General features: G+C 43.1%; 4 protein-coding genes and 2 long non-coding RNA genes across 11 annotated transcripts; 2 read left to right on the top strand and 4 right to left on the bottom strand.

The window, feature by feature from the left end:
• Positions 1-52,826: 52,826 nt before the first annotated feature.
• ACBD3 (acyl-CoA binding domain containing 3) lies at positions 52,827-84,095 on the bottom strand. Its single transcript, XM_073338702.1, has 8 exons — positions 83,772-84,095; positions 72,678-72,819; positions 71,725-71,865; positions 70,414-70,572; positions 67,216-67,390; positions 65,589-65,769; positions 56,523-56,807; positions 52,827-53,197 (listed from the first exon to the last, which is right to left on the bottom strand). Exons 1-8 carry the CDS (start codon positions 84,037-84,039, stop codon positions 52,992-52,994), a joined length of 1,557 nt encoding a protein of 518 aa, XP_073194803.1. The 5' UTR covers positions 84,040-84,095; the 3' UTR covers positions 52,827-52,991.
• A 39,858-nt stretch (positions 84,096-123,953) lies between these two features.
• MIXL1 (Mix paired-like homeobox) lies at positions 123,954-126,815 on the top strand. The gene is made up of 3 exons (XM_073336700.1): positions 123,954-124,038; positions 124,133-124,374; positions 124,775-126,815. Exons 1-3 carry the CDS (start codon positions 123,954-123,956, stop codon positions 125,396-125,398), a joined length of 951 nt encoding a protein of 316 aa, XP_073192801.1. The 3' UTR covers positions 125,399-126,815.
• Positions 126,816-133,301: 6,486 nt separating this feature from the next.
• On the bottom strand, positions 133,302-188,688 carry LIN9 (lin-9 DREAM MuvB core complex component). Of its 3 annotated transcripts, XM_073338701.2 has the most exons (16): positions 188,583-188,635; positions 175,034-175,066; positions 174,709-174,817; positions 173,056-173,150; positions 167,022-167,126; positions 165,745-165,878; positions 161,881-162,006; positions 155,318-155,475; positions 154,355-154,488; positions 152,381-152,500; positions 152,100-152,201; positions 140,850-140,930; positions 137,935-138,060; positions 137,425-137,607; positions 137,137-137,234; positions 133,302-134,702 (listed from the first exon to the last, which is right to left on the bottom strand). In XM_073338701.2, exons 4-16 carry the CDS (start codon positions 173,056-173,058, stop codon positions 134,597-134,599), a joined length of 1,476 nt encoding a protein of 491 aa, XP_073194802.1. In that variant the 5' UTR covers positions 173,059-173,150; positions 174,709-174,817; positions 175,034-175,066; positions 188,583-188,635; the 3' UTR covers positions 133,302-134,596. The 3 variants fall into 3 exon arrangements, with proteins under 3 accessions (XP_073194802.1, XP_073194800.1, XP_073194801.1); XM_073338699.2 differs by lacking the exon at positions 174,709-174,817 and having other exon boundaries at positions 188,583-188,684; XM_073338700.2 differs by lacking the exons at positions 152,100-152,201; positions 174,709-174,817 and having other exon boundaries at positions 188,583-188,688.
• LOC140909433 (uncharacterized) lies at positions 188,215-227,919 on the top strand. 4 transcript variants are annotated; one of them, XR_012158206.2, is made up of 7 exons: positions 188,215-188,916; positions 191,539-191,614; positions 194,110-194,224; positions 202,730-202,866; positions 220,883-221,203; positions 222,307-222,735; positions 224,486-227,919. It is a non-coding gene; the product is annotated as an uncharacterized LOC140909433 (long non-coding RNA). The 4 variants fall into 4 exon arrangements; XR_012158205.2 differs by lacking the exon at positions 202,730-202,866; XR_012158203.2 differs by lacking the exons at positions 194,110-194,224; positions 202,730-202,866.
• On the bottom strand, positions 199,276-252,907 carry PARP1 (poly(ADP-ribose) polymerase 1). Its single transcript, XM_073338698.2, has 23 exons — positions 252,632-252,907; positions 242,167-242,329; positions 240,479-240,597; positions 239,073-239,287; positions 229,445-229,541; positions 227,233-227,349; positions 226,119-226,295; positions 224,951-225,092; positions 223,378-223,518; positions 222,283-222,525; positions 220,826-220,894; positions 219,430-219,562; positions 215,994-216,189; positions 214,349-214,477; positions 209,737-209,820; positions 208,049-208,171; positions 206,840-206,968; positions 206,234-206,332; positions 205,398-205,550; positions 204,878-205,005; positions 204,432-204,493; positions 202,314-202,428; positions 199,276-199,987 (listed from the first exon to the last, which is right to left on the bottom strand). The coding sequence occupies exons 1-23, from the start codon at positions 252,749-252,751 to the stop codon at positions 199,906-199,908; spliced, it is 3,036 nt and encodes a 1,011-aa protein (XP_073194799.1). The 5' UTR covers positions 252,752-252,907; the 3' UTR covers positions 199,276-199,905.
• On the bottom strand, positions 251,673-252,550 carry LOC140909435 (uncharacterized). Its single transcript, XR_012158209.1, has 2 exons — positions 252,108-252,550; positions 251,673-251,858 (listed from the first exon to the last, which is right to left on the bottom strand). It is a non-coding gene; the product is annotated as an uncharacterized LOC140909435 (long non-coding RNA).
• Positions 252,908-288,358: the final 35,451 nt, after the last annotated feature.

Below are 288,358 nucleotides of genomic sequence, written 5' to 3'. Positions count from 1 at the left end.
TTCCTGACTGCTGAAGGGGGAAGAGAGGATGGACTCTCTTCTCTTCCTTCCTCCTTTATTTTGACTGTTCGGAGGAATAGGGGTCTAAAAAGCTCCACCCCATTTGCTCAACTTTTCCTGCAGAGCCTCCAGTGAATTGGGTAGCATGGGGAGTGCGCCTTGGATTGGCAGTCATTCTACCTGATAACAGGCACAGCCAGGAAAGGGCCTGTTCACATATTACCCCCTTATTCTCTCTCCCCTCTTTCTCCCTTCAACCCCCCCCCCCCGGGAATGCATTTGGCATTAGATCCATAGTCTGAGATCCATGGGGTAGAGTCTATGCTGGATGAACCTGTTGCTTGGATATGTAGCCACAGTCAAGGCGCTTGTCTGAAGCCCAGCCAGACCTCCTGCATCTGCAAAATTTGCCTGGAAACTTCATGTTACTGTTAACAGATGTTCTTGAGATTTCTAGTATATCCTACTTATGTCTGGCCTAAAAATACAAGAATATCTCCAAGGTTATTTCAGCACCTCTAGGGTTGGTCCCGGTTGGAACCCAGAACCTCACTGGTCTGAGGAAAAGGCCAAAGCTAAAAGAATGCTTCAGAACCTTCAAAGATGCTCCCTTAAAAGAATGTGCAAAGGGTTCTGGGATAGATGTAGGAGCCTTATTGCGTCAGATTCAGGCAAGCTGCTTCAAACTCATGACACAAGGGTTATCCCGCTTGGCTCTTGCCTTTCGTTTGAAGTTCTCAGTATTTGTGATGCACTTTAATTCTCGTACCATAGTGTGGTGGGTATTAATTATTCCCAGTTTACAAATGGGGGAAACCTAGGCACAGTGTGTCAAATGATTTGCCTGACCTCATACAGCATGTCCATGCCAGAGCTAAAAATGAACCAACAAATCTTTACTCCTAGTCCCATTTGGGATCATTTGATCACTCTGTGCCTCATACACAAAAATTTGATGGGGGAAAACACCACATTACTAGACAGGTTGTACAAATTTGTATTGCAGTAGCTCCTAGAGACCCCAACTTGGATGTGTGTGTGGTGCTACTCAATGTACATACACGCAATAAGAGACAGTCCCTGCACAATTTAAATAGACAAGACAGACAAAAGGTGGTGGTGGTGGGGAAATCCACCTAATTATCCCCATTTTATAGATAAGAAACTGAGGAGATTTGCACAAGGTCTTATGTCTGTGGCAGAACTGGGAAATGAACCAATATCCTCCCCAACTCCAGGTCCAGTACCTTAACTACACCGCCATCCTTCCTCTTAATCACAGAGTTTTATCTGTGTAAACAATTGTTAAAAACCCTCACATGATCCTATGCTAATTGTTTTAATTGCGCAAATGACACCTGTGCAGATCTAAGAAAGTTAAGACATCAATTAAAACTGTAGCCAATGGCTGTTTGAATAGTAGGGTGTCAGTGTAGAATGCTGCAACATCAGATGCAGCAGCAGAGTTGTTAAATTAGCACAGGGGTTCTCAAACTTCATTGCACTGTGACCCCCCTCCTTACAATAAAAATTACTATGTGAGCCCGGGGGGCAGGCTGGCTTCAGCCCTGGGTGGTGAGCCTTAGGCTTTGGCCCCAGGCTCCAGCAAGTCTAATGCCAGTCCAGGTGACCCCATTAAAATGGGGTCGCTACCCACTTTGAGGTCCTGACCCACAGTTTGAGAACCGCTGAATTAGCACATTTAATGGGGCAGGGGGGAAAGAAAGATGCATTTTTTTTCCTGCTGTTACAGAATAAATCCATCATTCATTAGAGAGGCTTTAATCCAGATGTCTGACAAGAAAAGTTTTTTCCTTTGAACAGCAGCATAATGGTCAACACAATAGGACTCCCATAGCCGAAATGATCTTGCAGCCACATTGAGCGAAAGGTCTGTGGTTCACAGTGTGCCACAGAAGTGACATTCAGCGGGGTGATTTCCTCCTCTCAGCAGCAGAAAAATTTCAGTGTGTATTGAGACTGCTGACAGCTGTTGAAATTGGGGTGGGTCAAAGGCTACCATGATGCTACTATCCACCATAATAAAACATTATTCCTTTATAGACCCTTTCATCCTAAAGCAATTCACAGGCTATGTTCGGTACAATTAGGCTTAGCAGAATTTTGATTCCAAATTTATAAAAATTTGGATCTTGTTTTAAGCATTTTATTTTTATAAATGTTCAGTTATGGGAAATGATGTGGGCTTTCAGACTAATTATTGGCAGTAGATGTTGAGATTAAAAAAGTTAAAGCTTTATGTAACTGTTAGAACACAAACTGTCAACATCATATGTCAAAACATACAATGTAAATGCCTTTAAATCAAACTCTAAGTTCTCAAGCAGCATTTTCTTTTCCTTTACCCATCTGTAAATCTCAGTTGTTATCGCTGGCAGTGCTGGTTTGGAAATATAGGGTGAAAGATGTTTACCGATTTTTTTTTAAAACTAATGCTTTGAAGCCTAACTACAATGCAGCCATCTCTAGCTTGCCGCACTGGAGAGGGGAAATGTTATCCACGAATGCAGCCTACCACTGCCCTTTCAAAAAGTGCCACGGGGTCTTTAGTGGGCTGTAATATCAGACTGAATCCTGCTCTCCAGTTATGGGTCATTTTGCCGTTGACTTCAATTGCAAGGAGCTCTAAATCATCTGCTTGCCGTAGGATAGTCATTGGAGCAGGGGGAATAGGCTAGAGAATCTTTCTCCTTCTCTCGCCCCCTGACTATCTAACTATATCTCCAAAGTGGAATGGCTTCAAGAGGAGATACTGAGAGAACTCTGTATCAGACTATCCAATAGCTCAGTGGTTAGAGCACTCACTCAGGATTTGAACAGGGATCTGCTACTTTTTTTCTCCCCATCAGGCGGACAGGGGGACTTAAGCTTGGGTTTCCAACCTCTCATGTGGGTGCTGGAATCACTAGGCTGAAAGGTATAAGAAAGGCACTAGCTCCTCCTCTGGCTAGATTTTGAATGGGGCCTGATCCATTAGGTGTGCTCTGAGCGCACCTACTGGAATGGGCCCCAGAAGCAAGATAGGTATTCCACCACCGGTCTTCCCCTCGCTGGTGGATCGTGTTAGGGCTTAGGTGTGAGAGAGACATTCAGATGCCTTGAGTGAGGCAGCAACGCTCATGCCCAGGGCAAAAACTTAAGCACCTCTGGAACTTTTTTAAAGCAAAAATTTAGGTGCTGAGTGAGTTAAGTTTGTACAGAGTTAGGAGGCAGCTGAGCAGGGGTTTTGTGGGTCACAGTTGCACCTAAGTCCTTTGTGGATCTGGGCCTTTGAGTTTTTGGAGAAGAATAAACATTTCCCCATAAAACAGGGCTGGGGTGGGGAATAAAGAACCTTTCCCTACTAAACCTGGATCTCATTGATCAGTTATTCTAATGAAGACCTGGTTGTTCCCTTACAACTGGCCATGCAATAGCACCAAATAGCTTAGCCAGAAGCTTAACTAGAGTATATCGTGTATGCCAGGGCTTTTCTTGGGAAGGTTTCCTGTTCTCACTGCAAATCAAACAAATAAAGAATGGGAGGTGAAACTCATGAAGAGTAGCTCTGGGAAGAACTTTCCCAGCATGCAGAATCAGTTAAGAGAGGAAATCAGTGTATTTAAAGACATGACAGAAAAATATAACAGTCAGTTTTTTCAAAAGGCCTAATTTTAATCTAGCTAATTCAGGCACCGAAGCCATGAAACTGCGGCAGCATACACTTTAATGCAGGCTGTACAAGCATACCCTGGGTAATTACTCACAAGGCTAATCTCCTCTGAAGTGCATGCTGCTTCAGTTTCATGCTCTGGGTTGTGAGCTAGCTAAATTAAAGCTAGCTCAGGTATGTCTGCTCCAGCTGCAATCACACCCTGTGATTGCCGTTTAGACATCCTCAAAGACAAACGGATGCTGATTCCAGGTATGGCAGGATTTTCTTATGATGAGAGCTTAGGAGAATTGGGGTGATTTAGCTTGGAGAGCAGAAGCGAACGTGTAGATGGAATATTATTTCAGCATTGTAGAAGGAACAGTGAAAACTGATCAGTCCCTCCTCCTTACCCTGTCCCATCAGACCACAACAAGAGGTCAGAGGCTGAAATTAATGGTCGATACATAAAATATTTTCTTTAATTTGCCCAAGTGTGGCAAGGAGCAGGCCCAGCCTCTCACCTGGGAATCCTGAGGAGGCCTTTGCCCTGCAGTGGCCTAAGAATGACTGATCCTGATGGCACTGACCAGGTGCTACAGTAATGGATGGTATTAAAAAAAACCCTGAGAGAGATTGACCGGACTTAAAATATGAGGTTGGTTACCTAATTTTGTTAGTGTGCAGGAAACCGAATCCTGTTTACAAACTCCTGGAACTGGCAGGCATGAGTTGCTGACAACACAGGAATATGCCCAGACCCGATTCTGATCTCTGTTATACTGGTGTAAATCCAGAGCAGTTTCAGTGGAATTGCTCCTGATTTACATTGGTATAACAGAGATGAGTATCAGGGCCCCATTTCTCTTGCAAGTCCCCAGAGGGTTCACGTGCCACCTTGGCCTCTCATTCTAAGGCAGATGTGTATAAGCAACTAGATTGACATAGAGCAAGGATAGCCAGCCGGTGGTTATTTCAGACAATACATGTGCCTCTCAAAGGGCCTGTTCAACAGTCCATCTACCCTGCCCAAGACCAGGTGGAAGGGGGAAAAAAAGGAACTCCCTCCCCCTACTTCACCTGTTTATTCCCAGCAGGAGAAGAGAGAAGGAAATTCCCTGTCAAGTTGCAAAGTCATCAGATAACAGTGGTGCGATTGCTTGCCGCTGCATTGTGGTGTTTCGTTACAGCATGATCGTTGCAGAATGATACTGTGTCACAACAGTGCCACCCCGGGCAAAATAATGGCCGAAGGGAACGCTAGGAGTCTCTGCACCTCCTTTCAGCGAAGGTTGAATAGCACTTGCACAGGGCAGGCTTCTTACTGACTGCAAGATGTTGCTTATCTTATGCTTGTATTTTTAGACTGTCATGGATCACTTCATCCTCTCACAGATGTTTTCCCCGTCCAAATACCCAGTCCCACACCTTTGCTTCAGCTGCAGGGTTTGGGTATGCAAGAAGGTATTATCAGGGCAGTATTAAGGAGATAAGCTGAAAATGATCTCCCTTTATTCAGATGGGTGTGGCTGCCTGGTTTTACTCCCTATTTCCTGGGTTAGGGTAGTTGATTATTACTGATAGTCCCATCATTGCTTGCCTCTCAGCACTCTGGTCTCCCGGCTTTGTAGTTGGGTCTATTCTCCTGTGAGTTTTCCCTCTAATTTTATTTCCTGCATTTTTGATCATTGCTTAATTTTATACTGAAAACAACTGATAAAGGAGGGCATGAAGCAGTCGTGCAACATGAGGGAGGGACAGGCTTGGTTAAAAAAAAAAAAAGCTCTGGAAATCATAGCAGAGTCCTGGACTGGGTTGCAGTTTAAGTAGCAGAAAGCATAAGTGCTTAAAGACTGGCAGATGCAATGCCATGGAGAGAGCCGGCCACGTGGGAAGGCTTTGTAGAGAACAGCTAGAACCACTGTTTTATGGTATCTTCAGGGTTAAAACTCCAAGTGGAGGGAAATCATTCCTTTTAGACTAGCAGCAGAAAACCATCCAGGTGCTGGATCTGAGTAGAAAGGAGCATTAGAGTATGTAATTTACAGATTTTGTGCTGGTGTGTATTATCATATCTGAGTACATTCCTTTAAAAGTAGTCTAGAGTCATCTGAGTGCCCATGACTTCATTTTCACTGGGACTCTAGTTTGTCTTGCTTTTTTGTTGTTCAGCAGCTCTGCCAGTCCCAACAGAAGCAGGCAGTAAATCATCACCATCTTTTCCGGTGTTGTTGGCAGCTGTTGGGCACAACAGAAATGCTAAGGGACTATGTAGAATCCCTTATCAATCACTTGGTGGGTGGTGAAGTGAACTGACTTCCAAGCAGATTGAGGTTGTGTGTAGTGGGGCAGAGGAAACATTACAATGACTGGGGCCATATAAGAACCTAAACACTCACAAATGGTTCAAGTGAGTGCAATCTGAGTCTGACCATCCCAGCTTGGACATTGCTAGTCCGGTTCTGTCACGTAAAAAGATATTTACCACTACAGTTTGCATGAAAAATTTCAGCCAATAGCTTTTGACTGAAAAAAGTAGATTTGGGTCAACTGATACTATTTTGTAAACTTGAGTCAGTTTTGATAAATAGTTTTGGTCAAAGACTTTTACCCCCCCCCTCCGCAAAATAAAAATAAGCCAGAACAGCTTGTTTCAACATTTCCAAACCAAAACATCTAGATTTTTTTTCCCCCTTCAGGAAGATGACTGGTGGTTTGTTTGTTCTTTAAATGCAGGGAAATTCCAAAACCATACATGTCTGAAACCCTGCAACAAATAAATAAAACCCCTTATTCAACCTGAAATGAAAGATTTTTAACTTTTTCATCCAGCAATTCAAACAATTTTTGGTTGATTTCTGAATGAATTCACGTGTGCGCACACACACACCATGACTTTTTTTTTTAAAGTTTGGTTCACCAAAACAAAAGAAATGTTATTTATCCAGCTCTACTCCCCACTTTTCAGACTTTGTCCCTCCAGGACAGAATCACCATGTCACAGTGCAGATGTTGCCATGTCTTCCTATAAGGTGAAGAGCTCAGCACTGAGATGTGGACAAAAAGAGGAGGTGAGGTTTGGTGATGAGTTCTGTAGGTTCTCTGAGTCTGCCCTTCCCTACTTATGTTTCACCATTTCTCACTTGTGTAGAAGAAGTTTGTCAATTACCATGCTGAAGTATATTCGTAACAAAAGTGTTGGCAGTTTCAGAATGACCATCATCAGTGCTGCTGAGGAGTGGATGGCTCACAGGCTAATGATATTTGCATGAGGAGATTTTTTACCCCTAGGTGGCTAGTTCAAATCCATCTCCGATAACTATGAACTAAAAGTTTCTTTACCTTCTGCTAGCTGTTAAGTGGCCTATATGAAACGAGTGGGTGGATCTCAATCCACTTCCATGTAGGCACTTGTCCATCTCACAAATCCATCACCCTATTTGGCACTAATAGGCAATCTTAGGAAAGTACAAGGATCAAGTGAGACATGGGGACTAAACTCCCACTGGATGGAGTTCCTTCCAGGGCATAGCTGGCACATCGATAGGACAGTGTTAAGAAGATTGTGTTGTCTATGCCTGTTCTATGGATAAATTTCACTCTTTAGGATTGTCTATCCCGCCTGTTTAATGAGCACTGAATTCATTAACAAAGAGAACAAATATGAACAGGACCAGCTAAGGCTGACAGAAGAACTTGAGAAGATTGGGAAGGGTAAGGGGAGGAGGAAAAAATGATTAGAAACAAGCCCCCCCAACCATTAAGAGCCTGATTCTTCTCGCCATTGAATAAACTGCATGTAAGGCCAAGTAGTGCATGCTCAGGTCCAGATTCTACCACCCCTACTCATGTTGAGGAGCTCCTTACTTCCATTGGCTTCAATGGGCCCACTTGGGGAGTAAGGCACTATTCAATGTGACTAAAGGGGATCCAAATCCAGACTTCTATCTGGGTATAGGCTTTGGTTCTGTAATATAACTTACCTTGGGGCACTTCTCCTCTGCGCACACACACAGTTTAGTGGAGCAGACTACATTTGAAAGTTTACATTTTATTCTCAATTGTATGTTTCCTTTTCTTCAAGGTTGTTGAGCCATTTGTGCAAGCAATAAAGATGACAAGGAGTTTGCTTATGGTGAAAATAAAGACATTCTTTAGGCATAGGTGCTTTAACTAGGGGTGCTGCTGCACCCCTTGGCTTGAGGTAGGTTTCACTTTGGTTCAGAGTTTACAGTTTGGTTCAATGTCAGCGCCCCCATACAAATTGACAGATGCAACTATTTGATAATTGCACAAACCAAGCATGGCATTATTACAATAATTAAAAAAACTTAATTTTTGGGAAGAGGTTACTTTTTTTTTAAATTGTATCTGTCAAGGTTCCTTCCCCACTCTGAAGTCTAGGGTACAGATGTGTGGGGGGGGGGGGGACTTGCATGAAAACCCACTAAGCTTACTTTTACCAGCTTAGGTTAAAACTTCCCCAAGGTACAAACTATTTTACCCTTGGACTTCCACTGCCACCACCAAACATTTATCTGGGTTTATTTTTATTAGGAAAGCATTGTTTGGAAACGTCTTTCCCCCAAAAATCCTCCCAACCCTTGCACCCCACTTCCTGGGGAAGGTTTGATAAAAATCTTCACCAATTTGTATAGGTGACCACATACTCAAACCCTTGGATCTTAGGACAACGAAAAAAGCATTCAGTTCTTGAAAAGAAACATTTTAATAGAAGAAACAGTAAAAAGAATCACCTCTGCAAAATCAGGCTGGTAAATACCTTACAGGGTAATTAGATTCAAAACATAGAGAATCCCTCTAGGCAAAACCTTAAGTTACAAAAAAGACACACAGACAGGAATATTCATTCTATTCAGCACAGCTATTTTCTCAGCCATTTAAAGAAATCATAATCTAACACATACCTAGCTAGATTACTTACTAAAAGTTCTAAGACTCCATTCCTGTTCTGTCCCCGGCAAAAGCATCACACAGACCCTTTGTTTTTCTCCCTCCTCCCAGCTTTTGAAAGTATCTTGTCTCCTCATTGGTCATTTTGGTCAGGAGCCAGCGAGGTTATCTTTAGCTTCTTAACCCTTTACAGGTGAAGGGATTTTTCCTCTGGCCAGGAGGGATTTTAAAGGTGATTACCCTTCCCTTTATATTTATGACAGTATCACTAGCAATGGGTTTTACAATACAGCTGACCCTACTCTGAGCCAGGGAGAAGAGAGAACGGTAAACTTGAAGTGAGACAAGCTTTGGTAGCCCATGTATTTAGCAAGTAAGTAGTAATCCTGCAAGGTGCTGAGTGCCCAGAAACAGATCTAAAAAGATTTTAAATGTACCACATTTCATTTGCTAACCCTTAATTCAAAATCACTAATCTAGTAGATTTGAGAACCCAAAGCCCCAATCCTGAAATCACTTACTACTGTGACCAGTCCCAGGACTTTGCAAGTCAAACACTTACATAAATGTTTGCAGAATCAGGGTCTTAAGGTAATATAGTGGGTCCACAGCATAATCTTATGTTCCTCATTCGCTAACTACTGTGAAGAAACTTTTAAAGTAACTGAACCATTCACAATTATTACCTCCTAGCTTGTTAATTTCTTTTGGTTTCTAGCAGTGATACTGAAATCATTCCAGGAAGTTCTACTTATTAATATTTCAGTTCCTGGCAGCATGGTTTAAGTATTGCATGTGGGAAATGGCTGATTTTTTTTTTTTTAAATAAAGGCCATGGAACTATCAGCTTAGTGTCATATATATGGCACAGAAGAAATCACAGCAACCAATGGAATGCTTAGCAACCAATACAGATCTGTAAAATGAAATGCTTTCTGTGACATGTATTAACAGTCTACTGTAAAGCATCTTAGGGAAAAAAATCATCTCAGGTCACTGGTTGGCAGAAAGTTTTGTACTATGAAGTATGTTGGAAAGATTCTGCATTGATTAAGTCTAATAAACGATACAGGTCAATGTAGTATGCCTATATCTTGATTATGTTATATTTATAAAGCATCTAGTGCTTTATAAGTTTTGGCCAATGCTAGTCACTGAAAAGCAGCCCTCCCTGGGATGCAGTGGTTTTTAAAAGGTGACAGCAAACAAGGCACAGCAATTTAGGTCAAGAAATGAAGCGCACTGCATCCAATTAAAACCACAGAACTTTGGCCAAGACACCCTGGATCTTTATAAAGTATCGTGGGGTGTATCTACATTGCAGCTGACTTGGGCTCCGGCTACAGGATTATAAAACTGCAGTGTAGACATTCAGGCCTGGGGATCCCATCAGGGGTAAAGGGTCCCAGAGCTTGGGCTCCAGCCTGAGCCAAGATGTCTATACTGCAATTATACAACCCCACAGCCTGAGCCCAAGTCAGCTGGCCAGGGCCAGCTGTGGGTGTCTTATTGCAGTGTAGACATACCCATGACGTCTTTAATGACTTCAAGTGATCAGGATCTTTGATTTTTATCTCTTATCCAAAAGGTGACCCCTCCATAAACTCAGGTGAGAATATATTACAAATAAAGCTTGATGACCCAGGATGAAATTAACATGTTTAAAGGGATGCTGTCAACTCTCATTTAGGTATAAACTCCAAATAGATATTACAGAATCTGATATGAAGAGACAACCTGGAGAAGGATAGAGTGGACAGGGCTGGAGCACCCACAAAGAAAAATTAATGGGTGCTCCGCATCCACCAGCAGCCAAGCTCCCCCCTCCTCAGCTCCTTCTCCCCCACTCCTGAGCATGCTGCGTCCCCACTCCTCCCTCTCCTTCCTAGCGCTTCCCACACCCCTGCTGCCTAACAGCTGTTTGGTGGCACTTAGGACTTTCCGGGAGGGAGGGAGGGAGGGAGAGGAGTGGGGATGTGGCGTGCTCAGGGGAGGAGGTGCATAAGAGGCAGGACAGGGACTTGGGGGATGGGGGTGGGAAGATGGCAGGGCTGCGGAGGGAAAAGGCGGGATGCAGCGGGGACTTTAGGGAAGGGGTGGAATGGGGGTGGGGCAAGGACAGTGCATGGGGCAGGAAGAGACGGGGCAGGGGTGGGGCAGTCAAGCACCCACTGGACAGAGGGGAAGTTGGTGCCTATGAGCTGAGCTGTGCAGGCAGAGGGGTTTTACTGAAACAGAATGCAAATGCAAGGGATTGGGTGCGGTTTGATGGAAAGGTGTCTGAGCAGAAACATTGAGTTGCATCTGGAGGCAGCTAGAGAATAGGTAGACGACAAAAGTCAAGTAGTTAGTAGGAGAAACACTGGAAACAGGACCCTGAGAGAATGCAAAAAGAGCGCAATTTGGGGCAGAGGGTTGGCACTCTGAGCAAAGAAAATGCCTCATTTCTACTGTGTTCAGGGAAACAGAACTTTATGTACTATTTTGGTAAGTAAACAGGATTGCATTAAAGAAATACTTGACTCCATCATCAATTTCTCCTCCTAACAGAAACAGCCTGCAAGATCCTGAATATTGGCTAACTGCTTGGGTCAAAAGCAATAACAATACCTTGCACCTCCCCTTGGAAGATTTCTAAACACTCTACAGTCATGAATTAAGCCTTAATATGCTCAGGGCTAAATTCTAACATTGTGCCAATATTTAAAAAGGAATAACCCAGGTAATTATAGGCCTCTCAATCTGACATCGATCCAGGGCAAGATAATGGAGTGGCTGATAAGAGACTCAATTAATAGAAAATTAAAGGAAGGTAATATAATTAATTCCAATCACCATTGTTTTATGAAAAATAGATACTGTCAGACTAACCTGATATCTTTTTTTGAAGAGATTACCAGTTTGGTTAATAAAGGTAATAGTGTTGATATAACATACTTGGACTTCTATGAGGTGTTTGATTTTCTACCACATGACACTCTGAAGAAAGTTGAACAATACAAAGTTAACATGGCACACACTAAATTGACTTAAAACTGGCTAACTTACAGATCTCAAAATGTACCTGTCAACAGGGAATCCTCCTCATTGAGCAGGTGTGTTTATAGGGCGACCCCCAGGGATCTGTTCTTGGCCCTACACTATTTAACATTTTCATCAATAACTTGGAAGAAAACACAAAATCATCACTGATAAAATTGGCAGATGACACACAAATTGGTGGAGGAGTAAATAAAGAGGACGGGTCACTGGTACAGAGTGATCTGGGTCATTTGGTAAGCTGGGCACAAGCAAATAAAATGTGTTTTAATACAGCTAAATGTAAATGTTTACAGCTGGGAGCAAAGAATACAGACCAGACTTACAGGGTGGGGGACTCTATCCTGGGAAGCAGTAACACTGAAAAAGATCTGGGGATCATGGTAGATAATCAGCTGACCATGAGCTCCCAGTGCGCTGCTGTGGCCAAAAGGGCTAATTAGATCCTTGGATGCATAAATAGGGGATTCTTGAGTAGAAGTAGGTTATTTTATCTCTGTATTTGGCACTGGTGAGACTGCTGCTAGCATATTGTGTCCAGTTCTGGTGTCCACGGTTCAAGAAGGATATTGACACATTGGAAAGGGGTCAGAGAAGAGCCACAAAAATTAGCAAAGTGACTGAAAAACATAGTGATAGATTGAGTTCCTTGAATCTATTTAGCTTAACAAAGAGAAGGTTAAGGGGAGTCTTGATTACAGTCTCTAGGTACCTACATGGGGAACAAATATTTAATAATGAGCTCTTCAATCTGGAAGAGAAAGGCATAATGCAATCCAAAGGCTGGAAGATTAAGCAGACAGGCCTAAATATTTAACAGTGAGGATAATTTACCAAGGGTCAGGGCAGATTTTCCATCACTGGCAGTTTTTAAATCAAGATGGGATGTTTTTCTAAAAGTTCTGCTCTAGGAATGATTCTGGGGAAGTTCTATGGCCTGTTTTATACAGGATGTCAGACTACATCATCACAAAGGTCTCTCCTGGTCTTGGAATCTATGCATCTTACTCTTACAGATGGGGAAGCTGGAGCACGGAGATGGGGGGAAAGGGACTTGCCCAGCAAGTGAGTGGTACAGCCAGGAACAGAATCCAGAATTGCTTTCATCTGGAACTGTTCCTTAACCAAGAGACCATTCTTTCTCCATAGCTCTTGTTATGGGACCCAAATGCATGGTGAGATTGCTGCAATGGCAAAGTTCTTAAATAGATTAGCGTGCAAACCCGTACAAGGACAGAGGAAGGGAAAAGGGACAGAGGGCCCAACAAGCCCAGGATAATCATTCTTAGCTACTAAATGGAGAACATGCTTTGGCAGAGGGTTGGGGGAGAAGGATGGGGAAATTTAGTAGATTTAAAGTTGCTGGAAATCGTATTTACGGGGCTGAATTCATGCTAGCACTGATCACAGCAGCATCAGGAGGGAATCCTTTCTACAGGGATGAATAACTTCTGCATTGCACTCGGTATAAAGAGGCTTGTCTTCCCCACCAGGTGGGTACATAAGTTCTTCTAGTATTTCCTGTGCCCCCCATTGTACAAGTGTTTTATTTTCCTCCAAAGCAGGTTTGCAAGGAATTGCTAAATGTAGCCTCAAAGGGAGTAGGCAGGTTATACAGAGACAACTGTTTGCTATGATATCCTAGAATACCTTTGAATGGAATAGTGTTATATATGTCTATTTCTTCTGCTCCATATAGTTCAGGATAACCGCCACGTAATCTTCCATGTCATTGGCTATGGTCAATACAAACACAATCCCTTCCCCACCCCTTCAGTTTCTGTTAGAATTCCACAAGTCCATTTGAGAGTATTCCAGACTACTGTTGCAATAAGCAGTTTGGTTCCAGGCTCATTCCCTCCTTGAAGACTTTAGTACTATAGAATAGCTGATGTAGCTGTTGCCTTATTGACTTTCTGTTCTAATAGCTGCTTCTTTGGGGCACCAGAATAGAGTCACCTCCTTCTGGCAAGTGACTGGTCTGGGGTCTATGGCTTCATCCATTGTTACCAAAGACAGTGAATCTTCATCATCATCAGCTGCTTTTAAGGCAATAGTTACGGTAGCATCACAATATGGAGAGAGTATGCTGGAGTCGCTTCTACTTTATACTATACTCCAAGGAGTCTTGTCTGTGTGGCTCACGGGATTGGTAATAGGTTATTAGCAGTTAGCCTTTAATTCAACTGGGGGATTTACAAGGGGGAGCATGGCTGGGCAGGGGACCAGTGAGTTCAGTCAGTCAGCAACCCACAGCTGGATTGCCAGCCAAAGGCCTTAATAGCGGAGGAAGGGGAAAGACATTTCTGAAGATGGAGGACTGGAAGGGGCATAGCAGGGGCCAGGTAGAGAAGGAACTTCCAGCTGAAGGAGCAGGCATCTGACACCTGTCAAGGAGGGCAGAGCTGAATGCATCAATGGTACCTGTTGCGCACGTCCTTCCCCCTGCCACTCCTCTCACCGAGCCTCAGTTAAGTGAGGTATCAAGAGTAATATCAGTCAACTGCTGCCTCCCTCAAGCAATCAGCTGAAGTACTTTTACCTGTGGATGCAACATGCATTGTAATCAATTGGGGGACACTGCAATCATTTGATCGCTCTCTTATGCAGCCAAGCCCAAAGTTCTCTCTCTCTCTCCCATACTAGCCCTACTAAGATATTGCTTCAGCTGGATGAAGGTCAAACCTCTACCAGTGTTACTACAGGCAACTGGAATCTCCTTGAGTTCCAGTGATGTAGAGGTCTGCATTTGGCACAGAGGATACTGAATTCTCTGTCTCTGTGCCAAGCGTGTGTACATTTTAGCCAGCAACCTTGGCCAAAATTTTCCAAAGGGACCAGTGACTCTGAGCACTCAACTTCAGATGCTGTGTAAGGGCCTGATTTTCCAAGGATGGGTGCTCACAATTTTGAGAACCCTTTAATGTATCAATTTGAGTATCTAAAAAAATTGAGGTACCCAGAAATCACTAGTCACTTTAGAAAATCTTGGCAATGGTGCCTTGTTTGTGACTATGAATTTGCTACACTACGTTCAGGCACTAGTGCCCAGACACACATAGGGACTTAGATGTCAGAACACTGAGTGTTGTGATGCCTAACTTGTAGGTGTATTGGAAAATCACTGGAACCTACAAACCCTGGGTTAGGCACCTAGACTCCCGGTGTAACTCATGGGAAGACAGGTGCCTGAGAATTGGATCCACAAAAGCCAGCATGCTAGACAATGGGAGGCCCTCTCAGAGGTCCAGAGAGGCCTGGGCCACTTCCAGCTTTTGAGGCCCCTATCCATAGTAAAAATAAAAAATGATGACCCATGAAAACAAAATAAGGCACCAAAAAAAGAGTGAGACATAAGTTGAATATTTTTTTATTTAACAAATGCTTTTCTGGTCCGAGGGGGATGTGCGTAAAAACAAGTTGCGAAACTTATCAAATACCAAAAAATTAACAAGTGTCTAACTTTGAGGCCCCCTTTGAGCTTGAGGCCCAGGCCAAATAGCCCTCCTGGTCCCGCCTCTGAATGTCTCTGCCAACAGGAGGGGTGTCTGCTAAGCCCTGGCCCTCTCACAGAGTTCAGCACCTAACACCAGGCTGCAGGGAGACACCTATCTCTGCTTGCAACCCACAGCTGGGAATCCCCCTTGCCTGGAGTCAGGCACCTAAGGGTATGTTGGCACAGGATAGTCAAGCCAGGCTCAGACTCAGGTTTAAGCCCAAACCCCCTACTGTCCACACACAGCTCTTTCTGACTCAGGCCTGTGGACCCATCTGGGGTTTGGTTCCAAGCCAGAGACCCGCTAGGACTCGGATCCAAGCCCAGTCATTTTGCCACGTGGACACAGCTCAAGCTTGGGTCACCAGAGTCATGTCCAGAGAATCCACCAGTGCTTTCCCACAATCCCCTAGGCCTGTGTTTCCCAGCCCTTCCTTCCCAAAACATCTCACTTGATTCCCAGGAACTGGAAGCGACCTCCTGGTTCAAACAGAGCTGCTTGGCATGTAACCCTTCCCTCTCCATGCTGACCATGCAACTGGAAACTCCATTAACCCTGTCCCACGTTATCTATGGCCAGCGCTGCTAAGAAGCCCTATGGTAACCACTAGGCTAAAGGCTAGAAGGGAGGCTGCCATCGCCTCCACCCCGCCCATCAGCCATTAGGTATGCTCTGAGCACACCTACCAGATCGTGCCCTGCAGTGAGACAAATAGGGGAATGCCTATCTGCACCTGATTTGAGGATCATGCTGGGCTTAGGTGTGAGATAGGCATCCGGGCACCTGCCCGATGCAGCAGCGCACATGCCCAGAGGCAGAAACTTTAAGCACTTAGGAAACTTTTACAGTAAAGATTTAGGCACCAAGTGAGCTTGGGGCAGCTGAGTGAGGGATCACAATAGTGCCTAAATCTAGGGCTTAGGCAACTAAATCTTGTGCATAGGTGCCTAAATTCCTTTGTGAAGCTGGGCCTATGGAAGTAGCTCTGAACCTTTCCAGACCCTATTTGTGCCCCTTTCAGGAGTCTGATTTGTCTTGTGTACCCCCAAGTTTCTCCTCACTTGAAAACTACTTGCTTATAAAATCAGACATAAAAATACAAAATGTGTCACAGCGCACTGTTACTGAAACATTGCTTCCTTTCTCACTTTTACCATGGAATATAAATATCGTGCTTACATTTCAGTGTATAGTATATAGAGCAGTATAAACAAGTCATTTGTCTGTATGAAATTTTAGTTTGTACTGACTTCGCTAGTGCTTTTTATGTAGCCTGCTGTAAAACTAGGCAATACCTAGATGAGTTGATGTACTCCCCCCGTCCCCCCCGGAGTATGTGTGCCCCTGGTTGAGAACCACTGGCCTATGGCACCAAACCATGAATCTGGGATTAGGTGTGAGATAGGCATCCGGGCACCTGCCCGATGCAGCAGTGCATATGTCCAGAGGCAGAAACTTTCAGCTTTCTGAACTACTGGGTTTTCCAGTATTGTTTGTTTTCTTTGTAATTGAATTTTCAATCCACAACAAAGGGAACCCCAGGAAGAGCCTTAACGTTGACAGAAACCGACAGTATCTTGGCAGTGCACTTGATCTGCAGCCTCACAGCTGCCAGTACGCTATTTGAAATTAATTAATATAGACAATAAAGAGGAATTAGGGCCAGGCCTTTAGCCTGCATTGAAATGCACTGCACTTTAGGAATTGTTTGGAGGGACAGAACGGGAGGTGGGGAGATACTTTTCCCCCCTAGAGAATAAAATTGTCCTTCAGGAGGGACAGTTGGCATAAACCATACTTCCTCATGCTGTGATCTTAACATCTCACAGGGTAAAGCAGGATCAGAACTTAAATCTGAGACCTCCAATGAACTCCTTGTGCTGCAGAAAGGACCGTTGGTCATTTAGTGGGTGGTACTCATCTCTCTTAGTACTGAGACATTCACCAGCCTGGGTTTAGGCTATAATGAGGCTCTTATCTTTCAGATGGTATCAAAAACTGAGGCTCAGTTTTGTCTGAGAAAGGGTTTTGACCCTGGTGTCCTGGTTTAATTCTACTTCAGGCAATTACATTCTGCTTCCTTACGTTTCCTTCCAGTTTGCTAGATATAAGAATCTTCTTCACATCCTACCTTAAGATTTTGTATAGCATTACTGGGGGCTGTCTTCCGCTCTAGCAGTAGCTTCAATTCACACATTCTTCAAGTGCTTCACAATGAATGGCCCTAAATCTTGGTTCTTATTCCTACCTGATCCAGATCTTTAATCTCTCATTAAAATCAGGCATACGAGACATATTACCATGATTACAATATTGATGTCAAATAAGGCACGCTCCTTTAACTGTATGTCTGCAGCATGAGAATTAGATTACTGTACTAACCACCTGCAAATAGTAAAACTTTCCATCCATTTTATTTTCAAACAGTAAAACTGAAGTCCTATGTTCCTTGGGGACCTGTGTCTTCTGTGAAAAGCCACATGGTGGCTCTTAAATATGTCTTATAATCACTGGTAACTTACAGCATGATCATTTTGCATTAGGCAAGATGCAGATGAGACCCACGGACTCAAATATTATCTGGTCACTAAAATGAATGGCTTTTCCACTATGCGCAACCTGGGACGGGCCACAGAAGTCTCTTGCCGTCTTGCAGCACCAATGAGAAAGTCACTGGACATTCATGATCTGGGCCATGACAGGGGCTGTCATTTGTTGTATGTTTGTATAAAGCCCAACACAGCGGGACTCTGATGCAGTTGAGGCCTCCAGGTGCTACCACAGCATAAACAATAACTGTAATAAAGGGTAACGAAGCTACACTGTAGCCTGACGAATTCACTGCAGGCCAAGAGTTAAGCAAGAGAGAAGAGAGGAAATGGAGGCAAACTGGCTAAGAGGGGAGAGGAAACAGAGTTTCCGCAGCATCCTCAAACAGTTTTCCGCTCATTGGGAGCCCGGAAATATTTACTGAATAACAGCTCAGCTCTGGCTAAGTATAGTATGTAAATCTGAAAACAGCACTTCTTAAACAGTGCATCAGTCAGGGGACAGTTCAGGTCATACCAGAGTGTACATGATTCAGGAGTCTAGCACCTGCCAAGAACTGTGTGGCGTCAGTTCCCAGGAACATTCAGGGTATGTCTACACTGCGATAAAATACCCACCTCCTGGAGTCTCAGAGCCTAGGTCAGCTGACTCAGGCTCGCGGGGCTATAAGATTGCTACGCAGACACTGGGGCTCCGGCTGGAGGCCGGAGCCCTAAGAGCCCATGACGGAGGGAGGGTCTCAGAGACCGGGCTCCAGTCAAAGCCTGAACACCTACACTGCAATTTTATAGCCCCACCACCCGAGTCAGCTGACTCAAGCTAGTTGTGGCCATGTCGTGGGTCTTTTATTGCTGGGTAGATGTACCCTTAGTAACTCACAGGGCTCAGCACCTCAGAAGCTTGGCACCTCAGCATTTAACCATCGACATCTGCCCTTAGCTGAAATTTGGCATATTCAAATGGGACAAATGAAAAGCTTTTGTCACAAGCTGGGGGGGCGGAAGGGGAGGAAATTAACTTTTTAAAAAGAAACTTTGCCTGCACTTTGTGCAGGTGCCATTAAACAGCTGGGTTATTCCAAAGTCAACATCCCTGAAGGATCTGTGAGGATTCCCCCGCTCTTGTTCGCCCACTCCTCAGCTAGAAATATCTCAGGCTGAGGAGGACAGCTTAACAGGTTCCCCCTTTATAGTCAACCACTATTATTTCCACAGTATACCTCTTTTGCCAATATTTATTGCCTCTATAGGCTGCAGCCACTGCCACCAGGTGAGGGAGGAAGTGGTGTTATTTGGATTGCAGTAATGTCTAGAGGTCCCTATTGAGATCAAGACCACGCACTGTGCTAGGCCCTGTACAGACACATAGTAGCATAGTCACAGCCCTGAGTTTATAATCTAGTGCAGGAGAAAAATATTACCCCTATTCTACGGATGGGGAAATACTGAACCACAATTCCCCCTGGCCATGGAGCAAGTAAAAGAACCAAAGCTAGGGGCTCGTGTAAGAAAAAGCGTGGCCAGTCACTTCCCTATCGGCACAATCTTTTTACTTTCTCCATAGTAACCTCCATAAAAGCAATCACTGTGGGTTAATTATTCTGGGCCTGATTTTTCAGAGAAGCCAGAACCCATATGCTCATTGGTTTCAGCTGGAACTCTTGGGGCCTAACTCATCCCTGGTTTAGCTCTACTGATTTCGGTCAGCTTCTGACTGGCCTTCCGTGTGGCCGTTGTTTTGGGCGGTATCTCCTGTGTTTCACCTATCTTACTCCAAAAAATGAGCTTAACTGTTTCTTACCATTTGTTTTGAATAAAGGGCAGGTATCACGCCACCAGCTTCCACAAGGTTTCACCCAACCTCCAGCCTAACGACATTATTAATAATAATCTCGCTTCCTCATCACTAATGTCCTAGAAGGATCCTTTCTGGGGCCTGGATTGTTTGGAAAAACGCACAGGATGGGGCACAAGGGAGAAGAAAATCCTGTGAGAATCTGTTTGGGACTTCTTCAAGCTTCCATTGGGCTAGGGGAGAGTTTGTCCCTTATAGAAGAAATCTGGTCTGTATTGCCCCTGGATTTCCTGAGATCCAGCTTCCTGTGTGGACCAACAGACTATTTCTGTCTCTGGGATGGTCAATGACAGTTCAGTCTGTCCCGAGCATTCCCTGCCAATGTGCCTCATCCTTAGAATGGAGAGCGTGAGAGAGAGCATTCACATGTTCAAGTCTATGAAATTAGACTGAAAATTTCAAACTCTGGACAAAAGCAAATGTTCTTCCCCCATTGGCAGTTACCAGACTCCAGTGCTGATTGGAGGGGCTACTGGTGATACCAGGGCAATGCATGCAGGGAGGTCTATCTGTGGGAGAACTAGAGGACTGTGGAAGAGCAGCTTCATATGTGAGTTTAGACACAGATCGGCTTCCTTAAAGTCATGGTTTGTTCTATTGTTAAATATGGCACAGAATGTTAAAAAAAACCCAACAGCTGACTGGTCTTTTGACTTCCAACAATAGCAGTAACTTGTACTTCTCTTACCTCTTTCATCTGAGTCCTTCAAAGGGCTTTTACACACACACGTCATTCTCCCCACCCCCTGGCAGCTAGGGGAGATTACCCTCATTTTCAAATGTGAGTTTAAATAGCTTGTCCGAGATCTCAGAGCCAGGAATAGTATGTGGGAGTCCTAACTCTTCAAAACTTTAAACAACGCTGCCTCCCACTGGCCCCGCCTCCTGGTGTTCTCCAACCTGCTGCTGCTTAAAGTCTTGTAAGACTTCATATGTATTCCAGCTGCTGCACATATCTGCAGTGAGATTATCCTAACCAGCTCCCATTGTGTGGCTTAAACTGGGGCTTTTTGCTGGTCTGAGTAAGTGTCACTATAATAACTCGAGGGCCAAGTCTGGGGCTTTGAATGTTCCAAAGCCTTGAGGCAGAGCAGCAGCTGCTGCTCCTGCTGCCACCACAAAGCTTGGCCACGCCTCGGACTCGGGCCATGCATCGGCCTATTCCTTGCTATGCTGGTATGTTTTTTTTCCAGAGGCTGCACTTCCTCCAGCAATTGTCAGGAAACAGCAACTTGGCTGGCAATAACACAGCCTGAAGGCTTTACCTGACTCTGCTTTCCAGATTGATAGAAGCTGTGAAGTGGGCTGCGGGCACAGCTTTTGCTTTGATAATTAAAGCCTTGGAATGTGGGGGATCTGCCTTTGCATCTCTGAAAACAATACAAGCGGAGAGGGGGCTCAAGCTGCCAACTTTGGAACTGGATCCAAAGAGGAGGGATATTCCGATGCTTGTTACAGAGAGATTTAGCCAGCAGGGAAGTTTGGACTTGGATCTGAACTTCTCCAAAGGCTTTTGAGGCTTCAAACTGAGCATTTAATTTTATTTTTAACAGACTGTGCAAATGAGCCCAAGGGGCTGGGGGAGAATTTTGCTGGTACAGGTGCACTGTAAGACTTGAGTGGGCAGCTTTATGCTACACCTCCCCCCTTGAAGACCCCAGCAGAGAGGGCTTGAATATAGTGTCAAGCACTATGGGGATTGTGGGCTGCTGTGAGTTTAAAGCAGTCCCAGGGCTGCTCTAATTTATGCTGGGGACAATTTGGCTCTGTAGCGACCCAGAATCTAGGTGGTGCAAAAGTGGCTTGAGAAATCCCTGTTGCAAGCTAATCCTCTAGACTATGATCCTTGGACAAAATTCTTTGCTGGCATTGAAATCAGTGGGGTTCTGCCAGCAGAGAATTTGCCCTCTTCATCCATAGAGTGTGTATGTGTGTGTTTTTGGGGCGGAACCTACTAGAAAACTGTCCATGACAATGGTTATTGCTAGCACAGTTCCAACTGTAGCATGGCCAGGTCCTAAGGCTTCATCCTCCCCCTTAGAGCTCTCCTCATGGCTACTGCTTGTGTAGCCGTACCTGTGGGGAACCTGAAGAACAATGCCGGAGCAGGAGAGGCCTAAGAGGGTAACAAGTTCTTCTGCTGTCTCACCCTGTTTGCAGGTGTAGGAACCTTGCAGGGGGATGCTAACTGAGTCAGTTTGACTCATTGTATCAGACGTATAAGGGAGGTGGGTGAGACTCTCTGGAGAGAGGGTGCTAGAGTGTGGGACAGAGAGGTCCTGAAGGGAAATCCTAGGAACAGCCAAGCTGGGGAACAGAAGCGTCATGTTGGCTGGTGAGTTTGTTTTTTAGCGGTTACGCTCTCTTCACTCCGGTTCCTCCCTGTCCTTCTATCCGTGCTGCAGCTGGGGACCTCATGCAGAGATTCGCTCCATGGCAGCCAGGAGTGGAGATGCCACACCCTACATTCCCATTCCGGGCAGCAGAGTCACAGCTGTTCAGCGGCCTTCAAGCCTTTGCATGGCTCTGATTTGCCCCCTAGAGACAGATAAACCTGCACCTGTTCTCTTCTGTGCACACCATCCTCCTCCTGCTCCTCCAAATCCCTCCACAAAGCTGCTCACTTTCCGTTCCTTTTCCCTTGCTGATCTCTGCTGTGGTGCTACCCAGTCCCCTGATTACGGCCCATTAAACGCACACAGACCATGGCAAACATGAAACAGACACACACTGAGCATGCTGGCATTGCTGCATAATGCTCTTCCCATAAGCAGCCTGTCCCATTCCCTCTCTCCCTGCATCTTATCTCCCATTAGGTCATCATCTCCTTCAGGTTTTAAACCCCTTGAGACAAAGCCTCTGGCTCCTTACTCTACCATAAACCCTATACACATCAGTGGAGCTATAGTTATAGCAACTCATAAAGGCCAGCGGGACAATTGGATCATCTAGTCTGATCCTCCTGTGTATCACAGGCCATTAGATTTCACCCAGTTACCCCTGTATTGAGCCCAATAACTTGTGTATGACTATAAGTAAAGGCATATCTTTCTGTAAGGCAGTGTTTTTCAAAGTTCGGGTAGCGACCCAGTACTGGGTCGTGGCATGTAAGGCACTGGGTCACCTTGCTCAGCACCCAGGGACCCTAGCGGCTCTGGTCAGCACCGCTGACTGGGACACTAAACGTCCTGTCGGTAGTGCTGCCCAACTAAGGCAGGCTCTGTTTTGTGTATTGCAGACTCTCAGGTACTTACTTGCTGAACTCTTTTATGAAACAAACAGAAGAGCTTTCAAAGACAGAGAGCAGAACAGTAATGTATTAAACACAGGTGCAGGCTAAAACATTAGTTGCAACAATGTGACACTCTGGACTGCTCCCCACCTTTTCTGGCTAACAAGGACACTGCTACTCATGCTGAGATCCTTCTGGTAGAAGGTGTTATAGAAAGGCAACATATGAACTTCCTAAGTCCACACACAAGCTAAGCTGGCATCAGAGTGCTGTGCAAACATTAATGAAATAAGCCTAAAAGCACCCAAAAGGAATCAAGGTGGTATATCCCCCATTTCACATGGGTAAACTGGAGCACATGGGTAAAGTGACTGGCCCAAGGTCACACAGCAAGTGTGTGGCAGAGTTGGAGGTAGAGCCCAGATCTCTTCACCTTTAACCTAACCCTCAGAACAATCATAATTTTCTCAGTGATGCTTCCAGTTACTTCACAAAGCACATATGAGCATCACTGTTGTCTTTGTGTGCTTGTGCATGAGAACCATCTTCCTTGCCGTAGGATCTGGAAATAGAATTGTAAAAAAGTTCAGCTTTCCTGAAATGTCAGTAATGGCTGACACAACAACCCAGAGCCAAACACGTCTGAACATAGGGATAGCCAAAATCCAAATTTTGGAGCTCAGCTGTCCTAAAAAGTTTTGTAGAAACACATCAACTCCCTCTGTGTTTATACTCCTTCCTAAAGAGAAATGGATGGGATTTACCCCAGTGCCCTTTGTAAGCTTTTTCCCACATCTCTGTATTATTCTGATGTCAGAAATGCTTGGTGTGCTGTGCGTATCGACAGTGGAATCCTGATTATCCGAACAGCTTGGATGACTCCCAGTTTGTTAGGATAACCACAAATCAATAGGCAGGGCTTGGAGAGTGGGAATTGGGGATAATAGGGACTCGATTTGTGTGTTAGATTAAATAAACCTATTTTCACTGAATGAGATTAAAGAACCATCCAGGGTGAGGAATTAGACTTGTTTCCCCACTTCCCTCCAGTCTTTCCCTGGAAGCTGTGAACCCCAATTAGAACAACGGTAAATCTGGACTTTGCATCCTCTGCTGGTTTAAGTGTAAACCTAGCAGTGCTGTGAATGCATTGCTTTGTGAGCATTCATGGGAGGTGGCGGGGAGAGAAACCTCACTGTACCCTAATTGCAGATTTGTTCGCTTATTACATCCGGCCTTGTGCGTTAGCCACAGAACTTTCTAAGCATCAGCACAAGCCAAGTTCGCATATGACAGCAGCAGAAGGCTGGGGAGAGGTTCATTAAGGAATTCTGTGATATTAATAGCCCCAAGATAAAAAATAATGAGGATTAATGCACAGCAAGGTAACCAGAGATCCTGGTTACGGCACCATTCCTCTTTAAAAGTGCTTCATCATAAAACTGGTCAGCATCAGACTTATTTCATGCAGCATTTTGTTTTTTTAATTGAGGTAATTTGAACTTTCTCCGGTAGGAGTCTGTTACTTCTTTGGATGGATTTTTCTCTGACCTTGCGTTTTTTAGAGATAACAGATATTACCTCCTCCACCTTGTCTCTCTAATATCCTGGGACCAACATGGCTATCACACTGCAAACAACTTGTTTTATGTCATTCTTGGATGCAGGATGCTAGGGTGCAGTTACTGTTTTTATAGCAGTGCTCGCAGTTTGTGTGATATGCTTATACCATTGACACCCAACACTTCAAGACGTGTATTAATCATAAGGCCCTACCCGTCCCTTGTTTGCCATCACTTGTTCTCATCTTGAAGATGCTCTGTGAAAGATGGGAAATGTTTGATTATAAGGCAGGCCTGAAAGGTAGGGATGTGTGTTAACATTAGAAATTCAGGTCTTGTCTACCTTGTTTTTCCAGAAGACTTTTATGAAGGACTGGAAAACCAATTCTTGTAAGACATCCAAGATCTCAAGCAAGTGAAACTTGATTTAGGATTTGTGTAGGCTGCGTGGCCATCCCTCCCTGTCAGTCTCTGAGGGAGGCCATGCCTCCTCGCTGTCGGGTACCTGTAAAGGAGAGCTAAAGGGGGGGAATTAGCTTCACCTAATGCTCCAGTCCTCTGGCTGGGCAGAACAATACACCAGTCTCTGAGTCCCAGACCCAGTCAGGCAGGGCAGGGCAGCAAAGCAATGAGGGGGCTCTGGCCTGCAGTCAGGGCAGAGCAGCTAAGCAGTCCACGAGCCCCAGTAGGGGTGAGCACCAATACAGTCTAGAAGCTCAAAGAAGGGTGAGCACCAGTAAAAGACTATGGGGCTCAGGTAGAGTTGAGCACCAAGAGAGTCTATGGGGCTCAGGTAGGGTTGCCTGAGGAGCGCAGACCTCCTGGCTGACGGAGGGAGAGTACTGCCTTCCCAGGGGTGCGCTGGCAGGGGGGATGCGGGCCTGCCCAACTCTACCACGTCCCAGCCCAGGGCCCTAACAGCGGCAGAGTGGTCCGCTACTGCGTCAGTGGGGATCCGCCCGCAGCACACTGACCTTGTATCAGGCCAGCTCCCAACCAGACTGTTGCCTGGTTTCCCTGGGCTGCTTCCTACCCCGCCCCCACCCAGGCGTACCTGCATCTCTCGTCTCGGGGAGACCCGGCCAGACCGCAGGCGACAGTCCTGACAACTCCTCAGCGTATTGGTTGGCCAGTGGTCCTGGGATCTCTGGCCAGTCCTCAGGGGGCAGCCCTGACAGCTCTTCTGCAGGCTTCATCAGCAGGCTGGATGCATCCGTCTCCTGTGGTGGCTCCTGCAGGGCCCGCCTTTTGTACTTCCCCTTCCTGTTCCAGCCTTCCGCTTCTGGCGGGGCAGACGTGGCTCTCCTGGTTCAGCCCACCAGGGGGCCAGTTGTGGTCCCTCCCTGTCACTCTCTGAGGGAGGCCACGCCTCCACACTACACTTGTCTACACAGAAAGTTTTTACCAATTAGACTAATCTAGTTATACCAATATAATTATATTGGTTTAACTCCCCATGTGGACACTCTAATTCCAGTATAAGAAGGCCTCTGGTATAGCTTATGTTGCTTTGGAAGGGATGTAAGCTAAACTAAAGGCCTTCTTCTGCTGGAATTAGGTTATGTCTACACTACAAACTTTGGTCGATGCAAGTTACATCGGCATAAAGCCATAGTAGTTAGTGTATTGCTTGAGCATGTGCATACATAACTCCTTGCGTCGGCAGTCCATGAACTCACCAGGAGTGCTTGTGTCAATGAACATTGCAGTGCACCATGGGCAGGTATCCCAGTGTACATCCCACTGTGCAGCCCACTGTCTTTTGGGAAGCTTTGACAATGCATGGTGGGACGGAAATGAGTTGAACAGGGGTGACTGGGAGAAAGGGGTCAACTTCCCAGCTTGCAACTGACTCCATCCCATAATGTCATCTCTAGCCCATAACTTCTGTGCCTTTTTTCAAAATCCCACAAACCCACGTGGCCCTTCTCACTGTCCGCCATCTCTGACAGAAGCATGGAGCCTGCTCAGCTCTGCACTATTGTCATAAGCGTTGCAAGCGTGGGACACAGGATCCTCTGGTATTTGCAGAGCCGTAATAAGCACTGAATCAGCAGGGAACATAATGATTCCTTCCACGACCGATTGCTGTGGGACATAGCGAGAGCCAATTCAAGGTTGTTGGTGGCATTCACAGTTGCAAATGGTGGAGTGACACTTCTGGGTCTGAGAAACAAGTACTGATCGGTGCGATCGCATTGTAATGCAGGCTTGGGATGATGAGCAGCGGCTGCAGAGGCACAAGGCCAAGTTCTGGATCTGTGTTCTGAGCTCACCCCCCATCCTTCAGCCCAGGGGCACCAGAATGAGAGCTGCACTGACGATGGAGAAATGGCTATCGCACTGTGGAAACTTGCAACACTGGATTGCTACTGGTCAGTGGGAAATTATTTTGGAGTTGGAAATCCACCGCAGGGGTCATTGTCATGCAAGTGTGCAGGGCCATTAATTGCCTCCTGCTATGCAGGACTATGATTCTGGACACAGTGGATGAATTTGCAGCAATGGGGGGTTCCTGAACTGCAGGGGAGTGATAGATGACAGCATATCCCTATTTTGGCACCAGACCACCTTGCCACAGAGTACATCAACAGAAAGGGCTATTTTTTGATGGTTTTGCAAACACTGGTGGATCACTGGGGATGAGTCACCAACATCAGTGTTTTCTGGTCAGGGAACTTGCCTTGATGCTCACATCTTTAAGAACATAGGACTGTTCACAAAGCTACAAGCAGGGAATTTCTTTCCCAACCAGCAGATTACCATTATAAGAGGAAATCATTAGTACCTTCAGATAGCGTAGTGCAGCTGCTCTATGCAAAAATTCCTCCATGTCAATGTCCCCCCTAATTTTTTTACATCCATGCGTGGAATTAATTTTATGTGCCCCAATATAGAGGTGATGTGTGGCAGGGGTGGGGCTGAGGGGTTTAGAATGTGGGAGGGGGCTCAGGGCTGGGGAGGATGGTTGGGGTGTGTGTGGGGGGGTGAGAGCTCTGGGGTGGGGCCGGGGAGGAGGGGTTTGGGGAGCAGGCTGTCCCGGGGCTGCGGCAGGTAGAGAGGACTCCCCCAGTCCCGCAGCAGCCCGGGGCCAGGAGAAAGCACTTCTCCCTGCTGGGACAGCTCTGGGGCTGGGGAAGAGGCGCCTCTCCCCACCTGTGTCGCCCTTGACAGCCTGCTGCATGGCTACGCAGCTTAGAGGGAACTTAGCTCCATGCCCACTTCCATGTGTTGGTTATACACACTTGTTGCATCAGTTCTTAAACTTAGAGTGTATGTAATTACTGACAGGCCTTGTCCGTTACTATGTGTATGTACAGCACGTAGTACAGTGGGGCCCTGATTGGGATTTTTTTTTCTCCAATCTCATCCAGTGTCTCCTGGGAGGTGTTGAACACTCTCAGATGCCATTGCAGTCAGTGGGAGTTAAGGGCACTCAACATCATAAAGAATTGGGCCTCCGTATTATACTTCAGGCTAGTGCAATATTAGTGTAAGCCATTTGGGGATGTTAGCTGCTCATCAAACCTACTTTATTTTTAATGGGAAATTCCAAACCGGTGAGTGACTCAAGAAGGAATTCTGAGGCCTATATGCTGATGGAATATGGTCTTGCTAAGACCCAGCCAAGCCAGCCCCTAGGGTGGCAGAGTCAGATATGTAAAAGGGGTTAAAATGCACTGGAGGAAAAACGCACCATTGCCACTTGCTGTAACTTTTAGGTTAAAGGGGAGGATTCATCACATCCAAACTCTGATATGAGGTTCTGCAAATAAAAGCAATCAAACTCCCTGAACAGATTGTAGTCTGCGTTAGTGCCAGTTAAATCTGCTGTGGAGAGTGGACATTTGTTGAGGAGCTGGATGACTGCACTAATGAAGGCTTCAGGCCTGGCATGTCTCTTCTCTGAATGGCCCAAGGGGCATTAACCTATCCAGGTCAAATGAGGGGAAATAGCATTGTTATGATGTGGTTGTGTGTTGTAAACACACAAAGGTTTCTGACAGAGACTGGCCCAGCCCTCCAGACTCAAACATCTCTGGCACATAGGGTGACCAGATAGCAAGTATAAAAAATCAGGACAGGGGTGGAGGGTAATAGGTGCCTAGGTAAGAAAAAGCCCCCCAAATCAGGACTGTCCCTATAAAATCGAGACAGCTGGTCACCCTACTTGCACAGAGTGCCTGAAATCTACCCACCTTTCATTCTAGAGTTGGCTTCTTCCTTCATTTAGTGACTAATTGATCAATTAGTCATTTCATTGAGCTTGGAAAGAGCCCTTCATCCAGAGTGCAAAGTACTCACGACAAGGCTGGAGTAGATCTGCCCATCCATTTCCAAAGGGCATCCCGAGATTTTTCCAAAGGGGAACCTGTCATTTCTTCAAATTCACTTTTAAGTCACTGATGTGCATTTACCCCCCTAGCTTGGCTACTTCTCCAGAATTACATCAGTTATTTCTGGCAATGCTGTCTCCCTTCCTGGAAATATGCTGTTACCAGATTTGCCCGTTACTTTGGGATACGCTCATCTATTAGGGTTACTCTTGGCGGGGGGGAGGGGGTCCCTAATTCTATCCATGTACTGCTTGTGTCACTTGTGTTCTCATATGGAGCTTTATTTCTCCCTTCTGCAAGTTCCCTCCCAATGGAGCTATCCTGCAGGACCTAGGTTCCCATGGGCTGGGTTCTTCCAGCCACACACAGACACACAGAGCATCTGAGAGGTCCGGGTTAATCAGCACTCCCAAGCTGACCCCTTAGATGCCCCTGGACTCAGCAGGCCGGGTCGAACAGCACCTCCAAGCTGTCACCCTCATATGCCATGGGCACCGCACCGGAATAGAGTACGCCTGAGCAGTGGCCGGGGAGCCCCGGGCCCTTTAAAGCGCCACCCGAGCCCCACTGCCAGAGCTCTGGTGGTGCCTTAAAGGGCCCTGGGCTCCCCGCAGCGGCTGGAGCCCCAGGCCCTTTAAATCCCTGCCGGAGCCCTGCCGCCAATACCTGTAGCAGCGGCAGGGCTCTGGCGGCGCTTTAAAGGGCCCGGGGCCCCCCACAGTGGTGATTTAAAGGGCCCGGTGCTCCTGCCACTGCAGGGAGCCCCAGGCCCTTTAAATAACCTCTGGAGCTCCGGCAGCGGGGCTCCGGTGGCGCTTTGTAAACCTGAAGTGGACAATGGTATTGGCTGAAATTGTCAATTCTTGGGACAAACTCCCCAGAGAGCATCTGCTTCCCGCTTCCATTCTTCACCAGAAGACGAGTCCTGGTGGAAAGCAAACCTCACTTTTTCTCTCCATGAAGGACCTTTTAAAGGTCCAGGCTGCTGCGGATGTACAGTGAGAGAACTCTCTCTGGCACGTTTCTAGTTGTCCTGGGCCTGCCCATGGGACGGGATAACTGGTTGGGGGAAACTGGAGGAGTGTATGAAGGTCTGAGAGAGGGGTGAGGGTTGCTTTCCACCCTGGGGATGGGTGTGCAGCCACTCAATCACATTGACATTGGCACTGATCTCTGGATGCCTGGATGGAGCACTGGGTCATTCCCTTGTTCTAGTCTCTGTGCTCTCTCTTCAGCAGAAGCCATGCAACCATTTGTACCCTGCAGCACTTGTGCCCTTCCTACTGTCCCTCCTCCTCCCGCCCCTCAGGGAGTTAGAAATTAAAGTTGCAGTAAGCACTCCCACAGTAAGCACTAAGCAGTAAGTGGGGATGGTCAAATCTGACCTTGGGGAAGGCTAAATCTGTAATGGGCTGAACCAAAATCTTGTGTCTAAACTCCCCTGCACTTCATGGAGTGGGCCATCTCTGATATGATTTGTGTGTCTCTGTTTCCCCTCTGACCCTCTTCTTGGGTAGTAAGCTCTTTGGGGCCTGCAGTATCTGTTACTATGTGTCTTTGCACTGCCTAGTACAAAGGGGGGCCTGATCTTGGCTGGAGTTTCTGAGCACTACCGCAATAAGCTATTTTAAATTATTTGTAAACAGGGCTTTTCCCTCATGCCAATGCCCTATGCTGTGTTACAGATTTCAGTGGCAAAGTCTTGCTGTATCTACTAATGAACATGGGACGCCAGACCTGGGTGAGAGCTAGAGTGCTGTCCAGGTTCCATTTCAGCTTTTTCTTCAGGACCCACTAGCCATATTCCCACTCTGTTTCCTTCCACTAACATCTCTGTACCCAATCTTCCTCTGCCTTTCCACTCTGGGTTCTTATAGAGACATCTCGTGGATCAGTGTATGTACTACAGGGCATTCACATTGCAAACTGACACTTATTGTTAACTTGAGACCAAGGAAAATATGCCAATCAAGGATCTTCCGTTTTGTTTGTTTGTTGTTTTTTGTTTTGGGGGTGGGGGGGTGGGAACTTCATTACATTTGAGAAAATATATGGCAGAAGATTCTACTTTGACTCATTAGAACACACTGTGATTTTAACTCTTGTACTCAGATACCATGTGATGGGTGCATTACAAACGAGACCAATCACATTTACATCACTGAAGAGCACAGCAATATTTCTAATTCCCGCTCCCCCCCACATTTTCTTCCTGTCTCTTCCATATGAAATTCAGTAACAAAACAAAATATATCTTCTCCCTATAGCCATGGGTTTTGTACTTAATTATCATATGCCCCTCAGCGTCAGGGTCATAGTCTCTTCTTCCCAGCCTTCAGCTCACTAACCCACACAATGGCCTCCTCTGTCCCATTTTATTGTGCATACAGTCCTCCTATGGATACCAGTGGAAAGACTGCAGGCTACACAGGGAAATCCAAGAAGCACGCTGGAGATGAGATGCTTATCCCTGATTTTGTCTTGCTTTAGAAAGTTTAAAAAGAAAATCTCTCTGATTCTGGCCCTCAGATCTCAAATCTAGAAATGGCTCCAAGTGCTTTTTTCCCCTTTTTATTCTTTTTAGGGTTTTTTTTTTATTCACGTACCCACTGTCACTGGCCAGTTGAAACAGCTTGACGGCTGCCATGTTTAAAGAAAGAAAGTGATATTCTGTTCCACAATTGCTATTCCCTAGTAAATCCAAATGTTTGTTCTTTCTAGTTAAGAACTCTTGAGAGTATACAGCATTCCTAAGGAGGAAAAAGCAGATCAAATCAACCTGAATTACATTTGTACATATGCTACAGATAAAAGGGCATGCAAGTTGTCTCTGCTAACACATAGATAACTTCTAGAGCACTGCTTCTTCATGCAAATAATGTTGTTGTCTCTTCTTGTTTGTGTTTCCTTTGGGCTCTGGTTCAAGTATTTCAAGATGGGATAGTGAATCCTTTCAAATGCATCTTGCTGGCAACACACACTATGAAATAATTAGCTCTGATTCTCAGAAATTGAATCCTGCGATTTTTGAATAGGTCCTTTGAGGGGATTCCCAATGGAGCAAAACTATCATCTGCTTCATTAATGGGAGAAAGGGCTTGGATGTATTTTCTTTCTTTCCTATCCCTTGCTTTTGATTTCACTTGGGGCTCGTCTTTAAAATGATTGCAGTGGAATGATAAAGCGATCAGATATACCATGGAGCACCCTTTAATAATGGGATACAGTTCTGCCTTGGCTGTAGGACTGACTTCTGGAGTTACTTGTCTCTATATCTGGGGTTACAAGCTTGATGCATCCCAGATTTGTGCTGTGTTAAAGATACTCACGTTTTTCTTCATCCTTTTGCAGGGTTCTTAAGTGCTGCAGTAAAACAAACCAGCAGTGGTAAAAGGCTATAAAGTCATATCCTAGTATCGTACATGTTTGCTTGCTCAATTAAATACTTGAAAATATTTGTTCTTCCTCCCTGGTCTAGAGTGAGGCAGCTGCCTAGATGATTGTCTAGAGCTTCAGATGTATTGAAATGTTGAGGATCCAAAATATAACTGGCCTTGCATAGCTTTAAAATTTAGAAACCGGGGGGGATCATGTTGTACAAAGTTTCAATCTCGATCAGACTTTTCCTGGTATAGGCGGTAGTTGGGGTCTTGGAGTTCAGTTATTCATTGATTTCAAGGCCAGAAGGGACCATTGTGGTCATTAAGTCTGATCTTCTGTATAGTACAGGCCATAGACCTTCCCCAGAATAATTCCTAGAGCAGAGCTTTTAGAATAACAGCCAGTCTTGATTTAAAAATCAAGCCTGTTATTAAATATTTGTTCCCATGAAACTACTTATAGATTGTATTTGAGTCCTAACTTAACCTTCTTTTTATGAAGATAATTAGATTGATCTCTTTGAGTCTATTGCTACAAGGCATGTTTTCTAATCCTTCGGTCATTCTCACAGCTCTTCTATGAACTCGCTCCAATTTATCAACATCCTTCTTGAATTGTGGACACCAGAACTGGACACACTATTCCAGCAGCGGTCACACCAGTGCCTAATACAGATGTAAAATAACCCCTCTACTTCTACTTCAGATTCCCTTTTGTGATCCTTGGATACATAAAAACCTTTGTGGCCACAGCATCCCACTAAGAGCTCATGTTCAGCTGATTGTCCAGCATGCCCCCAAATCTTTTTCAGAGTCACTGCTTCCCAGTGTAGAGTCCCCCATCCTGTAAGTATGGCCTGTGTTCATTGTTCCTAAATGTAAACATTTACATTTAGCTTTATTAAATGCATATTGTTTGCCTGTGCCCAGTTTACCAAGCAATCCAAATCCCGCTGTGTCAGTGACCCTTTCTTTTCATTATTGACCACTCCCCCCCAATTTTTGTGATCTGCAAACTTTATGAATAATTTTGTTTTCTTCCAGGTCATTGATAAAAATGTTAAACAGTGTATAGAGCCAAGCACTGATCCCTGTGCGACTCCATTCGAAAAATACCTGTTCCATGGGTCCCTGTTTACAATTAGATTTGGAGATTTATCATTTGATGCTGGAGAATGCCATCTTCCCCATAATACCCAACCGTAGCACTCCACTTACTGTTAGAATTGTGGAAAGATGTCAGTCATCAAGCCCTAAGGTACAGATTTTCTGAGTACAGTACTGCTCAAAGAAATACTGTTTCATCAAATTCTTCAATTACATCACAGCAAGAAGTTACGCTACCACCAAAACTGAAAAGTTGTAAAATAGAAGTAGCAAGACTTGCAATTACTTTTTTAAAGATGTGCATTCTTAAACTGTAGCATGTTAACACAGCCACTCTTTTCAGCATTCCCAATTGGCTATGGGAATTCCTCGCCCTGGGTACTTCTTTCTGGAGACCTATAATGAGATAAGTGCATTCAACGCTATATTAAGACCATCCCAACTCCCCAAACAAAGAGCAACAGATGTGTGTAGAAATCATCTGTTTACCTACCTCCTGTGAAAAAATAGATATGAGCCCACTGCAAAGTTAGGTTTGTGAAACAAATAACTTTATACAGGCATTTGTCTGTACAGCTGAGTAACTCAAGATTTAAAATTCACTTGAAGCCCGCGTTCAACACCAAATATCTACAGAGCTAGTATGCAATTATAAGACCATCACAAAAAAGCCACTACAAAATGTAATTGCCATAGTCTGGTATTGACTGTTGATGTTTATACACATATCCTACTGGGTTGTCTATTACATTGAACAGACTTAAGAATTTGCTCACAGTGACAGCATTCTGTATTTGATACAGGAAAAACTGGTCATCTATTTGTTAACTTCTTATCAGCTGGCTACCCCAAATATGGCAGCAGCCATTCATCAGAGTCAGCCCAGTGCCACTTCAGAATTGGGATGGCAGGAGAATAGTTTTCTGATCACTTTGCTGTATGCTCCTTATCATGTGCCTGAGAGTGCAAAGAGTTTACAATGAAGTTCTTCTAGTTCAAAGCGATTTTCTCTACTAGTCTACACTGGAATGATTATGCACAGCTAGTCCTTTTGTATTTGTCACAGTGCTGTCAGCTTCTCAGAAATCCGTGTCTAAGCTTCTCTTCTATAGAAAACTAGAAGAGCCTCCATCTCAGAACTACCCCTTAGTTTACTATTTTATATCTATGGGCTTGTCTTAGAGAGACTTTTAAAATGTGTTTGCTAATAAGTTTTAATACTTTAGCATAGACAGGCAGCTTGTGTTTGACACGCGTCAGCTGGTCATGTTGTGGCACTGGCTTCCCCTTGGAGGGTTCACCTCCACCAGCAGACTTGTTTTAAACTATAACTTACCTTTCTATAATAGTGTGGGAAGACAAGTTAGCTAATGCCTTTTAACTAACATGTTTCAGAAATCCACTTTTATCCTAGTCTAGACAAGCCCTGTGAACACGTGTAGCCTTGCCTACACATCCACCTACCAATTTAACAAAACCGCTTTAGAAACTAATTCCATTTCATAGTGTCCACACAAGTGGAATACGCTGATTTAACTAGTTTTTAAACCAAGTTAGTCACACTGGTACAACTTGTGCGTGTGGGCAAGGCTTGGCGCTTGTGCAGTTCTCCATCTCTGATAAATATGGGTCTATAATAATGTTTTAAAGTGTAATTATGGACCCTGGTTGCAGCAAGGTGCTCAAGTACATGCCCATCTTCATGCCCAATGAAGCCAAAGTCACGCATGTGCCGAAAGCATCTTGCTGAACTGAGGCCTATGTCAGAAAAGTAATTCTAGAAAAAAGACCCTAGAGCAAGACACTCATGGTATCTCTGGCTTCCAGGTGAGGTTTGATCAAGTGAAAGTCTGATTTTCTAGCTTCCAGTCCCACAGGTTTCTTCCCTAGTGCCAAAGTTCAGCTCTCAGAACTTAACTGGAATGTTGTGGACTGTGAAAGCTTGAACAGAGCTCCTTGCTCTCCCATAGCTACCTGGCTGACAGCCGTTAATTCTAGTTTGTGTTAGCAAAGTGAGTTAGAAACTAATTATATGGTGACTATTTGGCCCTGTTCAGACATCAACAATATAGATTCCCTTCCCTGAAGATCTTCCAGCCTAAAAGAATCTGAACTGATTATCCAGTTGGTGTCTAGCTACACGCCACAGATCCACAGGGAGCAGATATGCTGAGTTCACAAGTGCCATTTTTAGATAGCATATGGTCAGAAAATATCCTTACTTTTTAATTACATTTAGAAAAGACTTCTCCCACAGCAAGAACACTTCCTAGCTTACCTCCACCCTTCTCGGAAATCTTGGTAGGAACTCAGGACCCATAATGCGTAGTGGGATTTTTCAATTATAATACTCCCCTTGCCATGTAAAGATCCAGTAGGTGTCCTTTTCTCAGGGGGTAAAAAACATGCATGGTCAGCAGCAGCAGAGTCGTTTCCATGTGCGGTGTTCATGGCTACTATGTTCTCCTATATGAGCAAAAAAATGGCAATTCCCCAGGTGTACCCAGGAAATGCTGGTCTTCCCCAGTCCTCTCCCCACATTAGCATGCTCTTGTGTATTTCTGATGGTTGAAGTATCAGCCAGAATAATATATTCCATGCTGCTGGCTAAGCAAAAGATTGGGTATCGGCGTGCCAATAAAGAAAGAGTCAAATTACAGTCCCGAGTAGGGCCAGAGCCAGGCAATGACTTTCAGCTCCATCAAGGCTGGTGTATGGGTCCAAGAAATACTCACCTACATCACAAAAGCTTGGATATATAGCTAGCATTCAGCTGGGTTATTTAAGCATTTCTTACCTCTGTATAGCTAGGTGCCATACAAGATTTATAAAAGCCAGTGGGACCTATGTAGGGATACACTGTTAGAAAATTTTAAACCACTCAGGTCTGCAAAACTGAGGAGGGTGGGAGGAAATCTCTTGAACAGCCCTATCTGTGGTATTTCAATACTTCTCCTTCAAGCTCTGCTAAATCTAGAAGCTCAAAGGTCCAGAAATGGTAAAATACTAGGGTGAGTGGAAGGTGGGTAACTGAAGTCTTTCAAACATCACACACAGTTTTTGGTGAGGGGTACAAATCTAATTCTCTCCCCCCACCACACACACACATTTGGTTCCTCCATCCAGAGACCCAGCTGGCTAGTTTAGCCTTATTTCCAAAACTCTGTTCAGCTTCACTGTTGTCTCTACTTATTTCTGTCACAGACTGCTTTGGATAGTTTGTTCTCTGTTCAGCAACCTTTGTGTAAAGAAATCCTGACTGCAGCTTTGTGTATCAGTCCCTTATTCAACCCCCAGCCATTACCTCTTATCTTAAAATTCAAGGGCTATCTCAGGTGAAGTATTGACGGTGATCAGTTCCCTAGATCTTGCAGTCTGCTTTAAGATATGCATTTATCAATGTACCTGGGTTGCCAGCTGTCCCATTTCCTCTGCCTCCAAGATCCTCTCCATTTTGGAATAGTGGTCAAGCTTGCAGAACCCAAAAGGGTCCTAGGGAACTACAATAATGTTTCATTGTCAAATCACAATGGGATGATGGCCAGTTTGTCCTGGAGGTAGAGACTGTTATGTTTCTGTATCTAACTGCAAAGGGTTTAAGCTGTGTGCAGAGACAGCATGAACAAGTTAAGATGGGGAAGTCATCACAGATCAATGAAATACGAGTTGATCAGAAAGCCAGGCTCAGGGGCTCAGGTTTGGGATGTCATCTTTCTCTAAAAATGCATTTCATCAGTTGCTGTAGACTTGTGGTGAGGATTAGCTTGGTTAGATTTTTTTCAAGGTGCTTTACAAACATGAAAGTGCTATACAGATCCTAGCGTATGTAACAAGCTGGATGGGGGGGTATGGTATGTGCCATACTGCCTGACAGGTAGAACTGGATGTGCTCGGCTTTGTGCCATAGCACTGATGCTGCAAATGAACAGCTGCCTTAGCTCCAGGGGCAGGGGTCTGTGCTTTCGGACCAGAGTGATTTGAATCCTAGCCCTGCCATGGTATTTCGGTGACCACAGTCTGTAGTATAATGACGGCTGTGAAGTTTCTAAGTGGCCAGGAATTCGTTACACTTTTATTATTCATCTTGAGCCTTGGAATAACTCTGCAGCACGTCCACCAACACAAACTCTTCTGGTACTACTTCTTCAGCCCTCATTTTCCCACTTTTTATCACCGAACAGTGCCTGGTCCCTTAGGTAAGAATAACACTGGCACCCTCTGCTGCTCATAGATAACATAACAGGATATTTTGGCAATACAGTATTGAAAGCTGCTTCTGTTTATAGAGCATTGGAGAGGAGGAAAACATTTTTTCCTGGACATTGTGGGGGAAGCAAAGGGGTACTGAGCAAATGTGAGATGCGACTTCCTTCAGCAGAGGTGGAAGAAGCAAAGTTTGTCTAACGGAAGTTGCAATGGTTTAACTAAATCAATTGGCATTGAACTAGTACAACTTCTCCTGCTGATGCTCTTCTGTTTAAACATGGCTTATATCCATTTTAACTTGTGCCTAGAGTGTGCAACCACAGACAGAGTTGCAGTTGTAGGTATACAGCACCATTAGTTATGTCGGTCCAACTCTGTTTGTAGATCAAGGTCTAGTGATGACCCAGGCTAACTAGCTCAGCCATCTTATAGTGACAGACCTGCCTTATTGTGATAGAGTCAAGGAGTTCACTCTACATAGCTTAGCAAAGAGGAGGTTAAGTACCTACATGGAGTACTAATAGGCTCTTTAGTCTAGCAGAGAAAGGTATAACAATCTAATAGCTGGAAGTTGAAGCAAGACAAATTTAGACTGGAAATAAGGTGTAAACTTTTAACAGTAAGGGTAACTAACCATCAGAACAACGTACCAAGGGTTATGGTAGATTTTTCTATCACTGGAAATTTTGAAATCCAGATTGGATGTTTTTCTAAAAGCTCTAGGAATTATTTTGGGGAAGTTCTGTGGCCTGTGTTATACAGGAGATCAGACTATATCAGTGGTTCTCAGCTTCTCCATACTACTGGACCCCTTTCAGGAGTCTAATTTGTCTTGCGTACCGCCAAGTTTCACCTCACTTAAAAACGACTTGCTTACAAAGTCAGACATAAAAATACAAAAGTGTCACAGCACACTATTACTGAAACATTGCTTACTTTCTCACTTTTCCCATATAATTATAAAATAAATCAGTTGGAATATAAATAATGTACTTATATTTCAGTGTAAAGTATATAGAGCCGTATAAACAAATCATTGTCTGTATGAAATTATAGTTTGTACTGACTTTGCTAGTGATTTTTATTAGCCTGTTGTAAATCTAGGCAAATATCTAGATGAGTTGATGTATATCCTGAAAGACCTCTGCGCACCCCTAGTTGCGAACCACTGGACTAGATCACAATTGTCCTTTCTGGCCTTGGAATCTATTAATCAGGGAATTTTGGATGAAAGCCCAATGGAAGAGAAGAGAAGATAGGAAGATAGTCTGTCCATTTTACACTTGATCAAGAGAATGGGCTGAGCTGCAGCCTTAGGCTCAAGATGTGAATGATCCCAAACGTTTAGAATGGAGGGTATTCTTTTGATTCAGGCCTATGGTGGTTGGTTGGTTGTTGGTATTGCAGTAGTGCCTAGAGATCAGGGCCCCATTGTCCTATGTGCTGTACAAACAGTGAAAGATACCTGCCCCAAAGACCTTACTCTTACTCTTACTCTTTTAAAAGTTGCTTCTTTATAGCTGATCCAAGCTCCAGGTCCCTCTGAATTCCGTGCTGAGCCTCTATCAGAGTTTGGCTCTTTATATGTTTTTGGTTAGGGTCAGGTCTCTTTTGTATGATCCCTGGTATTTTTTTAATCTCTTCCCTTCCCCCGTCCACCACCAGCTGCCCTATAAGAAGCTATCTACTCCCAGAGACTCAATGGGATAAGGGATTCTTCACTTGCTGTCCTAAAACACTGGTGTAGTATTGCTGAGTGCTGTTAAGCACCTGCCGTATTGCACCCAGAGATGACTGTATTTTTAGTGGTGGCTGGATCAAAATGAAAAGTTCCTACCCAACCTAAGTTCCCTCTAAGCTGCGTGGCCACCCAGCTGCCGCCAGGGAGAGGCGCTTCTCCCCCAGCCCTGAGCTACTGAGGCGAGAGAAGACTGGGGGGAGTCCTCTCTCCCCACCATAGCCCCTGGGCAGCCTGCACCCCAAACCCCACATTCCCAGCCCCACCCCAGGGTCTGTACCCCCCCACACCTGAACCCTCTGCCCAAGCCCTGAGCCCCCTCCTGCACCGTGAACCCCGCATCCCCGGCCCCACCCCAGAGCCTGCACCTCCAGCCAGAGCCATCACACCCACACCCAAATCCTCTGCCCCAGCCCTGAGCCCCCTCCACACTCCGAATCCTTCAGCTCCATCCCCACCACATGAATTTTGTTATGTGCACCAATATGAAGGTGATGTGTCACACATCACCTCTATATTGGTGCACATAACAAAATTCATTCCCCACATGGATGTAAAAAGTTAGAGGGAACACTGTGTCCAACTGTAAGGTATTAATAATATATATGTCATTTGCTTCTTGTTTGGCCCTCAAATCATACTCTCGATATGATTCAGGGCTTTGTGGTAAATGACCTTAAAGTGCCACCCAGTATTTCTTGGGCAAAACAAACTCTCAGCCTTACGCCACATGTTGTTTAATAAAATGGGAAGGCAGCACCTATTAAGTCTGAACCAGTGAGGAGGAAGGAGTCGTCGTTTTTTCCCCTCTCTTGGTGCAACAAGTCTTTGTGGCTATCGAATGCAGTGAAGGGGAAAAGTGGGCATGGATTAATAGGGAAACACTGTGTGCAGTGTGATTTACTCCACAACAGTTCTGAGGGCTGAGAAAAATAGTGCACTGGACTATATCAACCGTGTAGGCTCTGGAGGAGCAAAATGTGCTTAATGGCTCAATTATAAATCCCTGACATTCAGTCTTTAATATCTGTTGGGGCTAAAACATGATTCCTTAAATCAAAGGCCTCAAAAAGTCTAAACATATGACATCTTTGCAGTTACCTTTATCCACCAAACTTATAATCTCCTCAAAGAATTAAATCAGGTTTATTTGATGAGCCCCATTTTCCATAAAACCATGTCTACTGGCATTGATTCTATTCCTATCCTTTAATTCTTTATTAATAGAATCCCTTATCAACTTTTTCATTATTTTGCCTGGGACTGATGTCAGGGTAACTGGCCTGTGGTTGCCCAGGGTCATCCTGCTTGCCCTGTTGGAATACGGGCACACCATTATTACGCTTCTAGCCTTCTGAATTTCTTAGGTGTTTGAACCTGGGTCTCCCACATGCCAGATAAGTACTTTAACCACCAGGCTATTAGGTAAAGAGCAGTGCCACTTAAGAACAGAAGAACTGTCACACTGGGTCAGACCATGCTTCATCTTGCCCAGGATCCTGTCTCTGACAGAGGCTTGTACCAGAGATTCAGGGGCAGTGTACAGAACAGGACAATTATGGGGGGGTTGCCCTGAGCATGGGGTTGTCCCCCTGACCATCTTGGATAAATGCCATTGATGGACCTAACCACCAGTCTGTTTGTTGAACCCACTTACACTTTTGGCCATCACAACATCCTGTGGCAATGAGTGCCAAAGTTACTTATGTACTGCGTGAAAACTACTTCCTCTTGTCTGTATCAAACCTGCAGCCTATTAACATCACCTGGTGATTCCTAGTTTTTGTATTGTGTGAAAGGGTCAATAACACGTCTCTATTCACTTTTTCCACACCGGTCATGATTTTCTACATCTCAGTGGTATCCATCCTTGGTAGTCTGTTTTCTCAGCTGCACAGCCCTTATCTTTATCGTCTGTCCTCTATGATAACTGTTCCAGACTCTTTATCACCTCTGCTGCCCTTCTCTGAAACTTGTCCATTTCCACTATATCCTTTTTGAGATGGGGCGCTCAGAACTGCATGTAATATTCATGGGGAGGTGCTCACCATGTGTTTACAGAATGGCATTGTGATATTTTCTGTCTTATTTTCTCTCTCTTTCCTAATATATTCTTAGCCTTTTTGACCACTACTGCACATTGAGCGGAAGTTTTCAGAGAACTATCCACAGTGACTCCAAGATCTTTCTTGCCTAATGAAAGTTAATTTAGACCCCTGCATTGTATATGTATAGTTGGGATTATTTTTCCAGTGTGCATTACTTTGCACTTACCAGCATTGAATTTCATCTGCCGTTTTGTTGCCCAGTCACCCTGTTTGGTGAGATCCCTTTGTAACTCCTCCCACTTCCTCCTCCACAATTTGTGTGTGTGATATATGAATATATGACCTATCTTAGTGGCCTGTCACAGACCTGGTTGGGCTCCCCCTGTTCATGGCTCACTGGATTGCAGTGAGGAGATCCAGTTGTTGAATCCCTGCATGTTTCAAGTCCCAGAGTCAGAACAGAGCCCGGGCACTGTCCCAAGGCACAAGTTTGGGGTGCAGATCCTCTGTCTAGCACCCTCTCCCGAGAGCTGTGACAACATACTCCCCCTGCTCACTCTCTGGAAGTAGTGCTTATTCCTCTGACTCCCCCTGTAGCTTAAACACACCTTCTCCCAGAACTTCACCCAAAGGTGTCAAACTGCTGGTTTCTCTCTCTCACACACACACACACTCTTTGCACAGAAGTCTAACACATTATTGCTCTTTACTTAATCATATGAGAAATACACAGATCTATAGAAGAAGAATAAACCTTACATGCATTTCCTTGCCTCAGTTTCCTCACCGCTCCAGGGAGTCCTGGGGCTGGGGTTAGAGTCCTTTGGGCTTGTCCAGCATCCTTCTGTTTCAGTTCCAGTGCATGGCTTGTGTTCTGAAACTTGGAGCCTTCTCTTCCCACAGGTCAGCTTGCTTCCTCTGACCTTGGTCAGTCTGTCTGCTTCTGTCCTCCTGCCCAGACTTCCTGTGAGTGCTTTCATAACCCTTTGCTTCGGTCATCACTTTTTGCCTGTCTCCTGCTTTGGAAACTCTCCATTTCTCCACTCCCATCAGACAGAGAAGGATGGAGCTCCTTCCAGCTCAAGCAAATTTCCTTAGAATCCCTATCATCCAGTCAAAACACAGTTGCTAAAGTTAAGTTCCCCTCACTGGCCTCCAGTTTGTGTGTGCCTGCTACAGGCCCTGTCAGCAATGGTGAATACTTATTGAGACTGGGGTTTTCCATGATACAGCAATTCCATAATAACTTCATAATATCACTTAATTGTCAAGTAATTGTGCGTAATACAGAGATAACTGGGTGTTAGGGAGGAGGTCAGACTAGATCAGTGGCTTTCCAGTCTACTGTACCCCTTTTAGGAGTCCGATTTGTCTGGCGCACCCCCAAGTTTCACCTCACTTAAAAACTACTTGCTTACAAAATCAGACATAAATGTGACAGCACACTATTACTGAAACATTGCTTACTTTCTCATTTTGACCGTATAATTATAAACTAAATCAACTGGACTATAAATATTGTTCCTACATTTCAGTGCATAAAGCAGTATAAACAAGTCATTTGTCTGTATGATATTTGTTTTGTACTGACTTCACTAGTGCTTTTTATGTAGGCTGTTGTAAAACTAGGCAAATATCTAGCTGAGTTGATGTACCCCCTGGAATACCTCTGGGTACCCTGAGGAGTACCCATAGCCCTTGTTGAGAACCACTGACATAGATGATCTAATGGGCCCTTGTGGCTGTGAACTGAATTAAAGAAGCAAGGAAAGACACCAACCTAATTGCTTTCTAGCTCACTTTTGGAGGCTGGAAGCTAATGGACTGAGGGGTAAAGTGAAAGATCGAATCCTGCCCCTATTGACTTCAACAGAAGTAGGATTCAAAGTGTAAATGAATAAATTTCAGCAGAGAGCAGCTTGGGGGTGCAGTGAACACAAGTTTGTGCTGCTGCTTGGGTCTAGACTTGGGTACCTGGTGCCAGCAATGGCACAAAGCAAGCAGTTTATGGTAGCGGATTCTGATCTCCCTGGGTCCCATGGTAGGAGGGTATTGCAGCTGTGAGTGGCATTGCTGGCCTGCTCGACCCGGCAGAGGAACAGTGCGAGTGCTGAGAGCTTGCAGCCAAAGGAAGGGGCAGACTGCAGGGCCAATGGAGGTATTCACTAGAAGGAGAAGCCAGAAAGGCCTCTCCTTATTCATAGCAGGGGGTGGGGGGGGGGAACAAGGGATGACGCGAGAGGGCAGCATGCAGACTTCTGGAAGCAGCTATCACAGACACGCACCTTCCACGTTTGGCTGTAGACAAGACAAAATGCTGCTTGTGTAGTAAATATCTGAAGCTTGTTCGGTTATCTGCTGAAATTGTCTCTGCAGTATGACAGGAGCAGAGATAAGTACCAATCAGTTACAGCTGGGATTGGGAATAAGGGAAAGTCTCACTGCTTACCTGTAATTCTTTCCCAAGAATAGCAGTGTATTTCCGTGCTGGTCATGTGGACTTTAGAGAGCATCATTCAGGCTCACATGGCTCCAGGGTAGTGGGGACTCCAGGCCCTGACACTGGGTCTGAAGTTAATGGCAACAGGGCTGTATGGCATGTCTGAGTCATGTGGACCTCATAGAAATGGTCTGATCAGAGACAGGAATTCACAAATTTGAATGCTCAGTCCCTTGCGTCTGGCAAATTACTTAATCCCACCCTGTCTCCTCATCTGTAAAACGGGGATAATGCTACTCCTTTACCGTCTCACAGGTAGGATTAGGTAGTTATGGGTAAAATGCCTTGAAGGGGTAAAGCAGTGTATGTTATCAAGATTGGTCAGTCTGGTGATGGTATCTGAAGAATTTTGTATAGACCTGAAAACCTGTAAGCCAAACTCCTGATAAGCAAAAGGGAGACTGACCTTGCTGACTTTCATGCGGAAAGGAAAAGGCAAAAGGTAAACAAACAAATGGTGACAGGCTGGCTTTTAAGGATTTGCTATTGAAGGAGTTTGCGGTGTAGTTGTATTTGTGTTGGTCCCAGGATATGAAAGGGACAGGTAGGTGAGGTAATATCTTTTAGTGGACCGACTTCTGCTGGTGAGGGAGACAAGCTTCTGAGCCGCACAGAGCTCTTCATCAGACCTGAAGCTCAAAAGCTTGTCTCCCTCACCAACAGAAGCAGGTCCACTAAAAGATATTACCTCACCCCCCTTGTCTCTCTCAAAGGAGCTGGAAGGGGAGTACTGAAATCTGCCTGTTTCCAAGATCCGATTTTGTAAAGGGACAGTCTTCCCCTTTAACTTGCATCAAATGTAATATGTTGGTCTAAAAGGAATAAAACACTAGTGTGGATTTAGGTGGCCAAATCATTCCTGGTGTAACTCCACAGACAGTGGGGATTACACCAGGCCCAGAAAGCTTTTCTAACTTCCTGCAGCAGGCTTTTGCCCTGGCAAAACACCCACTGAGCCATGGGTAGCATGAATTAAGTGGGTGCAACCTTTCTCCAAGTCTGTGAGCCAGGTCAATGCTGTAGGTTACTCAGCAGGTGTAAGTGGCAAAGTAGTGTACTCAGTGGTGTGCCCAACAAGTACATATTCCAGACAAAAGACAAAAGGAAGATGCAAGAAAAAACTGCTATTCTTGCCCACTGTACACAGGGGGCTGAATTCTTATAGCAGCCTGAAAGCCAGCGTCAGTGGCTAGCAGGGAATGGCCCTTTCCAAAAGGGAATCCCTGGGTGGCAACACATTCATGCAGTTTTCAGGGGACAGTTCAGCATGTTAAGAGTAGAATATCTGTACTGTGATGCTTTAGCCCTGAACTTCAAATAAGTATGGGCAACTAGTATTAAAAAAAAAGCTGATTTGTACAGTGCTTTGACTACAGCTGTGTATAAGTGCAGATTTTTGTTGGTTGTTTGTTCTGTTTCATCCTATTATGTTTACATACAATGATTATTCCTTCCTCTGCTGTTTGAGGCCATTATTTCAATCGTTATCTCTGGGATATTAATCTTTGAGCTTCTTGCCCCAAGGGAGAAGCCTTTTTGGTTTGAATTTTGGAATTCAGTTTTAGGCTTTCTGCCAAAAGAGACTTTTGCACATTTTATTTATGGTTTTAAGCTGGTCTATTTGTAGTTTCCTAATCTATATTTTTACCAGAAATTACTCTTGGTATTTCTGGAGTTAGAAGAAAAGGAGTACTAGTGGCACCTTAGAGACTAACCAATTTATTTGAGCATGAGCTTTCGTGAGCTACAGCTCACTAGCTCACAAAAGCTTATGCTCAAATAAATTGGTTAGTCTCTAAGGTGCCACAAGTCCCCCTTTTCTTTTTGCGAATACAGACTAACACAGCTGCTACTCTGAAATCTGGAGTTAGACTGTCCCTCCCCAAATAGCTTTCAGAGAGGATTTTGATAGGGACAGCTTGAGGGTGGGAGGAGGACTCTTTCAATGAGTTAATATCGGGCACAATGAGAAAGCAGCTTGATTGGTCTCTGTCACAGGAAAGGCTATTCTACTTTGAGATACAATCTTTTATTTTAGAGTCAGAGAGAGAACTAAAGTGTTACTTTTTTAATCTCACCCTCCAACTCTAATGATCTGTTTTGGAAGGAGTGTTGCACAAACTTCATCTAAATGTGGCACCTAGAGCGATGGGTACCCTAGACATGCCTCGTGGACTGTTTGGGCTTTGACTAGTATGGGGCCAGCCTACAGAGCAGAGAGAACCTTTTCCTGCCTCTTTAAGGGTTGAGACTTGTGCTCTGAGGGTTTGATCCTGTACCATTGACCTCAGTTGTCACAGGATCAGGGTTATAGTCCCAACTCCTCTATGATGTGAAATTCTCTAGTAATTTCACCTGCCTGCAGTTTCTGTCTCAGTTATGAATGCTAAGTGAATCATCACCCCTTGTAAACACGTTCTTGGTTAAAGGACATGGTATCAGGTTCCCAGCAGTGCTGGGCCAAGCACATCCTGGGTGGAACTTGGCCCTCTTACAGGGTTTTAAAATTGGCTTTACTGTGCAGAAACTGTCAGCATGCCTGACCCTGAGCCAGGGCAGGTAAGGGATGAGAGCATAGTTCAACATCTTGGCCTATTCAGTCCTCTCTGGGGCAATTAAGGAGAGGAACATAAGAACTGACCTACTGCATCAGAGCAGTGGTCATTTCCAGTCCACTAGCCTGGCTGTGCTGGTAGCCACTACCAGATGCTTCAGATGAAGTTTAAAAGAAGCACTAACAACTTTCCAGTGCAGGCTGGTGTATGCCCTGAAGCCATGAGCATTTACTGCTTCTGCAAAATATTCTATCCTCTTTACTGTAGCTGTGCTAACTGTGGAAACAGCCATGGCAGCTCCATAGTTAAGGATGAGCCTACATAAATAGCCATTATTATGCTGAATTTAATTGATACAAGTTTGTCTACTAAGAATTTGAGATCAACTCATCATCCATGGGCCAGCCAACGGTTAACAATTTCTGGGCAGATTCAACTTGAACTGTTCTTCAGCTCCTTTGGGGGAAGGAGTGAAAGGTCACTCTTTTGGTGTGGGGGGGGGGAGGACCTCTGAGTCAGTCACTGCCTTTCAATTTTTAGCCACAATGCTGCACATTGCATTGTAACCAGCGATGTTTATTTCCTGCCTCTTGAACTACCTCTGTAGAATTACAGTGTTAAGCAAACATGAAGAGTCCTTCCACATCCAACTGTAACCTCAGTAAAATTATCTGCTGTAGGAGGTGGTTCATGTACTAAGCAGGTAGATAAAATACACATTCATTCTATAGTGCTTCCCATCCAACAATCTCAAAGCAAATAGCGAATCAAGCCGCCTAGGAGGTGGCTCTTGCTAACCCCATTTTACAGTTGGAGAAATGGAGGTAGCGTTACCAAGAGCTGCAGCCACAGGTACCCTGCCAGCCAGTGGACGCCTCAGCCCTGGCCTAGGCTCCCTGTACACTGCATGAACAGAGGTGCCAAAGAAAGGGATTCACAAGCCAGCCTGCTGTGGGGGGAGCTGCCTAAGCTAGGCAGTAGGAAATGCTGAGATCCAGCTGTGACCCCGCTTCTAGATTTAGGTGCCTAAGCCAGTTCAGCCCTTTCGCATGAAAAATAGTGCTAGAGGGTATTTCTCTAGCTCTCCTGTTGAAACTGCTCCACTTCAGCCCAATGACTAATTTATACAGAGGAATGGACTCTAGTTTAGTGATTAGCGCATGCATCCAGGAAACTTGTCTTCAGTCCCAGCTGCCATGGCTCTCTACATCTGGAACAGCTTCAACAGGAGAGAGTGAGATTACTCAAGGAGACCCAAGGCACTCAACTGGGAGGTGGGAGATATGGGTTCAAGACCTTGCTCCAAAGCAAAGGATGGGGAGATCTGAATCTTGGTTTCCTAGGTCCAGGGTGAGTGCTCACCACTAGGGTATTGCCCAGAAAGGGGAGAGTGGTGGGGCTCCTCCACCTCCCCAGCTAGGTTTTGTATAGAACCTAATTCAGGAGGCATGCTCTTAAGTGGCCCCTGAGAACGCCTACCAGATCAGACACCACAGGTAAGATAGGTGGGAGCTAGGTGCCACAGTATATGCTCACCAGCAGAACATTGGGGGCCTATGGAATTTTGATACCTACAGGGTTAGGTGGTAGCTAAGAAAGTTTTGAGGATCTAAATTTTGGAGTTAGGTGCCTAAATCCATTTATGAAGCTGGCCCCCAAGTGACTTGCTTAAACTAATGCATGAAAGCTGCACTAAGGCTGGGCATAGCTAGGACTCCTGCATTATAACTATCAGACAGTGCTTCTTTTTACTGAACTGAGTTTTAAGAGGATGATGGAGACACTGGTTCAGACTTGTCATCAATAAGGTAAAAAACACAAACTGGCTATAGTCCTACTTATTCATGGAAATGTTAAATCTGTAAGACAAGGTTAGGCTTCAGTGTGAAGTATGGGGACAGAGCCACATACCTTTAGTGTATGTCTACACTTAAAAACAGTACAGCAGTGCAGCTGCAGTGGTTCAGTGTAGACACTACCTATGCCAACAGAGAGGGTAGCTAGGCTGATGAAAGAATTCTTCATCATTGATGTAGCACTGTCTTTCCTGGGGGTTAGGTGGGTATAGCTACGCCTCTCAGGTATGGATTTTTCACACCCCCAAGACACACAGCTGCTATCCCATGTAAATTTTTAGTGTAGACCAGGCTTGAGCATGTATACAGAAGCAAGGTAAACTAGAAGATCTCACTGCATCATGGTGCACAATGCAAGAGGCAATTGAAAAGGAGTCATTCCAAGCAGATTTCTCTTTTTGGGTACCTGCTAGAGCAGTTGATCAAGTTGTACACAGGAGGAATAAATCCAATCAGATAAGATACAGAGGAAGTTTTCCGCTTTACATCATGTAATCTTAATCCCTCCAAAGCTACACGTGTTTTTAGCCCTCAGTATGTTTGACATTGTTTCATAGGAAGTGAACAAAAAACCCAACTTACCGGTACTACTCATTCAGTGTCTTGCACAAGTATCTCTTCAGGTAGCAGAATACACAGAAAACCATGTTAATTTTGGTTCAATTACTTAAAAAATAGCATTTGCTGAAGGAATATATATTTTAGAACAAGTCTCTCAATACTAGTACAGTCCTTCTAAATTCAAATTTAGAGAGGTTTTAAGCTAATGTTGGGGTAAAAACTAACTTCTATTGCTGAATCATGAGGGGCTGAGTCAGACTCAGGGTATTTTTTTTAAAGGGACGGAGGGTTTGAAAACCAAACTCTTGAGACGGGGACTATTTAAATACAAACATTCCAGCCTTGTGCTAGCACCTGAAAACAACATTTGGGGTTTTTTTAATTATCCAAGATGAGTGGAGAAAACAAATGGTGTAAAGTTCAGTTTAAATAATTACTCTTACCATAGCCAAAGTAGCATGTATAACCCCTTAGTGTCACTTATTTTGGACTATCTGATTTCACTTTGCATCAGTCCCGTTGCTGGCATTAGGATATGAGTGGGTTGTGTAAGAATTAGCTACACTGTTTTTCCCCCACAAAGCATTATTTCCAAAGAAGCTTTCACAGGCTATAGTCCTAAATTACAAAATAGCTTCCTTACCTGAGCATCATAGTTATTTTGCATATACACAAGGGAAGAGCATATATGGCTCATTCCCATAACTACCTGGCTTTCACATTAACCTAGTCTACACCTAGATGTGATGAGTAATACTAATGAACTATACTTCCTACTAGTACATGTTCTGCTGATCTAAGTATATTTTATGACTGAACAGCATGAGAATCAGATCTCTCCCTGTGGACTGTGTCAAAAGAAGTGCAAACTAATTAAGGAAAGTACTGAGGGTAGTTACTGCTATGAAGCACTTGTATGGCTATCGTATAGAACCACAGCTGTTGGGGTACCCTCACTGTCCATTTCCACCCTCGTGTCACTCCTCACAACCCTCCATGTGAGAGTGGGGTGGGAGGTACACTATAACGATTTGGATGTGCTAAAGTGGGATCTAAACTTGATTACACTATACTACATGCAGGCCTTTGAAGGCAGCTTAGAGATGCACCCTCTGCAGGAGAACCACCATCCTGCACAAGTTTTCCCCTTACCATTCACTGCTCTCTGCAGCTGGAAGGGGAGCTGCAGTCACCTTTAGTTTTCTCATTTCTGTCTCTCTACTACCCACAGAGACTTGCTCCTATACTGATTTAGGCTGAGTTGTGTCTTCCATGTACACAAGGATGGAGGCAATCTAGCACATTCACCCCTTGCTAGGGTAGCATCTTTTAATCCCCTCTAGACTGCTTTCCTCTTTCTATAGAGCTGGGACAAGTATAAAGACAGATGGGATCTGGATAACAGAAGGCCATGACTTTCACAGCTAGGCCAAAGCCCTAGGTCATAGTCCCAGTGCCACTGAGTGGATGTCCTAGGGAATATTGCCCAGAGAATTCTGAGTAGAAGGGCTGGAAAAAATGCAGCAACTACAACTCACAAGTCTTTCCCGTTTTGCTCTCAGCCAGGGTCTGCACCTGAACTTTGAGGGAGTCAGCAGCTGGCAAGAGCAGACACACAGCTTGAGAAGGTAATGCAGCTTTGGGAGGAAAGGAAAGTGGGCCCAGTTGGAATCATCTCTTCCCCTGACTTGTCTCCACACCCAGAAGGGGTGACACTCCTCCCATGGGCACTAGGATGTGTGCAGTGCCCTACTTCCCCATAGCCCACATTGACCTAAGGAAGAAAAGGTCCAGCAAGGCTTTAGCGCCAGAACTCAAACAAACTGGCAGAAAGCAGGTACAGGTCACTCAATAGGTGCTGGAGCAGGGACTCTGCGGGAAAAGTTTTAACTGGAGACACTCTGCTTTGGGAGGAGGGTATAAAACAAAGCCAGTTTCTTTTCACCTTAACCGCACTCTGCAAGCCCTTCATGCTCCCTTCCTTTGCCTAATCCACTCAATTAACTTCCACTTAATGTTTTTTAAAAAATTATGGCACAAACATGCTACTTGACACCATCACATTGCTTGCTCCGTTAGATCCATGTCTCTAGCGACTTTAAGCACCTCAAGGCAGGAACGGTTGGTGCAGTGTCTGGCGCAGTAGGACACCCTAGCCACTACTACAGTAATGAAAATACTCATTATGTGCAGATAATCTCCACCCCAGAGGGACATTAACCTTCTCCAACGCACATCCTCAGGCAAACCGTCCACATAGCCTTGTGGTTTTTAATTGACAACCATTAGCATGCTCAGGGCAGTGTATAAGTACAGCAGAACTGAAGAGTAGGGGAGAAAAGGTTGCTGTATACTGTGAATCTTTACAAAAAGGAAGGGCATTTAAAAAAACATTACCATGTTCTACTTGAACAGCCATCTACAGGGGTAAAATTAATAAAAAGCCAACAGGGGTTACAGATAAATGTATTTTAATTAAGATTAAATATATTATTCCAAGGTATTTTAAATCGCACTTGTACTGTACTAAACAGCCAGAGGCAATAAAAAAAGTTCGGAAACTGAGAAGTTCTGACATCCAACACGCGACAGTAAATGCTGCCAGTTAAAGCGACATACACTGCTCCCAAGAACAATTATTATTATTATTATTTTTTTTTTTTTAGAGAAAAGTCAAACTTTTTTGTATGGACAAAATCTAAATTGAAAACTGGAAGAAATATTAGTGCCTGCCTTTATTTTTTACATTTTTTTAAAAAGCAAGGTACTTCCTAACTCCATGGACTATATACTGTATGTACACGAGTAGAACATTTTACAAGTGTTTTGGATGGAGCAGCACTAGCTAGCTATAAGCTGGTCGTGTGTTGCTGAACCAAATGCCAAGACAAGTTAAGCATTCTCTAGGAGCCTTTTCTCCACAGCTGGTGTGAGAAAAAGAAAGTGAATCATGTACATACAAATCACATATTCAAACAACGCCCCCCCCAAACGCCAACATCCCTATTTGTTATGGAACTGTACAAGCTGCCACTAATCAATGGAAATCCTACTGCAATAAGTGATTTGAGAAAGATGCAACAGTAATCAAGTGCATTACCCACGCAGAATGCTCAGTTCACCTTTACCATACCTGAACCCCCCTCTCATCCCTTCAAAACAAAGCTCCATAGAAAAGTGCACTGTTTCTGCAGATATGCACCAGATAGCCATCTCTATTTGTTTTCAGAGCACAAACTATGAAAATGCTACAACAGTATCTATGAAATATGGCATGGGAGATTAAAGCTAAAATATTTAAGGATCTGCAGGAACACTCTGCTTTTCCCTGAAAAACATAATTACAAACTAGAATTAAAGCATGGAGGGTTTGCACACAAGTGCCCCCAGATTAAGCTAAAATGGGCTGTTCCTGGCAGTGATTTCCATAATATTAGTGCAACATTAATCCCTACACTTCACCAAAATGATTGAGATAATTGTTTAAATGCACTATGTGCAGATTTAGGTTTACAAAAAACACAAAGCAAGAGCTGAGAGTTGTGCAGAAAACTGATTTCACTTTGAAGTCTACCCGTACAGCAAATCAGCAAACAAGATAAGAATTTACTCATCCCCTGGTTCGGTGTCAGAATCCCACCACGGCTAGCAGTAGGTGAAGGGGGCACTAAGATTCTGCTTTGAGTCACTAGTTACACATATTTTCAATTGCTATCCTGGTTATCTCTTCCAATTTTGAAGTCACACAAGGGGCTCCATTTTTACAGTACTGTTGTATTGATCTGGACTATGCAGCCCCACTGAAAACAAATGCCATTCATCTTTTATTCACTACACTGTTTTAAGAGATGGAATAAGTTATCTCTTGCATGACAACAGCAGACACACAACTTGGTTCAAGTTTTAATTGTGTAAAAATCTGACATTCGAATACAGTTTTAAGGGAGAGACTTGCTACATTGCAAATCGTAACCAATTCTGCCAATTAAGGATGAGACCCCGTCTAATAACAAATCACCATAAATTCCCAAAGCACACAGACCAGGCAACACCATACCAACAACCGTTCAGACACTACGTGCTTGTGTGTGTAAGTAAGTAACAGTTTGGAGGTTTTGTATATGCAGTTAGTGTGACTTAGTCTAAGCACTGGCAGCCAGTGATTTCATTGGCTAACCTCTTGATGCCATTAAGGGCTGGGAGGTCCTGTGCTAAGCCCAACGTGATCTTCATTACAATTGTGCAGCAGAAAAATCCCAGCTTTTAATGTTAAAGTTCACACACAAACCGTATAGATACACCAGACAGGGTAAAATAGACTCAAAAGATCCATTACGTTTGAAGAAAATTCTGAATAAAATGATGTCTTCTGCACAGCCTCAGCCTCCGACACTGCAACATCTTTATCTAGTATAATAGACTCTGTAGTAAACTGTTTTTGATCTCCATAATGAGTAGGAGTTGTCAAATTTAAGGAGATAAACTCCTCTCCCTGGGTACTGGTGGCTGCCAGCGTACACTTCTTCGTGACAGTCTCGTCTGTATACAGGCACTATTTCATCTAGCTGAGGCTTGCTGGCATTCTTTTTGGATTTCTCTTCACTGTTTTCTGTAGTGGAAAAAATAAATATCAGTCATTAAATATGAGGGGGGATTTTATGCAAAGAAAGAAAGAATAAAATAAAATGATTGGGTTTTGTTTTGCTAGTCCAAGAGGGACCAGGAAGACACAAATCAGTGTTATCTGAGTAACAAAATAAGAGGTATGTTTAACTATTTGGGAGCATGTGGGGTTTTTTTTTGGGGTGTGGGGGGGAGACTGTTAGGGACTAAGCATTCATGGGGAAGATTTAAGGTAAGATTTCTAAAATGAAGTACAGAAATGAGTCTCTTTATTCCTGCCTGAGGAAGTTCTTTATCCATTTTATGAGTGGTACTTTGTTGTGACATTACATTTACAAAGAAGGGGAAACCAGCCTTTAGTTCAGTCTGATCATGGGTTTCTTCATCAATCATGCACTTTATGAATCCACTAATGTTAAATAATAAACAGATCCAGGGCCTGATTTTCAAAGGGTCTTGAGCCACCACAGCTTCCATTAAAGTCAATGAGAGCAACTGGTGCTCAGCATTTCAGAGTTGAACCATAAGCACTTTTTACAGATCTTGTCAGAGGATCTCAAAGCCCAGCTATTTCAGACTCCTCTCGAGAGCCACTTTTGCTCAAGATCAGAGTTAATTCTCTGCACCTTGAAGTCTTTAAACCACGATCTGAGGACTTCAATAGCTCAGACAAAAGTTAGGGGTTTGTTACAGGAGTTGGTGGGTGAGTTTCCGTGGCCTGCTCTGGGCAGAAGGTCAGACTAGACAATCATAATGGTCCTTTCTGACCTTAAAGTCTATGATTCTATGATAATCAAAAGACTCAACAACTGATAGCACAGTAAAATAAAGGTTAGCTGAGTTAACTGTTGAACTCCTGACAATAGTTAGGGTGGCTGACCTACTGTTATTCATGTGAGCTGAAGGACAGCCCATTAAGTGGGGTGGCCTGACCTGATGACTAGACCACAGCTAGCTGAATTAAGGTCATAGCCTGAGGCATTTCCAAATGTGGTTCACTTGGTTGTAAAATATCCACAGGTCATTTTGTTCACTTGTCTATGCAGAGCAGTTGTGCACTTGCAAGCACATCCCTGTGCACAGTTTTTGCAGGCAGGACACAGTATACCCGACGGTGGCCGAGCAGTTCAGTGGCAGAGGACAGATGGCTGGGTCACAAGCTCCTGCAATGGCATGGCAGACTCCCCGGTGGCTGAGGGAAGGGACCTGGGTCCAAGCCTTTGGCCACCTGGCTTATTGCAACGTCAGGCCTTGGAAGAGAGGATGTGGAGGTTAATTTCCTTCCTGGAAAATAAGTCAGCAGTGCAGGAATTGCATCCTTTAGGGGAGTATTAAAGGTACATGGAGACTTTCACCACCATGTCTTGAGTTTTGGTTCAACATATAGAATAATGGAAGTGTGCATTTCATTGCTTGAGTCATTCGATACTGGACAAAGCACTGGAGACTAGACAGTAAAGATACTCATACATCAGAGGCAGGAGAATGAAAGACAACCGAGTAAGTCTTTTCCATCTCTGACTTTTAAGAATGGTATTTCTCATTCTCCCTCACATCAGGCTACTTTAAAACAGGTGATCATGTAAGTGAGTTAATCACACCATATCATCTACAGGTAAAGTTTTCAAAGTTTTCTCTACCCCACCTCCATTTCTATGTGAACATTTTATGCACAAAAGGCTCCTTTTCTAGGTTTCAAATCACTGCACATAAGCTCTGCAATGCCAACATGGAAAGGCAGGAAACCATCAGATGTAGCAATGTCCAAAGATCAATTCCAAAGAATGCTTTCACCATACTGTGTAGTTATTTCTAAAATGGACACTCAGCACTGTGACCTTTTGTGTTTAAGATTTTTTTTTTTTCGAGTTCCATGAAGGAGAGTTTCACTTATCAGTGGCTTATCTTAGTACCCTAGCTAGCAACAAGTGTTATCTGGGTCAGTATCTAGCAGAAGCAGGGATGTCCAGATTTGCCTACTACATAGTCATATATTAGGAAATCTAACAGCCTGAAGGTCATGTCCTAAAACAAAGATTTCCCTTAACCTTCAGCCCCACAGGTCCCAGCATCAGCCTAGCACTAAAGGCTTTGCACTTTACGGCCCCTTCTATCAAGGAACTCTCAGTGCAGAAATAATTTTGCCTCTCAATACCCATATCCAGGACAATATGTTTTACAGATTAGAAAGTCAAGAGAGTGGTTAAGTGACTTTGCTCAAGGTGACAAAGTATCAGGATGAGAAACAGAATCCAGGCCTCTCCCCCTTGCTTTGATCACAAGACCAAGATCATCCTTCCACCCCAGCATGCAACGTTTGAGCACCTTGTTCAAGGTGGAGCATAGCATACCGACTCCCACAGTCTACACGAGCACCACTTCAGTGTTGAAGGAACATTTTTTTTTAAATCACGTCTCTCTGAAGTGTTATTGTTACAGCCCCCAAGATTAGAGAAAAAAAATTAGAGAAATCAAAAATCATTAGAGAAAAAATCAGCTCATCAGTTGAGCATTTAACAGCAGCAAGGATTGTTTCCCTTGGAGTGTCTTTCACACCAAAAGAGAAAAGGACAAAATAGTAAAATAGAACCATAAAAACCAGCAACAGGACTGAGACACATGCACAGAGCCATGGCTCCTGAAGCCAAACAAACAATCCCCAGAATTGAAGTTTTCACTTTAAAAAGTTGTATTTCAGACCTTGTGGTTGCAAAATAAAAGCCTGAAATGTAAGCCAAGCGTAACCATGGCAGTGGTGTCTGCAGACAGCCCGAAGAAAAGGTTCTAAAGAGGTGTTAACCTCCTCATTTATTCCAATGGGGTGTTAACTTTGAAAGCCCTACTGCTCTGGGAGGGGCCCCTGAGAATTGTGTGCTACCCCATTGCAGCTCTGTTGGGGTGTTGGTGGCAGGACCTCTTTGCTTGAGTGGGTAAGAACCTCTCTCCTCTGGGAATTTCCCCAGCCTGCTTAAGGAGTCGTGGTCTGGACAGGAGGGAGGCCCTATCTTGCCAGAAGATGGAGTAATAGTGACTCCTCCCTAAGCCATATGGGTGGCCCTTGCCATTCACCCCAAGGGGTTGTGGGGCCATGAGGGCCAACACACGTGGATGCAACTATGACCATGACTGCCTTAGCCTGGCCGCAGTCAGATGTAGTACTTGAAACAACTAGTAACTAAGATTTGGAAGGGACAGATTTCATGTTTAGAGGGACACCAGCTGTGCAGAGGGTGCGCACAAAAAAGAGACCGTTACATTAGAGTATGGCCAATGGACACCATTAAAAGCGTATATAAAATAAGCACATATACCTTCATCTTCATCCTCATCATCACTGGATTCACTGACATGCACACTGACTGCAGTGTTGGGGGAGTCTGTCCATTCAAAATATACCCCAAAACCAATGTCATAATTGTCTGTAGCAAACTCCCAGAAGAGATACGACCCCTCTTCATGAGTTGGTACTCTGACTGTAACCACTTCTCCTCGGCCTACTGTGATCACAGAGTCTGCATCCTGTCGGATCTTCTCTTTAAAATCTTTTATCTGGGGTCGTGTCCACATGGATGGAGCAGCTATCACTGGAACAGATTCTAAAGAGGAAGAAAAAAGCATGGACAGTGAATGATTTGCCTTTAAAAATACAGCTATTTTAATGTTATGTAATAACAAATCACTTCTGTAAGACATGGCACCACCGAGTCTCTGCAGGGAAGTCTCAAGATTGCTTCCAACACGGAGCTTTCATGCTATTACAGGACAATGCTCTTTTAACGGAGGCCTAGCAAACGCACATGAAATATATCATGAAGCCTGCATTGTAACATTGCACATATTACAAATCTGCCCCTTAGAACTAAGTCTGGTTGAGCGTCTCATTCGATTTGCAGCTGTCTGCACATCTAAGCTGACTGACAATACTATCTATCTTTATTCAGGCAAAATTTCATTCCTAAGACATCACTTCAGTGCAGTGCAATATGGGTTACTACTACAGTCAAAGGCACCGGTTCTATGATAGCTACACAAGGTTACTTAAACCCTTTCAACAAATCCTTGAAATGTAACTCCTGAACACGCAAGCTGTTTTATTTGATGTGCTCAGTAGAACTACTCCACTTTTTTCACACAGGACCCAGAACCCATCCCCAGTTTCTTGCTAGGGCCTGCCCAAATCTTACAAGGATTTTGGATGAAGGTGGGCAAGTGCCACTGATGAAGCCAGGAATAGTGATAGACAGAACTGGGGAGTGGGGAAGGGAAGCTGATAGTGGGTTGATTTTCCTCCTCCAGCTCCACAGATTGTTACAACAGGGCTGTCCCTGGGAGCCAAGGGAACAGCGAGGAGCTGAAGTCTGTTGGGTTGGAAGGAGGATGTACCTGGATCATGGGGAGAGCAGCAGCGGCAGGTGGAAAGGAGAGAACAAGTTATTCCTTTAGAGTCACTCTCTTTAGACACTTGGAACTAGTGTCCATGAGAATATGCCCCCCGCCACATTCAACCAACAGCCCCACTCCCCCATCAAGACCCACTTGTGGAACCGATCCTATACAGAGAGAAGCTCTGCAACAGAACTTCTACCTTACATTCCTTCCCTCCATGGTCTTGTGTGTCAGTTACCTTCAGCTCAAGAGGACTGGATGGGGGCTCTTTGGAACCCATCCAGCCCTCTCCTACTTTAGGTAATAGAGTTGCGGCACATTCTTCATCTTCCATAGGAACTGAGCACACTGCCTTTATACCCAATCCCTTCTGCTTTGGAAAAGGTAGAGAGTGGGCCCAGGAACCACATCTAGCTCTGACCGGGTAGTAGAGAGTGATAACTACAGAACCACAATACGAGGGGAGGGGGGGCAACAGATAAGTTACTTACTTTACAGAACTGGAAATTCTTTGAGCTGTGTGGTCCCTATCTGTATTCCATTGTAGGGGCGCATGCACTCTATGCATCCTGAGGTGGAGGATTCTTGTAAGCAGTGTCCGTTGGTCCATGGATGCGCCCTTTGTCTCCTTGGGCCTCAGACCAAGAGATAATGGGCAGAGCAGACCGACTGCCTCTCCAGTCCCTTCTCTACTGTGAATCCAGGAATGATCCGAAGCAGAGGGGAATGAAGGTGGGTAGTGAAATATAAATAGGGACCACTTATCTCAAAGAACCTCCAGTTACTAGAAGGTAAGTAATTTTTCTTCCAGTATTGGTCCCTAAATGCATTCCACTGTGGTGACTGTCCAGCAGTACTCAATAGGAGGAGCATGCGAGAATGCAGGCAGCAGACTTTCCCAATGGATACATCAATGGAGGAGTCCTGTACCAGAGCATAATGTCTCACGAATGTGTGGCTAGAACTCCATATGGCTGCCTTGCAAACATCAAGTATAGGTACTTCCTGAAGCACTGCCACGGATGTAGCTTGTGCTCTTGTAGAATGAGCCCTTACCTTAGGAGGAAGAGAGAGAAGTAGTGACAGCTGGTAGCAGAGTAGGATACAGCCTGAGATTCATTTAGAAATCCTCTGGGAAGAGACAGTGTGGCCTCAAAGTCATTCTGCTATAGCAAGAAAATCTTTGATTTTCTAGTTGGTTTTGTCCTTCGTAGGTAAAAAGTCACAGCATGTTGCATGTCAGCGGAACTCTCTGTCTCCTCCTCAGATGCATGTGGTTATGGAAAACCACAGCTGATTTACTGGCTTAAGGGGAAATCTGAAAGTACCTTGGCAGTGAACTTTGGCTGTAGTCATAAGACAAGACTTTGTCCTTATTGCAGATAGCGTATGGCGGATCCACCATTAGGGCTCTGAGTTTCCCCACCCTTCCGGCTGAGGTGATGGGCAGAAGGAACAATTTTTATTGATAGGGGATACATGGAACATGTTCCTAGTGGTTTGAAGGGAGTCAGAGTGCTGAAAACAAGATTCAAGTCCCAGTGAAAGGTAAGCTTCTTTACTGATGGGAAGGTTCTGATTCGGCCTTTCAAGAATCTGTTAGTCAATGGGTGAGTGAAAATTGAGTAGCCATGGAGGATGGATGGCATGCACTGAATGCTGCCAGGTAGACTCTTATAGGACTGAGCAAGAGCCCAGTTTTGAGTGAGAAGATAGTCCAAAATAAGGGGAATATCTGCCGACTCAGATGTGTTTCATCTGTGCCCATATGGGGAAACACTTCCCCTTGATTGAACAGCATTTCCTAGTGTCCTTTTTGCTGCTCAGGACGGTTTGCACTGCTTTAGAGCGCGAACATTCTAGAGTGATGCCCATCCAAAAAAACAAGTCATCAGATAGGTTGAGATGCTTCATTTTGCTATTCTCCTGGGTCAAGAGAGCAGGAAAGGACAGGATGCTGATCTGAGGGTGAGATGATATAAGGAAATTTGGGAACCAAAACTGTCTGGGCTAACTGGGAGCAATGAGGATGACTCGTGCCCTGTCCTGAAGAATTTTCCATGGGACTCAACATAGGAGTGGTAAGGGAGAAAAGTCATAGCCAGATGCCCTGACTAGGTGTGAAAGAGGACTGCCCTGAGTGTGTAGCTCTAGAGCACCTTTGGAACAGCAAATGTTGCATTTCCAGTTGGTTTGGGAAGCAAACAGATCCCAGGTGGGGCTTCCTTATTGAGTGAAGATACTGTTCACTACTGAATTGTGCAGCTCCGACTTGTGACTGGTGGCAAAATGCCTGTGAGGGTGTCTGCCAACACATTCTGAGTTCCCAGAAGGTAAGCTGCCAACAAGGTAATTTGACTGACACCTCAGTTCTATAGGGTGATAGCTTACACACAGCGAGAAATGGATCTCATCCTTCCTAGTTTGTTGATGTAAAAGACAGACAATTGCCATATTATCTGACAATATGAGGACATGCTGGGACTGGATAAGTTGAGGAAAGGCCTTGCAAGCTTCTTGCACTGAATGATGTTCCAGAGATTGATGCACATCCTGGCTTCTTAGGGCATCCAACTGCCCTGTGCTGTCCACATGGGCCACCCCCCTCCTCCCTCAAGAGGGAGGGATCTAATGACTGTCTTTTCCAGTGAGAGGTATGGGAAGAGAACACCCACACATCCTTGATTGGGATCCCTTCCATCAATTTAGAGATGATGTTATTCTGGAAGGAATTGTCACTAAGATAGTTGTGGTGTGGTTGGTTGGTGAACATGCTGTTTAGAGTCATGCCTGTAGGCAATGTAAGTAGACTCTGGTGAATGGGATAACAAGTGCATGAATTCATGTGCCCCAGGAGGGAAATACAAGTTTTGAGTGGTGCTCAAGAGTTGCACATAACCTGGTCTATCAGGTCACTCATGGAGCAAAACCTGTCCATTGGTAGATAAGCTCTTGCCATGGCTGAATCCAGGGTCGCCCCTCTAAAGTCTATGGTCTGTGTCAGTGGGAGGATAGATTTTTCCAAGTTTACACTGGCTCCTAAAGAGGATAGGTGCTGAAGCATTAATGAGGCCTCATGTGTCCTTGCAACGAGAAGCAAATAATTGAGATAAGGGCAGAGACGAAGCCATTCCAGATGAAGTGAAATGCAACTACCAGAAAGACTTTGGAAAAGACCCTGGGGTGCAGGCAAGACTGAACAGGAGCACCCTGTATTGGAAATGGTTGGGACCCACCACAAATCTGAGAAACTGCCTGTGGGTGGGGTGAACATCCACATAAGAGCATGTGTCCTTCACATCAGGAGCTGTAAACCAAATGTCTTTTTCCAGGAATGAGATTATTGATGCCAATGTGACCATGTGAAATTTCAGTTTATGAAAAAAGCGGTGGAAATTGTAAAGATCAAGGAAGGGTCTCCAATCACCCTCTCTTTTTGGATACAAGGAAGCACACTGAGTAAAAAGCCCTTTCCTTTCCTTGGAGAGCTACCTACTCTATTGTTGCTTGTTGGAGAAGGGACTCCACTTTCTGCCTGAGAATACTCATGTGAAAATGATCCCTGAAGAGAGGGTTTCAGAGGAAGTAGAACAGTAAACTTGATTGCTTAGCCAGATCGGATGATGTTTAATACCCATTTATCCATGTTACAGCACTCCAGTTGTGGAAAAAGTGCCAAACAACTCCTGAAGATTGGGGGATTGGTTAGTGGCGGCATCACTGAGTTTGCAGTTCTTAAACAGCCATCAAAAATATCTTTTAGCCAGGGGATGGGATGGTGCTAAAGATGTGGGAGCTGCAAGGAAATGAGACTTCTGCATCTTCTGGCTCTTATGAGGAGTATCATAAAATAGCTGATAAAACGGTTGAGTTACTGGTCTAGATTTATAGGGCTGCCTGTGATATTTTCTTTTGGGGGCAGGTGTATATATGACCCTGGTAGACCAACTGCTAGCTCATGACAAGGCCTCACTGAACACTTAAATGCATAGTTGGAAATCAGTCTTGCTTTTCTGTGTGTTAGCATTATCAAAATAAATATTGGATGTTAAGTTGATAAGAATGTGTTTTTAGTATTTTATAAAATGCTTATAGGATACTGCATGTATTGTTTTCACTCAACTATACCCTATGTTATAATACAACAGCAAATATTTGCATTGTATTATAGCCCTGTAACTAAGTAACCCATCAAACAAGAAGGAAGCCTTGTGTAATGCAAATGGTCTCTTACAAAGATGTTAAATCCTGTTCATTAAATGCCAGTGAGCCACTGTGCTAGATCAAGGATCAAAGACTAAGTGCATTCCTCCCCCCACCTCCCATGAAGAAGGGACCTGTGTCGCAACTGTTGCTGTCAGCTTGGTTTCTGAGAGAAGAAGCTATATAGATGGACACAAGGAAGAATTCTTCATCTCTGGACTGTCTGAATTCTAACAGGGCAGAATAAAGAAACGAGAAGACGGAATTCCCAAGTTACTCTGGGTAACCCTAAAAGGCTTATGGGAAGCTGGCAGTTTATAATTCCAAACAGTAGCAGAGACATACTAAACTCTCTCACCTGTATATGTATTTTTTACCACCTTTAACCTTTCAATAACTCATTCCTTTTTCTTACCTAGTAAACCTTTAGTTAGTTTACTATAGAACTGGATACCAGAGTTGTCTCTGGTATGAGAGCTGGGATGCAAATCAACTTGGGTGAATGACTGGTCTCTTGGGACTAGGTGTAACCTGAAAGTTCTGTGATTTTTGGTGTGCTCACTAATCACATAGTCCAGCTTGCCTGGGTAGTGAGATAGTGTCTAATGGGACTGTGTGACTGTTATAAGACTATTGTAGTACTTTGGGAATTCACATTTAGTACTGTGTTGACTAAATTTAATTATAGAACATACCACCAGTTGAAGTGTCCGCCTTGCTTTTTGAAAGTCTGCTCTGAGGTTGGTACTCCCGTTTGTGAGTCACTCCAGACAGCATGACCGTATAGATTCCCAGGGAGTGAAGGGTGGCTCTGGAGTCCTTCAGAGTAAGGACTCATCTGTCTTCTCATTGAAAAAAATGGGCTTAGTTGAAGGGCAAGTCCTCTACAGTGTTTTGCACCTCCCTGGAAAATCCTGAGGGGTCTAGCTACGAGTTAGGATATTATAATGGCTGTTAACATTGACCGTGATAATGTGTCTGTGGCATCAGCCACTGATAGATGTGTGGTTCTTACCACCAGCAGATCTTCAATAAGTGCTTGTAATTGAGCTCTGTCTTACTATGGCAGCTCATCTACAAAGTCTGTAAACTTGGAATATTTCAGATAGTCATACTTAACCAACAGTGCTTGATATTCCACTATTCTGAACTGAAAGCTTGTGGATGGGAATACCTTTCTTCCCAATAAGCCTAGATGTTTAACCTCCTTGTCAGAAGGATTTTGGATACTGTCATCTAGATCTCTCAATGGCAGCCTGCATGACCAGAGTTAGGTATGCGATGGGTAAAAAGAAATTCCGCTCCCTTGGCTGGAATGCAATATTGTTCCTCTGTCTTCTTAGGGGTAGGGGTGCATGTGACTGGTATATGCCAGATTGCTTAACAGGTTCATTAACTCGAAGCACTATTTGACTAGACCCAGTAGTTTGCAGTATATCCAAGAGTTTGAGGGATCTGAACCTCTCCTAAGGAGATCAGGAATTCCTTTGCCGTTCTGCACAATCATTCTTGGAACGGTTTCTGGTCATCTGGAAGGGATGGAGACACTGGAGTGACTACTAAATCAGGAGATGAAGATGACAATCTTGTCAGTACCAGCAAAACCGATGGAATCGGTTTGTAATCTTCCTCTTCCATAGGGTCATGAGGAAGTTCTAAATGTTCCCTCAGAGGGCAATGGTGGAGTGACTGCCTAACAGGACAAATAGGCTCTGCATCTGGGTCCCATATTCCCCAGTATGACCAATAAACTGTGTCAGGAAGGGGTTGTAGAGGTCTTCAATGCATGGGGCACCACCAGTCCAGAGGTAAATGCGAAGGTGGAGGTTGGTACCAGGAAGCTCTGGATTTCTTGTCTGGGCTAGATTTTCTTGGGGGAGATGATGGTTCCTCTGGGGGTTTCAGATTCTCCCAAGGAAGAGAAATTTTGGTCCGGATTCATCAGTGATACTAACAGTTCCAATGGAGGAAAAGCCAGACTGGTAGATGGAAGAGGGGACAGACTTCTGCTACAGCCAACATCCCCTGGTAGAATTAAAATCTCCCTCGTGAGAGAAGGTCCAGATGATGGGGGAAATTGAGGCGTGGGAACAGGAAAAACATCTTCTGGTGTAGTATAAGTCTCTGCCTTTCCTGGGTGTGATCCCCTCGTGCTGATGGGATTGGAGGTGCTGTGGGAGATGGGGAAGGTACCACCAGTGGTTGAGGCTCTGGTCAGGTGTTCCTTGCTGGAACTGATGTATCCTGATGTTTACTCCTGGGGGAATTCTGCACCACTACACATGCGCATAATTCATGTGCCACGTATAATTTATTTTATTTTTGCAGAAAATAGCTGCTGCTGGAAAGTTGCTGCCATTCCACCTTTTGCCCACCAAAGGGCGCTGTGTCACTAGAACAGAGCAGCCACTAGGGAAGAGAAAGAGCCTACTTTCTTCATAGCGCCTGTTGGGCCAGGCCAAGAGACATGGGATATGGGGAAACAGACTGTGTGGGGGTGCCGGGGGGGTCAGAAAGGGGCTAATGAGGACAAACTGGGGCAGGGGCTGAATGGGAGTAGAGGTGCAAGGGATGGGAGTGGGAGTGCAGGGCCACATAAGGCACAGAGGTGCCTGAGTGGGGGCACAGTGACACATGGGGACAGGGGCAGATGTACCTAACTGAATTGGAGAGGCCAGGGGTCAGACAGGGTCTGCATGGGGGAAGCTCCCTAACAATCTTCCCCCTCCCCCCCCAAAAAAAGCCTGTTGCCTACTTTGCCCATCCATACCAAACAACCCTCCAAGTTCACACCCAGGCTCCTTCCCAGCAATTACCTCCCTCCGTTCCCAACTCCCCCAAGCCTTTACACTGCTTCTGATGGATGCAGGAAATACGGTTCTGTATTGTAGTTTAAATGAATTATTACTCAAGAGTTCTCTATTAATAGGCCTAGTACGGAATCTATTTGTTAAAAAACATTTCCTGAATCTTTTTTGCTGTCTGTATTGTTACAGACATAGTTGCTGACAAGTATATTGAAATAAATTACCAAAATAATTGAAACTGGTGTAATTATATTGTGTTATTTTGACAAATAAAATAATATGCAAATTTTTGCAGAATATTAAAATATTGTTGCATAATTTGGGGGGGGGCGGAGATGCACTAATTTTTAGTTTTTAGCACATAATTCCTCCCAGTAGATGTTTTAGCTTGGACAGTACCAGTGAACTTGGTGTCACTGGTACAGGGTCTGGTACTGAAAAAGCCCACAGAACCAGGGCTCTAGTGTCATGATCTTGGGACCTTAGGATGATCTAAGTCCTTACAGGCTGAATAAGCAGACATGCTCAATTTAAGCAGAAATGCATTGGTCATCTGAAGCACATTTAGAAGAAGACCTGCTCTTAGGCTTGTGAGAGCATTTCCTGCCTGCTGATAAGGGTCTGTGGATATAGATTCACACCAGCATCACCTCTCATTGTGGGAGGCATTGTGGCCTCATGGTCTTCTCCATGAGGTGCTCTGGACCCGGGAGGTTCTGACCCAGGCTATGCGGTGGCAAGAAGGAACTGGAGAGGCGGTCATCTGCTCTGCCCTTTATACCCTCAGTTTGAGGCATGAGGAGAGCAAGGGTGCATGCGCAGACCAATGGATGCTGCTTGCAGGAATTCTCCAACTTCAGGTGCACGTAGCACATGTGCACCCACAGGGGAATACAGATAGGGACCAACACTCAAAGAACTAGGCTCTAACAAAAGTCTCAGGTTTCTTGTTTAAATTAAGGAATCTCGTTCTAGTCATACCTTTTGGTCCATTCTCTAGTGCTTCTTCCAGAGCATCTGGCTCCAGCTCTTTTTCAGGGATGTCTGTATGAGCCTTGGCCTGTCCATTAACAGATGGGCTCTCTCCCGGGGCAGCTGCATTCACCTTTGGCATGGTAGTCATAGAAGCCCCTGCTGCCTCCTGCTGGTTTTGTAATGCTGCCTACAGTTAGAGAAACCAAGTTCAGTAAAAACAAGGAAGTAGTCATCAAAATATCTTAATTAACATTTCAGAATGTAGGCCAACATTTTTCCAATCTGGGGACCTAAAGTTAAGCATCTAAGTGGCCTGATTTTCAGGTGTGCCAAGCATACACAGCCCCCATTGCAATCAGTGAGTTACATGGAGTCAGGCCTTTTGAAGTCAGGCCATTTGGATCCAGATGCTGAAAAAAATTGAAAATGGTCAGTTGAAATCCTAACTGGAGACAGCTAGTGGTAATTTGTTTTCACACCTAATTGGAGAAACGTTTGCAAGTTTCAGTAATCACTATAGTAATTCTGCTCACAAAAAACTTGTTTTAGAAAAGGTATGCACAGAATTTCACAGTTACATATTTACTGGCCTTTAATAGTTAGCCTGTTGAAAGGGTCTCTCTTGAAATCTAGTTAACTTTTTGAAAGCAGAAGTACCTGAGAGCTATAATAAATCCCCTGCCAGTTTGTGGGTTTACAATATCAAATCTGTGTGAATTTGAAACTAAGGGCAAAAGAAGCCCACAGAACTAAAGCAGAGAGCAGCTATGGAAAGCATGCCAGAAGAATGGCATTCCAAGGCACAGACTGAGGATGCTTTGCACACAGAACAAGGCCTATGCACTTTACCAGCTTCAAAAAAAAAAGGGTCTCAATGGGACATAAGTGGTACATAGATTTTGTGTGGACCCTCTGCAAATGGTTTAATTCACCCAAGAAGAGGGAGAACTGTACCATGTAATAATTCAAACAATTTATAGTTAACACTTGGAATTAGCCAGCGGGGAAGTCTTTTGGATTTAGCAAGGAAGGTTTATTCCTGAAGAAAAATTGGAAACCCAACAGATTAAAGAATTGGGGGGGGGGGGGAATCAGATTAACATGGTACCAGCCTTTATGAAAATCAAAGAAAAACAAGAGCAACAGAGATGTGATCTGACTTCTAATTCCTTAAAAGACTTTCCCATGAATGGGTTTGAACTAACGTCATACATTAAAATGCAGAAATTCTGGAAACGTAAATTTGTTCCCATCTGAGCCCAGATTCCACTGCTATGGGCACATTAAACTATTAAAGTACGCACACATTATTACAGAGTGCTTAACATTTGACCTCTAAGAACTCTAACAGGGATTAAGTGATTGGCAAAGTCACTTCAGACAAGTCAAAGGTTGAACTGTCTACTTAGAATATTCTTAGCCAATGGCTGTTTTAGAAAATTACAGGAAGAGATTAACAAAGAAGCTTCAGTATTTGAATCTGATACAGTGTCAGCCAACCAAACGCCACTTTTTAAATTTTAAGAGTCACCACCTCTTTGACCTAGGATAACAAAAGTGCATTAGTACCTCTGGTAGAAAGGTTGGATCAAGGATACCAATGACTCTGTATATCTCAAATGTCCTACTATACCTGTTGCTGTGCAAGCTGGACTTGATACAACTGCTGCATGTACTGTTGATAGTGCTGTTCTTGAAGCTGGCGAATTAGGATCTGTTGCTGTTCATAGTTGCCCGGATACTGCTGGGCTGCATATTGCTGGAACTGAACAGCAGTCTGGGAGTTCAATGCTGCCATTATTTGTTGCCTAAATTGTCAGGAGCAGAGTATGAAGATTACAAATGGCTGGAGGTATCAGCAAGATCACTATTTTTAACTGGCCTCAAATACAGTGAACTCAATTCCTTGTGCAAACTAATTAATACAGATGGGACAAAGCCAGGAGATAATGCAAGTGAGATTTCTCCCATCTAAAATATGCCAATTGAGAAAAGTATTAGCAAGAGGCCAGCTTATTTTCTACTGAATGTTTGAAAACCCGTTTAAAGTGTTAAAGAGCTGCCTTGCAAGGCACACCATGAGTCACCATTTGAAGTCTGATAAACCAGAAGGAAGCACTAAAAAAGCCACAATATTGCATTTTTCAGATTTTGAAGCCAGAAAAAAGGGTTTGGTGTTCAAGTATACACACACAATCCCAATAGTCCTCCAACACAGAAGGCATCAAGGACAGAGTGCCAAAGTAGTCCTATGTCAATGCTTTGTGGTGAAAATAAGAGTTCTGTACAAAAGGAGAACATACATTGTGATACTTGATCTGCCTCAAATTCCCTGGACAACCTGTACTCAACCAGATAGGGAAAGTATGACTGACTGGCCTGATTCAGGGGAGGACAGAAAACAATGCAAGATGGAACAGTGTGTGACAATAGCAGGTTTAATTGGTAACACTTTAGGATTATTACATGGGTTAGTTCTGAGTGGATATGCAGCTTTTCTCCTTTTCTACAGGAATGAAATAGGAATTTGATCAGACACATGGTCCACTTAGTCCAATATCCTGTCTCCAACTGAGGCCGGGACCAGATGCTTCAGAGAAAGGTGAAAGAGCCTGGCAGTAGGCAGATGGGATAATTTGCCCCAACTCATTAGGTCTCATCCTGATCTCTGATAGTTACAGACTGGCTTAAACCTTGAAGGATGAGGTTAATATTTCTTCCACAAAATGTTTGACACTTATGGATATTCTTGATATGCATATACATGTTCAATCCTTTCCCTCCCTTCCACCCCTTTTTAAATTATTTGCATCAACTTCCTGAAGCCATGAGTTCCACAGTTCAATTACATGGTATGTGACCAAAAATTCTCTTACTGGTTTTGAATTTCCCACTTTACATTTTATTGAAAGTCACCTTATTCTTGGGTTACGAGACAGGGAGAACAAACTCTTGATCTACCTTCTCTGTATCATTTTACACACTTATTATGTTTCCTCTTATTTGCCTCCTTTGTAAGATGAGCAATCGCAGTCTTTTCCGTCTCTTTGTATAAAAGAGGTTTCCAGATCTTTGATCACTCATCACCCTTCTCTAAATCCTCCTACTTCTATAATATCCTTTTTTAAATAGATGCCCAGCACTGCCCATAGCATAAGCGAGGAGGCTGTATCACTGATTTATATAAAGGCATTATAATATTCTCTATTATTCACCATCCCATTCCTCGTGCATCCCAACATCTTGTTTGCATTTTGACCGCCGTGGCACGCTGAGCAGAGGTCTTCATATACAGTAATGCTCAGGAACCCTTTTTTGAGTGACAGTTACTTTAGAACCCTGTAAAGCGTCAGGGCAGGTCCACACTGAAAACGCTGCATTGGTGCAGCGCTTAAGTGAAGATGCTCTCCCATCGGCATAGTTAATCCACCTCCCAAAGAGACAGGAGAAGCTCTCTGGGAGAAACTCTCCTGTCAACATAGCGTTGTCTACACAGGGGATTACGGTCAGTATAACTGTCACACAGGGTGTGGACTTTCCACACCCCTGAGCAATGCACTTATATCAACCTAGGCCTGTAGTGTAGACCTGGCCTTGTAAAAATCTCTCTCAAATGTGTATTACTTTGCATTTCTGGAAATTGAATCTTGTCTGTCATCATGTTGCCCACTGTCCTAGCTTTTTTTTGATCTCTCTGAAGTTCCTCTCAGTCTGCTCTGGTTCTGACTAACCTACATAACTGACATTTGCAAATTTTACTACCTCACTACTCACTCCCCTTTCGAAGTCATAAATATATTAAACACAGAGGCACTCCACTGTTAACCTTTTGCCATGATGAAATTAGACATTTTTAATCAAAGAGAAGGAAAGAAGTTTTAATTAACTAGTATTCTCTTATGCACTGAGTATACGATGGATGGATCCATGTTCTCAGGATTTTGATGTGTTTCTGCTGGTAAATACAATGAAATACACAACTTTAAATATATTGCTTTTTAAAAAAAAGTTAAAGCTTTACATCATCATAGAATTTGATCAAATTTTAATCTTGGGCACAAAGTTCCAGCTCTTTACTGACTTGATTTTTAGAGGTACTGAGCACACACAAATTCCAAGTAAGTAAACAGGAGCTACAGACACAGCACCCCTGAAAATCAAGCCATGTTAGGGAACAAGGTTTGAAAATTTTGGTGCATGTACGCATAGAATTGAAATTGAGAAACATGATTATACAGCATTCTCTTTAAAGTTAACAACCTGGGTTCAATTCTCAGTATAGACAGGGCCTCAAATCACAATTCAAGTAACCTTTTCATAGGGGCACTCAAACTTTCCTCAACTGTGGGTAGCATTAGCAACTTGCCAAGAACCAGAGGGCTGCAAATTTGTATAACTGCAGCCCATGAAACTACAGAGCCCAGAACAAATCACCCTTCTGCACGGCTGCTTTTTCCCCTTCATTCTCTCGGTTGCATCAGTGGCTCTACAATGTCAAATTAAGAGGACAAGGCATCTATCATGGGGTTAAATGCTTTATAGTCCAAATCCTGTTTTTAAGGCAAACTAAACAGCAATTTTGCTCAAAATGCAGAACCGCATGCTGGGATCTGCAATGTTTGCAAATCTGCACCTCTGTAAGATGCGTAGCTGCAGATCTCATTGTAGAACTCCATATGCCATATTTGATCCACACACAGACTGCTCCTGACCAAGACTTTTGGCATTTGTTTATGGTATAACCATTCCAAAGCGAGCACAGAATGAAAGGCAACTGTTCCAATAGCATGGATAGCAATTTTCTTAAATTTGGTCTATTCCAACAACTCACTTCTGCTGTTCCATCCGGAGCCTCTCCTCCTCTATTCGCTGCCTCTCCTCTTCTTCCCGTCTCAGTCTTTCTTCCTCCTCTCGTCTACGCCTCTCTTCTTCCTTTTGTAAACGCTCTCGCTCTTCCTCTTCACGACGCCTCTGTTCCTCCTCTTCCCTCCTGTGACAGCCATTCAATGACACACTTCAGCATCACCACCATCCTAAATGTAGTTACTTTTACCATTTTGTCATCTGCGGCAAAGTCAAAGTTATGTCTACATGACTCACTGTACAGGGTACATGGCTTCAGGCTTCTTTTCATATGTATGATAAGGCTTTCGGTATTCAACACATTGCCTCTTTCTCTCTAACTTGACAGGCATAATATCTTTATGAAGATATGGAGAAGAAAGACTTGTCTGAGCTTTACTCAGCTGTCATCAGTTTTGCCAAGTGTAAAAATTAGAATCATAAGCTGATGATCACTCTAACCTATAAGTTTTGTCAGCAAACTATGGTAGAACATGAAGCTAAATGGCTGGAAACGAGCTCAGCCACAACTACTTCTCCTCCCCCATGTTTGTTAATGATTTAGAAACTACTATGCAGATTCTACTTAACACATGAGCTGCTGTACCCCCTGCCCAAGCCTGCGCTGACTCCTCTCCTCCACTCTTCCTCCCTCTCTGGAGGTCCCTGCCAAGACATCCCACCTGCCGCATCCCTCCTCACTGCCACCCCGGGGAGGGACCACACACTGCATCCCTCCTCTCCCTGGAAGCTGGGGGGAGAGAAGAGCCCTAGGCCAGCAGTCTGGGGTGGGGCTCAGGCTGGCCTAGCTGGGGCTCCTCCAGCCGTGGGGTGGTGGAAGGAGAGAGGTAGGGATGGGGCCTCAGGCAGAAGGGGTGGACCCAGGGGGGGCTAGCCTCCCCCAAGGGGGCTTTCAGCCGCTGCTTATGCCCACTGGAGACCAGTAGGATAGGAGATTTTAGGCATCTGCTCATTATTTTATATTCTAGTTGTTCAGTGTCAGATAGTGGGAAAGTTATTTTAGACAAACTCAGTTCCTCACAAAGATATTACAAATGTTAGCAGAAATAATAGCCAGGCACTTCTAAGGCACTCTAGAGAGGTTTGGTCTTCTTACCCCCTTCCTTCAAATACTCACTTATCACTGAAATGGTAAAAAGGCTTAAGGAGTGTGACTGGTGCAAGGCAATTTGGGAGACAAGCACTGACAAAGGTAAGGGCCTGCAACTGAAGCTAGCTGCAGCTTTGCATGCACATGGAGGAAGACAGCTCTCTTCCACACACAAAAAACCCACTTCACCTTTTCTTTTCTTGTTCTTCTTTCTCTATTTTATGGGAGGTGACATATGTTGAAAAGAGATGACAACACCTATTAAGAAGGTGTACAAATTCTGCCATGGCTTCCTGTTTTGACATGTTTCCAAGGGCTGCCCATTCTTTCCTGAGAGAAACAAAAAATATACCCCAGTAAGAGTATATAATGTTAGAAGAACATACAACAATCTTCTCAAGTTAGTGGTCAACTCCCAATCCAACAAACACAGAATGAACTCAGGTTGAAATTACAGTCACATTTTGAGCCATGATGCACAAGAGGCTTGGAACCAAGCGTGTTTATCTCATACTAACTAGAAAAAACAGAGTTTTTCTTCTTACAATTGACATTTCAACCAGAAGACTTCATAGCTGTTTTTCCTCTCTATCCTACAAGGCTTTTTTCTGCCCATCCCTCTTTTTAGGGCGTAACATTTATGAAGGGATTTTGTTAAAGTATTGCAAGCAAGTCTCCAACGCACACCATTAAACCTAACTATAACTTCACATTATACTTTGAAAAATCCAAAATTCAGAAAAACTGGAAAGGAGGCATTTGATGTATTATCCCCCTTTTGCTTCTGTTCTATATTATGACTGATTAATTCTTCATGAATCTAATGAGATTTTGGGTCATTAACTAATCAAAATAGTGACATGTTATAACAGAAGTGGTTTAGATAAATTGTATAGATCTTGCCAGTTGAAGATAAAGGATGCCGAGTATTCCTGGGTTTCAAGTCTAAACAGTTCTATTCTTATATTTGCCTAGTAACGGATATGTCAGGTACACACATCTGAAGAGCTCCCCCTTCCACCAACTTATTTGCATTTCCAGACAGTACAATATATTTGTTTTGCTACTGTTGAACCAAGATTATGTTAACCGCATTTCTCTCACTGTCTGTTTGAAATATAGGCCAATGAAAGAGAAACTACCTCCTATCATTTCCCAGTACATCAAAGAATCCAACTTCAGGACAAGTGTCCGGATTGTAGGGTCCCAACAGAACCTGCTTGTGTAGTGCCACAAGTTTAAGTTTTTCTTCATATGTTGGATGAAAGGCTTTGCCATCTTTCTCTGCCAAAGCAAAGAGAAGAATATGGTATTATGATTTATTCATTAAAAGAGAAACTTATACTAATATGAAAAAGCCTCACAGAATGGATAGGGTAACCTATGCCTTAAGTGTTCTCAATTTTTTGCCCCAGAGGAAATTATCTGCTCCTTGAATTGTTAAATACAAGTCATAAATCCTATTATTTGGTCAAAATTAAGCAAATTTGTCCAGAATAGAAACATTCAGCTGTAGCTATTGCAACATAATTATAAAAAGTGTTTTAAATAACGTATCCTAGATTGCATCTTTAGCAAAAATACGGTAATTACCGTATAAACATTTAAATTATATAGACCAAAATTGTATCATATGGATCTATAGTTTTCAAATATTTAAGAGGCTTCTTAATGTGATTTTTTCACAAGTATGCTTCCCAAGTCCCCTGTAATGGCATGGGAAGGCATTTCTGTATAAAGAGCTAAGATTTAAATTTTACATTCCATAGAGTTTTAACACTGTTCTGTGTGTCTTGCTTTATGCCAAGAGCTACAGCAAGGAAGACTGTAGAAAATAAAAAAAAAAATCACAATTTAAGGGGAATATCTTGCTTAAGGCAATTAAATTACTCCAGCTGCCTTGGCAAAATGTGATACTACTCCACAATTAAGAGACTAGAGGTGACTCAATTAGCAAGGCTTAGACTGAATGGATTTCAGTGCTAGAGGAGAAACAGCATTAAAACTTATATTTACAGTAAATTAAAATTAATTTAAAAAAGTCTTCAGATTCTATCAATTCTGCATATCACATCTTGATACGGTCTTAGTCCAATTACACTGAATGCTTATTAGTAGAGCCATGCAAATCTGCATATACCCACTTTATATTCACGAACTATGTTTGTGGATGGATACAGATACAAATTTTGTATCCTTGCATGGTTCTACTTATTAGCAAGAAAAATGCTGCATGGAAATATATTTAAACAAAAAGTGTCAACTAGGACTATCCCAGCATGTTTCACTAGCTGTCAAAACAAAGCAAAGGAACATCCATTATTTGAATTATACTGCTTGCAGAAAAGACTTGTTTCCTGTTACACAAGATAGAATTAATAACCTTTTTCTCTGTTTAGAAAGATTAGTATAAAGGAGCCACTACTGTAGATAACCACAATACAGAATTCAAGTGAAAGGCCTACTGCACTCAAAACCTGTGCTTGCTGGTACTGCTTGTACAGTCATGAATTGCAGCCAAAGTACCTACAGGTTGGAGCTGTAAAACTGCCAAGAATGGGCCCGGCTCGGAGCCTGGCTGCCCAAGGCTCCTGGCTCTAAATTCCCCACCAGGAGCATAGCAGCTGACCAGACTCCAGGTGGCTTCCCCTGTCTGCCGGCTGGGGGGAAGCTGGGCTCCTGGCAGGGAGCTGCGTGAGCTCAGACCCCTGGCTCTCAGCCTCCCAAACTGGCCCTCTTTAGTCAGTGGAAGCGCTCCTGGTGAGGACACACACCATCAACAGAAGGAGGATAGTGTGGACATCAGCCACCACAGTAATTACTGCAGTGGCTGTAAGTCAGGGGGGCAAACTTTTTGACCTGAGGGCCACATCTGGGTGGGGAATTGTATGCAGGGCCATGAATGTAGGGCTGAGGCAGGGGGTTGGGGTGTGGGAAGGGGTGCAGTGTGCAGGAAGGGGCTCAGGGCAGGGTACTGGGGAGCAGGAGGGATGTGGCAGGAGGCTCAGGGCAGGGGGTTGGAGTGCAGGAGGGGTGTGGCAGGAGGTTAGGGGGCTCAGGGCAGGGATTTGGTGTGAGGGGTGCAGACTCCGGCCCGGTGCTGCTTACCTCAAGCGGCTCCAGAGTAGCAGCAGCACGCAGCAGGGCTAAGGCAGGTTCTCTGCCTGCCCTGGCCCTGTGCCTCTCTTGGAAGTGGCCAGCATGTCCAGCAGTGGCTCCTGGGGGTGGGGTGGGGCGGGGCAAGCGGTTCCGCCGCACACTGCCATCGCCTGCAGGTACCAGCCCCGAAGCCCCCATTGGTCACTGTTCCCCGTTCCTGGCCAATGGGAGCTGCAGAGGGCAATGCCTGCAGGCAAGGGCAGCGCACAGAGCCCTCTGGCTCCCCCTCCCCCAGCGACATGGTGCCGGCCACTTCTGGGAGTGGCAGGGAGCCTGTCTTAGCCCTGCTGCACCATGGGGCTGGCAATCCTGCAGGCCACACTGAAAACCCTGACTGGCCAGATCTGACCCGCGGACCATAGTTTGCCCTCCCCTGCTGTAAATCAACTTAACCTAGGTTGATTTAAGATTATAGTGTAGACATGGCCTGTGTTTCAAATCAGTTCAGACAGTTACTCTGAAATTGTTTTTTCTTACATAAACATAAATGAGAGCCATTGCTAATATACCACTGTGATAGACAACATTGTAAGAACCTAGGAAAAACAGAAGTTAAATGTTATGTCCAGCTATCCAGTTTTAATTGTAATTATCCACCAGATAATTTCCGAAAATAGCTTTTGGTCCATGGATCATTTGGGAGAACTTTATTGCAACTATTTGAATATTAAATTAGATAAAATAAATTTGGCTCTTAAAAACAGGTTTCCAGTGTGAATACTCACATTGAAAATGCTATTTATATACAAAAATGATCAGAAAATCCAAGCTCATCTAAATGGAGATGACTGTCCTTGGTCATGGTAGGGACAAGGACACTAAGATAACATTATGTCTAGCTTTACATGCTAAGTACACTTTCAGACCACTAAACACCACGGACAAATCTAACAATGGGGAACTGTGTACCTGTAATTCTTCATTGTTGGATGCTGTAGCATAGACACTGTGTGGATGTTTTTACCACATGTTGTCTAACCCTGTCCTTAGAATCAGTATCTGAGCCCAGCTCAGAGCAGGGTTAGTAAAGCCTATTTCTACCAGCAGTTGAGAATTACAGATCTACATTTTCCCAATGTAAATAAGCTCTCTGATGACCAAGCTTCAAATATGAAGTGAAGCTGAAATCTGTATTGACAAAGAAAGTTCCCCAAGAGAGAAAGAAATAAAAAGCTAAATAAAAAAAAAAAGGATCAGACAACTTTCCACTGAGAAATTAAGAGATTTGGGGGGCTAGGGGGTGGAATTCAGTGGCTTGTTCATACTATAAATGGGAGTACTTAGCAAATGGTATTCTTCTGAGTCAGTCAAGAGAATCTGAGCTTCTAGGTTACATGCTAGCTATTTCTTGTTTTAATCATGTTTATGTTGCAAGCTCTAACCACCCATCATACTTAGGCCTTGTTTACACTGCAGAGTTATGTTGGCAAAAGGCAGCTTTTGGTGGCAAAATAGTGGCGGTGTACAAAACTGCAATCCCACTTTTGGTGGCAAAATAAAACCAGTTTGACGGGTAACAAACACTTCTTGCACAAAAGTATTATCGACAAAGTGCCAGTGTAGATGCTGCAGTTCGTTATGTTGACATAACTAGCCCCCCACCCCCGTATCCCACAATGCCCGCTGTGACTGCTCTGCTCACTGTTTTGAGCTCAGCTACCCTGAAGACATGCACCCCTCCCCTTTCAAAGCTCCAGAAAACGTTGGCATTCCTCAGCCTGGAGAGCTCACAGAGCTGCTGAGGAGGCTGTGGGAGAACTCAGAAGGAATCACAGAACCCTTAATGTGGAATCGGCAGGCAGGCAGAGCAGGCTGCTGCTGTGGGGAGGAGAGAGACTGCTGTCCTGTGCAGAGCTGGGAGTTTGATGTGGAAGGGTGTTCCCCTCCCCCAGGATTGGTTGTTCAGGCTGCTGTCTGAACATAAAGAGACAGCATGCCACTCTCCCCCAACACACACAAACTGTCTCTCACATATATACTCCCCCCTCAAAAAACACTCTCTCACACACACTTCCCCAGCACACACACACACACTCACACTCTCCCTCTCACACACTCCCTCCTCCCACATACACTTCAGTTGAAAAGCAGCTGGTAATCTAGTAGGATGCCCATGGAACAATGGGATTGAGAAACCTGCAACATGTGATGCTGTACCTGCCCCCTGAGGCATTGCAAACCCTTCCCAAAGCACCCTGCAGCCAGATGCACAGTAGGATAGCTACCCACAGTGCACTGCTCTCTGTGTCGACGCAAGAGCTGCTACTGTGGATGCGTTCTGCTGACACAAGGAGCATAGTATGGATGTGCTCTGCCGACACAAGGAGCACTTTTATTAAAGTGGCATCACTTTTGTCGACAAAACTCTACAGTCGAGACAAGGCCTTAGAACCTTAACAGTTAAACTGTATCAGAAGATGAAACAGAGTAGCTGAAACGGTCTGCACCAGAGCACATGGAAAAAGCTACAGTCCTCGGAGTCTTGCCAAATAGGCTCTTCAGTGCCAGGCTCGTTAAGCGTCCACGAGTCATAAGCCTTTGACAGCCCTGACTATAATTACTGGACAGCTCTACATGGTAAAATGATACTTTTGTTTCAATTTAATATATATTTAGTACTTGTGAATGGTTCAAGAACAACACTGGACAATGGGTTTCCCTATTTATCCAGAGGGGGTACGTACCAAAGTCAGCAAAACTACAAGCTTCCCCATTCATTTCCATTGATATACCTCAACTATGACCTAGGAGAACCACTCCATGGATGGCAGGATACGGTGATCTTTTTCTACCCGTCCACTATGACCCAAAAACTACTCAGACCACTCAAGCTCCAGACCTTAGCAACTTTCAGTCACTAAGGACGTGGACTGGACTTAACTGATGATTAAGAAGTAAAAGCTATGTGTAACTGGCCATTACCAATCCCCTAGCCATCCAATCCTCCATACAGCTTTTCTTTATTCTGTTAGCATCTTGATTAAGTGAGAACACTCTAGAGATCCACTGAACACTCAATGAGTTGTCCATTGAGACAACTCTTCAAACAGGTTAGTCTCTATGCTAAAGTTAAAGCCAGGCCTATTAACAATGCACTTGAGACGTTTAATATTAGTCTGCAAGTATGACATGAACAAGAGAAAGATTAAACCATTCAAATGAGCTAGCAGTTGAAAGGTGCAACGCACACAGATACAACTGTCTCCCTTATAATCACAGAAAATTTAATTTACCGTTTCATTATTGTCAAGTAGTATATCTAAAATGGAATATATGCTGGAAATTGAGACTCAAGACAGAATGCAATTAAATATGCTAAAAAGAAAGGAGTATTAGTGTATTGTTTATATAAACTAAATAGCATTGCTTTTCATTTTATAACCATATTTTATAGCCATATTTAAAGTCATTTTATAACTTTAAATACTGAAAATTCTTCACTGAGAAACAGTGCACAATATACTCATAACGCTCCCTCTCAGGCTTCTATTCAATTACTGCATCCATTCTAAGGGAAGGAGTCCCATGGGACACAGTTAATTGAGTTTTTAGAACCGCCTCAAAAATATGTTTTTCGTTTGGTGTTTTTTGGAAGTGACGAACCAAAATATTACAAGAATGACTTAAAACCTAATTACTGTCTAATCTATGTACAGTTATTAGCACTCACCCTTACAGAGTATGTTCAGGAGGCAAGAAAAGTAGAAATAAAAATCCCAGTTAGGGAAAGTTACTCAAGCAAGTCCTTATGCTCAGAGGGCATATCAAAAAGGCCTAGCACCATTCTGATCACATCTGTAGATCTCTAGAGCAGATAACACTTTTCAAATGCCAGAGAACAAGAATGTACCCACAAAACTCATTGGCGAGACAATTCAGCCATTTCTAGTAACCAGTTGCTATATGCCAAGCAACAGAAGAGACCAGGTCATATTTCCTGTCCTGAAGCCTCTGTGTAAGTCTGAGGACAGAGACAGAACTTCCGTCAGCATGATTTGAGGGGGAAACAGAAAGCTGTGGTCAGACGAAATTAAGAAACAGATTTGGCCACGCCTACATCATGGTTGCTACAGCGGCAGAACAACAGCGCTGCAGCTGTGCTGCTGCAAAACCCATTGTGTAGGTGCTTCCTACAGTGACAGGAGGGGTTTCTCATACCCAAGCAACGTAGCTAGTTGATCCAATTTTTAAGTGCAGACTAGGCCTTAAGATACCACTGTAGCTTCCCAGTAGTAAAATGAGTACTGTTTCTTTATGCATTGATGGTGCTGCACAGCTGATCATTTCCGGACAGATAACAAGTCTCTTCCTCAGACTGGTGTATACTGAAGGTTGGGGAGAAAATATGGACATTTCAGGCACAGAGATTTCCATCCATAAGGCCAAGTCTACATTAGAAAAGGTTTGCTGGTACAGTTACACAGGAAAACCCTCTTAGCATAGGTACAGCTTACCCTGGCAAAAAAGAGCTTTTGCCTTTTCCTGATGTAGCTTGTATCAGTCGTTCCCAAACTTTTTTTCCACCAAGGTCCCCTTTGGCACCTATATATCCTGCATCCCTTTCATTTCCTAAAGCAACAACTTGAAACGTACGTATATTAGGTAAGCTTATTATGACACTTATGCACATGCGCAAACACAGTTGAGTTCAGTGGTCTCAGGATTCCCTGGGCTCAGTTCCTATCTCCACCACAGAGTCCTGAAACCCTACATCACTTGATCTGTATTTCTGTTTCCCCTAAATGGGCTATTATTTTCCTATCTTGTAGAAGTGTTGAGCCTTGACATCTATGGCAGAAAAAGTACTTCTAAGCCCTCAAAGAAGGGTGTAATATCCTGAATGCGCAAGGGCGGTACTACTGGAATACCCACAAGCATGACCACTCATGCCTATTGCATGAGAGGTCATGCAATGTGCAGGATGCCATTTTGAGAATAAAATGGCATCCTCCATATAGCAAAAGTGCCAGAATGCCATTCTGGTATGTTCTGGGCCTGGCGCAAAGTACAGACCCCTATATAACAATGGATCACCAGAGATCCGGGGATCCCACTCTGAGAACCAACGGCTTACAGGAGTTTAGTGAGTGAAATAAGTTACACCGACAGAAGCATTTTCATGCTAGTATAACTGTGTCCATGCTAAGGCTTTTGCCAGTACAGAGGTGTCTCAAAACCTTCACACTCCTAACTGACATTGCCATACCAACAAAGGTTTTGAGCAGAGATCTGGCCTAAGAATATGGAATATTTTCCTTATTCCTAACGAAGGTGATGGAAGCCCCAACACTGGAATCATTTTAAAGTAGATTGCACAAAACAGTACAATATACGGTAGTAATGCAGGGAACAATTTTGCCAGTAACAGGGGAGACGGAAAAAGGGATTATATCTAGACCATCTTTAGATGTCTCTCTTTGGTAGAGAGTAAACAAAATCGTCTTTAATATTTTAAGCCTTACCACTCTTAATTTAATTATATACCATCACATCACAAATAAAGGTAGAGTTCTTTGATCTATATAAACACACAACAATGAAAAAACTTGGCAATCACAATAAGTTGTTACCCAATTGGTACATCTGCACTGCAGCATGGAGCTATAGTTCCCAGCTCAGATAGACTAAGGCCTAGTCTACATTACAGACCTATAGTGGTGTAACTACATTGCCAAGGGATCTGAAAAATCCACACCCGAGTGACTTAGTTATACCAACCTAAGCCACCATCAACATGGCTACCGCCTTTCAGGGAGTTGGATTAACTATGCCAACAGGAGAGCACTCTCCCACCGTCTTAGAGCATCTTCATTGAAGTGCTACAGCAGAGCAGCTGCATCAGTTGCAGCTTATTAATTGGCTTAACACACTAGCTCTGATCAAGCGAGTGCTCTAAAAACAGCAGTCTGATCATGGTAACATGAGCGGCCACCAGAGTACAATCTTGTCTGAGACCTTAGGTATGTACTGAGGTGGCTCGCCAAACTGCCACCACCCATTCTGCTGGGACCACATTGCTATTTTTAGCACACTACCATGATCAGTACTAGCACAAGTACGTCAGCCTGAGCTGGGAATTACACCTTCCAGTTGTAGTGCAGTTGTACCCTAGAGTTTTTTGATCAAAATGAAATTTTATGGAAAGAAGAATCAAAGACTGCAGAGTTAGCTAGTCATGTACCAGAAATGTACATACAGGAGCAACACTTGGATAAGTAATTTCCTATTCTCTAGGGTTGCTTATTCTTTGGCCTCCTGTGGCAACCTCCCTGGTATTCCAACTTATGCCCTCTCCATACCAACATCTGTATCAGTGCCATCAAGAATAGCAATTCATGACACAAGGTTGCCCTTACTTGCTTTGTGTTGGGTGTGTGGACAGTGAGCATCATGGGCTGCAATGTTTAATCATCAAGTCTTCAGAGAGGGACAGAAGATTTTTTCCCCCTAACAGTTCAACATTCATGAAAACTGCTACACTAACAGCCGAAGTCTTCTCTCCATCAACACAGTATAGCTTTTGTAGAGGTAGAGGGATCACAAGCAACACAGGCTTCCTAACATTAGCCTTCCAGCATGCCTCAATTCTGACCTGGAGCAACAGCTTGTGCATTCACTCATTAGCCTCTCTTTTGAGGCTACCAATAAATGGTGCCAATGCAAAAATGTGTTTTACGATGTGGATACCTAAGCCACTGGGAATGGGACCGAGACCAATTCATTTCAGACATTCCATAGTCACCATCCTACTTCATATCTGAATCACTGACCTGAACGTGAGTCTCTCTAGCCAATTACTAATACTAATAACTGAAGCACAAGTGGAAAAGTTGACTGAAATAGTTTTAAATTGATGCATTCCACTTGGTGATTTAGATGTATGCTTGTTCACAATGTATGATTTTACAGTATGTCTTTTAAATAGCTGGGGGAAATGTAGAGTAATAAAACCATAGTCAAGAATGAAAGGCAAAGATAAGGTACCTTCCATACATAAGTTTCAAAGTACTTTAAAAAGTGCTCAAGAAGCCACACAAGAACCCTATTAAGTATTATACCCATTTTAACAGGTGGAAACAAGGCAGAGATTACATGACTTGTCCCAGATGACACAGAGTGACATACTCAGGAATAGAACCCAGGAGTCCCGATTCCCAATTCATGAAAACTTACCATTAGATAAAAACTGTTTGCCTCTCATATTTTAAAGAATTAAGAAAATGCCTCTAACTTGTTATTTTATTAAGAAAAAGAAAAACACTGCAGAACTACATCTCCTTCCCCAGGTCAGACTGAGGGTATGTCTACACTTAAAATACTACAGCAATACAGCTGCAGCAGTGCTTCAGTGCAGCAGACACTACCTACATTGACGGAAGGGGTTCACCCATCCCTGTAGGTACCTAGGACTATCTACCAGTGGGGTTAGGTCAGCATAGCTACATATTGGAGTTTGGATTTTTCACACCCCGAGAGACCTAGTATGCTGATGCAAGTTCCTAGTGTAGACCAGCCCTAAGGCAATGCAGTGCCCGGAACACAGGCTCCTAGAAGAGATGCATGGGCATCAGCGATAAAGCTCCAGGATGAAGACTGTATTCAACAACTTAATTCCTTTGGCACAATGGACCTTGTACAATAAGGTTAAAGCTTATCTATCCAGAAGACAGAGCTTTCTTGGGAGCTAGCTTGAGACCGTGAACTCACACAGGACCTAAGGACCTCCACAAACTTCACCACCATCCGCTCTATGTACAAGAAGTACTTCTTTGACCTTAAAAAGAAAAGGAGTACTTGTGGCACCTTAGAGACTAACAAACATATTTAAGCATAAGCTTTCAAATAAATGTGTTAGTCTCTAAGGTGCCACAAGTACTCCTTTTCTTTTTGCAGATACAGACTAACACAGTTGCTACTCTGAAACCTGTCTTTGACCTTGCCTTCTGTAACATACAGTACGATTTTATTAAAAACTACAAAACGCTCCACTGCACACACCTCCTCTAGAGAGAGGATGAAAGAACAAACATGGGACAGATGTTTGTCACATTGCTTAATGCACTACTGGAAGGCACTCAGATACTATGGTGATAAGCATGATATAAAGAACTTGTTCAGAACGAAATTCCTCCCCAGGATCAGCACAAGATAGAACCTCTCCCCCTGGGGGCAATAAAGATGGCAACAGGGATCTCATCTCCCTCCTCCAGAAAGGCAGAGGTGGCATCGAGGGTCCCCCAGTACTTACCCAAGAAGATAAAGTATGGCTGTGCTAACACAGTTATTTCCTGAGACTGATGTTCACAGGGCTCCCAGATTAGTGAGCCTTTGAGTTAACGCCCCTTTGAGATGCATGGGGCAGTTCAAAGCCCTCAAAGCAACTGTCTGGCTGCTGCAAACTCAAGCAGCCATCACTGAAATCGTGATGCTCAGTCCACATTTTCAAGGCTCTCTTTGTATCATGCAGGCCAGAAACAAATTTCAGTACAATCACATGACCCCAGGAGCTGGAGCCCTAAATATGAGCCAGTAGCGCCTGTTGTCTTAATCCAGGTTTCAGAGTAACAGCCGTGTTAGTCTGTATTTGCAAAAAGGAAAGGAGGACTTGTGGCACCTTAGAGACTCACCAATTTATTTGAGCATGAGCTTTCGTGAGCTTTCATGGCATGCATCCGATGAAGTGAGCTGTAGCTCACGAAAGCTCATGCTCAAATAAATTGGTGAGTCTCTAAGGTGCCACAAGTCCTCCTTTTCTTTTTGTCTTAATCCAGTACTGCTTCTTCCCCTAATATACAGAGAAATTTGCCGCTACAATTTCATTTTAAACATGAAACAAAAAAACCAGTAAAAGAGACTCTGCATTTTAGAACTGTTTGAAATTATCAAGTAAACCCCGATTGCTACAATCCTTGTTACTATAAATTTACCACTACAGCCTGACCTCTGTCCTTCTCTCGTGTTATAATATTTACAGCGGTAACCTGGGGACCCGGGGGGAGGCGGCAGGGCTTGGGGGCAGCCCGCGCCCCGGGGCGGGCCCGGCCGGGAGGCGCTGTCGGGGGCGGGGGGTCAGTCACCTTTGAAGAAGCGCAGCGCCAGGCCGTACAGCTCCTCCAGGCCGAACCCCCAGCGCTGCTCCGGGCTCAGCGCCGCCGCCGCCTCTTCCGCGTCCCCGCCGGCCGCCTCCGGGAGCCCGGGGCCCGGCCGGCTCCACCCCGCCGCGCTCGCGGCCTGGGGATCCGGCTGCCCCGGCCGCTCCTCGGAGTCGGGGCTCAGGGTCAGCCCGTCTATGGAGACCTCGAGCCGCTCCGAGCTCAGCGCCGCCACCGCCGCCGCCGCCGCCATCCTCCCTCAGCCTCCGGCTCGGCTCGACTCGGCTGGGGCGGGGCGGCCACGTCCCGACTTCCGCTCCCCTCCGACCCGGAACTTCCGGCCCCAGCCCCACGGAGCGGGAGGGGCCGGGGAGCTCCGTGGGGGTGGTGCCCGCTGGAGGTGTCGAGAAGCCGGGGGGGCGGGGCAGTTCCCTCTCCGCTTTCAACAGCTGCCTGCGGGCTCTTGTCCCGCGCTTTCTGACCGTTCCGCCTTTGCACGGTGACTCCGCGCGCTCTCCCCCTCTCCCACTGAACTGAGGGCGGGACCGAGTATTTTATTTGCGAGTACAGATGACAAGCGTGTACGCTGTGCTTTGCGTCTCTTGTGGATGGTTGTTAATAGGTTAGTTCGGCTGTAAAACTGCGTGTAATAAAACAATACAGTTTTCAGGTTTTTTGATCTGCCACATTTTGTGCTTCAGTCACAGGGTTTGTGTATTGGGATTCCTAACTGTTGTATGAGGCAGCAGCTGCATGGCTTAATCTTTCGAAAAATTAAGCTGAGGGTCTGGTTTAAGAAACTTCGAATTCCTTTTTCTAAAACACCTCCTCACTGTGAAAGGAACTGAATTTGTGACTGGACCTGTCAGGTTTGCCATGTTTTGCCTGAGATGGAAGGAAATACTTATTCGCATTCTAAGATAAGTTTGTTTCCTTGCTCATTTTGGCCTTGTCTACATTAGGGGAAAAAGTTGTGTTCTTACTTCACTGTTAAAGATAAAATCCTAGGGAAGACAGAGCAGTTTGTAGTTTTCCCATGTTAGGAGATCAAGGTAAAGACAAAGAAAGTCTAGTTTTTACCTGGACCTGCCACCTCATTAAAAGAACAAACTGCCTTGTCTTCAGTAGGATTTTATCTTGGGTTAGCTGACATGAGGGGGAAAAAATCCTTTTTTCCTAGGGAAGATGCACCCTTGTGTTTCCTTTCTGCAATTTTTAGTAGTTTGTGGACCTCCAACTATCTACTGAGTGTTTACTGGTCACATTGGGTTAACTCCCCTTTGTTTCAAACTGCTAAATTACATTAAAGAAAGTAAAAGTACATCGGGGAATTATTAATGTTACACTCCCATGTGAGCAATTGCTGTAGGTGACTCAGGGGTGCTATGCAATTGCAACTGTGTGACCAGGTGATCCGCCCAACTATAAAGAGAAGGAGAAGTGTCCATGCAATATGGTATTAAGCTGCAGGTACACATTATGAAAGAGTTTAGGAATCTACTGGCAGTAGAAAATTGGTGAGAAGATTCTCCAAAGGTGAATTTTTCAAGTTGTGGATATGCACATTTTTTGCTAAAAACCAAAATTCTAATAGTTACATTACACTCATCCAGTCAGGAAATAGAAACCTGTCCGGAGATCTATGTATCCAGTCAGCCATAGCTAATACAACTCAAATTTCATATATCAAACACTTACAATTAATAAATGTTTGCCATAAATATTTGACTAAATAATTCCAAATAGTTTATACATTTGAGAAAATGATTAGCAATTGGTGGCTAATTCACAAATAGCATAAAAAGGCTACATTCACCAAATACATTATACACTCAGCTCTAATAATCACTGATCCTGGAAGGGAAAAGAAATGCAGAAGAGATTAGAGTCCCTGAAAGATCTGGGGGCAACAGCAGGGGTATCCATAGAAAAGCACAGTCCTGGAAACTCAAGATGTAACACAAAAGAAATCAATTTAATTTAATTATATAAACAGAGTTATAGATAACAAAGGCTCACTAGGTGCTTTATATCAAGGGACCAGCCCATCCTTCATCCCAAGATCCCATCAAATACCTTCATATAAGACTGCCTCACTCAATCAAATGACTCTCCTGACAGTGGGATTGGGGGAAAGCAGAAGAAAGCGCTATATTTAAAGGTAAAAGGCCCCTCCTCCCTAGGCAGTCAGAGTGAACACCCTGGTTTCTCCATCAGTCTGTACCTTCCTACCAGGAAGGTGTTCATGTTCCACACATCCAACAATTTCTAATAGAGGAGGAGTCTAGACTTCCTCTTACCCCATAAGAAGTGACATGAAGTACTCATGTGATTTAATATGTCAGTTCTGCTAGGTTGCCAACCTTCCAGGATTGGCCTGGAGTCTCCCAGAATCGGCATCAATCTCCCAGTGACTATTGAAAGCAATCCAGGAGATTTTAATAGGAGATTTTAAGAAAATAACATTATGTCATATGGGGGGGGGGGGAAATCTCCCGGAATAGCTTCAGTCAGAGTTGGCAACCCTAAGTATTTTTATTATGTCAAGTGCACATCTCTGAACAGCCAGCCCCTGCTGCAGGCTCAGAACAGTAAGATGTTGAGGCAGTCAGTCATTCACAGGGGAAATCTGATGATCAGCTGCTATGGCACAGTCATTTGTTCCAGCCTTAGTAAATCGGACAGACATGAACACAATGTTCCTAGCAGCACTGGACTTATGCCAGGCCAGAGCTTAGTAATGCAAGAAGAAAGCCCTAGACTAGTACCTTTTATGAGAGAGATTACACTGAATGAGAGTGTCCCTGCCCTCTTTCCCCTCCCTCACTTCCTTATGATAGAAGCTCAAACTAAATGAAAGGGTGGAGTTCTATTAAGTCTGGCAGTTAAATTTCATACTTGAGTGGTGGCAGAATTTACCTTCTTCCAGAGCATGAAGGTTCTGTCCCTTCCTATAGGATATTTCTGTTTTTCTTTGTTTCTTTCTTTTTTGTTTTGTTTGTTTGTTCCTGAGGGTTATGCTATCTGGCACAATCTAGACTAGGAAGAGGAGCCTAAGGTCTTAGACCTTTTATCTATCTGAATTTTATGTGCCCCTTCCCTGCAGTAAATAGGTCCCAACTATACTGTAAAATCAACAATGTTGACTATTACAATATGGCAGGCTCCCAAGACTATTAAAGATGCAAAACAAAGATAAATTGAGTTTGTGCCTAAGCTACTTTATCGTGTATAAACAACAGTTGTTTTAAGTACTTTTTTCTGCTTTTTTAAAGAAGATATTTAGATTTTTCCCACTTTGAAAGACTATCTGCTACTGGAAAACTGCTAGGATTATGACATCACAGCACCAAAGAAGTGAAACTTGATTAAGAGGAATTTAAATCTCTGTTTTTCATGAACACCCATTTAATTCAATAGCCCTGCAAATCTTGGGGAGAAAAATAAGTGTGTTAAAGATGCAGCATCTCTTACTTTTCAATTAAGGCTGAGAGAATTCCTAATCCACATCTCTGAAACCTCCAACAAGTTCTAATGCAAAACTGGGAAAGACCAGATTCAATAATCCTGATTTTTCCAAGATATAAAATAAGCTGCAGCAGGGGGAGAAACAAAGTGGTGGGGAACTTCTATGTAGAAGCATAAAAAGTGCACAACCCTAATTTCTTTTCATTTGCATGGTTTAGTCTTGCACTGTACATGAAATCAAAGAGTATTTTTAATAGTGTATCTGCACCACCCTGCATCTTTGGAGTCTGCAAGGCTGTACTACAGATCAGAAACATAATTAAAACATAGTTCAGTCCCTTCTAGGTTCTAGGGAGAAAATTCAAGCAAAAAATTCCCACTAGTGCAGCTATTTTGGTGGTAGCACTGTTCACAGTCCTATTGTTGCCCAGCTCATGTAGTCACTTAGGCCAATGGAAAATGAGTGTAAAGCACTACCAGATAAGCATTTTACACCCACTTTCTAGGGTTACCATATTTCAGGTTTCCCAAAAGAGGACAGTATGGGAGGAGGGAAGCTGAAGGGGAGGGGGGGGAACTGGAGGGGATACCTGCAGCAGGGGTACTCGCTGGATGTGGGGGGCAGTGTCGTTCCCTGTCATGGTGGCAGGGCAGCTGGCGCGAGCCCAGGATGCAGTGGCAGCCACCAGTTGGCACCTACCTGTGAGATCCCCTCCCCAGGGCTGGGAGCTGGGGCCTGGGCGGGTGGGATCCAGCAGCTGTAGTTTCAGGAGAATGGACCAATCAGCTGCCAATTCAGGGGAGGGACTAATCGGGAAGCAGACCAAGAGGAGCTCTTTCTGAGCTGCAGCGACTGCTCTGCAAAAATCCAAGACATTTTCTGTTACTTGAAAAATCTGCCCGTTCGGAGCCTCAAAAAAGAGGCAATGTCTGGGAAAACCCAGACATATGGTAACCCTATCACTTTGCCCTTGTGAAAATGGTCTCACAAGGTGCAGAAGAATCACCATTGTTATGTAGATGACTTTCAGGCTCTGGCAGCAGTTTTCAATACCACGTCCATTAACACAGACAGATGGGGTAAATTGACACAGTGCAGCACATGGCTGCTGGAGCTGGAGAACTGTCTACACTAAGGCCTTTCTTAAAAGAACCCTAGTGTAGACAAAGTTACAACATTAGAAAAATGCCTATTTTTTCATGTGTATATATACCTGCCTACTGTATTTTCCACTCCATGCATCTGATGAAGTGGGTTTTAGCCCACGAAAGCTTATGCCCCAATAAATTTGTTAGTCTCTAAGGTGCCACAAGTACTCCTCGTTGTTTATACCAGTATAGTTTAGTCTGCTTTGGCCACGTGAAATAAGCTCTACACTGGCTTTTGCTGGCATAACTAAGTCAGTAAACAACCACACCTCTTATTGACATAGTCGTTTTGGTAAAACTTTCCTATGGCCTGATCTATGCTAAAAACGTGGTAAGTTTAACTACGTAAGTCAGGGGTGTGAAAAATCCACACCCCGAGCAGTATTGTTAAACCAATTAAAGTCTCCACGGAGACAGTGCTAGTTTGATTGAAGTTCTTACGTTTACCCTAGCTACTACCTGTCAGGGAGGTGGATTACTTTATGCTGACAGAAGAACCCTTCCTGCCAGCGTAGGTAGTAGTGTTTGCAATGAATTACTACAGCGGCACAGCTGCAGCAGGGAAGCTGTGCCACTGTAGCGTTTAGAGTAGTCAAGCCCTATGTTGCCGCTACTGGTGGGAAGTTTGCTAAACAGTACAAGGTCAAACAATGTTTTAACCACATTGGGACACTCCCGTAAGGTAACCAGCTCCTCTGATAGAGTTGACTTTACAGAGTAGAGGGTACTACCGTGAATATTGTTAGCAAATGCATGGTTTGGCTGTCTGTCCCAGAAACAACTCTGTGAATCAATAGCCAGGGAAATACCCTTGAAGTGTTTAGCACCTGTAGTTGCTGATTTAAGATACATTTGTGCTGGCTCAGGGTTAGCTTGAGAAGGGGTGTGACACCTCCACTTGTTTTCATTGACTAAACCTGAATTTCATGTTTGTGCCCTGAAAGAGCTGAATAAAGGGCTCTGGTCGTAACTTGAGGAGGACTGGGGACCATCAAGGAAGATTGTATGGCAGGGTTTTCACAGCATCCATCAACAAGATTTGAAAAGGGCTGTCAAGAGAACATCTAACTAAGGTGGCTTTGCTGGGACAACACTATTGTAATCTCCTCCATGGTAAATGTGTTACCAGATGTGCCTGTTACTTTGGGGTATGTTCATTTATTAAGGTTACTCTTCGGGAGGGTTCTGTAATTCTATTAATGTACTGCTCATGTCACTTGTGTGTTCATATGGAGCTCTACCCTTCCTTCTGCAAGTCCCCTCCCAGTGGAGCTATCCTGCAGGACCTAGATTCCCCAGGACCGGGTTCCTCCAGCCCTAGAACCAGATGAACATGCACACACAGACACACACACACTAACAGAGCAAGTCTGAGCAGACCGGGTCAATCAGCACTCTCAAGCTGACCCCCTTATATGCCCCTGTACTCAATGTGCTGTGTCAAGCAGCACTTTCAAGCTGTCACCCTTATGTGCCACAGGTTTAACACGTCCCTATCCCCACTTTCATGTCACAATTGTACTCATAGTAACCCACTTGATGAGCAAATCTCACAATATTTTGGGCACTGCAGGGATCTTTAGCTTAGGTAAAAGAAGCGTTGCTGCAGAGTAAATGAGGAGGAGCTAAAAGCACAAAAGAGTAAAGTTCAGAGAGAGAGAAGCAACCAGCTTAACCATAAAAGTTATTTATTGAATAATAGTGATAACTACACAAGGAGAGCCTGAACCAACATAACAGTTACATTATTAAAGGTTAATACCGAGGTAGAAAAGAAAACAGAGAGAGAGGAGAGAGGGATCTCACCTACTCCATGGAGATTGAACTGGTCAGGGTTCCCAGGTGATGGCGGTAGCTCAGGGTCCTGAGTGCTGGAGATAGGCAGAGCCCCCAGCATGATCAGTCAGGAGATGGAGTCCCAGTGGAACTGCTGCAGAGTTTGGGTCCATGCATCAGAACACTTACTTGGGCATAGGTAGGGGTTTTTGTAGAGAAAATACAATGATTCAAGGGAGAACACTAGATTTGTGTATGGATAAACTGATGACTCAAGAGTTTTCTTTAGGTTAGACAGTAGGAGCTGATCACTCTTGGCTATGGGTGGTGTTTTCTTCCAGGGAGCTCACAATGCAACTAGGCTGCTTCAGTATTTTGGATATCAATCAAGGATTCATTACTAGAATTGGTCTAATAACTGCTGAGCTGAGTGTGTGCAGGCGTAGGTTCATTAACATCTGGAGCAGAGATTCCCCATGATGCAGTGCTTCCCTCCTTTTCTGGTCCCAGAGTTCAGTGCAGTTCTCTGTTGTCCATTCTGTATGCTAATGGAGATGTCTTCATCTTGTCACTCTTGTCAGGAGGAGTCTAGGTGTGTCTCCCATCCACCATTCATTGCTCTCTGCAAGTCTTTTCTCTGATCGGTTTTGATTTAAGCAGAGGCTGGTGTGGGGGTGTCTTTCATGAGTCAGACAGGCTAGATACTGTGCCTTGAGTACAAGAACACAGAGCTGATTGGAATCAAATGCAGACAGCTCCTCTTTCATTAGGTCCTTGGCTTGCACAGTCTTCTGGGAGATGCTCACTTCTCTGGTGCTGGCCAGTGCTGAAAAGTTTCAAAGACTTTGGGGTCCATTCCTAGATTGCATGGCAACAGGATATTAGTTTCTGGGGTCTCCACACAACACCTGGTGCCAAACACAGCAGCTTTCAAACATATCTTCCCTACTCTTTTCTTTGCACCTGCTTCTTCTTTTCTCCTGTACTCTGTCTTTTTTGTAGCCTTTTCTTTTTAATTAAGTTCAGATTGTAAACTCTGCAGGATGGAGATTTTTTTCTTCATAGTCGACTGCAAAGCACCATGTAAGTATAAGTAATATGGCTGAGTGATAATTTATTGGCTTTCCCACCCTCCTCTCTTGGAAGCTTTTGGGCAATAGTGCTTGATACTATACACACCTATCTTTCAGGCAAGTAAAAATGAACAAACATTTTTTAGCTACTGCAGTGAACCTCTCTCTTCTCCTTTGACTGGGGCCCTAGCAGCTCTTACATCTCCAATAAAAAGACTGCAAGGGCATGTGGACTCCTCGTTATTTTCAATGGAGATAGATAGTACAACCAATCCTGGCTCCCATCTATTCAACACTAGGTCTGTTTCTTCTCTGTCTTAGGGTAAACTGAGGCCTGTTCTACACTGTAACGTTTAGCCAACATAGCTACGTCATCAAGCACACACACATGCACACACAGCTGACATAGCTATGCCAGCAAAACTGCCAGAGTAGACAACTATGCTTACAGAAAAGTGTTTCTGTTGATATACATTGCATCTCCATTAGGGGGCTCTGCCAACATAACTATTCCAGCCAAGGCTCTGTAGAGTAGACCAGTGGTTCTCAACCTTTCCAGGCTACTGTATCCCTTTCAGGAGGCTGATTTGCTTTGTGTACTCCCAAGTTGCACCTCACTTAAAAACGACTTGCTTACAAAATCAGACTTAAAAATGCAAAGGTGTCACAGGACACTATTACTGACAAATGGCTAACTTTCTCATTTTGACCATATAATTATAAGACAAAGCACGGGTTGAGAAACACTGGTGCAGACAAAGCCTGAGAAGTGTCTTCACCTGACTAGTTATCCTTCAATTACTGTATTTACATAGTCAAGTTACTAAACATTTTGCTCTCCCCACACTATTTTGTCAGCCATAGATGGCCATGTTCTCACCAGAAGGAAATAAAAGTGTTTCTCAGCATCACTCCACACACACAGCAAAAAAGCCTGGTTGACCATATGCAGACTCTCTGACAATACAAAGATGGGTGGACATTTCAACATCTTGACTGGTCAGATTGCCCACCAATGGGCAGGTTAAGCAGACTACTACCAACTGGCCATCACTTCAGCAAATGCCCCTGGATACATCCAGCAATCTAGATCTTACAACACCCTTCACCGTGGAGGAACTGGATGCTGGCATCAATGCCCTGAAAATGGGGAAAGCAGCAGGCCTAGATGACATCCGAACCAAACAGATCAAAAATGTCGGCTCCTCACACATGGAAGTGGCTTCTAAATACATTCAATACTTCTCTCATCCAGCTCAAGATACCAAAAATCTGGTGACAAACAAAGCTAGTGGCCCTTTTGTAGCCTGGTATGGAACCATCCATCCCAAAAAACTTTTGACCTATCTCACTCCTGTGTGATATTTTAAAATTGTCTGAGTGGTTACGGTCATGTCACCTTACCCAAGTTATTGAACCACTGCTTATCAATGAACAGGCTGACTTTCACCTATGTCAGTGATGGACTGGACAGCTTCTGAACTTGACACAACATATCGAAGGCAGGTTGATTATGGGAGCTGTGTTTGTTGATCTCTCAGCCACCTATGATTCAGTCAATCATTGTAAGCTTCTTGCCAAGGTACTAACAGTGACAAAGAACTACCCCAGTTCATGAATCTAATGCAGACCACACTAGAGAACAGAAAATTCTTCATGAATTTTTGTGGAAAACAGAGCTGATGACAATGACAGAAGGATGGCCACCCACAAGATAGTGTCTTAGCATCTATATTATTCAACATAGACACAAACGACCAGCCAAGCTACCCTGGCACAAGGTGCATTATCTCTGCAGATGATCTGTGCATCACCGCACAGCACAAGGAGTTTGGTGTGAGAGAGAGTACTCTGGTGAATGCACATAACACCCTAGAGAGGTATTACTCAGCCAAGCAACAACGTGCAAACCCAGCAAAGACGCAAGTCAGTGCATTCCAGCTCAAAAACAGAAAGGCCAAATGCAAACTCATTATCAGCTGGGCTGGGACAAAACTTAACTCATTCCACAAATCCCGAATATCTTGGTGTTACTCTCAACCGCACATTCTCCTTTAGAGCCCACATTGAGAAAGTGAAAGTTAGAATGCAAAGCAACATTCTCAGCAAACTGGTTATCCACTCACTCTGTGATCAACAGCATTAGCACTTTGCTGCTCCTCTGCTGAATACACCTCATGCCAAGAAGCATGATCCCCCCCTCATGCAAAGAAGCTAGACCCTGTACTTACCACTGTCTGCTGTTACATTACAGGATGCCTTAAGTCTATCCACATCAACAGCCTCTACATCCTTGCAGGTATTGCTCCTGCTGATATACGCTGGGAAGTTGCTAATGGAATTGAGCACATAAGGCAATGCACAGATCCAAGACATCTGATATAACATTGACACTGAGTTGACTGAAGTCATGACAAAGTTCTCCTGCTACCGTTAAACCCCTCGATTTGTCACACAAACAGACAAGGGTTCAGTTAATCCAAACAAGGTCCTGTAGCTTGTGCGCTCCAGCTCCCAGTCAAGCATCCACCACATGGTGCAGACCAGCCCTGGCCTATAAGACATTGCTTTAATCGACTCTGCACTGGAGTTGGCCAGTCTAGAGACGCGATGATCAAGTGGGCTACTTCATTAGCCCCAATATCTGGGACTGTGGCAGAGCGCCTCAAAAGATGAAGCTTCTTCTGCAATGCCAGCTGCTTGAGTGACTTGGTGGAGTGCAATGATTGGGCAATTGCATGTGCGCCAATGTGATGGAACGCAGCATGAGGACACGACAAGAAGATCTTGGAGCTAGCAGTAAAATTTTGGAAATGCAGCAGGAGAATTTCAATGAGTCAAGTACCAGATAGTTCCATCCCACTGATTAGGCAGTTGACACCAGCATTTTTTCCCCACTCTTCCTCCTCCCCAGTTACAGCATTAGTAAGTCCTTTCATTTTTAGTTTAAACCAATTTTTCCCGAAAAAAATCCCAGGTTTTACAAAAAGTATTATTTGTTTGTTTTATTTCTTCCAGTTTTCACTCTTCTTTTGTATCATTCAAATATATAAAAAAACCAAACTTGTTTTATTTGGAAAATACAATACATTGCAGGAGATATATGTATTCTGATAATACATTAGTCTGTGTGTATATGCAAAGCTGCCTGTTGAAGTAGACTATGGATTAGTCTAGAAGATACACACAAAAACCAAACAGGCATGCACACAAGCTCTGAAGTGGGTGCATATCTGAACGTACTGATGAATCTCACGTCCACCACGTACACATTTCAAGCTGTGAGTGGATAACGGTTTAAAGATCTGACACACTAAAACGGGAAGGAAATGAAAATCTGTATCAGAATATGTTTCAGAACACAAGGAAGTATTCGAAAGTTTTAAAAAAAAAAAAACAGGAGAAAAGGATGGAGTTGAGTATATGTGCTGCAAATGGTGTGGCCCAATTATTAAATGTAAATATTTATAGGCTAATAGTTCTAGGTCTGCAATAGTAAACTGTTTATTCAAATGAAAAGTTTCATGTGGGGATTAGAGATGTATTGTTTTCTTTAAACTCAGAGGTGGCAGTGTGTTTTGAGTCCTGTTTTAGCTCTGCAGCGAACCACATTGAATTCTATTCATCAAAGCATTAATCTATTGAATAGTTTTCCCCCTGTCCTTCCGGCCACTAAAATAAACCCCGATATTTACCCAGAAAAATCATGAATAGTTTTTTCCACCAACTTTCATCTATTTTTGTTGTTGCAGTAATAAACACCAATAAATTCCTGGGAAACATTAAATAAAATAAAAATGAACGACCCTAAGCATTTGACAAGACTCACCTTTTCCTTCTTAAAGGATCATAAATTCCCCTCCCATCAAAGAGCACTGACAACAAGGTAAGAAGAGGCAACATGCTGCGTGATTAGAGCAGGGAACCAAAAAGAGTCAGATCACCTGGGTTCTGTTCCTGACCCATTGAGTGGCCTTGGCAAGTTAGTTAACCACCCAGTGCTCTCTAGTTTCTCCATCTGTGAAATGGAGATAATGATATCTATCTCACACAGGTATTACGAGACTTAGTGAAATAATGTTTGCAGAGTGATTTGAGGTCCTCGCTTGAAAGATGTGTGGTCACCTCCGTATGTATGAGCATGCTGCTCCATTAACCCTGCCCTTCACTGGCCAGCAGATGTCCCTCTTTAAGAGAACAAGGCTCCCCCTCCCAGCACGGCATTAGAGCACAACACATCTACCGCTCTCCTTGTATCTGAGTGGTAGAGCACATCAGCACTCTGAACTAGCAACTCCTGCACAAATTTTTAAAAAATGCTATTAAAACAAAACCTTACACTGCACACACAGTTCTCTCCCTGGGGTCTGTAAGCTAGAGAGCATCATAGAATCAAAGGGTTAGACAGGACTGCAAGGGTCATCTAGTCTAACCCCTTGCCGAGATGCAGGATTTGTTGTGTCTAAACCATCCAAGGCAGATGCCTATCCAGCCTCCTTTTGAAAACCTCCAGCGAAGGAGCTTCCACCACCTCCGGAAGCAGTCTTTTCCATTGTCCTACTGCTCTTACAGTTAGGAAGTTTTTCCTGAGATTTAATCTAAATCTTCTAGGCTGTAGTTTGAACTCATGGACGCTTGCTTTGCCCTCTCTGGCAAGACAAAACAACTTTTCTCCATTTTTTTTATGGCAGCCTTTCAAATATTTGAAGACTGCTATCATGCCCCTCTTAATCTCCTCTTTTTCAAACTAAACATATCCAGTTCCCTCAGCCTTCACTCATATGGCTTTCATTCCATTCTTTTGATCATCTTTGTCACTCACCTCTGGATCCTTTCAGTTTCTCCAGGTCTCTTCTATACATTGGTGACCAAAATTGGATGCAATACTCCAGCTGAGGCCTAACCAGCACCAAGTAGAGTGGTACTATCTGCTCCCGTGACTTGCATGCTATGCTTCGGTTAATGCAACCTAAAATTGCATTTCTATGTTTGCAACAGCATCACATTGCAGACTCATGTTGAGGCTGTGCTCCACCTCAACTCCCAGATCCTTCTCAGCAGTGCTGCTGCCAATTTTTCTTCCCCAAGTGTAGCTCCTCACATTTGTCTGTTGAATTTCATTTTGTTGTGAATGAACCACAACCGACAAATGTTAGGCCAAGTCTAAACTACAGACTTCTGCTGCCATAGCGATGTTGATCAGGGATGTGATGAGCTGCGATTCCTGGCTGGCATAGCGGTGCCAGCAGAAGACTCTCGTGGAGATGCAGCTATACTGGCAAAACTGTCTTGTTTTGCTCACAGGGGATGGTTTTACTATAGGTACATCCACCCTAGGGGCACTTTGCCTGTGTAGAACACTAGTACAGTACTCCTAGTATTGACATGGTCTTTGCCATGTTATTTCATATGCTACTGGAAGCTGCTCAAGTATGTGGAAGTATAACATTGTATAACGTTGTATAAGGGGACATGCTGGATACATTGTATATGAGAGGGTATGCCAAAACATGTTACAAAGTATCTGAGGGAGCACACGTCGGGACAGTTAGCTTTTGAATGGAGAAGCAATTAAGATAGAGCCAGCACGTCTAAGAAGCAGGCATCAGAATGGAAGGTGTGAAGGGCAATTAGTTAACTGGAAGCTGTTAAAGGAGATTGTTAAGGGTGGCAGGTAATTGAAGATACGTGACTGGTCTCAGGGATCTCGAAGGGTGGTGACTAAAATCTTTTTCTTCTTTTGTCTGTAACTTCTCTGTAACTTGTTCTCCAAAAAACTGTATAAATTAAAAGACACAAGCCCCACTCAGGGGGCTCACTTCTAAATGTATTAGCAGAGCAGCTTTGCTAATAAAACAGAGTGGTCTGATAAATTGTGAGTCTGAGTCAAACTTTTACAAGTACTACAGTGATTAGGATAGTTGAGAACCCGTACAGAACAGAACAAAACAGGAACCCATGAAGCCACAAAGAAGCACTGGTAGTGTGCTAAAACTAGCCGTGTGAATGTTGTGGCACAGGTGGTGGCTCAGGCTTGCCACCTGAACTAGGATCCAGGGCATTGGGGGCGTGTCATAAATATAGAGGGAAGGGTAAACACCTTTAAATCCCTCCTGGCCAGAGGAAAAACCCTTTCACCTGTAAAGGGTTAAGAAGCTAGGATAACCTCGCTGGCACCTGACCAAAATGACCAATGAGGAGACAAGATACTTTCAAAGCTGGAGGAGGGAAAACAAAGGGTTCTCTCTGTCTGTGTGATGCTTTTGCCGGGACCAGAGCAGGAATGCAGGTCAGAACTCCTGTAAAGAATTAGTAAGCAATCTAGTTAGATATGCGTTAGATTCTGTTTTGTTTAAATGGCTGGTAAAATAAGTTGTGCTGAATGGAATGTATAGTCCTGTTTTTGTATCTTTTTGTAACTTAAGGTTTTGCCTAGAGGGATTCTCTATGTTTTGAATCTGATTACCCTGTAAGGTATTTACCATCCTGATTTTACAGAGGTGATTCTTTTACTTTTTCTTTATTTAAAATTCTCTTTTAAGAACCTGATTGCTTTTTCATTGTTCTTAAGATCCAAGGGTTTGGGTCTGTGTTCACCTATGCAAATTGGTGAGGATTTATCAAGCCTTCCCCAGGAAAGAGGATGTAGTGCTTGAGGGGATATTTTGAAGGGGAGACGTTTCCAAATGGGCACTTCCCCTGTTCTTTGTGTAACGCTTTGGTGGTGGCAGTGTTTAACCTAAGCTGGTAAGAATAAGCTTAGGGGTATTTCATGCAGGTCCCGACATCTGTACCCTAGAGTTCAGAGTGGGGAAGGAACCTTGGCAGTGCACTTGGCCTCATGCCCCTAGACCAAGCCGCTGCCCATGCCATAACATCCACAATGCTATTTCTAGCATGATAGTTGAACCCTATTAGCAGGGCTGGGAGGCACATTCCCAACTACAGTGTAGACATACCTAAATAGGATTAATCTGACCATCCTTCTGAATCCCCAATTTACATACAAAGCCTATATAAGAGCACGGAAAGTGTTAAATAGGTTCCCTAATCAGTGTGGACATGTTTCAGAGTAGCAGCCATGTTAGTCTGTATTCGCAAAAAGAAAAGGAGTACTTGTGGCACCTTAGAGACTAACCAATTTATTTGAGCATAAGCTTTCGTGAGCTACAGCTGACTTCATTGATGAAGTGAGCTATAGATCACAAAAGCTTATGCTCAAATAAACTGGTTAGTCTCTAAGGTGCCACAAGTACTCCTTTTCCTTTAGTGTGGACATGGGATCAGAAGCCAAGGCTCCTGGCATTCTGTGGCCATTGTACTAGACAGACACCCTCCTCTTATCACTGCTGCAGAATGGCAAGAGAGTTGTCTTCCCTTCTCAGGACAACCAGCCCCCATGGGCAATGATTTACTCGTCACATATTGAGGAGTGTGGAAGTCATTCTGGTGCCTCAGTGCTTGAGATGGAGGTAAATGGAGGAGCATCGTAGTACAGGGCCCTATTCTTGCCAGGTGTGGGACTAGAACGGAGAGAGAGTGCATCGCCTGTTTGTCAGAGGGTAATGCCAGCCTCAGAACAATCTACAGAAGATGGGAGGATGAAAACAGTCTCTGGCTGGGAGGTTATTGAATGCACAAAACTTATTCCCAGGGTCCTAAAAAAACCCATGTTCTACGGCAAACCAGCTTCCCCTCCCATCCTATTATGTATGGATCACTGGACCCCAGCAATGCACCAGTTCCCCTGAGAGCATGTGGCTACAAACTCAGAGTTTTAATCCAGCACTGTTGACACAACACACCCTTATCCTTGTGTGTGTGTCCGTCCCCTGATTCTGCCAAACTCATATGAAAGAGCTTATTATTGGAACTTCAGGTGGAATAAATACTTCTCAGTGTGAACAAGAGTGTCAGGATTGAGTTCTATGAGGGTCAGTTGCACTTTCATTGCCTTCCGTTTAGACCTTATCTATGCAGGGATTTTAGCCACTGGTGTAAATCATACATTGTTGCAGCCACACTGGTGGCTAAAATCCCAGTGTAGATAAGGCCAATGGGTAACTAAGAAGCCTAAATCCTATTTTCAAAAGTGACTTAGGCACTTACAAGCCTAAATCTCATCAAAAGACACTGGAACATAGGCTCCTAAACCGCTTAGGTGATTTTGAAAATTTTACTCTAAATCTCATTTACGGGGCTGTGCTAACAAGATCCCACCACATAAAACACACTTTTCTCTGGCAGCAGTCTGTTGTTTTCTTGGGAACAAGACTTTATCTGCTGTGCAAAGGGTGTAATTGCTTTTTGATAGCAGTTCCTTTCTCTAACACTCTTCAGCTCAAGGATCCTAAAGCACCTCCTAAATTATATACGTAGAACACCATTGAAATGCAGCCACGTCTGGGGAGGAATACTATAGTGCAGGAAGGGAGAATGCTGACCAAAGATATTGGTTATTGCATTATTCAGCCTAGTCTATAGTTTTTTGTGTCAATATAACCGTTTTGGTCAGGGGTGTGCTTTTTTTACCCAAATAGTGATACCAAGTGTAGATGCAATTATATTGGTATAAATGTGCCTACTGGTACTGCTTATTGCCCTTCCCATATGGGAATAGCTATGCGTTCTCAAACTGGGGGTTGTGTGACCCTCTCAGGGAGTCGCGAGCTGCCAGCCTCTAGTGTTAAATGTAAAGAAGTGTTTTCAATTTATAAAGGTGAGGTCGCACTCCGATGCTTGCTGTGTGAAAGGGGTCAGCAGTACCACTGTGAGAACCATTGGCCAATATAAAAGCACCTTTTCCCAGTATGATTGCATCCACACTAGAGGGGTTGTACCACTTTAACTTTACCAGAGTACTTAAAGCAGTACAACTTTTGTGTGAGACAAGCCCTTTATCTGCTCTCATTGATAGTGTTATGGGGGTTTTAACATCCACCCAGAGCAGAACAGAGCTTGGGTTTTAAGCTCTGGCAAGTGCATCCACAACACGCAGGGTGCTTCTGTTACTCCGGTCCCATCAAAGAGACAAGTCCTGTAGTGTGATGCAGAGTTCCAGCAGCCCTGTCTTGACTTTGATGAGTGTAGCGGTGGTCCGAAAGTGGCTGTGTGAAAATGGCACCTTCCTTGTGTATACGCAGACTCACAGCTGCTTAGGGAGTTGGCTCATGCATCAAGAGAACTGTCCAGTAAACCCCACTTATAACATCTCTGATCCTGAGAAGGACTCATTTACTGGTGATGGTGCAGGAGGCAGAAAGAACCAAGCTCAACTCTCAGATCCCAGCAGGAGTTTACAGAGATTACTGGGAGAGGGTGGGGGAGGGAGACAATCTCTTTACTCTTACACTAAGAACATTGGATCTGAAGATGAACAGAATGCCATAATGCCATTTTAACAGCATGACTTTGAGAGCAGACCAGCACCTTATGTAGAACTATGGTGCCACACAGTCCTGTTTACCATTTGGACCATGGTAGAGAGAGAGGCAGAGCCCTGGACAAAGTTGTTCATTTAAAAAAAAAAAAATAACAACCTCCCTTTGCCCCCTTTAATGCACATGGTAACCATGCAGGAAGAGGATAACTGGTTATATTTTGTCCATTCGCACAGGAATGAGCTTTGCAATAGCCCAGCCCTGTCCTCGTGACATTTCCAGCAGGGATAACAAACAGTTCTGAAAGATGTAAATGATTGTGCTGGAGAGGTGGTGAGGAGGGGGCGGAGATTTTTAAAATGGTTTCCAACATACGAGAGGAAGGATGGCCTTGTGTTTAAAGAACTGAACTGGGATGCAGGAGACCTAGGTTCAATTCTGGCTCTACCACAGGCTTACTATGTGACCTTGTGTAAGGTCCGTGTAAGACCTTCTGTAAGACTGTTCTGTGCCTCAGTTTCCCCATCCATTCTTGTGTTAGGCACACACACACTCTGGCTACAGGTAGGTAAGCACAATAGAAATCCCTTCAAGTAAAATCAATACCATTCTAAAGATTAGGGAGCCAAATTCAGCTATCCCAAGATAATTATACTGTCACAGTTCCACTGATGTAGCTGAGAGCAGAATCTGACTATAGACCACTACTACAGGGGCAGTCATACCTCATCCACTCCAATGGCACCACCGTGTTGTAAGAGACAACTCAATAAGCACACACCCCTGCTTAGCACAGCCCAAGATGTAGTGTAGACAGGATCACAGCGTGTCCAGTCACATTCTGGATCTCCTTGTTTCGCATATAATCATTTCTCTAAAAGAAAAGGAGGACTTGTGGCACCTTAGAGACTAACCAATTTATTAGAGCATAAGCTTTCGTGAGCTACAGCTCACTTCCTCAGATGCATATCGTGGAAACTGCAGCAGGCTTTATATATACACAGAGAATATGAAACAATACCTATTCCCACCCTACTGTCCTGCTGGTAATAGCTTATCTAAAGTGATTTCCAGCACAAATCCAGGTTTTCTCACCCTCCACCCCCCCACTCACCTGCAGGAGAGTGAATTTGTGTGGGGGGGTGGAGGGTGAGAAAACCTGGATTTGTGCTGGAAATCACTTTAGATAAGCTATTACCAGCAGGACAGTGGGGTGGGAATAGGTATTGTTTCATATTCTCTGTGTATATATAAAGCCTGCTGCAGTTTCCACGATATGCATCTGAGGAAGTGAGCTGTAGCTCACGAAAGCTTATGCTCTAATAAATTGGTTAGTCTCTAAGGTGCCACAAGTCCTCCTTTTCTTTTTGCGAATACAGACTAACAGGGCTGTTACTCTGAAACCAATCATTTCTCTGTTTGCCTAACTGCCCCGTCACCTCGGGCTGCTTTAGTATTTGTCACCTGACCATTTCCTCTCAAACTCTGAGCATTCCACCCCTTCAGACCCTGTCAAAGGACTTTACATGCTGCTTAGACATTGGCAGCACCATTTTCCAGCCACACTCCAAAGGCCCTATCTATGCCACACAAAAACAAAACCAACCTGGACACAACACCTCTGTCCTTCGACACGGCTCTGTCATGCAGGTTGTCCATGGCTTTAGCATGGTTCGAGGACATGGTTCGGTCTGTTCTCATTCTGCACTGCCAGGTGAGAGAGCCAGCGCTTTATCTAATTCACACTGGTGCGTAGATAGCAAGTTGATTGGGGCCTTAAGATGCTTAATATAGACAGACACGTGGCTGATTGGAGATGGACTCCCTCTTTTCAACTGCTACAGCATGTTTCTTTGAATCTTGCTTATGGCTGGGGGAGATGGTGTAACACTATAGCAGGCTGGGTTGCAGCTCCATCCCCCAAAGGCAAACTAGCTCTGAGGTAGGTCAATCATCTGGCAATGATCTGGACAAGTTTGCTGTGCTTTCTAGTTAAATGCAGAGCACAGCATCAGTCACTCCCCTCCCCCAGGATATTCTCCTGTAAGTTACCTGATCTTTCCAAAAAGAAAAGGAGGACTTGTGGCCCCTTAGTCTCTAAGGGGCCACAAGTCCTCCTTTTCTTTTTGCGGATACAGACTAACACGGCTGCTACTCTGAAACCTGATCTTTTCAAGATTCCATACCCACCCTCCCATGGAGCCATAACACACATAGTAGAGCATGGGAGTTGTGCACTGGGCATTGGATGTGTTTGCATTTCAGGTTACAAACAAAACTTGTGGGTTTATCAATATGAACTCATGGGTTTCTTGATCATCTTATTCCTTGCTAATGAGTCACAGTTTGGAGCCTTTAATCTGGCCAGTAAGCAACTGATAGTTAGATGTGTTTCCCAATGGGCTAATTGGAAGCATTTAATAGAATCATAGAATATCAGGGTTGGAAGGGACCTCAGGAGGTCATCTAGTCCAACCCCCTGCTCAAAGCAGGACCAATCCCCAATTAAATCATCCCAGCCAGGGCTATAGAATCATAGAATATCAGGGTTGGAAGGGACCTCAGGAGGAGGTTTCATCTTAGTTCTCATGCTATTTCTATTGAAAACACTTTCCTGCCCCCTCCAAAGAAGCAATAGCTTTACAAAAATATTTGCACATTGTTTGGGCCTCACCATTTGATTATGAACTAATAAAATTCCATCATCAAGCAGCTACAGGCCCTGTAATAGCAGGACATCAGGCAGTGATGTCTAGTGGCTAGAACAAGAGGCTAGGAATCAGGACACACAGGTTCTAGTCCTAGCTCTGCCATTGACTTTTTTGTGCAATTTTGGGCAAGTCACTTAAACCCTCTGTGCCTCAATTTCCCCATATGCCAAATGGGGATAATAATACATAGCCACCTTTGGAAAATACTTTGAGATCCTCAACTAAAAGCTGCCATATAAGTGAAATAATTGTTAAGAGATCATCTTAAATCCTGGGGACTAACACCTTCCCTAGCCAAATGTTTGTTCAGATTTATAAAAGAATGAGCTTTACTACAGCATATAGAGAACTGGGTCTTCTCCAGCTTCGTTAGCTAGAGATCAACCACCTACTCCAGACAAGAATTTGTTTCTATGTGTAAAAAGAAAAGGAGGACTTGTGGCACTTTAGAGACTAATAAATTTATTTGAGCATAAGCTTTCGTGAGCTACTGTAGCTTCCGAAAGCTTATGCTCAAATAAATTGGTTAGTCTCTAAGGTGCCACAAGTACTCCTTTTCTTTTTGCAGATACAGACTAACACGGCTGCTACTCTGAAACGTTTCTATGTGTGGTATTCACAGCTAGCAGAATTCCAAATGCATTGAACTAGTACGTTGACTGTAAATCAATAAATTCTATTTCAGAAATGAACAAGTTCTTCTAAGATCATGCTACTAGGGGAAGCCTAGGGTTAACTGTGATCAGGTAACGTTTTTAAACACAACTGTCCTTGTCTACTTTATGGGCAAAATCCTGTTGAACATATTTGTTAACATGTTTTCTAACATAATGGATTTTCCCCAGTGTAAATAAGGCCTAAATGAGTTTATACTTGTCCAGTATTAACAGTCAGCAAAGCTACAGAAATGATACACTTCCTGGCCTCTGTGTTACTACACAGGAATTGCTTATACCATATGCCCAGATCACAGGTAAAATCAGAGGATTTAGGCAAATCTAGAAGAAATTAGTTTTGGATTGACATGATATAACCTTGGATTCCTGCTTGTCAAAGAGATGTCTGTGTTCTAAATTCCCTGAGTTATATAATAAGATGATTGCTATACTATTTTCTGTTGCTTGTGTTCACATGAAGTAGACCTGACTGATAATGTACCAGACTGTGTGTGGAGCAGCAGCTGCGCTGTGCTTTCAAAGAGCATTACTGATCTTTTTAAAGCCTGGCTGCAGATTGACATCACGGATGAACAGATTCAAGTTCTCAGATAAATTCTATCCACAACATGCAACCTTCACGCATTGCTAGCAGGAAGGAGGTTGATAGGAAGCCTCTGTATGGTGACATAGGCTAGTAACATTTATGTATTTGTTCCTTTCTCTTCCCCGCACTCAGGGTCTGCATTTTCTAATTAGCAGTGTGAAAGACTTATCCAGGGAGACTGGTTCCCTCAGGGAATTAGCAATAGTAGTAAAGTCTTTCATCTCTAGAGTGTGGTTCAAGGCAGCCTCTGTCACCAGTGACCAAAAGTTGTTCCCATTTGGTAGTGTAATGACTAGGAGGTTTTGTTAGCTCCCAGTATATGGCTGGTCCAGATGACAATAGGCTGGAAACACATGAGACCCTTTACACTGTCAGCCCTAATGTCTATGCCCTGAATTCCTGGCTACGCTGGAAGGCTTGTAAAAAATGGTGTCTAGTAGAGTCAGAGCCATTGACAGGGAAGCGTGAATGGCTGCTGCCCAGGCTGTAGCTGCCTTGCGGAGATGCTCAGTCGGTCAGTTTCCAGGACAATCAGGCTGACCTTGTTTACTAACAGGGTATTCACAGCTTGAAAAATAATGATGCTGGGTTTGGGGCTCATGTGGGGCTCAGGTGCACTTGGGGTAACGGAATAATTTTCATAGATGGTGAATGAACCACTTTCCAGAGCATCTGCACAAGGCCTGTGCACCACTTAAGCCCATAGGGCTTGATTTAGTATTGCCTTGGGCCCCTTTACACCAGCTTGGCTGGCACAAAGAGGCCACAGGACAAGTGCAATATCTCTAATGCCATTCAGATGCAAAATGGCCTCTGACAGCTCTTCACCACCCCTTCTAGGAGACTCAGGGGGGCACATTAGGGAAGGAGGAGTGGAGCCAGAGCAGGAGACCTGTCCTCCTACAAAGCCCAATAGAGCTCATTGAAGCAGGGGTGCAAGTTAGGGCAGACCCCTGGATAGAGGAGGCATAAGCTGCTTCCTCCTTGCTCCTGCATCAGGGTGGGGATCAGGGCTGAGTCCTGACAGCTCTAGGCTTGGCAGTTCAAAGCCCTGGCACCTCTGGGCTTGCCGTGTCAGTTATGAAAGTAAAAAAAAAAATTGCTTGAGCCCCAAAACCTAATGGTTTGAGCCCCAGCACCTCTTTCATTAACAATTAAGCACTGGTAGGGATGTGGTCCACAGGGTTGAAATGGTGCATGGTAATCAAATAGGATGTTGTTGGGGTTTTTTGGCAAGTATATAAACTGTTGCTAACATTTCTTCAAAATCTCATTATAAGAGCATAAGAACATGAGTGGCCATACTGGGTCAGAGCAAAGGTCCATCTGGCCCAGTATCCTGTCTTCCGACAGTGGCCAATGCCAGGTGCCCCAGAGGGAATGAACAGAACAGGCCATCACCATGTGATCCATCCCCTGCTTCCCATTTCAGTTTCTATCATTCCATTTGTTCACTGAGAACAGAGACTTAAGAACAACCTTCCCCCTTTTTAAAGTGAATCTCTTCTGGGAGAAAATTCAAGACACCCTCTAGTTAGTTCCTTTCCCCCTGTTTATATTATTTTCTGAACAGCACATGTAATAACTGGAGCAACAATGCAATTGCATCAAAATATCATAGACTGAAATGTTGCTGAATAAGACACAGAGCAGTGATTTGGGCATGCTGGCATTATGTGATCTAGCCTTGACTATATCCAGGCAGAGTGGGGATACCCACACATTCCACAACAGAGGAGAGCTGGTGGGAGGTGGGGATGAATGTGTCAAACCTTAGGGGGCTACAAACATCTGATTAGCTGGCCACTTCATCAAAAAAAATGGTGGCCAAGGTGTATACCTGCCAGACGGTGATGAGCTGGGAAAGTGAGAATATTGCAAATACCTAACTTAATACATTGTTGCACAATTCTTGTATAAATGCCCTGGGCTTGCTGAGGTACTTTCCAAGGTGGAAACATGAATCACTCTTCCCCTTTTCAGAGTAGCAGCCATGTTAGTCTGTAGCCGCAAAAAGAACAGGAGTACTTGTGGCACCTTAGAGACTAACAAATTTATTTGAGCATAAGCTTTTGTGAGCTATAGCTCACTTCATCTGATGCATTCCACTGTTGTGGTTTCTTGGTGTCCTCTCACTTAATTAGTCAGTTTTTTAAAAGTGAATTTCTTGCTGGTGGGACCGATAGGCCTGGAGAGAGAAGTCCTCTTTGCAAGAGCCACAGTAGGGCTGGCATCAGCCAGCCCAGCCAATGGGTGTCATTGGTGGTATGATATGCAGACACTTTTCCACTGGGAACTGGACTGAGACCAATCCACTTTCTATACAGACCACTGAACCCCCAGAAAATACTGACAAGTTTTGGTCACTGACTATCTTGTGTGGGTTTGGCTCAGTGAAAAACTCTGCATCTAATTTCTAAACCCCTAAGCTATTCTTTCTAGCTGATTTTTCCATTGGAAAATGTATATTACTCTTTCTATAAGAACAATTTTTCAGCCTTTGTGTTTAAGTAACTGTTACTTGAACATCTTCCTGCACTTTTTCCAGGCTCTAAATGAAGAAATCTGGACCTTTTTATGACTAGATCAGGGTGGGCTAATAGACCACTATAGTTAAGGGTGAGACTAGTTCACTACTTAACAGCTGGTTTTCCTACCTGCTCTAAAATCCACATTGGTTATTGTCTCTCAAATTGCTGTGTCTCATGGGAATCGGGGGTGGGGGGGTAGGGAGGCGGTGTAGTGATCCATATCTGGGGCTGTCTGAGCAGGGGTTCTTGCAATACAGCTGTATCCTTCCTTAAAAATCATATGATGCCAACATGTTATCGTTCTTATCACTTTTTTTTTGGTACATACCTGGGGCTCAGACTAAGATTCTGATCCTCCCAAAATTGATATCACCTGCTCAGGACTGAGCTCAGCTAGGATCCAACATCCGCTGCCCCTTTTGAAAGACAATATTTAAAAGGTTATTCAGAATAAAATTTGGATCTGCAGTGAGGCTTAAGCCAAGCTGCTGTGCTGGAGAAAGTCATCTGTGCATAGTGTAGCAGGACTGGGGCCCGATTACAAGCCAGAGGGTGTGCAGGTAACCTGATGTCAGAGTAAGTGGGTGACTCAAGGTTTTCATAGATTCATAGATATTAAGGTCAGAAGGGACCATTATGATCATCTAGTTTGACCTCCTGCACAACGCAGGCCACAGAATCTCACCCACCCGCTCCTGCGATAAACCTCTCACCTATGTCTGAGCTATTGAAGTCCTCAAATCGTGGTTTAAAGACTTCAAGGAGCAGAGAATCCTCCAGCAAGTGACCCGTGCCCCATGCTGCAGAGGAAGGTGAAATGCTGTGGTCACTGAACACAAGCACTGGCCATGTACCATGATTCTGAGTCCTACCTGTGGTGGCTTTCTCAGAGTGTGTTGTGCACATTAATTGCATTCTCCAAGGGCCCCTCCCATAATTTTTGCCATGAGACCAAAGTTTCAGGTTTAAGAGCTGGTATTTCAAGGGCCCTAAAGTCCACATACACACTTCAGGTATGTCTATACAGCAGCTAGACACCCGCGGCTGGCTCATGCCGGCCAACTCAGCTGGAGCCACTCGAGCTCAGATTTCAACTTTGTCAAAGAAAAGAGCATTAATTACATGGAGGGAAGATGAAAGACTCAAGTAAGCTTTGCATTTGGGTGATATAATGTAATCAAGACGCATTGTCTTCATTAAAGCATTTAGATGGCCCAGCTGCATCAGTGCAGCTGCTCCAATGCAGTGTTTTAAGTGTAGACCTGCCCTTAAGTTCCCCTCCACTCCCCCTTGCTGCTGGTAGATATGCCCCACATAGCCATATGCACCATAGCTGGTAGATGCACACCTCATAGTCCAGCGACTACCCCATTCCTACCTCCTTATGGCCCCTTCAGCCTTGTTGGGAGCAAGAAGGGGCCAGAAGGTTGGCAGATCTAGTAGTTGAGTGGCAGGCAGGTGTTCCCAGGAATCCTCCTGGTGCCACCCCAGTTGCTCCTCTCATTACTGCTACTTCCTCAGAAAATAAGGGAAATTCACTGCCCATAAACCCAACACAGAACATAAAGTGACACCATTCCTTATGTCTGCTTATTGGAAGCAGTCCTGGTTGACACTAGCCAGCTCCAGGGGGCAGAGCTAAGGTTAGAGTTAGCATGTATCTTAACTCTTTATTTCCTGTTTTTTCAGCGGTTTAAGTATAGGTACATTCAACATTTTGGAACTTTACTAGACACTGTCAGTCAACCTTAACTCTGCATTAACAAAGCCCTTGGGCAATGTTCCTAAGACAACAGTCTCAGAAACAGATTGCCTTGTGGAAAAATTAAACTTTCAGCAAACGAACATTTTCCAGGAAAGTAGGAAAGAGTTTGAGGGGGACTTGGAGAAATTTTCAGATATGCTTCCACTTAAATCTATTTACCTTTCACAGTGACCCCTTTGCTTATGTAATTATTAAATAGATTTAGTTTTAAAAGCTCATGCCTAAATTTCTAGGAAACTGGGCCACTTTTATGCTATTAAAATCACACGCGAGTTACATTGCCTCAGTTGCACAAAAGATATACCAAAAATAAGTCTCCCTTGCAACACTCTCTGACTCCTCCCACCCCTTAGGTGTTGCACCTCAGGGCCCATCTGGTATATTTATGTTATAGCAATACCTAAAGGCCCAAGCAAGATCAGGACTCCCGAGTGACAGCACTGTGCAAACATATAGTGAGGGACAGACCCTGCCCGAAAGGGTTTACAGAAAGGCACAGGAATAGCTAGGAATAGAACTCCCAGTCCACTGTTCTATGAGTCTTTGCTGTAGTGAGCCCTAAGAGACATCTAGAGGCAGCTATATTCCGTACATCTTAGCTCCTCCCTTTACACTTTTAAGACCAATGACAGTTATTTTCTAGGTGTTTTCAGGCAATTCTGAGGGCCTGGGAAATCTTGAGTCTAAGACAAAATTATGAGGATAGGTGAGTATGTTCCCTATGTGCTTGTTCTGAACACACAGGCAGCAGTGCTGAAAAAATATTTTCCCTTGGACTTCTCTATGTGATTTGGTTGCATTAGCGTGTGTAGATATAACTAATTTTGCAGGACTTTTAATTGTGTGTATATATATCTATATATATCTCAAGAAAAAAAGTTTGAATAATGTGGAGAGTTAAAATAAAGGCAATGCAGAACTACAAAAGTGGAAGAAAATCTATGCAAGAATCTCCTTTTTAGGGACAAAAAAACCATTCACTCTTATATAGTTTGCTCAGAGGGTTCTGCATCTGCATCATTGACAGCAGTTTAAGCATTAAACCTGTTAAATATGATGTAGGTTAGAAAAGGCAGCTCAGAAATACCACCACTGCGTTTCCATTAGCTATTGGGTCTGTAGTTTTTGCATAGTCCTAAATCAAAACCAGAAATGAAAATAGCTTTCCCAGCTTGTTTATTTAACCAAAGGGAAGCCACATCATGTCAAAAGAAAAGGAGTACTCGTGGCACCTTAGAGACTAACCAATTTATTTGAGCATAAGCTTTTGTGAGCTACAGCTCACTTCATCGAGCTGTAGCTCACGAAAGCTTATGCTCAAATACATTGGTTAGTCTCTAAGGTGCCACGAGTACTCCTGTTCTTTTTGCGAATACAGACTAACACGGCTGCTACTCTGAAACACATCATGTCAGTCATTTCTATCTAGACGGGATAAAGTGCTGAAGAACAGGCTGTAGGGAACTATCTTGCACTGGAACAAACTAGAAATGACCAAATGTGGATCTTCCAGAGTGCTATGAACTCCTTGTACAGTTGTAATATTAGCACATGAAGATTACTTTGGTAATTGATGCATCTAGCTGGCCAGCAATTGAATGGTTGTCATTATTAATAAGGAAGCCCAGTTGTGGAAAGTTTAAGTAGGCCATTAAAATGAATATGGTCAGAGTTCACACCTCCTACTGTTAATATGAGAAGTGAACAAGACCACAGTGCACTGAATTATATTGTATGTCCTTCTTATAGGCAGAGAGCTAGAAACTCTTGGTGAGCTTGAGCCTGCTCCATTGAAGTCAATGGGAGTTTCACCATTAACTTGAATGGGAGCATGATCAAGCCCTTAAACATGGAAGATGAGTTCTGCAAGTAAACCCTAGAATTACTCTAATTTCCCTGCTGCCTCCCCACCACCTGAATTTCTGTTGTTTCATCCAATGGGGAAGGCCTAAATGTGAAGGTATCTCAGCCAAGGAGAATTCCCAGTGGGAAATTCCTCATCTTCTCAAATTTGAAGAGCATGTGTTTTTCCGTCCTTGTAATGCAGCATGGAATACGGCCTTCTGAAATGCTGTAAAATGAACACCTTGAATGACACTATTTTGGCCCTGACCAAGTCATGTGTTACAAAACAGCCAGGTAATAGTGCAGCCAACTCATCTGCTATTCAGTTCTGTAGATTCCTGCTACTTAGCTAGTGACAAGGCCTCTCACATGTGCACTTTAGCCACTAATGGTGTAATCATGGGATAGCCCAGGTGCTAGCAATAGTGGATGTGTTAATGTAGACAGAGCACTGAGGTTTTTATATCTAACTCTGGCAAACCCTCTGCACTCCGTTTTATCCCACAGCCCTCCCCAAACTCTGCATTTGGCAGTATTGTCACAAAACTGTGTTCAATAGGGAGAAGGATCCTTTCTAAGCTAGCTGTAGAAAACAGTTCTTGGGTCTGTATCGGCTCAGGATTTGAGATTGTTATTTTTCTGATTTAGAATAATAAATGCATTTGATGGTAATTTGGACATGTGTCAAGTGGCAGATGAAAACTTGGGGAAAAGGGGAGAAAACTCAGGGTTCTTGGTTTCCCTCTGAGGCACACAAAAGGTGGGTGGAAGATGGGCTAGCCTTGGTCACACACAGAAGCCACTGGAAAGAATCAGGGGGGCTGGAGCACTAGGGGGGAATGAGATTATAAATAGTAAATAGAGGGAGAGGGAGATGGGAAACTTCAGACAACAAAGGAGTGGATTAGACTAAAGAGGTGATAATGGTGTTCCTTTGACAAGTCAGGGCCAAAACAGATAACAATAAGCACAACAGAAATAAAAAGAGAGGAGAAGAGAATGAATAACGGGGAATCATTTCAAATGGGAGGGGGGAATAAAGAGAGGCACTTCAAAGGAATGATCAGAGTTGAAGCATTTTTGTCGTAATTAGCTCCTAATGCTTCCAGGTGGAGAAAACATGACATCTGGATGGGGCACCTGATTCCGTCGGGTGTTTATTCCGTCGGGTGTTTGTGGTGGGGAGGTAGCCGGTAGATGCTACAGACTGGGTGTTTGTGGAGGGGAAGGATCATATTGCTTGTCTGGAGAGACGGAGGTAGGGTGGGAGGATGGGGCTGCTTTTCTATGCAAATGTGCATGGAACAGATGGAGATTTTGCCAGACTCGTACAAAAATCATGACATTGGCTTAAAATTGTGAGATATTGAAAAAAAAACACCCCACATGGTAGGTTCTGTCTGGTTTCTGAACCTTCACGGTGCATTCACTCCACATGATCAAGCTTTCTCCACAACCAGGATGGCTTCTGCTTTTTTTTCTTTTTCTTGTTTTTAAGCAATAGCTGAGCCACTCATGCAATCCACTGATTCCAGCAGCTGTGGCTTTAAGATGCACACCAAATATCGTGAGACTTGTGCTAAAACCACATTGTTTGTCAGATGATGGGAATAGCAGGAAAATTTGGAAGCTGAATGGAAGTATCAGATACAGTATCAGTATCAAATACAGCTGGTTGGCATTGAGGGGAAGAGTGGGTTAGGTTAGTGGTTCTCAACCTGTGATCCCCAGGACCTGGGGGTCCTCGGGCTATGTCAAAGATTTCCAAAGGGGTCCACGCCCCCATTTGAAATTTTTAGGGGTTTGCAAATGAAAAAAGGTTGAGGACCATGGAGTTAGGATGCAGCTGGGGGGATTATTAGATTGACTGCATATGTGTGAGGGCTACATACAGAGGAATATAATTATTTTCGATAGTATTTCAGAGTTTATCTAGAGTAGGGAAATTTGTACTGATATAACCATAGCAATGCAAATTCCTACCCCCTAAAAAACAATATAAACCAAGACTCAGTGCCGCTCACTAAAAGGCTTTGACTAAGAACATAAGAATGGGCCATACTAGGTCAGACCAATGGTCTATCTAGTCCAGTATCCTTTGTTCCGACCATGGATGGTGCCAGCTACTTCAGAGAGAATGAACAGAACAGGACAATTATTGAGTGATCCATCCCCTGTTGTCCAGCCCCAGCACCTGGCAGTCAGAGGTTTAAGGACACCCAGAGCATGGGCTTTCATCCCATACCACTGATGGACCTATCCTCCATGAATTAGTCTAATTTTTTTTAACCCAGTTTTACTCTTGGCCTTCACTACGTGCCCTGGCAATGAGTTCCACAGGTTGAGCCTGTGTTGTGTGAAGAAATACTTCCTTATATTTGCTTTAAACCTGCTGACTATTAATTTCTCAGGGTGACCCCTGGTTCTTGTGTTATGTGAAGGGGTAAATAACACTTCCCCATTCACTTTCTCCTCACCATTCTTGATTCTAGGACAGACCGTGAATGAATCAGTAGGATTGGAACTTTTCATTCTGATATTTAATTAAAACTGAATTTAGTGTCTACGCAAGTCTCAGCAGGTCTGAGAGCTGCCTTAACCCCCTCAAATTTCCAGATGTGGTCTGAATATTTATTATCTAGTATTTATATTGTGGCGGCCTCTGCACAAAAAAAGACAAGATCCTGTCCTTTTCCTTAGTTCTTCTGTTTTTACTTCCCTCGTAATTCTTTTACTGGGACCCAGTTACTTCCCTACCTCACAGGGATGTTTGGAGGCTAAACACATTAAGAACTGTGAGGTGCTTGGGTACTATGATCATGGGGACCTTATAAGTATCTTAGATTGATAGTTATTACAATAGCCCCTTTTAAAGAAAACACCCATAAAATACGTTATTGGAAAGATCCTGTATTCCATCTGCAAACCATAGTAATGAGCCAAGCAATGTAGTTTATCCATTTTAAGTTGTAGGAGCTGGTTCTCTCAGTTTTGTGTCCTATACAATTAGAGAGCTGGATACAGGACTAATACTTAAAAATCACTGTCTAAGGATGGGCTGTGGGTAAACCCACTTTAAGTGCCCAAAGGCCAAAGCCTGTTGACACTGAAGTCAATGGGATTCTGGCCATAGACTTCAGTAGGAACAAGATGTCAGTTATGTACATTCTGTCTTCCTGAAAGCATCTCAAACTTCAAAGCCAGAATAAGGTTTAATAGAGCCCAGATTCACCAAAAATCCCCTTCACTCTAGACAGACTCTTCCCTTTAACCTAACCCCCTTCCACCTCAAGACAGCTTCCTACTGGTACTCCTCCCCATCATATGCTCTGATCTTCCTCATACTCCTGAGTCATTCATCTTCCTCACAAGTGAAGCAGGGAGCCAGCTGTCAGCAATCAGACCGTACTTTGCTCCTGCCTTCTTGCTCCACCTGGGTCCCCTCCAAACCTGGGATCTCAAATCTGTCCCTGTTGGGGTTTAGAAAATGCTGCTCCTTGATCTTTTCATATGCATCTCTTGTATTCTTATGCCTCCCCCACTGTTGTTTTTTTTAAGGTCTTCCTTATGTCTGAAGCTCTTATCAACTCTTTGGAACAGAATACACTAATGGTACCGTGGGAGACTGATGTCACGTCTCACACCTCCAGGGTCCCAGGTCACATCTGCTTTCTAAGCAGAAGGCTCAAGTCACAAGATTCTACTTGTTCCTTACTGCTAAGGCCAAAGAACAAAATTTAAAAAAAATAAATGACTAAATCTTATTCAAGAGTTTTGAATTATGGATGGAAGCAAGATATAATCAAGCTCTAACCAACGGAGATCAAGTCTCCACCTTTTGGAAAGGGCATGAATACTTGATACACTTTATTTTATTCTGCATATGTGCCGCCCTGGACTTCACTGGTTGGCAGAATTGTGCCTATGCTTTGTGAGCTGTAATGGTGCTCGACACTGCAACAACTGTGCCAGGTTACATGAGAAGGCAGTCTCTTGTCTTGGTATCTGAGAGTGGGTTGTGTCATTGTTGTCATCAGGTGCTGAGGGCATAGTTTTAGCTGCAAGCAACAACAATTCTTGGCTTTTCTGGAGTGCTCTTTGTCTGTAGCTCTCAAAGCACTTTGTAAAGGGGGGTGGGTAAACATAATTATTTCCATTTTGCAGCTGGGGCATATGGAGAAGTGACTTGTCCAAGAACAGAAAACAGGTCAGAGTCAGAGCTGTGAGTCCAAGTGTTCTTAGCTCATTGTGCTTTTCATCCAAATGAAGCACCTTATTGATCCCAGATGACCAAGTTGCAGTAGTGCCAACCTTAAATGTTCAAAAATCATGAGAGTCAGGCTCACCAAAAACTATGAGGTTGGCTTTAAAACCATGTGCTTATGTAACAATAATAGACTTGGGTGTTCTTTTTATTGGCCTTCTGCTTTTTGAGCCTTTCGGGGTCTGCATTGGGGTCACATTCTAACCCACGAGGGCTAGAAACTTACTTACTTTTTCTTTAAGAATGAAGGCTGGTGACCCACCCACAAACAGTCAGTTGCAGAGTAAACAGTCCATCAAGAAGAACAGAACTGTTCACACCTCTCAGAACTATTGTTTCAGGACGTTGCAAACTCAGGCAGGGGTCACCCTCTCTGTTATATTGAAGTCACGTTTTCTTCTTCACAATGATGAGGTTCAAAACGTAAATATTTTTAAATTAAAGCTTACAGTCAGAAGCATGACATCATGAGCTTCCCAGAGCCAGGACCCTATCTACAAGCCTATAGTACCTATGCCTCAATCTATAGCCCTATGTATGGTTTCAGAGTAGCAGTCGTGTTAGTCTGTATTCGCAAAAAGAAAAGGGGGACTTGTGGCACCTTAGAGATGTGTGTCTCTTTTAGGGGAATCTGATAACCACCTGCAAGTATTTGAAGGTAGTAAGCAGGATTGTTTGTGGTGTTATATAGTAACTAGGAGTCATGGGATAGAAATTAAGAAGAGGAAGTCCTTAGCATCCAGCTGAATCCTTAGGTAGAAGAGGAAAACTAAGGCCAGTTCTACACTAGAAACTTTTGCTGATATAACAATGTTGGTTAGGGACATGATTGTTTACAACATTTTTATACTGGCAAAAGCCCTACTATAGGTGCCGTTATGCTGGCAAAAGAGAGCTTTTGCTGGTATTGCTTATTTCATTTGGGGAATTGGTATACTGGCAAACTCTCTTTTGGCAGTATAAGCTTCACCTACGCTAGGAGGGTTTGCCAGTGTTGGGAAATGGCATTGTTGTATATATTAAACATAGTTATAAACCCCCTCTAGTTCTCACATAGCACTTTTTGTCATTAGAGCTCAACATGCTTTATAACGGAGATAGCGTAATCCGCATTTTATAGAAGGAGAAACTGAGGCACAGAGAAGGGGAATGACTCACCCAAGGTCCACATCAAATATGTGGTACCACTCAGTGCACATAAAGGCTGCGTGGAATTGTATCAGCCGATCATGGTTCAACTGCCTCAACTAGGCTGGAAAGCTCAATCATTTGTAAATGAATTCATCAATGGCTTTACGCTAACTGAAGCACAAATGATTAAGTCCATCCACACTCGTCATGCTGTTATCATGTTAATGACATTTGCAGTTTTGGCCCGTGCTTGCATTAGTAGTCAGCTAGACCAATTCAGCTGCAATGATTTCTGGCAACCTCTACCACTGTTCCCAGCACAGTGCATTTTGAGAGATCTTGGCAGACATTGTAGGATATCTCTGTGGGCCCTGTGAGATATCACAGAACTCACTTGGTGCTGGCACTTGTTTATGGTACAGTCTTTAGTTACAGGTTCACATGCTATTGCCTTACCCCACAGTTGTTTCTACATCCAATAATGTGCGTAGCATTTTGTAGCCATGTACTGTACTCTGGATGCCAGATGATCCATGAAAGTAATATCTATAAAAATTACACGGTGGACTTTACATGTTAGACTAATATAGGGTAATAGTGAAAATCTTTTGGCCATAAGCCAAAGTTCACCAGTTAGCTAACTTCATTGATATTTGCCTTTCCTCTTGAATCACACCTAATTATATAGCACACAGCACAGGTGGTGGCAAAAAAAAATTAAAATACATACCTTTAAGAGAAAAGCACTTACGTAAAGAAGGCTGTCAATAAATTCACATCAGACCGTTAAGACAATAAAATTCATGTAAGCGTAAGAGAATGAAAAAGTATTGCAAGATTACATTACAGATTTTACAGGTGCATTTAGAGTTGCAGAACCTCTCCTCGGATCTATTCAGGATTGCAAAGAAGGCTCCATGAGTTTTTGTTGATGTTCTGCTTGCTTATGGAACATCTTTATAATAAATTGGATACTGCCAGCAAAACAGAAGGAAAGAAATACACTACACTCTTCTAGTGCAAGAATGTTACATAAAAGCGAAACCCCTTAGCATTTTCCTGCCCTTCAATAAGCCAGTTGTTTTCTCCCTAGCCAGAGCTGCTGGCATTGAGGCCACAGTGAAGAATGATTTTAGTGGAAAGCAGCAATGGCTGGAGCAGGGGAAGCTAGGTTTACAGAATTGGGATCTAGTAATTAGACAGCTCTAGAGGGAAGCATCAGGAACTAGATTTAAATGTCCCCTTCTCCCCTTCCAACTAGATCAATCACAGGGACCACAGCGAAGAAGTGTCTCTGGTGGGAATGAGGTTCAAAATCATGAAAGATGAGCAGTGGTGGGTGGCAGGAGAGAGGAGTTTTAATGGCCATATTTGTAGTCAGGAAGGAATTTCCCCCCAGCTCTGATTGGCAGAGACCCTGTAGACAAAGCTCATTACAGGATCAGGGCCCAAGTTACTGAGTTGTATGTTATAGGATTCAGAGTAACAGCCGTGTTAGTCTGTATTTGTAAAAAGAAAAGGAGTATTTGTGGCACCTTAGAGACTAACCAATTTATTTGAGCATAAGCTTTCGGAGCTACAGCTCACTTCATTGGATATAGCTCACGAAAGCTTATGCTCAAATAAATTGGTTAGTCTCTAAGGTGCCACAAGTCCTCCTTTTCATGTTATAGGATGTTATTAAGATGTGAAAACAGCACTTTATAAAGGAAATGCTGAGTTATTCTTAACTACAGCAGAGATAGCAGCCAAGTAGCAGCCAGACTACAAAATGTGCCACACCTAGAATATAATGTATTCTGTTCCATCTTTCTTCTATTATTTCTTCTATTTGCCTTCCCCTCTTTTCATAGTCTATATAAATATCATCTATCTATGTCTCCTAATTAAAGTTTTGAAGTCTGTGAAGAGTCCCTCATAATTTCATTTTTTAGGAAAAGTATATTAATCATTACAAGCTAGTTATTGGAGCTCCTCCCTTCCCCTTTCAATATCAAGATACAGTAAAGTGCAAGAGAACCCATGGAATCTCTGTTGCCCTAAGGATGTCACACACATGACAGTTTACAACTGGAAGTGCTGAAAGATCAAAGACCTGAGCCCATTTCCAAATCTACAGGTTGGGAATAGGTCCATTATCTCCCAATACTAGCTCTTTCCTGGGTTTGTTTTCAATATACATTGATAGAATGTCTGTCTTAATGGGAAGTCTGACCTGGAAAAGCAGGGCTGGATTAAGGCAGATGGGGATTTAGGCACACTCCCATGTGAGTCCCCCATGGCTCTCTCCCCCACACCCTTGTGGCCCTGCCTCTGCTTGCACACTGCACTCTGGTCCATGACTGGGATTAATAGTGACAAGGGTAAAACTCATAAATCTGCTGGGCTGGTGAAGAAGCTGGGCCTCCCCCATCTCGAAACTATCTCTCCCAGTTACCAGGCAAGTTAGTGTCCATCCCAGAGGAAGACTCAGCCCCACCCCTTGACACGAGAAGGATGAGATGGTGGCAGCAAGACTCTTTCCAATTCTCCCAGTCATCTCCCCTTGAGTAGCAGGGTTGGAAGTTAACAACCCATTTAGATGAATGGGGCAGTTAGCACATCTCTCAACAATTGTTTCATGTTCTTTGCAGGTTGAGGTAGAATGTCTTTTAATCAGTTAGGGTCTGTCTAAACAGGGAAATTATTCCAGAATAAGGTAGGATGTTGATTTAAAGTACTCTAGTTATTCCAGAATAACACTTCGTGAGGGCACTCTTATTCTGGAACCAGTGGGCCTGCATGACTATGGGGGGAGGTACAATTTGTATATTAAAGATGTAAACAGAATTTAGTCCCTCCTTTATTTTGTATCATTGGTAAAAGGAGTTTTTATGTAACTGCACTGAGGAAACCGAAGTACTGTTTTTAAATTATGCCTTGGGTTGTCATAAATCCAGAGATGCTAAGGCCAAAAGGGACCGTTGTGATTATCTACTCTGACCCCTTGTATAGGAGAGACCATAGAACATCTCCAAAATAATTCCTAGAGTATATCTTTTTTAGAAAAAATATCTAATCTTGATTTAAAAATTGTCTGAGATTTAAAACTGGAACAGATGCAGAGGAGGGCTACTAGGATCATCAGAGAAATGGAAAACCTACCAGAATGAGACTTAAGGATCTTGGCTTGTTCAGCCTAACAAAACAAAGGCTGAGGGGAGATACCATTGGTCTCTATAAATACATCAGAGGGATAAACAGCAGCAAGAGAGAGGAGTTATTTAAATTAAGACCCAATGTTAGCACAAGAACAAATGGATATAAACTAGCCATCGTAAGTTTAGGCTTGAAATTAGACAAAGGTTACTAACCGTCAGAGGAATGAAGAAGTGATGGAACAGCCGTCCAAGGGGAGCATTTGGGGAAGAAAAAACTAACTTGTTTCAGGACTGAGCTTGATAAGTTTATGGAGGGGATGGTATGATGAGATTTCCTACAATGGCATATGGCCCACCTATCCCTAAAACCTGAGATGGGATGCTAGATGGGGAGGGCTCTGAGTTACTACAGACGATTCTTTCCCAGGTGTCTGGCTGATGGATCTTGCCCACATGTTTGGTGGGTCTAACTGATCACCATATTTGAAGGAATTTCCCCCCAGGTCCGACTGGCAGAGGTCTGTGGGATTTTTTGCCTTCCACTGCAGCATGAGGCATGGGTCAGGTGCTGGTTTGAACTACAGTAAATGGTGGATTCTCTGTAACATTAAGTCTTTAAATCAGTATTTAAGGACTTCAGTAACTCAGCCAGAGCTTACTACAGGAATGCGTGAGTGAGATTCTGTGGCCTGTGATGTGCAGGTCAGACTAGATGATCATAATGGTACCTTCTGGCATGGGTGGAGATTGGGGGTAGCATGTAGGGGTGCCACCCTCCCAACTGTATACCATAGGTTTTCACACTGTGGGGCATGCCCCCCTAAAGGGGGTGAGAAGGAATGTTTAGAGGGATACGCCTTGTTGTGCATGGCTGGCCCATGCTGCCAGGCATTGCAGCTTGCCCCCCTAAATGTTCCTCTGTGCCCCCATAGGGGAGCACACCCCACAGTGTGAAAACCTCTAGTATACGTTCAGGGGGGCAAGTGGCAAAGCCAGGCGGCTTGGGCCAGCCCCATGGGGGAAGAGGGAGGGGAGGCTTGGGCCAGACCCAGACAGGGGGGCTCAGGGAAGGAGCACCACTTCCATCCCTGACTCACTCATTAAGTACACTGTAATTTAAGTACCACTAACAATCAGTAAATCTGGAAGTTAGACCTATACCTATTGTTAATAGTATTAAGCCCCTTGCCCCAAATATAGACTTCTGACCTTAAAGTCTATGAGTCTATGAGAATTCACCACAATGCTTAGTAAATTGTTTCAGTGGTTAATGTCCCTCACAATTAAAAATTCATGCCTTATCTAAAGTCTGAATTTGTCTAGCTTCAACTTCCAGGCATTGTTATACCTTTCTCTGCTAGACTGAAGAGCCCATTATTAAATATTTGTTCCTCATGTAGGTACCTACAGGCTGTAATCAAGTCTCCCCTTAACCTTTTCTTTGTTAAGCTCAATAGATTGAGCTCTAGTCTATCATCATAAGGCATTTTTTTAATCCTTTAATCATTCTTGTGGTTCTTCTCTGAACCCTCTCCAATTTATCAACCTCTGTCTTAAATTGTGGGCACCAGAACTAGACACAGTATTCCAACAGCGGTCCCACTAGTGAAGAATACTAAGGTGAAATGACCTCTTTGAGATGCCCTTATTTATGTATCTCAGGACTGTATTAGTTTTTCTGGCCATAGCATCACAGTGGGAGTTCACATTCAGCTGATTATCCACCACAACCCTCAAATCGTTTTAGGAGTCACAGCTTCCCAGGGTACAGTCCCTCATCCTGTAAATATGGCCTACATTCTTTGTTCCCAGAAAACTGAGTAAGCAGTATACACCTGAAGCAACTTTCAATATTTTTGGCATTAAATCTGCATAGATCCCCTCCATTTGGGAAGCATTTATCACAGACGTTCCCGCTCCTTGTATTCAACTGTGAGGAATTACACCCATTAGTTGGAGTGGGTGGGAGAGGAGATGTTTTAGTGATATGGGCCTCTGTTTAATATCTACCTATAGGAATTTCCAGATGTGTGTAACCTATATCTTAAAAACAGAGAGCAAATCTTTGCTGCAGCAGGTATGTTATAAACCCACAAGCACAATTTACTGTGAGATACTCCCTAAACAAAATAGGAGAGACGATCAATAGGAGATAACTTTATTTACCATTTCTCAGTCAGTAAGGTACATAAGGTCCTTCCACACCACTAAAGTGCTATATACCTTCAGTGTCTATACTCAAGCACTAAAGACTGGTAGGAAAAGAAAAGCTACATCCTTTAAGAATTCCAGGAGACTGTTTTGAGAGGGGATAAGTGCCAAGGTGTCTGGCCTAACATACTTGACAGGGACTCATTAAAGGCCCAGTCCTGTGAGAATGTTGTATATGATGCTTGTTTGTATTTGCAGGACTGAGCCCATAATGAGTGCCCATATTGTTGTTCATAGAGCTTTAAAATGAAGCTACTGCCCTCCTCTCTGTAATAACTGCAAAGCAAGGACAGAGCTGATCACCAGCAATGAAACTGCAGTTGAACACACACCTATTACAAAGATGCATGGGTCTTCGGCAATTTATCGATGAGGACCTGGGATTGGGGACACCAGGGCATTAAATCAAAGGACTGAATAGATTAGTTGATTGCAAAGAAATGCCTGTAATCAATAAGCAAGGAAAGGAAAGGAAAGGAAAGCTATGCTAAAAGACACAGAATATAAACACACCATGCCTGTTAGGGAACAGTGTTTACAGTCTTTGAAACAAGGCACACAGTTTTGCTGGTCAATGTACATAGAGGCAAACAATGCCATATATGGAAAAGGAGGACTTGTGGCACCTTAGAGACTAACAAATTTATTTGAGCATGAGCTTTCATGAGCAACAGCTCACTTCATCGGATGCATGATGAATCGGTTAGTCTCTAAGGTGCCACGAGTCCTCCTTTTCTTTTTGCGAATACAGACTAACACGGCTGCTACTGGGAATGCTATAACTGGTTACTGATGCCTATTTAGCTGGAGCTGTGGTTTAAATAGTTAAAAGCCCAGTACAGGCATGGCCCAAACTGCAAGATTCAAAGATAGATTTCAGAGTAGCAGCCGTGTTAGTCTGTATCCGCAAAAAGAACAGGAGGGCTAGTGGCACCCTAGAGACTAACACATTTATTTGAGCGTGAGCTTTCCTGAGCTACAGCCGATGAAGCGAGCTTCACGAAAGCTTGTGCTCAGATAAATGTGTTAGTCTCTAAGGTGCCACAAGTCCTCCTGTTCTTTTTAAGATTCAAAGAGGAATGCACATCCAGAGCAACCCCCCAGCTTCCCGGTCAAGAAGGGTCACCGTGTACTTTAATGGGAAAAGTATATTGCTCAACAATAGGGCAGCACCAATCCTCCAAGACCTGAGAACTATTTTATTCAGGGAGTCCCCTTCCAAAGGAAGGCAAAGGCATGTCATGTGAACCAAATGGACTAAGGAGAATCCCTAACTATTAATTACAACAACCAAACAAACCAACCCATCACCTACCACCACACAAGCCACGTGTTCTGGTGGTTTTTGTGACGACTGCCTTCCCCCGCACTCCACCAAACAACCACCAGCTGGTTACACTTTCGGGTTACCACCTTTATTTAGGAACGATTCAAGCCAGTGTCTTTCAAATGCCTGTCACCACAGGAGAGGGGAAAGTCCGGCGCATCATGATATAAAGAAAGGGACTCCATCAAATAATGATTGGCATCTTCCACCTGAGGATTGTCCAGCTTTCTAATGTTTTGTATACGGGCCCCTCTTTGTATCGGGCCAGCCCCCATGTGGGATTCCCTCCCCGGAAATCATAGAATATCAGGGTTGGAAGGGACCTCAGGAGGTCATCTAGTCCAACCCCCTGCTCAAAGCAGGACCAATCCCCCCAATTTTTGCCCCAGATCCCAAATGGCCCCCTCAAGGGTTGAACTCACAACCCTGGGTTTAGCAGGCCAATACTCAAACCACTGAGCTATCCCTCCCCCCAGAGTGTCCCCTCTGAATTTCCGCCCCAGAGAACTTGCTTTCCAATCGGTTCTTGTATTAAGCGTGAAGCCGTTTTCGGCCCGACCCGCCGGTCGGATCGTTCAGTCACCAGCCGAAGGGGTTTGTTTCCTCCAGTAACCCCCCCCCCCCCCAGTTGCGTGTTAAACCCATTGAAACATTTTCTTCCGCAGCCCTTCCCGAGCGCCCCGTGGGGCGGGAGCGCAGAACACAGGGCAGCCTGGTTACCCGACACGTCTCTCCCTGTTTCTCTTGACTTGTCCGCGGCCAGGCGCCCCCAGCCCTCCTGCCCATCCCAGCCACACGCCAGCGTCAGCAGCGTGGGTTGCTGAGAAGACCCCGGGGAATAAAGCTCCCAGGGGATGGGGGCGGGCGCCCCAAAGATTCGCACTTTCCCCCTCCTGAGTCCATCTCCGTCCTAAGGAAGCGACTATTATCTGCCCCCCCCCCCCGCGTGCATCCTAAAGAGAGCGGCTGGCTCGGGAAGCCTTTGATCACCGGAGACCAACCCCCATCCACCCCCCGGGGCGGCTGGCCTCTGCGCTCCCAGTATAAAGAGGAGCGGGGCGAGGCGGCCCCTCGGAAGGGGAACCCGAAGGCGCCAGTCTCTCCGGCGCAACCCGCACGCTGGGCGGAGCCCCATGGATCTCTACCCCACCCAGCATGCAGCCCACGCGGGGGGCCTGGCCCCGCCGGAGGGCCGCTTCCCCGGCAACTTCCCCACAGGTAGGTCCCAGCGCCCTGCGCGTCGCATCCCCGCTGCGCCCCAGCGCTCGCTCGGCCTAGGCGCGCGTGGCTGACTTGCGTTGTCTCTCCGCAGCCAGGAGCCAAGTGGCCGGGGGTGGCTGCCCTTCCCTGTCCCCGGATCTCAGCCCGCCCGCCCCGTTCCCCCCGGACGCGGCTGAGCTGGTGCCTTCCATCTCCCAGCGCAGGAAAAGGACCAACTTCACCACGGCTCAGCTGGAGACGCTGGAGCTGGTCTTCAGCGACACCATGTACCCCGATATCTACCTGCGGGAGAAGCTGGCGGCCATGACCCAGATCCCGGAGTCCAGGATCCAGGTGAGTGGGCGACTGGGGCGCTGGTGGCCAGGGATCCCCCGAACGGTCTGCCTCCAAACGCGCCAGCCGCTGCCTGCGCGCTCTTCCCTGCCTGCCTGCCTCCCTCCCTCTGCGGCTTGCCCTGCCGCACGGGGCTCGGCCCCTCGGCCTGGGTCCTCCGCCCTGAGACCCGGGACGCTGCTCCCGCCTAAGGCTGGAACAAAATGGCTCGCTCACTCGCCATCCGGCCAAACCCTGCTGGGCTAACTAAGCCCTCCGATGACCAGCGCTTTGCAGCGGCCAGCACGCTTGTTCTCTGGGCCCGCCCCTGCCAGCTCTCCGCCAGCGCCCACTCGGGTTCCTCACACTGCACGGTAACCCGGGTCCGCCGCCCCACGGCTAACAACCGATCTCTCCCCAGGTCTGGTTCCAGAACAGACGTGCCAAGTCCCGGCGGCAGCGAGGGAAACCTTGCAGCAGTCCGGGAGCCGCGGAGCCTTTCCCGGGCCACCAGGCTCCTGCCAAACATGGATCTCCACCGGTGGGCATCCGGCAGCACCCCTCCCGCACAGAGCGGCACGGTTACTTCCAGGCCCCCGTGGGCCCTTCAGGGGCTGCCTGCGCTGCCCGGCCTCCTTGTCCCAGCAACCCAGCGAGCCCTAGCGTGAAGGCGCTGGAGGGTCATCCACCGCATTACGCGCTGTCGGGAGTAGCCCAGATCATTCAAATAAAAGAAGAAAACGCGAGTCCGTACCAGTGGCCCTCCAACCTGCCCTTCCAGCCTGGGCTCGGGGTGGACTTTGAGAGCGTCCCTCCGACTAGGACGGTCGGACCTGAAATGAATTTTCTAGTGCCCTCCCTGCCCCTTTCAGCTGGTGCGGGTAGACATGGCGGTATGGGGAAGCTGTGTGGTCCTCGCTCCCAAACGCCTCAGACCACGTGTGGACAATATTCGCCCATCTCTGATGCAGAAGACACCAGCAGCTATTCGGAGTCGGGCTCCGAGTGGGAAGAGAGCACCCTAAGTACCTTCCGAGGAATCTGAAGGGACCATTCAAGATCCGCAGGGGGTAGGGGAAGGCAAAAGGAAACGTGTAAAAGTTAATTTTTAAGCAACTTTTTGTCACCATGGAGTTCTCGAAACGGCGAATTTCGGGTGTATCTTTTAGAGTGCTAGGAATAAGTCTCGTAAGTCACAGGCCCCTTATGAAAAGGGCATTTATTTGTAAGCTCAGGTGTCCGGCAAACAAAACTGCCAACCCACCACCTGGTGTAATTTTATCAGCCAGACAACCTCCACCTCATCAAAAATATTCTACCTAGGAAAGGGAGTCATAGCAAGAATTAAGTCCGTGTTAGTGACAGGGAAACAATTAGAAAGCAAGTTCTTAGTTTCCTTCTTTTTAAATAACTTGTATGTATAAACAATACTTGTTTTTTTACTGTAGCCTAATAGACAAAGGGGAGCGACTATCGCCCAACTCCACACCTTGTTAACACAAAGCCACACCTTGTTAACACAAGAGGTCACTGGTGAAACTAACCAAGAGGGAAGCTGGAGGTTACCGTAACCCTAGAAATGGCATAATACTTTAAACCCCAATTCCCTCTCACCTCTCTTCCTAAAAGTTTCCTAGCAGCTATTGAATAACAAGTTGCTTTCACTGAACCCTAAGAGTTTCCTAAAACTCCTTTTGCTGCCTGACAGGAGGGAGGGAGTCACACCCAGGATCACCGGTTTGTGTAATAGATGCATGGATGTACTGAGCCATTGAAAGCTTCTAAAATAAAGCGTCTTCGTAGATCGCTGCACTGTAATTTAATCACAAGGTTTTAGAGTTGCACTATTAAGAGCCATATAAGAACATGACTGCCTAGTTTGGTGTAAATATGACTACAGCTGTGTGTGGGCTAGGGTTAGTAAAGGCATAAACAGGGGTGGAGGGAGAGAAAGTACCATGTGCAACGTTCTCTTATTTGTAATTAAATGAAGCTTATCTTAAATGTGTAAGACTTTATAGATTTTTGCATAGTTAAGAATACACCCAATATCACAAATGTTAGAGTGTACAGAAAACCCAGTATTTCTGGGCGGTTTGCCCCCTCCTATCCCCTTGAGACATACAAGTGTCATTTGAATACAGTGAAAGTGTGTATGGCAAAAATTACCATGATGGATACAAAACTCTCAAAACATCCTCTCGAGGATGAAATTAAGTGCAATAGTAAAACTTTAATGTTACCTATTTATTTTAAGTAAGGTGTGTGTGTGTGTCTTGTAAAACTGCCTTCAGATGAAAATACAGTTTGGCTTTTAAAATAAGAACAGACTATGATACTCAGTTGACCTAGCAAGGAAGATAAACTGGCTAGCTTTTTTAAAATTCTAGGAGCTTATTTATTTTTGCATCTTTATTTAACCTTGTGTAAAAGAATTAGGAAACTCCTGGTTCTATGTTTTGGAAAACCTGTGACATTTCTTTTTGAGAAGAAAAATAAAACAATCATTTGTTATACTATCTTGCTTTCCCTTAATGTGCCATTTTGTAAATTCCTGAAAGCAGGGATCAACTCCTCCACTATGTTGCATTTATAGTGTAGAGCAGACCCACTCTAAAAGGGGAGAGGTACTGGAGTAGCCAATCTGCAGCTTCTGTTGCTAAATCAGGTCAAGAAACCTCAGCTTTGATAGGTTGCAGCTCAAGATTGAATTAAATAGCAGGTTTGAACAATAGGCAACAAAATGTGTTGATTTACCTCAGTCATAATTTGATTAGCATAAATGTTGCTGGGGGGTGGGGAAGGAGAGTAAATCCTAACTGCCCTTCTAGCAGTGCAAAAAAAAAAAACCCAAAAGTTTTGAAACTTTGATTGAGCCAGCAGACTATGTAAATCTAAAGTGCCCTACCACCCCATGAATTAGCTTAGATGTTAACCAAAATGACACAAATACATCAATCTTTCTTCTGTCAGCATCCTCTTAACAGGGCTAGATAGTAAACTCTCTTTGCAAAGCGCTCTACAAAATTCCTTTTCAGAAGGCCCTAACCTCTTACAAATACTTACACATATTTAGCTAAGTTTTAAGCATCTGAATAGTCCCATTTATTCCAATAGTGCTATTCAGCTGCTTTCATGTGACTATATAATTTTCAGATTTAGTGTCTTGAAACCTAAACTGGGGCTCAACTAATATGGGGAAAATTCCCACAGGTGAAAAACCAGTGTAAACTGAACCTATGCTTATTCTGACTTTAAAATGTTAAACATTAGAATATCTTCAATAATTAAGGAAGATTTACCACAAGAGGTATGTAATAATAGCTAGCCAGGTCAACCAACTGTTCCTGTTACCTCAGATGAGGTGACTGGGAATTTTGTCACCTGTCTTTCCTCCAAACTGGCCTGGAGGAGCTTTTCAAAAGTGAAACAAAACTCCAGGATCCCATAACATTACATTCCCCACCCAAATCATATCTTGACCTAGGGCAAGGATGGCCAGACTTACTGGTCCTCCAAGCCACTTACACCAATCTTCAGAAGTTTGAGAGCTGGGACACACCTGTCAGGACTTCAGCCCTGCAGGAGGTGCCTGACAGGGCTTGGGGTTTCAGCCCCACTGCTGCTGAAGCCCCATAACTCAGCAGGTGCACCCCATTGGGCTGAAACCCCAACCTCCCCCCACCCCCGCTGGGCAGAAGCCTCTACCCCACCACCCTGCTGCAAGGTAGAGGTCCTGAGCTCCCCTCCACCAGTCTAATAGGTGGAAAATGGAGAGGGGGGCTTCGCTAGCTGCACTTTAATGATAAAAGAGCCAAATGTGGCTTGAGAGCCAGTTTGGCCACCCCTGGCCTAGGGTGACTGTGGACAAGGTTCATTTTCCAGCTGGAGTAAGTGAGGAATAAAGGGCTAGATTCTCTCTTGCACTTTGTCCCCTTTGCTTTGGCACCACTCTTTTGGCACAAAGAGGCCTTGATGACCCTCTTGTGGGGGGACCTCTAATGACTCTGTTGCCAGCGTAGATAGCTCCTATGGCAATCCCATTCTTGGACCAAGGGGAGGTAGTATTTCTGTAGCATGCTACATTCAAACAAACCTGGAGGGCTGATGACTCTTTGGGAACTATTGCTAGGTGGCATAGTTTAGAGGCTCCTGGGTTGCTCTAAACTACACTGAGGTTGGGGCTAGCATAGAACTAGACAAGGAATCAAGGAGTCACAACTGGCTCTTGGATGACTCCCTCCTCTGCTGTGACCTGTGGTAGTCCTGCTAAAGAAAGAATGTGGGCCTACATTTTTAAGTGACTTGCTAAAGGCTACACATGCAGGTAGTGGCAGAGCTAATAACACCTCCTGAGAAATCAGTTCTAAGACCCGTAATTATCCACTAGACTGGTGCTGCTTGTACAACTACTTCAAAATTTTGTACCTAATTAGGTCAAATTAAAATAATAATGCTTACCTAACGCACTCTGAAATCTACAGATGGAAAACCTGTGTGTAAATACAGAGCATTATTAGATATATTTGTTGAGGCGGTGACTAAAGACTTGTTGACAGAGGTAATTTGTCCTGGCTGTAGCCATTGATGGCCAACCAGCCAGCATAGCTGTGCTATGTAAATGATTACAGATTCCATGGCCAAAGGGACATGTATAACAGTCCATAGAACTTCCCTGGAATAATCCCTGTTTGAACCAGAGCATAACTTTTATAAAAACATTCAATCTTGATTTAAAAAAAAATCACCAGTTGAGGCTACACAGGTACAGCTACTATAAACAGCAATTTACAATGGTACCACTTACCCCAGTTTCAAGCAGGGGTAAACCACCTGGGTAAAAATTGTGGCTTATTAACATCTACACTAATAGATATTTTTGCTGGCTGTTCATGGCTGGAAAGCAGTATGGACAAGGCCTGAGTTCCATAGTAACATGCTTTGTACAGTGTAGACTGAATGAGGCAGATCTCTTTAGGAGCCATTACTAGTTTGGGAAACAGAGCTAATTTAATGTAGTAATCTTATAACATATGCATTCCATCTATTTTATATGGTCTTCATTTACTTACCTAGCAGGAGAAAATGAAGGATGTCAAAAAAATCAGTGGAAATTCCAAAATCAATTAACTTTGTTTAAAATACCAGTAACAATTGCTAAGTGACAATATTATAGTAACCTATCACATCATTTAGAAAGCCCAGGCACTTAAAAGTAATTAAATTGGTAAGTTAGGACATCATAAAACTTATACTTCCCACATGATAAGATTGGTGTGTGTTTTATTAAGTATAAAGAAATGGAAGATTTCTTACCCAAAATTTCTTTCTAGTAGTAATATCCCCCAGAATCTATAATGAATGGACTAAGCCTTTTTCCTGCAGAATTCTGAGCTTTTGTTGTCAGAGGCTCCAGGAATAAAATCTGTCCCTCACTTCCTACCACCAGCAGAGTTCTTCCAAAGCTGCAGAGATACTCAAGCACAATATGATCATCATCACTAATGCACTTACCTTTACACAATTTCATCACAGCTTGGAAACCTAAAACACATTCTGGCAATCAAGACAACTGCTAGGGTGGATCAGATTGAGATGGAACTACCAGAAAGGAAATTGCTGGGTAAGGAATTTTCCATTCTACTATATAGCACATCCCATAGCAAGTGGAATGTAACAGTATATCACGTAAGCGAGGAGGGAAGAAGTAAGGCAGAATTATTTTGTTTACATTAAGGTAGAATAAAAGATATAAATTCCTTCATAAGACACTTTTTAAAATTAAGCAATTATTTGGTAACCACCATATGCAGCACCTTTCTAGCAAAGGATGCCTCTGCAGAAGAAGAGAAACCTCCTTTCTAGAGTTCAATAAACGTATTGAATGATTTTGAGGCTATGAGGGCCTGGTGTTTTGGATGGAATGAGATCAACATGACCTATATGTATACAAAGAGGAGTTGTCAAGCATTTGAACCTGGAGCCTCTTGTACATAAAGTGAGATCAGACTTGTAGACCAAGCAAGCTACTTGGAAGTAACCAAGCTATTTGGTTTCCACCAAGCAGATCTTCTTTACCCATGACAAGTCTAATTCTTGGTCTTTAGATGATCATTCCATGGTATAGTTCTTCTTGAAAGATAAGAGGCTTTTAAACAGGGTTTGAATTAGGGGCTTGCAAAGGCTTGGTGTCCCAATACATTTTTGATGTGGCTATGTTGTGCTCCTGAATCTAGACTTTCTTGAAAAAAGACTCTAGCCTTCATGATTGAAGAGATATTTTTCCAAATGTGAACTAAATGTAAACTGAAGGAGTAATGCCTACCTAAGTTTGTCAGAGAGCCTGAAACAATAGCTCTAAGAGCTCTTTCACGTCATTTAATTTTAATTTCACTTAGGTGTTAACTCAGATGTCCAAAGATGACAATTTAAATGGGAACATTGCTATTTCCTTGCTGGTCAAAGCATGTCAGAAGAAGAGAAAAGTGGTCACGTGAAGAACTGCAGTACTGGGAAAGACAACTTTTTTGGCATCAGGAGTGGACTGCACTTGGTAGAGTACCACCACTTAGGGCTGGTCTGAATGCACTTTTTGTACTGATGTAACTATACTGGACTGCAACAATTAAATCAGTACAAAAACTGTGCATAGACTCTTTGATATACTTAAATCAGTTGAACCCCCTATTGTAGATGTAGTTATACCAGTATAAAAATATTTAAATTTCAGTACATTTACTGAAATAAGCTATATCAATAAGCACTTTTCTATTGCTATTTCCACATTAGAGGTTGCAACTATTTCACTTTCTAACCAATATAGTTAAATTCTGTAGATAAGCCTTACATTTACCCCACAGTCTGACCTGTGGTTCCAACAAGTCAGAGGGCAAAAGCAGGGGCCCAGGAAATAATCTGAGCATTACCAACGGATAGCCAATCCTGCAGAGCCCAGCAGTGCATCCAAGTCCCACCAAGGAGAAGTGAAGCAAGGGGATCCAGTAAAGCCCTGTAAAAGTACTTGTAAGGATAAGCTAAGCCCAGGAGACCAGCAGGTAATCTGAGTCACTCAGAGAGGAAGATGAGCCCAGCAGTGGCCACTTAATAATATTTTAAACATCTGCATGATCTAAGTGGCATTTCACTTTGAAATCTTAAGTGGACAGAACTCAGAAGAATACCACTCCCCCTTGGTCAAGTTTGATCCCTGTTGCTAATTATGCCTGCTTAGCTGCGTACAAAACTTGGGAAACTTTACGGACTGCCCTTAGTCTCGTGGACTATGGGATCTTTTGGGCATAAGTCCCCTTCTAAAAGGGTGACTATATCTTTCATCTCTGGGGCAACTGCTGTACCACCCTTTGGTACCAGCGATGATGGTTCCTGTAATTTATGAGCTTTCCTTGTGGCTTAACTTAACATTTTAGTGTTACTCGCAGTTCCAATACACATCGCATGAGGTCCACTAAAGAGGAGAGTATGAGAAGCCCAGCTTCTAAGTCTGTTTGGAGGACAGATATTTTCCCTTAGTTTTGGGACCTTGTTCCTCTGTTTTGCCTTATCAGCCTTGCAGCTATAGTATAAAAACATGCAAAGGAAGAAAAGTATGTGGCTCTGTTGGCCTTGACTGAGCCTGGGTGCTTCTCTGCTGCTGTGTACTCTCCTCTTTAGTGGAGGGCAGAGAGAGCCCAGCAGAGGTACTGAACTGGAGGACCCAGAGGGTTGAAGCCTCAATGCACAGGCAATCCTACAATGGAGAAGAGGGAAAGAGGAGGACTAGAAATTGAAATGGGATCATTACTGCCTGAAAATTGAATACAAATAAAATATATAAAGCAAACTGGTTGATTTGTTCCAAACTACTAACTTGTTCCACTGCTGAAGGGAGAACTTAAAGTGGTGGAAAGTGTGGTAGGTCTTACGGCCAGAGCCCCCAACAATAACACATGACCACCTCCAAACTCTACAGGGAAGAGGCACTATCATTTCTTACTGATTGTGGGAGAATTCTAGGATGCATATTTCATCACAACACAACAATCTGACCGTACATAAACATTATTCTTATATTAGTGATCTCAAGATTTAAACATGACATCCTTTTGGAAGAGCAATGTAAAAAATTCATTTAAGTTCACATTAAATACACGTATTGTTCTACCCTCAAATACAAGTGCACATGTGTAGTTTTACCATAAAAATCAATATTATACAGTTTTTCCTACAGTAATTATAGGTAATTTCAACAAAAAATCTCAGCAACTTTCAATTGATATTTTCTGTTTAAGAGTATTCTTTGAAAGAACATATTTAGATATCAAAATCAAGATAATATATAAAAAAACACTGCTACCATCATTCAGAGATAAGATTGTGGTATGGTGATGAAAATATGTCTCTCTTTATATTTGATAAGAGCATGTGTATTATGTAGACATTGGCCTATCTGGCAGCCTGATATTAGTACACTAAAGTCCTGATCCGAGCATGCAAGTAGTCCCACTGACATCAGTCAGTACCTCAGTACCTTGATGCAGTGGGAAAGACTGAGCACCTTGTGGTTAACCCTACTGTCAATTCAAAGAATATGGCTGATTGGTTCTGGCAGAGGACACATTCCGGTCTCTTTACCAGATGGAAGATAACACCACAACGTAACAGGGAAGTAGGGTGGAAAGGGGAAGCATATAAAAATATTCTAGGGTCAATCCTCACAAAATGACAAATTTAGGTTTAGATTTGTAGATTACCATATGCAACTCATTAGGATTACCACTTAGTACTATTCTGTAATTTCCCTTGTAGTTTTTAAAATCTCTCCTAAAACACTCACCTTGCCAAGCAAGCAAAATGCTTCATTTTTATAAATTAATTATGCACACTTTTTCTGTTCAAATGAAATTGGACCTGCCTTTCAGTGCAAGAAGTTTGCATTTTTGTAAAATATATCAACTCTCATAGGTCAATTTATTTAGAATTAGAAATGTCATTGAGAATAAAAGATTTATGGATTTCTTAATTAACAGAACAAGTTTAGGTAAATATAAACTCTGCACTAAAGTTTTGCAGTGGCACAATACCATCACAATACAGAAGCATTTTTTAAACTATACAAAATTCCAAAATTGAAAATAACGTTTACATTTTCTTTATACATGAACATATAAAAGACCTCATTTCATGAGGCATCCAAAAGAATCAAAACATCTCTACAGCTATCTCTGAAAATTCAAATCTGGAAACAATTTATTACACTGAAGCTTTACAAGACTATTAAACAAACAATCCAATAACCACTTTTTACAAGATTAACATTCCAGAATACACTTGGAGGCATTTTTAAAAAACAGTTCACAACACTGGTTATCTCATTTATTATCAAAATCTTTTTATTTATATATGTTGGGTATTGTTGAATAACCAGTTATCTAAATTGAAAGTTGTGCAAACAATAAAAAATGGAAAACCAATATGTTATCAGTCATTTGTATAAAATATCAATTACAGGACTTTTTGCCCTGTATGGAGGGAAAAAGCCATAGCAAATATGTTCCTAGGAATTTAGCAGTTATGTTTTTCTATTCCTTCATTAGACTCCTTATATAAGTTATGATAAATTAAACATTCCAAAAAGGTATTAACTGATTTATAGAGCAGCCAGTATCCAAGTGTACAATATCTATCTATTCACTCTCATCTATTTTCTGTCCATATTCTGCTGCTGTTTCATAAGGTCAGGAATATACATACTGCTTCACCACACTGTAGACTAAAGTCTGAGATGGTGACTCTCAGGTAATAGAACTGTAGCTTTCAAGAACAAAGGACTGCCATACAGCCACTGATTTGTACCATTTCCTCTTCATTGTCTTTAACACATCAATAAAGCAATCTGCATGAATTGGGCAAAATTTACCCAAACTTTTAAAAATAAAGTTGATATATTCTTAGTTGAAATTGCATGAAAGCATATTCATATACTTCCAGTTTAAAATAAAAACGGTAGTTACTAATAGAAGTTAGCTCTTAGCAAAACTACTGTATGTATATAACAAATGGAAAAATCTAATGTATGCAGGCCAGTAATGCTGGTTTCTTAAGAAGCAGTACAGTTTACCGAAAATGGCCTTTTTAGAGGTTTCTTCTCCCTTATCTCCCCGCAGTTAGGATATTTGGTGAAGCCTATGTTAAAGAAGAGGATTTCACAGAATTACATGCTGTACACTTGAAATAGACATCGCTTTCAGTCTCTGTTGGTGTTATTGGCTGCAAAGGCATGTAAATTTCCCATCTGGCTCAGGCCACTCTGAATATGTGCAACATGGATCTCAACATTATTCTGAAAACAACTAAAGAAAAGAAAGAACGGTTAAATCTCATATTTTAAGACTCAATTTATTAACTTATCACCCCTGAACATGACTATAATGAACACTAATTGCCTTCAAGACGAGGTATGAACATAGGAAGTAGTAAAAGTTTAGAAGGGCCAACATGCCAGAGAGCAAGATCTCTTTATCAAATTCTGTTACTGTAAGAGAAAAGAGCAAAAAACATTATCTGGGCTACAGCCCTATGAAGCCAGTAGAAAGGTTCCTATACCTACATGCCAGTGTATAGGTTTTGCATGATTGAAGTTCACAGAAATATATGAATATCGTGGTCTCTGATGATTAAGTATAAAGAAGGAAAGCCTCAAATTACTTAAATCCACTGCAATGTGTGATTTGTAATTCTGCTTATAGTGAAGTTTAGTTAAGAGTGGAGTTTTTCCAAAGGGGAAAAAACTGCTATAATAAAGGATGCCACCACTGTACTATGTTCTATGCTTTGGATAATTTAGAATACATTTACTAGTTGGAAAAAAAACGATAATTTTTCTTTTAATATTTAAATTATGGCTGTTCATTAATCACAGTTAACTCACGCGATTAAGTCAAAAAATTAACTGTGATTAAAAAAATTAATCACGGTTAATTGCACTGTTAAACAATAGAATACCAACTGAAATTTATTAAATATTTTTGGATGTTTTTCTACATTTTCAAATATATTGATTTCTATTACAACACAGAATACAAAGTTTACAGTACTCACTTTATAGTATTATTTTGATTACAAATATTTTTGCACTGTAAAAATGATAAAAAGAAATAGTATTTTTCAATTCACCTCAGACAAGTACTGTAGTGCAATCTCTTTGTTGTGAAAGTGTAACTTACACATGCAGATTTTTGGTTACATAACTGCACTCAAAAACAAAACAATGTAAAACTTTAGAGGCTACAAGTCCACTCAGTCCTACTTCTTGTTCAGCCAATTGCTAAGACAAACAAGTTTGTTCACATTTACGGGAGATAATGTTGCCGGCTTCTTATTTACAATGTCACCTGAAAGTGAGAACAGGCATTTGCATGGCACTTTTGCAGGTATTATGCAGGCAAGGTATTTACGTGCCATATATGCTCAACATTTATACGCCCCTTCATGCTTCAGCCACCATTCCAGAGGACATGCTTCCATGCTGATGATGCTCGTTAAAAAAATAATGCCTTAATTAAATTTGTGACTGAACTCCTGTTTTACCCACATTCTGCCATATGTTTCATGTTAAAACAGTCTCGGATGATGACCCAGCAGATTTGACAAAACCCAAAGAAGGTACCAATGTGAGATTTCGAAGGATAGATATAGCAGTTGACCCAAGGTTTAAGAATCTGAAGTGCCTTCGAAAATCTGAGAGGGATGAGGTGTGGAGAATGCTTTTAAATGTCTTAAAAGAGCAACACTCCGCTACAGAAACTACAGAACCCGAACCACCAAAAAAGAAAATCAACCTTCTGCTGGTGGCATCTGACAGATGATGAAAATGAACATGTGTCAGTCCACTCTGCTTTGGATCGTTATCAAGCAGAACCTGCCATCAGTATGGATGCATATATTCTAGAATAGTGGTTGAAGCATGAAGGGACATATGCATCTTTAGCGCATCTTGCGATGCTGGCTACAATAGTGCCATGCAAACGCCTGTTCTCCCTTTCAGGTGACATTGTAAACAAGACGTGGGCAGCAGTATTTCCTGCAAATTGTAACCAAACTTGTTTGTCTGAGCGATTGGCTGAAGTAGGACTGAGTGGACTTGTAGGTTCTAAAGATTTACATGGTTTTATTTTAGAATGCAGTTATTCTTTGTACATAATTCAACATTTGTAAGTTCAACTTCCATGACAAAAAGAGATTGCACTACAGTACTTGTATTTGGTGAACTGAAATATACTATTTTTTTTGTTTTTTACAGTGCAAATATTTGTAATAAAAAATAAATGTAAAGTGAGCACTGAACACTTTGTATTCTGTGTTGTAATTGAAATCAATATATTTGAAAATGTAGAAAACATCCACAAATATTTAAATTGTATTCTATTATTAACAGTGCGATTAATGTTTTTACCGCCTGACAGCCCTAATTTAAATCTTCTTTAAAAACAATTACATACATCAATAACTACTTGTTCAAATTAAAGATACATTTTGAAAGACTGAATGGCAAAGGAGATTCTAGTCTATACTGGATTAATTTAAATATATATTTTAATATTCTTTTTATATCTACTGAAGTTAGGTAGCCTTTTTCAATAGGACTATTCCTATAAGAACTGCAGAATTAGACTCAATTATATAAATACATAAACATTTCAGCTCTGAAGTGTGTTAAGAATATGTAATCATGAAAGATGCATGTAGGAACAAAAATATGTATGTATCATTATTAAAAGTTAATACCTGATATTGGAAGAATCTATTGAATTCTTGATGTCATTTAATGAATCTGTTAGTGATTTAAATTCAAAGGAATTCAGGTCACCTCCTTCTGCTAGACACTAGAAGAAATTAAGAAACAAATTTAGAATTGACTCTACAATTCTACTACATAATTTTAATTTCTATTCAAATACATGTTTTGACTTACTTCAACACAGAAATTTGACTGATGTCTATGGGTTGCCAGGGCTTTAAAATGTTGTGTATTATGTGTGAGGAAACATTAGAAATTTTTAGTAAACAATTTACCTTAATCTGCAGTAATATTGCTGTAAGTCTAGAGATCAGATCCGTCAGGTTTTCATTTTCCACACAAAGATGTCCTGTTGTTGATGCATTTGCTTGTCTAACTATCTCCTGAGCTTCTTCTTCACATCGGCGCCTCAGATCTGTTGGCTGGTCTGAAGGCTGGAGGCCTTGGTCTGGAGCAAGCTACACAGATATAATTAGAAGTAAAGATTAAGGGTCTGATTCTACAGCTGGTGTGCGGGTGAACCGGTAGTCAACTTTAAAGGGAGTTTCATAAGTGAAGAGCCTGCAAAAATAACCAGGCCCTCATACTGTTAACCAAAACTGTCCATTGACATCAATGAGAGTTACTGATATTCGGAAAGAGAGAAGTGAAAGCATATATGGCCCCAGTTACTTAAAGTTTGGCATTTGTGTCTAAATGGTCCTTTTTTATATATGAAATTTCAGTTGACTTATTTATATGTTAAACACAATGCCAAATAAACTAAGAGGTTAGCAACATATTACCTCATAACAGTACTGTTGAACCTTATGCAAAACTTTGTTTAGGTCCTTATTCAGTTGTTCTAGATCTAGAACAATAGTTGCATATCTTCTCTGAAACTCAATGCTGATGGGCATAGAATAGGATTTCTGTGAAGAAGACAATAAAGCATATAAAGTTTATAAATCACAAACACTATACATCTTTATTTACTAAAGTTGCACTTTACTGTCTAGATGCTTCCCTTGGATGACTAGTATCACCTTTATTTTGTCCTTCTTGTGAAATTTTAAGTAGAGAGTTTATACACCAATCCTTTTCACCCAGATTTGTTCTGCTATTTCTCCAAAATACAAATGACTTAGCTCAGTGGTTTTCAACCTTTTTTCATTTGCGGACCCCTAAAAGAATTTCACATGGAGGTTTGGACCCCTTTGGAAATGTTAGGCATAGTCTGAAGATCCCCAGGGGTCTGCGGACCACAGGTTGAAAATCACTGTTCTATGGTAACAGTAACCTTTTGCGGACCTCCTAGACATGGTCTGCGGACCACAGGTTGAAAACCACTACTTAGCTAAATGAATTTAATTGGCTTATTCATTGCTTAGATAACTGTGGCAGATACAACTTTTTTTACAGTCCTCAAATAGGAATAATATACTGAAGACAAAAACCTCTAAAGAACACTAACTGTTCCCTTCAAAAAAATGAAACTCAAAATGTACAATTGTGTGTATTAGTAACCCCTGTTAAGGAACCCTCTGCATTTTGTCATTAGAAACTAGTATTATTGCCAGACACTAATGTACTAATTTAGGATCTGCTTTGAGTATGGTTAAACAGTTCCACTTACTAAATATTAAACTGGTCACTAACTTATAACATGGGCACAAAAGGATTCCCCTTTAACCAAAACCAAAAATGTCACTCTGTTTCACTTTAACCAAAAATTATTGTATCAACATTAGCTAATTGATAAAATCTTTAAAGAATTTAAATCTGTATATTATTTTGGTCATGTTCAAGACAGGCAAGTGTTTGAGAAAATATTTTTGATTAAATGAAATACATTTTAAAGGCAGAAACTGACTGAAGACAGGCTAAGAACATAACCCCCTGGAAAGATATCACCTCCTGTAGTTTTATCAGAATAGCCATGAGCATTCACAAAAGTTACTGTATAAGAGGCTTATTTACAAAGTAATGAATAAAAAGGAGATTCAAAATATCTCATATCCCTAACTAAGCTAAACAGACCTAAATATATCAAATTGAATATATATCCTTGTTCCCCTTCCCTCCTGTTGCTTCTTTGTTTGTCCCAATATTCTTTATTTTCCTTCTGACGCTTCTCATTTCTCCTTTCCTCATTAAGTTTAATTTGTGATTTAGTATTTAAGTTTTGTTCATATTTTAAGGCAGTCATCTTCTTGTAATGAGAGAAGGCTTTCTGTAATCCCAACCTGTTTGATAGTTTATTTTTGTATAAGTGTCATACTTAGACTTTTAGTTAAATTTTAAAAACAAACTTTTAAAAAGCGGCATATTTTTCAGCATTAGATTTAAAATCTGTGACAAACTTTATATGTAATTTATTTTAATCCCTTTTTTGCTATAGTTGCATAGATTTTAATGATTAAACTGTACAGCTGAAACAATTTTCTTTAAAAAAAATTAAGAGAAAGCACAGTTAATGCACAGGAGAGTGAAATAATAATGCCAGCATTGAAGAATGGGATGTGGGTATGGGGTAGGAGAAGGGGACGGTGGACATGGGAAAGGGGAAGCAGAGAATGGAGAGAAAGAGTGAGCATACATGCGCCCACAGGTGGCCACGGGGGGCAGAGAGAAGAAATATTTTATCCATATTAAAAACCTTAAATGCTTTGTGAAAAATTTTAAGCACTTAGGTCTGGGTCCCCAAAGGGACTTAGGCGTTACAATGCAGAGCACTGCAATGCTTAACTTTTAGGCACCTAGCTAATCATAGGGATGACGTTTTGATCACCAAAGCCTGAATTAGGTGTCTAGGCTCCCTACATAATGCAAGTGGAGTGATAGGTGGCCTAGAATGTGGTATACAAAAGCCAGCATGCTAGGTGGGGAGCTGCCTAAGCTAGCAAATGAGAGATGCTAATGAGAACGGTGTATCGTCAGCCCCTCTGCATACCTCATATGCTGGGCCTGATCCAGGAGGCATGCTCAGAGGCTGCTTAGATTTACACAAAACAGCTGAAGGAGGCCCTCCCATATAACCTATAGGGCAACATATAGGGTCTTCACCTAGAATGTAAGAGAGCACTAGTTCAAGTCCCCACTCTGCCCTCATGAGGAGAAGGGATCTGAACAGGGATCTGCCACCTCTCAGGCAAGTGCTCGAACCACTGGATTATAGATCCATTCTCACTTGCTCTCTGGCCCAGTTAATATCTAATTATTCAGCTAAGGTGAAACAACTTCAACAGGCAAGACTGAGATAGCCCCACATCAGGATATCCCATAGTCCAGTGGTTAGAACACTCCCTTGAGAGGCTGTAGATACTTGTTCAAATCCCTTTTCCATCAGGCAATGGGGTGACCTAAGCCAGTGGTATCTCATGTGAGTACCCTGACCACTAGGTTAAAGCTTAAATGGGAGCTGCTGCTCCTCTTCCAGATCATCATTTTGCGTGGAGTTAGGCAGCCTTTGTAAGCTCAGGAAGTTTTATTTAACGATAAACACATTTTGAAAATGTTGACCGTAGTGATTTGCATAAAGTCATACCCCAGGTGGGAACAGAACCCAAACCTGTACTTTAACCACAAGATAATCCATTCCTCACTGATTATTAGTACTACTGTCTCTGTTTGTATGAAGATTATTTTTTGATTATAGCAGATACCTATAAAACAGGATATCAAAACTCATTCAAGAACTGAAAAAATAACATGTTTTTACCAGCTTTTCCGCTTCTGTGTTCATCTCCCTTAACTGCTTGATGTGCTCCTTCTTAATCATAAGGATTTTTGATAACCTAGTCTATAGACAAAGAGGAAATTTTTTTTTTTTTAGGACAAACATCTTTAAACAGTTTTAAAATGAATGATAAAATTATTGAAAAATATCAGACACTTTTTGCTAAAAGTGTAAAGATATTTCTCAGACTGACTACAAATTAAGATGTATAAATTAAAAATATTTTTTTTCCACAGAAATTATAAACAGTACTTTCAGGGAGCCTTACCTCTATGAAGCCAAAGCACAATGGTTGAAATTCCCTACACAAAGACTGAGTAAATAGGATTTGTGGACATATTTTGAGGATGAAGGGAACAGAATCCTTCCCTCCCTACAGCCTGAAGATATAATATAGGACTTTTGCACAGCAAGGCTGTGGATGTAATTATCGTGGGCTACAGTAGAGATCAGCTGTTTCACCATCGCCTTCCCCATAAGGTTTTCACCCTGTTGATGGACTCACTTGTCATGTCCCAGACTGGACACAAACCCATTGTGTGCACTCCTGCAACAACAGCTGAAACACAACATGGGTTTGCAGCAAACAAGAGGGCTCTGGAGGTTTTTCACTTCTTGGGCTCTTCCTTCAAAACAGAAGTGCTCTGTATCTGCTGCATTTGGGGTGTAATGTGCCCATAGAAAGGTCTGCTAGATTTTGTCCAACGTGAATCTAACTACTTGAAGTGTGGATGTCAGCTGGGACGGATGGGTGTAATCCTAGTGCCACTGCAGTCAACAGGAATTGAGCCATTGATTTCAGTAGGGTCAGAATTTCCTCCTGTATGATGACGGTACCTATACTGGAATTCAGTGCAGTTGGGAACAAGGTATACTAGAATTTTCACAGTGATATGTTATAATTGAAGACTAAATGAAAGTTAGTACGAAACAGTTTATTATAGAAACTAGCTACTTTCAGTTCCCAATCTTGTAGTCCTCTTCATGAAGGCAGAACTACCACTGAAATTAAGGAAAGGAACGCAGGAACAGGCTGAATTAGTGTATGTTTGTTTGAGTTAGCAATTTATACTTGAATTTGAGTTACTACAAAACAACTATAGGGACACCGAAGTATTTTTAGTGTTTAAATATTTTACTCTATATTGTTTGTAGTATCTTCTGAGAAGTTTGAAAAACATGCATTTTTTCCTACCAATTTTGTATTTTCCTATTTGTTTTACACATCCCTCCTCTCTTTCCCCCCTCACCATTTAAACTAGAATTTAGATTTATTTCCTCGTATTTAATTTACACTAGTGAGGAAAACGTGCACAGTTCTGGGAAAATACTGCATTAGTTAACATGCTCCCTCTACTGGACATGCAGGAGCACAGAAAAAAAAAGTCATTTCTGTCTACATTCTGTTTTTATTATATCTTAATTTTTAACTCATCCTCAAAAAAAGAAGGATACTGCTAATCATTTGGAAAACTAGATTCTAACACAGCTGACAAACTGGGACCCCATACAAAGGGAATCCCATCCATCGGTTTTGAACTAAAATGTAATATATTTTAAATTGAATCCAGTATCCCCAGAAACATTTAATCTTGTACGTGAGGATAAAATATTTTCATGATTTTTGTCAGTATTCCATTTAGCTTGGATGTAAATATTAATGTACAAGAGATGGTCAACTGATATAGCAAATTCCTTTTGGAGCTACCATTTCTCTAATATGCATAACTTTGTCTTAATAAAAGAGAAAGTTACTCACCCTGTGCAGTAACTAAAGTTCTTTGAGATGGTTGTCCCTGTGGGTGCTCCACTTTAGGTGTCTTGGCGCCCTGCGCTTACAATTGGAGATTTGTAGCAGCAATGCCGCGGTTCACTGTGCATGTGTGCCAGCCTTCTCTTGCTGCTCTGAGCGGCTACCTCGCATGCGCAGCCAACTGACCCCCAGTTCCTTCTCTACCCCAGAGGATCAGCGTGAAACTCCGAAGAAGAGGGGAGAAGGGTGCATAATGGAGCTCCCACAGGGACAACCATCTTGAAGAATCTGAGTTACTGCACAGGGTGAGTAACCTTCTCTTCTTCTTCTTCGAGGAGTGTCCCTGTGGGTGCTCCACTTTAGGTGACTATGGAGCAGTACCCCTTGGTGGAAGAAGGGGCTTCAGAGTATCTTTGTTGAGGGTAGATAGCACCGAGAGTCTGAATTGAGTGTCGGCAGAGGAATGTTGTTCCAGGGCATAGTGTTTGGTAAACGAGTGGGCCGAGGCTCAGGTAGCTGCCCTGCAAATGTCTACAATGGGTACATTATTGAGAAACCCTACTGACGTGGATAGCTCTCTGGTAGAGTGTGTACAAATCACAGCTAGAGTCGGGATGTTGCTCTGATGATAGCAGAGGTGGATATAGCCAGAAATCCACTTAGATAGTCTTTGTTTGGAGATGGCCTCACCCTTCAATCACTCTGTGACTGACAGAAAGAGACATGACGATTTTCTAAATGTCTTTGTTCTTTCTAGGTAGAAGGCCAGAGCTCTACAGACATCGAGTGTGTGAAGGGATGCCTCCCTGGCATTGGTGTGGAATTTTGGAAAAAAACATAAGTAAGTAAATGGGTTGGTTTAAATGAAATGAGGAGGCTACTTTAGGTATAAATTTAGGGGGGGCTCTTAGGATCACTTTATGGAATGTGGTATATGGTGGGTGTGCCATTAGGGCCCCTAGTTCCCCTACTCTTCTTGCTGAAGTGATCGCAATAAGAAAGGAGACCTTCATCGATAGATGTAGCAATGAGCAAGTCGCAAGGGGTTGCCCATGAGGGTACACAGCACGAGGTTAAGGTCCCATATAAGAGTAGGGTGTTTTAGGGGAGGGTAGATGTTGGTCATGCCCTTTAAGAATCGTTTAGTTGTTGAATGAGCAAAGATCATGGTTCCATCTACCTTATCATGTAGTGAGGTGATAGCTGCTAAGTGTATCTTTACGGAGCTATTGGAGAGGCCCGCCTTTTTAAGGCGTAATATATAGTCTAGGACTCTGGGTAGAGGGGCAGAATGAGGAAACATATGGTGAGCCTCGCACCAGATGCAGAAACATACCCACTTATGAGCACATATTTTGTGTGTGCTTGGTTTGCGACTATTCAAGAGAATGTCTTTAACCTCCTCAGAGTAATCCTGATCCAGCCCCGTTGGCCATGGAGTAACCAGGCCTTGAGGCAGAGAACCACTAGGTTGGGGTGAATGACATGGCCGGTGTCCTGTGTCAGGAGGTGAGGAAGTTTTGGAAGGGTTTGAGGAGGTTTCACTGCCATCTGTATTAGTTATGGGAACCACGTCTGTCTGGGCCATGTGGGTGCGATGAGTATGACCCTGGCCTTGTCCTGTCTGATTTTGTGTAAAACCCAGCTCAGTAGAGGAATCGGCGGGGTGGGGGTGGGGAACCACATGTACATTAGTGGTGCTTCCCATTCTGTGAGGAGGGCATTGCCCATTGAGTGGTGCCCGAGCCTTGCTCGGGAGCAATATTAAGGGCATTTTCTATTGTGAGCTGTCGCAAATAAATCTACAGTAGGGAACCCCCACTAGTTGAATATGGGGGTTTGGTTGAATATTCGAGGGTCGGGCAGTCCATCTCTCACTTGTGGGTTTGTGAGAAGTGTCTGCTCAGATGGTCTGCTGTGGTGTTCTGAAGTCCTGGAAGGTAAGCTGCAGAAATGTCTATCTTGTTGAAGATGAACCATTTCCATAGGTGTAGTGTCTCGATGCAGAGAGGGTATGATTGAGTTCCACCCTGTCTGTTTATATAAAACATGCAAGTTGTGTTGTCCACGGGGACTCTGATGGTATTGTTGCAGATAAGTGGAAGGAAGCGTTCACATGCTCTTCTAATGCTTGGAGCTCTAGAATGTTTATGTATAGGTTGGTTTCCGCTGCGGACCAGCGTCCCTGGATGGTGGTGTTGTCCAGATGGGCTCCCCATCCCATGAGGGAGGCATCTGTGGTGATTGTGATAGTGCGAGCTTTTTGTTGAAATGGGACCCCGAGCAGATGTTTTGCGGTTGCATCCAACGCTTGAGGGAGTCCTTCACTCTGCGGGGCATAGTGAGCCGTTTGTGGAGGGAATGCTTGTCTGGTATATAGCAGGTGCAGAGCCAGGCCTGTAGGCATCCCATATGCAGTCTGGCATGTTTGACTACATAAGTTGTAGCAGTCATATACTTAAGGAGTTGTAGACAGGCCCTGGAGGATGTTTGGGGGCTGAGTTTGTTATCATCAGCCTGGTTAGGTTGAGGAATCGCTGTTGGGGTAATCTCACTTGTGCTGAGAGGCAGTCGAGATAGGCCCCTATAAACTCTAGTTGCTGGACAGGGACCAAGGTGGACTTTTGGACGTTTATTTGAAACCCAAGGTTGGTGAAGAGGGTTATAGTGGTTTGTGTAGCTTGTACTGCCATCTGCTGAGTTGGTGTTCTTATGAGGCAGTTGTCCAAGTATGGGAAGATCATTATCCCTAGCCCGTGGAGGTGAGCTGCAGCGACGGCTAGGACTTTGGAAAATACCCTTGGGACTGTCGATAAGCCGAAGGGTAGTACCTTGTATTGGTAATATTGATGGCCTAGTGTGAAGTGCAGAAATCATTTGTGTGCTGGAAGAATGCTGACAGGAAATTATGCGTCTTGTAGGTTGAGGGACAAGAGCCAATCTCCTTTCTCTAATGCCAGAATTATGGTTGCCAGGGTAACCATTTTGAAGGGCTGTGTCCTTATGAACTTCTTGAGTTTGCATAAGTCCAGAATGAGTCTCCAGCCACCATTCTTTTTCTGTGTGAGACAAAACCCTCTTCCCCTGTGTTGGAGAAGTACTATTTCCATGGCTCCTAGTTGCAGGAGATGGTTTATTTCCTGCTGCAACAGGGTCTCGTGAAATGGGGGCCTGAAGAGGGATGGAGAAGGTGGGTGGGTAGGGGGATAGAAATAAATGGGAGAGAGTATCCCTTTTGGACAATTTCCAGCACTCATTTGTCTGTAGTTCTTTGGGTATTTAATCTGCCCTGTTTTTTCTTGTGGTGGTTCTTGAGTCCTTTAAGGTATGTAGAGATGCATCTGTGCGTTCCGCAAATACTTTTTGTCCCTCAAAGGGCAAGTCCTCAACTGTGACTTGTACTTTCCTAGGAAATCCAGAAAGGTGGAGCCATGATGCTCGATTCATGACCAGTGCTGTTTTCCCCTTTGGTTTACTGCCGATATGACCAGTGAATTTGGAGCTGGGTAAGTAAATAAGAACTCAGCCCTTTCGCTGGTACATAATATTTTCTGTCTCCATTTACAGGAGGGTGGGTCAGTGGCAGGTGTCTGCCATATTATCTTTGCAGGATCCATTATAGCAGTGTTGATGGGCAGAACTATCTTTGCTGATGGGGATGCCTGCAAGATGTCAGTAAGTTTGTGCTGGGTCTCTGGCAGCTCTGCTAAAGAGATGTCCAGGGATTCTGCAACAATTTTGAATAAGTCCTGGAAGGACTTAAATCATCTCTTATGGCGGGAGGCAGTGGCATAATTATTTTGTCCTGGGACAAGGACAAAATATGGGTGAGCGGCAATGTGTTGCCTTCAGGAGCTTCTTCTGGCTCTTCTCCCTCTTTCTCCTGGGCCTCCGATGGTGGTGGGTTCATGGGTGAAGGGGACCAGGTGGCCCTTGATGCTGGTGGGTTGTGGGGTTTAAGATTTTGGGCTCTGTAGATTGCCCGTGTGTCCCAGCCAATTGGGTGGCATAACAACGGGCGGTGGCATCCATGGCTGTGCCTGCCAGCTTTGCCCTTGCATAGGTGGCTGTTGGTGAGAGGGTCCCGGTTTTGGGGAGGGATGATGAGGGATATAAAGACCGGAATCATTCTCTTCATCCTCATTACTAGATAGTGCAGATCCACTAGGAGTGCCTATTCGGCTCGATCCTGGTCTGACTAGGGTACCATTGTTGCCAAAGAGGGGGTTCCTGGCGTGGTGGAGATTGCCAGGTCTGCCAGTCAGGTAAAGGGTTGCAGTACTGGGAAGCTCGGTGCCACAGATGGCAGCGTAGTGTGCTCTGACGGTGCAGAGGTCTTGTTAGGCCAGGGGTTCTCAAACTGGGGGTCGGGACCCCTCAGGGGTCATGAGGTTATTACTTGGGGGGTCACGAGCTGTCAGCCTCCACCCCAAACCCCACTTTGCCTCCAGCATATATAATGGTGTTAAATATATTAAAAAGTGTTTTTAGTTAAAAAAAGGGGCGGGGGGGAGGCGGGTTGCACACAGAGGCTTGCTATGTGAAAGGGGTCACCAGTACAATAGTTTGAGAACCACTGTGTTAGGCTGTGTATATGCAGCAGGTGGTGCCATTACACTAGCCGGTGCTGAGATGTTCTTCGGTACTATTGGCACCAAGCTAGGGAGCTTAGCTTTAGCTCGTGCACCGGAGTCAGAGCCTGGCCGTGTCAGTGCCTTGGGTCCTCGGGATGTCTCGGTACTGGACATTCCCGGTATCTCTCGGTCTGAGGTTCTTGGTGCCGTTGGTACTGGAGAAGATTTCTTGCCAGGAGACCGCTTCTTTTTAGGAGGATCTCTCTGTGGTGGATGACTGCAACCGATGTTTGGTCACCTACTTAGGTGCAGCGTCCTTAGACACGGTTTGTATAGAGCCCTTGTCTGAGGCTGCTGCTGGAGACGATTGGCCAGAAGGAGTTCTGGACTCTGGATTGGAGGCTGGCCTGAGGGATTTCTCCATCATTAATAATTTTAGTTGGAGGTCCCTGGCTTTCAGTGTCCTGGCAGATAAATTCTTGCAGTGTGGACACTTCTGTGGTACATGGGTTTCCCCGAAACAGCGGATGAACTGAGCATGACCATCCGATACAGGAATTGATAGTGCGCAGGTCAGGCAACGTTTAAAGTCAGGGGAACCGGGCATGCCTGAGGAGGTCCAGGTCTATAGAAAATAGCCGTAGTTCAGTCACTGTCGGCAGAGACCCGCTGGTGGCAGAGGGAAGCAAACTAAAAAAATTTTTTTTTAAAGTGGGTAAATGATGGGAAAATGGAAGAAAACCAACAAATAAGGATAAATAAAGGTGGGAATATAAACAATTTACAAAATAGACAGGGGTGCTGCTCTTGCTCTGATTCAAGCCAAAGGAACTGGGGGTCGGTTGGCTGCGCATGCGAGGTAGCCACTCAGAGCAGCAGGAGATGGCTGACATGTGCGATCAACTGGGGCACTGTTACTACAAATCTCCGATTATAAGCGCAGGGCACCGAGATACCTAAAGTGGAGCACCCACAGGGACAATCTGTGAAGAAGAACTAGAAAGATCATTTAGATACCAAAAGAAGAAAGGTCAATGAACATATTGATTTGATAAAGTGGGACCTGTCAGTCTTCATTGATAAATTATGGTAAAAATCAGTCTTACAAGGCCTGATTTTGGACCAAATTTCTTTTAGAATACTAACTAAATTTTTGCTTACAATCAATTGAGGGTGCAAAATTACTGGTGCAGATCACGATGTCTTCACATCTAATCATCTCGTGACCAGAAATCAACTGTTAGACTTCTAAACATTATAATTAGTTCCCACAATTAATTACAGGCACAAAATTAGAGGCTGGGTGGAAACCCCTTTGAAGATATATAACCTGTTATATTTATTTTTTTCAAACTGAAATCTTTCAATGAATTTAATAGATGTTACCAAATAACTTGTCTTGAATACTTGTATAACCACTATGTAATAAATGCATAATGTTAACAGTGATACTTCATTTCTGTAAACACATTCCAATTTCTGATGCGTTAGATTTTGAATAATTAGGTAATCTAAATGATAGATATAACCACCATCAATGTGAAGCATAGTTCCATCAAGCTCCATATAGATATCTTGAGGAATCTGGTCTACAAACCACGTTAAAATATGCTGACCTTCCTTATGTACCCACCCATTGCCCTTTGGATGGAACTTGATAAAATCTCATGTGTCAGGATCTAGTATGTCAGTATTCTTCCAGACCAGTGACACAGATTGTATACCTGATTTTCTCTACTAGTTGTGGTTTTCATGAAGGTAAAAGTTTTGAGTCACAGCATAAGATTCTCTAAAGGAGATCTCTAATTATCTGGTACTTTCTTTTGTCTTATCAAATCATGTATTAGTCATGACTCTCATGTCTGACTTTCCATATAAAGTGCAAATGAAACTTTTGATTGTTGTCATGTCTGAGGAAATTTCAGCTGTTTATAAGCCCTGAGCATGTTCTTAAAGCTTCTTTGGGCTTTTCTATGAACTGAAGAGGACACATTTTTCCTTTGCACATGCCTAAAGCATTGTAATTATAGCCTGAAAAAAGCAATAATTTCAGGTAGAAGAGCAAAGGGGAAATTCCATTTTTGCAGCAAGGCTGTAATAACTTCTCAGTCCAAGATCCAGCCATATAATGGTAATCAACCTTTAACATAACAATATTACAGTACCTAGACAATATGTTTCTGTTACTCTCACAACGGTGCTGGCCATCAGGTGAAAGAGATGATTCACTTACAATACAATCAGTGTTAGCTTTTTCACAGCAACACCTAAGCTCAGCAACACTGCTTGAAATGTCTTCAAATAAAAATAATTTATACTCTAGGCTTAAATATAATGTGTGGCCTTTAAGCAGAGCTTTTTTTTGCATCCTTCTCTCATTCCTTTATTAGAGACATGAATTGGGTAGCCCTGAAATGACCAGACAAGAGTCCACACTGAAAATCTTTGCTCTGATTTTGTTCAGGCATATTTTGGCAATTTTTGCTTGCTCGGTGTCCTTGAAAAATGCAGTCAGAAGCATCACAGGCAAGAAGCCCATGCTTTGTAAGCTCAGTTTACTTAATGTGAGTAGGTGAATATAACCAAATATAGGTTGAAATTTGAAAGTTTTCTGATTTAAAATACAGCATCAACATCACACAAATCAACTGTGATTGCGTAACTGAGATTTATTGGCTCTTCAGTTTCTTGGTCAGTTTGGTCTTATCAGTTTTGCAGATCATTCTCCCTACTATGTCTGACGAATCAGACTGAGAGGATAACTCTAGATCAAGTGTAGCAGTAGAAACAAATCTCATGCCTTGCAATTAATGAATCTTCATATATTAGTGCCTTATTTTTACTATAATTGTATTTAATGTAACGTCCTTGACCTTACTAAACACTATCTTACCCTACTTCTTACTATTTTTGGCCATTACATTTCCCTTAATCCAGTGGTTCTCAACAGAGGTCTGTGGCCCCCTGGGGGTCTGCAATCTCTTTCAAGGGGGCCACGGGGCTCTGTGGCTGAAACCTAGAGCCCGAGCCCCAGCGCCCCCACACAGGCTGAAGTCAGGAGTGGAGGCTGAAGCCCCAATCCGCAGAGCCAATCACGTAGCTGAAGCTGGGAGGTGTGGGACTGAAGCCCTGATCCCCGGCACCCACCGCGGGGTTGAAGCTGGGAGGCACCAGGCTGAAGCCCCAATCCCTGGTGCCCCCCACGGGGCTGAAGCCGGGAGGCATGGGGCTGAATCCCGGAGACCCGAGCCCTAGTGCTCCCTGTGGGGCAAAAGTCCTGAGCCCATGGGCAGAGTTGGGGACATGAAGGGCTTTGCCCCCTCCCCACACCAAACTGCAGTGCAAGCACAGGACATTTCTGGGGCAGCTCCACACCTCCCCCAGGTCAGAAGCAGGAAGCTGGGGCTGGGCAGTGAGTGCGGGGCAGCTGCTGCTCTGGCTGGCGCCATGGAGCAGGCAGCTGCAGCGTTCCCTTGTCTCCTGTTGGTACCCCGGGTTGAAGCTGCTCCTCAGCTTCCAGCCCCCTTTGCTCACACATCCAGTAAGAGCTGCCTGGGCTGGGGGACCTGGCCCTGTGGCTGGCAGAGCCCTCAGGGAACAAGAACTGCAGGGGAGCCCTCCTGGCACACAGCCTCTAGCTACCCCCCTCCCTGCACCCTTAGCTACCCAGTTTGCACACAGCCCCTAGCTATCCCCCTGCCTGCACCCTGAGCTGTTTTCAAACCCTCCACCTTTGAGTTATAATTGTTGGTTTCCCGCCCCCGACAGACTGAGTGACCTGCTGAGGTTAGTCAGGGGGTGGAGGTGCCACTCCCTCCCTGGACTCACCGTGTGGAGCTGGCTTGAGCCCCACTGGCTTGAGCCCCGCTGGCTCCTGCTCTCCCAAAATAGACGTCAAACTACGCCTATGCCCAAGTCCCCTGCGCCTATGCCCAATGTCCCATCCCCGCTGGGCCCTGGCGTTTTTAATAGTGGCGGGGGGGGGGAAGAGTGTCTCAGAAAGAGAAAGGTTGAGAACCCCTGCCTTTATCAGTTTTATTAAGCTCTCTGACAAGCAATATTTACTGCAAGTAATACGCACCATAAGTTGAATGGCCAAAACAGAAATATATTTTATATGAATTGAAGATAACTGATTAAAGAACTGAATTTTATGTAATCTTTAAGAACTTTGTCAGAACTTCCTTCAGTTCTTATTCGAGAATATCCTGTTTTGATTCGCTTTATGCTAGTTTTTGCAAAAATTATAATGGAATTTAACTTCTTTCATTATCAAGTTGACATTACTAATGATATTGTTTTGTCATCTAGAATAACAACTTGCTTAGATTAGTTTCTGTGCTTCCTGGATCTCGACTTCCCAGTATTACATTTTCACACTTCGCTGAACACATTCTCAGAATAAGCTAAACTATTATCTTCAAACACATAAAAGGAGGATAAAGATAGATTTGGAACACTAGAATTTATATCTTGAGGGATAGGAAGCGTTTGGTTTAGACATATCTTTTTCACCTCCCTTTGATTTTGGGAATGCAGAGCTGCCTCTCTTGTTCTCAAAGTAGGCAGGACATCCCACTAGTTGCCGTGGCTTACTGGATGGGATGTGTCGAATACTTTTTTTAAAAAAGGATATATCAGTACCATGCAATGTGAAAATTAAAATCTTAAAAAGCAGTAACTGACAAAACAGTACATACAAAGAAGTTCTACATATAGTGAAAAAAACCCCTCAACATGTCAAAACAAAGATTTTGACTAACAATTCATGACAAGTTCCTTTTTTATATTAGCAAGCCTCTTATGAATTAATATCTAGTGTGAGTTAACCACATAAGAGTTCAACACAATAGATGTAAAAAGGCCAATGCACATAAAATTAAAAGAAGAGCAGTTAACACTCACCACTTGGATAAGAAATTCTACTGGAAAACCACCTAGTGTTTCGCTATCTGAGCCTGAAATTTTGTTTTTCCAAGAGGATTGTCCTAATAAAGGATCACTGTCCTATACAAGAAAGAAAGTTGCATTTAACAACTTATTTCTAGAAAGATTTTTAAAAAACTTTTATCTTGTTAAATATCCTCAGGTAATTCATTTCAATAATATACTGAATTACTAGATTAATGTTTCATATCATATTGAATAATTAAGCAATGACACATTTTCTGGTACATATTACTTACTGTAATTGGAGACTGGAGAGAAGGTGTGTAGTGTAATCGAGGAGGGGTCATGAAAAATCTAGAAGGCCGTTGTTTTTGTCCAAAAGCAGTAATTGGCATAGTTTCATGAGGCTCATTGCTCTGTTGAGACAGAAAAATGAAGAAAAAACTATTCTAGGGTGACTTTAAAGAGACCAAAAGTTTTACACACCTCTTGAACATCAGAAACCCATGGATTTATATTTCAGACTAAAACATGTTAAGAGGGTTGGTAGGCTAGCATTAATGTAATACACTGCTTTAGAAAGATCAAGCTTAAGATACTCCCTTTCCTCAACCCTTTGCTTCCAGGCTACCATGGATGGAGAACATCACTTAAATAACCTTCTCCCCAATAAAAGGGGATATGTGGCATTGCATCAGGGAATGCAATAATATTTTGAAAGGATGCTCCACTTTCCTCATTGGAGCTGTCGTAGATCAACACTGATAACAAGCAGGAAGATGCTCAAGATTGCCAGAACAGAACCTGATCTGTTAAGCACCTACAGTTGCGTTTGACACTTTAGAGGATACAGAAGAAAACCTGGCCGCTGCTCTAACTCATAAGGCAGGAGAATTCCTTTAATTGCAGGTAAACCAGCCAGGTAAGGTAAGATAATCCCCGAATTAAGTTTCAGTCCAAGGCACTTTTATTGTGACAAAAGGATCTGAAACAAGAGCGAAACAACTCATAACACTTGGTGCCAGTCATCAGAGGCATTTCCAGTTTTCAGCAAGTTAGGAGAGGACAGGACACAGCCTTCCCACTGGGTAGCCTTTCCTGAATACCCTCCAGGACATCTGCCAGTACCCCATGGAAGAACTCCCTTTGAGGTTTTATTGTAACCATGGGCGATGGGTGAAACCCCCATTCGGGCAGGCTAGCCCAGGCCCCACCCCTTACCCGCTGGAGCCCAGAGGCCCACCCTCTCCCTGTGGCTGGAGGTGCCCCAGCTGAACTGCCCCGACCCACGGCTTAACCCCAGGGCCTGCCCAAGCAGTGGCCCGAGTCCCAAGCTCCAGGAAGATGGGGGTGAGGAGGGACGCAGTGGGCAGCCTTGTTGGGGAGGGAAGTGGAGGGACGTGGTGGGCTGCAGGGGGTTTTGCAGGGGTGTTGGGTGGAGGAGGGATGTGGTGAGTTGGGGGGGGGAAGGTCTCATGGGGGAGAAAGGACTCACCAGGCAGTGGGGGCCTCAAGGAAGAGGTGGAGCAGGGAGGGGAAGAGGCAGAGCCCAGGTGGGGCCACCACAGCCCAGGCATCCGGCAGTGGGGTTCATGGCGGCTGCATCAGGGGATGCTTAGCCTCCCCCATGCCTAGTATACCCGCCGCTCATTATTGTAACCCTTATATTGCTTCATACTGAGCTTAGGATAACCCATAGTTCCCAAATGTGATCACCTGATTCATGGTCACATGACTACAGTATGTTCAGACCCTTCCTGGAATGCCTGGTCTTTTAAAGGACCTAAGGACTGTAACAGGTACACTGGGATGCAAGCATCTGCCCCAAGGCCCAGTGCCCTATTACAATGGGGTAAGAGGAAGTTTAAAGGAAAAACTGTTGACCTTCCATGCAGGTCAAGGTTATAGCCTTTCCACACAACTGTCTCAACCTGAAGGTTTGTGCACATCTCCCTGGGCAAGGACAGCCATAAGACAGACAGCAGGGAAATGGGGAACCTGAAATTATATTAAAGATCAAATTCTCCCCTCAAATATATATGTGCAACTCTCAATAAAGATATTAAAATATCAAGTATTTATTTACAGAAGGATACTTTTATGGCCATTTTCTATGTGTTTGATTTGTCTTTTTTCTGCTTTATGGCCAATAGCATCTGGATTTTATTCCTGTACCATCTTTTGCTTAATTTATATATACACATTGGTATATTTTGGAAAAAATCATTTTACATTCCAGCTAGTTTCACAAATGGATAAATAATACTTACAAGAACTTCATAATCTGGGACTGTATGTGTTCCAAGCCCTGCCCTGTCAAAAGTTACTCTGTAAGTAGCATTAAGTGTGTCTACAGCATCTATCTGTCCAGTGAACAGTCCATCATGTACACCACGCAACCGTGCTAAGAAAGGAAACACAAATATCAAAAATACTTATTTGAGGAAGATAGATGTTAAGAAGTCTTTTTCAAGCACTATATACAGAATACCTCAGATGGCATATTCATTATAACACATACACATTAACGAAAAACACTGTAAACTCAGAAAAATAATTCTATGTAACAGAAATACTGTCAAGCTTTAATCATAATTTATCTTTACAGGTCAAATGTAATATTTAAAAAAACACAATCATCACCACAGGAATCAATTTGAAAAGAAATTTTGCTTCATAACCAGTACCATCTACTACTCTGATTTTATGGAAAATTTTTTGTAGGTATCATGGCAAAGGAGAGTTTTGAAGAGGGATCTGAAGGTAGATAATGAAGTAGCTTTGTAGATGTTTATGCAAACGCCTCCCAAGGGTGTTATATGGGTGCTTGTGTGCCTGTTCTTCAACAAGAGTCAGTGTTTGGACAACGACACCTAGTAAAGGATTGTTTAAGATTTAATGTTTAAAGGCCAGATTAGGGACTGCAGAGATATATGTATTTAAACTGTTGTCTTTTCAGGATTTGATGAACTGTCTGGATTTTTAATAAATTAGATCACTTACAACTGACATAGTAGTAGTAATACAATTATTAGTTATTTGATGTTTAAATCTTCAAAGCATGCTACTTCTTTAGAAACATTAACTAATCCTCATAACTTCCCGCAGTGAATTAAGAAAGGTAAAAACATAAAATCTTCACTCAAAAAATGAAATAATTAACTTATCTGAGCTATACGTTAGTGTGCAGTATTTACTGATATATTTGCAAAAATATTTGTTTTTAAAATTACCTGTAACTTTTGTTCCTATAACAAGTGGTAATGGAATTTCATCTGGAAGATCCTTAAATTGTGAAATATCTGCAACTTTCCGTTGTTGTAAAAGTCGGATTTTCTGCCGTTTCTGTTTTAATGCTGACCTCTCCTCCTCAAAGAATGCAGAAGAACATCTATAATACACAATAAGGGAAAACCATATATTTATAGATTCCAAGGCCAGATGGGACCATTGTGATCATCTAGTCTGACCTTCCTGTATAATATAGGCCCATATAATTCTCTAACTAATTCTTAGGGCATATTTAGAAAAACATCCAATATTGATTTAAAAATTTCCAGTAATCTAAAATACACCACGATCTTTGCTAAAAACTGTTCCAGTGGTTAAATACCCTCACAGTTAAATATTTACACCTTATTTCCAGTCTGAACTTGTCTAGCTTTAACTTCCAGCCTTTGGAGTGGGTTATACCTTTCTCTGCTAGACTGAAGAGACCATTATCAAATTTTTGTTCCCCATGTAGGTACTTATAGACTATAATCAATCACCCCATAACTTTATCTTTGTTAAGCTAAATAGATTGAGCTCCTTGAGTGCATAACTATAAGGCAGATTTCTAATCTTTTACTCATTCTTGTGGCTCTTTTCTGAACCCTCTCCAACTTATCAACATCCTCTTGCGTTGTGGACAACAGAACTGGACACAGTATTCCAGCAGCAGTTGCATCAGTACCAAATACAGCAGTAAAATAAAAAATGGTTACTCACCTTCTTGTAACTGTTGTTCTTCGAGATGTTCATGTCCATTCAATCAGGTGTGTGTGTGCGCATGCGCATGGCAGCTAGAAGATTTTTCCCCTAGCATTATCCTTCAGGTCAGTCCGTGTGCCCCCTGGAGTGGCGCCTTCCTAGCGCTCAATATAGGGCCCTACTAACCCGCCACCCCCTCTGTTCATTCTTGACGGCTACTCCAACAGAGGGGTAGGTGGGTGGGTGTTGGAATGGACATGAGAAACACATCTCAAAAAACAACAGTTACGAGAAAGTTAGGAACCATTTTTTCTTCTTCGAATGCTTGTTCATGTCAATTCCAACCAGGGACTCCCAAGCCCAGGTTCCAGAGGCAGGGTTGGAGTTCAGATGTCTACTGATTGGAGCACTGCTCTGCCAAAGGCTGCATCGTCTCTGGCCTGCTCGGTAATTGCATAATGTGCTGTGAAAGTATGTATGGAGGACCATGTCGCCACTCTGCATATTTCCTGGGTTGGAACTCGCGCCAGGAACGCTGCTGAAGAAGCCTACACCCTAGTGGAGTGCACTGTGAGCAGAGGGGCAGGCACCTCTGCCAGGTTATATCATTCACGGATGCAGGATGTGATCCATGACAAAATTCGTTGGGAGGAGTCTGGGAGATCCTTCATCCTGTCTGCCATGGCTACAAACAGTTGAATGGACTTCTTAAACGGTTTCGTTCTTTCTACATAAAAGACTAGTGCTCTGCAGATATCCAATGAGTGAAGCCTCTGTTCCCTGCTGCTCAAGTGCGGCTTAGAATAGAACACTGGGAGGAAGATGTCCTGGTTGATGTGAAATTGGGAAACAACCTTTGGGAGGAAAGTTGGATGCGGCCTGAGCTGAACCTTGTTCTTATAGAACATGGTGTAAGGAGGCTCTGATGTTAGGGCCTTGAGCTCAGACACCCTTGTGGCTGAGGTTACTGCTACGAGAAACGCCACCTCGTATGAGAGATAGAGCAGGGAGCACGTTGCCAGTGGTTCGAAGGGTGGTCTCGTCAGTCTAGAAAGGATCAGATTAAGGCCCCAGGCCAGGACTGGTTGTCAAACATGTGGGTATAGCCTGTTGAGACCTTTCAGGAAACGGCTAACCATATGGTTGGCAAAGATCGACCAGCTGTCTGTGCCTGGATGGAAGGCAGAGATGGCAGCCAAGTGAACCCTTATTGACAACATGGACAGTCCTTGGTTCTTGAAGTGGAGAAGGTAGTCCAGTATGAGCGGTAAAGAGGTGAGCGTCAGGGACGAATGATGCTGCGCTGACCAGATGGAGAATCTCTTCCACTTGGCAAGGTAGGTAGCCCTGGTGGAGGGTTTCCTGTTGCCAAGGAGGACTTGTCTAACTGGGTCCGAGCAGGAGAGCTCCATAGGGTTCAGACATGGAGCTTCCATGCTGTGAGGTGCAACGACTCGAGGTTCGGGTGCTGGAGACAGCTGAGTTATTAAGACTGGGAGGAACGACAAGGTTGGGGCGTCCATGGAAGATTCCAGTAGAGATGCATACCAGTGCTGGCGGGGCGAAGCTGGAGCTATCAATATCACTGAAGCCTCTTCCCTCCGTATCTTGAGGAGCACTTTGTGAATGAGAGAGATGGGCAGGAACGCGTAGAGGAAAAGGCCCACTTATGGGAGGAGGAACGCGTCCACGATGGAGCCTGGGATGCAATTCAGGAAGGAGCAAGACTGCTGGCACTTCCTGTTGTGTCGTGTGGCAAACAGGTCTATCTGGGGAAAGCCCCACCACTGGAAGATTGAGTTCACAATGTCTTGGCGTAAGGACCACTTGTGGCCGTGGAACAACCTGTTGAGACAGTCTGCCAACTTGTTCGGCACCCCGGGGAGGTACGATGCTTTCAGGTGTATTGAATGCTCTATGCAGAAGTCCCACAACATGAGGGCTTCCTGGCACAGGAGAGAGGATTGTGCACCCCCAATTTGTTGACACAGAACATTGCTGTGGTGTTGTCTGTCATGACTGATACACATCTCCCTGTCAAGTGGGCTCAGAAAGTCTGGCATGGCAGACGCACTGCTCTCAGCTCTCTGACACCGATGTGGGGAGCGAGTTCGGCCTGAGACCAGAGGCCTTGTGTCCTGAGGTCTCCCAGATGTGCTCCCCAGCCCAAGGCTGACACATCCATCACTAGTGAGAGGGATGGCTGAGCACCAGTGAAAGGGACCCCTACACACACTACCTGTGGGTCGAGCCACCACTGGAGGGAGTCGAGGACCTGGTGAGGCAGAGTCACAACCCTGTCCAAACTGTCCCGAGCTGGCCGATACACTGAGGCTAGCCACAATTGGAGAGGCCAGAGTGTGAGTCTGGCGTGTTGCACCACATAGGTACAAGTGGACAGGTGCCCTAGAAATTTCAGGCAATTCCTTGCTGCGGTGGTGGGAAACTGCCTGAGCCTTCGAATGATGTCGCCCAGTGCCTGAAACCTCACTTCTGGGAGGTATGCCCTGGCCTGTGTCGAGTCCAGCACTGCCCCTATGAACTCTATCCGCTGAACCGGGGACAGAGTCGATTTCCTCACGTTGAGGAGAAGGCCCAATTCATCAAACGGCATTCTTATAAAGTCGACTTGTGCCTCCATTTGAGCCCTGGAGCAGCCCTTGATCAGCCAGTCGTCAAGGTACAGGAACACCCGTACCTGGTGCCAGCGTAGAAATGTCGCCATGACTGCCAAGCACTTGGTAAACACATGAGGCGCCGCTGACAGGCCAAAAGGGAGGACTGTGAACTGCTAGTGGTTGTTGCTCACCACAAACCTGAGGTACCTTCTGTGGGATGGTGTAATTGCTATATGAAAGTATGCGTCCTTCAAGTCAAGGGTGGCATACCAGTCCCCTGGATCCAAGGAAGGGATGATGGAGGCCTAGGAGACCATGTTGAACTTCAATTTCTTCATGAACCTGTTGAGCTCTTGCAGGTCTACGAGCCCACCTTTGACTTTCGGTATTAGGAAATATCGGGAATAGAAGCTCTTGCCCTTCAGCTCCCGAGGAGCCTCTTCCACTGCTCCTAGCAATAGGAGCGAATGCACCTCCTGTATGAGGAGTTGCTCATGAGAAGGGTCCCTGAAGAGGGATAGAGAAGGGGGTGGGAGGGCAGAGAATTGGAGGGAGTATCCCCTCTCTACCATGCGGAGCACCCAGCGGTCCGGGATTGGTAGTAGTCCGACTCCGACGTCTCCGAAAAGGAGGACCACGGAGGAGCGGTACTTCAAGGCGCCGAGAGTCCGTGCAGAGGGCTCGGGGACTGATGAGGCTGCTGACCCTGTTCTGGCACCGGGGAGAGGTGCCCCGGGGATGAGACCATCGGGACATCATTGAGGGTTTTCCCATTGATAATGCCAGGGGAGCGACCGGTGCTGGTGATCTATCCCATCTAGGCAGGGAGAATGGTGCCATGAGCTGGAGCAGGTCCCGGGCTCCCTTGAATGCCTCCGGGGTTGACAGGAGGTGTAGTTATTGGCTTGGTCTTGGTGAGCGAGAAGGGTCCGGACTTGACTGCCCTTCCATGGGGGTAGGAGTTGACATGACCGTCTCTGGCAGTGGGGCTGAAGTAGTGTGGCCTGACTCGGGTCTCACAACGGATGGCTCCTTGGGTCTAGCTGTGGGGGAATGACCCCCCTCTGGCCTCCTCTTGTTTTGCGGCACTGGCGATTGAGATTGGTGCCTGCCTGGGGCACGTAAGGTGCAAGTGGAGCCATGATGGTGCAGAGAGTCCTTGTGTTTACTTGGCACCGATCCCTGTGCCGATAGTGCCGGGGCACTGTGTATTGAAGAGGAGATACTTGGCGCTGGGTCTGCTGATCCGGGGTCAGACTGGGGCCAGAGTACTGCTTCCATTAGTAGGATCTTCAGGCGCTGATCTCTATCTTTCAGTGTCCTGGGGCGAAACGCCCTGTAGATCCTACAGTGATCCTTTTGATGGCTCTCCCCAAAAACACTTCAAACATGAAATGTGAGGATCGCTTCTGGTCATACACTTGCCGCAGACTTCACAGGCTTTGAAGCCAGGAGACCACAGCATGCCCTAGCACCGGGATAGTACTAGAGGGGAAACCCCCACCCCCAAAGGAAACTTAAAATCTAAGTGAAGTACCTATTAACTACTTAACGCTAACTACAAAAACTGATTAAATATATATAGACTATCAAATGTGCTTGTCACGACAAGAGCAAGGGGAAGTTCCAGCTAACTGTCAATGGCGGTAAGAAGGAACTGAGAGGGTGGCGGGTCGGTAGGGCCCTATATTGAGCGCCAGGAAGGTGCCACTCTAGGGGGTGTGTGGACTGACCCAACAGATACGGCTAGGGGAAAATTCTTGTGGCTGCCGTGCACACACACACCTGACTGGAATTGATATGAACAAGCACTCGAAGAACCACCTCTGTTTTCCAACTCAAAATTCCCATGTTTATGCATCCAAGGATCACATTTGCCCTTGTGGTCACAGCATCACACTGAGGAGTCATGTTTACCTGATTACCCTCCACAACGCCCAAATCTTTTACAGAGTTACTGCTTTCCAGGATAGAGTCCCCAATGTGTAAGTATGACCTGCACTCTTTGTTCCTAGATGTATACATTTGCAGTTAGCCATAATATGTTATCTGCTTGTGTTTAGCTTACTAAGTGATCCAGATTGCACTGTAGCAGTTATTTATCATTCTCCCAATTTTTTTGCCATCTGCAAACTTCATCAGTGATGACTTTATGTTTTCTTTCAGGTCATTGATAAAAAGGTTAAATAGCATAGGGCCAAGCACCAACACTTGTGGAACCCCTTTAGAAACACACCTGCTCAACAATGATTTTCCATTTATATTTTGAGATCTAACAGTTAGCCAGCATTTAACTGTCATTATAGTTTTTTAATCAAATGTTATGCAGTACCAAATCAAATACCTTACAGAAATCTAAGAATATTACATCAATACTATTACCTTTAGCGACCAAACTTGTAATCTCACCCAAAAAAGTTATCAAGTTACTTTGACAAGACGTATTTTTAAAAAACCCATGTTGATTGGCATTTATTATATTACCCTCCTTTAATTTTTTATTAATCAAATCCTGTATGAGCTACTCTATTATTTTGCCCAGGGGCTAAGTCAGACTGATAGGCTGATAATTACCCAGGTCATCCTGTTTACCCTTTTTAAATATTGGTACAACATAAGATTTCTTCCAGTCTTCTGGAACTTCCCCAGTATTCCTATACTTATTGCAAATCATTATTAATGGTCCAATGAGTTCCCCAGCCAGCTCTTTTAAAGCTCTTGGATACAAGTTATTCAGACCTTCTGACTTAAAAATGTCTAACTTCAGTGGCTGCTGTTTAGCATCATAGTTAAAGTCAGCACTGAAAATACACATATATGGAGAGATTTAAGAAGTTATGCTGTGGAAAACAGCTTGGGTTCCATTACCAGATGACATTGGAACATGAGAGATAATTATTCCACTATTTTTTCATCCTGTTTCGGAAGGGCCCAATGATCTGCAGGTTTGGCAGCATTGTATGGGCTGGCCATACTCAAGTAACTTACTTGGAATTTAAAAAAATACAATTCCTATATCCATTTCATACAGACACAAGTAAAGGCATGTTGCTTTATGCTCAGTGATACCTGTATTCAAAATAAATGCAACAATATTTTAGTAAGATGATCCAGAAACGATTAAGAAAACAATATTAATCCTCAGAAAAATGCATTAAAAGTAAAATAAAATTCTCTCTCTATATATAGATAGATATATTTTTTACCTTCGTGGTTTTCCCATTAGTCGTCTGATTTTTCCCCATTCCACTCTTGTTAATTTTCGGGTTTTCAGGTTTGGAAAAGACTCTTTCAGGCATACACAGAAATCATTATCTCCCTCAAATAAAGGTCTGTTAAACACAAGTGACACTCTGTTAATTACAAACCTGTTAACTACATCCAGAAAATGTCTGTCATGAGGAGCTAAGAAATCTCCATCCTCACAAGAAGAAATGTGTGGAACAAAATTACTGAAAATGTTAAAGTATAAATTGCTCTGCAAGGGACACTATCAACTTGAAATTAAGTTAATTTAAAAAAAATAAAGTGTATAAAATAGTTTTAGGAGCTACATTTGCACTTGAATCCTCCTACCAATAGATATGGGTTACAATGAATCACATTTTCTCTCTCTTTTTAAAATGTTTCTCTCTCCCTTGTTGCTGTGTGGAAAAACACACAGAAATGGAGGCCCTGAACATACATTGTGACCCATGCACGTGGGCTGCTGCATCTGGGTGGACCCCCACTGAAGTCAATGAGACTCCATACAGGTACATCAGTCTACCTGTACAAATCACAGTAAAGGAGTGAGATTTCAGAGGAAAATGAGTGACTTACACAAAAGAGGTGTGAAAATGTCTATGCAGAAGGTGCTGTCATATGCACTAAGTAAATAAACTGAGAAAGAAAATATATTTGTATTCCAATCTGTTTCAAATAGAGCATGGATTCTCAACTTGGGGTCACAAATAGGTCCAAAAGGGCTGAGACTACCCTGCTTTTTTCTATGGTTAGACAGAAGGGGATATCTATTGTAATGTGGGGTCATGGGTGGTATGAGAAAATTGAGAACCACTGAATTATTGTAATCTTAGGTTTTTCTTGTATCAATAAAAAGTAAAAATTTTCAAACAGAAATATGATTTTTAAATTGATGTAGTCAATATTAAACCCATCATAACCCATATCAAAGTAGAAATATTTTACAATAGTTAGATTAAAATAACTAACAATGGTTGTATACTGAGTAACATTGGTACTTGACAAATACATCTGTGCAATTTCTAATTCTGTTTCATATAAAATATTTATATTAGTATTTATTATGTAAAAGAAAGGTCTAGATGAAATGATTCATAACAAAATAGCTCATTCTAAACAGTTTGTTAAAAGATATGTTGTTTCTAAATAAACTGCAATTTACAGGATGGTCATATATCTTATTAGTATTTATTTCAAACTGTGACAAATTTACTTTGAAAATCACCATTTTCAGAGCTAGGAGACTTTGGGAATTACCTACTACATACCTCACATTTCAGTTAACTAACGGACTGAACAATTATATACATTATTATTACTAGTATAAGCTAAAAAGTTCTTAAAGGGACGTAGTCAAGGATGGTGGAATACAAATGTTACTTATGCAAAAATATAACAGTAATTTGTTCCCAGTATCCTAGTAAAACATTTAACAAGACCATCTGTTGAAAAAAAACTCAACAACCCCCCTGTATGCTGTGAATGTAAAGCAAATTAAGTGTAATTTTTATACCCATAACAGGCATATACATAATACTTTTTCTCTGCTGTGCCTATCTGCTGAGTTCAGAGAATATTGTTTCAACAATCCTGACAGAAGCTATTCTGATTGAACATTGGAATACATTTATGTATCCTGAACAAATGCTAAGGAAAAATATTGGTTAACAAAGATGTGATCTTTTAAAATAAAAAGTGGCAAAGTATGGTTCTGGCTTGTATTGTATTTCACTGATGGGTCACACCAGTTTTTGAACAACTCTGAGCTGCTACTGACCAATTTTCCAATGGTCTTGCATTTAGATTTGAACTGTTACAAATCTGTGACGGGATATACAAACCACACAGTAGGCAAGAAGGGGTTAAAGAGCAGCTTTGGGCTCACGCAGCCCTGCCCCACTGCCCCTGCGAGGTATGCCAATCTTGGAGAAGACCTGAATTTCTCTCTTTTCAATTCAGAAGGCCCAGCCTGGAGCGGGGGACGGAGCTCTAATCCTCAGTTCCCACGACAGAGAACTAAACTATATTGACTGAACACAGAAAAGCAGGACAGACAGCTGGAAGATCCAGGGTGGGCCACAGAATCTGGAGGAGCTCTTTATTTCTGTTAATTTATTTTCTCTTCCATTGTTACCTTGAGGATTGAGACCAGGGGGTTGTGAATATGAGCCCTTTGAGGAGAAGGTGGCCACATTGTAGGAAGCAGCTCAGGGAAGAAACAAGAGGTCTGATGAGACAGACCTTAACCGCTTGCAACCACTTGCCGCAAGGCTCCCTCAGCTGGAACCTAGGTAGGGGGAGGGACTGGATTCTCCTACAGCCTCACCATAAAGACTAGCCAGAAGACCCCAGGCACAAGAGCCCAGAAGGACTGTTGGGCCTGGGCCAGTACTGTCAACCTGGTGTGAAGGCCTGGGACTAGTGGGTGAAAACCCTGATTTACCCCAAAAGGGGTGAGACCAAAGAGGGCCACATCACAAGGCAAGAGGGGACCAATAGCAGACTTCGGCAGCAGGACTACAAAGAACAAAACCCAGAAATGTTTCTCCTAGCCACAAAGTGGCCCACAGGCAGGTAAGTCACCTTACCACAAGTGATGGAGAACGTAGGCATCTGTGCAGCACTGCTAAAGGGTGTGACATTAAAAAAAAAAAAAAGCCTTACGCCCCTTAACAAGGTTGAGGCGGAGTCTAGAAGACAGTCAAATCTGGACTCATTTCCAAGAGGGACAACTGCAGTTATTGCAGCAGCTAGTATAGCTGTAGTGGAAGATGCAAGTGGTTCTTATTGGCAGAGATTGATGCAGAAGGCGCAGATGATACAACAATCCCCCAACATGACAGGTGCTCTATGGACTGTGCATATGCAGAGGTGTGGACTGTGGGCCTGCAAGCAAAGCCGAGCTAACTTGCAGGTGAATGGAATGGAAGTGGTGGAGATGTTGGACTTCAGTTGTAACCAGTATCAGGAATTAGGCCCTGCAGCAGAGCCAGACTCTGGGTAATCTAATGAGTGCATTTTACTGTAGTAGGCTAACTGATTGGCTACACAGCCTGATTGGCTGAAAGGATGAGCAGACCTGCTCTTGAGCAGAGGTAGCAGTCTATTCTATTCCATCTATTCAAAGGATTGACCCATAGCTGCGATAGCTCCTACCTGGACCCAGCCCTGCTCCTGTGTTGCCTCACCCAATTCTAACTCTGGGCTCCAATTCCTGCCTCTAGCCCTGACCTGAGGCTCTGATATCTGGCTTCTGACTCCAGTTCTGACCCTGCACTTTGATATCTGGTTATCAACTCCTTCTCCGACTATTATACATGACTCCTTCTCTGACCACTAGGCATGACTGCCCACATCCCAGTCACTGACAGCCAGACTGTGGTCTGCGACCACCTGATTGGCTCAGAGGAGGTCCCAGAGAACTTCCCCCTCCCCCCCATTGTGTCCATGGGTATGTGAAGTTTACTCCATCCAGTGAGTTTAGCTGACAGTAGATCTCTACTGGTAGGACTGACCCCAAGACTTGCTTATCCAGTCATCCTATGCCAGGATTGGGAATCCTTCGTAGAAGTGTTGGCTGATCACTTGTTGGAAGGAACCTTGGAGACCCAGGGTAGTGCTGACTTGGAACCAATAAAACTGGTAGGGCTTCGGGAAAAAGAGGATCCCAGTGAAGGAAACTCTGGCCACTCAGCATCCCCTTCACATTCTTGGGCAATTAGGGACCCAGAGGCTGCTCAACTGTGAGAAAGTGTCAATTCCAGGGAGTAACTTTAGTTTCTACAGTAATAAATAAAAATAATATATAAAGAAATAGTACGTACTTATCTATATTTGAGTAGAACCATTCATATATGCACCATTTGTGTGCTTTGGGAAGTTTGAGTAGATTACGTAACCGTAATCCAATCTTCTGTGATGCTTTTTTGTCTGGCGTTGGCATTGTTGCAGTAAACTTCTAAGCAATAAAATAAAGGAGAGGTTACTAGCAGCTGAACTTCCAAAGTGAAAATGAAAGCATTTGCAGCATTAAATGTGCTAAACAGTAAAATTAATCAAACGAACAGGAGCCTTCTCAAATTCTTCAATTGTTTATTAAATATTCAGAATCCTTTAACTAGATAAAGAAAGTTCATTTTCTTGATAAAAATGAATACATTAGCAATTGCAATGTTTTAATTCAAATGTATTGTTCCATGGTTTCTTTAATTTTTATTTCAAAGATAATACTAATATAAAATGGCAAGTATTATAACTATACAATAAAACACACAACTGATGCCAAGAGCTAGCAGAGATAATGCCACAAACTATTAGCTGGTCAGGGTCTCTACACTAGGCCTTTTTGTGAAAATTTCCCACTAGCAGTTCAGCTCCAGTGGTGGTGGCCCTCAAATAGACAGGACTCCAAGTAACCGCTGATGTGTTAAGGTTAATCTAACTTTGCTCCATGCAGGGCTGCATGAACATGCTGGCTAAAGTGCTACCATCACTCAAACTGAACCAGAAATTTTAATGAAATAAGCATAATATAGACAATGCCTTCTTGAGCACAGTTTCTAAATAAGTTTTTAACAACTGATAACCATGCTTGGTGTAGACACAAACCATGTTAGGTTTTGTTTGAAAACTGTTTTACAAGATATAGTAAGGACAAGACCTTAGGTCCTACCTACACTACAAGAACTATAAGGTGCCTGCAGCTCCTGGTGGTTTTTTTTTTTTTTTTTAACCCCATGGCAGCTCCAGCATTGCTGGGTCCATTTAGTCAGTGTTCCCTACTCTGCCTGATACAGCAGAGAGTGCTAATGAGATGAGTGTTCCAATAGTTCTGCCCGTGCTTAGGTATGGTGGAGCACCAGTCAGCATTTTCCCCGATAGACTCAATGGTAGAGGATCAGCATGAACAGAGCTCTCTATGTCACTGAGGGACCCACTTGTGGGGAGGAAAAAGGATGTATTCTGAGCCACAGCCTTTACCTAGGAATAGGTCCTCCCACCCAAAATTAATAAACTTATTATGCAAATTGAGAAGAAAACACAATTTATTTTAAAGGCTTGCTTTCCCTTTTGGTAATGTTACTGCGTAACACATACATACCTGTGGAACCATTGCAATCTTCTGATTTCTTTTGGGGGACCTTGTATTTAACTGTCTGTCTTCTTCTTCACAAAAGAGACGACTCCGTTTTGAATTTCTGAAGGGCTGTATATATCAAAATTAGGAAGTAATTAAACAAAAAAGCTCATTTCTTCCTTTGATATCCAGAACCCATGATAACACAAATATAATCTATTTTCCTTTCCTAGCTAGATACCTTGGACACTTGAAGTGCCTCCTAACACAGTTATGGTCAAAGATTCAATCATTTAATTATTTCTTTGTTTATAAAACATCTTTTAAACAGCTTGCCCTTAACTTAAAAATAAAAAGGAAGGGCCTTCAAACAATCTATTTATTTTGATAAATTCTCATTAAAAAGCCAAGCTGGATAGAACAGTTACTTACAGAAGTAAATTAATCTACTAGTATTTTTAACATGTGCTACTGCCCAGGACTGTAATGGACGTGTCTTTGTGTAATGTCATTCATAATGGTATCACACTTTAAATTATTACAATACACTTCATGATGATGTTTCAAGGATCACTTATGTATCAAAGTATTTTGACAATTTTTAAAACTCATACCATAAAAACTTCCCTCACACCCGAAAATGCCAAAAAAACTGAGGAAATTGAACCATCAAATGTTCAATTTATGTAAAGATCTAACATGAGAAAGGAAGGATTTTCAAATTTAAGGCTGTTCAATGCTAACTGTAACCCTTTCCTGTGCTAAGATACTACAGCTGCAATAAAATTAGTGGAGTTTGCTGAAAAAAAAAAGTAGAAAATCATATATTGCAAATTTGTGGCATGAAGTTTTCACACACTTAAATTTTAGATATTTCTTTACAAAATTTCTTCATATGTCAAAGAAAATTGTCATAATTGAAGATTGAAGGACAAATTCTGGCTCATTCTGGCATGGGAGTGATGAGTGCAAAGAGCTTCCTTCTCACACACCTTGTGACCCAATACGGGAGCCAGTCCCTGCACTCTGCCTAGCACAGGGACTGAACCCTGCTAGCTTCTCCTAGAGTGCAGACTACTTACAGAGGAAGAGATTGAGCTGGATTCAGATCTCACTGATTTCCTTGGTTTTCTGACACCCTGTGCCAGATGAAGAGAGAGAGCCAGAAACTTGAGGGCCAATGGCAGAAAACAAAGGTTGATACAGACCAGATGAAACAACAAATTCCTCCAAGTTGTATATGGTTGCCAACCCTCCAGGATTGTCCTGGAGTCCCCAGGAATTAAAGATGAACCTTTAATTAAAGAAAAGGAGTACTAGTGGCACCTTAGAGACTAACCAATTTATTTGAACATAAGCTTTCGTGAGCTACACTGAAGTGAGCTGTAGCTCACGAAAGCTTATGCTCAAATAAATTGGTTAGTCTCTAAGGTGCCACAAGTACTCCTTTTCTTTTTCCGAATACAGACTAACATGGCTGTTACTCTGAAACCTTTAATTAAAGACTATGTCATGAGATAAAACCTCCAGGAATACTTCCATCCCAAAATGGCAACACTATTATGATGAGGCTGTATTCCAGGCCAAGAGAACCTTCCTATCACCACCTTTCACTAATGCTGCCAAATCTTGCCCCAGGGAGCTGTCCAGAGCGGTAAATTGTTTCCCCAATCCTGAGTGTCTACAGTCTGCATCAGAACAGGGTGCTGAATGCTGTGAACTATCATCATGCTTTGCTGAAAAAATTGTGCATATTTGAGAAGGATTTTCGAACAACATGGATCTGCTTTGCCTACACCCACCAACTAATAATCCTCCCACGTGGAGTTCAATACACTCACTCATCGAGAAATTCTGGACACCCTAAAGAAGCCTTGACTCAAGACCCATGAATCTGACTCTCATCTTTCCTGGCTTGCGAAAGAGAGGCACAAGCAACTGGGGCCTCTCATGACTGAAAGAGCCAATGCCTCATTCAGGGAAGGAACTTTTCTTTCCTCCTTCAAATATGCAATAGTCTGACCAACACTGAAGAAACCCCCTCTGGATACACTGGTTTTAGTCATCCACTACCCATTGTCAAACTTCCTGTTCCTGAGCAAATTCAGAGAGAAGCTAGCCTAATTGAAGTTAATATCCTAGACGTGGCACAATCTGGATTCTAGTCAGGATATGGAACCTAAACTACTTTAGTGGCAGTGATGGATAATCTCCTGCTATCAATAGATCAGAGGGCAGACATCCATTCTCATCTTCTATAGGCTTGTCTACACTACCGAGTTTTGTTGACAAAACTTATGTCAACACCCAAAAGTCGACAAAACAAAAACTGCCAAAGGGTGTTCACACTTGCTCCCTCTGTCGACAGATCATGTCCACACTGGGGACACCATCATCGACAGGGTGAGCAATGCACCATGGGTATGTATCCCACAGTGCAGTGTTATGGGAAGGAAGAGCTGATCGCTGCGCCTCTTAGGATTCTCTCTGAATTCTCCCACAGCCCCCTCAGCTGCCAAGAGCAGCATCATGAGTAGCTCTGTGAGCTCTCCGTGCTGAGGAATGGCAAAGCAGCACAGCAGTTTGTCCCCCTCCCCCTGCAGCAGCAGGCTGCCTGCTGCTGTGTTTCTAGTGCAAGGCAGAACAGGGGCATACCAATTATTTGCTCTTTGTTTGTTCCCCAAATGGAGCAGCACACAGTTACTTCCTGGAGCTTTGAAAGGGGAGGAGCACATGCCTCCAGGGCAGCAGAGATCAAAACACTGAGCAGAGCATTCAGGGCAGGCATTGTGGGATACTGGTGGAAGATAGTTCTGTTGACAAAACAATCAGCAGTGTCTACACTGGCTCTTTGTCGACAATAAAGGGAGGGGAAAAGATAAAGGTCTCTCGTAAGGGTGGACTTTTTTGTCACCAAAACTGGGTATTTTTCACAACAAAAGTCCCATTGTAGTGTGTACGCTCTTGCTGTTTTGTAGCCAAAAGTTTTTGTCACCAAAACTTTCCAGTGTAGACAAGCCCTAGGACCTCTCTGCAGCACATGTCACTGCTGACCATCAGATATTGCTGTCTTGTTGAACAGAGCTGGCTGGAGTCCAACATAATACATTACAGTGGTTTGTGTCTTTCCTAAAGGGACACACCCAATGAATAGTGATGGGAAATTGTACTTCCACCACTAGACCTTTCATTTGTGGAGTCCACAAGGATCAATTCTTTCTCCAATCCTATTCAACAAGTACATGCAGCCATCTGGTGAACTAGTCAGATGATACTGTTATGAGTTGGGTGAAACCTTTTATGGGTCAATTTAAAACTTCAAAGTTAAAATCAATCTGAGACTGAGGAGTGTGAACTCACCCTTCAGTTAACATAACTGTAAGGATAAATTAATCAAAAGTCCTTACCTGAGATAAAGGGGTTTTGTGAACACACCCAGGAGTTTTGTGTGCGTGGAGGGCCTTAGCTGTGTATTGTTCTGGGTAAATCAGTCTGTCTGTGAGTGAGTTAGTACGCAGAACACTGGGGACCAGAGAGCTAGCCTGTAGGAGCTGCTGAAAACAGTGTGTGACCCTGAATGAAATCTGGGGAATGGTTCTTTGGCTCAGAGGTGTTGGCTGAAAAGAGTGTTCTTGCTGCTGGGAGCCAAAGAAGCTGTTTCCTGCTATTTGCTTCCTTCTGTGTTCAGAGACAAAGGTACATTCTTTGTAAATAAACAAAACTACATCTGAGGCTTTGTCTACACAGCCCAGTTGTAATCAAGGCTCCAGCACTGGGCAAGAGCTCTCCCAGCACTGTAAAAAAACCCACCTCCACAAGGAGCATAGCTCCCAGTGCTGGGACACTGCCACCCTTACTTTCGTACTGCTTTTTGTACTTTGTGCTGCTGGCGGGGTGCTGTCTTCAGAGCTGGGCACCTGGCCAACAGCCGCTGCTCTCTGGCCACCCAGCTCTGAAGGCAATACAGAAGTAAGGGTGGCAATACCGTGACCCCTCTAAAACAATCTTGTGACCCCCCTGCAACTCCCTTTTGGGTCAGGACCCCGAATTTAAGAAATGCTAGTCTCCCCCATGGAAGCTGTATAGTATAGGGTAAAAGCACACAAAAGACCAGATTGCACAGGGGGAGACTGGATTTCATGGTCCGTGATGCGTTTTTCATGGCTGTGAATTTGGTACGGCCCTTACTATCACCAAGATGTCCCAGTGCTTGGATGAGATTAACTAATGGATGAAGAACAGCTGGTTGAAGGTGAACCTGACCGAGACAGAAGTTATGCTGATGGACAGAGGAAAGCATTTAAGAGTTTGCAGCCATAGTGCAGTCTCCTTTGGTTGATGGCACACACCCACCATTGGCTGATTCAGTTAATAGTTTAGGAGTCAGCTTTGATTCCTCACTGATGCTAAGCTCTTGCGTAACAGCATTTGTGAATAATGCTTTCTACCATCTTTGGTTGGCAAGGAGACTCCATCTCATCCTGGAGGAAGACGAGCTGACCTCAATTATTATTGATGCCTTCATCACCTCTCAACTGAACTATGTTGTTGGCATAAACCCTTCAGTGCTTAGGAAACCGCAACTAGTACAGAATGCTGCAGCATATCTCCTCTGCAACACAGGCTACTGTGAGCACATCAAACCTGTTCTCCGCTTTCTACACTGACCTTCCATAGAATATTGAGTCAAGTTCAAGGTCTCAGTCCTTTTCTTCTTAGGTGTTCAATGGCCTGGGTCCAGGGTATCTAAAAGTTCACCTGAAGCCCCAGGATAAAGATCAGGGTCAACAACTTTGCTCATCTGGCAGAATGGTACTTTCCACAATAAGTGCAAATTTTATCTGTGCAGGAGACGCAGCTTCTTCAGGGGCCGCCTGAGACTGTGGAATGAACTGCCCCGGAACGAAGGACTATCACAAACCTCACCACTTTCCATTCCAAGAATAAGGTGCATTTTTGACCTACTATGATGGGGAGAGTGATATAAGTGTCTACATAGAATTGAACAGAATTCCTCCTAACAATACATCACTCCCCTCAAGATAAATGAGCACTTCACTCATAAAATAAAGCAAATAAATAAATAATGTAGTCAGCTAGTTTCTTGTGGGTGTTGTGGAAGAAGTGGTGTTCAGGAGGGAGTTCAGAGAGAAGAGGCTCTGCACACTAGTTCACAAAGGGTGTTCTGTGCATATGGGAGGTGCCATGGAAAAAGCACAGACACAGTTACGGAAAAAGTGGACAAACAGGGAATCAAGACTGATAACACTGGCAGAATGAACTTTGCCAACTGAGAGGGGTTAGGAGACAATGCTGTACACAACAAAATAAGTAGGTTATGTAGGAAGCTGATGGTGATCACAAGAAGCTTGAACCTGATGCAATGGAGAAGATTTAAAAAGCGGAAGATGTGGTCGGACCAAAAGAAAGGGAAATCACCTTATAGGCTGTAAAACATTTCATAAACACAGTTTTGCTTTTTTGTTTTAAATGGCAGTTCTTTTTTAACTTGTTTAACTTCTCCCGATATTCCCCCATCCCCAGAATATTGCAGGAAACTCTACTTCTATGCATTCATTTTTATTAGAATATCCCCCATAGAATGGCACAATAATGTAAGAGCATCATAGGATTTTCCCACCTTTTCCTAAAGCACCAGTAACCAGCCACTGCCAGAGGCAGAATATTGGACTAGGCAGAACAGATGGTCTGAGCTGGAGTGGCAATTCTTATGTTCTTTATAGTACAAAATAAACACAGTCCATATAACACTTGTAAAAAGGTAGCAAATCATTAAAACTGGTTCATTAAAATGTGAAACTGGTTACCAATGTAATTTTCATATTTATTTATAAAACATGCTTTCATTTCACATTAGAGTTGTATACACTGCTTTATTCATAAAGGATATTCATTTAGATATTCACAAATTGTGAAATAAATATATTTTTAAGCAGTTGATCTGATCTGTGACTATGAGTGATTTTATGCCATTACTACATGAACCCCAAACTTAATTGACTTTTTTATCACAGGCATATCAATATTTACTTCTTACCATTTCTACAGCAGAACCAGCGTTCCTGCTTTTCCAAATAGGCGTTTTCTGTAGAGAACTGTACTTTTCATTCCATGTGCTGGATAAACTTCCCTCTGTCATGAACAGTCACATACTATTAATGCATTCTTTTAATCTAACTATTGTCAAAATGGCAGCAGTATACTCTTAAACACTACCTTAATGTTTTTTTCCCCTTCACTGTTTGTAATGCCTTCTTAAATGGCAATGCAAATGGGTTTAAAATTCCATCATCTTCAGTCAATTATGCTGAACGCCTCCACTAACCAGGCTATAAGAGACATTCAGACCATTTCTTCCCACCACAAAGTTTGTCTCTCATGAAGTCTATCTAGCTTCAACTCCCTTGTGACACCCATCTAGATAGCTATGTTGCAGCTACCACAGAACCACACTGGAGTATAAAGCCAGTTTATATAGATTAGTCTTTTTTAAAATTACCTTTTAAAAGCTTACCAAGCTCTGAAAATTTTGGCTCAATAAGGGCACCAGTAACAGGAAGGAAAATGAACCAGGCCCTTCTGTCTCCCCACACACATTGTTGATCATACATCACTAGTAAAGGAGGAGTAGGATTCTGATTCATGCTTCTATCTTCTACCATGCTCCTTAGGGGGCCAAAAAATAATCTTCCAAATATTGGAAATTCTACCTATCCTACACCAGAAAACTGAGATCCAGGAGTGATACTCCTACACAGATGGTACCTTTACCAGAAAGATGCCTCTCCTTTGTATGTGACTATGTTTCCACTATTACCTTGTTTATGCTCATCAATTAGAACAGCATAAAGGCTCTTGGAATATAGTTTGTTAACTTTTGAAGCACCATTTAATATACTGTGGGCCTTATATAATGAATGGTGATGGCATTGTTTTATTACTTAAATTTCTATAGGACAGTTAGGTGCATTTATTTTTAAAGAAATATTTAGAATTCAGAGAACATTTCACATTTGATTATAACAATTTTAAGACAAATAAATATTTGGCCTGTAACTAATTGACATTTTCCCTTTAAAGTTAAGCTCTTCCAGAAGATATTTGACTATAGAATTTATTTCTTCCAAGGACAATATTCCAGCAAACATCTGGAATCCATTTTGAACATGTCAGTTTGAAATTAGTATGTTTAGGCATTCCATTTGCCAATAAAATAGCTTTAATCTATGCTGGGAATAAAATTGCTTTTAAACGGTTTAGAACTTTGTAGGCTATAAAAACAATTTGCCTAGCATGACTGTTACAAAATGTGCTCTAGAAAATGATTTTTGAATGGACATAAGCTGCACAATAAAACTGAGTGATCTAAATAGCCTGCACCAAAATTTAGACCGTTCAAAACTAGTTCAGTAAACAGGTTTTCTCCCCAGTGTAAATGGGGATCTTATAATACATAACAAAATTTCTGGCACTAGGCAGAGCAGAAGGATTCTAAATGTTGATGCAATATGCATGAAAAGAATTTTTCTCCAGTGTTAAGACAATATAAGCAACAGCTCTGTTGCGTTGGCCCACTAGTTATTGGTAGAAGACAGTGAGCTTACAAATTTCCTTTACAATATAAATTCCATCATAAGTAAAGGTCCCACTGGTAATCCTTCTATCTCACCCCCAAGAAAGGAAAAATTACCTCAAATTTCATGTCAGACCTGATGCCTAGGCAGTACTTAAAGTGGAAGCACCTATTTCAGAAATGGCACTCCAAAGGGTCTCATTTTCAAAAGCAGCATCCAAAGAAGCTGCAATATAAGTAGAGTTTGACTAGTGAGTACCAAACTACTCAGGCTACAGATATCTAAAATAAAACAATTATCAGCATATATTTTATAAAAACTATCTTCATAATTTTCCTTTGGAGAGGCTTTCTGAAATCAGAAACTCTAGTTATGATCTGAAGTCAATTTACATCTCTCATTTATACCACACATAAAGAATACATTGTATTTATTTCTTACCTTTCAAGCTCACAAGTGCTTTTGCTGAAGAACCTGCAATTTATTTAAAAAAAAAACAAAAACAAATTTTTCATAGTTGGTTCACAACTGGTGCAATAGCTACATATCAATTATATATTTTTCTTCAGAGGCAGGGAACTATTCTGAAATTAACCCCTTAACTACTGAGTGGGTGAATCCATTATACTCTCCACAACACAATGTGCAGTATTGTGTGAGGTGTGGCCCAGTAAGCACTGAAGACATATATTTAAATTTTAATTATGCCCTTTAGTTTTACATCCACAATGCTCCTTGAACCTAGAGCTATATAAATGAATGTAGCCAACTCTAGGCAAACTTTACTTCTGAAATACACATTTCTATGTGGATTCACATATTTGATACTGTTTTAATTAGGACATGTAAACATTATTTAAGTGTCACCATTTTGTGGTAGAATGTAGTCTACCAAGGTTCCACAATGAAATTTAAAAAAAAAAGGGGGGCGGAATTTCTTTTGCTTCTTCAATCTTGGGGTACAAGTGGGGGACAATGAGATGGAAGGTTGTCTCTGTGGTGCAATGCTCCCCCCACAGATATCCAGTAGATTCACAGATTTTAAAGCCCAAAAGGGACTTGAAGAGCACTTCTACAAATCACGTCACATGTCTCAAGTTAGGAACTCAAAAATATGAGGAACACTCAATTTGTGGCCAACTGTAAAAATTTGTTTCAAGGGACTTGCCCAAAATCACACAGGAATTCAGTGGCAGAGGCAGGGATAGAATTAAATTCTCAAGGATGGCTTCAACTGCCTTAACCACAAACTATCCTTTCTCTTTCTGAAATCCCATGCCTTATTAGCGACACACCTTCCAACTTCTTCAACAGATGAGGCAGAGGTTCTAAAGAAAACAGTCTCATTCGCTACACAAAACCCTGAAACACTGTTCATCCCAACTAAAAGAGGATGGGGTTGATGGAAAAAAAAAAGTGTAATATGTTCTTGTAATTAAAGATGGTATCTGCGACACTGGCAAACCAGGTGTCAGCTAGGTCAGAACCCCAGCCAATTCACTTGCGTGTTAGTATAGATCAAAGCATTAAATGAGTAAGTGTGTATTCAGATGTTTAAACTTCATGAAAACTAGTGGAATGTTACTTGTATTGTGTTCACTTATCTATATCTTATTATAATGGAATGGCAAACTTGTACATTGTGTATACACCCCTGTAACTAAATAACGCATCAAAGGAGAAAAATCTTTTGGAATGCAAATGAAGAACTTTAACATAAAAAGCTAATTTCAAAGCAAGTGGTCATTGTGTGTGATGACTTAGGACTCTAAGTGCATTCCTCATTCATTGTCGTCAAAGGAAAAGCCCATGTGGGTAATGACACTGCTTGGTTTCTGTGAGAAGCAGCTATAAATTGTATTCCTGGAAAGATCCTTTCTCTCTATTTGGATTCTTACAGGGCAGTGTACCAGACGCAAAGCAGAGATCCCCAGAGATAATCTGGGTACCCTGAAATCACTTTTGGGAAAATGGCATTTTATTACATTACTGCTACCATTTGGAAGTACAAACTGTGATTTACCTGTTAACATATTTTACATGCTTTAACCTCTCAATAACTCTCATTTCCTTTTCTTAGCTAATAAACCTATAGTTAGTTTACTATAGAATTGGCTGCCAGCAATTGTCTTTGATGTAAGAACTGGAGTACCAATTGATCTGGGGTAGGTGACTGATCCCTTGGGACTGGGAGCAATCTGATGTGATATGGTTTTTGGTTTATCACAAAGTCCAGTTTGCCTGGGTGGCAAGATAGACTGGAGAGTCTAGGGGACTGTCTGTGACTCCACAGTAAGATTGGTATACTGATCCAGGAGCGCACATTTGTTACTAGTTTGGTGAAATCTAATTACAGAAAATACTACCAGTTTTTTGGGGGGGCTCTGTCCTGTTTTTTGACAGTTTGCGTGAGGTAGGCACTCACAGTTATGAGCCACTCCAGAAAGTGTGACAGTATCATAGTGCATACATACAAAAGAACCAAATTAACGTTGCACCTATTGCTTGACTTTGCAACGTTAACATCATTTAAATGTAGGGGATTTTATAGGTAAATTTTCTACATTAAAAAAAAAAAAGAAAAAACAACAAAAATCCAGTAGTATTTCCATCATATCTAACTATACTGACCCCCACATGAGTCATCAACATGCTGGAGCTTTTAGTTTTCCACCATGCAGAGCAGTCACTAGAAGAGTCTGAGATACACATTTTGCCAGTGGATTTACAGCTATTTGCTGGCAACAGAGAAATGTTGGGGTTCAGGAATTCTAGATTCTGTTCCACGTTTTGGAAATGAGTAGTTTTTAGTGGTTACAAACCTTTCTGCTCTTGTTCCCCACAGCCTGTCCCCTTCCGCACCCCTCCTTTAGCATGTTCTCACCAGAGCCTATTTCTCTGCTTCTGTCTCCCATTCCCACCCCAACCTGTCCCTATTCCCCTTTCTCCTATCCCTGCTCCCATGCTGGCACCATGCCTCTGCCCCCTCTGCTCCCCCAATAAACTTTTCACGCTTCTTCAGTTGAATCTGCGTGTTCTCTTCTCTTCTATAGTGCCACAATACCAACAGGGGGAGCATGGCCAGCACAGGAGAGAGACTCCCTACTTTCAATTCTGGTACATGTTGCCACAGTGGCCTATAGCTGCCAGGAGCAGCAACTGTAGAAGTCCTGCTCAGCCCCAGGATTGAGCATGCTCAGTATAACTGGGACAAAGAGTGGTGAAACAGCATTCTCCAAACATTATACTATATTATGTAAGCATTTTGCTCTCAGACTCTAAGATGCCTATAATGATCATGTGCGATTTTCAGAGGCTATTAATTCAGCCAAATTTGGGTAGATTTTCATGAGGAAAGAAAAGTAATTTCTCATTCACCACTGTCATCTCCTTTCCAAATTTCTAGTCACTGCTCCAAAACATGGAAGTACTAGAGTTTCTCAGTGCAACTGTAAAAAGTATTTAAAAAAAAAAATACTGGCAAAATATCAATTTCCCCCTAACCTAGTTCTTGGAAATGACTGAACAGTTTTTGCTGAAACTTTCCCTCCAAAAATAAGCTTGAAGCAGACACTTGGTATTGGAAATTTTATCCAAATGGTTGAAGTCTGGCAAAGTTATAAGTAACTGAAGACAGGTTTTTATAAAATGGGAACTGTTAGGCAACCTTAACTACAGGCAGCATTGCCAGCTCTGCCTATTCTAGGAAGGTGAACTAAAAGCTCAGAGAAATGTAATGGTTGAAAAGCTCTCTCAATACAAGACCATTACTTTTTATTGTAGATATTTTCCCCCCCCCCCATACCTTGAACATAGATAGGAGATGAAACATGGAGAATGTGTCTAAGAGCAATCTATAATAGAAGAGAGGTGTGAATCTCCATACTTTTTCAGTTCTTTATTTTGAAGTATATTCATAGTTTCATTCATATAGGTTACAGAGATGGATTCCAACAGGGAATGGGCAGCTCCAATGGAGGAATTTTATTTTAAGGTGGGCAAGACAGTTTGTCTTGTCCAAACTGGCCCTCTGTTAAATTAAAGAGCAACAAGTCACTAGAGTGGAAGGTCCAAGACACTAGCTGCCATACTGTAGCAGTCACGCAGAAAAGGTAGATGGGGCACTCCCATTTATCCTCTCTAACAACATGAGAACAAGGGAACAAACATTCAAAAAACTGAAAGAGAACAAATTTAAACCAGGTGAAATATTTGAATTAAAAAACATCAAGAAGCATAATTTATCTCTGGAACTCACTAACACAAGAAATCACTGAGATCAAGAGCTTGCAGGATTTCAAAAGGGATTAGGCGTTAATGTGGATGATGAGAAGTTACACCATATATAATATTTTTCAGTAGTGGATATGAATGCTCATACTTCGGGCCCTAAGCCAATCATCAGGTAGATTGATTTAAATCAGCAAACAAGAAATCTTGATATAATTCAAAATAATCAATTTTAATATTGTTTTGTATTTGTACTTTTTGGTATTTTCCTAAATATTTAAAATTTTCATCTAAATTTAGCAGCTTCCTTTTTTTTTGTTGTTGTTATCCAAGTGGTTATGCTATGTCTATATACATTTATTCAAGTAATTATATAGCTTAACATTTATTCAGAGTTTTAATTTACATTTTTTATTATGTACTTATTTACTAGGTGATAAAATCACTAATAAAAAATTAATGTCAAACTCTTGGATGAAAATTGCAAGTCAATTAATGCACAAAACAGTATTTTAAATTTGTTTTTTATTAGTTAAATAAAACTATCTTAAATATGCTGGATACATAAGAAAAAAAGGAAGTTTATCAAAACATGCTTTGCATTTAAAACTAACTGATGTATTAAACAATAGTGAATTGAAGTGATTGTTTCTGGTCACCATGTTCTTCACAATTTTAAAACTAGTAGATCTTATCCTCTCAACATTTAGCTTTTATTCATAGATTGGAATAAGTTTTCCTGCTAACAAGTTTTAACAAGTTTTCCTGCTTTTCCAACTCCCAAATGGTATCTTAACATTGAACAACAAATCACAGAACAGAATTAGCTGAATAAAATGAAAGGAAGAAAATATTCTCTCTTCATCTGCAGAAGAGGCTACTGCTGTTAAAAGCTGGTTGCATTTCAACACACTCTGGTTACAGGCACTTAGTCAGCGATTTCCATCAGTACAGCAGTTTGACTTTTTTGGCCTTAACATAGATTGTCATAAATTTCAAATTTAATTTTAAATAACTTTAAATTAAATACATTTTTCTTTTTAAAAATAAATGTAAAAAATCCAATTTTTAGTTTTTAAATCATCAGTTTTTATTCACTAAGCCAACTACTAACAGGGAAGTTAGAAAAAAAATTCCTCTGAGGACTATTCCCTAATGGCCACTATGAGGTTTCTTGCACTTTCCTCTGAAACATTTGGTACTGGCCACTATCGGAGACAGAATACTAGACGAGATGGATTATTAGTCTGATCCAGCATGGCAGTTCCTATATTCAGGATGGGGCTCATGGGCAGGTCCATTAGTACTGAAGTTAGTGATCTCAGATACCACATGCAGCACCAAGGTTCAGTTTCTAGGTCCAATCTTTTGCTCTCAGCCCAGGAAATCACTTAAGAAGGCTTACAATGAAGATGATCTGAAGCATCTCCTCTAGCTGATTTGTGAGCAACATTAATGAGCTCAGAAGGAAACTGCACCATCTTCTATGAAAGAAAGACAGATCTAATATGGGGTAGAGGTCTTTGAGATTCCAAGAGGCACACAAAGGACTTGCTTAAAACTACTTCTCCCCCATTCAAAAAGTACAGTTTTGATAGTGATTATCCTTCCCCTCCTTTTGACCTAAAACTGAACTAAGAAGGTTCATAAAGTGTAGCAAATGTGACTTAATACCAGTGATTGTGGAAGCTTTGACACAATTTTCTACATATACCCATGTAAAACAAACTAGTGCATTTGAAGTTTAAATTATGCCATTTTCACAACTGGTCTTACATGTTTATTTAAAATAAGAATACTGATGAGCCCTGGTTTAAAAATAGTTTTTGGGGACCCCCCCCCCCGCAGTGTTTTTTAACTCTGTATCATTTGTAATATCCAACTGAGACTTTGAAAATAAACTTTTTAATATCTACAGCTTTTGTTCTTCCTTGTTTAGCAAACCTAGATAACATGCGTACACAATCCAAAAGGGGGACTATATGATTCAGATGAGGGACAGAAGGATGCAAAGCCTTTCCCCCTCTAGGTTGCTAACCTGTCTGAATCCAGCCCTGACCAGCAGCGACTTTGAAACTGATTATATTACAACTTTCAAATAGGTTTGTAATCAATGTCATGGTTGCCTTTAGATGTTTTTTGTCCACATACAACATGGTAATACTCTAGGAGTAACCAGGATAGCTCTGAGAGTTTCATTCCTGCCAGTGGCCTCAGAGGTATCTCTTCCTGTAATTAAGTGGGCATGCTTTTTTCCCCACATCAGAGATGGGATCCCCTAATCACATCAGTGCAACTAGTTTGGCTTATCCTTTCTCCCTGTTCTCTGTGTAGGAGGATATACCAAAGTGCATTGTTCTATGTACTGTTGGTGTCACTCTGTTAGCATGTCATGTCCTCCAAGTCCTATGCCCTAGTGATGCAAGATGGGATAGCTGCCCAGATTTTCCCAGAATGCACGGATACAAAAACAGGCAGTGTGGCAGCTATGCACATGCAAACGGGGTTGATACAGTTGTCTTGTGAAAAGCAGTGTACAGTACATAAACAAAACTCAGCCATATGTGTTATAAGCTGATCAAAGAAAGAGTTAGAAAAACCTGGTTGTGCTTGTACTGTAGACAGAGGCAAAAGTTATTACAATTTGACGGCTGGAAAGTAACCTGTAGCTAGGTGGTGTCAGTTCAGTTATTACTGGTATATACTACTGATGGCCATTTCTTCAAACAATTATCACTGTCAATACTAATTATAACCACTTTTGGCTAGTCTCAGTAGAGATACCAAGCCTGAATAGACCTGGAAACTGAACTATGATCTCACCCAGAAGTGGTTGAGGAACATGGATGCTGTAATACTACTCCTGGTGGTATACCTATATGGAGGATGAATAAGACTGTCACACCACCATACCTAAAAAGCAATAAATTCATTGTGAAAAATACAGAAGCTGACAGTACACAACTTCCTTGCTTATGCATCGCGCTATAGAAATGCCATCAGAACTGTTCACAACTCTGAGAACAGCCTTTGTTACTTTGCGGCTGCTACTCAAAGTCAGAAGAGCAAGCAACAAGTGCATTAAAACAAGTTTTACGTAGACTTTTCAAATATAGTATCTTTTAAAATTATTTGACAGAGGTGTTGTCATAAATATAAAGGGAAGGCTAACCACCTTTAAATCCCTCCTGGCCAGAGGAAAAAACCCTTTCACCTGTAAAGGGTTAAGAAGCTGAAGACAACCTCGCTGGCACCTGACCAAAATGACCAATGAGGAGACAAGATACTTTCAAAGCTGGAGTGGTGGGGGGCGGAACAAAGGGTTCTCTCTGTCTGTCTGTTGCTTTTGCCGGGACCAGAGCAGGAATGCAGGTCAGAACTCCTGTAAAGGGCTAATAAGCAATCTAGTTAGATATGCATTAGATTCTGTTTTGTTTAAATGGCTGATAAAATAAGTTGTGCTGAACGGAATGTATATTCCTGTTTTTGTGTCTTTTTGTAACTTAAGGTTTTGCCTAGAGGGATTCTCTATGTTTTGAATCTGATTACCCTGTAAGGTATTTACCATCCTGATTTTACAGAGGTGATTCTTTTACTTTTTCTTCAATTAAAATTCTTCTTTCAAGAACCTGATTGCTTTTTCATTGTTCTTAAGTTCCATGGGTTTGCGTCTGTGTTCACCTATGCAAATTGGTGAGGATTTTTATGAAGCCTTCCCCAGGAAAGGGGGTGTAGGGTTTGGGAGGACTTTGGGGGCAAAGATGTATCCAAGCGGGCTTTTTCCCTGTTATATATTTGTTGGACGCTTGGTGGTGGCAGCAATAAAGTCCAGGGGCAAAAGGTAAAATAGTTTGTACCTTGGGGAAGTTTAAACCTAAGCTGGTAAAAATAAGCTTAGGGGGTTTTTCATGCAGGTCCCCACATCTGTACCCTAGAGTTCAGAGTGGGGAAGGAACCTTGACAGGTGTGGTGGATCAAATAAAAATATTTATGTAGAGTCTGGACATTCCCAATCATATTATAATCAATGTTTACATAGATCAAATTTTAATCAAATTAATCAATATATTAATAATAGCATGTAAGGGATTGTAAGTGTCTTCCTAAAAACTGTTTACTAAATGTATTTACAAGGACTGAAAGAAAACTACTTGGAACCGCACGCCAACATTGTCTTAAATATTCCTAAATAAACTACACAGTTTTAGAATATTGTAAAATTTTATTTATTTTTGTAGCACTTGTCCCCTTGGCAGTAAAGTCTCATACTTTCTGGTAGCATAAAATTGTTTTTTTTTCATGAACTGCCACAGTTTCCAGCCAAGAGACTGCAACACCAGCTTGAGGACCCCAGTTATAAAAGACATCCAATTCACTTAGCCGCAAGTATATGTATACAGTATTCTACAAATTAGACTGGCTAGCACTGGCAGCATAACACAAGAGGTGTAGCAATCATACTAAAGAGTACAGCTATTTTTAATCTTACTTCTCAAAAAAACCCAGAAATTGATGCCACTTTCAGAACTGCAAAATCATCAACCATTTACCTCAGAGTTCCAAATTTACCAGGATATAAAATAAAAACAAATGCATTCATTTAGTAAAATTAGCACAATAATTCCCTGGGTAGCAGCCATACTATGCGCACAACAGTGTTAAATATACAAATCCAATGACTGTTATGCCTGAAATACTTTTACTGCTACAGATCAGAAACTTCAGGGAAATATAATCAGGGCCCTTTGTATTCTGTGATTCTTCAGCTATAGGATCTGCCATTGACCCTACCTACCTCTTGTCACAGAAATGTGAGCCACATTCTCCATTTGCATTTAAAAAATGATTCTAACCCTCCCAGCTGTGAAGCCTTGAAAACATTAAATGAGTATAAACCGCTTCATTATTGTCTTCCTGAGTCTGCAGTCTGAACCAATGAATCAGAAGTGTGAATTTCCCTATATTAATTTCAATGGGATATTAAGTCTTAAACCTGAAGGTAATAGTTTAACTACTTCACCTATGATAATTCTAGCAGAAGCATACACCTAGTGTGTTCATCCTACAATTTCAAACTGCCTCCCCCCATCTCCAGATGTTAGGAGTCCCAAATGTTTCCTGCCCACTTATCCCAGCCCCGTGACAAATTCTAGAATGCAATTAGGCAATGTCAAGATAACAATCTTTGGCATATTAAAAACGGAAAAATGTCAGGATAGTGTATAATAAACTGAACGTATCAAATAAATAACAGGGTTATCAGCTGCATTCAATGCCACATTTAAATCGATTAAAAAAATTTCTACAAAAAAAATGAAGCTGCTGCACAATTTCTCATCTAGTGCAAAAACTGGTAATCATGAAATAGAATTTAGGTCCATCTTGCCATAGAGAACAAGGGGTTTAACTACAACCTATTTTATATAAAAATTCACAATGGTAAATTCTGAAAAAAGCTAACAAAATGTAATGTTCCTGAAAATCCACTTGGGTTAATGGGCTATGCAGAAGACGGAAAGCACGGGGGTCCTATATTCTACCTCTATCGGACACTGACTCGTGTAATCCTTTGCACTGTTATAGCAATTTACCAGAATATTTTGTAGGTACTGTTACTTCTATTTTACAGATTGAGAATCTGAAGCTCAGAAAGGTTAAGTGACAAACCCAAAGTTATACAGAAAATCAGTGTCAGAACCAGAACTCTTAAGTATGAGACTGGAGGTGAAGAAACAGATGTTAATTCACAAACAAAAACTGTGTTTAGTAACACTTAAAGTGACACCCCAGCAAACAAAATCCAAAGAACACAGAAAGAAGTGATTAAGAAAAAAGCTTCCTGCATTTCTTGCTATCTTCATATTGCCTACAACCCTGTCAATAACACATTCTAACACTCCATAAAGCTTTCACTTCCATCTTCAACAGATACTGAAAAGCAATACATATCCCAGCTTCAAACTTCCACTCTAACCCAAAACCTTAATCGTGACCTCAGCACTATTAATAATACCTAGCTCTTATATAAAGCATATTAACTTGACAAATACGTGGATTGTGCAACAGTCAGATGTGCCAGTCTAGTCACATAAAATACACACCAATGTGCCACACTGCCAATAAGATTTGTGCAAGTTTGATGAACTTGAGGTACATATTGTTTTTCAGTTTATGTTGGAGATGGAAGTGAAAGTCTTATGAAGTGCTAAAATGTGTTATTGACAGTGTTGTAGGCAATATAAAGGTGGCAAGGAATACAGAAGAATTTTCCCTTAATTTGTTATTTTCAAACTTTTAAGGTTTTGGATGGATGGTGTGTGTACCAATGCAACCTTAACTATCCACTAAAAGCAGTTTTCTGTTTTTTGTATTTTTTTTAACTCATCAGTGGATAGCTCCCAAGGGTCAGGGAGAAGGAGAACTGTGCCTGCCTGGGAATCAGAAGGAGAAACTGCACTGCACAACCCTTCGTAACTGTAATGACCCTTCTGAAGGGTGTAAGAGACTGTAACAAGCCTTAGAAAGTTCTGTATCTCTTATAATAATTTTATACCTGTTAAAAAGTAAGTAGGCCAAGAGCAACCCACCATATTTAGTAGTGGCTACAAAACCAAACAGCTAGAGAGAACCTCTATGAAGGAGTTTGTACCGCTGCCTACTCCTTGAAACATACTTCTTCTGCCTCTCATGGACTTCTGGAAATTAGATATATCCAGGAACTGCTGCAGCAGTAGGTCTGCCTATTGCGCTTTCCCCTCCCCTCGGTCTCCCATCCTTAACACTATAAAACATAATTCTCCATCTTCAAACCTGACAGTATGTGACAGCCACCACCTTGGCTGACACCAGAGATTAACCCAAGGTTTCCAGAGCTAAAAGCATGAGTTTTTACAGCTTGTGCTAAAGAGCCATGCTTTCAAGTTGGGAGCTGTCACAGGCTCTAACCCACTGGTTCTCAAACTTTTGTATTGGTGACCCCTTTCAAATAGCACACCTCTGAATGCGACCCCCCCTTTATAAATTAAAAACACTTTTTTATATATTTAACACCATTATAAATGCTAGATGCTAAGCGGGGTTTGGAGTGGAGGCTGACAGCTCGCAACCTCCCATGTAACCCTCTGTGAATCAGATACAAATGGGAGGTGTGTGTCTCTCTCATGCACATTCCAGAGAAAATAATAAAAAAAACAATGAAAAGTAAATAAAAAGATTTCTGGGTCATTCAAAAGTGTCTGGTGGTTTGGATTTGGCCCACAGCCCGCCTATTGACTACCCCTCGGTTAAATTAACAAAATATGTGACACGACTGAAATATGAAACATATTTTGGCAATTTACACTCTAATTTACAGATTATCCTAGTTCTTAAAGTGCAAAATCAGTTTTAAAGAGGTCTTCTTAATGTATGACTTATACACAACCATGCCATCCTCTCACATAGGCAAGCAGCAGGATTTGAATGCTGTGACCTTCAGATCCTCAGCTCAGAACTTTAATATTTCACGTACTGGAGTAATTACCAGCTGGCAGAGGAGTATGGTTTATATTGGTTAGAAATAGGATAAGCAAAGTTGGCAGTCAGTCAGTCAGAAAGGCAATGTGGTGTAGTAGATATGACTGTGTAGTTTGCCATGTTGGAAACATGGGTTCCATTCCTGACTGTCTGTAGTAACCTTGCATAAGCTGTATGTTTTCAGATAGGGGAACTTGAACAATGTATTGAAGATGAGGCCATAGGCTTCTACAGTTGCATTATAATATTTTTATATTGTTTTCTATCCCATGGGTTCTCAATCTGGAGGTCATGAACATCCTCCTTTTCTTCTGGCTAAGTGGGAGGAGGGTCCTAAACTTTTTCTGTTGTAACAAACGGTTCACGGAGGGAAAAGGTTGAAAACCATTGCTCTGTCCTTGTTTTAATTCAATCTAAATTTGTGCTTATTTGGTTGAGCATCACTGTGCATCAGTTTTCATCAGGTTGTTCTAAATGAACCCATTTAGGATTTTACCTTGCATTGTTACAGTTCATTTAGAACACATTAGTGTGTACAAGTAGTTCAAATGGTTATTTCCGATGTACATTCCTTGTACTTCTTTACACGGACTTAATCTGCCAGGCTGTTGTCCAAATGCTTCTTTGCAATCTCTATCCTCCCACTGTCTCTCTGTTTCTCATATAAACAAGAAATTCTTTAGGTATATCTTTGATTTGTGCTTCAAATTCTCAAATAGCCCTCCTAGTTTCAGTTATATGAAGCTAGCCCTCCTAGTTTCAATTATATGCTGTATCATATGCTCCTTTTTAATGGATACACTTTACAGAGACTTACATGTTTTAGCTTGAATAAACTCTTGTGCCTTTTCAATTAGCCCTATCATTTTTCTGTGCCTTTCTGCTTTCTTTCTTCAGTGTCTATTTGTATATTTATGTATAGTATGCATGTCTGTACGCATATAGCTTGCATAACTCCCATGAACGAGCATACATCTCTATTTGTCTGTATTTGTAGTTTTGTTTGTCCACAATCTGTATATGCAATGGTGTTGTAACCATGTTGGTCCCAGGATATAGAGACACAATACAGGGGAAGGTATATCGCTTATTTATGTTGGTGAGAGAGATAAGCTTTCAGGCTAACACAGCGCTCTTCTTCAGAGTAACAGAGCTCTTCTTACCAACACAAGTTGGTCCAATAAGATATTACCTCACACACCTTATGTGGTATTACCTCACATGCAGCAAGTCTCTGACAGTGTACAGCACATGTATCAACCTCTCTGTACGTTCATTTGCATCCACATATACAGTGCATGTCTGTGCCTTTGTACACAGTGTAAGTGTGTGTGCCTTCATATCCCCATCATACTATGTTTAGTTTGCATCTGTCCCCACATGCAGTGCGCGACACTGTGCAGCATGTGTATCCCCGTTCTTGGCATGGCCCTGGATGCAGTTTACATGTCTGCATGACCCGCATTTCTCTGGTGCCTGTCAGACAGCGTTTAGTGTATGTTTGTGTGCCTTTGTGCACCCCACACCCCCCATCTCCCTGGGTCATTTTAGTGCCCCCAGTACAATATGCATGTCATTATGTCCCACCCACAAACCTCCCTAGGGGCAGTGCACTTGCTTCTGCCACCCTCTCCCCAAGTGCACTGTTAGTACCTCCCAAGATACAGGGCACAGCAATGGCCTGTTCAATGCACGGCACTCATTGTGCCCCCCCTTTCTACCTGGGCCGAGTCCCATCCCCCCAGTGCAGCGCTCCTGCCCCAGGCGCTGACCACCCCCGTCCAGGAGCAGCTTCCCGAGCCCCAGGGGCAGTATCGATGCTCACAGCTGTTCGGCGCGTCCCTATCTGTTGACAGGCAGTGCCCTGGCCCGGGTGCGGCCCGGCCGTGGCCCGGGTGCGGCCGTGGCCCCGGCCTGCCAGGCTGCGCCCGAACTCGGGGTGCAGGTCCCCTCCCGCCGGAGGGGAGGGGCGGGGCGGGAACCCGCGGGTCTCCCTGCCCCGCTCCCTGGGCGGCCCCTCCCGTCTGCGCGGGGTAAGGGGTGGCGGGACGGGGTGGGGGCCGGGCCGGTTCCAGAGAAAGAGGAGGAGACTCGGGCTCCGGCCCGAGCAGCGCCCGCAGCAGCCGGTCCCGGCCCGGGGGAGGCGGCCAGGCCGGGGCGAGCTGAGCCCAGGAGCGGCTGTGCCCCGCGGGGAGGGGGAGTGGGCGCCGGGCCGGGCGGGGAGCGGGCGCGGGTCGCTACTCACTCTCGTCGGGCAGCTGATCCAGCTCCGCCATCTTGAACGAGCCGCGCCGCTTTTTCAAAGGCTGCCTGTCGCGGTGCATTGTGGGGAGGGGTCTGGGCCGTGCGCGAGGCGGCGCTGGCGGCCCGGGCTGCTCGAACCCGTCGGGAAGCGCTTGTGCCGCCGGCCGGGCTGCTGCCGCGGCGGAGGCGGCGCGCGGGGCGAGACCAGAGGGCTGGGCGCGGGGGGCAGCGGAGCCGGCTACGGCAGCCCCGGCGTCTCCTGCTTCCAGGCAGCGCGCACCGCTCTCAGCCTGAGCGCGTCACAGCAGCTGCAGGGCTCTGCACCCTTATTATTGGTAAGCACCGTCCCTCTCCCCACGCTGAACAATTTGCTGGGGTCTGTCCCCCCTCCCCCCCGTTTTATTGTAGAGGGAGGGTGCCTTGGAGCTGGGCACCCTGAATTTAGGGAGACAGGAGCCGCTTTTCGTACTGTTATCGTTCAAGAGCCACGGTCCAGTTCTAAGCATCCCTCCCTAGTCCCTGGTTTTCCAAATAATGCTCCCTCCCCCCTCTCCAAACGGTTCCCCACCCAGCTTATTTGCCCTCCTCCCAGCGAGCTGGTGACATGAGGCTGGCAGGTGACGCTGCTACGTGGCACTGCAGGGGCAAGCGAATCAATTTAGTTTTTAGAACATGAGAGTGGCCCTACTAGGTCAGCCTAACGGTCCACCTAGGGCAGCGGCTCTCAAACGTCATTGCACCATGCCTCCCTTCTGACAACAAAATTACTACCTGGCCCCCACTGGGGAGAAGAGCCCGACCCCGAGCCCCATCGCCCTGAGTGAGGGTACAGCTCGGGCTTCAGCTTCAGTCCTGGCTCCCAGCAAGTCTAAGGGTAGCCCTGGCGACCCCATTGAAATGGAGTTGTCACACAATTTGGGGTCCCAACACACAGTTTGAGAACTCCTGCTCTAGGGCCTACTCTCAACCTCATCTCCTTGACTCTGCTTGCCCATATGCATGTGTGCAGGATGTCTATAGTAAGTGGTACTGACTGTCCTGCACTTCTAGTGGGATCTCAAGAGCATTGGCTATCCTGCCTAGTAGCTCTTGAAACTGACCATAGTCATCTGGTGAGGAGGAGAATGTTGATGACACAGCCACATCTAAGGCCAACGAAGGGTCCGTTGGCACTGTCTACCCCCGGTTCCAAGTGTTTACTCTACGAAGGATGGGGTGGTAATAGAGGAGAGTCCTCCTGTGTTGAAATAGTGAGGGCATAAGCTCTAGTATGGCCAACCTGGTTGATCCTGTTGTGTCAGTGCCTAAGGAACTAGATACCAGGGGCTCCTTGGCTGAGGTAAAGGAGGGAACTGCCACAGTGCCCTTGGAAACCTCTGGTAGTACTGGCTCCAGAATGGAAACGGCAGACTATGTCAAACAGCCAAATCCTCAGACTCAGAAAAACTGGAGTCTGCACGAACTGTGGTGCCAATGGAGCGGTCGGAAGGGGATGCATTAAAGGGGTATGGCCAATGCAGGAGAGGGGGCCCTCTGAGCAGGTGAGCGCACCGGAACACAGGGAGACCTCACTCTTTCCAGGGCAAACAGTTTTGTGAGGTCCAGGATCACTGCCAAGTCTTCCCAGAGTTAGTGATTACCAGTCCTGGTCCCAGCCAGAAACTGGGTAAGGGATGTGTCTCTGGACCAACAATTCACAGGATGCTGGTAGAGCTGAAGCAGGAGGGGTACATGGTTCCAGAACCAGGACTGGTGGATCCAGTGAACAGATAAGCAGCCTCTTACTGCTCTTGTGAGCCTTGGAGTACATTGCTCCTCAGTGGCCAGAACTCATGGATGATGCAGCGTCCTTCTTGGATTTGGAGGAAGACTTACTGTGGGGTCCATAGCACTGGTACTAACGGAGCTGGACAGAGGCTCCATGGTAGGGGGAGTGCTCTTAGATTGTTCAGACTGACGTATGGGGTGGGGGGTTCCCCCCGGCCAGGATCTGATTGCAACCCCATGGTAACCTCCACGAGGTGGTGTTCGAGGCAAAGAGCTCGGCCTTCCCATGTACGAACAGGGAGGAAAAGGCAGATACTGAACATGGATGCAGTGTGGGCTTCCCCTAAACCATAGAGTGTTGGAGCTCGTTGCTCATGGGAAACATGCAAGGGCAGGAAGTGCAGACTTTGAATCCCAATGTCTTCGGCATAATCCAGTACCCAGATCCTAATGCTGGAAAGGGGGGAGGGTGGGAATTGTTTGGCTGGAAAACTGCCAAAGCGGCATCCCAAGTCCTTAATCCTATAAAACTTCTAGGAACTAGAAAATTACTGTAAAAACAATAAAATCCTAACTTTGAACAACAGTAAAATCAGTTTTTCTATAAAGTTTGGAAAATGGGCAAGAGGACAGCAGAAGCTCTGATGCGGACCGTGAGAAGGAACTCAGCAGAAGCTCTGACACAGTGGTGAGAAGGAACTGGAGACATGGTCTGTCTGCCCTGCTCTTTATCACCTTGGGCGAAACCATGAGGCAGTACGAGGGTGCCTGCGCAGATTGATGAGCAATACTGTACTGTTTTGAAAAAGCTCTGGCTCCAGGTGCATGCACATACCCCTCAGTGGAATACAGTAGGAATCCTCACTTGAAAAAGAAAGGTGGATTTGTACTGTTTGCCTAATTTCACACATTTGGATCCTTTATATGTGAGGCTTAAATAGCTGAAGTTATGAAAAATTCTGCAGTATGTAAGAGTAACTACTGTGATCTATGTGTTTTGGGAAGAAGATAGGAGGGGTTTTTCCAACAAACAGTGTGCTTAAAAGCAGTTTAGTTGAACAGAATAAACATCATTAGCAGGACAGACACAACAGTCTGAAACTTAGCATCCAGTCTCCATCTAATAATTCAGAAAAAATATTATCTACAAAGAGAACTATTTAGCAGCCATTCTTCCCCTTATCTTCCAGTGACTGAGATGTATCAGCACAAACATTGCACAGTATGAAATGAAGTGATTGGAGCCGGGAGATGCCAATGGAGATGGTTAGTTTAACTGCATTGTTTTATGAAGTGTTTGCATCAAATATATCAATAGAGAACATCTGATCATTATAGTTACACTGGTTATTACGGCAGAGAATACTTTTAATCAAATGACTCACCTTGAGTAATATAGAAATAAGTGCACAAACAGCAGCAATATTTTGAGTCGAAAAACTGTTCAGTTTTATTTGTTGTAAGAATATTTTCACTATTAAATGTTGAGTTGAGGTTCACAAAGCCCTGCAGGTCAAGATGTTCTAGGACAATCACTGCATGGATGTTTGCTTGTTTAGGATACCAGGAGTCTTTGATTTTAGACTATGGGTTAGTCTATGCAGTGAGGGACAGCCCATGGTGGTGAATCACAGACTCTGGATCTACAGACTCAGACTCACACAACAGTGTTAAAAATAACTGTGTAAACGTTCAGGTGCAGGCTCTGAAGCCTAGCAGCCTGCTTCTAGCTGTGTAGACATACCTTATGTTGTCCTGGAACCAAAGAAATTCAGAATTAAGGTTGAAACTGTCCATACCTCACCATTTCCCCTCCTTATTATAATAAGTGTGGAATATGAAATTGTTCCCTGTTTGGTAAAACATGTAATTTTTAAGCAAAATGGATTCTATGAAGGGTATACTTTAAATGTAGGATTTCCTTGGTTGTGTGGGCTAAGTTATGCTTTTAGCTACTTTTCAATTCTCACCCCCCCCTTTTTTTAATTGTTAATTTTCTTTAAAAGATGCTATGGGGGCTTGGATTTTGTACCAAAAGAGTGACAACTGAAGTTGTGGCAGAGTGTTTGACTGCTTCACACAGATAAGATGTTTGATTAATGACAATTAAATATCTTGAAAAAACTTCAGCTGAAACATAATTCTAAGTTGCAACTGGTAGCCATGCCTTAAGTGAAGAAGTCATCTACTTGGAAGTTTCCAATATAAAAATTTAGCTTGGCTTCTGGCAAAATTTTTCATGGAAGTAGGAATTTGTATTCCCAGGAGTGGAAAAAGGTGACTAGTAACTTGTTTGACGGGTACATTGGTGCTAGAACTTAGTCTCCTGTACATGTTAAAAGGGCTCTGTATTCTCTTCTACTACATTTAATCCAAGTGTAAAGGCACACACAGATAGGCCATCTATGCATGATATTCCCTGCTATTGCAGATAGGGAAAATAATATTTGTTTATGAACATCCAGCCCCCCAGGAGACAATTACAAGGCAACTAAAAGTGCCATATGTGTTTTTTTAAAAATGAAGGCATGGACTTGCACATTCCAACTGACATTTTAAAAGGTAACCTGTAATTTTTGTTTTTGCTCCTCTCCTATAAAACAGGGTCCCCCGTCCCCCCACTTGTTTTGCCATCTTAGAAATATCAACCTGCCAACTCTGGTTTTGGACTAGCTGGGGTGGCCTCTATTAAGTCTGTCCCATTGGATCTTGGTGGCAAAGACACCAGCAGTTGCCAGCCCTCACTGGAGCTAGACTGGAGGGAAATTTTAGGGGGGAAAGCCTTCTGTAGACACAGTCAAATGGTCAACAACTGTTGTTAGGACATTAAATTTCTAATATAAAAAAAATAGTACAATAAAACCCTTTTTAAAAAAAAAAAAAAAAAAAAAAAAAAACAACACACACACTTCCAGAGTTTCCACATCCCCCTTTGCTGGTCATCTTTAAGTTATTAGATCACAGGCTACAAATCAGCTGGACATTTCTATAATGTTCCATTCCTTCAGCTGCAGTTGCTGCTGTTACAGATTTTGTAAAACACATCCCTGTTACACAGTATGTCACAAGAGTAAAGAATAACTACTTTATAATTTGGATTTCAGCATTAACAAGTTTTTACCTTTTGGCCTTTCAAGCTACTATACCAGTGCATTCAAGCATTTTATGCCTTTTCATTTCTTGTGTATATGGTATTTTCTACAAAATGCTACATACATGGAAAAATACTATCAATCAGGTCAGGTGTAGTTTCTGCCGGCATTTGATGATCACAGTTCTTAGGCCCCACACCTGAGCTATTCGTTTTGACTGTTCATGTCCTTTTATAGCATTTAAAAAATGCCAGCAGCTTACATTCAAATGGTACCACGTGTTGTCATAGAGAGGAAAGGGGAAAACCTGAATGAAGATTTCAGATTCAAGCTTTTTGGCATGACAATGGCCCCATTTGTACTGACACACAAATTATAGTGAAAAAACAGATGTCCACAGTACTAGCAATCTATCAGTCCATCATTAGATGTTGCTGACCACCTACCTGATACAGATGGGAGATTCTGTATAAATTGGCTTTGCTTATTCCTTTAAGAGGAATAAAGAGTCATGACAGGTTATTGCACTTAATGGCCTGAACATCATCCTGAAGTTCCCCGGAGCCCACTCATCACCCCTGTTTTTCAACTATGCAAGACACTGAGATAATGAAAATCCCTGTATTTCGACTATTACCAATGTGTTCTACATCTCTTTGTTGCATATAGTGCAGATGATGTTATTTCCCGGGGGCTGAAAAAAATTAGCTCAACACTTATCCTAGGGAAGATGGCGATGATGGGAGGAACAACACACTTCGTGTCAGGAACCGAATGCTCTCTGGTCAGTAACAGTACTCTTGATGGACATTCTAGTGCAAGCTCTTTATCCTGCTGTATTCACCACTGTTCTAGGCCATTCAACAGAGGCTAGAAATACTTTGTTTCACTTGTGACTAGCCAGGAGACTATGCTCTTTTCCTGGAGAGGCTTGCCACCTCTAGGACTACTACGCCACGTTCTCAGTGGAAATGAATGTAATGGCCATACAGTAACTGAAGCCAGTTCATCATTCAGCATCCTGCCTCAGAATTGGGATAGATAAGACCAGTGCTCCACACTTTTTAGTGGCGCCTGATCCAATTCCAGATGTACTTCAAGGTGTTGGACCCTGATCTTTAAAGCTTTGAATGAACTAGGGACAAGTATCTCTGATTACCTCTCCCTCAAGTACCTGCAGTTAATACGAAAATTGCTGCTGATTGTCTGTAGGCACTGAATTCTTGGTAGAAGGCTTCAAGCTGTAGAATTCCCCCTCCTAAATTATCTCTGTACTTTAGCTTCTTCTGTTTTCATAGGGTTTCTTTTTCCTCCACAACTGAGATACAAAATGGTTCTGCTACTCAGAATAGCAACTAAAACAAGCACAGGATATGAAATCTAGCTCTTTGTTCGTGTTATGCTTATGCCACCTAGAAACTACGGTAATAGATGCTTTTAAGCCAAGAAAAAATAGGCAGACAGTAAATTTTAGACTACAGTGCATGAAGGTAGACACAAAAAAACAAAACAAAAAACTTCAGGACAAAAATAGCAAATTGTGTCTTTATAGCTAGAGCTTAAATTTATTTATATTTTAATCTTGTTATTTTAGGAGTGGGGAAGACAGCTGAGCAGATCTAACTTTCCCTTTTCTTACTCCCAAATCAGTAGAATATTGAACTTAGTGCCCAAAACTTTGAAAGCAAAAAACCACTTGTTTCAGGGGCCAATCCTGCAAAAAGCAGAGTACCCTCTGTGTTTCATAGATTTCAGTGATATTGGCACCTTGCAGGGTCAGGCTTTGGGTGAAATGGATTTTCCATGCTTTTAGATTAGAGCAGCCCGCAGGAAAACTGCCATAGCAATGTTAGTTTAGCCACACCAGATGTTGTTACCAGTCTTCTACATGCCAGTGTATGAATGAAATGGAAATACTTTTTGGGAGGTAGACCAGTATTTGTTCAAAGGCAGAAACCCAAGCAAGCTACTGGCCAGATGTATGTAGTCCAGGGGTTCTCAAACTGTGGCTCGGGACTCCAAAGTGAGGTCACCAGGAGTGGTGGGGCGCAGGCTTTGTCCCCCTTTCCCCCTCCCCCCATGGGCGGTGGGGCTTGGGTGGGCTCAGGCTTTGGTCACCCCCCTCCTGGAGTCATGTAGTAATTTTTGTCATCAGGAGGGGGTCGCGGTGCAATGAAGTTAGAGAACCCCGATGTAGTCCATCACAGTGGAAACATCGTTCGTTATAGTCAAAGACATAGCAGAAGGGATGCAAGATGTAGAAAAGAAATGTAACAACTCAGAGTTGGAGGCCCTTTAGTCACACAAGTATTTTCCCTTTCATTTATGTACACAGTGATGATTTTCTTTAAAAAACAAAACAAAAACAAAACTTTGTCCATAGGCTTTAATACTAAAGTGGTTTAAAGGGGAAGGATGGAAGTGTGGTTAAGGTATTAACCTGGCGCACTTAAGAGAACTGGGTTCTAATTCCTGTCTCAGCCGGAGACCTCCCAAGGGAATGTGGGCAAGTCACTTACCCTCTGTAGTCTAGTTTTCATCTGTAAAAGGGACATATTTCCCTTTCTGCCTTGTCCATTTAGATTATAAACTCTTAAAGGCAGAGACTCTCTCTTACCATGTGTTTAAGCTAGGCACTGTACAATGACCAGTCTCAGCTGGGCCCTCTAACACTACCATAATACAAATAAATACCAGATTTATTCTTAAATTGCTTCTGCTATAGTTCTCCTAATTCAGAAAATTCTTCACTTGGTAATACTTGCATAATTTCTTCCCAGCATATTTCAATTGGAATCATTCCTATTTTGATCTAAACTCCTTAACCCTCCAAAAAACAATCTTATTTAACTCTACAGTTCCTTCTTTGAGAGTATTATGGTCAAGTGCTGCCCTGTACTTACTCAACAAGTCTGTTCCCTGCATTTATTCCAAGTCTTATCTGGTATTTTAGTGACAAAATAGGTCTGCTATGTTTTTCCTCTCATGTTAGTCCTGCACAGCCAGTACAGTTACAGGAAAATGATTTACTCTGGTCCACACCGTCAAAGAGGGGCTGATTATCATTTACACTAAGGCACTCTTATGCCACGCTGGCAATAGAATTACATGTATACCCACAGTAAGGCCCTTCACATTGCTCTGGAAGTAAAAGGAACTTTGGGAGAATGAGGCGCAGAGCTTTTTATCACTGATGGGGATATGAGCCCAAAAATCACAATTTTCTGATTCCAGGTTGGGTATACAAGGCTGACATTTAGGATTTTTTTAAAAAAACTTGTCAACTGAGCAACTTTGGCATGAAGTTAAGACAGTCAACATAAAGCCCCACAAAGCCAATTATTCAGAGCAGAAACATACCAGTGTTCAAGGGTTCCGTTCATTTGATTTGACCTATAGGAAGTTGCAAGGTAAAATAAAATCACTGTGTTCAAGCTTATGATAGTTGGGATACACTGTAAGTCTTTAATTATTAAACAGAATATGCACTGGAGAAATATTTTCAAACTCAAATTCCATTCTGTAATGGAGATTTCATTGGACTGCAACCTGCTAACAAAGACTTACAATAAAGGACACTCCAGTGTTTGTCATAATTAGTTTCCCCACCTATTCCCTTAACTCTTTGCAATACTCCTCTTACCCTGGAAGGGGGAAGAGGCTGCTGCTGCACTCAGAGGAAGCCCTTGGCTTCCCAGTTTCTCATGTACCTGCGCTTTGTTCCCCATCTCCTTTTCTGAAAGGAGCAACCAATCAGGGGCCCCTCTCTCTCTCTCAAAAAAAAAAAAAAAATCTTACAGTACCAGCTGCTCTTATTTCCTTCAACGTTTCCTTCCCATAGAGCAACAGCAGCTCTCTGTTCCCTCTATTGGCTCTTCATTCCCCTTATTCATTCAGTCCCAGCTCCAGCAGAAGCAGCCATGTAGGCAGCCGTCAGCCTTGAAACTCCTCTTTCAAAGGCAGTGGGACACCCCATGCGTTAGGAAGTGGATCTGCGGTTTCCACACAAGTATCTAACGACTGGAATGCAACAAACCCAACGGGAACTGTACTCTGTCTCTGCTGGTTTTTCTTTCACTGCGGGGCAGGGATGGATCTCACTGCCCATGCAGCACTGCCCCACGCCCCTGATTTTGAGTTGCAGGTAAGGGCTCCAATACAAACACTTCAGAAAAAAAATCTCCCACCAGCAAGCAATTGAAAATCCCAGTGGATAATCCAATTTTACAATTCTACTCAGAACCATTGTGCACGGAACCCCAATAAGTCAGAGGCAGCAATTAACATAGTTTGCCTTGCTTGTTGCAGTAGCAACTGCCACTGTTCTTAGAACACTAATTGCAATCACACCAACTTCATTATGTAAAAATCTGGTCCACACTCTAAAAATCAAGCATTTTATCATTACTGTGGCTGCAGGCATTATGATATACATATTAGAACACTGCCCTGAATATGGACTTTCCTCTGTTGAGATTCAGCAAATTTAAAATGTATGTATTTTAGCCCTCAACATGTGTAGTTTGTGAATGAGTCACAGAAACAGGGTTATTAGTTATTTACTCCATGTTTTACGCTGCGTATATCAAAACAATGCAGAAATGGATAGCTCAGGATATTACATAAGCAACATTTCAACACTAAGTCACCATGATCAAAAATCATGCCAGGTTGTTTTGTGGTCTATGGGAAGTGAGTTGGTCTCTCCCTGGATTCAAGAGAAATACCCACATCTCAAAAACTACCATGTTTAGAACTAAAGGCATCTTCTGTTTACAGTCGCTCAAGAGTGGTCAAGGACAAAATTGGCCATGGAGACTGAACCTGCATTTCAGCTGAGGTCAGGACAAGGGAAGCCTGCTGTACCCATGCAACCATTTGTTCTGTGGATCAAAAGAACATCAGTCTACAGCAGTGGTTCTCAAACTGGGATTTGTGAAATATTACAGGGGGTTCTCGGGAAAAAAATCCCTAATGGTGGACAGAACTGTCACTAGGGACCCCAGGCAGCACAGGGCCAGCATCCCGGAGCCCCTGGATTTCCAAGAGCTAAGCAGATCAAAGCAAGCATATCTATCACAGTGAGGAGATTTAAACTTCAAGACTCCTTCTAAGAAGCAAACAAAGGGAGGCAGATATTTTTTGTTTTTAAAATTAAATAGGCAGCTAGTATTGTTTTTAAAATTACTATGAGGAACAAGTTTAAGCTTTGTTGTAACATGCGTCGTTTGCCTGGATTGCTCAAGACCTGAATCCTTGTGTAGGAGGAACTCTTTGAGTTGCCTTCTTAAATAGCTTCATGCTGTTTTGCATCTGATACTCCTTGATGAAACATAGAAGCAGTGTCTTATAACAGGCTTATTAAAAGTGATACAAGCTACGAAAGTGAGGTCTTACAAGAGCGTTGCCATTTTCATAATGTAATACAAATACTGTAATGATAATAAATAGTGTGAAATAAGCATGTCATAAAAACAAATTTTGTATTTCCAAGATCACTGCTTTTATAATTTATACTTAGGTAAAGGAGAAAATCCCTGGAAATATTCATTTTTAGGAGGGGGTTCGCGAGACTTGACATTTTAGTGAAAGGGGTTCACAGGTTGTTAAAGTTTGGGAACCACTGGTCTGCAAGAATGACCACACACCCTAAATCACATGAAAAATTGGTATTTAAGGAGGTTTGTTGAGGCTAACACTGAACAAAACATAGCAACATGTGTTGGTGCTTTCCATGGACATTTACCACATTTGGCCTTGGATTAATCAGGAACTGCTTACTACTACCACCACCGACTGTTCACGGGGAAAAAAAATCTCAATGGGCAGTCCAAGTTTTCATTCCAACGTGGATTGTGAGATGCCTCCACAGGTTTTAATGTTCAGTGTTTATATTTAGAGAGACATGGCGTGTTTAAAAGCATTACAAAAGAATACATTGAAACAATTAAAGCAATTCAATCATTTTGCAACATAAAAATAAAAGTTGTTAATATGAAATTAGCTTTTATTTTTACCTCAAAATAAATGGACGTTTAACATTTATTCAAAATCAAAACAGGAAGAGGATATTTTAAACAAGAGGGCAACCTTTTTTTAAATAGCGCAACTATTTGTAAACATTCATAAATTCCTTTTCTTCCCCAACTCCATTTGGCTAAAATCCCCTTCCTTTTCTGTTTTTTGGTCTACCCTCAATTCAAAGACACACTTGATAGCCCAAAAAATTAGAAGTGGCTTAAAACAAAACCAGGTATTCATTCTCATCAGAACTCAGTTCCATGTGCTGCCACATATATATAAAAACCTCTTACTAAAGTGATTTACTAAATCTGGATTTAGTAACCTCTTCTGCAACTTAGCTCTTTGATACCTTGATAAGGGAAGTCAATGCTTAAGCAGGTCAGAAGTCAGCACTAGAATGTAACTACATAATAACTCGTTAACAAGGCTTCTAAATAGGGTTCACCAGAGTGATGTTTTATAGTTGAACTTCAGTTTCAGCAGGTACTTCAGATTTACCTGAGCAACATCATAGACAATATATCTGGGAAGGAAACAGTGAGTTAAGGAACAGCTACTATAAAATAACAATATAAACATAACTTGGACTTCAACAGTATTTGAGTCTTGCCCTATGCAGATCTGAATGTAAAAACAAGCTCCTGATGTCAAATTCAAGGTATATGCCAGCATTTCTGCTTATGTATTAGAACATTCCACACCCCCACCCCACATTTTGTTTCCTTTTTAGTTTGCAATGTGTGAAACAGAAGTCTACGTTCCATAAAATTCTGACAATATCAACAAAAGGAACAGTGCTAGACTCTGCAAATACTATAGGAAAATCAGCTTCAGCCTAAACTGAATAATGAACTCAGAAAAGCAGAACCGAACACCAAAATTAGGCACACCTAATTTCCTGACCCCACACAACCTTATTCCCCTCTCTGAATCAGAGCATATTATGTTAATTGCTTACTTCAGAGCTCTGATCCAAAATCAGGAATAGGCAGAGATACCAGATGGGAGAAGCACTAAAGAAAGTGTGATGGGAATCTCAAGAGACACACTGACTTGGACCAGGGACTGCGTTTGCTGAAGATTATGCTTAGCCAGTAGAAAAGGAGTACTTGTGGCACCTTAGAGACTATCCAATTTATTTGAGCATAAGCTTTTGTGAGCTACAGCTCACTTCATCGGATGCATACTTGCATAAACTGAGCCACTAAGCTTGGTTTCCTGTAGGTGAGACCTACAGGAAACCAAGCTTACTTTACCGAGGAAGGAGGTGAGCGGCTCGGTTTATGCAAGTATGCATCTGACGAAGTGAGCTGTAGCTCATGAAAGCTTATGCTCAAATAAATTGGTTAGTCTCTAAGGTGCCACAAGTACTCCTTTTCTTTTTGCTAATACAGACTAACACGGCTGTTACTATGAAACCTGTTTAGCCAATACTATTCTCGTCTGCCGGGACCTCATGGTGCCAAGTCACACGCTCAGTCCAAATATCAGGGACAAAGAAAAAGGTGTGGTCTGAACATGGGACTAGGGATCAGGAATTCCTGAATACTAATCATAACCCTCTTACTATTTTCCAGTGTGAAGCCAGCCATTTAATCTGTCTCAGTTCCCCATCTATAAAAACAGGGAATACTTGCTGGCCTCACAGAGGGACTGAAAATGAAAAACAGTGCAATTGTTGGCATTGCTAAAATGGACTGACACAGCCTGTATCATAGTTATTATGTTACTAAGTTTCATTAGACAAATAAGGCAGTTCACCTTGTCTGTTAATTTTCTCAACTCTTAATGCTACAAACCTACTTCTAAGATGATGACTCCTAAGGGCAAGTCTACACCACAGCATTACAAGTCTGGTGAAGACACGCTACGCCGATGGGAGAGCGCTCTCCTGTTGGCAGAATTACTTCATCCTTGTTGAGAAGTGGAAGCTACGTTGGCAGGAGAGCATCTCCCGCCGACATAGCACTGGTATGGACAGCGCAAAACTGGAGGTGCTTTTTCACACCCCATAGCAACGTAAATTATATCTATTTAGGCTGTAGCATAGACCTGCCCTATACTAGATTAAACAAATACTCACTAAATCTGCTGTAGATTAAAACTAATAGTGACAAGCTGAATGAGTAGCACATTAGTTGACTTGAATAAAGTTACAATTCCATTTCATGTTGTCAACTGAACTAAGACAGGAGCGATATTAAAAGCCAAAGTTGCCATATGCTCCCTGCTGCCAGCTCTTGAGATAGACAGCCTTGTGGTGAAACAATTCACCCAAGAGCAGTCAGCTGAGTTTCTGACCGGTCTAGAGATTGTTAATTTAAGAAGTTATTTGCTTAGTAGGATGGGAGGAAGTGTATCTAGTAGTTAGATCATCTATTTGGGAATCAAGACACACAGGTGCTATCCCTGGTTCGAACACTGACATACCATGAGTGTGGACTAATGAATTCTAGGTCTCAGTTTATCCATCCATCTAGAAATAGTAAAAGGCTAATTCCCCCCCCCCCCCCAAAGTGCTGTGAAGTTTAAATTTAAACTTGTTTACAAAGAGTTCTGTAAGTGCTACAGAAGTGCAAAGTCCTGTAGTTAACATAACTACTCACTGTGTGTACGATTTCTTTTTATGCAGGGTTGATAATGAGAGTTTCTTTAAACATCATTCTAAAATTATTCCCCTTGTAAGAGGGACTCTGCAAATTGTAGCTTGCTAACCACTCCATGAAAGATCTAAAAGAAAAGGCTTCTGTAGCTAAACTTCCTCTACATAATGGTACTTGCTAATAATTCTGCATGTTATAATACAGAGAAGTGCTTTCCAGTTAAAGTGGAACGATAGTAAAGGATACTCATTATATAGAAGACAGGTATCGCTAATTCCAGATGGAATCCCATTCCCTAAAGGAATATCTACACCATCTAGAGTGATGGTGGCTGAAGGATCAGGTGCAGTTTTGCCCAAACCTATGAAAGAGAAAGATAGTGTTAATTATAAGTCTGAAATGTAGGCAAAATCTTGTTTGCTTAGTATTAGAAAAATTCTCACTAATGACAGTGTTACAGTCATTTATACAGTGCAATAGATGTGTATGATACTTTACAGACCATTACAAGCACATACCCCTACTCACAATGGCTTGTCATAAAAGACATTTGGGGAATTGTATGGTATGTCCAAATACAGACTAACATGGCTGCTACTCTGAAACCTATGGTATGTCCAGTCTCTCTGGCATGTAGTTTAAGTTTTCTTATTTCTTCAAAGGAAACTGTGTACAATCGCCAGATTGCCCATTCACACGAAGAGCCCATTTCTGCTTGCACTGAAGTCAGAGGGATCTTATCCAGTTCCCATGTATGTTCACTGGAAATCAAGCACTTCAGCACAGCCTCACTTGTACTGTAAGCCAGGGATTCTTAACCTTTTTCTTTCTGAGCAACCCCCCACCCACACTATAAAAATTCCATGGCCCAGCTGTGCCAAAACAATTGGTTTTGTGCACAGAAAAGCCAGGACCAGCGTTAGGGGGTAGCAAGCAGGGCAAGTGCCTGAGGCCCCACACCAAGGACAATATGAAACTAAGTTGCTCAGGCTTTGGCTTCAGCCCTGGGTGATGGGCTTCAGAGCCCCGGGCTGCAGTCCGGTGTGGCAGGACTTTGGCTTTCTGCCCTGGGCCCTAGCGAGTCTAATGCTGGCCACACTTGGCGGTCCCTCTGAAACCTACTCACAGGAGGCCCCGCAGGAGACCCCAGACCTCTGGTTGAGAACCACTGCTGTAAACTACAGATTTATATCCCAAGAGATCTTAAAAGTGACACTGACAGTGTACAGACTATATTAAATATACTATCACCTCACTTTTGGCACTAGTAGTCCATTAGATTGTTATGACTGAAATAATTCAAAATTTAATTTATTTTTCCATTTGTGCTGGCTGCTTGGTTTAATTTCACACATCTTGGACACTTAAAACTGATGGGTCAGATTCACTTTCCAGTCTCTCATACCATTCCCAATACAGAGTATGTTTATATTGTAAAATTTAAATGAAATTAAAATAATGAACTAATTCCTGTTCTTCTGTATAAGCCCCTCCTTGACATACAGTTAATTTGGGGCCTAATTTATACTGTATACTTAAATGAACAGATCTTATGTCAGATCTTTACTAGAGCTTATATCTTTAAAGATCAAAGATGCCTATCAGATCCACGTGAAGCACTTTGTTTTATCAGGGGCATTTGCCATATGTTACTATTCCCCCAACTTTGTGTGGATAATTCTCAAAATTCATTAATTTCCTCTAAATTCTCCTCTACAAATCCCCCAGAAAACAGGAACTCTTTTTTTTTTTAAAGTAGCATTGTAAGAACAGCAATCATTCCAATTCCAGATTTTATCAGTAACAGACAAAACCAGCTATTTATTCCCTGAATATTAAAGACATAAGAACATAAGACTGGCTCTACTGGGTCAGACCAAAGGTCCATCTAGCCCAGTATCCTGTCTTCTGACAGTGGCCAGTGCCAGGTGCCCCAGAGGGAATGAACAGAACAGGTAATCATCAAGTGATCCATTCCCAGTTTCTGGCAAGACATTTTGAAAGTGTTCTACAAAATCCTTTACACTATTGGTCTATCAAGTAACATCCTACCTCCAGCAATGCCCAATACCAGATACTTTAGAGGCAAGTACAAAGCCCCCAAACACACCTACTTTATTGTTCAGTGCTACACTTGGGGGGAAATTCCTGCCTGAACCGTTAGACAGCCAGCTAACATACTATGAAGCAAGAAATCCCTCCCCATCTGAAAATACATAAAATACATTATTGAAGGTAATGTTATCCAATCCTTTTAAAAGATACAGCCATAGCACAAGACTAGACTATTCTTTTCACCAAGCAAAAGCTGTCAAAGTTTGTTACAGTTACCGTCACCCTGATAATTTCTCAACGAAGCTTTACCTTTGACACTGTGTTTTCCCTTGGGCAACTTAGTTATGTGGGAAGCATTCTTTAGCTCATGCCTAGAAAGTAGAAAGAACAACATTTCTAGAGGAGTTGAAGAGAACTTTCTTAATGAAAAATAAAGACATTTTGTTACAATACTATGAAGTTATTTTACATACTATGCCTTTAGAAGGCAACACCATCACAGCTTCCTTCCTTATCATGGTTATTACTATTTATGCTGTTTCTTTTTAAGGCAATATTCTCTATCTACAGCACAAATTTTACTCAAATTATTTGCTTATTTCAGGAGTTTCCAAAATTTTCCTGATTTAAGAATGCTTTTAATTACTTCCAAGCAAACTGCAACAGCTTCTCATTGTCACTTGGATGTAGAAGTTTGCAGCTTAGGTGCTACCTTCTACAACTCTGAGCCAGTTAATAACATACAAGTTACTTACATGTTTCCAAGGGCAACCTCTCCCAGTAAAATTAAGCCTATTGGGTCAGTCTGAGATGTGTGACAGTAGTTGGCACTCTTGGACACCATGTCCGCAAAATAGATACCTTTACCGAACATGTAACCAGTCTGGGAGTGGGAAAGGAAAAAGGTTATCAAAATAAAATCCCAGCTTCAAAGACCAAGTTGATGTTGAAACCATCTGCCTAGAATTCTCTCTGTATTAACTAGAAGAGTAATGCTACAAAACAACTCCCAAGCACTGTTTGAGGTGTAACTTATTGGCAAACTTATAGATATGTTGCTCAGCAACCATTCTTTCTGGACAGCTTGAACAGCATTAAATATTCACAAAGGTCATCTGGCCCCTCCTTATCTAGACAGTCTCTTCTTTAGGCTCTTACCAATAGTGGCCCCAGGAGACCAGATGGATGGAGGGGGCAAAAGGTGTCAAGAGGAACAGAATGAGTGGCACAACAATCATTTTTATGCACTTGTTTAACAAGTAGCATTTTACATACCACAGGAGCTTCAGGTGGAGCTATTCGGAGACCCTGCGAGAAGATGCCAGCAAAGTTGGTAGCGCGGGAGCCATGCCAGAGCAGCTGGCGATTATGAAGCTGTCTGAACGGTTTGTAACGCTGATTTTCTCCTTCACGTTCTATCTTGAAGATCTTTATCATTTTAAAGAGAGAGAAAGGAAAATAAAAATCTCATGGTTAATTGGCGCATGGCAAGATGGTCTGATCCTGAAAATGGGTTAATCTGTGCTAGGAAAGTTAACATACTAAGAGAAGCAAACTTCATACTGTTTTCATACTGTCATAATCTAACTCCAGCAGCCAGTTATCTATAGCAAAGGTTACACCAGGACATTTCATTACACGTTATTTCCCCTAAGTGCTAGGCATAAGCAGACTCAAGGGGGCCCCCCTTTGCTTTTTTAGAATGTGTTGAGGGAAAGGGGGCACCAAAATATTCCTTCGTAGGGTTCCGAGTGGGCTAGCACCACCTCTGTTCCCCAACCCCCTCTACTTTTTATTGCTCACAACTTTCTGAATCATTCTCCTTTGGGGCTGAAATTTTCCAGCTTTCAGGGCAAAAGGTGATTTTCCCCCTGGATTTATTAAGAGACAAATGAAAATAAAGACATCTTGACAGCAAGAAATGTCTAAAAACTTAGATTTGAAAATTCCTCCCCAGCTCGCCTTGAGATTTTGTTGTTATTCACTCATGTAACAAGTACTTTCTATAACAAAAACTCAGTAGTTAATCAACACACAAAAGAGCCATGGAAGAAAGCAAAAGTGTATAAACCAATTTTATACATCTCACTCCCCACCCCTTCAAAACTTACATCCACAACTTTCAGATCATATGCATTATGGGTAGAGGCATGTGTATTCTTCACATACTGCTTTATGATCTTGGCTTCTTCTGAATCTTTATCAATAACCTGGGAGGAAAGAGCAGAACACAAAAGGTTTCCTTTAAAAATGCAGATTAATGTCAGCCTGTTAGGTCATTTTGGGGACTGAAAAATTCATCCTGCAGTTGGTGGCTCCCCCCACTAAATCTCTTATTTATCACTAGGAAAGACATGTCTAGGGCATCGTAAGATGTTTTTTTGCCCAAAATCAAAGGATCATCTCTGTGCAAGTTGAATCTGCTATTGGAGGCTTTGGAGAGACAGGGATATATGGGCTTTCCCATTCCACCCTTCAGGAACACAAACAGGATTAGAATTAAGAGACTTTTTTTGTATAGATGGTGGAGTGAATACAGACATATACAATGATATACTGGGAGCTCAACATGGGGCATGATTTGTTCCCTGCTAGAGTGGAAAGCTGTATTTTTAGTTTACCAGCAGTACCTTATTCATCTGTTATACTCCATACGAATGGGTGCCAAGTTCTTATTCACAGCCAGTGACCACAGTCTACTATTCTATTTCATTTACCTTAATGTTAGTTTTGAGCTTTTCGTAGTTGATGTCAATTGGGTCTTTATCCCCATCTTCATTTCCACCTCTGAGAAGGCTGTAAGCGACCTCAATATCAAGCAGGTTGTCTAACATCTGCACTTTGGCCTGGATAATTTGAAGAGGTTATTTTTCTTGCCATAGGAAAGTCTTTACAGCCTTAAGACCTTGTCCTGCAGTTGCTATGAGCATGTTAATGCCGAGATATTTATAAATGTCTGTGCACCACTGCCACAACACTTGGGTGGCTCACATCAATAAAGCTATCTATAGAACTTTCCTGTTAACAAAAACCCACCTATCTCTTTCATAAAATCAATACAGCACCTAGGCAAATGGATCTGACACTTTTCTTTAAGCTAACCACCCCAGGCTCCAAAGGAGGGTGCAGATTTCAGAAGCCCTCCCCTGTTCTGCTGCCAGCTATGGAGAGTTTAAGCTCCAGAACAGAGAGCTCAAGCAAACTGGCAAGTTTCTTCATCCTCTGCAGAGGGTCATGGGGAGATAAGCAATTTCTCAGACAAGTGGATCCAAGGCTGTGATGTCAAAAGCATTTCAGTATCCATGAGGACTGTGTAGAAGCTACATTAAAACCTGCAATTCCTACTTGAAGGTCAAGCTCTACATCTTTCTCTGCTTTCACAAAGCTAAAAACAAATCCCCTCAGTTTTCCCCTTTTCATTCAGTTTTGCTACTTTAAAACTTTACATCAGTAGATCCTTTGGCAAAGATATGCAACAGAATATGGGTGGGAGTCAGGCCTGAAAACCTAAAGTTATCCCACTCATACAGAGGATGAATTTGGCCCAGAATCTCTTTAGCTGTATATAAGCCACAAAGCCTATGAAGTGATGGTTAAGAGCTAGTTCAGCTTTTGTTATGCAAAGCACAGGGGACAATTCTTCAGACATTTCTGGATAACAGCTAAGCCAACTTAAACAGCACAGAAAGAAGCCTACCTACTTAAAACACAAAGCTACACTATTATAGTCACAGCCTTGCAGTGTCAAATAGGATTGCGAAAAGTTCTGTTCCAAACAATGAAGCAACGGTCACTTTTAAGTTGACTTAGTTAAATTCCTAGAAGAAGGCGTTTCCTCATTCACACTTAAAACGCAAATCTTCTACATTTGAATATCAGGTGCCAGAGCTGCTTTCCACAATAAATATCATAAGTTTCATTGATACCTGGATATGTTCTAGGTTATTTAAGAGAGGTGGTTTCTTCATCCCAAAGTCATGAGGTATCAGGGTATAAAAGCGATTGGAGAGATCCAGTATCTGAGAATCACTGCCACCATCAGACACTGCCTAAATGAGAAGAAGAGAAACGAATTCTGGGAAAGATCCATTCAACAATAGATGCATTCAAGGTACTTGTTTGGAAAGACTAGAAAAAATAAATGTTAACAATACAAGAACAGAGAAACATAACCAAAGTGATTTTAATGCTGAAACCCACTTAAATGAATAAAGGGACAGTCCTGTTAAATCACTTTCCATGTTCCAAATCAAAATACCTACAGCAATACAATCATTTTCTGGTAAAGGAACAACTGATAAAGGAATACGCTTGTTCGGGGAAAAAAACAAAAAAAAAACAGGTTCTGGTACACTAAAACAAACTGCAATAAAACCATAAGTGCAGACGTGCTGACTGCGTGAACCAGAGAACAGCTGAATGAATCATTTTGTTGCAGCAATCAGCCAATGTGCATTTATATGAAGTCTGGAAATGCCCCTCTGCATGCCTCTTTTGGGTACCATACAGAGGACTTTTGTGAGCTCTATGGGCAATACCGACTAGCGATCCTTGCAATGCTCCAAATCATGAGCAACAGTGCCTTCTAGCACCCAGAACAGATGAGCACTACAGCACATCTAAATGTATTATTAAGTAAACAGCTTAGAACCTCATCTTGGAATGCAGTGAACAGGAGTAACTCCACAAACTTCAGTGGATTAATCCCGCATTTACACCAGCAGCAGTGGATTTGGTCCTGTTTTAGGCCATGTCTACACCAGGGGCGCTACAGAGGCATAGCTACGGCATCACAGCTAGGCCTCTTATAACCCTGTAGTGTAGACACAGACTATGGTGATGGAAGGGGCTTTTCTATTGGCGTAGGAACTCCACTTCCCTGAGACACAGCAGTTAGGTCGACAGAGGCATTCTTCTGTCAACCTAGCTGCATCTACACCAGAGGTTAGGTCAGCATAGATATGGTGCTCAGGAAAGTGGATTTTTTTATACCCCAAGCACTGCAGCTATGTTTTAAGTGTAGACCAGGTTTAACTTTACATACTCCTCTACCACATGCTTAAAATACTGTTCTTCCTAAAGAACAAATCGGGTGTATTTACACTACAACACTGAAGTAATTAGTTGCATATTCACACTATGTCCTCGTAGGGCTGGTCTGCACTGGAAACTTACATTGGCAGAGCTGTGTCTCGTGTGTGTGAAAAATGCACGCCTGAGAGATGTAGCTATGCCGGTATAGGCAGCACAAGGTAGACAAAAAATTCTTCTGTTGTCCTAGCTACTGCCTCTTGGGAAAGTGGATTAACTACAGTGATGAAAGAACCCCTCCCGTTGCTGTAGTGAGTGTCTACACTGAAGCACTGCAGCTGTGTCACCATAGCATCTTAAGTGCAGACAGCCTCAGATACAGACACCATGGGTTAATTCAAAAAGAATGAAGCAGCTCCTTTACTGCAACATAAAGTATGTACTCTTCCTCCATTAACTTTTAGTTGATCAAAAAAAGTGTAAGCTCTGTAAAGCACAAATGCAGCAAGGAATCCAGTCGCGTTCTGAGCCCAGAATGACTTCTGAATTCCCTTGCTGGTTGTTAAGTCTGTTTCTTGCTCACCTGCTGAACCTCATTAAGGATGGAGTATGCACTCTGGATTTGCCTCTTGCTCAGCTTTCCCAGTGGCATCTTCTGGAGGTCAATCTGACAAGGAGATTTGTTGAAGCAATTAAAACAGGACTCCATTACAATGAAACCCCCATAGTTCCTCTCATCTGGCCATCAGAAAGATTTGAGTCTCCAGACAGAATACATTATATAAAAATTAAAACATTTCAGAGCTAGCATTTATCTGCATGGATTGAAGAATGACTAGAGTAGTGCAGCCAGAATATGGACACGTTATCTCCCAATGAGACAAAATTATGTCTGTAACTTAAGACAATGTGCAGTACTTGGCCTGAACAAAATAAGTGTTTCAGTCTAAGGTTTAACATTTACCTAATGCCATAAGCATTCATGACCCTTTACAATTAAGTCTGCTGCTGGAGAAACTAATATAAAATGGCAGTTTGAACAGAATAAAATATCCTTCAGGAGATCACATAATGTGCCCAGGGTTTTTACTGCAGTAACAGTCCAAGCGTACTCCATTTTCAGCATTTGCACTTGGCACCTGTACAAAACTACAGAGTAAAGCATGAGGAAGTTGTATTCTGTATTTTGCATACAGAGTGCCCCATCAAGGCACATGCCAACTAAAAGTGTAATCTCACAGTACAAATTACGCTTCTGTTTTCCACATTTTATTTACTAATTTATTTTAGAAATAGATGTTGCCTGGCACCTCCACCTATCTCACCCTCCCCACTTTTTGGGCAAACTAATTACCCCACCTCCGCCCCCGATATTAATTCTTTCTTAAGACCTTCCCAGATCTCTCTCTGGTCTGGCAGCACAGTTTTGATAAGAGTGTCTTTTGAACAGCTGGAACTTGGGAGTTTTAGCTTAAAACTAGACCTGTTCATGCACCAGCTTTGTAATGAAGCAGCTCTGTATGTGGCAGCATTTAACAAAGCTCCATTTTAACTGAAAGTTTTACGACAGGTTATGGATATGCTCTGGACATTAGCAGTCCTCATAGAACACACCTCAGCTCAGCAGGTCAGTACTATCTGTGTAGTTAGAACACTGACTGACAGGCACCAGGTCCAAAATCCTCATTGCAGAGAGGAAAACTGTAGGGCAGCTGGTTCCAAACAGGATTCAATGGCAGAACCCTCTAGGAAACTCCACAAATCTTTTCCTGTTGGATAAATTCTATTTTATTCATTAAAGTGAAATTAAAATTCCCAGCTACATGCACACCCCTTCTGCACAGGAGCTTGAGAAGCTCTTCTGAACCAGTGAGCCTTGCCACCCAAGTTCTGAAGTAATTTGCATGGCAATTTGCACCTTGTATCATGGTACAGAGATTTGCTTCCCCCTCCTGCTGCATCTACAACATGATGAAATCCAGCAATAAAGAAAAAAACAAGTTGGATGGAGAGATAGAAGTCACAGCCTCAGATGTGACAGAATGCAACTTATGATATCTTGGGGACACTCATTTAGAGGGACACATGCACTTTCAGGAAAAATCGGACAAAGCATTCTCAGTGATGACTATTTAGGCTAGCCACTACCTAGACCAATACACATTAGACTGTTATGTAGCCTCCCAAGAGGCCAGGTCTGGGCTGAAGTGCTGGAAGCCCCTTCCTAGAGTCACTTAAAACTAGCATTACCAGGGTGGACTGGACTAAATGCCCCAATATAACTTCCATCTCCAATTGCTATATAGGAAGTAAAGTGGCAAATGAGATGTACAACTATGATTTTAAGCTGCAAAGCAACATTGATCTGATCTGTTTAATTTTGGACAAAACAGCACAGAGATCATGAAGGATCAGGTCTAGATCAATAATATAGCCACTTTGTTGCTGCCAAATGCATCAGGTATATTGTCAGAATCACCTCCAGTGCAGTCACAAGCACCAGGTGGGACATGATGACAAAGCAACGCAGAAGCTGCAGACATATGGAGTACCAGCAGCAAAACAATTAATACACCAATGCTTCGCAAAGGGGTAATGTAGTACTTCGCCCCAGTGCTCGATGTCTCCATCCAGGAATGAGAAGGGACAGTACTAGGGTAGTTCAGGTCCTAGTCCACCTAGCAGGTGTTTACTACAAGGCAATGGTGGGAAGAACTGTAACAGGCCTGGGATAGGGTTAAGTGAGGGGAAGTCTTTACAGAATTAGAAAGCTGAAGAGAGTCTTCAGATCACCCCCATCATGGAAATAATCCTTTACATCACAGTAAATCTACCGGGAAAAAGCCTGAAGCTGCCAAAGCTATCTACACACATTGGGAGTGCCTGGATACGGTGCAGTAAATAAAAGCACATGAAATCAGGTGGATGAAAGGACCTCATAAACCCCTTGGGGAGACTGCAGACAGTTTTTGGCTCCCTAGCAGAGGCAAATATTCTTCCCTCATTGGAAAGAGATGCTGCTCCCGTACATGGGATAATACTGAAGCCAGAATCTAATGGGAAGAGCAAGTCTCCATTCTAGCTCTAAGAGCCATACAGATCCTCAGATGGCACAAATTAGCATGGATCCAATGGAGCTAATTTTCTCCAGATGATCTGGACAGTACTGGAAATGGAGGATCATTAGCATTTATTTTAGGGGCTTTAATTCAAAAGCCACAGAATATACAGGAAAATCTCTTCTCATAGATGCTTCAGAATGTGCTTGCACATTAAAAGGACTTCAGGTATACAGAGTTTCACTGCACATGACAAACTGCAGTGTAGTTGTAGAAAAGGTGGTGTGCAAATTAATCTATATGTCACAGAGAGCAAGCAACACCTCTTTCAATATGCAATTTTATGCTAGGTAAAGTAAACTACCTTTATAGGCTGACCAAAGAAAGCCAGAGAGAAAAGTTGTTTAACATTACAGATGCCCTGACATGCAGCAGTTCACCCACAACATTAAAAATAGATTTGGAGACTGCAGATGAATGTTAGTACACACGTTTATATGGAGCAAGGCAGGCATATGGCCCTACTTGAATTGTGGGATGATTATCAAAACACAGTGGCTGAATTGTGGACAAGCCATGAAAAATTGCAGAAAAGTAATAATGGACCTTATTATTTGTGATAATAAAGCCCATTATTATTTTTCCATGATTTTCCGCTGTGGGCTGCCCAGGGCCTCCTCTGTCAGCGCAGACTGGGCTCCCGCTGTCCAATTGCGGTAGAAGCCTAATATTGTGGAATCCGCAATTTCTGCAATATTGCAAGTTAAGTAGGGCCTTAGGCAGGCACTACCAGACCATTCTTAGCCCCACCTGTTTGGATTCATAGCTATAGGTTATACTAAAGACATGGGAAGAAGGGTGGATCACAGTGCTTTTTTCCCCACAACTGAGAGTGGTGAGCCATTGACCACGTCTACACTACAATCTTAAGTCGACCTATATTAGGTCGACTTACAGCCACCATAGTAATTACTATCTTCCTCTTCTGCTAGTGGTGCACATCTTAACTGAAGAGGGGCAGTGTGGGGTGGGGGCTGAGAGCCAGGGCTCTCAGGTCTGCACAGCTCCCAGTCGGGAGCAGGGGGACAGCCGCTTGGGGCTTCTTGCCTCCCATCAGCCGGAAGCAGCTGCCTGGGGCCTCTCGCCTCTGGCGGGGAGATCCACACCCAGAGTCCAGTCAGCTGCCATGTTCTTGGGTGGGTGTCGGAACCCCAGGGGCAGCGGGGAGTCTGGGTAGCAGCCCAATTTGGAGTGGAGAACCCGCAGCAGCCCAGCTGGGGAGCCAGGAACCAGCTTTCTGGTCAATTTCACAGCTGATGTAAGGAACGCAGTGTCTACACAGACACTGTGTCACCCTACCTACACAGATATAAGCCCTATGCCTCTCATGGAGGTGGAGTTATGTCGTTGGTGTAGGAGGGTAAATTACATCAGCGTGAGCAAAGCTGTAGAGTAGACACCGATATAGTTAGATCGATATAAGCTGCCTCATGTCAACCTAACTCCGTAGTGTAGAGCAAGCCTTAGAAACATTACACAAGAATCCGGCATTTGACATGACTAAGAGGAGGAAATAGGCTTTATCTAAACATCACCTTACTGCACATATCAGCTTTCTGTGTACCTCCAGAGTCTCTGTTACTTAAATTTACTAATAATAGTTTTACTGGTGTCAGTGCTGCAGACCCAGAAGGGTGTTTCTTGCCTCATGTACCGATGGCCATCTGAGTTAAGATTCCAAAACCTCTACCAATGGTGATGATATGCATAGCACAGAATGATTTTCCTGATCCCAGGCTGAGCTTACAGGATGAGCAGACAGAAAAGTCCCCTTTAGATTTACAAGCTGAGAACATTTGATACAGAAGTCATTAATGAAAAAGATGCACCAAGATGACATTTGTACAGTTACGATTTAAAAAAAACGATAAATGATCCTTCGAACTAGTGATAAAGGCTGGTTAGACACCCCTCCCCCCCCCAACATAGGGCCTGTTTCAATGTCCTCCAAAGTCAATGAAGGATTCCCATTGACAGTGCTGGATCAGATCCACAGTGCGAACGGCCTGCTACTGCCGGCATAACTATGGTGTCTAGTGGGAAGGAGTGACGAGAAACAAGCAAAAGTGCAAGTACCTCAAATTCCACCATGGCTTTCTTCATGCTCTCCACATCGAAGATCATCTTAATAAGGTCCTGGACTGGCTTAGGAAGCTTTGACTTGGTCCCAGCACTAACGGTCAGTTTCCTCACCGCTTCTTCATCCTAGAAAGAGTAAATACCAACACACCAAGGGATAAGGAAAATGGACTGATTGTCATGGTAACAACTCAAGACCAAGTTGGAGAGGGCACACTATTGCACACAAGACTAAATTTTGGTGGGAAATAGGGAGTATTGCTCTGACAATACAAAGCAAGGGGACGTTAAGTCTGTATTAATAAAAACTGAATCACCATTAACTTGACGTACATGATTTCAAGGGGTGCTCCATGTAAATGCAAGTTAAATTTAGAAGAACATATTTTTCATCTTCACATCTGTATTGTTGCTTCACCCAAAGCAATATTAAATAGATTTTCTTTTTCAACAATACTTAGCATGTATGTAGATCTTGGTCTGAACTAGGGGACTGTGCTTTGTTTGAACTTCACAGCCTGTAAGGTCAACTACTTAAAAAATATACTAATAATTTTCAATACATTTCTATTGTAAATTTTCTCTATTCATGGAACAGTCCAGTAGTCTTCTGTGGACCACAATGTAATCTGTGTGTTCTCCTGGATATAGATCAAAGATGCTATAGCCTGATCAATAAAGCATCTGCCTTGTACTTCAAAACAGAATTCTGTGTGCGTTGAGGTTGTAATTTTATTAACAGTTCATCAGTGTAACATTCTGAATTAATGCAGACCACTTCGCTAAAGTTATGTATTTTTATATTCAAACATTTTAGTTGACATCCAACAATTTGGCCATATGAATATGCAATAGCTAGAAAATATTTTCTAATTTTTTTGTTACTGCTATCTTAGGGGCTATGTTCAATAACTGTAGGTTTAAAAATGCTCAGAAGTAGGATTAAAGTTGAGGATATCCCTTTAAGTAAACTCTCAGAAGTTTTCATGGGCCAGAAGAGGGAGAATTCTTGTTTTACTATTTAAACAGCTGACTTTTCTGCAATGGCTGATTTCTCTTTTTCAGTCTGTTCAGTATGTGCATTTCACAGAACTCTGGGGAAGAGCCAGTTTTAGTGTTTCCTCTGTGTGGATGGGTCACTCATACAGGGGAAGAGCAGAGTAGTACTTTTTTAAAAATAGGAAAATGAGACTGTGATGTACAACTGGCCTGGGTCTCGGGGATCTGGGTAGTACATGAAACGACTTTTGACTTATTTTAAATGACAACTTTTCAATTGGTGTCCTTTTAACTTCCCCAATTGAGAGGTCCCAAAAGTGGACACACAGCGTCAACTTAAAGGCATCGGAGCTAACTTTAGCTTTAACACTTTTCTAACGTGACTCGTTATCTATTTAAATGCACTATTGTTCACATCTGATCTGCACGGTAAATCACGTAGGGTAGGCACAGTATCATCTTACGTTTGCAGAGCACTGAGCATAGTTTAGCACTCAGCCTAATGCAAAATATCCGGATTCCTGCACCTTATCCGTTTGTTGAACTAATGCATTCAAAAAGCAGATTAAGATAGTGAAGGATAAGCATTTTCCTTTGTGTAAGAAAGAATTATCTTCCCAGCACAGGATTATTAGGGAGTTACCTGTCCATAGTCTATTTCCAGAGGGTAGAATTTTTTTGGATATTTAGTGAAGTTCTTGGAATGCCACGAGTTGCCCGTTTTCTCTTCATACAAATTCAAAAAGTGCTCAATGGCATCATCTTTAGACGGCATCTGCTCCAGTTTGTTACTCCCAATCACAGTGCCAACACGACCCCAAGATCTGAAAACCCAGTACCTAGAAGCAAACAAAACAGGAAAAGGGGACACAAGTAAGATCTCTGGATCCCAGTTCTAAATTAATCTGATCCCACGATAAAGACTGCACGGATATCAGCATAGTATCAGAATCATCCATCTGCATTATCATTAAATGGAAGGCTCTCTCGTTTTGGAATGACTACACAAACACACACACACACACACAAAATGGGCCAAGTTTTTATATAGCAATACCTACAGGCAAAAAGTGGCTGCCACAAAAAGGTGTGCACACTATGTAGGCACCAATATTGAATTTGATGTGTGAATGTAGTACTGACGGCCACTAGATTAACAGCTCTGGAGGCAAATGTGAGGGTAGCAGCGAAAGCTTTCCTTTACTATCCTATCATCATGCTTCAACTTTGACCTGGAGGGACCGTCTCCAAGGCCTGGTCTAATGCAGTTTTTTGTACTAATTTCACTATTTCAGTTGGGGCTGATTTTTTACTGAAATAATCAAAGGAGTACATTGTTGTATTACAAAGGAGCCTTTATACCGGTATAACAATGTCCACACTAGGAGGATTGTACTGCTTTAGCAATACTGGTATAGTTAAAATAGGGCCACTTCTGTGTATAGACAAGCCCTATGGCAGAGAGCCAGGCAACCCTTTGCAATCTCAGGAGACACCAACAAAGGTGCCACCTGGTGTCCATTGTGGCTGAGATGCTGGCACTTGGGCCCTACCAAATTCACAGACCATTTTGGTCAATTTCAGGGCCGTGGGATTTTAAAAATAGTCTATTTCATGGTTTCAGATGTTCACATCTGAAATTTCATGGTGTTGTAACCGTGGGGGATCCTGACCCAAAAGGGGGTTGGTAAAGCTGTTGTAGGGGGTTCGCGGGATTGCCACCCTCACTTCTGCGCTGCCTTCAGATCTGGGCACTAAAGACAGCACAGCAGTGGAGTTTCCTGAAGCTGAGGGAGGTACCTGGAGGTAGGTCTGATCTCTCCTGGAGTGCGGCCGTACAGGGGAAGAAGTCGTCCCGTCTCTCTCCAGCCCTGCTGGGACTAGCCACTAGAGCCTGGTGCACAGTAGGAGACCCCAGTTGGGGCACCTCCAGCCCTGCCCCTCTCCTACAATAACTAGATTTAATGGGGGAGATCTGATTTCACGGTCTGTGATGTGTTTTTCATGGTGGTGAATTTGGTAGGGCCCTACCTATGGGACCTGGATTAAAACTGACCTTGTTTCATCATTGACGCCCAACAACAGCAACCAAACGGTAGAACATATTTTGCTCACTACCAACGTGAACCTCTCATCTCTAGTCTGCCAGTTCAGCTCTATAGTCCGTCACTAGTCACCTGTGCCATCCAGTCCTCCCATCTACACACCCAGAAAACCTTTAACATTGATACACTAGTCTGATTGCTTTGCCTGTGTGCTGTATCTCTTTCTCCCCACCCTTTATTCATCTATCATTTTACATTACATGTCTTTGGGAAAGGGATCAGCCTCTATCTTGCAATCAACTAACATGTCTGGGCTCTACTGTGGGCTAAAGAAGACAATACTGCAGAGTAAGATTAATTAGGATTTCAGTGCTTTTTTGTTATCAATGCCCAACTTTACATCACACTCAAAAACATAGGGGCATGGCTACAAATGTCAGATTTCACCACTAATCATTACATGTTTGCCATAAGCAGCAGCACTGTAAGATGGTTCAACTTCCATTTGAGAGAGTCAGAGTTGTGCCTGCTGACACCAAGGCTGAACTGGCCTATAGTGGAGCCAGATGAGACAGTTATTCAAAGAGATTCTGATGGCTCTTGGGGTTCAGGGGGAGAGAGAGAAGGGAGAGACAGAATCAACTCTCGTGACTGCACAGACAAAGGATCCAAAGTGTCTGACACATAAAAGGAGAGAAACAAGGAATTCAATAGTCAAAGTAGCAATCCAGAATGAAGCGAGCAAGTGGAAAGCCCAAAATTCCCATTTGTGCCCAATGTCATATTTTATAGAGCTACAACTCCACTGCCTATATCCAGTCACTGCTATGGCTAATTTTTGCTTTGTGTAATGTGGAAACTGAACAGAATAACGCAAATTTCAGCTTACTGTGGTCAGACATTTTCAAAACAGCCGCTAGGAAATCCTTGTTAAGCATGCACAACTTTAAACTATTCACTAACTAGGCAAGACTCCAAATCCTGGTCTAAATTTAAAGAAAGAGAAACTGTCAAAATACAATCATTTACAAGTCCAGCTGTGGTACTGGCACCATCTTAAAAGAGTTTTTGCATGATTTGTAGACATACGGTTAATCAATTTTTCTGATTTGTCAGCACTGAATACCAGCCCTGAAATTTCATCCCATACCAATCAGAAATCCAGATATGGGAACTGGTAACAAGGGTCCAATTTAAAGTATAAGTCATCCACAGCTGAAATAGGCAGCTTATCTGCAGCCCTATTGTGCATTCTCTCTCCTACTAGAGAATCAATTTTCCCCAAGGCCCTCTTGACGGCACCTTCTTCAATAGTATAGCATGTGCACAATTCTGATGTATGCTTGGCCGAGACGGGGGCATGATGCTTCCTGGCCCATTTCAATACATCTTGCCAAACCTCAGGGTACTGATTTCTACATGCTTACACAGATGTGGAGAAGCCTGAAACTGAGCTGGCCTCCAGAGGCTTCAGAGTCATCTCGCACCAAACAGGAGTTAGAGGGAAAAAAATGCAACCTGCACGTCTCTTCATAAACAATGTCCCAAAATAAAATGGGCACACTTGTGCCAAATCCTGCCTTGCTGCTCTTGAATGCTGAGACACCGGTCCCAGGACATTATAGTTTGGGTGTACATCATTTAATTAACCCTAATTCTTTATCTAAAAAACCCCAACTGCTCAATCTGGGATGTTTTCACTGTCAGTGGAACTGAGCACAAACCAGACTTGCTCAGGTGCTTATCAATTCCTAATTTCCATTTCACCCTGTAGGTTTACTTTTTTTCCATCTCACTTTATTCGGCAAAAATGAAACTGCATTGGTCAGTTTCACTTCCATGTTCTCATGCACTTACGCGATGTTGATGTAGTTGGGTTTCCAGAACTACAAAGGAACTTTTCCATACAGAACAAAACAAACATCACAGAAATTTTTAAAAGAAGTCATGAAGACATTTCTATTCATATTTGGCAGTTGTAAAAAAAAAAATTTACTGTAAAAACCCCACATTTCCATGGGAAATTAAACCCACCTGATCTCTCTGTCATCCTCCAGTAGCTGCAGTTTGTAATAGGAATTGGTTCCTCTGACAATATCTACCAAGCCGAGCGTGGCACTGAATATTTTACCACTCTTTTCAAAGACATGAGCAGAGTCCTCCAAACCTACGAAGAAAGGTAGTGAATTAGAGCCAGGGTGGGGTAGTCATTTTGTATCTCCTTTCCTTATTCAGACTAATTTTGTGTATGCAGACTTAACCAAGAAATATTAAGACACACAGGCACAAAACTGGGTGACTGGGCAACAAAATGACAGATTAAATTCAGTGTTGATAAGTTCAAAGTAATGCACATTGGAAAACATAATCCAAACTATACATATAAAATGATAGGATCTAAAGAAAGATATCTTGGAGTCACTGTGGATAGTTCACTGAACACATCCACTCAATGTGCAGCGGCAGTCAGAAAAGCAAACAGAAGGCTGTGAATCATTAAGGATAGATAATAAGACAGAAAATATCATATTGCCTCTATATAAATCCATGGTACACCCACATCTTGAATACTGTGTGCAGATGTGGTCGCCCCATCTCAAAAAAGATATATTGGAATTGGAAAAGGTTCAGAAAAAGGGCAACAAAAATTATTAGAGGTATGGAACGGCTTCCATATGAGGAAAGATTAATAAGACTGGGACTTTTCAGCTTGGAAAAGAGACGACTAATGGGGGATATGATAGAGGTCTATAAAATCATGGACTGTCATGGAGAAAGTAAATAAGGAAGTGTTATTTACTCCTTCTCAGAACATAAGAACTAGGGGTCACCAAATGAAATTAATAGGCAGCAGGTTTAACACAAACAAAAGGAAGTATTTTTTCACACAACACACAGTCAACCTGTGGAACTCCTTGCCAGAGGATGTTGTGAAGGCCAAGACTATAACAGGGTTCAAAAAAGAACCCTGTTCTGTTCATTCCCTCTGGGACATCTGGAACTGGTCACTGTCAGAAGACAGGATACTGGGCTAGATGGTCCTTTGGTCTGACCCATTATGGCCGTTCTTATGCATGCAGACAATGGAAAAGCCATTGTTATTTCTATGCATATCCAGGATGAGCACCAGCATTAAACATTTCACCAAGCAAATGTTTCTTCTATGGGGTAGGCAGCGCGAAAGGTGCTGAGAATCCACAACTCCTAGGTACCTCACTGGGAACCAAAGAGCACTCAAATCTCAGGTGTGGGCCATCATGGTTCTTTTGCAGAGGAGAACTTAAAACATAGAATTTGGTCCGCTGATTGGATCAGTAGCTTCCCCGGCTAGGGCTGGGTATTGATGGGGACTGCGATGTGAACGCATGGTTTCAAACGGATCAAACTCTGGCTAGGATGGTTGGAGGCACAGCTGGTTTTCAGCACTCACCTGAATCAGGATCCACTGCTGCTCCTCCTTTAACTGTTAACTTCATTTTCTTTTCAGACTTGCTGGTTCCTGAAGAAAGAGATGGAAAGACTTACATTTTTAATCTGATAAAGCAGGATTGTCTGAAGAACTCTCCTTGAATCAATGCTCAAGTTCTTTAAAAGCAGTAGAGTAGTTTTCATCCTGTCTGGATTCACACCGACAGGTTCCACCTCTATAAAGCACACTGCTCTTCTAAAGCAATGTTAGAAAGTCACTGCACTTTGACTTCCAGCTACACTGCACTTTACGTGATCTAACCTGGGAACTGGCCATCCTGTCTTCTCCCCTGCCTCCACCAAACAGGTGGAATGTGTTAGTTATCCTGCTAGAATTTTGGTGAGAGTTGCCTCCATTAATTAAAACCCGGACAATTGTTTATGAACGATACATTCAGATTCTGCTGCTGTGGGCCAGGCTGTTAATGCAACATACAACATGTGAAAATTTAAGTTTGGGGGTCATGAACTCTGTTCCTCACCTCTGAGCAATCAAAGGTTGGAAGGATCCATGGAGACAGCACATTCACACACCAGAGAAATGGATGGAAGAGGAAGGTATTGTGTAGCACTGGCTGTCTCTAGACAGAAACATTATACAGGCCTCCTTAACAGTCTCAAATGTGCCCCATGAACTCAGCATCACAAGGTAGTGGTCTCTCTACAACTTTTGCACATTAGCTAGAATGATGATAAATTCACAAGGCTGAACTCAGTGCAATTGTTTCTGAAGTTTAATTTATATACATTGAACTTACCTACTCATCTTGGACCCTATATAAAAGCCTATGTTTGTACCTGAGCTTGCCTATTGCTCAGATGGGGACTGTCACCAGTATTAACAGATTTATTTTGTTGAAAGAGTCACTATATTTTGGAAAAAGAAAAGGAGTACTTGTGGGTGTCTGGTAGAGCATGGGACTGAGAACCCAGGAATCTTGGGTTCTGCCACTCAATATATGACCCAGAGTAAGTCACAGAGCATAGGGGTGTGTGGATTTATACCAGCAGAGTATCTCAGGTATAAGGATAGAGAAGCAGAGTTATGTCATTGGCTCCCCCAGTGTTATTTCAAACTAAGGAATACCAGAGGCCGTCTCTCTCTCTCCCAGGCAAGAGTGAGCTAGAAGAGGGAGAGGTAGTATGGCAGGGAGAAACTCTACGAACAGCCTGTTCGGGAGGGAGTTTGGACATTGAGGCTGGTCTGGCCTTGGGGCTTTGTTACTCAAAGAAAGAATAAGGGCCCAATTTTGGGAAAGGGACGAGTTTGGACTATAGCCAGGGTACCTGTGCTGTGTGAGGAGCCCACCCATTCCCCTCAGACCCTCACACAAGAGGCACGCTATGGAAGGGTAAAGCAATGCTTAAACACACGGTAACAAACGCTCCTGTGGAGACAAGAGTCATTGTGTTTTTCACCTTGCTCTTCCTTGACCTTCCCAGCACTCTTCACGTTTGGGAGCCCGCTGGACTTTCCTCCCAGGGACGTCTCCGTGTGCTCCTGCTTCACCTCTGCACCCCAAGGCGAGAGCGCATGCAGCGACAGGAGCTCCTGGAAGCCCTTGCTGGAGGATTTCACATCCTGCAGAAACTGCTCTGAGACCACTCGGACTTTGGCCTCCTTCACTTCTTCCATCTTCTTGGTCATTTTCTCAATTTCCTCTGCAAGGAGGGGGATAAGAGTCAGGGAAACCGTAATCCAAGTTTCCTGGAGCAAACGTTACAGCGACAAAGACAGCGCGGAGCCCTTCTGAGACGCTCGGATTCTAGCCCTGCTGTGCTGGTCCAGGCTTTGTAATGTTTTAAAGAGGTGCTTTGCATGTGCCACACCTGCCCCAAACAAAATCCCCAACAGCGTCGTCTAGGCTAAAAGTAAGTTACCTGTTGCACAGTGACTTTCTGGATTTCAAACCCTGCCTCACCTCCCAGCTGGGCCAGGGGCTGGGTGGGAGCTGCTCTGATGAGCCCTGTGGTAGCATCCTACAGGCCAACTGTCTATCAGGGACATTTCTCCCCTACACCATAAGGGCCTGATATTGCACCTTTGAAGTCAACAGTTTTCCTATTACTTCAGTGGGAGCAGGACCTAACATTGAAATAGTCACAACGAGGCCATGAATGAATGCTATTAAATAGTTACGCCCCACCCCAAATTTGACATGTAGATACCTACATCAACCTCAGCTACCAGTTACATAAAAGAAGCCACTTCACAATTAAAACACGGTCTAGTCCTTTTAAATCCAAAACAGAAATATAGCTATTCCTGACATCAGTTCTACTGCAGAGTCAGGAAAACACTAGGAGATCACTCAGAACTAAGAGCGCTATAGAAAGTCATGCTTACAAAGTATACTTCTATTCACTTTTCCAAGAATATGAAAAAAACCCACTATCCAAACATGGCTCAACAGAATGTCACCTCCAGCCTTTACACAGGAATTTAACTATGGCCTCTATAATCTCCTAACTCCCAAGTCCTAAGGTTGCTGTTGATATAGCACTGTTCCTCACTTTGTGTGCTGATGCAAAGGGTAGCCTTGTTTGCTGTCCCTGTCACCTTTCCGCCCAGGTCCTCAATCATAGCCTTCACTTCTTCCTTGTTCCTGGATAATTTTCCAAGGGTCAAAATCTTCATGCTGGATAATGGCTTATCTAGTTGTTCAGAAATAAAAACATCATGTAAGTAAAGAGCACTGAGCACCAAACCCACAGATCCTGAATCTGATACTCTGAGCAACGGTCAGTACAGAGCACCTACAAGCCAGCATAACGCAATGTACATTGTAGTAAGCTTCCTGGGAAGCGGGGCGGAGAAATGAAAAGGGTTTTACCCTGGCACTCGCACCTTCCCAGCAGACACTGCTTGCATACTGTTGGCTATGAAGTGCTAACACAGCTTCCCTTTCCCACGTACAGCGAAGGGATGGAAGAGAAACCAAAAGGTAACATTTAAGCCACAAAGGGCACCTCCTCCATTGAAAAGCTGCTTTGGGGGAATTGGAGAGGGAGGATGTCTCGACGAGACCAGAGTGTGAAGCAGATATGATACTGAGCTGTCTTGGCTCTGTAACCACTCGGGATCGAAGTGGTAACACAGCTGGAGCACTATCATGTTACAGATCAAACACACCTGTAATAGATTTTGCAGTCTAGACAGCCACAAACACTGAAACATATCACAGGAACACTGAAGACTGTTACAAGTACTGAGGGCTGAATAAATCAAAGTAGCTCCTACTGATAAGTAAATGGGTAATGTTGGAGGAGTCTGGGATCAAGAGGGTAGAGGTAATAACCGTTAAGTGAGAGAAGCCAATGACTGGTAAGCCAAATGCAAATAAGTGATTTTAAACAAGCTACTGCCCTAACAGTTTAATTCTGGATGTGGAACATGTGATTCAAAGGTCTATGGATGCTCCTTACAAAATCAAGCAAGAAGCCACCCAATTAAATGTTTCATTTGAACCCTAGTCACACTGCCCAAGGAGTTGTATGAGCTCTCCACAAACACAGTTATAAACGTGGCAGGGAAAGGGGATCCCAAGGGGCAGTTCAACCTTTAAAATTCCTAGGTGACTTGTTAAAGCATAACCTGGATCTCAAATGCATTTGTCCACAGACTGAAGCTGGGATCTATCCACATCAGGGGTGAGGAACAGAAGAGGCTGCCTCTGCTTCTCACCATGGCGATTCAGCCTGATGTTGGAGCAGGAGGAGGAGTACAATATACTGCAGTGCACTTCAGGGACACCATGTGATTAGCCATCCACGTTCCCCTTCCTGAAATGCCGTACAGCAGACAAGTGACTGAGCGGAGCAACAGGAAGGAGCTTTGTGGAGCGAGCTCGGTGAGCAGGTCGCACACTGAAGCCATGGCTTCTCAAAAGACCAATCAATGCCTCCTTGCCAGTAGAGTGCCAGGAGAAATCCCACAGGCAGCACCGACACCTGCCATTCCCCTCCCCATTGCCACACTAGGGAAAGCATAAAATGAATGTTATTTGTCTCCAGCAACTGGACAGACACGTATTCCCATTCAAACCAGTCTCTCCTGGCTCTGAACACCGCCTAGCGAGTCATGTACCTGCTGGCACAGACGCCTTCTCTGTCAAAGGAGCAGAAGCTGTTGCTGGAAGCACTGCGTTCACAGCCACAGTCTCTGGAGGGAATGCTCTGTCTTGCTTTTTACACTTAAATTTCTTCAGGTAGGAGATTTCCCGGAACTCCTGGGGGGCAGCATTATAAGAAGACTTTAAAATCTACTGATACTGTTACAGAGTTAAAAGACTAAATTCAGTATTGGTCAGATCTTGGCATTTACTACTGAACGATTCTTACATGGATCTCAACGTGGTTCACAATCAATTCATTATATAAGCCCCACAACCTCCCATGCAAAGTTGGTAATTATCCCATTTTACTGGTTGAGAAACTAAGGCACAGAAAGGTGAAGTGACTTGCTCAAGGTCAAAACAGCAATTTAGTGACAGTCAGGAATAGAATCAGGAGTCCTAGCACTTCCCCATCCCCTTCCCTAACTATTAGAGAACTCTGCTTCCTGTTACACAAGAACCTAATTCCCCAGACACATTTGCTCTTTCTCCTCAGTGTAGTGTTTAAAACAAAGTGGAGAAAAAACCTTGGTTTTTTCAGTTGATATTTCACCAACATTTCTGCTGCAGGAGTTGCAATTTTTTTTTTTTAAATGCCCTCGTTAAAAAGTCATTAAAAGTCATGAACACGGTCTCTGAAAATGCTTTTCCCAATTCAGAGGGAAATCAGAGGAAACTGCATAGCCGTTTATTTTAAGACGATAATTGCTTATAGTGTTCTGGCATTCAGAAATTAGCATCTGAAATTCTGAGAGCACAGAATTAGAATCACTTGTCTCAGTTAGAAAGGAAAAATTAAAACAGCAAAATGAGCCAGTTATTAGGAATTACACTAAAAATCACAGACCCAAACCACAAGTCACTCTTGCAGCAGCGGGACAAATTGGAGAAGCCCAAAGTTCTGGAATGGAAGAAATGACATCTCTCCATCCCACTGCTACTGTAAAACAATCTCCCCTGTGCATTAGCTATGAGCAGCTCCTCCCATTCTCAGAGGCAGAGGTGCACAGAAGCTGCAGTACGCCCTGCCCACTAATACCAAGTTGTGGGCATTAATATTTATTCTTCCCTTCCACGAGCAATAGAGTAATTTAAGAACTTACAGCCTGAGTTTCAGATAGTTAAGTTTGCTGTGTCTACCTTTGGGATTATCCATTCCTTCCTGTTGGGGATCTGTGTTTTGGCAACACATTTCGTCCAGGCAGTGATGTCCCCTGAGCAGTAGTATGCATCACTCTTGAACACAAACTGCCCCTTGCACTCCTCACAGGGAAGCAGAGCTCCGAATGCCATCCCATCTGCTACTCGGTCCAAGAGCTAAAGCAACAGAGACGCAAACAAATCATGCCAGGGTAACAGTGGAAGCACACACAGCAAGCACATCATATACTGAGTCAGAGAATCCAGCAAACTCACACACATCTGAATATCTTGGCCTGAAGACAGTGTTACTTGTTGAATCTATAACTAGCTTATAAATAAAAACACATTCCTCAAAACTATTTGTGGCACAAAGCCTTGACCACACGTCACTAAGTTTGCCTGTCCACACACAGGCACCCACTTGTGCCTTTGGACTGTCGTCTCCTCAGGACAAGGCTTCTGCTCTGTGTCTGAGACAGCATGTTTATTGTAAAGTGCTAAGCACGCTTTCACTGGAAGAAGTTAAAAATGTTGCTGGAGGATGGGTGTTACATTTGGTTACACAGTGCATAGTCCATAATAATCCAATCTTCCTCCCTGGAAAATGGTCCTTGACCATTTTAATCCTAGAGACCTACTGTAGCCATCCTACCCCATCCCATCCCTGGTCCCCCCCCAACCCCCTCTATCCCCCCCAACACCCTTGAGGCTTTAGCACTGCTTTAGGAAATGTAAATACTCCAAGTCAGAGATGGCTCACACCTTCCATCGCAGATTGCAAAAGCCACTTCCTATCCCATTCACAACACTGTGGCAACTACAGTAATTACTTATGTGAATAAGTAACATTAGGAAAGACTTAAATGTAGTTTTAGCTTCTTTTAGTGTAATTAAGCTGCTGGGAAGAAAGAATAGATCTGATGTCAGAAAGGCATGGAGCAGTTTGCAAACCTCTGCCAAGTGTTCAATCCAACTGATTTTTCTGTTCTTGAGATTTTACAATAGGCTTTCGCTTCAGACCTTTGGCTGTCATTAGCAACATCGCTTTGAATGAACCTCACGGATTCAGACAGACAGTCACTTTCATAAAAGAAATAAAACCCCAACTCACAGCAGATTCCCCAGAAGGCACTTCCTGTTTGTTGGCTATCAGCAGCTCTTTCAGGTCATTAGAGGAACAGACTTTTCTCAGCTCGTCTTTGATGCTCCAAATCAACTCTGTCTGCTCCTGTTGAGGAAAACCTGGTAGCTTGGATATTTGCAATCACTGTCCAAGAAGAGCAATCCTGAAGTAGCAGGCTACTGTCAGGCTTCCAACAAACCAGAAAGAGGCAACTAAAAGGAACACTTGCAAACAGCCCAATGAGGTTACAAGTTCTCAGGTTTCGGTGTGACTGATGAGATTGTGTGCTGTAACTGTGTTTTTCCAGCTGTGAGGCTGCAAGTGAAAGTCAGCACCAGAGAGACAAGATGCATTTTCTCCCTCTGCTGTGCTTTTCTCTCCCCTAGTGTGTGTTTGTCTCGTTTTGTCTTCTAGGAAATGGCATCAGACTTTAACAACAACTGCTCCAGCCCATCTCAACTAACTTCTCTTTTCCTCGGAAGGACAGTTATTACCATCTTTAATACCATCTAAGAGATTCTCAAATTGGGGACTTGGGGGAGTCCTTTTAAAAATCCAGCTGGAGGGAAAGGGAACAATAAATGTTCAAATGAAAATCTTACTTAATATTTTACATTTCAAATGCTTTAACTGTTTTTCCTTCTTTTCTGTATCTTTAATAAAAGGTCAAAAATATGTTTATGAGGTTTGTAGCAGTACTCAGCAAGCAGAGGTCTCTTCAAACCAAATCCTGAACCTTGTTTAACTCTGTTTAATGTTGCACAGTGATGGGGTCATGTTAAACACCACTGACTCTTTAGGCCCACATATTCCATCTAAATTAATACAACAGGTCACATGATAGAAGTAGAGCCCACAAATCCTGACTCGTACTGCCAGTTTTAAGCTACGAGGCCACATACACACACTCCCCTATAAAAAGGAACTATAAAGGTCAGACATCCAGCAAAAAGGGAAAAATCTAGAAACTCTTCTTTTGGGACTTTCCACTGAGAGGGAGAAAAGGGAAGGATAATGACAGAATGTTGGACACTAAAATATCACTTGAGACATTTCTAATAATGCACATGTATTTGTCATGTGTGTGTTTAGGTGTGGTTTTCTCTGTACCATGGTGATAATGGGTAGCAGATATGTACGTTAAACAGTGTAATTTCTAGTTTCAGTAGAAAAGACAAATGAGTTCATCATACTAAGAAAAAAAAAACAAAAACAAAAAACCATGATGAATTTAAGAGTTTAACCCCAAACCAACCCTGATTCTCAGAATGATAAATTGTAGCAGTTGAAACCTTCTGGATCTGTAGATTGTGAACATTGTGCTCTGTTAAGGATGTAACAAGTTAAAATCACAAAATACAGCAGCAGAAAACTAAAACGCCTTTCTGCTCTATGTAAGCTGTGTGATAGCCATACTACTAGGACTTCCATTTCAGGAAAAGCTGCAGGTAATTTTTTCTTGAAAGATATCTATGCCAAACGTTTAATGTCTATAAAATTCTTGAAACCAAATCAGAAAGTCTTTCCACTGTCTTTCCTAAACCAAATACACAAAGCTAGGATTTATCAAAGTTTATACTGAAGAACTGGACAGATGAGTCACAAAAGGGTGCAACTGAGCAAGTGATATTATTTCTCATTGACCTAGTTCCACACCTTTGTCTCTGTTCAACTTCTCACATTTTATATGCTCCAAGATCTTAGGCAACAACATTCAGTTTTAATAGCATCCCTGGAGCCAGAAAGTGGCATAGAAAGGACTAAAACAAGTTATCTGAAAGATGAGACTTTCACCTCTAGGTCACCCGTTCAAATCCAGCCACCAACAGCGAGGACTTAAAGCGCTACCATCCAATACCTTTTTGGTGACCTGTTTGGAATGATGTGCTCTCTTATCAGGGGCAAAAAAGGCTCCACAGCACAAGTGTCTTAACTTCTCTGAGGGGCCAAGGTCTGAACAGGCTTGCATAGTGAACTAGCGTCTCACCACTTTACAGATGAAGCATACTAACAGGGCAGCATGAGGGACGCTTGCATTGCCGCAGTTCACACTGTACTTGTGTGAATAAATAAGACTCTAAATCCTGTAGCTGTGAATAAATAGGACTCTATGTGCCATGGCTGTCAACCCAGCACCCTTCAACAGCACTAAATTTTGGAAAGAAAGTTTAAAAAGTTTGGGATAGCTCAAACAACAAACCTTTAACAGCTTCTCCTGCTTGGATTCTCTGTCTTTTTCTTTTTTCTGTTTCTTTTTTGAGGTCACATTTCCGTCCACTTCATCTCCTTTTCTCTTTCTAACGGAGAAACACACAGAAGGGAAGTTATTCAAGTGTTTGGCAGCAACTCTGATTACAGTGGATTGAAACTGAACACTTCGTACAGACTAACCTTTTGATTTGTGCAACCCTAGTTCATTTTTAAAATTTCCTTCCTGCTAGATCTTAAATATGCAATATAAATGCATTATCTGCTCAAAAATTCTTGACTCCATAATGGAAAATCATGACCAGACTATGCCTGCTTAAAACAGTTTTCCACTGGAGACCTGTACAGACTGGCAAAAGTATATATAAAAAAATTAATTGCATCACCCAAGAGCCTCAGGAGATATTAATCTGGGGCTGTATTAACTATTTGAAACATCTTAACTTAAAAAATAAAAAGTCAGTAGGAATCAATACATTTTCTCAGATCAATGTAATAGCTGGCACAGATACAAGTCCTTACAGTAGGGACATCAGTGGAGAATGTATCAGTAATACCTGGCTTTTCATTTTAGACTTTGCTTGAATTTGAAGTGTCAAGGGTGGCAAACACAATGACCTTGGTAGGCCAGTTTTCTTTCAAGGGCCTTGATTAAAACTCACGTAGTATCAGACAGGAGAAAAGTTTATATCAGCCCCCTGGTTTTAAATTGACACTATTCTCACAGTGTTAGGACACAATTCTGCACAAACAGTTTAACTGAAGTTGGCTAGAGCTGCACTGGCCGTTGGGAATTCTAGTATAAAACGTTGGCTCAGAAAGCCAATAAAAGGGGGGACTTCAAAAAGGACAAGGGGCCCCACAGAAGACAATTTACAAATTTCCAGATCATTTTCTTGGCCATGGTGGGCTTGACACATGTTCCAAAATTCAGAGTGTTTTCGCTCTTTTGGGGAGAGAGGGAGAATTTCACACAGCTCAAGGGAGAGGGACCCACACTAACCCAGAGCTCAAGATAGGATGCATATACACAGTACTTTTGACCTCTGGTTAATTCTTCCGGGTTCCCTACCATTCAAGGCCATGTTTGTTGTATTTTTAAGAACAAAATGACCATACCTGTGTTTCTACCACCACCTTAGATTGTGAAAATAACATTCCCTATGAAAGGTTTCAGAGGAACAGCCGTGTTAGTCTGTATTCGCAAAAAGAAAAGGAGTACTTGTGGCACCTTAGAGACTAACCAATTTATTTGAGCATGAGCTTTCGTGAGCTACAGCTCACTTCATCAGATGTTTACCGTGGAAACTGCAGCAGACTTTATATACACACAGAAATCATGAAACAATACCTCCTCCCACCCCACTGTCCTGCTGGTAATAGCTTATCTAAAGTGATCAACAGGTGGGCTACTTATCACCATTTTACATGGTTTACCCTTTTTGCACTTCTGTCAGCTTTGACAATGGAAATAAACTAGCCCAATCTTGAAGTGTTTGGGGACTAAATAGTGCAGGGAAATGTTTATATTAAAGGATCCATTTTCATGAAAATTCAAAGATTTGTAGAAATATTTCCATTGCATTTAGACTTTATAAAACCTGCCAAGGGTCTAGAGTTTAGCCAAACCTTGGTTTCACTTACTATGACTCAGCAGCCGCCCCTTAAAAAGTATTTGTTACTAATTAGGAATCACACTTGTGGGGGAAATGGCTAATCCCCAGAGCCCTCAACACCATCTCCCAAATTAGCATGTGAAAGCATTCACTTCCTCTCAATCTCTCTCCAACTGAGTTGCATGTTCAGAGAAGTGAGGCCATTAGTCTGACTAGGGTTTGATGGCCTCATAAGATGGCTACACTGTAAAATGCCTGCACACTAACCATCACCTCCAGCTGGGAGGCCCAGAATGAGGCAGAAAAGCTGCACCACATTCTGGAGATCACTTTTTTCACAAAAGAAGCCACATGTTCCTTCCAACACCCCTGCAACTCACTCACCTGGGCAGCTGAATATCAAGAAAAGCACAAGCTAAGAGAGTCTGGCCTTCAACTGCCACCAGAGTGAATGACAGGTTTCAGAGGGGTAACCGTCAACTTCAGCCCCCAACTAAAACCTCTCCAGCACATCATCGAGGATCTACAACCTATTCTGAAAGACTATCCCTCACTCTCACAGATCTTGGGAGACAGGCCAGTCCTTGCTTACAGACAGCCCCCCAACCTGAAGCAAATACTCATCAGCAACCACACAACAAAAATACGAACCCAGGAATCTATCCTTGCAACAAAGCCCGCTGCCAACTCTGTCCACATATCTATTCAAGGGACACCATCATAGGAACTAATCACATCAGCCACACTATCAGAGGCTCGTTCACCTGCACATCTACCAATGTGATATATGCCATCATGTGCCAGCAATGCCCCTCTGCCGTGTACATTGGCCAAACCAGACAATCTCTACGCAAAAGGATAAATGGACACAAATCAGATGTCAAGAATTATAACATTCAAAAACCAGTCAGAGAACTCTTCAAGCTCCCTGGTCATTCAATTTCAGACCTAAAAGTCGCAATTCTCCAACAAACAAAATTCAAAAACAGACCCAACGAGAAACTGCAGAATTGGAATTAATTTGCGAACTGGACACCATTAAATTAGGTTTGAATAAAGACTGGGAGTGAATGGGTCATTACACAAAGTAAAAACTATTTCCCCATGCTAATTTCTCCCCCTACTGTTACTCACACCTTCTTGTCAACTATTTGAAATGTGCCATCCTGATTATCACTACAAAAGTTTTTTTTCTCCTGCTGATAACAGCCCACCTTAATTGATTAGTCTCATTACAGCTGGTATGGCAAACCCATTTTGTCATGTTCTTTGTGTATATCTATCTTCCTACGGTATTTTCCACTGCATGCATCCAATGAAGTGGGTTTTAGCCCACGAAAGCTTCTGACCAAATAAATTGGTTAGTCTCTAAGGTGCCACAAGTACTCCTCGGTATTTTTGCAGAGTGAATGAGTCCATCCAGCCCCTTCACCAAGTAAGCCACGCCAGGAACCTCTCTGGTGACCTCCTACTTGGGAGTAGGTTTTATATACTAGCTACAACGATTGAAGTCTTTTGGAAGTTCTGTAAAATTGTCACCTGCACCAAACCTACCCTGTGCAAAAGGTTATCGACTTAAGCCCAGTTCAGCAAAGCACTTTGTGCTTCAGTTCATTACATTCACTGACTAGGGAAGAAGTATATGTTGAACTTTAAGGGACATGCTCAAGTGCTTTGTTGAATCAGCATGCTAGTACCTAAAATGCCTGCTTTTTGGCAAGGGGAAAGTTAAGCAGCACTCTTATGTAGTAATCAGACTTTCCCCCGCAAACAGAGTCAGCACATGAATAGCCAGAAGCCTAATACATGACTGAAAGGCACTGTGCCCACACATCCCATCAGCTAATGAAGTCTTTGGATGGTTCTCCTCTCCATATGCAGCATTGGATTACTCTCTCCTGGCAGAAGTAGTAATGTATGTCGTAAATTAACATCTGGGCAGCAGATAGCAAAAGGCTTGCTTAAAAAGCCTGGGGCCTATGACCAACTGACATAGGCCACCACCAGAAATGTTCCACTTTCTCCTCACCTTCCTACCGGATATAAGCTATGGGGTTTATTTAAACTTTTAGAAAGCTGATAGGGGAAGAGGGCTGAGGACTGGCGTAGTGTATCCTGAGTCTTCTGATCACCACATCAGGCATCCAAGCTCAGATCTTCCTTGCGGAGAGAAGAACACATGAAAAACACTAACAGCAGTGGAGATTCTGGTGCAAAACCAGCAGCCAGTCTGAAAAGGGAGAAATGCAAAGACCATCACCTCAGTCTCTCCTCTTCAAAGCATTAACTGATTGTTCTTGTTCCTTGCGTGAGTGGTATTCCCCTGCAGGTTAATATAACACTGCAGTTAAACCAACCCTGTATGATAGTGGTATCGAGAGGGCAGCCTCTCTTTCCCCAGTAAAAGCTGCCTCAAACAAACAGCAATTTCTACTCTACAAAGATAAACGTACAAGAGAATTCTAGGGCTATGGACATTTACTCTTTATTTTTAGAGCATACGCTAGTTGATATTCAAATGAGGTGCAGCCCATAGACTTTCGGCAAGTTGCCAACGTAGCCCTCAGCACCACGCATCAGTGCTCCCTACAAGGTGAACCTTTCAGTACATAGCCACAACCTTTTTCTTGTGCTGTTGCAATATGGTATTGTCAGGCAAAGTGTCCAGCAAATCCATCTACCTACTTTACACCCCTAAGACTAGAAATGAAAACCCAGAGCACATACAGGAAAACTGGGTGTTGTGCCTAGATTGTACTGGGCTGGGACTCAGGAGATCTGGTTCCAGCTCCAACACTGCCACTGAATCATTGTGTGACCATGGGCAAGTCTCAACTATGGCAGGCTAGAAAGACAGGGAACAATTGCATAAAGTTTTCCTCCCATTTTTGATACACATTTTATTTTGATGGAAGACTCCCAGCCAGCTCTTGCTATAAACTCTCTGTTACTCAGTCCCCCACCCCACAATCTATGATTGTCTCCCTTACAAGAACTGCTGCAAGACTTAGTTCCAGAATGTGTGCAATGCTCCTTGAGCTCCTCAATGGAGGGTGTGATGGAAGCACGAAGGATGCATGCAGTATTCCAGTCAGACACAACATTTGGGTCCAAACAGAGCTCTGAAAAGGGAAGCCAAAGGCATCTTTGAAGCTCATTGTTAAAATCTCATCTGGTTTAACAAAAGGTGCATCGGAGACAAAACACGTTCAGTTCATTTCTCCTGCATGAGCTAATGTGTGAGGCAAGTCTTCTGGGACATTAGCTTCTCCAGTCAATCAAGCCAGTTTTGGGCTTCAAGAGAATTTCTTCCTCTCTCTTTGCAAAAGGCCAGCAGCGAGGAAGCAGGGGAATTCTACATTACTCCCAATGCTCGCTAGACTCCTTTTCTACATGCACAGCTACTTTCTTGGCTGATCCTTAGCACCCGTAGCTTGACCACCTAGCATAAACAGCAGGAGAAAAGGTACTGGAGTTGAAAGACTAGCTGGCACACTAGCTGGATGTGGCACCCATGCCCACTGCGTTTGCTGCTTTTCAACCTGTACATGATCAAAGACAACAGGGCCAGAAACCTTGGTATGCGACCTCAGTTTGCTGCACCCTATATCACCAGGCATTGTGATTCTAGGTTCATGTTTTATTTATACAGCAACTTGGCAAACAAATCCATGGCCTCTGATTGTAAATGCTTCACAGTTCAAGTAGAATCACCAAAATCCCCTGCAAAGGAGAGCCAAAGCAGACAAGAGGAAATATTTACATAGTGAAACTTCTTATGCTCTGCCAAAGGAACTAAGCAAACCCGTCATATACTGATCCAACTAGATTTACGTGTTACTCTGCATGCAATAATAGACTTTCAGCTCTCTGCACCTGAGAATGGTAAAAGCTGGTATGGGTAAAGATGGCCAATTCCCTGGCACTACCCAGCAATAACTGCATTCATTACAATCGATGGCCTGTAACAGCTGTAACTCAGATACTCTGCAAATTTACTGCATCTGGGAAAGTGTTGGTTAGGAAGGTGAGCAGACTGGTGTGAGAGGGACATTTGTAATGTATAGCATAGACCTGTGGTTCTCAAACTTTTGTACTGGTGACCCCTTTCACATAGCAATCCTCTGAGTGCGACCCCCCTTAAAAATTAAAAACACTTTTAAATACATTTAATACCACTATACATGCTGGAGGCAAAGCGGGGTTTGCGGTGAAGGCTGACAGCTCAAGACCTCCCACGTAATAACCTCGCGACCCCCTGAGGGTTCCCAAGATAAGTTATGATTTAATTAGAGTCAATTTCTGTCACACAGATCAGTGGTGAAGGGAAAAAAAAAAAGACTGACAATCAATTCCTACCCTGCCTCTGTTGGCAATGGTGATGACTCCAAGCCTGATAAAAGAGGAGGGGGTTCTGCAGTTGAGTTTGTGACACACTCAGGTAAAACCTATCCGCAACAGAAACAGTTCCGTGAAACCAAACCTTGAGGGCAGTTGGTGTAGATGGAGCCCAAGACACAAGTATGACAGATCTCAAGGAAAGCTGGAAGGAAGCGGAGATCTTGAGATCTCAAATCGTGACAACCAAATCTGTAACAAGAGTAGGCATGTGGAATGAACGTACCCTTATATGGGAAAGCTGGCACAGGTTACACAAGAAATAAGAATGAAAAAATACCACCTGAACATACTTGGTGTCAGTGAGACGAGATGAGCAGGGAGTAGCAAGATTGTGTCTGAAGTGCTGTAATCTTATACTCAGGAGGAGCAACACATGAAAGAGATGCAGGAATTGTGTTGGATAAAGTCACAGCGAAGACTCTGTTGGCGTGGAAGCCAGTGAATGACAGAACAACAACAGCCAGGCTGCAAACATGACATGCCAAATGTACAATAATCCAAGAACATGCACCAACAAAATGCAGCAGGTGACAGTGAAAAGGATGCTGCACCTGCTCATAGAATGTAAGTCTTGATGTCATAGTTAGGCACTTCCAAGTTGATGACAGACAACTTTGATGCATAATTTGGCAACATCGCTCCTGTCTGGGAAGAAGTCACAGCCACAGTAGCAGAAGGCATCTGAACTAATAATGGCAAACAAGCTCTTGAATCTCTCTGGCACAAACACCCTAAAACAGGAGGCAATCATTTCCAGCACAAGAGGATTCATAAGTTTACATGAAGATCACCAGACAATGCGACTGTCAACCAGACAGACCATGTTTATATCTAGGAGATGGGACACTTTCTTTGAGGAACGTTAGAAGAGCAGATGTTGGCTCAGACCATTATCTTTTAGTGACCAAATTACAACTTAAAACGTAAAGAGAGCAGGAAGATGGATAAAGAGAGTGTTACAGCAACAGAGACATTCAAGGACAAAAACGCATATCAGACTCCAGACTCAATATAGCAACCATTCCAGTGTTTTAGACGACCAGGCTGATGAAAGTCTGGAAGGCAGATGGTCAAAGTGGAAGAAGATGGTAGTCGAGACAGCAGAGGAAGTAGTGGACCACTGGAGAGGAAGTAAGAAAGATGCATGGTTTACATCTGGAACATGGGCAACGACAGAGAACCAGAAAGCTCTGAGGGCAAAAAAGGAACAGTTGCAAGACACAGGCAGAACTCTTAGAGGCATATGCAAGAAACAAAGAAAATGACAAAAAAGACAAGATGCAGGCAAGACAGAAATGCCTGGGTTCAGGAGAAGGCTGCAGAAGCAGAAGATGTAGCACAGAGAGGAGATTTCAAGCAGCTCTATAGAATAATGAAAGACCTCTCGAAGAATCCAACCATCACAGAGATTCTCATGGACAGATGTTGAAAACACGTGAAGAACAAGCCAGATGACAAAAGGAACATTTTCATTCCATATTAAACTCTCCAGGGCCAATGATCGTTCACAGAGTCAAGAGAAATGCCAATGCTAAGTTAAAAATAGAAGAGAGACCAAACACAGCTGATGAAATTAAAGCAATCATCTAAGGTCTCAAACAGCGGAAAGCTCCTAGGGTTGACAGAATTCAAACAGAGGAATTACAGGTGGGAGGTGAAATTCTGACTGAGCAGCTAACAAAACTAATGAAATATGAGTGAAAGAACAAGTTCTACAAGACTGGAAAGATGGTATCAGCATGGCATTGCCAAAAAAGGTGATCTTAGTGCACGAACTGGCAAGGTAGTGCCTGGGATTGATAACAGTGCCAAATATTGGTTACTGTTATGCTGAATAGAATTAACAAGGTAGTGGATAAATTATTACCAGGAGTGACAGAGTGGGTTCCATCCAGGTAGATCATGCTGTGAACAGATATTCACTCTTCAACAGTTCATTGAAAAAGTTACTGCTTGGCAAAAATCCATCTTAACTTTATCGACTTCAAGAAAGCTTTTGATAACACCCACAGAGAGACCCCATGGAATATTGCTAGAAACTATGGGATACCAGACAAACTGATCAACATAATAAGGAGTTTATATGACAAAAGTAGATGCACAGTAAGTTCAGATACAGACCAGGGGAGTGGTTCGATATTGTGACTGGAATTAGGCAAGGGTACGCCTTATCACCAATCCTGTTTGCATTTGCCATAGGTTGGGTGATGATGCAGGTAACAAAAGACATTGCAGGTGGTGTAAAATGGGTTAGCAGAGATGAGTTACACGACTGTCGCTTTCCCAGTAACAATGCTTTAATAAATAGGATGTGGAACAGAATGATTGCCTTATACCAGAGGTAGAACAGGAAGCAGCAACAATTGAATTGAAAGTAAATACAGAGAAAACCAGATTATGAAGGTAGAAAAGTGGGCAGCAGATGCAAAGGCCTACATGGATGGAAAAGAAGTCCAACAGGTAGAAGAGTTCCGCTACCTGGGAAGTGTGAATACATTTGAAGGTGGGTGCGATAATGATATTCATACAAGATTAGGAAAAGCAAACACCACTTCTGAAAGGTGAAACAACATCTGGCCAAACAGAGGTCTCCACACCAAACTAACGGTCAGATCGTACCATGTGACTGTACCAAGCATGCTACTGTATGGCACAGAGGCTTGGCCAATGACAGTGGCTATTAAGAAGAGACTGGAGGTCTCAGACAGACCTGGGGAAGATGCTACACATTTCATGGAAAGACAAAACAACAAATGCGAGAGCAAGGGAGCTGACAGAGCAGGGCACATTAGAAAATATCAAAGCAAGCTCGGGTAGCTGGGACACATACACCCTATGGAAGGTGGAAAACATGCTAAGCAAGCACGGTGCCGAAGGGAGGAAGGCCAAGGAAGAGCGGGCATATGACAGTGAAGAAGATACTGAATGCGCTGGCATCACCTGAAAAGTACCACAACTAATGAGTAACTGTAATCAACGGAGGAACTAGACAGCCCAATGAGTCAGTGGCACAGGAGGAATGAAAGTCTGAGGAATCACTTCTCAATCAACAGATCAGAAAAAAAGAGAACAACATTACCACCCCCACCACCAGACAGTGCAGCACAGAGTCTTTACAACTGAACTCATGAGAGCATAAGAATGGCCATATGGGGTCAGACCAAAGGTCCATATAGCCCAGCATCCTGTCTTCCAACAGCGGCCAATACCAGGTGCCCCAGAGGGATTGAACAGAACAGGTAATCATAAAGTGATCCATTCCCTATTGCTCACTCCCATGATTGCTAGTTTATGGCACAAAATATTAGATTGGTTTTGAAAGTCATGGTTGCTTGGTTGCACTCTCTCTGTATTTCCAAGGGAGATACTTAGATTGCAAGCTCCTAAGGGCAAAGGTGTGTCTTGTTTTATCTGTGCACAATGCCTAGCACAACAAGGCTCTAAATCCCCGATTATGGCCTCTAGGCACTACTGCTATACAAACAATAAATGGTTAAGACAGATTAAAAAGTCCTATCTATATAAAACACGGAATTTGTGAAGACATGCAGTGTGTCTTCATGGATCTTCTAGCCAGCAGGCTCTCTTACATCCCCCACATACCCTTCACTCTTCATGGCAGGCAGCTGCTTTTTCAAATCTTCTTTATCTTCTGCTTTCAACATCCCAAAGCCCTGGAGCTGACTGGCTCCAAATGCAGGGAGAAAGCCCAGTTCTGCTCGGTGGCTCACAAAGCAGTTTGGATGGTACCAATTATCTATCATTCCCAGTTGGGGCTTTTCGGGATGCACCATCTTCTTGGAAATTCTGATCTGCCCCTGAAGTAGAGAAAAACCAACAGTACAAGCGTGGCTGTGATGCCACTCTGGGAAGGACCTGAATGTTAATTCAGAGAAATAGGTTGGTGATTTTATAAAAGTAATGCTTCTTAAATAGTAGAGTAGTAGAAACTGTTCCACCCATCACCTGCTAGCAGTCACATGCTGAAATTTACACCAGTACTTTCATTCTAATCCCCCTGGTTTCCCATGCTCTGAAAATTCCTTTTTTGAGTTAAACTTTTCTCTTTTAGTCTCAGGCCATACTTACTACTTCTTTAAAAAAATTGTGGGAAATCCCATAACCAGTCTGAGCAAAGAATAAAATTCAGTCAAGTAATTTTTGCTCAGTAATAACTCAACAATAGCTAATCATATTTTGGATCCAATCCAACAACGTTCACTCATGCAAGTAGCCCTACAGAGGTCAAGCAAGCAAACCCTGCAGGATCAGGCTCCATGCAAGGAATTTTAAATTATAAAACTTTGGTTCTCCAGAAATTAAATGTGTGAGAACTAATGAAGTCAGCCTGATTTCTGACCAGATCGTATTCTGAATTACAGTTCAGCCTATACTATTCAAAACAATCACTCAGAAATCCTCATTTCAAAAGCAAATTTGGACTCCAATCCTGCAAACACACATGAAAATTTACGCATATGAGTAATCAGTGGGATTATTCACATTAAATAGTGCTTGCAGGTTCAGAGCCTTATTTTGCTAGCATTTCTTAAATACATATATATGGAGGAGCAGGACATACCCTACAAAACAGCGATGGGATGGGTCAGTGGAGAACTGCAGTACCCCCTGGCCTTCCTGAACAAAAACACATTTACAGTACCACAATGGGAAGCCAAAACTTCTCTCCAGGCTTTTCCTCTGCAGAAACACCAGCAGTAATCTGCCAATCAGCTCCAATGCCTGGACTGATTAAATATTTTCTTTCCTTTACAGAAGGAAAAGTCAGCAGGTCTAATTTCCAGGCTCTGAAGAGGTCAGATTTGAGACCCTACTGCGGTGCAAGAGCTTTGGGTTGACAAATTGTTCAGAATAGAGCATTTCTTCTGAGAAAGTACTGCATCTTTTAAACCCATAATATAAAAAGAGAACAACAGTTCAGAACTCATGGAATTAATTGTGTTGCCCTGGACCGGAAGGGGAAAAACCCAATAACTGTATGTCTCTACCTTTTCTATTTTCTGTGTACAACCTTTGCAGGTACTTCTGTTAGACTTGGCATATTCTGCAGCGAAGTCATTTAAACTCTTCTCAGCCTTGCCACCTCCCTCCTGGTCAATGCCTTTACCTGGAGAACAGAAGCAAAAAAATTAAACTTCTAAAGTTGTTCATTTTATTTCTTTAAAAAGTCTCCCCAACTGTTTATCATCCCCCACAATCAGCACAAACATAGTGAGAGACTAGCCATGAAACAAAGCTAAATCAACCACAACCTAGTACACTTAGAGAAATAAGTACAGTGACAAAACCCACAATGCCCTCTCTGAGATTCAGAATCCTACAGGAAGCGTTAGGAACTCTGTAGACTCATAATCAACTTCTAAGGTTACTCACCTATACCTCAGTCTTCACTACTAGGGAAGACAATCTCAATCTCTCACCTGCACTTGTCAAAAAGCATATAACGCTGCAACAACACTAGTTCCTGCAACTTCACATTTACAAAACAACCCCTATGAGAGATGAACTTTCTACTCTGAAGAACACAAGCCTGATTTGTCAGAGGTGTAAAGTGAGGACTCAAGCTCGATTCCAGCTCTGTCACTGAGCTAATATGCTGCTCTGAGGTAAATCACCACCTCTGTGCTTCAGTATCCCCATATGTCAAGAGGCTTATAGCTTAACTATAGCTCACATGCATACTGTGAGGATTAACCAGTTAACGTTTAAAAAGCACTTGGAAAAAGTCAAGTGTTCTGTATGTGTGCAAGGAGGAACTGTGGAAGTCTGCTTATGTAACTGTATATTTTAGAACAGTTATACTCAGCCCCTCAGTGGTTTGGGAGCCACATTAGTGATCAACAATACCCAAAAGAGCCACAGTAGTGAGAATTCATTGCTTCATTGTCTGTCTGTTCTAGTAGTAGTATAAAATTAAATTAAATAAAATAAACATTGCTATTCAAGACCTGACCAGAACTGGAGTCAACCAAATAGCCACACCTCAAACAGAACTCTCCTTTCCATATACAGGATGCATTTTCTTTGGTATGTTATATGCCAGAGAGGCTGACATCAATCTACAAACCTCCCACAATTCCTGTGTTGTATGGACACGGATGGTTTGAGTCTGCACTCTTATTAAATTATTCATATTACTGTAGCATCTAGGCACCCTATACCCACCCAACCACTTCCAATCTGGATCTGGTCATTTCCCTGACCATTTAGTTAATTGCACTGAACTCTTAATACAGCGCTTATACAATCTTTATTAATGTTTTCTGGATCTGATATATTGGTAGGTGTGATGTCTTAGTAACCTGAGACCTACTGTGAAATCATCACTACTTTTCCACAGTGCATTACAGATCATTTACTAGTATCAGCTAATTGAAGCTAAACACTAGCTACACTAGTCAAGTAAGTGAATAAAAGTATATTTAGTGATGCAATGTCCTTGCTTTTTCCACTGTTTGGTCACTTTCTATCTCACAGGGTTCAGTATATACAGTCAGTCTCCTAGTCATTACTGAGAATCCAGAAAGTTCCAGTGATTGTTCTGATTTCACCATCTGAAGGGACATCACAGCCAGTGAGCAAAAAACCCAGTACCCATAATCACATCCCCTCAAGTATAGATAGAATGGTTCTAAATCTCTTGAATCTCTGTAAATATCACTTTTGCGTCACTTACCTGCTGTGGCTCCCCCAGTTTCAATTGCTTTTTTGATTTTCTCCTGATCTTCCCATCGGAGCTCAGGGAAGCCATCAACATCTGCATGGGACACGAGTCGGGCCCGCTTCCAGAAACAAGTATAATGATGCCAATGGGGGACTTTACCATCAAACATGGGTGACTAGGAAGAAAGCAACATTAGGATAAGATGAGGAAATTCAGATATACCCAAAAGGAAAAATGGTTTCAGAGTAGCAGCTGTGTTAGTCTGTATCCGCCAAAAGAAAAGGAGTACTTGTGGCACCTCAGAGATGAACAAATTTATTTGAGCATGAGCTCACAAAAGCTTATGCTCAAATAAATGTGTTAGTCTCTAAGGTGCCACAAGTACTCCCTTTCTCAAAAGGAAAAAAGTCACTTCTGTATATTTCCCTAGACACTTTCTTTCTAACCACACGCAGGGATTTAGGACAAGGTACAAGAATTCAGAATCCTATGGCAGTACCACTAAACTGACCTGCCACTAAGAGCAGGGTCACAAGGGGGCTTTACAGAGGGAGAACTTCACCCATGTTACAACTAGCTCTTAGCTTCCTTCCCTTTCCCACATTACTCAAAACAAAACATTGACAGAATCATGACAGCACTATTCTAAGTGAGAAACGGCGCCTGGGGGAGTGTTCAGCACAGCCATCTGAAAACAAGCTCTACGTGAACAGGGAGATCTTAATTTTAGCTGGGAGGTTACAACTTGCCTTAACTGCATATGTGCCCATAAAGTGACCTGTGAGGGTCCTGTTTTTCCAAGCTTGTGTGCAGGGGTAGGTGAATGGGGAGTATTTTGTATGTATTCGGATAAGAAATATACTTCAGATTGTCACTGATTGGTGTGAAGCTTTTCCCTTTTCCAAGGGTGCCTTGAGGTTTCAACCCAGCTCCCTTATATCACACCTTCACTCCCAGAATTATTTTGCATTTGAAGAAGAGGGCTCCATATCAGAGCCCTTTGGTTTTATCCCACACACTCTGCCAGAGCAGCACTGTTAAGCACCGGAGGGCCCCCTGCTAAGTACTGAAGAGAATGCTTTGGCAACATTTGCAGCCTCAGGAAGAGGAGAGTGTGATCTCTCACTTTTAGGTAACATTGATTTTTAATATGCAAAATGGATGTGTGATCTTTGGCAGGTAATCCCTAACCTGAGAGGTTTACATCTGAGAAGCACGGTGTCTCATCCGTCTGCAAACATTAGCTTTAATTTCCAATTAAAACCATCAAACTACATCACTGTCTGTTCAGTAATGCTTTGAATTTACTGTCCTTAGGGCTTTTCATGCTGTATGTATGTGTGTGGGGGGGAGGGGAGAGAGAAATGTGTTTCATTACCCTTTTACAGACGCAGCACCGGTATAGTAAAACAGAGCCCACTGTTTTCCTCAGGGGGCATGGAGGCACCGAACTTAAAGCTACACGGTGAATTAGTGGTAGAGTCAGGAATAGAACCTAGGACTCCTGACTCCCATTGTCCCTGCCTTCATCAAACAGACTCTGTTCCCTCTTTCCACTTGTTCTACACACCTCCCTCCTGGCACTAAAAGTAGTGAATTCCCCTCCCATCTCTACAGGGGATAGAGCTCTCTTCTTGATGTCACTATTTTTATATCATTCATAGCAGTCATATTATAGTCACTGTGGATTTTTTCTTAATCAGCTGGTGTGTGTGTCTCTTACTTTCAGCCAGACAAACTCTCTGACTGCCAAGCAGGGTCAGGCCAGGTCAGTGCTTAAACAGAAAGTCCTCTAAGTCTAAGGAACCACTGTAGGAGTCAATGAGTGCTTCTCTACGTGAGTTAGGAATCACAGAATCACAGGACTGGAAGGGACCTCGAGAGGACATCTAGTCCAGTCCCCTGCACTCATGGCAGGACTAAATATTATCTAGACCATCCCTGACAGGTGTTTGTCTAACCTGATCTTAAAAATCTCCAGTGACAGAGATTCCACAACCTCCCTAGGCAATTTATTCCAATGCTTAACCACCTTGACAATTAGGAAGTTCTTCCCTAATGTCCAGCAGAAACCACTCTTGCTGCTATTTAAGTCCATTACTTCTTGTCCTAGCTTCAGAGGTTAACAAGAACAGTTTACCTCCCTCCTCCTTGTAACCACCTTTTATGTACTTGAAAACTGTTATGTTCCTCTCAGTCTTCTCTTCTCCAGACTAAATAAACCCAATTTTTTCAATCTTCCCTCATAGGTCATGTTTTCTAGGCCTGTGAACCAACCTGTATCCTGTTGATATGAGGTGTAATGCTCTAGAGCTGCTATTTGTGGGTGGGATGTGCAATTAAGATTCTGTCCTGTTATGGTTAAGATGGTAGGGAACTTCTTGCAATGGGAGAAGTGCTAATGCTGATATTGACTTGGTTTTCCTCCCTAAATTCCTTTCATTTCTCACTCAGAACGTTCCCTTCAGCAGGAAGGGAAAGCTAAGTAACAGGCATGTCTCATACGATACACTGAGGATTTCCATCTCATCTGAAGATGTCACAAGTGTGAGCTAATCACAGGTGGGCTCAGACTGAAGCACGGGGTAATATGTAGTTTCCATTCTGAAGATGAAAGGAAATGAAATCTTAGGGCTCATTGCACACCCCATCTCAATGCAGTAGCACTGTTCTAATGCACAGGATAAAAAGCTCACTTGGCCCAGGGTGCAAGTTCTAGATGGGGCACATGACCAGGCCGCATTGACACAGAGCAGCGTAAATGTCTGCCTGCCTCCCTCTCTCCCAGGCTGATGGAAGAGCTAGGAAGGAAAATGTAGGGCTGCTCAGGAGAAGGACCCTACAAGTGCAGGAACCAGAAGATGTCCAGGCTGGAGAGCTGTGAAGGCGATGGGACCCTGGAAGAGCTGCTGAGGAGCAGGGCTCTGATAGTTGTTTTGCTGAAGGGGAAGCAGGAACCTTTTGCTGTGGGGGGGAGGTGGAGCAGAATATGGAGCTGGTGAATAAGTTACATGCATATGGTGGTAAGCCGAGAGCATGGTGGGGAGAATAACAGTATGGGGAAGAGGGAAAGATTGAAAAACAAAATGGAGGAAGGTGGGAGTACATCAAACAATGGCAGAAAATGAGAAAGGAATGGTATAAAGTGGGGGCAAGAGAGGAAACAAAGCAGACATCAAAAGAGCTGGTGGAAAAGATACCAAGCTATATTGTGGTAGGAGTGAAGGGGAAAGGAAGGAAGAAAAAATGCAAAGGAAGTTTAATAAATTGAGGTTTTGTATTTTACAGAGCTAAATAAATACAAATATCCCTATTATGGGAACAAAACAAGATATGCATATCTAATGGAAACAACTAGAAGTGTATCAGTGCCTCTTAGGAAGCGGGAGAAGGCTGCAAGTATTTCTCACAGTGGCTAAAAGGCTCAGTCCTCAGGCTAGAGGGTGTAGGGCAGATTTTTCAAGCAATGCCCTAATGAGAAGAGATCTCCTTATTGTGCTACTTCCATTGGATCAGAATGCAATCACACTAGCAATAGCTAGGGTAGTTGGCACTTATCTGAAACGTCTCCTGTTGAGGAATTTGTGAAGTGCTCAACTCTGGAATGTAACCTTACTTAGGGGAAGCAAAGGCGTGGCCTCAGCAACAGAAATTAGGCCTCTCTCCACAATGGGGCTGAGAGAGCCAAGAAAGCTGCACAGCGTAACAGTACATTTTCAAAAAAATTAATCAGAATGATTTTTAAAATGTCCTGTGAGTTACAAAGCAAACAGCTGCCTTTTCGTCATGGTGCTTTTCATACCAGGCCTTTCCTACCCCTCTGTATTTTGGCAAAACATGCCAAATCTGACCGACTTCTGCCACCTTGGGTGGCCAAAAGGTTCTTAGAACCTTTTCAGCCTTTTATACCACTGTTTTTCCAGCAGAGGCATGGGGGTCTGAGTCTAGCAGCCGACTCTTGGGTTCTATTCCCAGCTCTACCACTGGCTTGCTGCAACATTTTGGACAAATCACTTACTAGGGAAGCAGAGCCTTCCCAAAAGTGGGGGGAGGCCCCAGTCCCCCTCAAGGCCAATTGTCTTCCCCCAGAGGCCCTGCCCACTCCCACTCTTCCCCTGGAGGCCTCACCCCTCAGCCAGCCGCCCAGGGCAGGTGGAGGGACCCAGGTTCCTCACAACTACCAGCGTGGCTCTTATCCCAACCCCACTCCAGCCGTGGGGTCGAGCCTTGGAGCTGTAGCCCAGTCATGATAAGAGCCGTGCAGCCAGGCAGGTGTGGGGAGCCAGCACGGACCCTCCACCTGCCCTGGGCAGGGAGCCTGGGGGGCAGGAACACGGGTCGGGGACTGTTCTCGGTCTCCCTCCACACCCCAGGCAGGTGAAGGGTCTGCGTGGCTACCTACAACTTCCCGGGCTCCCTGGCCAAGCTCCACCAGCTGTTGGCCTGGCTGGGGGGTTGGGCCTCAGGAGGTAGAGTCCCATGGCAAAAAATGGACAGGCCTCATCCCTCCACTTTCAAAAAGTGGCAGGGCCATGGCCCCCATCCTCCTTGTCACTTACCCTCATCCCTTGTGCCTCAGTTTCCCCAACTGCAAAATGGGAACAACACTCTACCTCAGAGTTATCATGATCAATAGTGTTCATAATCTAAGATCCTCATATATGGTAGAACCTCATTAACTCCCACTAATGATTAGAAGCCTAATATGAATTAGTGGATTTTGCCTGATCCAACTTCCACTGAAGTCAACAGGACTCTTTGCCTTGACTTTAATGGGAGTTTGACAAAGCCCTTACCAACTAAGTAAATAAATTTAAGAGGACCCTTTACAAAATAACATTCATGTAATCTGATCATTGCAGTTTAGTTCTAATTATTTGCAATGCTCTGTTACACCAGTGAGTGTTCTGTAAAACACTAGTCTTAATTACTAAGATTGAGACTTTGCTATGGCATTATTAAATCTCTGCTGAGGCGTGAAGGGAGAATAGTAATTTGTCTGTGAATTATCCAGTGTCCCAATTAGTAAGGTTTTATTGTAAGTTCCAATTACTATAAGTTACCTAGACGCTTTAGTGGAGGAGGCCAGAATACAAAAGTCTGATGTATTTGTTCCATAGTGCAAAAATGACAAATTAATTAAATGTGTTTAATCCTATCCCCAATGCCTCCTCCTCGCTCTCAAAAAGACTGAAAGAGCCCTTGTATTAGTGCCCTGCAAAAGACCTCCAAATTTCAATAATATTCTAATATGAAACTTAACTGTGCATATTACACAGTATTAATTTCAGAAGGCAGCCTTGTCCAAGCCTACAGATAGCACTTGGTATCAAGGAAAAAATAAGGAATGAAGAGCCATTTAGGAATGTGTTCATTCCAAGAAAAGAAGAATAAAATACCTCTATGCTACAAAAATAACCAGGTTTAATCATGGATGTGGCCAAACTATGATTATGACATAATATGTAGGACTGTCAATTAATTGCAGTTAACTCACGAGATTAACTCAAAAAAATTAATTGTGATTAATCGCACTTAGAATACCAATTAAAATGTATTAAATATTTTTGGATGTTTTTCTACATTTTCAATATTGATTTTAATTACAACACAGAATACAAAGTATACAGTGCTCACTTTATATTATTTTTATTACAAATATATGAACTGTAAAAATGATAAAAGAAATAGTATTTTTCTGTTCACTTCATACAAGTACTGAAGTGCAATCTCTTTATCGTGAAAGTATAACTTACAAATGCAGATTTTTTTTTTGGTTACACAACTCCACTCAAAAACAAAGCAGTGTAAAACTTTAGAGCCCACAAGTCCACTCAGTCCTATTTCTTATTCTGCCAATTGCTAAGACACACAAGTTTGTTTACATTGACGGGAGATACTGCTGCCCACTTCTTATTTACAATGTCACCTGAAAGTGAGAACAGGCGTATGCATGGCATTTTTGAAACCAGCATTGCAAGGTATTTACATGCCAGATATGCTAAACATTCGTACGCCCCTTCATGCTTCGGCCACCATTCCAAAGGACATGCTTCCATGCTGATAATGCTCATTAAAAAAAATAATACGTCAATTTAATTAGTGACTGTACTCCTTGAGGGGAGAATTGTATTTCTCCTGCTCTGTTTTACCCGCTTTCTGCATATATTTCATGTTATATAGTAGTCTCGGATGATGACCCAGCACATTTCATTTTAAGAACACTTTCACAGCAGATTTGACAAAACTCAAATAAGGTACCAAACTGAGATTTCTAAAAATAGCTACAGCACTCTACCCAAGGTTTAAGAATCTGAAGTGCTGTCCAAAATCTGAAACGGACGGGGTGTGGAGCATGCTTTTGGAAGTCTTAAAAGAGCAACACTCTGATGAGGAAACTACAGAACCCAAACCACCAAAAAAGAAAATCAACCTTCTGCTGGTGACATCTGACTCAGATGATGAAAATGAACATGCGTGGATCTGCACTGCTTTGGATCGTGATCAAGCAGAACCCATCTCAGCATGGAAGCATGTCCTCTGGAATGTGGTTGAAGCACAAAGGGACATATGAAACTTTAGCGCATCTGGCACCAGGGTGGATAAAAATCAATGATTTTTTTAAAAAAAATTAAAAATCGGATTTTTTTAAATTTCAATTGGATTTTTTTATAAAATGCTTTTTATAGGAAAAAACCTATCTAAAAATAATAATAATAATAATAAATATAAATAAAATAATTAAGATATCTTTGAGCTATAATGTATCTCATCATGGAATAGAGATTATAAATTCTAATTCTATAGTATGAGACAATATATTCATGTAATGTCTAAGAAAAGTTTCAGAGTAACAGCCATGTTAGTCTGTATTCGCAAAAAGAAAAGGAGTACTTGTGGCACCTTAGAGACTAACCAATTTATTTGAGCATAAGCTTTCGTGAGCTACAGATCACTTCATCGGAGCTGTAGCTCACGAAAGCTTATGCTCAAATAAATTGGTTAGTCTCTAAGGTGCCACAAGTACTCCTTTTCTTTTTAAGAAAAGTTTGTAAATGAGTCCAATAGTTCATGGATTAGGGACCCAACCTTATAGGGTTCCAGCAGCTTCTGTATACATTATTTAGGTTAATCTTTCTATCTACCCAATGAGACTCAGTGCTCAGTCGAGAAGATACCATCAGAGATGCTTAGTTTTGCAGTTCTCAAACTGTGGAGTTGTGTCTTCAGAGATAACATACTTGTTAAACAGCAAAAATGTTTTTAAATAAATAATATAATATATAAAGGTGAGAAATAACAGACCTCAACCCTACTGTCCCTCTGCAAATTTGTGTACACAGTGTCAATCCCTTACCTCTCTCTAAAAGTGCAAAGTTTCAAAAACTTTAATGAATAGAAGATTGTTAGGTGCGGAATAGATCTGGACAAGGAGAAGAAGTCTGGAGATAAATGTGAGAAGAGAGGGATAGGCAGCAGAAACAAAAGTGAAACTGTTTGAGCAGCATACTCCAGAAGTCTTGAGGTCTTTCTGAGTGTAGCCTTCATTGATTTGAGATCTACCATACCATTTTCTCACTAGAAGGAAAAACCTGTAATGGCAGCAGGCCGTAAAAGAGACCCAGTTTGGGAACATTTTAATGAAGTTCCTCTACCTGTGGGTAAGACAGGCATGCGAGCAAAATGCAAACAGTGCAACACAGAAATGCAAGGCCTGGTAGCCCAAATGAAACAACATCATGAGAAGTGTTCCCTCTCAGGAGGAAGCTGCATTGAAATGATGAAAGGATCATGTCTGAACATGCAGGATCTTCAGGTTGGTAACAACCAACAAGAATGCACTCTTATGTAGAAATCCATGATTAAATCGAGTCATGATTTAAATCAATTTGATTTAAACCAAATCCACCTTGTCTGGCACATAAATATCTCAAAACACCAGCTACAACAGTGCCATGTGAACACCTGTTCTCACTTTCAGGTGACATTGTAAACAAGAAGCAGGCAGCATTAGCTCCTGCAAATTGTAACCAACCTTGTTTGTCTGAGTGATTGGCTGACCAAGGAGTAGGACTGAGTGGACTTCTATGCTCTTAAAGTTTTACATTGTTTTATTTCAGAATGCAGTTTTTTTAAAAAAACAATTCTACATTTGTAAGTTCAACTTTCATGATAAAGAGATTGCACTACAGTACTTGTATGAGGTGAATTGAAAAATCTTTTTTGTTTGTTTTTTACAGTGCAAATATTTGTAATAAAGATATAAAATGAGCACTATACACATTGTATTTTGTGTTGTAATTGAAATTAATATACTTGAAAATGTAGTAAACATCCAAAAATATTTAAAATAAATGGTATTCTATTGTTAACAGCGTGATTAATCGTGATTAATTTTTTTCATCACTTGACAGCCCTTATAATATGTATTCCTCCTGCCTGTGTGGACTGAAAAAAAGTCATGAGGCATCATAAGCACATTTTAACCTTGGTAAATGCCTCTCTCTCTCTGTACTAGCACTTTGGTAGACTAGGCATCAGCTGCCACTAGTGTTTTCATCATCACTAAACTCCTCCAACCAAGACTAGAGGAGGCAGTGCTTATAATACTAGTACTGTACTGGGCCTACGCTTGCCCTACACTAAAAGTCGTAGGCTAGAAGCCCTAAGCTAAAACTTCTTTATCCAACAGGTTTCTTTCCTTTCCAGACAGGTAAGGAGCAATGTTCTATAAGGCAGCGGAGGGCAAGCCATATTTAAACATGGTTATGTTTAAAAGTACAGACAGGGTCTGAGATGAAAGGCTGGTTACATATTTTGTTTTATTTTTTTTTTAAACCACGCTAGTCAAACACAAGTTTCCCTGAACACCACACTTTTCATCAGACCATGGGGAAAAGCAGAGCAAAGTGTGAGAATGCACTGCTAGGGTGGCGATACAGACTTCATTAAAAATGCAGAGATGGGGGAGCCAGGGCATGGAGATGCAAGCTGCCACTATAAATAGGTTAAACTCATCCACAGATTGTCAGGAGGGAAGATTTAGGCCAGTAACAAACAACATTGTCAAACACATACATTAAGCTGCCCAGGAAAAGGAAAGAATGTAAGTGAAAAAACCTCCACAGCTCTTCAGGAGACTGAGCTTACACTTCAACTGTATGCATCGTTTTGATCTCCAGCCCTCCCCATCTCCAATTATTTGTCTCCACATAAATGTCTCCAAGCTGCAGACTGAGGTAAACAGAGCATTGTAATGTGTTCAGCAAATGATAAGCAACTCACAAAATAATAATATTGAGGGGAAAAGGACAAATATTGCCCAGTCAGGAAGTTAACGAACAGTTAAGTGTCCAGGATCACATGGACTGTGAGAACAAGGGATAGAATTTCTATTGCTTTCCCCCAACTCAATAAATCACATCTTCCTGCGAAATCTGCTAACAAATTCAATTTAACTAATTCAATTCAAACAAACAGGGCGATGAAATTAAAATGGAAGCCATCTAGTACACAACTTAAGGTTTTCTTTGTTTTATTCCATCAAACAGCCACAGCAAAATAAAGCTGTGACAACGCAATAATCTGCGAGATTTTAACATGCTGTCTGCCTTTCATATTGCATTGCATTCTTGCTCCTTTCAGCCGATGCACTTCGAATGCACCCTTGTAAGGGTAGTGGGAAATCAAGTCATTTCTTCTGCCTGATGACAAATTTCAGAGTAGCAGCCGTGTTAGTTAGTATCCGCAAAAAGAACAGGAGGACTTGCGGCACCTCAGAGACTAACCAATTTATTTGAGCAGAAGCTTTCGTGAGCAGAAGCTTTCATATCGGACGCTTATGCTCAAACAAACGTGCTAGTCTCTAAGGTGCCACAAATCCTCCTGTTCTTTTTTCTGCCCGATGTGCACAGAGCACAACATCCCACCACATCAGCGCCCCCTCTCCTTACGAGCACAGGGGGCTTCACGCGAGCTTGCAAGCAAACGCAGGCCCGCACACACGCTACCGACTCCCCGCACTTGAGCGACCTGCCGCAACTCCGCCGGAGTCGAGTCGGAATTCCCTCCGGCACCGCCCCCCCGCACAACCACCCAGGGAGCCGCCATCTGGCCCGCGGGCACAAATCCCGGCCACAACGACGGCGGGGGCCAACGCGGGGCGACCGAGCCGGCTGGGAACCCGCACGAGCCCCGCCCCGCCCCCGCGGCCGGAGCTGCCCAGCGCCGCGCCGGGGAGGGCCAGCCCCGCGTGCCGCGAAGAGCTGCGCTGGCCCGGCGCGTGCCGCACCCGGGGCGCTCTGCAGCCCGCGCGGCCCGGACGGGCGAATGGGGCGGGCCCCGCGCCCCCGGCGGAAAGCGGCACGCGGCGGCCGGGGCTGCGCGCGCCCTCCCCCCCCCCGGGAGCTGCCAGGCAGGCGGCGCGGCAGCCGCGGGGCCCGTGGGCGGGGCCGGCTCCCCTGTGCCCACGCGGTACCTGCACCATGATGGCCAGGCGCAGCGAGTCCTTGGCGATGCTCTCCCCGCATTTCTTGCAGGAGGCGCGGCCGCTCTTGGCGTACTCGGCCCGGTACAGCTTGTCCGCCGGCTCCGCCATGGCGGCCGGGGGCGCGGGCAGCGCAGCAGCGACAGCAGCGCCCAGAGACAGAGACACCGACCGACCGACCGCCCGCCCGCGCGCGCGAGCCGAGTGCCGCGCGATCCACCCGGGCTCAGCCCAGCCGCCCGAGCCGCCGTTCGGCGATCGATTGAGGCTGCCTGGCGGGGCTCGGGGCGTTCCGGCTCGCTACGGTGTATCAATGGGAGGAAGGACGTAGCCGGAGGCGGGCGGGGGAAGAGAGGGTGTCACGTGGCGTCCCCTGCCCGAGCCGCGCTGTATAGTAGGGGGAGGGCGGCCCCCCGCATATACCGCTCCTTGGCGGCGCTGCTGGGCGAGTCTCTGCAGTCCAGGGGCACCTAAGGGTGGGGAACGTCTGCTGGCATCTAGTGAGGCATCGGTCAGGTCAGCCCATTGCCTGCTTGTTCACTTCCAGGCTCTAGAGAGGTTTAACCTTGACGTTAAAGCGGCTGAGGCGCTTTATACCCTTATCTTCTAGACCACTGCATAGTTGTGCCATTATAACTGTCCCAGGAAGCCCCTCTTGGGGTAAAACTCACAGGAGGAGGAAAATTGCACTGGGTTCCAGAGAGGTCCTTCTACACCTTACCAGCCCCACTGTCCTCATTATCCCACAGGAGACCAGTGGCATCCACATCACAGCTTTGTGCCTCTACATGGGTGGCTTTAGGGAACCAAAACCCCTCTCCCAGCTCCCTGCCAGCATGGTCCCAATGGCTACAGCTGTTCCCCCATTCCTCTTAAAGGGGGAGTTAATACAGTTTCTCTGAAACTCATCAGAGCCAGAAAGCAAGTTGGATGGAATATGTGTGTCCTAGGATCTGGCGTGACCCATCTGCCCACACATTCTCAGCTTTCTTTCCCCATATGGAACCTAAACCACAGAGAGCCCTCTCCGAGCTGCCCCAGGGTGGTGGTGTTTCGATGTTAACCGCCACAGATTTCAGGGGAGATCTGCAGGTAGCAAAGCACTTCTGTCCATATATCTCAGGAGCATAATCTGACCCTGTGTGATCTCTATGTGTGTAAATGCCAGACTAGATCACAGAAAGTCACTTGAGTGCAGATGTGAATGGACAAAATCCTGTAGTTTCTGCTGACTTGTACGACAGGTCTTTCAGTTTAGCTCAGGTAGTGTCCACTTGCAATATAGTGGCTCTGTAGTGAATGCACAGATCATCCTTATCCTTCTGGGCACAGACTATAATCTTAGCATTCTCCCTAATTAACAAGGTTGCTGAAGCTCCCAGGTTTGATCTCTGTTGTAGACACCTGCATGTACAGTCAATGTGGAACTATAGTTAATTAGGTCAATATGTAACTTACATAACTTGCTGTAAATTCCACCGTGACTGAGATCATTACAGAAGAATCCCAATGTCATGAACTAACTGGGCATTGCAGAGCGGTGTTCAAAGAATCAGAAAGTTCAAAAAATTGAACATTTAAAAATTACAGTAGGTACAGTGCGTAACTTAATGTGCAAATCATTCAGTGACAATGTACATAGTGAATGGTAACAAATGTATGCAGTGTATCTTACAATCTTATATGAACATAGTGTACCTGTAGCCACTGGTGAAAAAATACACTTCTGTTCTGAGTGCACATGCGTTCTACTCACTGCCAAGTACATATGTGTAGCTTCTTGATCGAGGGATACAGTTTTTTTTCCCCCAGGAAAAATGATTTATGCAACTGGTTGTTCATAACATCAGTGTCGTAAAATCGGGATTCTACTGCAGAACTTTGCTGCTGAAGTAAAATTTATATACGATTTCTGCCCTTCACACTACACTACAGCATTATTTTATTAAATATCCCTAAGCTTTACGTCACAGAAACCTGATATGACACTGTATGTTCAGTATACTTCTGGGAAGGGAGTCAGTTGCCAAAGGTGCAGAAACATGATTTTAGCTGATAAGGTGACCTATATTTAGTAGATATTGACCTATTTACCAAGAACTTTACACAAGAAGCAAATTCCAGAATGCGTATATTATGGAAAAGAGGAAACAATGTCATTTGGTATTCATCCAACACCCAGGAGATATACAGGACTGCTGCAGAGTCAAAATGCTGCAGAGTCTAAGATGCTTCAGTAACAAAATAAAAAGATATGGGGTTTCAAAAGCACCTCTCCAACCATTGATTGCTTTGTGATCTGAGAAGATGACAACATAGCTTGTAAAGCTGCAGGCATAGCCATAAAATCCGGGAGCTGCCAAAAGGGCCATTACTTCAAGTTATGTGTGTACACGTCAGCAGTTTCCATCCTTTGGGTCATCAGCAGTTATCAGCTCTCATTCTCCGCTCTCTAGCACAAACGCAGATTTGCCTAGTTACTTGCAACTGGTTGCTCATCAGATGCTAAGTGTGTCTTATAAGTCATGGCACTCTTCCTTTAAAGAAGAGCAGAGCCTAGTTCTTCTCTTGAAGCACAATGGCAAATAACATACAAATGTTCAGGAAGTAACTGAGAAGGACCATCTGTAAGTGGTTTGTGTCACGGTTTCAGAGTAACTGTACCTGTATTCCCCTCTCTATGATTCCGCGAGGGCACCCACTTAAAGTTTCCAGCTCCTAGTTGTCACCTGTCTTGGGTGGAGACCCATGTCTCTCTCCCTTCTCACCAGGGGTTTTAAGGCTGCACAGTTCCCTGCCTACATTGTGATATCCCCAACAAACCAGCCTGCCTAAAAGCCAGCACCTGTGCTTTGCTTTCTCTCCAAGGGCTGTGAACAGCATATTGCCAGCAGTTACAAGTTAACACAGCTCCTTCTAAACAAGTACATGTGTTCTTAAGGTAAAAGCATTACATATAAAACATATAATAAAATATTCCATATGCATGCTAAAAGCTTCCCAGAAGTCATGCATCAGTCTTATGGGGCCCTTAGTAGGCCAAAGTCTTTCCAACCCTTCTGTAAGAGGTGGGGCCTCCTTGGACAGAAGGTCCTGTCCACTTGGTGGATGAGAAAGAAGGCCCTGAGCCAGTTAAACCTAGCCTTTTGATATCAAAGGCCCTTGCTTTGTCTATTGGTCTCAGGAAAACCCAGCTAGAACCAGTACATGTAAACCTCCCCAGGGTGTGGCACCTCTCTAGAGGTGTTTACAATCTAAGTGATTCACCTTAATTGTCTCCCCACTGTTTTTGGTTCCTGGAGGACCTGTGATAACTCTCCTTCCTGGAGTTACATACAATCCCTGGGCCACAAAGATACATACATTTAATACAATATGGTCTCCAAAGATATTACATGTGGTTGCAATATCTATCACAGCTTGAACAGAAGGGTCAGGATAGGTGAATAGATGCAGTGGGGACTTGGAGCTCAAGATATATTTGTGGTACCGTGGACCAAGAGCAGGCAGAATAAAGCTCTGAGGACAGGAAAGGTACAGTCTCCCAGTGGATGGGAATGCTAGTAAGCAGGTGCTCTAGGAGCAACCGTGGGAGCATGGCAGGCAACAGATGAAAGCTCCCCAGCAGCTCTGGGGACATTATTGGTTCTGTGGGTGGAAGATCTGAGGTGCAAGCACTCTGGGGCCATCATTGATGCAGTAGGCAGACAACAGATGGAAGTTCTGGGGAGTGGGAGCTCTGAGAACAGCAGTGGTGTTGTAGGCAGGCAGCAGAATGGAGAAACAGCCACCTAGGAAGAACAAGATATTTATTTTTTCCTGTTTATTCATGGCACTGGAGGTGGTGAGGCAAAGTCAAATTTGGAGGGGAGCAGTGCCCTCTACCTCTACCAAGAAGGTATATGCTGCCAACTCATTCAGATGCTATTTATGCGTCATTCAGACCTGTCTCAGAATATGGTCTGACAATGGCAGCTGCAGCATGAGTGAGAATTTTATGTGGTGGCTGTGGATTGCTCAGAGCTTGTCTACATTTGAAATGCTACAGCAGCACCGCTGCACCGCTTCAGTGTAGACGCTGCCTACACCAATGGGAGGGCTTCTTCCATCGCTGTAGATATTGCACCTTCCCGAGAGGCAATAGCTAGGTCAACAGAAGAATTCTTTTGTCAATTTAGTAGTGTCTACACTGTGGGTTAGGTTGGCTTAACTATGCTGCTCAGGAGTGTGGATTTTTCACACCCCAAGGGATTTAGTTAATCTGATTTAATTTTCTAGTGTAGACCAGGTTTCAGTAACCAAGCCAAAATATACTGTTACAGTAAACTGGAGAAATCCATTATTTCACAGGTTTGTCTGCTAACAGCAATAGTGAATTTTGCTCATAATCTTTATGCGTTATTTGTGTTCAAGTGCTGAAAGAAAAATAAAAAGACCAGTCAATATATATATAAATCCAAAAGAACAACTGTCATCTTCTTTATCCCAGCTTCTGATCAGAAACAAATACAGACTAGAAACAATAGAAGGAGATTCTGGGCATATTAGCTTGTAAAGCCAGACATTACAGATCTTGATGAGTCCATAAGCAGGTCTTTACTCTGGGAAATGTCATTACATAACAATAATACATTTGTTTGCTGTATTGTTGTGGTTGTGTTGCTCCCAGGATATGAGAGAGACAGGGTAGACAAGTGGTGGAAGGTACAAGCTTTCAAACTTCACAGATCTCTTATTCAGATTTGGGGAAGGAAACCAGTGTGTCTGAGCTAAATACAAATTGGGACAGACTGTTAAACACAAGGAGTTAACACATGCTGTGGGAGACCACTTAAAATTAAGTGGTCAATTCAGGGTTAGCAGGCAGTGGGATGTGTTACGAATTGTTGTAATGAGCCATAAATCCAGAATCTCTGTTGACACATTTGTTGCTGGCCAAGCTGTTTGAGTCCTGCTGGTGTTCTATATATGGTATCAGATGAATTCAGATGGTATCAGATGGATATGGTATCACTTGCATCCGATGAAGTGAGCTGTAGCTCACGAAAGCTCATGCTCAAATAAATTGGTTAGTCTCTAAGGTGCCACAAGTCCTCCTTTTCTTTTTATATATGGTATGAATGGATGATTAGTAACAAAATGGTACTTGAGAATAGCTAACCTCAAGCTGTTACCTTTCATCTGTTAATGTTTGGAGATTAACTACACAAACTTCCACTAGGAGTGCCCAAACTGTGGCCCAAACACTTTCCCCACAGTCTGAAAATCCATATAACTGCAGGGTTATATGATCAACAAGTTTAGTGTTGATGAACTCAGCTAAGAAGCAAGTCTAGGCCTCCATCAAGGAAGATACTCCATCAAGCAAATATTAGGGTCACAGGGAGAGCTGGTTCGGAAGCAGGGAGAGAGTGTGTGTGTTTGTAGAAAGGAGAATTTCAACACAATTTTGTAGAAGTTTCACCCCTTATTTTCAAAATTTTGATTATTCAAAATAGGTTGCTGAAGTATAGAGCTGGTCAAGGAATAAGAGCTGGTCGAGAAATAATTTGTGGAAATGTTACTGAAATTTTTCTAGACTTTGTTTCAAATTTTGAATTAAAAAATTTGAGGAATTTCAACCAACTGTAACTGTGGCTCATTGAAATCAATGACAAAGAACCCAGTGACTTTAATGGTGCAGCACCAGGACCTTGTTTTGATAGAATTTTATGTATATTTTCAAAGGCAATTTTGGTGCAGTGGCCATTGGCACTGCCATGCCTGAGCAATGCAATCTTTTTCCTCTCTAGAAGTCTGGAATGCTCTAAACAAGAGACATGTTACAATTTCTGTAGGAGACCTAAAAAAATGTAGGTATGTAAATTCTGGTAAATTCTTGCATGCAAACTCTGATAAAATTTATCATTGACTTGCTAAGGAAGTAGGGCTCAGTTTAATGCCTACAGTTTAATGCCAAGTTCCATGACATTTTTTCCCATCTGTGTAACTCCTTTTATTCAAAAGGATCCTCAAGAACTTCAGAAGCTCTGTACAGAGACAGGCAGTGTGGTCACGTAGCTTGAGCCAGGAACTAGTGACTGACACTGACTCTAGGTTGACCAGATGTACCGTTTTTAAAGGGACAGTCCCAATATTCCGGATTTTGTCTTATATAGGTGCCTATTACTCCCCACCTCCATCCCAATTTTTCATGCTGGGATGAAGTCACCCTATCTAGTCTAGGCTATCTAGTCACCCTAATTTACTCCCTCCATGGCCTTCTGCAAGTCACTTAATCTATCCATCTAAATTTCCACATCATCAAATGGGGACGATATTTGCCTGCCGCTTAGGAGTACTGTACGGATTAGTTAGTTGGTGTCTGTACTGTGCTCTGAAGTAAATGCTGAAAGTATTATATAGAAAAGAATGGCATCACCTGCTGGTGAAATTTAAAAGCTGATTAGTTGCACATAGCAACAGTATCCAACAGCAGGGCAGGAAGTGAAAACTATAGGCTATGTCTACCCTACCGCGGTAAGTCGACCTATGCTACGCAACTCCAGCTACCTTAGGTCAAGTTACCGCAGGGTCTACACCGCGGGGGGTTGACGGGAGAAAATCTCCTGTCGACTTACCTTACTCTTCTCGTCAGGGGTAGAGTACAGGGGTCACACTGGAGAGTGATCTGCAGTCAATTTAGCGGGTCTTTATTAGACCCACTAAATCAACTGCCAGTGGATCGACGTCAGAGGGTCGATCCCCGCGGTAGTGTAGACCTGCCCTATGATTTGCAATTGAAATGGTAAGTATGGTGAGAATGTAGTCACCCACACACGTGCTCACCCCTGCTGTGTAAACACCCATGGGATGGAGGTTTAGATGGTGGAGTGGGTGGGAGGAAGAACAGAAAATTTCAGGATATGGTTTGCTGTCTCCTGTTGGGTAGAAGGAATCTATGGGCTAGTCTTCATTACAAGCGCTATAGCGGCGCAGCTGCACCGAGAAGCTCTCCCACTGACATAGCACTGTCCACACTGGTGCTTAGGTTGGTGTAACTGAGGGCTTGTCTACACTGGCACTTTACACCTCTGCAACTTTCTCACTCAGGGGTGTGAATAAACACCCCCCTGAGTGCAGCAAGTTTCAGCGCTGTAAAGCGCTGGTGTAGACAGTGCACCAGTGCTGGGAGCCATGGAGGTGGGTTTTTTTAGAGCGCTGGGAGAGCTTAGGGGTGGCTTAGGGCTTGTCTACACTGGCAGCGTTAAAGCACTGCTGCAGCATCAATTCGAGTAGCACCGTGGGATCAGAGGAAGAACATATAGTCCAAGGTTTTAAAATATGCCCCCAAACTTTGTATCCTCCTTCTCTGAGGAATTCAGACGTTCAACAGAAATACAGGCAGCATCTTAAGAACAGGATCTAACACAAAATGTTATTTAATTTTATTATATTTACGCAGAACCCTGCTCTTATGAGTGAGTGGTTATATGAATCATTTTTCCTGATAGGGAAAAGAAAATCTTATCCATCGATCAACAAGGTACATGCATGTATACTTGAGCAGAGGACAGGCACACTCAAAACATGGGTGTATTATTTCACCAGTGGCTACAGGAACACTGTGTTCACACAAACAGACAAGACTGTAAGAGGCACATTGAACATTTGTTACCATTCATTCGTTATGTACGTTATCATTGAATGATTAACAAATTAATGTATGCACCGTACCTGTTGTAATTTGGAGATGTTAAATTTCATGGACTCCTCATTCCCCAGTTCATAAAAATCGGTGTTCAACTGTATTCATTAGCACAGATAATTTTTGATACTAGCATATTTTGAATATTCTATATTTAGGTAGGAAAAAGATTACATTGTTATCCACTAGATGGCCCTATCTACACACAAACTAAGTCTCATTCATGTGTATGATAGGATTCATAGGAAAGAGAGATGGAAAAGACCCACCAGGAGCCAGAGCAGGATTGTCCCCTATAGTGTATTCCCCATGGCTTTTGTCCTATCTAGCTTTAAGTGTGTCAAGCTATGAGGCTTTCACCACATCCTTTGGGAAATTATTCCAGAGTCTAACGGTGCCTTCTTGCAATTTCAAGGAGTGTGACACCATCTCACTCCTGAGGCACTTCGAACAGAGAAGTAAACCAGAAAAGAGTAAGGTTTCAATCCTCTGAAAATACTCTGTTGTGTCTTCTCTAGACACCGTAGGGCTGCCAGTCAGTGCGAAGCTCATTGTTATAATTAGTGCTTCCCGCAACTCCATGGCCATTGTCTCTCTGAAGACATGCAGCATTATGTAAAGGACTGAGCACAGGACAAGCCGCCAGGTTCTCATCCTATTGTTATTCAAGATAATTAGCTCAAATCTAGCTTGGGTATGTGTACATGTGCTGCGATCACACCTGTAATTGCAGTGTAGCCATACCAGCTGATGCTCAGGGCTTGTCTACACTGGTACTTTACAGCGCTGCAACTGTCTCGCTCAGGGGTGTGAAAATATACACCTCTGAGCACTGCAAGTTTCAGTGCTGTAAATTGCCAGTGTAGACAGTGCACCAGTGCTGGGAGCTCTTCCCCTCGTGGAGGTGGGTTTTTTATAGCTCTCTCCCAGCGCTACGCTGCAACTACACAGCCACGTTGCTAGTGAAGACGTGCCCTTAGTTATACCCGCACTGGTAAAGTTACACTGCTGTAGTTATACCAGTATAACTCCATGTTTGGACACACTAATTCTGGAATAAGTCACTTTCAAAGTGACAAACTAAACTGGGAAAGGGCCCTTTTATCCTGGAATAAGCGTGTCCACATGGGGAGTTACAGCAGTATAACTATAGCACTTTAAGTTCACACCCATGTCTATATTAGGGGTGCTACACTGGCATGGCTAGGGCAGCTGTAGTATAGATGCAGTCTGCAGTGACAGAGGGGATTTTTCTCTCTCTGTAGCAACTCCACCTCCCCAAGTGACAGTAGCTATGTCACTGGAAGCATTCTTCCATCAGCCTAGCTGCATCTACACCAGGATTTAAGTCAACATACGTACAGTGCTTAGGAGTATAGATTTTTCAGACCCCTGAGCACTGTAACTACGTCAACTTAAGTTTTAACTGTAGACCATATCTTATACTGGTATAACAGCATTGTAGGCAGTTTTTTCATTGGATTGCGGGATACCTTCTGGAGGCCAGGGGAATTATGGGACAAGGGTCAAACTCCCATAATCCCTCCTATTGTATCCTGTTGGTTTGAATGAGAGGAGAATCAGGCCCCAACAGGCCGTTAGTAAACAACAGTGGCTTTTCTTAATGACACAAAGCTCAGCCCTTCCACTTGTGCTGTACAGACAGTGTCTTCAGAGTCATAGCAACCAGGCTCTGCCAGGGTGCTTTGGGGCTCAAGTTATGATGTGGGGAAAGAGGCCTTCCGCCAGCATTTCCACCCAGCTGAGCATCTGATAGAAGTGAGACATTTACTGCTTGTAACCCGAAGGAGCGTCAGAACTGTTCTCTCTTATGCCTGGATGAGTCACTGGAGAAGACTTTCCCTTACCTACCCTTTCGTCTTAGGTAGCTTGACAGGTCCCTGGTTGAGATTTTTTTAAATATAAACTCATTTTAGTGGGAGGATCAAATGAGTTCACTGACAAGTTATCCTCTCTTTGCTGCTGCCTCATTCTCTCTCTCAGCCCTCGCAGTACCATGGATTTTGCAGGCAGTGCCACCAATTCGGCGTTTAACAGTAGACAGCAGCCACCGAGGGCCTGATCCTGACTTCTTTACTCATGGGAATAGTCTGAATGATCTCAGTGGGACTACTCCTGTGAGTAAGGGTTGTATAATTGGGGCCTTTAATCTACTGGTGATGAACTGGGGCTGGGTGTGTACTACCACACTTAAATGTCTATATTTAGTTTGATTTGTACACTTAATAAACTGGTGCACCTGTCCTCACTCTGGGAGGACCTGGACTCTAAAACTATGATAAAAAATACACTCTTCTAGTAGCCTCTCCTGAAAAGAATGTAAGTCGGACTTACATGATGCTCAGGCTTTTTGTTGACCCTTTGGACGGGGTGAATTTGAACCTTAAGAATAGACTTCACCCTCCCCAATTACTGGAAATTCTGCATTTACAGACCAGCTCAGAAAGCTCCAAGAAACAGCTCTGACAGCTCCTCCCGCCAGCAGCCTGTTTCTTTCAGTCTTCCTGATGTTGGGGGAGGAAGACGTTGGAAGAGATGGAGTTGGAGGTGGGTGGTGTGGGTGCAAAAGCATCTCAAATTTCTCGACTGAAGGCTTAACCCTGCAGTCTGGGTTGAGCAGGTTCACTGATGATGTAAACGGTGGCGTCAGTTACACATCCAGGGTGGGGGGATGATTGTGCAGCCTCTGAGTACAAGCAATTTCCATTGCAGTCAATAACACCGGCTCAAGCAAAGCTAGCTCTGACGTTCCCCTTTGGTGTTATCTGGACCAGTGATCTGCTAGGTAACTCCAGTCCTTGACTCTGGGAGCCAGCTTTACCCTGCTCTGCTGTGAGAACCCCCACTCCTGGGCTGTTCACGCACAGCCTCTAGCATGTAAGGTACTCCTTGGATTGTGCAACCGAGTGACACTAGTCAATATCTCCAGCCCCAGACACAACCCTAGGAACCTCCGTCTTGCAATGTCCGGTATGCCCACTGGATGCAGCAAGCTTATATGAGCTCATCAATTTAACAAAAAATTGATATGTACCAGGCTTGTTATCCCAAGGGGAGTCTCTGACACTCTTCAAACCAAACACACTGCTTCAGGTAGAACAAACAAATTTATTAACTACAAAGATAGATTTAAGTGATATTAAGTGATAGGCAAAAGGTCAGAGTTAGTTACCAAAAGAAATACAATATAAGCATGCAGTCTAAACTCTCAATCCTATTAGACTGGGCAGCAATTAGATTAAGCAGTTTTTCTCACCCCAGTAGATATTGCAGTCCTTAATATACAGGTTTGTTCCTTAAACCTGGGCCAATCTCCTCTGTTGGAGTCTTGTCTTCTTCTCAGAGTAGCAGCCGTGTTAGTCTGTATCCACAAAAAGAAAAGGAGTACTTGTGGCACCTTAGAGACTAACAAATTTATTTGAGCATAAGCTTTCCAAGCCGATGAAGTGAGCTGTAGCTCACAAAAGCTTATGCTCAAATAAATTTGTTAATCTCTAAGATGCCACAAGTACTCCTTTTCTTTTTGTCTTCTTCTCAGTGTCTTAGATACTTGCAGAGAAGGTGGGGGCAGGAGAAGGGCCACGTATGTGTCCATTCTCTCTGTTTTATACCCTCAGTCCATGTGCTTGGGGAGTACAAGTCTAGGCATGTGTGGGGGGCATTGCTGAGTCTCTCCAAGCAAGGTTGAGCAATTCCCCTGATGTGGCCTCATGCAGATGAGTCATTGCATTGTAGCTCCCTTGCTGGACAATGGCTGTTGATGGGTTGTTTGACCCCTGGGGCCCAGGCGTTAGTTACTTTCCTTGCTGTTGCCTCTGGGGAGCTAATATCTGGGTGATTCCCCAATTTACAGCATGTTTTAGTGACAATCATACAACACAATTTTCATAACTTCATATGCATTAATGATACACATATATGGATAGCAAAATGATTTTCAGAAGATCATAACCTTTCCCCTGATACCTTACAAGGCATGCTTTATATGTAAGATCACGATTATATGAAAATGAGGAATATGGGGGTTACAGTATGCTCCCCCAGGGTATAGAATGTCACACTATCACGCTTCTAAGCCTCTCCCTTTCCATAGCACTAATCCCCTCATGATCTTTAATCACCAATGAAGTAGGGAGGTGCTATTATCCCCATTTTACATGTTTGGGAGCTGAGGCACACATAGGCAGAGGGACATTCAATGAAATTAAAAGGTGGGGAATTAAAAATTGATTGGGTGAAAAAATGTTTCCTTCTCTATATAATTAACCCTTGAAACTCACTGCCACAGGCAGCAACTGAGACCAAGAATTTAAGATTAAAAAAGGGATTGGACACGTATATCAAGATTATCTAGAGTTACAAATTTTGGATGGGATTAAACCTTGTGCTTCTGGGTTTAAGAAGCTCTAACCATTAGAGATCAGGATGAGACCTAATAGAGGAATGGATCATCCCACCTCTGCTTTCTTAAGTCTTCCTCTGAAGCTGGCCACTGTCAGAGATGGAATACTAGACTTTAGGGCTGATGCAGTCTGGTTTCCTATAACTTGCCCAAGGTCACACAGAGCGGGAAATTGAACCTGGTTCTCCCAGCTCTCAAGCTAGCCATTGTACCATCCTTCAGTTAGAACTACAGCACTAGGACCCACAAAAAAGGAAATGAACTTCATCTCTGGCAAGCCTTAAGTTTTGTGTGGACTCTACCCAATGTCCTGTGAGCCTCAACATTGGGAAACCAAAGCTCAACCAATTCTTTCTGCTCGTGACACTCCTTAAGCATTGGTGTCCCTCTTCACCACCCGCAATGTGGCCTCTAATGACCCCTTGTGTGGATGCCACTAGTAAAAAAAATAATCAATACGAATGAGGGAGCAGCAGCATGGAAACATATTTGCAAGCTTGAATCAGGAGAAGAGAGGAGAGAGAATAAGAAATATTCAGTTTCTCAAATATACATAAAGCCAGGATCAGAAGCTGAGAAGGGGAGTTAACATTAGAGATTGTCCTGAAACTAATCCCCAGATCCACTCTCAGATCAGACTTCTCTCCAAGATGAGCCAAAACCAATCACTGAATCATGGTCAGGGGCACATCTCTGCTCCAGTCCACTATGACTCATTTGCTTTAACTAGCAGATATTGCTAGTGTGCCAGACAATGGGCGTGTACGCTCCAACTGTCTTGGTATTCTTATTTACCCATTGTGGCCACCAAAAGGTACTGGGGGCGGAGGGGCTGGACCTCCGTGAGCACAAGGTATGAAGCAGGGAGAGTCAGTTAGACTTCCATTTCTCTTTCTGAATGTGGTAGGAGAAGAGGTAAGAAGAATGAGCTAGGGCACTAAAGAGAGCAGACAGTCTATCTGATGTCACTATTAATGGTACAATTGATAATGGGCAATGAGTGCACGGGAGGATGGGAAAGGTAAAACTTCCATAGACTACAATGTGCTTTGGATGAAGGACCATGATACTTATATCTACAGACTCCTGCCACTGAAATGCAACCACCTTTAGGATGGGACATTGCAACTTTTTAAACAGTGCTCAGTGAAGCTACAGATGGAATTTAGGGAGGGAGAGCCAAAACCGAGCTCTCTTTGCTTCTGTGTATATTGGCTCTTTTTATCTGGTGAAGGCTGTACTTGATTTTGTTTAATGAATCTCCGCAGTTCTATCCAGGTGAGCAGTGGGAGTGCGATGCTCCCTCAGGACTATGGCTAATCACCTAGAATGTGACTTAATCTCTAATTAGGCTACACTCCACTTCAGCATCATTTATACCAGTTGTTTCCCTGATGAGGAGCTTTGTGATATAGCAGACAGCATAATTCTCCTCACTTTACTTCACTTTCAAGCTATTTCATTCTAAATTGCCTTTAAAAGTGACCACGATTTGGACCCAGAAACCTAGAGGCTTATTCCCCCCCCCCCCCCCCCGCCATTATCAAAACCAAAAGGTGCTTTCTCTTAAGTTGAGGACTCTATGTAAATATCAAGAGCTCAGCCAGGATTTCCATTATGTACATGAATGTAGAAGAGCTAAATACATACTGCTGGTTTAAACTGATGTAGCTCCATTGAAATAATTTCCTTCATTCCAGAAAATCATGATCTGTTTGCAGGCAAATTGCCAAGGGCAGTGATAAATTTTGCCTTATGAATTAGTTGCCCAGCCTTAGTTATTATACCACCCCCATTCATTTTAAACAAATCTCTATATTTTTATCTTTACAGGGTGCCTGTATTTATGGATTCTTGATAAGAAATCTTAGCATTCCACCGTGACTAATAACGACTAAGGCTTTGCTTAAAGACTAATTGGATTTTGTCCTAAATTCAAAAAAAAGAAAAGAAATAATCTGAGGTTAGCCTTCGCTGCATCTGTCCAGAAATCTGTTAATGAACAGGCCGCTTATTAGTTACCTAAATGTTTATTAAAGGGCCTAACTTTAGACATGCAAGTTTAAAAATTTACTCTTGAGTGATTTGCACAAGAACACACAGTAGGACAGTGGGGAAATTGGAAATAGAACCCAGGAATCCTGATCCCTCCTCTTCTGCTCTAACCACTAGACAATGCCTATCCAGATATATATTCCAGTACCCCTGTAATTAAAGCACATGCTATGCAACACAAATGCAATATAAAATTATTTTCCATTCAAATGATACATAAAGCATTTTAGAGAGCTAAATTATGCAACACAGTGAAAATATATGGCATAAATTAGAGAAGAGGGTTATGTAAATACATTGTTTGGTGGATGAATTTTTCTGGACCAGTGGTTCTCAACCTAAATATGTGGCCCAGGGCCCACAATGTGTTACCTGGGCCACAGGCTGAGAACCACAGAGCCCCCTTCCCCTGAGCCCCATCCCACAGACCCCTATGGCCAGTGTCTTCCATCCAGAGACCCCTCCACAGAGTGGGGCCAGGAGCGGAGCCCTGGCTGGGGGGCCAGGTGGCAGGGACACCGGACCCCGCTGTGTAGCAACCACAACCTGCTGGACCCCATGCTGGTCTCTGACAATGACCTGGGCCCCCTGGGGCCAGCATCGCCAACCCCAGAGCCCACGGGGCTGGCCGGCAGCCCCGGACCCTGCCCTGGATCTGGACAGGGTCCCAACACCGATCCTGGACCCTAGATCCCGTGGGGCCAGCCAGCAGCCTGGTCCCCCACCATGTGGGGCCGGCTGGTGACCCTGGACCCTGCCAGCCAGCAGTCTCAGACCCCAGACCCTGTGGGGCCAGGAGCCCTGACCCTGAATCCCGTGGGGCTGCCTGGCAGCCCTGACCCCGGAGCCCTACTGCACCAGGCAGCTGGGAACCAGACTCTGCCACACAGCCGGCAGCCTTGCTAACTGGGCCACAGGTTGAGAACTGCTGCTCTGGACAAAGGCAACCAATATGCCAAATACTACCTTGGATTTACATAGAGCTGCATCCCTGTCTTTCAGAGTGGTAGCCGTGTTAGTCTGTATCAGCAAAAAGAACAAGGAGTACTTGTGGCACCTTAAAGACTAACAAATTTATTTGAGCATAAGCTTTCATGGGCTAAAACCCACTTCATCAGATGCATACAATGGAAAATACAGTAGGAAGAGATAGACAGACAGACAGACACACACACACAAAGAACATGAAAAAAATAGGTGTTGCCATACACACTATAATGAGAGTGATCAATTAAGGTGAGCTATTATCAGCAGGAGAAAAAAACCTTTTGTAGTGATAATCAGGATGGCCCATTTCCTACAGTTGGCAAGAAGGTGAGAGTAACAGTTGGGGGGAGGGGGAAATAAGCATGAGGAAATAGTTTTACTTTGTGCAATGACCGATCCACGCCCATTCTTTATTCAAGCCTAATTTAATGATGTCCAGTTTGCAAATTAATTCCAATTCAGCAGTCTCTCATTGGGGTCTGTTTTTGAAGTTTTTTGTTGTAATATTACGACTTTTAGGTCTGTAATCGAGTGACCAGGGAGATTGAAGTGTTCTCCGACTGGTTTTTGAATGTTATAATTCTTGACATCTGATTTGTGTCCATTTATTCTTTTACGTAGAGACTGTCCAGTCTGACCAATGTACAGGGCAGAGGGGCATTGCTGGCACATGATGGCATATATCACATTGGTAGATGTGCACGTGAACAAGCCTCTGATAGTGTGACTGATGTGATTAGGTCCTGTGATGGTGTCCCCTGAGTAGATATGTGGACACAGTTGGCAATGGGCTTTGTTACAAGGATAGGTTCCTGGGTTAGTGTTTTTGTTGTATGGTGTGTGGTTGCTGGTGAGTATTTGCTTCAGGTTGGGGGGCTATCTGTAAGCCAACATTTTTATGGCTGACTTAGAACAACGCTTCCTCAGCTCTTGTCCTCTAACGCCCCTACTCTACTTGCACTACATTGGTGACATCTTAACCATCTGGACCCATGGACAAGAAGCTCTTGAGGAATTCCACCATGATTTCAACAATTTCCATCCCACCATCAACCTCAGCCTGGACCAGTCCACACAAGAGATCCACTTCCTGGACACTACAGTGCTAATAAGCGATGGTCACATAAACAGCACCCTATATCGGAAACCTACTGACCTCTATACTTACCTACATGCCTCCAGCTTTCATCCAGACCACACGGTCCATTGTCTACAGCCAAGCTTTATGATACAACTGCATTTGCTCCAACCCCTCAGACAGAACTGAGACTCAAAAGAGTTTTCTCTTGTTATGTTGCTTTGTAATGGGTATTAATTGACCATTCTCTCCCCCAAGGGGTATAACCATTTCTGTGAGTGAGACTCAGCAATGTTTATTGGTTTGTTATCATGAGGTCTGTCCCAGCAATGTTAGAGTTATGTAACACAAATGTAGAGCCATTACTCTTAATATGAGAAATACAGAGATTAGCACATGAGTATCACACTCATCCACTCACCAGCATTTAGGAAAGTCCAAAGACTACATATTTTACTTCAGTTTTAACAATTTAATTTTAATAACATTCTACCAGCATTAAGCCTGACAGACTCTAAAAGGCCTGGTCTATATGACAAAGTTAGGTTGACGTAAGCTGCCTTGTGTTGACCTATTTGTGCTTGTGTTGCCATTTAAGTTAGTCTCCCACCAATGTAAGCTCCTGTCAATGTAAGCTCTCCATCACTCCAATATTGTAACAGCACCTCCCTCAGCGGCAGAGACCACGGTTGATGCACTGAGGTTGACACAGCGTGAGTGTAGGCACTGGGTTACCTGTGTTGACCCTAACAGTCATAGAATCATAGAATCATAGAATATCAGGGTTGGAAGGGACCCCAGAAGGTCATCTAGTCCAACCCCCTGCTCGAAGCAGGACCAATTCCCAGTTAAATCATCCCAGCCAGGGCTTTGTCAAGCCTGACCTTAAAAACCTCTAAGGAAGGAGATTCTACCACCTCCCTAGGTAACGCATTCCAGTGTTTCACCACCCTCTTAGTGAAAAAGTTTTTCCTAATATCCAATCTAAACCTCCCGCACTGCAACTTGAGACCATTACTCCTCGTTCTGTCATCTGCTACCATTGAGAACAGTCTAGAGCCATCCTCTTTGGAACCCCCTTTCAGGTAGTTGAAAGCAGCTATCAAATCCCCCCTCATTCTTCTCTTCTGCAGGCTAAACAATCCCAGCTCCCTCAGCCTCTCCTCATAACTCATGTGTTCCAGTCCCCTAATCATTTTTGTTGCCCTTCGCTGGACTCTCTCCAATTTATCCACATCCTTCTTGAAGTGTGGGGCCCAAAACTGGACACAGTACTCCAGATGAGGCCTCACCAATGTCGAATAGAGGGGAACGATCACGTCCCTCGATCTGCTCGCTATGCCCCTACTTATACATCCCAAAATGCCATTGGCCTTCTTGGCAACAAGGGCACACTGCTGACTCATATCCAGCTTCTCGTCCACTGTCACCCCTAGGTCCTTTTCTGCAGAACTGCTGCCTAGCCATTCAGTCCCTAGTCTGTAGCTGTGCATTGGGTTCTTCCGTCCTAAGTGCAGGACCCTGCACTTATCCTTATTGAACCTCATCAGATTCCTTTTGGCCCAATCTTCCAATTGGTCTAGGTCCTTCTGTATCCTATCCCTCCCCTCCAGCGTATCTACCACTCCTCCCAGTTTAGTATCATCCGCAAATTTGCTGAGAGTGCAATCCACACCATCCTCCAGATCATTTATGAAGATATTGAATAAAACCGGCCCCAGGACCGACCCTTGGGGCACTCCACTTGATACCGGCTGCCAACTAGACATGGAGCCATTGATCACTACCCGTTGAGCCCGACAATCTAGCCAGCTTTCTACCCACCTTATAGTGCATTCATCCAGCCCATACTTCCTTAACTTGCTGACAAGAATACTATGGGAGACCGTGTCAAAAGCTTTGCTAAAGTCAAGAAACAATACATCCACTGCTTTCCCTTCATCCACAGAACCAGTAATCTCATCATAAAAGGCGATTAGATTAGTCAGGCATGACCTTCCCTTGTCACAGGAGTCCTCCAGCTCCTATCTGACAATGCTTGAAAGTGACTGCTCTTGTCACAGTTATTAACTCCACTGCCCAAGGGTCATGCATACCAGAAGCCCTGCCATCCTCGCCCCGCCCCACACCCCCTACCCCAGCTGCTTAAAACCCAGGGAATTTTTGAAATGTCTTTTCCTGATCGTCCATATTGGCATGCACACCTCACAGCTCTCCATTGTTGTGTGCACCTTCCCCGCTGACTGTGCCGGCTACATGCTCTAGATGCGCTGCAGCCTGGAGTCTACAGGAGATACTGGATCTCCTGGGTTTGTGTGGAGAAGAGACTTTACAAGCATAGCTATGGACCAGCCCTAGAAACGTGGGCATCTATGAGCAGATTACACAGGGAAGCAGAAGAAGGGGTATGTCAGGGATCATCAGCAGTGCCACACGAAAGTGAAGGGACTGCAGCAGGCATATCAGAAGGCCAGGAAGGCCAACAGTCAAGGCACAGACCTGGCACTTTTTACAAAGAGCTGCATGCTGTACTGGGCGGAGACACCACCACTGCACCACATACCACCATAGATACTGTCATAAATACAAAGGAAAGAGTAACCACCTTTCTGTATACAGTGCTATAAAATCCCTCCTGGCCAGAGGCAAAATCCTTTCACCTGTAAAGGGTTAAGAAGCTAAGGTAACCCCACTGGCGCCTGACCCAAAATGGCCAATGAGGGGACAAGATTCTTTCAAATCTGGAGGGGGGGAACAAAGGGTTTGGGCTGTCTGTGTGATGCTTTTGCCAGGAACAGATCAGGAATGCAAGCCTTACAACTCCTGTTAAGTTAGTAAGTAATCTAGCTAGAAAATGCATTAGATTTTCTTTTGTTTAATGGCTTGTAAAATAAGCTGTGCTGGGGAGAATGTGTATTCCTGTTTTTGTGTCTTTTCATAACTTAAGGTTTTGCCTAGAGGGATTCTCTATGTTTTGAATCAGATTACCCTGTAAGATATTTACCATCCTGATTTTACAGAGGTGATTCTTTTACCTTTTCTTTAATTAAAATTCTTCTTTTAAGAACCTGATTGATTTTTCATTGTTCTTAAGATCCAAGGGTTTGGGTCTGTATTCACCTGTACCAATTGGTGAGGATTATTATCAAGTCTTCCCCAGGAAAGGGGATATTTTGGGGGAAGACGTCTCCAAGTTGTCTCTTTCCCTGTTCTTTGTTTAAAACACTTGGTGGTGGCAGCATACTGTTCAAGGACAAGGCAAAGTTTGTACCTTGGGGAAGTTTTTAACCTAAGCTGGTAAGAATAAGCGAAGGGGGTCTTTCGTGCAAGTCCCCACATCTGTACCCTAGAGTTCAGAGTGGGGAAGGAACCTTGACAGATACCTCTGAGGAACCTGAGTGACAGGCCCCTGTGTGACAGGGCGCTATCAGCAGCACCCTGTGCACTGACATTGCTGCAGCCTGAGGAAGGCTGGAGGCCCAGTTGAGGGCAAGTATACATTTTCTGGTGGGGGACTGCAAGCACCAGGGTGACAATACTGGGTTAACACAGTAACTGGGGAGAATATAAGGGGAGGAAACAGGAAGCAAGGGGTAGCTCAGAAGGAGCTCAGGAGGAAGCTCAGACGGTGAGTCTGGGCTGGGGAGTGAGGGCTGCAGGGAAGCCTACCCTGTATCACTATGTAAGAGGGGAATAAATACACATCTTGATGAAAGATAAACTGCCCAGTGCGTGTGTGACTGTGAAGCTACCTGACCTAGCCAGGGAGTGAGGTTCACCAGGTAGTGACAGAGGCACTCCGTGACACCCTGGCATGAACAGCAAGGATGAGGGGGAGTTGGGGGAGGAAGATGAGGAGGATGGGGGACATGAAACTGGGGGGGCAGGGGGTCCAGGTATATCATGAGCCAGGACCTGTTTGAGATTCCACCACAGTCCAGTCAGCCCTGACAGTTGAGCACAGGCAAACCCGATGCAGGGCAAGGAATCTTGGGTATGAATTTATGTATGAATTTATTTCCCATTACAGTGTTGGTGCCCCCTGCAGAGCTGGACACAGCTATTGACTTTTCATTAATTTCCTCACACTAGAAGAGTACACACAGTACAACAAAGAGAGGTACACTTTTTATCTGCAGTACACAGAGTGGCAGCATGCAGGCCTGGGCAGCTTTGGGAGGTCAGCAGTGGCTACGCTCTCTGTGCCTTTTTGTTATCCTCAGGAATGAGAGATCAGCTAAAAATTATCATTGCCTTCTCCGCCTGTGACGAAGTGGGAATGTTCTTAATGTTCTCTCTGAATACTGTGTGGGTGCCTCAGCTTCCCCTAGGAATTTCTTACGTATCTAGGTGGTGGGATAAGGGTGCGTGATTGTTGCAGAGCCCTAGAGGGCCAGCGTGATGATGTCTGCACAGAAAATGGCCGACACCCTGTCTCCTGGCAACTGATGGCCTGGGCCCCTCCTCTGCAGAGGTGCCAACTGAAAGTGTTGAAGAACAAAGAGATCAGGTGGCCTCCTGGCCCCAGAAAGAGACAAAGGCCAGAGGAGGGGCGGGAGAGTTTCAAGTTTGGAGCTGGCTGGAGAAATGGAAGGAAGCCCAGATGGGGCTCTGGGCTCCCTGGCCCCCAAGATGGACCTGACTAAGGGGTCCTGTTTCCTGTACCTACAAGCTCTGTTTTAGACCGTTTTCCTGTCATCTAATAAACCTTCTGTTTTATTAGCTGGCTGAGAGTCACGTCTAACTGCGGAATTGGGGTGCAGGGCCCTCTGGCTTCCCCAGGACTCGCTGGGGGAAGTACACGGTGCGAGAAGGGGATGCTGAATGCTTCAAGGTCTGACTCAGGAAGGTGGAAGCTGTGGAAGCTTCTTGCTCTGAAGACAGTCTGCTCACAGAAAGGAGGCTCCCCCAGAGCCCTGACTGGCTTCGTATGGAGTAGTTCCAGAGCATCACCCGGTGACTCTGTTACACCGCCTTCCACAGTCTGGGTTGCTGCTGGAGGTCCCTTTGTACTGGTCATCTCCCCAGGAACATGCTTGATAGTGCCTGAAGAACAGACTTTTGCTGGCCAAGGATGGGTCCAGCCCATCCCTGTATTGGCTTTAGTGTGTGGTCCGTAAACCCCAGCAAACCCCTCTATTCACTAGGCTAATACCTTTGTCAAGAAGGAAATTAGGCAAGATTTGTTCTTGACAAATCCATGTTGTCTTTTATTTATCACCCTATTATCCTCGAGGTGCTTACAAACTGATTGTTTAATAATTTGTTCCCATATCTTTCCAGGTGTTGAAGTTAGGCTGATGGGTCCATAATTCACTGGGTCCTCTTTATTCCCCTTACTAAAAACAGGCGCTATGTTTGCCCTTCTCCAGTCCTCTGAGATCTCACTTGTCCTTCATGAGTTCTCAAAGATAATTGCTTCATCTAGTTCCATAAGTACCTTAGGATGAATTTCATCATGCCTTGCCGACTTGGATACATCTAACTTACCTAAATATTCTCGAACTTTTCTTCCCCTCTTTTGGCTTCCCTTCCTTCCCCCGATTGCAAATATTGATTGTGTTAAGTATCTGGCCACAATTTACCTTTTCAGTGAAGACTGAAGTAAAATAGGTATTAAACGCCTCCGCCTTCTTGATGCCATACATTATTAACACTTCTTCCCCACTAAGTAGAGGACCTACACTTTCCTTCATCTAGTCTTGCTCTTCAATGTTTTTAAAGAACCTTTTCTTACTGCCTTTTACATCCCTTGCTAGGTTAAACTCATTTTGGTGCCTTGGTCTTTCTGACTTTGTCCCTACATGCTTGTGCTATTCTTCTGTACTCATCCTTAGCAATTTGTCCATGCTTCTACTTGCTGCAGGATTCCTTTTCACTTTCCAGATCAAGCACTCCTGATATTAGCCTCATACTATTCTCCCTCTTTTTCCTTTGTATCTGGATAGTTTGCAGTCCTGCCTTTAATATTGTCTCTTGAAGGAACTGCCAGCTCTCCTGACCTTCTGTTTCCCTTAGATTTTCTTCCCAGGGGACTTTAATATCCATTGTTCTTATTCTCCTGCTCTCAACTCTTTCCCTTCCTTGGAATAATTAAATCATTTCATGATCACTTTCACCCAAATTGCCTTCAACCTTCAGATTGGCAACAAATTCCTCCTAATTCATCATTATATACAATCGAGTCCTAACAAAGGGATATCGCGAATGATCCTGCTCTCACTAAATTAAATGGCAAAACTCCCACTTGAGTTCAATGGGAGTTGGGGTGGGCCTGTTATATTCCACTCTTAGCATGAGTGTCACAAACAATGGAGTATAACAAAGAACTGGACAAAGCACTTCTCAACATCCTTTTGCTGGGAGAAACAAAATGCATGCAAAAGACAACAAGGAAGGTTACTTTATGAACACAGGCTGAAATCACTGTCATTTCCCTTCTATTCCTTCCATTCCAAGTGCAATTATAGTGGCATCAGCTGTTCAGGATGTTCCTCTGATTCGTGGTGGCTTTTCTCCACAAAATTGTTCTCATGTGGGGTTTCAAATTGCAGTTGGTCTTATTATTCTTCCCACAGGAAAGACACAAACACCAGCTTGTCTTCTCAATCACAGAACGCACAGTGCCAGAGGAGAAAACACTGGACTCTTCACACCCTATTTAGGCTAATCACTGCTTCCTCTCAATAAATTCTAAATAAGATGGACAGCATGTTGACCAACTCGATATAATGATGGCCTGAAGTGACAAAACAGCACAGGGCAGCACTGAGTGAAGACTTCCAGTTGCATGAGGTAACTCCATCACCTTCAAGTGTTTGGGTACCTTAGTGGTGGATCAAGGAAGGAAAGTCATTAAGCATAACAGGCATTCAAGTACCTTTGAGGATTTGAGCTAACTCCTATTGATCTCAAGTAGAAGTTGACTGATAAAGTCACATTGAAAAACATAACCCCAACTCTACATACAAAATGATGGGTTCTAAATTAGCGGTTACCACTCAAGAAAGAGATCTTGGAGTCATCGTGGATAGTTCCCTGAAAACATCCGCTCAATGTGCAGTGGCAGTCTAAAAAGCTAACAACGTTAGGAACCATTAGGAAAGGGATAGATAATAAGACAGTAAATATTATAATGCCACTGTCTAAATCCATGGTATGCCCACGCTTTGAATACTGCATATAGTTTGGTTGCCGCATCTCAAAAAAGATATATTAAAATTGGAAAAGGCACAAAGATGGGCAACAAAAATGAGTAGGGGTATGGGGCAGCTTCCATGTCAGGAGACATTAAGAAGACTGAGACTGTTTAGCTTGGAAAAGATGATGGGGGTCGGGGGAAATAGGATAGAGGTCTATAAAATCAAGCGTGGTACGGAGAAAGTGAATAAGGAATTGTTATTTACTCCTTTACATAACAAGAACCACGGGTCACCCAATGAAATAAATAGGCCGCAGGTTTAAAACAAATGTAGGGAAGTACTTTTTCACACAATGCACAGTCAACCTGTGGATATAGATCTTGTTGTCAGGGAATATTGTGAAGGCCAAAAGTATAACTGAGTTAAAAAAAGAATTAGATAAGTTCATGGAGGACAGGTCCATCAATGGCTATTAGCCAAGATGGTCAGGAATGCAACTCCATGCTGTGGGTGTCCCTAAGCCTCTGACAGCCAGAAACTAGGACTAAATGACAGGGGATGGATCACTCGATAAATTGCCCTGTTCTGTTCATTCCTTCTGAAGCATCTGGCAGTGGCCATGGTTGGAAGACAGGATACTGGGCTAGATGGACTATTGGTCTGACCCAGCATGGCCACTCTTATGTTCAGAAGTTTCTATTTTTAGGGGAATTTACAAAACAAAATATCCCACTTTTATGAAGCATAGAAAAAGGGGTCACTTATTTGGGCTTTGTGGTCTTGTCGTAGCAAAGATATCAAACATAACAGCAAATTAATCCCTATGGTAACTCTCTCTCTATTTAAGGAATTTCTATTGCTCTCATCACTGGTGTAGGTAACTCCAGAGATTATTTGGACTCAACGTTTCTGTATGGCCAAATGTCCTCCCTGTCATTTGATCTGAGGGGATTATTATCTGCCAATGAGAGCAGAGGGCTGGAATTTAGAATTCCCGAGTTCTGTTCCAAGGTCTGCCAATGACCCACTGTGCAAGTTAGATCATTCACTTGCCACAGGGCTAGATTGTGCCCAACCCTTTAGCAACTGCACAAAGAGCCTTTCCTTACGTGTTCTCCATGTGGGAGCCAGCACAGTTCCAGTCTCTGCATTCTCATCAGCTCAGGTTCTGCTCCTGATAGTGCCTGAGGGTGTAGTCCACTTCAGAAAGATGAAGAGGGGCAGGCTGAAGGTAGGGCCATCCCACCAACCGCTTTCAGAGCTGATACATAGTGGAGAGTAGGGCATGCTACAACTTCCTAAGGAGTTGTACAGTGGGTGTGCTGCTTCTCCATGTTGCCTCCTTGAGGAATAATGCCTCCTAGATCTCAAACTAGCACAGAATCACTCCACACCTCTGGTGTGGGCCCATACCCAGTAGGCATTATCTGGCCCCTGATCTCTTTGTGGCTCAATTTCCCCCATCTGTTAAATAAGAATAACAGTTACCTTCCATACAAGGAGCCGGTGGGTGTTGAGAGGCTTATTTAGGTAGTTTTTACACTTTGACATCTCTAGATGAAAGTCATGATAGCAGCACAAAGTTGTATCAATACATATAGGTATATTTACCACCACAGAAACTGCTCAGCATGCTGAGACTCTTGATGAACAGCACTGGGAAGAGCAGATCATCCAAAGGAAACCCCCACGATGCTTCAGATGGAGGTATAAACTTCTTTGTTTTCACTTGTTCAAAGAATCTTTTTGTTTCTTAACAGGAAGCACATAGATCAACATCCAAAGTCTCATTGCTCAGTCAGGACATCAGCAGATGTCTCTGTACTCAAAATTTTCTGTAATGTTAAGCAGCTGATGATCACACTGTTCCCTTATGCACAAACAAAGCTGATGCATTTATAAGAAGCGATTCTTGTAGATCAATTCCCCTGCTTTCAAATGGAATTGATCAGTTTCAGGTTCCTAATATCTTTTGATGAACAAATCTATGTTGTATTCATCTCCCGAATACGTAGGCTAGGAAGTGTCTTATAGGAAGGATCTCTGTCCTCACTCGTGACCACTGACAACCTTGATTAAGTAACACATCAGCACAAGATAAACCAGTCATGAAGATCCAATGCCACCTTCAGAACTGTAATGAACAAGGTATTCTCAGCACTAGTTGTTTCTCATTTTAATAACTAACCAATTATTGCCCAGTGCCAGAATAAAGAATTTTGGGGCCCTGTGAACTATGGAAATTGCCCTCCCCCCACTTCCATAATGGAGGGGTGGCAGGACCAAATGTGAATGGCCCCATGCAGCAGGTCACAATGCCACCAACCCAAATCTGGTAGTGCAGGGCCCCCCTGAGATGGACCCAGTGCAAGTATACCTAGTGCACATTGGTTAGTCCAGGCCTGCTCTGGGATTCCTTTCTGAATTGGTTTGCCATGAACTATCAATGCACCTCTCTGTGTAACCAGAGGCTGCCTCAGAGTGAAACATCCACCACAAAGGGGCCCTCAGGGATTGGCTTTTATTTCCCATTTATTTAAGTTTCCTCAATAGATGTTTTCTTGTGTTCGGTGCAACCCTTTTACATCTTCTATTCAGAAAAGTAAAAAGATATCGCAAATGCGGTGGGCTCCCCTAGGAGCTGAACTGCACAGAGTAACGGTGACTGCAATGCAGGAACAAATTTGAAAGGTAACGAAGGTGAGTTAAACCCATTTCATTGAAGGCCTGCCTGACTCATGTGCACAATACTTTACCACTTTCTGCCTGTCATTCACTGCAGCTCTGATTCGTCAGACTGCAATGTCTGCTTCCTCTCTGTATTTTTTATATGAGAGGCAAAGAAAAGTGAGACAGAGAGAGACAGGTCTCACATCAAGCTGAAAGCAACTTCTATTACTACTCACTACTCTATTCAGACTGATCTCTTCACCCAAGTTCTATTATTGGGTGGGAACAGTAGTCAGATTGGAAAAGCAAAGTAATAATGCTCTACCTGAGCTCTGCACACAATTCCTAAATACTTGGATATTTCTGTTGGAATGACCACCAGTGTTGTAGTTAAGTGTTGATTATTAAAGACCCATCATTACATTTCAGAGTTAACACGATAATGGGGTGGTTTGCATCTTACTTTTTTATAATGATATGCAGCTTCCTTTAGCTAGCATGGCATCAATTCACATTTTGAAGGCTTCTTTGCAACCACATGGGCTAGATAGTTTAAACATTCTTATAAAATAAAACAGAAGAAAGTGATGAGGCCACTGGAAGAGTACTGGTGCTGTAGAGTGTACCCGTGAGTATCAATCCAGCCCTACCTTTCCGTGGAAAGAGAAGATTTGCAGAGGGAACTTAACAGTAAATGCAGATAGAGTGAAGTAAGACTGGGAAAGTGATCCCTTTGTATAAGTTGCATAGCACGTGTATAAAACCCACTGGAAAACCAGAGCCAAATTGTGAACATAATTGCATAAGGATAAATCCAAAGTAGCTCTAGTAATGTCACTGGTGAGAGTGAGACCAGAATCTGGTTTCCAAGGAGGAATGGCTTTGTAATAAGAGAGTCTGAAGTTGAGACAAACTTAAATTACAAACAAACAGAAATATATCGGAAGATACATCTGCAAGATTATGAAGAGGAAGGATGGTCTATGTTCAATTCTTGTCTCTGCCACTGACTTCCTGTGTGATCTTAAGCAAGTCATCTCTCTGTGCTGCAGTACCCTTGTTCTGGGACAGACTCTCTCATTACATATGTACTGTGCCTAGTACAATGCAGCATTCATTTTAGTTGGGGGCCTACAGGCATACTATAGTACAATAATTAATAAAATTGAAAGGGATCAAAGATTGCCCACTAAAACATGAGCAGGACAAACTCCAAAACCTCAGGAGAATGGAAGACGACAACAGAAATATGAAGACTTTGCACTTCTACGTCACCTTCTTTCTGAGGGACACAAAGAGCTTCACATACATTAAATGAATTAAGTGTCACAGCACCCCTATTATGTAGGTATTACCCTTATTTTACAGATGGTGAAACAGAGGTTTAGAGGGCTTAAGTTATCTTGCCCCATGTCACTCAGGAAATCATTGGCAAAGCCAGGAAGAGAACCTGGGTCTTATGCCTCCCATTTCTTTGCTTGATCCACAAAAATACCTTTCCCCTAACAGCTTCACAACAGGTGATGATCTGCCCCTAAATCAGAAATGCCCCGTCACCAAAGATGGACATACTGTAGAAAACCCCAACAGTAAGTCTATTCTGGGGACAGAGACATGCATTAATTTTGCTAATGCTCATATTGGCTTTCGCTGTCATGCCAAGTTACAGAAACTGAACTGCAAAGCAATTTGGATTCCTTCAGGATGAAAAGCACCGTATACAAGTAAGTTATTATTACCGTCATTAGCTTGTACATGTCCCCTGTCCTATGTTCATAGATCATTCATGGGACCTCCCCTGTGAGGAGAAGAGGAATGACAAGTCTCTTGTTTAATCTATTTAAACCCCAGTTCAACTAAGTGCTAGCCTTTCAAATGTGTTTACATGCCTAAAGATGCAGGTAAGTGCCTATGGGGATTTTCAAAAGCACTTAAGAAGATTAGGCCCCTAACTCCTATTGAAACCCATGGGTCTGAAGTGTCTGAAATCAATGGGAGTTGGTTGCCTAGGCTGCTGAGGAAGTTTAAAAAATCCCACTAGCGCCTATCTGCATCTTTAGGTGCCTAAAATACCTTTGAAAATCTGGCCCTAAGCCCTTAAGTACATACTTAACTCAAGCATATGCTTAAAGTTCTTTGCTGAATTAGGGCCTGATCTGCCCCTGTCAAATTCACAACAGAGCTCCCTTTGATTTCACTGGTGCAAGATCAGATCCTTAGGCAGCTGAGACTTTTATAACGTCTCTTTTTGCATTGAGCTTCCCATGGCTTTATAGTAGAGAGGGACTTAAGCTGAAAGATTTGGATCTGGATCCCGATTTGAAACACCCCTAATACATTTACGTCTCCCCGCAGCCCCCCAGATCATATCATTGGGACAGGGACCATTTTTTTTCTGTTTGTACAGTGCCTAGCCCAATGGGGTCCTGTCCATGACTGCGGCTATTACGTGCAATGGTGATATAAATAATAACAATCTGCAGTTTATTGCATGGCTGATTATTTTTCTGTTTGCACAACCTTATAATCATAGAATATCAGGGTTGGAAGGGACCTCAGAAGGTCATCTAGTCCAACCCCTGCTCAAAGCAGGGCCCTTAGAAAGAACACTAAGAACTAGAGATAAGCCCCAGCTTAATACAAAGCTGGGATCCAGATCAGAATTTTCCCCAAGTTTTGTTAAGTGCTGACCTGGAACAGGATTTCAGCCGGAAAAATCAGTAGAACCTTTGGGCACATGATGTTTTTGGCAGTAATGGGTGAATGTCAAAGGATTTAGGGCAGATAAACACCAAAGAGTTTAGAGTAAAATTCCAAGAAACACAGTGAGAACAAACCAGAGCATGGGCTGCCCATGTAGCAACTACTGTAGATTTACAGGCAGATTTTGCTTCTGGATCTGGTAATGAAATAATAATCTAACCTACCAAAAATAAAATAAATAAAATAAAAAGCCCAAGATGATGATTGTCAGCATCTTACCTGGTTTTATACCTCCCTGAAGTTCGAAAGACGTTGGCTAGCTGCCTCAGAGAAATTGGTCTTAGCCGCTATTGAAATCCTTACACTGCTTGGAATATCAAATGTTGTGTTAAGGTGATAATCTGAGACTGCACAAAAATGTTTGCTCTGTGAAACCAAACACAATAAATCTGATGAAGGAAGTAGATATGTCAGCCTTATGCCTCCCTGGGAATTCTTCTAAGCTGTACATATGTGCATCCTGAAGGCCATAATTGCTGATTATTAATGTACACTGCATGTTTTACAGTACTGCACAGAACATGAGTTTGTCAGAAAACTCAAACAGATTTTGTAAAGAGCTACACTCAGCTGAAAGCTACATGGAACTTGCCTGTCTGAGAGCAGCTAATGTCTGATGTTTCAGAGGAAGGTAGGGATGCCTGTCTAATACATTTGGGGTGGCTGCTCAAGTATATGACTGTTAGTTAAGAGGAGCTGGGTTCTAGTCATCCCAGATTTTACAGTGACTTTGTCTGGGGTTCAGTTTTCCCATCTGTAAAATGGGGATGTTTACACTTCAGTATCTCTTAGGAGTGCTGTGAGGCTTATTTGAGAGTCTTAGGTGGAAGATGATATAATAATGCAAAAATATTATGAATTGTGCAAGATCAGTTGTTAAGCATTGTTGGCTATATAAAGTGCTAAGTATGGTTAATACTACACAATGAGGAGAGATTTCTTCCTCACCCTAGCTGGGGATCAGTTTACACTGAAGCATGAAGATTTTTCTCAGAATTAGGGCGCTTACTAAGTTATAGCTTTCTGTGTAACTCCAGGAAAGAACATTTTAATACAGCCACCTGCCCAAAATAGCTCAGTTTCCAGCAGCAGAAGAGCTGCCAGTTCTTCTATTTTAAATCGTATTAACACATTGTTGTACCATGAATCTAGCATAGGGCTGCCACCTGTGTGTACTTGTTGTGAGGGACCAAACCTCGTGGTGAAAGTGATACTATGAGCACTGGAGAGGAGTTAGCTTGTCTTGGGACTCTTCACCCCAAGACAGTCCCTTTCTCCACCCCACCCTGAGCCCCAAGACCCTTCTTCCAAACCCATGTGATTGTAGTGGGCCAAATTAGAGTACAGCAACTGGAATAAATCTAGAGTAACTCCACTGCCTTCAATGGACTCACATCAGTGTAAGTAGAGCAGGATTCAGGCTAATGCTTTGTTCTCTGTACTCTATTATGCCTAGAAGACCAGGAGGTGCCTGCTCACTAGGAAGTACTGTGGGGGCCTAATTTTCAAAGACAGATACCTAAATTGTGTCCACAAAATGTATAGCTGCAAACAGGAAACTGCAGGCAGAAAACACCCACTTGTCAGTGCAATTACCTATTCTGCACACAAAAGTGCATTCTTTTGCACTTAGTTATCACCCAGCTGTGCCTGTGTGATAAGATTTTGCAGATCAGCGCAACATAAACGTCTGTTTTTGAAAGCTTAGCATTCTTTAGGAGAGAAGGCAAGATGGTCCAACAAATTGGCCTCTCCTTTTTTAAAGCCAACCTCTGGCCCAAATTCACTATTTGTGTAAGCAGGTACACTGGAGTTGTTCAAGTGAGTTTGATCCTCTGAATCTAATAAAAAGGAAATGTAGGTAACAGAGGGAGAATTGACAACTGTTATCACACCCTCTTTTCTAGAGACAAGAACATGAAGGGAGCAGGGAAAACAGTATTTCTTTTGTTTAGTTCTAGAACTGTTCATTGCTGTTTAACTCCAAACCCTAGTGTTCAGTTCAGGCTGCAGACCTGACACAAGAGTCAAATTTTAATCTTATGTTCTTAGCCAATCCCTATTTTGTATGTAGATGAGATTTTAAAATGGAGAAAGAATAAATGCCTCTATTATATAATATTGAGTTATAGAGAAATGCACATAGTACATGCCTTGCACAAGAATCTGGGCACATTTACATAATGAAAAACAAAGCTATAGCCATTTTGCTCATAACAGCCACCATTCTCTTGCCAACTTGCATCCATCTTTTAACATCTTTGGATTTCAGTTCAAAACAAGCAAACACTTAGGCAGAAACACAAGCCTTGCACCAACAAACTCTGACTCTGGAAGAGCAGGATGGCAGGTAAATTCCACAGCTAGATACTCTCCTCCGAGAATGCTCCCCTGTCTTTAGGCATCATGTGTTAAATCTAGAAGCTGTCAGTATTATTATCTTGATTGTTGGGTAGGGTGACCAGATGTCCCAATTTTATAGGGACAGTCCCGATATTTGGGGCCTTTTCTTATATAGGCTCCTATTACCTGTCCCGATTTTTCACACTTGCTGTCTGGTCACCCTATTTTTGGGAGATGGCAGCTGGAGACATCTGTCTGAGTTTGAGGATCAAAGGATACAAAACCCAAAGGCAGTATACAACCCTGGTTTAATTATATCTCAGCCTCTTTTGCTGCATGTCTAAAATACAGACTAAAGGCCAGTGAGACAGATGGGGGAGAGCGGAGGTAAAAACGTAAGCACTCGAGATTCTCCTATTAAAGTGAGATCAAAAGTACTTCCTGAGCAGTAGTTAATGCTAGTTCCCAAAACTATTGCAGAAAGCATTTTACAGGCCAAAGAACTCAGTTTCCCCATAACTAGTATGGACCAATGGCCCTTCATTAAGTTCCCTGTTTGGCTTTTGCAAACAAAGTATACAAATCTCTTTCTCATTCCCACAAGGAAGAAAAAGAAAAAAAAGTGGATGTTTATTGCTTTCTGCAATGGCCCATTGCCGCCTTCTCCTGTCATATATGTTCTTTCAAAGTGGATCCTATTGACATTCACTGTCTCACAAAGAAGTAAAAGCTTTAAGGGAAAACTATATGAATCACAAGAAGGTTACAATATACTGACCAGGAAAAGGAAGCAAATTTGTGCGCATTTCCATAGCAAAATTCCAGTCAAGTTGTCTTACATATTACATTGAAAAGATTAAGTGTTTCCATATATACATGATTTGAAGAGATGTTATCAAATAGGTTAGGACCAAAATTCAGTGTTTTGGGTTTTTGATTTTTTTTTTAAAAAAAGTGAGGTTTACAAAACCTAAAAACAGAAATAAAATGAATCCATTAAAATATTACTTATGTGGTCAATGCAATCTATAGCACAGGATTAGAATGAAAGCGTGACCAGAAATTGTATCTGAGAGGTAGATAGACCCTTTTCTCATTGAGGACCGGTTGTGTGCAGCTGTTGCCTCAGGCTGTCTGACATGATGTGGACTTATTTTTCATAGTTGCAGTGCATACTTAGCATGAAGATACTGGAGGAATTACAGATGTACTGAAAGGAAGAGCTGATCTGGAGCAGGATTTCAGCTGGAAAACTAATAGAACCTTTGGGGACGTGGCATTTTCAGCAGTAATGGGCAAATATCAAAGGATTTAGGGCAGATAAACACCAAAGAATGAGTAAAAGTCCCTAATAAGTCAGGAGGGGAGTTAGAAAAATAAACAGTGAGTTTGTTGAGTTTGCAGCATAATTAGAATGGTGTTAAGAGCCAAGAATAGGCAGCTCTAGTTCTGGCTCTGCCACTGATTCAGTGTGTGACTTTGGACAAGTCACTTAACCTTTGTTGTATCTCAGTTTTCCCTTCTATGAAATGGGGATAATGCAGATCTACCTACCTCACAGGTATATTTGAAAGATTAAACATTTCAATTTCTAAAAAAAAACAACCCAAAACCAATCCCATAGGCTCTAACAATTAAAATATCACATACACAGTTTAAACCTCTAGAAAGTTATTTCAGCCTGCCAAAAACTAATGATACTATCAGGCCAACACAATAAGTAAATCTCCCACCCCACCTCAAAGCATCACTTCTTCTATAGTTAGCCCATGGAAATATAAAGTGTTAAGTGTTATTAAGACTCAGATCTTGATTCAACTCTGTTGCCTGCTGTGCAATCTCAGGGTCAGAATTAATTCTTCCTAGTTCTGGCTTGGTCCACAGCTCTCCAGCAGAATACGGAGTTATTTCATCAGACCAACTTCTCTCTGGCTCAACATATCCCAAGGGGCGTGGCACCATTGCCAACAGCTTAACCCTTTCAATGCTGTCCCGTACACCATGAAAACTTATCCAAACCTCATGGGCTGGAAAAAAAAATCCGAGTGTGGGAAATCCCATGCCTTTCTTGCCAAATAAAATTCTCCCCAGACCAGTTCTGAACCTCAAAAATTCAGTAAGGTGCAAGTTACACAAACAGTTGTGTGCCATGATCAATTCATGCTCCAGGTATTTTCACATGCAAAGGGTGAGATTGTTTTTGAGAAGCGTGGTGACTACAAATGTGACTGGTGGTGAACTGTACGGATTTCTAGACACAGTGGTTGCACTGCATTGCCAGTGAGATTAAGGCTCATGGGAATAACTTAAAAGGAGTCATAAAAAGAAGGTTAAAGTAGTAAATAAAGATAAAGCATGAGGAATTCTGTACCTGCAAACCTGGAAATCAGCACCTGCAGGAGGCAAGGGAGTTCTGTGGATCCCACTGCTTGTGTGAACATCTGTGTGCTTCCCATTGCGAGCACTTCTGTTGTATTTGGACACCAGGGGTGGAATCATGGGCCTATTCAAGTTACCGACAAAACTCCCATTGACTTCTGTGGGAGCAGGATTCACCCGAGGTGTGTTATACATATTGGGGGTTGCAATGGGTCTTGTATGCCAAAATGTCTAGTGTGGATGGGGCTGATGAGTGGGAAGCTATAGATAGGATAGTCTCATTATTCCTGAAAGGAGCTGTAGGTTACATGCCACAGAGACATGGGCACATCTTCCAGGTGACAGAGAAAGAGGAGACTGCAGAGGGTCTGGAGAAGATGCAGGAGTTAAATGATCATGCTTATAACGGAACAATTGGATCATGGTCTGGTAGAAGTCTAGAGCCACTAAATCCAGAATCATGTGGTCAAAGCCCAAAGTCTTTGCTCAGCCATTACGCAGGCAAAACTTCCATCAAAATCAAAATCAATGTTGCCTGAATACCGACTGTAAGAGTGGGCCCATCAGTTCTAGATCAGTATTCTCACATATTCTGAGCAAGGGAATGGCTTTACGGGTAGGGTTATCAGATAGCAACTGTGAAAAACCGGTCAGGAAGTGTGTGTGTGTGGGGGTAATAGGCACCTATATAAGAAAAAGTCCCAAGAAAACCAGACTGTCCCTTTAAAAACAGGATGCCTGGTCACCATACTTTACAGGTAAGTAAAATAAGAATCATACAACAGAACATAAGCCTCACTCTAGGTTTTCTCTTAAGCTTGGTTGTTTCTAGGTTCCTCCAGGACCTCTTTTGTCATAGTTCCTGTTCCCTAGAAAGTCCACCCCCCTCCCTTATGTCCCGGGAATACACCCACAGTTAGGGGGTTGCTCCTGCCATGACCGGTCAGCAAGCTTCATTAGCTTTACACAGAATTCTAATAGGTACCAACCACACGGGTCAAGAGAAGAGTCCTGCTGATCTGTTACACCCTAGCATTGACTCCTTCTGTGATGCCGGGTGAATCTACTTCAATTGCTCCATCTCTTAAACAGAGGTAATCATATGCCCTTGCAGATGTTTTGCCTGGGTTAATTAGGGAATGTTTGTAAAACCCTTTGAAGAGAATACTTCATTAACAATTGATCCCTTTTCATCAGGGGATCTCAAAGCACTTACTACAAACATTAATTCAGTTTCACATCAGCTCAGGGAACTAGGTAAAATCATTTGCATCACCATTTTACAGAGTAGAAAACTGTAGCACAGAAAAGTTAAGTAACTTGCCTGTGGACACGCAATCTGTCAGTGGAAGAGCTGGGAGAAGAACCCAGACCTCTTGACTCCAGTCCCTTGGTCTAATCTCTAGTTATGCTTCCTCCTTCAAAACTGAGAGATGAAAATGTTATACAAGTACCAAATAACACTATTATGGGTGTGGGGGAGAAAGATTTCCTGGAGAGAGGGGACATTTTACATGAATCATTCCCTCCCCCACACCCACCCACCGACTTCAGGGATTTTGCAAAGCATTAAAGATGATGCAGTTTGGTACATTTTAATCAGTTTCTTCCCCCATGAAATTATGATCCAAATATTGCTACTAACTAAACACAGTGCAACAAGGTACTATATGTTCTGCCCTGTAAAGCTACTATTGATATATGATAGCATGGTATCTCAGATGGGGCAGTAGGCCTCTGCTGTGGGACTGGGACTCCCCTCTGCACCCACATTTCACCTCACTGGACATTCCCCATGCCAAGGGTAAAGTACTATGACTCAGGGTGAAAACTAATGTGAGGGAAAGACGGCAGTTTGAGCACAACGTAGAGCAGAGAAGCCAGAAGAAAAGCCTGGGATGATGGGAGAAGAAGAGGTACTAAAAATCCACGTCTGCAGGGGAAGGAAAGGAAAACAAAAGTCTTGTATGAGAAGGAAGCAAATCTGTCAGAAATGGTCTAGAAAATGAATTTCAGATCCAAAGTTGGCCCCTTGAAAAAAATTCATGGGGTCAGGAGCAAGGGTTCTGATTCAGAGCGATACAGAGAGCAAATGCTGTGAAATGTGGATTTGGCATCTCAATTCCCCACCCACAGGGACTGAAGTGGCAAACTGGAGCCAAGAGTTTGGTTTGGGACTGTCCCTCAGCAT

This window comes from Lepidochelys kempii, chromosome 3 (genome assembly GCF_965140285.1).
Source record: "Lepidochelys kempii isolate rLepKem1 chromosome 3, rLepKem1.hap1, whole genome shotgun sequence".
Lineage (NCBI taxonomy): Eukaryota > Metazoa > Chordata > Testudines > Cheloniidae > Lepidochelys > Lepidochelys kempii.
Note: the sequence above shows the minus strand (reverse complement) of the source record. Positions and strands in the feature narration are given on the sequence as shown.

Excerpts from the sequence above, each read along its gene's own strand:
- ACBD3 (XM_073338702.1), bottom strand. The coding sequence starts at position 84,039 with ATGGCGGCGGCGGCGGCGGTGGCGGCGCTGAGCTCGGAGCGGCTCGAG. Across the intron at positions 72,820-83,771 it reads GGCGCTGCGCTTCTTCAAAG|AGAAAGATGGCAAAGCCTTT; the intron begins GTGACTGACCCC and ends TTGCTTTGGCAG. Across the intron at positions 56,808-65,588 it reads ACTAGAGAATGGACCAAAAG|AATCTGTTCCAGTGATAGCT; the intron begins GTATGACTAGAA and ends CTTCCTCTTTAG.
- MIXL1 (XM_073336700.1), top strand. The coding sequence starts at position 123,954 with ATGGATCTCTACCCCACCCAGCATGCAGCCCACGCGGGGGGCCTGGCC. Across the intron at positions 124,039-124,132 it reads CCCCGGCAACTTCCCCACAG|CCAGGAGCCAAGTGGCCGGG; the intron begins GTAGGTCCCAGC and ends GTCTCTCCGCAG. Across the intron at positions 124,375-124,774 it reads TCCCGGAGTCCAGGATCCAG|GTCTGGTTCCAGAACAGACG; the intron begins GTGAGTGGGCGA and ends ATCTCTCCCCAG.
- LIN9 (XM_073338699.2), bottom strand. The coding sequence starts at position 188,661 with ATGCACCGCGACAGGCAGCCTTTGAAAAAGCGGCGCGGCTCGTTCAAG. Across the intron at positions 167,127-173,055 it reads CTGGTTCTGCTGTAGAAATG|CCCTTCAGAAATTCAAAACG; the intron begins GTAAGAAGTAAA and ends TGATATATACAG. Across the intron at positions 137,608-137,934 it reads TTCAACAGTACTGTTATGAG|CTTGCTCCAGACCAAGGCCT; the intron begins GTAATATGTTGC and ends ATATCTGTGTAG.
- PARP1 (XM_073338698.2), bottom strand. The coding sequence starts at position 252,751 with ATGGCGGAGCCGGCGGACAAGCTGTACCGGGCCGAGTACGCCAAGAGC. Across the intron at positions 242,330-252,631 it reads GCCTGGCCATCATGGTGCAG|TCACCCATGTTTGATGGTAA; the intron begins GTACCGCGTGGG and ends CTTTCTTCCTAG. Across the intron at positions 223,519-224,950 it reads GAAGGCGTCTGTGCCAGCAG|ATAAGCCATTATCCAGCATG; the intron begins GTACATGACTCG and ends CTGAACAACTAG.